This window comes from Equus asinus, chromosome 16, assembly GCF_041296235.1.
Source record: "Equus asinus isolate D_3611 breed Donkey chromosome 16, EquAss-T2T_v2, whole genome shotgun sequence".
NCBI lineage: Eukaryota > Metazoa > Chordata > Mammalia > Perissodactyla > Equidae > Equus > Equus asinus.
The window spans coordinates 48,794,329-49,069,076 of NC_091805.1; the positions used below are offsets into that span (position 1 = coordinate 48,794,329).

Genomic DNA, 274,748 nt, shown 5'->3' on the forward strand with positions numbered 1-274,748 from the left:
GAACAGAATGAAACAAAAGAATGGGCAGGATGAAGGGAAAGTTATAGGATGGAAAAGAATACAAGGCAAATGCCTGGCTCAGAGGGAGGTGATGACCCTCTGCAGAGTTGGAAGGAAAGGACCAAAGCCCTTCTGCTTCCTGTTCCATGTGACCTTGTGCAACTCACATGACCTTCCTGCTCCTCTGACTCCTTCCCTGCAAAACAGACGAGAGGCAATAGAACATCGTGGTTACACACCAGCATCACCACTAACAAGCTATGTGACCTTGGGCAAGTCACTTAACTGCTCTGGGCCTTAGTTTCAACGGTTCCATGAGGATACCAATAATGACTACCTTATAGGTACTACGGGGTCAGGGAGGGTGTGTTCAAGTCAAGAGTTCTCAGGATGTCAGTTTGTATATAAAGGCATTTTGTAAACTTCAAAGGAATCCACCCCCATAAAAATTAGAGATTATTGTGGCCTTCAGATTCATTTACCATTTTTCATTTAGGCAGTGATATGGCCTGAACATTTTCTTTCTCTCCTCATCCAACTGATTTTTGAAACTAATTGAGAATCTCGGTCAGTGGAGAGATTTCATAGCTTCTATCCTATCTGTGAGCTGACTTCCTGGCTAATTCTCTCCCTCTGGATAGCAGTAAAAGCAAGAACCACTGCCAGGACAGCTCTTATCAAAATATTTTAGCACTCCTGCATCTGGTGCTGGCCATAAAATAGAAGTGAAGAAACACTTATGTAAAGCTTTCGGAGCTGTGAAGGAAAAAGAGAGCTCTTATTTTATTGGCTCTGGTTCATGCATCTCCAGGACAGGAAGGAAAAAATAACTTAAAGATTCAAACCAAAAAGGCATTCAGTGAAAGAAACTTAAAGATATGACATGAGCATCAGCAACTAAGATAAATAAGGGAGGAAAAAAGAGTGAATGCTGTTGAGTGAATTCTCTTTCCCTTGGGCTCTGTTTAGCTCTGTGTACCGAGTAAACTAATGAGCTGGGCCAGTGGGAGAACTCAATGATCCATGTGCTAACAAATCAGCTTTCCACGCAATCCTTCCCAGGCTTGCCCAACCACTGCGCTGGTGGCCCACATCCACGCCAACGAGTTTCCCAGGACCCAAACCACTTCTTCCTCCCACTTTTTTCTGCAGTCCAGTCTTTCTGTCTCAGCCCTTCTCGTGATCAGATAGGAAATGGATAAGAAAGACAGCATGCATTTAATATTTATCAGGCATCTACCATGTTCCAGACGCCGAGCTAAGATGTGGGGTATGAAGATAAATAAGACAAAAGCCCTGTACTCAGGAGTTCTCTGAGTGATGGAAGAAACAACTATAATGCGATGTGGCAAGAACTAGCATGGGGGATGCCCTGGAGCACAGATGGGGGATAACACTCTCTGAAGGTGGTGGGAAAGGCAGAAGCTTTAACTAGGCATTTCTTATATCAATCATCTCATATAGTCCTTGTTTATCCCTTATGAGGGAGGCATTATTTTTATCACTTTATAGATTAGAAAAACGAGGCTCAATGTAGTTAAGTAACATACTCAAGGTCACAAGTTATTGAATCTAAATCTGACTCCAAAGCCTCTATTCTTCCCAGTAAATTTGTGTTGCTGGCATCAGAAAAGATGATAATGCTGGTGAGATTCAGAGGAAAAGACAAAGGGTAGGAAAGAGACCCTAGACAAAATGGTGGGGAATATGTGGCAGAGAGGGAGGGTAATTGGGAAAAACAGGGAAGAGTGAAGAGAGAGATTATATGAAGAAAGAGAGAGGGAAGCAGTGGTATGCTGAAGGATGCCCTTACTGGCTCCCCTATTCAGGAATCTTACTAGCTGGTTGTCAGACATTCATTGCTTGATCTGCCATAGTGGGAGAATTTATAGACCAGAAATTGCCAAATGTTACAAATCAGTGTCTTTTTTCCCTCAAAAAAGCCAGTTTATGAGCACACCACTGGAGGGAAGGCATGGGAGAGAGTGTGGATGGTCACTGAAGCATTTACAAATAGTAAATATCTTTGAAGGGATGGGAAACTGAAGTCTCAAGTGGTACACATCCCGTCATTCACATGCCACTATTTCTAGTGATCAGAGAAGAGTTCTGCATGGAGACCATGTTGTGTAAACATTAGCTGACTTTTCCCTCTTTAACGTGCTGTCATGGTCAGAATTCTTTGGATAACGAGTAACAGCAACCAAACTCAAACAACATTGAGCACAAAGGGACATTTATTTGATCAGACTCTCTAACCAGTGAGTCCAGGACAGAATTGGCCGTAGGCATCCCTGAGAGTTAGAAAGGGCTTTCAGTTACCAGATCTAGATCTTTTTCTCCCTCTCCATTTTTTCAACTTTATTCTGGGTGTTTGCCTTATTCTTTCCAATTTCATAGGGTGTTTCTATGCAGAGGAGGTGGGAGTAAGGGAATCTAGAGTGGGAAAGGGAGGAAATGGTCCCAGATATTGTCAAGCTTGCAACATCCTAGCCTGGTGACCCCAGAGGGAAAAGAAAGCTTCTCCCTTCCAGCATCCAACTGTATCCTAGGAAACAACTGTCTTAAGTCCTGGCTTAAGACATCTACCCATGTCTTGGCCAATCACTGTGGCCAGAGGAATGGGATACCCTGATTGGCTAGGCCTAGATGATGTGTGCAGGCTCGAGGCCAGAGAGAGTGAGGTTCTGTTTGGTAGATCCACCTTGTTTAGAGTAGGTCAGGTGGATACAGTTACCAGAAGAAATGGGAAAGGTAAGTCAAGTGGACCAAACCAAAAGACGTCCCTTTATCTACTAACCTTATTTTCAGAAGCATTAGCATTCTGGATCCTTAGAGTACTTAAATGGGGCACTCATGCTACATGGGACAAGGGCACAATCGTTTGACTTCAGGATTATTTCTCTATCAAACTTAATTTCCCACTGCACTTAGAATAAAACCCCAAATCCCATAAGATCCTGCAAGATCTGGCCCTCTGCCTATATCTACATCTCTGACCTCCTTTTGTATCACTCCCTGGCCACCCCAATCCTTCTTTTATTTACTCCACTCCAGTGACACTGGCTTTCTTCCTATTTCTAGAGGAAGTCAAGTTCATTCCCATCTCCCAGATTTCCAACTACTGTTCTCTCTGCCAGAAATGCTGGTCCCTGTGGCTGGCTCCTTCTCATAACTCATCTTAAATCTCACCTTTCAGAAGGACTTTCCTAAACTATCATATGTAAACTAGCTTTTCTCCCATCTCTAAACAACTGCTGTCTCACTATTCTTACTGCATTTGCATCTATCACCATCTCACATTTTCTTTTTCGTGGATGGTTTATTTTCGTTGTTAATTGCTGTCTCTCTCTATTAGAGTGTAAGCTTAATCAGAGCAGGAGCCATGTCTGTCTTATTCACTGCTATGTTCCCTGCTCTAACACAGTGCCTTCTACAGAACAGTGCTAAATAAATACCTGTGGAATTAGTAAATAGATGAAATTGTGTGTATCATGCTGCTCTAAACAGCAGAATGAACTTGGGGCAAGAGAAGAGGTTCAGGCTTTATGTGATGTTAACTCAATTTCCTTGATACAATCCCCCTGTCTTTTATCCTCACTTCCACTCCACTTAAACTGCTCAAAAGTAAATAACGCTCACTTTCTGGCCAAATCTAATGATGTCTCTTAGATGCACTTCATCTTGATCTTTCTGCTGGCTTTGGCACTATTGCCGAACTACTCACTTGATTTTTCTCTTTCTAATATCAAGTTCCACAACTTGATGCTATCTTCCTTCCCCTCCCTACCTCTTCTGCCTTTGCTCATCTCTCCTTTGCTGGCTCCAAGTCTTCCTATTAATCCTGGGTATCCATCAGATCTCAATCTGTTTTATTTGCATATTTATCATCATGTGAACACAGTTCAGCTCAAATGAAACTTCTAGAAACCAAAGATTTACAGGAACCAAAGCTATTAAACCAACCAAGAGTAAGAACCAGAATTCACCAGTCTTATTGCTATAAGCCTATAATAATTTTTCCAGGAAATTTAATATCTAAATCATTTATATACTGACTAGAACAGATTTAGGAGTATTACTAAGCAAGTATCAATCTTTTACAAAATCTAATGTCAGAAGATACGACCTTAATGCAAGAAAAAATCAAAGATGAGGACAAATATCTATGCTTAAAGTTCTTGAGTGCATTCTTGTCCACAATAAGAAAACACTTGTGAGAAAAGCCAGTGTTCAACAAAAGGGGAAGAAATAAAGATAGCTTTAAAAATCATGATTGTTTAAAATAGTTAATGCATGGGAAAATAATCACACTATATTGTCAAATGAAAATGGAGGGCACAAAAAATTTAAATATGCGTACATATACACGTATATATAGAGAAAAATAACAAAGGGCACATTTATTATGGGTAATTTTCAATCACATTATTAGACATTTTTATACTTTTAAAATATTTTCTAAACTGTCTACAATAAGCAAGTATGATTTTATGATACCATTAACTTTTAAAAGAACATATGACTTTGCTTTACTGTAAGTACCTTACATACATTTCTTTGAATATATGATATATTTCTCAGTGTAATTTTTAAAAACATGACTTTGGACCATTTGCAAGGAATGTTTTTTTTTTCTTTTTGTAGTTTTTTTTAAGGAAGATTAGCCCTGAGCTAACATCTGCTGCCAATCCTCCTTTTTTTTCCTTTTTTTTGCTAAGGAAGACTGGCCCTGAGCTAACACCTGTGCCCATCTTCCCCTACTTTATATGTGCAACACCTGCCACAGCATGGCTTGATAAGTGGTGCATAGGTCTGCACCCAGGATCCGAACTGGTGAACCCTGGGCGGCTGAAGGGGAACGTGCGAACTTAACCACTGTGCCACCGCAGCAGCCCCCTTTTTGTAGTTTTTAAAAGAATAAAATTTATATAAAGTTCTGTAGAACCATGTCCCACACAGAGGTGAGAAGTTGACAGTTCTCACATAAACAGGATGGAGTAGCTGTAACGACACCAAGGTTTTGTGCGTCGAACGTCCGGGGTGGAAGAGGAAGTGGCAGAGCAAAGTGTGGAATCAACATTTAAAGTTTCTGTCAGTGCAGCTCGGCTTTGTTTAACGAGTGAAGGAGATTGTTTGTCAGCAGTGGTTTCTTGAGTTTTATGGGCAAGCCTCACGATGAGAAAACAACAGAAATTACAGATGAGGGGATGGATCTTTAATAGACAAGAAGAGCTGATACGTAGAAAAAGGGGTTCCGATTCATAAGTTGAAATGCATCATTTAATTATTAGAGATAATTGGTAAATCTTTACATCCGCTAATGGAATAAAACACAAATTTCATAGTCAGCACAGTTCAGGGGTGTCAAGCTATGAGGATAATGCTTAACAATAAAGAACAGCAGCTAAGTTAATTGACCATTTCCGTTTTTATTAATTGGAGAACTATATGGCAATCATTTAAATTGAAAAGAACTACATTTTGCAGAAAATGCATTTAACCATTCCAGATAACTTTCTTCAGTAAAATATTTATTTTCATCCTCTTATCAGATTATTTTTATTATTGAGTCTTTTTATATTAAAAGCCCAAGCAGTATGCAATACCTCTGGGCCTACATTTTCTTATCTGTAAAATAAGGGTGTTGGTTTTCATACTTCATTCTATGGCAGTGGGGCTACAGGATTTCACAAACGTTTTACCCTATCTTGTAGAAGCTGTTGTTGACATAAGACTGTGATTGTCATCCTTATCTTTGGAGTTCCAACATTTCTTAATCCAACAGCCTAATCGATCTAATTGATAAGCTTTATAAGTAAATAGTACACATTTAAATTTATAAAATAAATTTACGCTGATGTTTTAAAATTGTTTTACTTATTGGGTAGAGTTCCACATAAGATTTTGTTGGGGGAAACATGGCTTAACTGCTTAAACAACAACAAGTTTGAAAACCACTGGGCTAGAGCAGCTTCGAGGCTGTACCCAGTGCTCAGACTCCAAGATCATACACAGGCAGCACCCCCAAGCTTCTAGTTCCACCATGTATTAGATCCAGGCCTTGCCCTGCCCTAGCTCATCACCTCGAACTAATACCTTTGCAGGACCAGGGCCCATTCCCTACACTGCTTGTCACTTTTGAAAAATCACTCAAAGGATCTGATGATCTCTTTACACTTTTGAAACTGCCACACAAGGGAAGAAGTTCGTGCTATGTTGCTAAATGAAGAAAGCAAGCTACAAAGAAATATGAATACTTCTTTCCTACTTAATATGTAGCTGAATCTAGATACATAAATGTTAGATAAATATAGACAGCATTACTGTTATAGATCTTGCTATGCACCATCACTATTTGAAGCACTTTGTGTATACTAGCTCATGTTTTAGCCTCAATCACTCTGTGAGGTAGACAATATTATTATTATCTTCATTTACAGATGAGGAAAACTACACACAGCAATTAATTACTTAACTTACTTGAGGTTATACAAATGCATAGAAAGAATTTTCTGAAAGTATTTGTTGCAAAAGTTGTAAGACAGTGGATGATGTTTGCTCTTTTGCCTGTGTGTAATTTCTAAAAAAGAATTTATACTACTTATGTAACAAAATGACAGGGGAGGTTGTTGAGTCCCCCTGCTCAGTTCTTCTGGAGACGCTCTCATTTGGAGTCTGAGTCGTAGAGGCCTCAGGATCAAAGACCTTGCTCTATTTGGGAATGGGGTAATGACCCATTCAGAGTTGCAGAGGGATCTTTGCATAATATGGAATGGTATCAATTTTTATTCAGTTGGCGGGAAGAAATGGTTACAATAAAATGTCCTTAGAAAGAATCCTTGCCCTTACAGGCTTTCTCCCTTTTACTAAGGGTGAGTCTTCAACCTGCCCAACCAGGCTAGGCTAACTTTGTCAGCGCCATGCCCAGCCCCAGATAAGCCAGCCTTTCAGAAATTATGTCTGCATCCACTTGGCTCCACAAGAATCAGAGATCTGGAGCCAGCTCACATCAGTATTGTGTTAAAGGGCTTTTTTTTTTTTTTTTTTTTTTTGGTGAGGAAGATTGGCCCTGAGCTAACATCTATTGCCAACCTTCCTCTTTTTGCTTGAGGAAGATTGTCACTGAGTTAACATTCATGACAATCTTCCTCTATTTTTTTTAGATGGGATGCTGCCACAGTGTGGCTTAATGAGTGGTGTGTAGGTCCGTGCTTGAGACCAAAACCCAGGAAACCTGGATTGTGGAGCAGAGCTCACGGACTTAACCACTATGTCACAGAGCTGGCCCTGAACTGCTTATGTTTTGTGTGTGCTATTTATCTGCTTTAAGTCTCTGTGTTTAATTTCCCCAATGAGATTGTAAATTCCTGGACATCAGTGATGCTCTGGGAAACAGTTCTTTGCTTTTCCCAGAATGCATTAAGCATGGAAAGTGTTTGATGAATGGTAGTTGAATGAAATGGAATCAAATATGCATAGTAATGGTAGATTTTAGCAATTTGGAATATTTATTTTCTGTTTTAGACCAATGGTCAGCACACTGATAATTAAATCCATCACTTCAAGGTAGTCTCCCATTCAAGAAAGATCTCTTGGCTATATGTTCTAAAATAGAACAACACAAAAAGCCCTGGCTGTACCTGGTTATGCCAGGTCACACTGTGGTGCTATAAGCTACCTTAGAGGACCTGGACTGCAAAGGTGGACCCCATTGACAGTGCTTAACAAACAAAGAACCAAAGGGTCTTCTCTTTCTCTTCCCAATCCTCCTCTTCCTCTTCCCTTCCCCTTTCTGAACAATTCAGCCCTAAAGCCACTGTATAGGACAGAGCAAGGTAGACATCTATTCAGATGGGTGAACTGGTGCTAGATGTCAGAGCCCAAGCAGGATCAGGATGGCTTTATTTGGGAAAAGGGCAGTGGCAGTGATAGGAGATTGGCTACATACAGGGGAGTTGATTGAATCAATCAATATATTAACAATAATGGGAGACAAGTTTCTCACTGTTGCCTAAGAGAGTTACAAATAAGAGAAGGGAGAAAACGAGAATGAACACTGTGGTGCTGAATTGATATTGGAGGCATCAGCGTAAGCTCACAAATTTCAATAACTGTGTACACATAAGGAAATAAACAGATGTAAATATGTTTATGTATGTCTATGTCTGCATATACATGTCTACATAAATATACACATATGTATGTGTATGCACTTAAATACATACATATTCCTTACCCAAACATTTTTCTGACTTTTTATATTTTCAATTCCACAACTACTTCATCTGGGATTTATTTTCATGCACAGCAAGAGATGGGGTGCCACATTTTTTTTGACCGAATAGCCAGCCAGTTTCACCAACACTATTTATTGAATAATTCATCTTTCCCCATTGATCTAAGATCATCCTTTTCCACATATTATGTTGACTGTAAACATCCTAGAAAAGCAACCTTGATCATCTCATTAATAATGAAGCAAGCCAACACGTCTCCGCTTATTCTCCTCTGACATCTTCTTGGGTGTCAATGGCCTATTTCCAACTGAGTGTCCAAAGGATGTCCTTGAGCTCAACACTTCCCAGACTAAACTGCTCCTGCTTGTCCTCAAGTACTCCTGACTTCAGGAAACAACGTCACCATCAGCCTAACTGCCCAATAGGCTCTCAACCACCTCTGACCCTGCACTCCCCTCTCACTAGTAAGTCTCTTCCTCCTTTCCCTCTTCTTCTGCAACTCCTTAGTTTACACTGTCACGACTTTTCCCCCGAGCCACTACAATAGCTTTTAAATGCTTACTTCTTCTATTTCACCCTTCATACTTATTTCTTAATAATGAAGACAAATAATAAACAAATGAGTAATACATAATATTAATAGTAATCTGAGTCTGTCCCTGTAACTGCAGCTCAGGAACCTTCAAGTTTGAGCATCATCCTAAACATCACAGTGGAACATTCAAGGTCACCGCGATTGACCTTCCAGCTGCTCTTTCTTCTACCTGACTTGCATTCTCATCACTCATACTAAACTCCAGTCCTCAAATACGCCAAATACTTCCACAATTTAGTAATTTTTTCCCAGCCTGGAAAATCTATTCTCTTTCAAAAAAACTTTTCTCTTTTAAGGTCCAGCTTAAACACCGCCCTCTTCCATGAAGTGTTTCCCTATGACATAGGGGCTATTACTCTCCCCCTTTAGATTATTCCTCAAGAGTGCTCACATATTTGGTAAGGGACAGAACGGGAATTCAAACTCAGATCTGTGCGATACCACTTGTCCCTAGCACCATGCCTTGCTGAAATATTTGTGCAACTGAAAAGGAGAAGTTTGTACTTTAACAAGACTAAATAGCCTATCTTTTGAGGTGCTGACCAGAGAGGAAAACAATTATGTGTCACTGTTGCAAAAGCCATGACCCCATTTGCTATCTCTATGGTCTCAGAAAGTAGATAGAGAAACTGAGTCTTATACTCAAGTTGGATCCTTGTTCTGAGGGCCCACATTGCTTTATTATGGAAAATCGAACAGAAGGAAACTCACATTTATCGAAGTTGACACATCTACATAATTTACTTTTTAAAATCTTCATGAGAACACTGCAAAGTAGATACTGTTCATTTTTATAGGTGGGGAAACAGACCCGGGGAGAGGGGTTTAAACAACGGTCCACAATCACATAGCTATTTCTGTCATCATGTTTTAAAGGGAACTTTTATAAACACATATATAGAACTTGTATCCATCGAATCATATTAAAATGCGCATGGAGGAGTTGCTATTTAAAGGACTCCTTTAAAAGGTAGATTATTCAATAAATGGTAATTGGATTTACTGATTTGCCATTTGGGGGGAAAAAGACAAGTAAATCTGGATCCTTGTCTCACTTCTTATACCAAAATAAGTTCCAGATGGATCGAGATTTACATGTAAAACATGAAGTCTCAGACATCCTAGAAGAACACTTGGCTGCATATTTTTATAATTCTAGAATGGGCAAGACATTTTAAAATCTAACACAAAATCCAGAAGTTATAAAGGAAAAGACTGACAAATTTGATTACATAAAAATTAGAATTTTGTATAGCAAACTTCAGTCCCTTAAAAGAGAGGCAAGGGGCCGGCCCCATGGCCAGGTGGTTAAGTTCATGTGCTCCGCTTTGGTGGCCCAGGGTTTCACCAGTTCGGATCCTGGGCGTGGACATGGCACTGCTCACCAGGCCATGCTGAGGTGGCATCCCACGTGCCACAACTAGTAGGACCTACAACTAAAATATACAACTATGTACTGGGAGAATTTGGGGAGAAAAAGCAAAAAACAAAAAAAGAGAGAGGCAAAAGGTAGACCTCAGCAAAGGATCACATTGAGGTTTGGAGTCTAATCCAGCTAGTAATATAGGACCGCATGGCCTGGCTTGTCTTCCGTATGTATATCCATCTTGCTTGACAGTCTCAAGTGATAGTAGACAGCCAATCAAAACTAAGATTAGAGTCAGTTTTCTACATCCTGGACTATTTGTTTCTCCCCAGTCTCAAGTTACAACTAATTCACAAATTAGTACTTGGGGATCTTAACATAGGGAAATACATGATATGATTGATACTGACCCTGATATCAGTTTCCCCACATTAAACCCAGCATATATGGGGTTCAAACCAAAACACTCATTCCCTGCTTACTCTTTGGCTTCCTGGCTCCAGAATCCACTATCCTCCATGGAGACAGACACCATCAAGGACAAGCACCTGGATTATCTCCTCTCTGCAAAGAGATACAGGCTGGTGGGAAAGCTGCTGACCAGCAAGGTCATGGGCTCCCTCCTCTCTGCAAGTAGTCTCAAGGCCAAAGACAGGCTGGTGGGAAAGCTCTGACCAGCAAGGCCATATGCTCCCCCTTCCCACCTAAAACCCCAAATAAAAACCCTTCCTTTTAGCTTTTAGGGGAGTTTGGGATTTCAGCGTTAGCTGCCCTCTGCTCAGTGCTGTGCAACAAGAAAATTCCTACTGCTTTCTTCCACCACACCGGATGTCAGAGATTGGCTTGCTGTGCAATGCGTGAGCGAGCTCACTTCAGGTTCGGTATCACGATGCCTGAGGCTTTAAAAATGGAAAGAATGGATGTAATAGTGAAACATGTGGCCTGTTTGACAGTCAGGGCTGATCTGATGAATCTGAGTGACCAGATCCCTAGAGCTCCCTGCCACTCCTTGAAGCTGGGTCCCAGTCACAGAAGAGGGAAGAAAAGCAAGAACGAAAAGGGAGGTGAAATCTGTTTGACTCCTGGTAGAACTGGATTTCTGCACAAGGTACTACTTTGTTATTTTAAAAAGATATTAAGTTGAAGGGTAGCTGTGACTGAATTTATGTGACATCCCTTAGAAAAAAGTTATGGAATGAATCAATTTAGAAAACGTGAGGGACTGGGTTAGAGGCCTATGGTGGAATTTCTGTATATTTATATTGCATTCATATTTGCAAAGCGTGTATCCTCTCTTAAGCTATTTGTTAGGCATGACAAACCTGAGCTTATTGGGGATGAGCAATAGACTTTTTTTTTTTTGTATAGCTGTGTTTTTATTCTCCATAGTCATTTAAGTTATTTTCTAATGAACCTTTTTGGATAATGCTGAAACTTTACTATAGGGAGCTAGGTGTCTAGAAAGGCCATTGACACATCCCAATCTAGTCAATTTTGCTTTGTGACAGAACCTCAGTGCTTGTGGTATGGCTCTGTGTGTGTGTGTGTGTGTGTGTGAGAGAGAGAGAGAGAGCGAGCAGGAGAGTTGAAAGAGCAGCATGATCAAAGAGCTATGCCACTTTGGGGCCCAGGCAGCTTTGTTGTGAGAAATCCTTAACTGAGCGTGACCCTGGGAAGATAAGTGAGGGAATCTTCTCTTTCCCACTTCAAAAAAGATTCCTGAGTCAGTCATAGAAGCCTGAGAATGAGATGTGAGATGAGGAGGAGCCAGTGAGAGCAAGGTGGATCATCACACCTGGAACTTTGAACAAGAGGGAAAGGGAGAGAGATTCCCAACCACGCATGATCAAGGTGGGCAGTTTCTGAGTGCCAGCTGCATCAGCAAGCTGGAGAGGATCTGTACAAACGCTCACAGGAACTCATGGAAACAGTTAAGGAGTGGAACGCAGGAAAGATTGGACTTAACGGTACATGAGCCAGGAGACGGGGAGTGGGCCTTGCAATCTGGGTGCAAATGTCCATGAGGCCTCACAGGGTGGTGGAGTTTCAATATTATCACATGTTAGAGTTCCTTCCAGGATTTTGGTGAATCCTAATGCTGTCCACACATGTAGCAAGGACTAATTATTCCCCATAAGAATTATAATCAGTTTGTATTTGGAAATGACAGTGGTATTGTAGGAGGCCCAATGCATGGAAATAGGTGTGGGTTCTCAGTTTGTTCGGGAGTTCCAGGAAACAGTGAAGAGCCTGAAATTAAAAACACCCAACAGTCTTCTATAAGGACTCCAGAAAAGAATAAAGTGCTTGACAAGTTTCTCAGAAAGTAAGAGAAAGCAAAGGCAGCTTTACTAGAGCTTAATTACTTTGTATCCCCTGGAGAGGTAAGTATCTGGAAGGCCGTCTTTCAGCCCGGCCCTCTCTACCTTGAATACTGAATTTCCATAGAGACTGAGTCTCTTCCTGGATCAAGACAGGCAATGAAGGTCAGACAGCAACAGAGTCCTTGGGTAAAAGATCACCCAGTGAATTTAAACCTAAACAGGCCACCTGCCATGTGCACACAAGCTCATATTCTAGGATAGACAGTGGTGGAAACCATGGGAGGTCAGGGGCAAAAACTGGTGTGTTCTCAAGAATATTACCACAGCACTGGAAAAAACATTTAAACTCTAGGGGAAACCACTTAGACACTGCAAAAATGGCAGGGGCCAGAAGTGAAATAATAACAGCACCAAATACAACCATGACAACAGCTCACATGTACTGATTGCTTACTAGGTGTTAGGCATGGTACAAAGCACTCGACAAGCGTTATCTCATTTAGGAAATTGAAGGAGGTTAATGGAGAGCCTTAAAGGCTGGACATTTGAGGCATATATATCTTAAGTCGCGAGGTACTTCAGTAAGAGTGGCTAGAGGTTTGAGAACTCTTAAGCAGGTATTTGGCAGTGTTATCAACCGTAGAGCTATACTGGCAAAATTGTTAAATCATCATTTAAGCCAAAAAAGAAAAAAAATCTTACTTATTAAAACCTGAGGGCCTTTGATGGAAAAATTGTAGAGAAGAAGGTATAGATCAGGCTCTCTGTGAAGAAGCAATTATTGGGGCTGCCTTGAGTAGAATGCTTCAGTCAAAACTCCAGTCAGTCCAGGAACAGGCCTGTAATTCCCTTCAGCTGTTAAGACGAGGGGCCGGAAGCAAGGAGTCAACAAAACCAACTGGAATATCCACTGAACTGCCAGGAAGGCAAAGGCCTGACCTTATATCTAGGGCTTCTGAGAAGACCTATTGGTGGCCTCTTGCCAGTCACAAGGCTCAAGCTTCCAAGAAAAAATGCAGGGAGCAGTGCCCAGAAAATTGTGAAACCAAACTGCCCCTTAATGAGTTATCAGTGTAGGAAGCCAGGCTACGTGAAAAAAGCCTGTGATCAAGAAGAAAATCCATCTTTAGCATTCCCAAGGTAAAACAGCATCGCAGAGAGTTAGATGTGGCAAAATGGCCCCAGATGTGAATTGGCCCTATCCCTCACAATGGCAGTCAGTAGGTGTGCAGAGATTGGAGGATATCAGAGTGCAGGCAAAAGGAACAAGGAGGGCTGTGGTCTTCAAGTGGTACAGGGCGGTGGATCACAAGCAATTATTACTGCTCAGTCACTCCATGACCTGCACCTGGCCCACTGCCTCTTACAAGAATTAGGTGGATTAGGATTATGCGGTTTTAGCACGAAGGTTTTACCCCTACTCACTTAGGAACTGTGAGACAAGGCTCGAATTTTTCTGAAGGAAAGGATGCGGTGTGTGTGACGGCAGTGGCTGTGTGTCTGAAACAAGAAGGTAGGGCCAAGGAGAAGCTGCTTGGGTAAGAACCTGCTCCAGTTTATTGAAAGCTCTTGCTCCACACTGCCGACAGCAGGCTGGAACAGAGATCTGGAAGCTCTCCCCCGGCTCTGGCAAGTGAAGCCTATAGAAAACAGGTTTGGGCAAGAGCCAAAGGCTTCTACTCTTGAGGATGTTCCAATTGGATCCCCAAAAATAAACTTAGAAGTCTTCAAGAGTGCCGCTGCTGGACGAAAAGAGCAGCTGAGGAGAATGTAATCCCTAAGACCGAATTTTCCCTTTCTGGGTATGGGACTAAGCAGTCTTCAGGGAAAACAGCATAAAGAGAGCTGCATGGCCCTTCTCCCTTTAGGTAAGAGTTTGCAAAGATTGCATTGCTCGGGATTAATGAGATCACCTTGAATAATTCCTAATTAATAAATGTTAAAGTCCTGAAGTCCCATGGCCTCTATGCTTCCTCATGGCTGAGCGGGAAAAATGAGTAAAAAACAAAAATAAGTGTAGACTTGAGCATTCTAAAGAGGTTAATTCACCCAGACCCTGTACCCAGCCTGCCCGGGGAACACCAGCGATTTTCAGCGTCTGTTTGAAGAGAGGCTTGTCAAAACCCTACGACTGAAGGGAATTAAAAGAGACCGTGAAATAGCCTGTAACAGTTTCAAATGGAAAAATTTGGAAGTAGAATGGCTTGTGTCTAGACCTAGATGTTATTAACAAATATGCTTTGAAAACTAACATGTAATGCTATAGAGCAATAAGAAAAAACAAAAGTTGATGGAGTGATTCTAGGCTGATATTTCCCAAATGGTGAGATACCGCTACCCTCAACATTTTTGCCATTTCTTTGTGCTTACTTCACTTAACATTTTTCTTTAAACTGATCTGCACTTTAAATTTATGTATACCTTTTTAAAGAAGAAACTTCATATCATGACTGTAAAAAGAAAACCAATATCACTTGCCATAAATAGGAGGTAACAGTAAAAACAAAAATTTTTGTAATAAAAACCAATACAATGTTATAAAACTCTAGCCGAGTACTATTACATGCCAAAGGCTCTCAGCCCAAGGCCTGCTCTCTCTTTTAAAAAAGGAGATTAACAAGTGATAGATGTACGAGGACCAGATGGAAACTTTTTCCTTGTGGTAATCAGCAGAGCTGAGAGAGAATTGAAAAGGGAATAACAATCTCTCTATGTGATTCAGTGTTGCTTAGTGTCGGCGTCTGGGTACCACTGATAATCGTCTCCAGCGGCGTGTAAGCCCAAACCAGTTTGTGTGCTACGTACTTTGGGAAACATAGTTCTTGACTCTCCCAAGATGAAGTAAACCTCATCTACCCTGAATGGAGTAGAAATAAGATGGGGAATCAGAGAAAGTATTAAAGAATCTAAAAAGCAGGAAAATTATGAAGCAGAAACAAAGCAGGAGCAAAAGACAAACAAACATGAGGCAAAACATATGAGAAGCTGAGAGAATGAATTTGTGTTTGAATGTAAGCAAAGACAACTAAGAAAAGGAGAGAGCAAAGCTCTTTAAGGCTGAAAGTGGCTGAGAAGAGACCTCACAGGCAGTGGTGATAAGCATGAGCAGAAAGGCAGATGGTTATCCAAATGAGCACGTGGACTAACTCTGTAGGCCACATCTACCGTTGTTCACCGACCTCTGTCCTTGAGGGGAAGTGGAGGAGCTGTGGGGCTGATTGCCCTCTCTTAGGTCATCTCAAGGTTGAGCTAACTGCCTGAGGTCATAGGACCAACTGGATATTTCAGCTACTTTAAAACAAATGCATTCTTCATCCCTCCCCTCCACCCCTGGGAAAAAGAAAACCAGGAATTTGTCCAGCTGAGTTTTATTTCTCGGATAGCTATTTTTGCATGTGGAATGTGAATTACCCATCACCTAACTTGTTTTTCTAGAAGGTAATAAAATGTGATTTATAACTGGTAGGTTCAGTGGCCAGAAAGAGTGATAAAATTCCAAACCCAAAGCATTGGTATTCAGTACCTTTAGCCATTCTGCCATATAATCTAGTTTACAGCAAAGCAAAGATGGGTCGCTTGGGGCTCCTATAGTTGTCATTTATGTCTCAGAAAGTAATTTCTAATGATTGGGGCAAGATAAATAAATGGAAGACCAATAAAGCTCAGGGTAAAACCTATGCTTAGATCCCATCAGAAGCTACACATATGCTAACTAACATAAAACTGTGTTTTGTTGCTTTAAAAATTCCACCATCTGGGTTATAACAGTGATTCAACATCATAAACATGTAACAATATCCTTAATATATACATAATGTAAAAATATGTAAATATATATATATTTTTAAGCTTCAAAATGCTGTTTTTCAAGTACTGTTCCAAATATGCTTTTCTGAATTTTCAAAGTCCCTTCCAATTTTGGTTTGTTCTCACACTGACAGAATAAAGCGGAATAAGATTTACTAGATTTTAATATAAATTTTTTAAAAAGAATAGTTTATATTTATATGGCGCTTTGCAGCCAATAGAGTATTTTCCCATACATAACATATCCCCCCTGATTTCACTATGATCCGATGAGGCAGGTAGGCTTTATGGAGGAGTTAAGTGGCTCAACAAGATTAAATGACTTACTCAAGCTCACACAGCCAGTACATGAAGTTGACATTCAAAATGAGCATGGGTTGAAGCTGCTGTGTTGCCAGGGGAGGAGAGGCTGGCTGTCTCCTCAGAGTCCTCACAGGTGGCCTTACTCCATTGAGTCACCAGGTTGCAAGCTCTGTCCCTAGCTTGTCAATGTCCCAGAATTTTGCTCTGAAAGTCAACTGAAGAACACTGACCAAACCCACAAGGGACCAAAGTCTACACCAGAAGGCCGATTTATTTATTGTGAGAAATATTATTACCATGTGAACCAGACAGAAGGCAGTTGCTGGCACACCACAGTATTCTCTCCCTGTGGGAAGAATTACAGGGGATGTCAGACTACAATCACGAGATTGAACAATGGGCATCAAGGGAGGGGAGGAGGCAGATGTTGAGGAGTGGACAAGGTAAAACCTGACATGTATTGACACAATGCGCCTATCATTATTATCAATTCCCTTTTTGCCGGTACTTATTACCATTATCTGTCCCATTCCAGAAAGGAGGAAATTTAGACACAATGAGGTTAATTAACTTGCCTAAAGTCATACAACTAGTATGAGAGACAGGATTCAAACCCTGGTCTATCTGCTTTCAAGGCTCTTGGACCCTCTAGGAGGGAATGTGGTAGTGATGATAGGGGATGGTGGCAATGATAGAAGAGAGGGAAGAGGAAGGAGAGGAGGAAAGGGAAGAATGAGAAAGGACAAGGTGAGGGGGAGCCAAGGCGGGAGAGAAGAGGAACAGTGAGGCAGGGGGAGAGGTAGGATGGAGAGGAGGAAGAGAGGGAGGGAGGAGATCAAGGAAGAAAGGAAAGAGGAGGGTGAAGAGATGGGGAAGGAGGGGGAGGGCCAGGATATAGGCTCTAATTGAAGTAAATCTCAACATTTTCTAGAGGCACCTTGCAGTACCTCAAGTGTGCGCAGTCTGCAGGGCAGGGGTGAAAGTGCTACCCTGGGGAGCAAGGCCATTCTTCTGGGGCCAGTGGCAGGGGAGAAGGTTGTGGGGAAAGCCCGGCAGGCATTGCCGCAGCTGGTGCCAGCCGGCGCCAACCGGCAGCCCTTCTTCCCACTCGTGATTGGGGATTCGTAGAACAACCAACGACATGAAACAAATTCTAGCTCAGATCACTTAGAAGTGACTCTACTGTATCGCTAGACCACTAATTTGGGATCCTGGACTCACCGTTAATTTTCTAACTTAAATACATCATCACTTAAACTCTCTGAGCCTCAGTTTCCCTATCTGTAAAATGGAACTAAAACTACTTATCCTACTTTCCTTAAAATACTTAATATTTCTTAAGCGCTTACCAGGTGCCAGCACTGTGCTCAGTGCTCTCTCTATAGGCACCATTGTTTTTAATACTTATAACAGTCTTGGGCTTCATAAAATAAATTATGATTATACTTGTTTTATAAATGATTAAAATGAGGCTCACCAAGGCTAAGTATCTTGCCTGAGGTGGTATTGGGATACCTTTGTTATAAAAATCTCAGAGATTTAGCCTAAAAGTTTTTTGACTCAGGGAAAACTTTTTGTTTTTGAATCTTAGCCCATGGGACCACTGGAAACTCATGAGGAATAAAACATTTGTTTGATTTCATTTCTAGGCACTGCCCCTTGAGATGGTGTTCTCACACTTGAGCCGCAAGCTACTTGCTCCGAATTATGGCAAAAGAAAGGGGAGGAAAGAACTTCTCCTGTAGTGAGCTGGAGCGTACAAGCTTGCAAGGAGTGGATCTGTCTGTGGGTAAACACTCCATGTCAAGGGCCAGGGTGATTCCTTTTGAGTCTCGGCTTCTTGACTGGCAGCATCAGTGAATATATTTAGCAGGATGCTTCATACACAGCCTGAGACATTAAGTGCTGCCCTCTGGAACGCTGCCCTGTGCAGAGGTGCCCTCGTGCAGTGGAGCAGGTCCGTCGGACTAGAACTGGTTCAGGTCTTGGATTTAAAGTTTTCAAAAAACTTTTAAAAATTCTTTTTTGAGGAGTGCCATATATACCCTATGACTAACTATAATTTGATGAGCAGTAAGAGAAGACCCTTATTCCTGCTCCTTTTGTAGTTTTATAGCTTCCACATTACTTTTTAGAGCTTTAAATATATCATCTCTTCAGGACGCTGTAGATTTTAATTACCATAGCAGCTACATCAGTTTTTACCAAAAGCAGAGTGACCTTATCTTACAACTGAAACAAAGCTCAAAGCTTGGTCCCAGCAGCAGGCAGTTAGTAGGTCACTCCATAAAGATTTATATGTGCTTTGTGGACAGAGAAGAATTTCACATAGGGTAAATCAAACGTATGGATTCGCTTATCTTTAATCACTTCAGGCAAGTTAAGATTTACTTCAGTTAGACGCCGCATGCTGGTTAAATGAGGTTTGTTTTTTAGGAAGACTCCAAAAAATACTGCCATTTAGCAGTTGAGAGAATAGTAAATTCAGCAACTAATTTTAATACACCTAGGGGGAAACAAAAACAACCACCAAGTTTTCTTTTGTTTCAGCTTGAAGGTAGCTTCACAGTGGGACTAGAGAAACAGGCAGTGATTCATAATTGCGTTTGTTCACCTGACGTAAGAAAATGTTCCTCCGCAGCGAAAGCAGAAACTGGGACAGAAATAGCGGGGTGCCGGAGGGAGGTGGGTGTGTGTAGTGGAGAGTGAGGGCCTCTCTTCTGTTATCTCTTGGATTTGGCAATAGCAATATCAACCTCTCTTTCAGCTCACTTTGCCACTGTGGAATTCTTGAGAAAAAAAATCTGCGATTCAAATCCTCAACCTCTGCCTCTCTATTCCCACACCCACTATCCTCTTCCCTCAAAGGAATCTGTTGCCAGTGCCTTTGCTATGAGCCTTTCCTGGTGTGGGTTTCCTCTCTGGAATAACAGCTAAATCAGGAAAAGGTCTTGGCTGCAGCTCACTGCTTCAGTGACGACCTCGAGACCCAGCTGGGGACCGACAGCTCAGGCACCGGCCAGTTGCCACAGCCGCAACGGCATTGAAAGCAGGTTCTCCTCCCTGTTACCCTCATGCAGAAAAATGAACACCGGAAACGCGGTGATGTTTTATTCAGTTTCCTCCTGCTCACTCGAGGAGTTAGAACCAAGGCAACATGTGAAGGGATTGAAGTGAGGCTTTTCTTATCAAATAAACATTCCACATGCAGAATCAGTACAAAATGTGCTTTAGAGGCTATTCTAAAAACATTAATGGCCATTCTTTATCTTCCTATCGTGGGGGGCTAGGGGAGGCGTTGTAAATGGTTGATGAGAACAAGCCTCATTATTCTTGTTTTTGAAAATAGCATTGAAATGTATATACACTTTACAAACTATAATTTTGTCATTACGGATAGAAGTATACTTTAAACATGTTTTGGTGAGATACGAGGAAATGTGGTTGTTATGATGTTTTGAGATCTCAGTTGAGACCATTAGAATTTTCTGCAATATGCGTTATCCTTCGTCTGCAGTGTGAAGCCCAGAGCACCTTTCCTCTCAGAGATGAATATCAGGAGGGCTGGGCCTCAAAGTGAGAAAGACACCAAGAGCAAGTGGAATGGGAGCGGCAGTTTGCTCCCAAATATAGTCTACATCTTTCAGCCCTGACACAGTGAATACACGCTCCTAATAACCTGCCTGTTCCCGGCTCTCTTTCTCCCCTACAGCTCATTCTGTCAGTTAATGGTCTTTTTCGTCTGTCTGAGTGGCTGTGTCCCCTGTGTGGGGGAGCTCGCTGGGACCCACAAGCCTAAATGAGCAGAGAGAGGCGTTACCCTGGTATAATCTTGCTGTGAAATCACAGCATTCTCTTCACTGTGGGAATGGCAAGGGCCAGGCTCCCTACAACCCGGACGCCGGGTGAGCCAGCAGGAAATATTACCCTGATTAACTAGACTGAGAGAGACGCTGCTTGGCCCAGGGGCTGGAAGAGCTCAGCCTCAGAAACCAGATTCCAGAATGAGACGGGAAGTCAGGACGGAGGCCAGACCTGCCCGGCCAGTGGGAGAGGAGGCTGCTGTCTCTGGAGGCAGTTCTGTGCAGTGGTTGTAAGTCCAGGCTGTGGGGTCAGACAGTCGGGTTCCTACTGACCAAGTGATCTTGGGCACATTTCTAAACCTCTATAGCTTCAGTGGTAGCCCTGAGCTTCCTTATCTCTAAAATGGAAATAACTGTGTTCTGACAATTATAAGAGAGAATGTGGACGAATTGTCTGGCATGTAGTAAGCACTTAATAAATGTTAGATATTATCATCATCAAAAGCAAAACAGACACCAGTTTTTCAGACGGCCTCTCATGTGGTGACTGATGGTCCTTTTGTCCCTGAGTCCGGGTTCTTGGATGGGCAAGGAGAAAGGCACGTTTAGCTGGGCTTTGAATTGTCTTTTACTTCAGTTCTGCAAATGTTGATTTTGTGTTGGATTAATTTCTGTGCAGAGGACCTGAAATGAAAGCAGGCTGAGCTCTCAGTTGGGCATTTTCCCTTTATGCTCTACCTGGTTTCTACAAGTTGTCTAATGAATATCAATAAATCAGTATTAACAAATGTCTACCTGAGAGAATTGCAGAGCAGTAACCTCTGTCCTTTCATCCTGTCTCCCCTGTTTTCTAGGGGTTTGATACTGACAATTATGGCTATAACATCCATTTTTATTAAATAAGAAAAGAGACAAAATGAGGAAAATGAAAGTCATGGGTGCACTTGGCTGTGCTGCTTTTTAAAACGTGTGTTAACTAGTAACGTTAACTTTGTTCTGGGCACTGTGCCAGCTGCCTGCTTCGTGCTCCATCCTTTAGTCATTGCAAGAACCTACCAGGAAGTAATTTAGCTCTGGTTTATTGAGGATCAGAGAAGCCAAGTAGCCTGCTCCAAGATACACAGCTGCAAGTGGCAGAGTCCTAACCCATCAATAGCTAGATCTATCTATTCACTCCTCAAATATTATTAGAGTGCCTGCTATGTGTTATTCACAGTGCTAGGTGCTGAGGACACAATGGCGACCCAGGCTGACCCAATCCTGGTCCTCTCAGAGCTTCCAGCCTGGAAGGCTGACAGTAAATAGGCAATTGTAATTCAAGGTCACAATACAGAGGGCGTTCAGTGGAAAAGGCATTCTAGGCAGGAAGAACAGACTCTGCCAAGGTCCCGGGGCAGAAAGGAGCACGGCCCTTTTGGGGAACTTCAAGGAATTCACTGAGGTGTTAACTGTTGCAAGCACAGGTGGAGGTCTGTGGGCTCTCCCTCTGATTGGGGGGAGTTAGGTGGAGTGTGAGTTTATTTGACAAATTGTGGTGTGGGACTCTGATGTTTCCGAAGCAGTAATATTAGGCTTTAAGGATGATTATGTTTCATTTCTCTGATTAGAATTTTCCAAGAAGGAGCAGAACTCCAGATTTCTCCCTGATTGTTCCGTGTTCCTGTGCCTCAACCTGAGCTGAGGAGCAGCCCTGACTGGGTCACAGCACACCAAAATCACCAAAGAAGTTATCAAAACAAGACACAGCATGTGTATGTGGGCCCATGTGAGGTCCTGGTGTCCAAAGGCCATGACATCTCTCCTATTATTATCAGTTGACCCTGTACACCTAACATTTTGTGCCAGGCAATATTCTCCAGCTGCACAGGGCCCGACTCATTGCGTCTTCATAATAACTCTATGAGGTAGGAGCAATTACTCCTAATGCTTCAGGTGAGGAAACTGAGGCACAGAGAGCTTAACTGAGTAAGATACCGATGCTCACATAATGAACAGGTGCCAGAGCCAATGTTTAAACCCTGGGCAGTCTATGTTCTTACTCACAGCCCTGTACCTCCTCCTCCCTTCCGACTGTTGGAAGTGTATTCGAATTGCCAAAAGTTCATTAAATCGTCTATGTAAATTATGGAAGTTAAGCCATAGTTTCATTCTCTGGCAGAATATGAATTAAACCATTTATAGGCAGTCTCATGGATAAATCTACCACCACCCACCTCCGCCTCCAGGGCTTGTGACTCATCACCTTTCCACCTTCACCAAAAAACCAGATGTTGTAAAGCTGTCCCTGTCAGGGGAGCAGTAAGCAAAGGCATCCTGCTCACACCTTGATGATCTTTCACGGAACTGGACGCATTGCCTGTAGGTGGGTGTTTTTTCATCCAAGCCCTGAACCCTGGCTCCTCCTCAGAGAGCTCCAGAAAGGCTCAACCTAAGGTGGATGGTGGGGACACTGTGGCAGCCTTTTGCTCCCAGTGAAGCACCTTAGGGTTTATTGCATGACCACATCCTGCCACAGGAGATTCTAATTCAGTGTCTCAGGGAAGAGGCTGAGGCATGCAGATTAAAAAACCCCAAAAACTCCATGAGTGACTATGATATACAGCTAGAATTGAGAACCGCTGGAACTGGTCAATCAGATGGGGCTCATTAATCTGTCTGGTTAACAGAGAGGTGAAGAATGCCAGACACCAATGAGGACGATGACAATGTGATAATATTAATAATAAATCAAATTAGTTGAATGAATGATTGAAGTAATGCTTCCATGAAGCCTTGGGATTTAAATGCTCCCAGACTAGTTGTCCCTCTGTGTCCCTTACCCATAATCAACTCACAGCTCTGTGCCCCTTGGTCCATCTCCCTCCAGATTTTATTCAGAATGCTCTCCAGTGTACTTTTTCCATATTTATGCAGAACTAAGTTTGATTGCTTACCTTGGGGTTAGTGGTTACCCCCCAGCTCTGCTTTTCTCTGCATATGGAATTTCTGCTTCTGTTACATTAGCCGAAGTGAACTTGAGGCCCAGGAGATGCTGTGATTAGCATTTTCCCCATTGCCTACAGGAGTCACTGGGAGAGTAGTTCAGTTGAGATGCAGAGAACAACTTTGTATGAGATAGCAAGACACACATTTAAGGAGGCTTCATTTTCCTCAAATTCATAAAAATAAGATAGTCTACATCTTGTGTGGATAGTGGGTATTTCACTGAAAAATGAGAGAAAGCACTAAAGACCTTTCCAGCTTCCCTGTTATTACGCTATTATAATGATTAACATTGCTACTGTAGAAATGATATAACTAATTTTTTTCCTGATGGGTGCTGATTATATCTTCAAACCTTGATGAATCTTTCTGTGTAGTGTGGATAAATTTTGAGCATTATTTACATCTATTGGTGCATTAGTTCCTTCCTTCCTTCTTTCCTCCTTTCCTTCCTTTTTTCTTTCCTTCCATGCATATATATTTCCAGGAAGTACAAAGATCTGAAGAACAAATTACCACTAACACAAAACCAAAGACAATAAAACCCTCAACTTTGATACATACCTGGCTCAAATGGAAATATAAAGAACTATAATTTCATTACTGTGGCCTAATTTTTTCCATGCTGTTTAAAACTAACAAATGGTTACAATTTTGAAAAATATCAAAAAGCATAGTGCATCACTTCTTTCAGCTTACATAATAGGGAGAAGAACCCTACCACATCTTGATAGCAGGACCTCTGTGATTTTAGCATTTCTCCATTAAGAGAGAGATGTCCATATAGAATGATGGTAACCAAATCATGCTTTAGGTTGGGTGATATAGCAACTGACCCTAAAGGAGAAGAGCCCACTTCACTATTTTGCTTGAACTGCTCCTGAATGCAGAGGGCTGCAATTAAAGACGTGATGTTGTCTGAAGTAAAATGATAGGATAATGGCTTGTAATAAACAGCAGACTCCATGTGTGAAATTTAATGCAATATTAGCCCTCAAATAAGTGTTAACTTTAAACATCAGACACAAGAAAGATTTTATCTTTTAAAACACATCTTTGCCATCATTTAAGAAGCAATACTAGAGTTACACATCTCATGCCTCTATCACTACCAGGAAGCTTCTGGTCTGCAGCCTCCCAAGCAGATTCCCTTTAATGTTCCAAAGGGTTTTGTGGCTTTTTGAGCAGTCCTGTTCTGGATTACAGGCTCAAACTTTACTCGATGCATTAGAATATTAGGCTGAGATTGCACAGCACGTTTGGAACTTTAAATCCTGTTTGCATTTTGGAATGGCTGTAAAACAAATACAAAACCTTAAAATTCATAATTGGAAATCTGTATGTCCTTTACACCTTTTTCATGCTTGAAGCTATCAAATAAAGTGCCTTTGGAATAATCGCTCTATAATTTTCAGCATTTATAAGTAACCTCAGTTTGGTTGTATAACACGTATACCCCTCCCAACTTCATTCAACGCAAAATCATTGTTCTCTGAAGGATAAACACACGTCATAAACTCAAACATTAGTTTAATAACAACCAGGAAAAAGAGAGGAGTTATGTGCCAGGAAATTTACAACTTTCTGTAAGAACTCACGGGTCAACAGATTGGATTTACTTATTCCTAATACCAGCTATGCATTAAGGAAAGTCATGATTACTTTGTGACTTCAGTAGTTAAGCATATAGGTGTGTCTAAAAATCCATTATGTATAGAAAAGTATGAAAATCTGCAATAAAAATATAAGTAATATTAAAGGACTATTATTATTATGTGGAAAATGATTATTTAGAATATACACACATTTTTCTGGTCTTGTTAAACTGTAATTTCACCCCTGATTATTGAAACATCCCCTAAGCACAACAGTTTAAAATAGAATACTTTCTGATAGACATCTTATAAAATTGATTTACATGCTTCTTGTACATTGAGTATAATTTAACTTTTTAATGAACCATTTGAATGTCAAATTGAGGGGCTGAGAGTTAAGTGGTATAATCAGAAATAGGAAACAATATCTTCTGCCCCCCTCAAAAAAACCCTGCTCTTCCTCCTCATTGCCAGGCATCAAGTTTTCTAGAGCAGGAATATGGATGCTATCTCTGATGCCCTCCCTGCCATCCAACCAGCTATGCTATCTGAATGCCTCTTGAAATGCCTGCTCTCCTTTGCCAATGATACTACTATAGTTCAGCGCATTACTGTCTGTTGGCTAGATGGTAGGAAAAGTTTTCTAAGTGGTCTCTCTGCCTTTAGGTAGTCTGACCACCCTGAAGTCCATTCTCCATTGTTTAGCCAGAGTGATCCTTCTAAAAACACACATCTGATCTAATCATTTCTCTGCTTAAAACCCTTTAATGGCTTTCTATTGCTCTCAGAATAAAACCTAACTCCTTAATGCAGCCTCCTTAGAGGCCCTTGATGATTCAATCTCTATTACCTCTGTTTTTCGTCTGCTTGATCTAGCTGTGTCTGACAGATTGTTAAAATCTCCCACTAAGACAGTGGGCTTGTCAATTTCTCTTTGTAATTCTGGTGGCTTTGCTTTGCATAATAGAAAACCATGTTGTTAGGTATACTCAACTTCTTGGGAGTGACCCTCTTTATTTCTATTAATATGTTTGGTTTAAAAGACTTTTTTTGTCTGATATTAATAATGCTTCATCAGCTTTCCTTTTGATAGTTTTTTGATAATTTATCTTTTTTTATTGCCTTATGTCCAGTATTTCTGTGGTTCAGTTTTGTGTGTCTTTTGCTAGCATTACATACCTGAATATTATTTTAAGCCAACCTGATAATCTGTCTTTTAATAAGTAATTTAAATGAGTTTAGGTATTGTGCTTGCTGATATATTTGGACTTAATTCTACTATTTTATGTGTGTGTTTTGTTTGACATGACTTTCCTTTCTTCTTTTTTTCTCCTTTTCTTGAATTTTGAATGACTTTTGAATATTGAATGATCAGTTTTCTATATCAAATCTCTCCAACCCTTGGCCGCTCTTTTCTCTCTGTAGGTTTAGAAGCTCTAGATCAGCTTTTTATTAATATAAAATATCTTATAGACAAAGTATTCAGATAAAGTCATTATTTCTACTCCTCTCCCAAACATGACAAAGGCCTTAGTATGCTTAAACTACCCATTGTTAATTTCCTTCCTTCTTGTTATTTTTTTTACCATTAAAGTGGTTATTTTTAATTCTACCATCACATTTTATTAATCTCCTCCCTCACTAGTATCTCTTTACCCTGTGCTTCTCCTCTGGGCTTATTCTTCCTGTCGGGGAAGCACATTCTTCAGCAGTTCTTCTAGTCTGGGTCTCTGGGTGGCAAACTCTCTCAGTCTTTTATGATCGAAAATGTCTTTGTTTTACCCTCTTCCTTAAGTGATAGTTTATCTGGAAGTGAAACTTGTGGTAATACTGTTCGATTCAATACTTTGAAGATATTCAATTGTCTTCTTGTTTCTGTTGTTGCTTTTGAGAACTCTAGTTATAGTCCCTTTGCAGATAATCTGTGTTTTCCCTTTGGTAACTTGAGATTTTATCTTTATCCTTATTGCTCTGTGAAATTACAGAGTGACAAAAAGTGACAAAAGTGTTACTTTTTTATTTATCTTGCTCAGGACACATGGTGTTCTGATGTTTTGACTAGAAAACCTCAGTCATTTCTTTCTTCGTTTTTTTTAAAGCATAGCTTCTCCACTCTTCCCTTCAGTTTCAGTTTTTCCTTCTGGAACTCCTATTAGACATATGTTGGAGCCACTTAATGGAACTCCATGAATCAAATTTTTTTCAATCTCTTTATTTTTATATACTGTTTTCTGGGTGAATACTCAGTAGTTTCCTTTAATTCATTACTTTTTCTCTTCAACTTTGACCAGCTCCAGAGTTAACCCCATCTGTTGACTTCTTCATTTCAATGATCAAATTTTTTTTTTTTTTTTGCTGAGGAAGACTTGCCCCAAGCTAACACCTGCTGCCAATCTTGCTCTTTTTGTATGTGAGCTGCTACATCATGGCGACTGACAGACGAATGGTGTAGGTCTGTACCTGGGAACCAAACCCTGGGCCACTGATGTGGAACATGCCAAACTTAACCACTAGGGCACTGGGCCTGGCCTCAATGTTCAAATTTTTATTTTCAGGATTTCTATTAGTTCTTTTTCATTTTTACCTGTTCTTTATTCGGCTTATATCTGCTCCCTAATTTCTTATCCTTTTAAAATGAGTGCTATGCTTTCATTTATTTGAGAATACAAAAATATTAATTTTAAAAATCTTTGTCAGTTCCATAGAGTTCACTTTATCTGGAGTAAATTCATGCTCTGAGTGTTCATTTTGTTGGCCATCTTTCTTAGCATTAGACGTCTGTATGTGTTTGCAATTTGGTGGTCAGGCTCATTTTGAGTGGGAAATTTTTATTTGCTTTGTTCTGTTTTATTTTAGTTTAGTGCTGTTTGTTTTCCTCTCACCTGCTCTGTGCTCTCCCCTCCATGTTCAGTGATTTTTGCCTCCATCTGCCTCCCTAGACCTCCATTCTAGAATTGGATCTAATGTTGGCATTTTGATGCTCCTACCCACAGTGATGTTGGGGATATCACAGAACCAGCCACTTGGCTAGCTGCTTGGCTTAGTTCCTGATTCTGAGGCTGCGTCTTTGTCCTTCTGTTTCCCCAGGCAGTGGGTTGGCAGCAGTTTATTTTCGGCTTCCTTTCACAAACTCCTGACTTCAAGAACTAAGCCTGGCTCCTGTCCTCCACCTTGTTTGGAGCATCTTTAGCTCTTGTCACCTTGCAGGAGACAAAAATCTTGGCTTTTGAACCTGAGACCCCAGGGGGCCTATGGCCTCAGACTTGCTAAGTGCTTTCTGTTTTGGTTCCATTTCTGGTCTATGAAAAGGGTTATTTTGTTTTTGAGCCTGGTTATACCTTTTTGGTTTTCTCTTTCTGTATTTTAACTACGATTACTATTTGCGTGGATCAAATAGTGGACTTGTAAAGGGAGTGGATCAAAGCATGACCTTAGTGTACCAACTAGAGCAGAAATCTTTCTGTGTTTACCTCTCCAGCCTTCTCTTTCACCATCCCTTCCTCTACAATCTATGATCTAACCATAGTTAATCGCTTTAGAGGATCAATAAATTGCATGCCTTTTCTCCTGCCTCCCTCCCACCGATTTTGGATGAAATAAGACACAGAGGATAGTCAAGTGGAGACTTTAAAAATATCAGCTTTATTACAGACAAGCTGATAAAGAACAGGGTTCTGGATCTGTAACCCAAAGAGCTTGCTAATCCTCTACTGACTCCCAACCCCGACAGAACTTAGCCTCAGAACTGCCCACCGAAGGGGAAGGTTGGGTCTGCAGGGCAGACATGTTCACCCAAGATTATTGTCTGCACTGGTCTGGGGCAGAAAGTGAACAGGAGAATAAATTCTCAGTAATTGGGGCCTTCTAATAGATTAGTTCCATCTAGTTAAGAAGTACCAGCCAATGAATGCAACAGTAGTCACCAATCAAGTAACTCACTCCTACGTGGGAAGGATAGTGGTGTAAGGAGCCAAAAGTTATCTTCTAATGGAACAGCCTCCTACCCACCCCGCTCCATGGAAAAATGAGGCCATGGGAAAGCAGCTTACCCTAGCACATGCCATGCTCTTTCTCCTTCCTCCAAGTATTTTCACATGTTCTTCCCCTCTTTTTCGTCTGCCAGCTCCTCCTCATCCTGATGCCTATAATAAAAATAATAGTAAATATTTATGGAATCCCAACTATGGAGGAAGCACTATCACATACATTATCTCCTTTAATCGGTATAACAATCCTACGAGGTATGTATTGTTATTTTAATCTATGGATGAAGAAACTAAGCATAAGGAAGGTTTTCAATGTTTCCAAGATCACACAGGTAAATGGCGGAGACAGGATTAGGCCCGGGATTCTCTAGTTCCAGAGCCTATATTCTCTTCATCATATGCGGCTGCCTTTCATATTTTATTCATCTTTGAATATCTAGAACACAGCATAGCATCAGCAGAGAGTTGGATGCTCAATAATATTTAACAAATGAATGTGTAAATCAGTGAAACATATTCTCAAGCTAATTGCCTTGAGTGGATTAAAAACAACTTTAATATGAGGATTTATGAAGAATGGTTAACCTCCTTTGGCATCAGTTTGCTCTTTATAAAGGTGGATGTAGAATCTAATTTTGAAGCTTTCTGTAGGGGCTGCTAAATTTGATATACCTCTGCTGTCACTTTCAATTTTAGGTTTTCTCCCCTTGGCTGCCCAAAGGGAGCACTTGGTTCTACCCTACTTTTGTCCCTGGCCCAAGCCTGTTGGCCACCTGAAAGAGTGGGTTCCTTCTGGTCCCTGATCCTTTACACTTGTACAACTACTGATGCTTCACATACTACTTGCAGCCACAGCACCTTCATGCAAAGACATGCTGTGTATTAGTCAAGACTTTTTACTTTGCAAACCACAGAAACTAATTCCGACTGAAAAAGAAATTTACAGGCTTGTATAGCTGAGAAGTTCAAAGCATGACTAGCCTTAGATATGGCTGGACTCAGAGCAGAGGGAGATTTACTATGAGCCCAAGGAAGCGTAAGCTTCTGGGTTCCTCATTGATTGGCTCTGTTTTAGGCACTGGGAGAGGCCCTAGCAATGTGTTGACATAATCATTTGTTTTTCTAAAATTTGAAAGTTTTGTAACTGCGGGCCCTCCAGTACCAGTTCAGCTGATCCCATCTCTTATCAACAGAGTGATTAAGAATTGCCTTTCAGAAAATGTGCGAAGTCACGGAGCCAGAGCATTGTGCAGAAGAAGAAATCTTGACGTGAAATGACTGCGGAACCAAAGATTCTCCTCCCCCAAGAACCAAAGGACCAGGACATGACTGCAACTTAAAAGTCAGACTCTTATCAGAAGCCAGGGGTCTGCCATTCAGGAAGTTCCAGTGTTAAAATTCCTTCCCCACTTCATCATAAATGTTTAGAACCCTGTCACAAATATTTAGAATTGTACCATAAATGCTTGAAGCCCACCAATCAAAACCTGTCCTGACAGTGTTTCCATGTGCCTGCCTGTTCTCCTTAACTTCTTAAATTTCACCCCAAATCCTGAATTGGGGAGACAGATCTGAGGGCACAGGCCCCCCGTCTCCCTGCAGATGGATCTCACAGAATAAAGCTGATCTCTTTCCCCAAAGGCGGATGCCATAATTAATTGGCTTGTTTATGCACATTGGGCAGAGAACCCCAGTTTTGTGCGGTACCAATGTCACTTTCCCAGCTCAAGAGTATTGGGGGATTAGGGCCAGGCAAGCTATTTACTGGCAGAGTAAAACGGGAGGGTTCTAGATAAGTGGCAGGAAAAAGCAAGTAGGGGTGCCTGTGCATGTTCTGCTCTCTAGATTGGAACACCACCCTTCTCTTCTCCTGGTTAAACAAAGGCTCAGCTTGGGTGGCACCTGATCCAGGACCTTTCCCTGACACACTCCCAATCTCCCTCTCCTCAGGCTGGTGCCCCTCCTGTGTTCCCATGAACCCCTGGGGCTTTATTCCAAAAGCACTCTTCCCTGTCATGTAATTGTCAGTGCTCATCTATCTGCCCACACCAGACTTCAAGCTCATTGAGAGGGATTCTGACTTGTTTCTCTCTCTAGCACCTAGAAGAGGGCATGTCACACAATGGTCCTTATAACAAATGTGTCTTTTATAAGCAAATGAATCTCAAATACTTTGGCTCAGAGAGACAGCTGAAGCTTTTTTGGCTTTGCTGACTTTCACAGAGCTGACTTGAGAGTTTCATAACACTGAACTTCAGCTTATCCCTGACATGGAGGAAAAAAGCTTCATAGAAGAATGCAAGAGTGGAGAGAGCAGGGCCAAAGCCTGGTTATTTCTCTGCACATTTAGTAGTCATGTCTGGTAAGTTCTCCTTTAACATCTTCCTTGGATACTTTGGGAACCAGGTGAAACTAAGAATGAACAGGTTATGTAAGTAAACCCAAAGCCTCTTTTTTATACCAGCTGTATTTTTTTTTTCTCTAGCATATGAGTTCAGTTTCACTTAAAGCAGAGCTAGATGGTGTGTGTGTATACGTGTGTGTATAACAGAGGCTAAAATTGTTTCTACAATGGAAAAGTTACCACATGATTGAACAAATACAAGTAACTTTTACATTGCAATACGTAAGCGGATCTCAGTCATGGTCCTATAAATCTGAAATATGTAGGAGTAAATTTTGTTTTGTTAGGAATTTAATAATTCTGATTTCCCAAAATATTGATTAATTTATATGGATTTGTAAAAGGGAAATCATCACTTTATCTGCTACTTTGGAATCTTGTTTATGCCTTAGATCAAAGCATAGCTACTCTTTGAAAATGAAACATTCTCTTTACACTCTCTGGAATGAGATCCTTTCCTGTGGTGTATATACATATATATACACACACATGTATTCATTTATTTCAGGTACTCTCTGCTTTCTGTCGATTGCCCTCAGATGTGTGTTCACCTTGATACAACTGAGTCAACCTATTTGAAATCCGACCTTAAGTTTCAGAACTTGAGAAGTACCAGTTTCTTTAAAATTATTCATTTAATTATGAAAGTAACACAAACAGAACAACATGTGGGGAAAAATCATACGTAATGCCAATATCTTAACACAATGGCTATAATCTTTTTCGAATATTTCCTTTTGATCTTTTTATATGCATATTTTAATATATTTGTCATCATAATTTATGAATAAATTTGCAACTTGCTTTAAAAAAACCCGAGCAAAACAGTACTGATTCTTTTAAAACTCATCTGAGAGGGACCTAGTTTCTAGAAGAGAACACACATACACACACACACAATACTTTCTGACGCTGGTGTAGGATTACAATAGTCCCCTCTTATCTGCGGGGGATACATTCCAAGACCCCCAAAGGAGCCTGAAAACAAATAGTGCCGAACCCCATACATACTATGCTTTTTCCTATACATACATACCTATGATAAAGTTTAAAGTATAAATTAGGCACAGTAAGAGATTAACAACAATAACTAAAAATAGAACAATTGTAAAAATATACTATAATAAAAGTTATGTGAATGTGGTCTCTCTCTCTTAAAATATCTTATTGTACTGGGGCTGGCCCCGTGGCCGAGTGGTTAAGTTCGCGTGCTCCGCTGCAGGCGGCCCAGTGTTTCGTTGGTTCGAATCCTGGGCGCGGACATGGTACTGCTCATCAGACCACGCTGAGGCAGCGTCCCACATGCCACAACTAGAAGGACCCACAACAAAGAATATACAACTATGTACCGGGGGGCTTTGGGGAGAAAAATGGAAAAAATAAAGTCTTTAAAAATATATATATATATCTTATTGTACTGTACACATTCTTCTTGCGATGATGTGGGATGACACAACACCTATGTGATGAGATGAAGTAGGGTGAATGACATAGGCATTGTAACACAGCATTTGGCTACTACTGACCTTCTGACCACACGTCAGGAGGATCATCCAGCTATAATGATGCTGATGGTTGGAGATCCAACAAAGGGATGATTCACGTCTTGGAATGGGATGCCTCAGGATTTCATTACGCTACTCAGAACAGAACTCAATTTAAAACTTAGGAATTGTTTATTTCTGAAATTTTCCGTGTAATATTTTCAGACCACGATTGACTGCAGGTAACTGAAACCATGGAAAGCAAAATTGTGGATAAGGGGGACTACTGTATAATAAAATAACTGATAACATCGATGGCCTTGGAATCACACTGTATCTGGACATGTGCAATAAACCCTAATTTGAATAATGATGTTTTTACTCTCCTGAAGAAAAAAATGAGTTTTGCAAAACAGGAGGGCAATAAACAGGAGGGGCACATATAAGCCTGCTTCACAGGCTGTGAAGTTGAGCCCGCTTAAGTTACACTTGTCAACTAGGTTATGGCAGTTTTCATATGATTGATGTCACTGGGGTTAATGATTTGGCGGCAACCTAGAAATACTTACTTTTCAAGACGGGTAAGTATAACTCACTATTTCATTTAGAGGTCAATATTTATTTCCCCTGATCTTTTCCTGGAAAATAAATAACTTTGACAGCCAGAAAGCAAAGTGGGTTTCTTTTCCTTTGTCTTAGAGAGGCTCAGCATTAGAAACTGTCAACTTGGCACCTTTTATAAGGACACGTGGAGAAGGCAGGAAGTTTACTACATTTACTCTGAACTGGGCACTCTTTACTGCCAGCTTGACTGGGTGAACTCGTGACAGGTGGCCTTTAACATGTTTGTCTTTATTTGGTGAAGCAAGTTCAACGACAATGGCTTCTTTTGTCGTATGGTAGGTAGTTAGACACGCAGAGCTTCTGGAAACAGTGTAGACTGGAATGTACTTTTAATTGTGCCAACGAACAGGACTTTTTGCTTGATTTTTAACCTAAGGCCGACATTTTTTCCCCTCCTATTTAAGGGCCACCTCTCCAGTTCCCAGGCACCAGTAAGGATGTGTTGAGGGAATGACAACTTACCTTCATATTTGAATAAAACGCCATCTGCAAGTAAATTGGAAGCAAGAATATATACGTATTAGAGAAACTTTTTGTACTTAATCACAGCATGGTTCTTCTGAATACTATGGATAATAGAATTGACTCAGATTGCTTTTAAGCCTGAATTTAAACAACATTGTCATTTTGGATTTTAGCCCCTCCTCCTTCATACGTCTCTTTTACGGGAGGGGTGGTGGTGGGGTGTGGAGACGGCGGCAGAACGTCTTCAGAAATTGAAGTAGGAGGAAGCTGCTGTCATATAGGCTGCTGTCACAGATTCCTCAGAAAGGAAACCTAATCAAAAGGGCAAGATCGCCATTTTATTTTTAACACACAGCCTGGCACATGGTTGGGGCTCAGTATCGCTGAATCGAGCCTCAGGTGCCCAACAACGTGCCCATGGGCCTCCTGGAAGTCTGAGACCCTGTCACTGAGCCCTAGGCACCAATAGTCTATAATGGAAGACAAGACTTCCAGAGAGCAAGATGAATAGATTGAATAGAATAGATTGAATAGAAGAATAGGTTGAATAGAACCATAAACGTTAACCTCGGCCGTCAGCGCCCGTTAATTCCAGGAACCCTTAATTGCAAGAAACCTTCACGACCTGAGCCCTCCTCCCTCTCGCCCAAAGGCCGGGTCAACCCCGGAAAGCTGGCGATGGCCCAGCGCTCCGCGCAGGGGAAGCGACCATGGAAGCGTAGACGGGCGCCGTTCCCCTGTGGCGCGGCCGGCCGGCGGCGGCAGGACGCTTCCGGGGAGCGCGGGGAGCGCGGGCGGCGGAGCCCGCAACGGCGCTAGGCCGGAGCGCGGCCGGGGGAGGGGCGGCGGCGGGGCCGGGCGCGTGCGCGCGCACCTCACACTCCGCCGCCCGGGGACGCCCACTCGCGAGTCGGGGCGGTAGGCCGGCCCGCACAGTCCGCCCCTCGGCCCTCGGGCCCGCGCACGCGTCTGCCCAACGGGCTTCGGTTCCCGGCTGGTCGGCGCTCTGCGGGCCGAGGGAGGCAGGGCCGAGGCCCGGGCCGCAGCCCCGCACCGCGTGGACGCGCTGCCTCTCCTGCCGCCGCCGCCGCCGCCGCCGCCAGATCGAGCAGCTGCGAGCGCCCGGAGGCATCGCGGAGGAGGCCCGAGGGCGGCCGGCGGCCGGGCGGAGGGAGACGGAGCCGACCTCCGCGCGCCCGGGGCCGCCGCCGCCTCCCCAGGGCTGGGCGAGGAATGAGCAGGCGCCCGTCCCGGGCTCTCGGACCGAGGGGCCGTGGCTTGGCGTCTTCCCACGCAGCGGGGCTCGCGCGCCGGCGGCCTCGCTGAGGGAGCAAGCGCCGGGGCTGACTTAACCGGCCGCCGGGAGAAGGCGGAGGAGGAGGAGGAGGGGAGGAGCCGGGCGGGGCGGCCGCCGCGCTCCCCTCCCCTCGCCCGCGCACGCCGGGGCCGCTCAGTGGCCGCCCGCGGAGGAAGTTCCGCTCCTCGCAGAGCCGGGCGGTAGCAACAGCGGCGGCGGCGGCGGCGGCGGCGGCCGGCAGGGCAGGTAGCGCGGCGGCGAATGCCCTTCGCGCCGGCCGTCGAGGGGCAGCGTCGGAGCTCTCCCGGGGGCCCGGGGCTTGCGGGCGGCGTCGGGAGGCGCGGGCGTCCGAGCCCTGCCGCTCCTTCACCCGGCGCTGCTGCCTCGGCTTCAGCGAGGTGGGACCTTCCTCCCTCCCCGGGGGCGGACTTCCGAGCAGACCCTTCTTTTTCCACCGCCGAGGTGAAGGGATCCTGGCGTCGAAGCGTCATAGGGGGTTCAGCGAGCCTTCTACAACTCCTCGGATCTCATCAGGCCCCCTTTTGGGGCGGGAGACCACAGCGGAGCATCTGGCTGTGTACAGGAGTGGGAGAGCCCACCTTGCATCGTCTCCGCAGTGCTGCTTGCCTCATCTACCCTTAGGAATGGAGAGGAGGCTTGGAATAACCCGAGGAGGTACCGAAAGCCAAATGGCCAAGAAAATATAACAGAACATACACTAGCCATCGTTTGGGGGCCGCGCACGTTTCTGAATGTAATTGGACGAGCGTGAAAGAGGTGCCCTATTAAAAAGCACAACAGTCCGTTAAGGGGAGAAAAATTGAGTTTCCCCATTTTTGCCAAGATTTTGAGGACTGTTCAATGCATTGTACATTTGATGTAAGATGAGAACTTTATAAAATATTCTGTCCAAGAGCGTAAACGATGACTACCCCAGCCCTGCTGCCCCTATCCGGACGAAGGATACCTCCTCTGAACCTGGGGCCGCCTTCCTTCCCCCATCACAGGGCGACTTTGAGACTTTCTGAGAAGTTTATCCTCCTCCTTATTCTAAGTGCCTTCATCACCCTGTGTTTTGGGGCATTCTTCTTCCTTCCAGACTCTTCAAAACACAAACGCTTTGATCTGGGTTTGGAAGATGTGTTAATTCCTCATGTAGATGCCAACAGAGGGGCTAAGAACCCTGGAGTCTTCCTGATCCATGGACCCGATGAACATAGACACAGGTTTGTTTATTTCAGAAGTTCTGACATTAACATTTGGCAGAGCAAGGTATGGCTTATTGCCTCAAATCGGTCATTTCTTTTTGCGTTGTACTTTTGAATGTAATTCTCCCTGAGTTGTAAGAGTTGTATTGTTATTTCAAAACTGGTTGAATAGAACCATAAGCTGAAAGGACGCCTAGAGCCCCATCTAAAGACGACTCCTTCGTTTTATATAGGAGAAAAATTTGTGCTCAGAGATGTTGTGTCTAATGTGAACAACTGGGAATGGAGGTTATGAAAACTTAATCTAAAGCGATAGCAGCATATGCTGCGCCTTCATTTGTGAAGAATGTGTTGCATTGAGTTATTGTGTCACCCTGTGAAATAGATCCATGGTATCCTGATATCTATGGGTTTGTTCCCTACCAAAGGGCTGTCATTCTCTGGCTTGTAGTTGAAGCTTAGTAGTGAATCTTAGCTTTTTAGGAAGACAAAATGAGCAGAATATACCGGTCGTTTCTTAACATGCAAAAATATCCTGATTTTTGTTATTTTCAGCGGGTGTGTTTTGGTGCTCTGTGTGGAATTAGTTAACGATATCATTGAATCTTAAATCATTTCACTTTGTGAGTCTTGTAGACAAGATTTGATTATGTTTTTAATTTAATATTGCTCTGATTTTTTTTTTTAATGTGAGAGATAGAGGGTGTCAAGTAACTATTAGAATCTGTTCGATTAAAGAGGTCACGTTCTTTCAAATCAAATCTGAAGTGAGCTCTTGGGAGAGTATAGCAAATTAGGATAAAACGGGAGCTCTAGTTACATTTCCTTTGAATCATTTATGTAATTTGTATCAGAAGAGTTTGAGAAAGTAGTTTACTTTTTTCAAACCTACGTTTTTTTTTTACCTGTGAAATCTTTTCCCTTTCTTCTCTATTTCTTAAAATAATTTTTGAGTATATGAAAAAAAATCGTTTGCTCGAGTTCTGTTTTCAGCTGACTTTAGTTTTAACTTTTTATCAAGTACCACGTTTTTGAAAAAGCTTGAGTTCAAATGTGAGTCTAAGTTAAATACTTGGGAGAATGCACTGTTGTAATGAGAGCTGGTTTTTCCTTTTTCTCAATCTGCTTAATTCATTATTTGCTTGTTGGTTCTTTGACTTTTGGCTGAACTTTATCGAGTTGTTAGTTCTAAAATTGTCTCATACCATTCTTCTGTCACTAAATTAATATGGAATTTTTGCCATCATTTTCAACTTCTGTAGTCTTTTGCATTTGTTTCCTTTATTTTGCCCTTTGCTCTTTGTGACTGAGAAAAATCTGATGTGATGTGTGAAATATGTTGCTGAAAAATTAACACTGAAAGTACTGTTTCCTTGAAAATCTGATTTCCCATGGTATTTATATAAGCTATATAATATTTGAAAAAAAAGATGTAAGATTGGCTTTAGAACTCTTTGATAGCCACGCATTAACATTTTTTAACTCTTTTATTACAGTAATTTGTCGTATAGTAAACAGTTTTTTAAAATATTTTAAGTGTGATCTAAAGGTTAAAAATATGTGACAACATTTTAGTTTAAAAACATTTACAGGGGCCAGGTTGGTGGTGTAGTGGTTAAGTTCCCATGCTCCGCTTCCGTGGCCCGGGTTTGCTGGTTCAGATCCCTGGTGCAGACCTAGCGCTGCTTATCAAGCCATGCTGTGGTGGTGTCCCACTTAAAATAGAGGAAGATTGGTACAGGTGTTAGCTCAGCACAGTCTTCCTCAAGCAAAAATAGAGGAAGATTGGCAACAGTTGTTAGCTCAAGGCCAGTCTTCCTCACACACAAAAAAGAAATTTACAGAAAAATTCTCAGTTAACTGGAGGTAAAATTTAAATTTTGAGTGGAAATAACAGCTATGTGCATTTTATTCACATTTTTAAAAGCCTACTTAAATCTCTTAAACAAGGATTCTTAAATTTATATAGCCTGTGAATACATGGGCTTGTGTGTTGCTATCCAAAACTATTGGGTTCCTGAGTTTGGAGTGAGAGATGAATTATTCTGATAGCAAGGGTTGGTGAGTGAGCCAAATCCTGAGTTTTGGATAGGAAGAGTCTGGATAACAAGTGGTATATATGAGAATTTATTCAAATATGTTTGGTTCCTGAGTTTTGAAAAGCAAGACTCTAAATAGTGAGAGCTCAGGTAATGAGGGATCTGTGTATTATCTCTGTGCATATTTCTGTGGTTATATCAGTGTATTTTTATATTTGTTTAGTATGTTATTTATTGTCGCTTACCATATCTGAAAAGACAGTCTGTAGTGATAAGAATTCTTCTAATTTGAGCAATGAAATACACTTCGAATTAGAGATTGTGCAAATAATGTTTAAAATGTGAGACGTAAAACATCAAACTAATGTATAAACACTAACTTATTTAAAAGTAATTCAGAGAGATAGCTTTTTTTTTTTCTTTTTTCTGTGAGGAAGATTGGCAGTGAGCTAACGTGTGTTGCCAGCCTTCCTCTATTGTATATGGAATGCTGCCACAGCATGGCTTGACGGGCAGTGCTAGGTCTGCACCTGAGATCTGGGCCTGCAGACACCAGGCCACCAAGCTGGAGCACGTGAACTTAAGCACTACGCCGCCAGGCGAGCCTAAGAAAGATAGCGTTTTAACAGAATTAGTTGGTACTAAGATCATACCTGTTTTGGGTGTGGTCAAAAAATCTTTCTTAATTTGGAAAATACAAATTGATAATTTATATTAATTTTGCGTGTGTGGAGAAAGGTGCAGGATAGAGGGATGAGCAGCCTGACTTTAATGGATAAATAATGAAAAAGAAATCATGGCCATTATTTCTTATTCACAGTATTTACGAGATACTTGTTGAATAATGGCTTTTCTTTATTAATGAATCAGTATAGTAGTTAGGTGCTTAAGCTCTGGAGTCAGACTGCATGGATTCATACCCTAGTTTGTTATTGATTAGATATGGAATCTTGAGCAAATTTGTAAACTGTATGCCTAAGGTGCTTCCTCTGGATGACAGTGGGGCCTTCTTTACAGATTGTTATATTGAACGGGATAGTCCATGCAAAGTGTTCAACATAGTTCACGGGACAGTACATGTAAAGTGCTCAACGTAGTTCCTAGCATTTAGTAAATGCTCAATAAATATTAGCTATTATTATTATTATCAATAATTATAGTTTTAATTGAATATTTTCATTCTGAGCCTACTTACCTTTAAATACCGTGCATGTTTCTGAAAAGTTGCGTACAGGTTAATTAATATTTTAAAAGTACACCAGAACCTTATTGTCTAAAGGAACATTTTATAACCAAACCTAGTTAGCAACAAATGTATATTGCATATCTACTATGTGTCGGGCCCTGCTTTTATGGAGCTTCTGGTCTGGGGGGGATGATGGGCATGAAACAAATACACTTATTTTCGAGGTGTGGTGAGTGTTATGAAGTTGTGCTCACTGCTATTAGAACACATAATGGTGTGATTTAGCCATCGGGGGTGGGTGCGGTGGGCAGTGGGAATAGGGAAGGCTTTGCTGGGGAAGCAGTGGCTCAGAAACTTAGAACAGATAGGAGATGGATTGCTAACTGAGGGGGAGATGTAGGAGAAAGTGGGCAAAGCAGAGGACATGACCTGTGTGAGAGCCCTAAGGTAAAAAATCTTGGCATCGTTGAGGGTCTGAGAAATGTTCGGTACGCTTGGAGTAGAGATCAGCGGTGTGGGGCTGGCTGAAGACACTAGAGGAGAGGTCAGATTCAACCTCCTTATTGTTGGGACGGTTTGAATTAGTTGCCAGCATTCACAGATTAGGAGATTGCACATGAAAGTCTAGATTTCTGATTTCTCTTGAAAAATTAGAGGATATGGCAACCCCCAAGTCTGTATTTCAGATGGCAACACTCAGCTGCGTCTGGGCAGCAGCTACTCCCTCAAGAGGGCCATGTGCTCTTCATTTTATGCACTCAATTAGGTTGCCAGATAAGTAAATCTCTCTAATGAATCAATATTTAACCTGGTTGTTGTTGAGTTTGGAATCCCTAGGCAGGATCCTGGAGAGTTTGTAGTTAAGTATTTTGGTCTTTATCCTAAGTACTATAGGAAGTCATTGTAGAGTTTTCATTAAAGCAAGGGAATGACATAATCATTTTTAAAAAATTTAAATAATCACTTTGGTTGCAGTGTAAACATAGATTGGCGAGGAGCAGGAGGAAATGTAGTGAAAGCAGTTGGGGGGGGGTCTAGGTCACAGAGGATATTGGCTTAGACCACAGTGGTGACAGTGGAGGAGGAGAGAAATTAGTGGAGAAAGGTGGTTGATTGAAGAGATGTTAAACTGTTCACTTTTGCAGAAGTTGGTGGTTGATTGAATATGGCGGCTAAGGTGGGAGGACGAAGGAGTCCAGGATAACTCCCAGTTTCTGTCTGACATGGCTATGGATTACTAAAAAAATATACACTATATGTAATTAATACTTTATATAATTGATATTACATGAATTTAAGATAAAGTATTTTCATGAGAAAATCTACATGTCCCTTCTGTTAAGTGGTTCCTAAATAATCCAGAGTTTTTAAACAATATGTACCTTTCAGATGATAGCAACATAAAATGTGTAGTTTGATGTCGATGATAGTCATTTTTAGCATCTGTGATTTTAAAGTAATCAAAACAGGTATTGGTTGTAATAGACATGAATGTTGTTATAAATATACACTGATAGACAAAATAGTGTGTTCATAATTTGTGCACATAATAGACTTATCTAATTAAAATTTTACTTACTAATTTCTTTCATTTCTTTTTCATTTCTTCTGACATTGGGCTTTGTGCTTTTGTTTTGTTTTTAAAATATTTATTCGAACTGCCAATAAGTTGCCTCCTGTAGTTAGCATTTTGTTAGTCTGAATTGAGTACTTGAGGGTCAGGTATATGTTAACTGCTGACGGTTTCCTCACACAGAAAGAACATAAGCTTTGGAATCAGAAGGAGCTGAGATTGTGACTTGGGTCTGCTAACTAGCTGTGTGATATTGTACTAGACATAATCACTCTAAGCCTGTGCTGGCCAGTGTGGTAGTCAGTAGTCACGTGTGGCTGTTGAACTTGACATGTGGCTGGTCCAGATTGCAGTATGCTTTAGTGAGATTTTCTTAAGATTTTTATGTCCTGATTTGTAGCTTTTCCTTGATTGAGTTTTGCTTTTTATTGTGAGTAGAGATTTTAAATCTCACTATTATGATTTTAATTTTCTTACTATCTTTCCTCATCTCGTCCTTCTTCCATGCCTTTTTTTTCCCTGTCTTGCTCTTTGCTTAGGGCTTTCTGCTCCTGTTTTGGGGCGGTCACATCGTTTTATCCTTTAAGTCTGATGGACTTTCTCTTATGTTTACCCCTACTGGCTCATGGTTGTTTTTCCTACTTCCCTTTACTCAGACGTGAGTAAGGTAAGGTCTGTTTGTACTTGATGTTTATCGACAGTCTGATGTATGTGTCTTCGTTGCTTTTTCTTTTTTTTTGTTTGTTTCCTTATGTATTGAGTGAATAGCCTTTTAGCTCTGTAGTTGCAGCTCTCAGTCTGTTTTCCTCTGTTCTGCTATGATAGTAGCATCTTTAGTCCTCTCAACTGCTTTGGTGCTGGAGTAGATTTTTATGCACTTCCCACATTCAGAGCACAATTGGCCGCATGGATGGCTACTGAGATTCTTCTTGTCTTGTCCCTTACCACCTAGAGTACAGTTTTTCAGTTTGCTTCTCATGCACTTACTTCCCCCATTCTCCAGGAGCTGTTCTCTCACAGAACCTCGCTAGTTAGATAATAAGGTAAGAATTGGGAAGAGACTGTGAAGAAAGGCAAGTTGAACAGTGCGCTGACTGCGTGGAGATCTCTGTCACATTTTCTCACTGGGACAGGTGCTTCGGTCTCTGAGCTAAGTTGTAGTTGGGGTAAGGTGGTAGTTTGGGCATTGTTTATTTCATTGAGGTAAAGTTGGTTCTGTACAATCGAGGTGTGGTTATAAATTAATAAGAGTTCTTCCAGTTTCTGACATGATGGCTCTTATTTCTTTGATAGTCTTAGTTTTTCTCATTTTCTATTTCTTTTGTAAGTATTAATACTGACTTGGAAGAGCTGTATTTGGGGGCTGCTCACCAGATAACATTTTGTATACTCTTATTTAAAGTCTAATTTTGATCCTAAGCAAAGTGACAGTGACGTTGTTTTTATTAATTCAGCATTATCAAGTCACTGAGTATAGCAGTATGTTTTTCATTCTCCTCAGAAATGAATAAACTGTTTGTATGGTACGGTTAAAGTTCGGAATGCTGAGGTGGAAGTCGTGATTTTCACGTTTGGTTAATGAGTATTGAAAATTCCAGGAGATGACATACTGTGCAATGCCCCAGAAGCTGAATGTTAATATCTGAACAGTATTTATTGGATGAAGTTAAATATTTCAAGGAAATAAAATTTGTTCAAGCATTAGTTTATTTGCTTTAAAAGCTATAATAGCCTTTCCAGAATTTGTTTTTTTTTTTTGAGGAAGATCAGCCCTGAACTAACATCTGTGCCCATCTTCCTCCCCCTTGTACGTGGGACACCTGCCACAGCATGGCTTGCTGAGTGGTGCCATGTTCGCACCTGGGATCCAAACCAGCGAACCTGGGCTGCCAAAGCAGAACAGGCGAACTTAACCGCTGTGCCACCAGGCCGACGCCTGTCTTGGGTTTTATAAGAAGTGTTCTAGGCCTATGAAATATTTATTTACTCTTATTTATTAATATTTCTTTTGGATTTTCTTCTTATTAAAGGATCAAGCACAATCTTAGAGTATTCCTTCCAAATTATTAACATAGACTGATGTAGATTTATGTATTTTTTTTGAGGAAGATTAGCCCTGTGCTGACTACTGCCAGCCCTCCTCTTTTTGCTGAGGAAGCCTGGCCTTAAGCTAACATCTGTGCCCATCTTCCTCTACTTTGTATGTGGGACGCCTACCACAGCATGGCTTACCAAGCAGTGCCATGTCCACACCCGGGATCCGAACAGGCGAACCCTGGGCTGCCGAGAAGCGGAACGTGCACACTTAACCGCTGCACCACCGGCCCGGCCCCTGATGTAGATTATATAGCCTGTATAACATGTAGTTTAAGATTAGATTTTATTTTTTTATCATTATTTATTGTAAATCTGTGCTTGAGTTACCTTGAGTGATTTACATTTAATCGTATTTACTAATAGTATTCTCTGGTCTACAGGGTTCTTGTTAATGTTAATTTACCCGTTAACAGCTGAGATTGCCCAAACCCACATATAGATTTATTCCCTTATCTCCCCTGCCTTTAGGTAGTCTTTTTCCCGTGTACTTCTTTCTCCCGTATTGTCTGTGATTGCATATTTGCACTCATTTGCTTACTTATGTCTCTCCCAATAGAACATGGGCTCCTTGAGGACAAATGACTGTCTTTTATTTCTCTTTATATCTCCAATGGTAGAAGTACATTCAGTCCTTAATAAAAGTAAATACCTATTGAATAAATGATGCTCATGGCAAGGTGACAGATTCCACAAAGAGAAGGTGTAAACACAATGCAAGGAAGTATTGAGAGAGAAGATGCAAAAGTAGGAGGAATGATGTCTTAAGGTAAGAAGAATACAGTCTTTAATAAAGGCCGTTTATAAAAATAATTAAAAAAAATTAGGCAATAATTTGTGTTCGTCCTATCTAGAATATACTTAATCCTACAAATATATCTAAGGTATTTGCATGCCCTCACATTGAGCTCCTTCTTTAGGAAAAAAGGAAGAAAACAGTAGAGAGTATGTGATGAGTATTTTCACATATTTAGCCTTTTGTCTTTACATCAAATCTGTAAGATAGGTATTACTAATCTCACGTTTACCACTATGGGTGCTGTAAAATTTAGATCATGCCGAAAGTTGGAAAGTTGGCATCGCAGAAGCTAAACGTCTATTCAAAATCAGTAGCATGTGGTAAACATTAATTTAATTGATTAACTGGACAAACATTATGTTTACTGTTGTTTGAAAACTATAACAATATTTAACTTATGGTTTCAGCTGACTCCATGTATTCATTAGCTAGGAAAATGATTTTGCTGCTTTCATTTTCCATAATTATGCAAATTTTGTCAGAAAAGTTTATTTTGATTGCCGTTGAATTTTTGGTGGAACTTCTTCCTTTTAGCACATGGCTGTAATGAGGAATGTACTGGAGATTTATTTTCAGACTGGGTTTTAAGATTTATTATAAAGAATAATAAAGAAAAGAACATTGGGCTCAGTGTTAAGAGATAGAGTTTCTGGTTTCAGCATTGTCCTTAATTTTTGGAGTGTGTTTAGATAAGCTGTTTCACTTCTCTGTGCCTTATTTATGAAATGAGAGAATTGATTGGATCTTTAAAGATGTCCTTCGAGCTCATGCATATGAAATGCTAGTAATTTTATGAAGTAAGGAACTGAAGAATGTGTAGTAATGTAGTTCAAGACATAACAGAGCCAGCCCTGATGGCCCGGTGGTTAAAATCTGGTGCTCACTGCTGCGGCGGCCTGGGTTTACTTCCCGGTCACAGAACCACGCCACCCACCTGTCAGTTGCCATGCTGTGGCGGTGGCTCACATAGAAGAGCTAGAATGACTTACAGCTAAGATTTGCATCATGTACTGGGGCTTTGGGGAGGGGGAAAACAAAGGGAAAGATTGGCAACAGACGTTAGCTCAGGGCAAATCTTTCGCTGCCAAAAAAAGATCACAAATGCTGTGAAAATAAAACGTATTCTAAATAGGAATTAGCAGTGTCATTTTTATATATAAAAATTAAGATTTAAAAAATCATTTTATAAATGTAATTTATTTATATTATCATATGATTATTTATTTAGTCATGCACTGCATAGTGATGTTGTGGTCAATGTCTGACCACATATAGGATGGTGGTCCCATAAGATTAGTACTGTGTAGCCTGCCTGGGAGTGTAGTGAGTTACACCATCTAAGTTTGTGTAAGTACATGCTGTGATGTTCTCACAACAATGAAATTGCATAACAATGTATTTCTCAGAACATATCTATCATTATGTGACGCATGACTGTAATGAAACTTGTACCAGTTTAAAAAGTGTAAATGAATGAAATGCTGTTTTATATATTTTTGTTTCTCATAAGCTTTAAAGTGGACTTTATTGAACATTTTGTATACCAACCTGAAGGCAATAGGTATATTTATAAAAATATCTCCAGGTGTCATTTTTGAGCCCAGTTAACAATTGCATCTCTTAATTCATTACTTAAGACTTGAGGATAGAGTCTGTGGAAAACAAGAGTCCTTGAATAATTCAGGCCTTGGATTCTGTGAAGGCACTTATTACTCCTGATGCAAAATTTTCTTTGATGTAAGGCTATAGTTTCCTTACCTTAATATTGAGAGATGCCATTGAAAATGTCTATTCTCTTTTGTTCTTTGTATCTTAATAAGAACTTTAGGGACAAGTTATATAGGTAGTTTAAAAAAAATGGTATGAAATAATCTGAAGACTACAAAGGGCGATGTGTGCACTGTTTTTCCTTTTACATTTTTGATGTTTATGTATTTATAAAATCAACCTCTATTACTTAGGAAGATTGCTTGGCCTCTCCTTAGTGATATTGATGTTAACCATTAAAAAATATTGGTCATGTTCATTTATTCAACAAGTGTCTTTGAGTATTTATTGTGCGTCAAGCATTATACTAAATATTGGGAATAACTGGAGAATGTTATAGAAGATTAATTTTGACTCAGACACTACTGAAAAATTTAAATCTTAGGTTCAAATCTTAACATCATTTTTAAAGCGTATATCATTATCTTTGGAGTCAGATTCTAGGAGTCTTAGAGAAACCTTTTTGCCCCGTTGAGGCTCTGGTGCGTGCATTTAGGTCATTGACATTTTTTGAGACTTCAGATAAGTTATTGCCTTATCTCTCTTCCTCTTTGTTTTTTTTGAATATGCATTTATACCATTAATTTCTGCATTTCTGGCATATGGACTGGGTTATCTGGAAATAGGGTACAGTGTTCTGAAGCTTTTTTCAATCAGGAACCAGACCCTGGCATCTGAAAAAATATGCCAATCATTGTGCTAAATTGAGATCTGGCACAATGGTATGTATTTATGTATCTAAAACCATTTATATGTAGCTATCTATGGTTATATTTGTACATTTATTTATAAAGTTATATGTACATACATAAACTCTTCAATTACTTGAAAGAAAGGTGACATCTGATGCAAAGTTTATCTCTGTTTGGTGTGTATCTGTTTTGTATATAATAATAAATGTGAATTATCTTTCCATTAATATATGATGCCATTAATAAACATTTACCTTTTCATGACCTAGATTTTTTTCCTTTACTTAAAAAGATTGGTAATACCTAGGGTGCAGTGTACATTGAGCAGTTGGGCTCCTCTTGTGCTTACACTGTTGGTGTAAGTGTAAATTAATAGAATTTTTGTGAAGAACAATTTAGTAATACCAACTAATTTAAAGTACATATTCTTTGATTCAGCAATTCTTCTAAGGACTTGTCCTTGGGAAGTCTTCACATCAGCGCACAAACTAATGTTCAAGAAGGTCCCCTGAAGCTATAACATGACGTACTGTAAATGATTCAAGTGTCTGTCAATAGGGGATTAGTTAAATAAATGATAATATATCTCAATATATAGAGTTCTTTTTTTTTTAAAAAAAAAACCATATGGATCTTTCCAGTTACTCCTGAAAGTACCACAATATTTTAAATTCATAGTTTTATAATAGTATGTTTTGATATCTGGTCTAAGTCATTTGTATCATTCTTGTTTTATAAAAAGTTATACGCATACATAAAAGTTTCAACAGATAACATCACTGTGCCCACTATTTCAAATCTTAACATTTTCCTATTTTAGTTGAAGATTACCCTTGTTGAGGTAAATCTCTAGCCTGAGTTTGACATTGTCTTTTTCAGTTCATGGTTTTATACTACAGCATATATATCTACAGCATATATATTGATATAAATTATATAGAAAAATAAATATATATAATTATATATTATGTATATTATATATACTTTACATATAGAGTATATATATGTAAAGTGTATAGACATTATTATATTTGTAATGTATACATACATTAAATATATCATTATGCAAGTTTTTTTAATGATTTATGTATGTTGATATATTGGGCTCTGGTTCAATTACTTTATCCACTTAGATATTCCATTGTATAATTAAACCTCAAATTATTTATATATTACCCTGTTGCTGTATTTTTAGGTTAAATCCATATTATTACTGCAAAAAATTCTCATACATGTGTTCTTGGGCATATGTGTTTTTTTTCTTCAGGGTAAAAACTTAGTAATAGAATTATTGAGTTGTAAAATATGTGCATCATTGACTCTAAATTTTGTTGCTAAGTTAGTCTGTACATTAGTTGTACCAATTTATATACCCACCTGCATATTACAAACCATGATATTGTTAGATTTTAAAAATCTTTACCAATCCAATGCTAATTTTAGTTTTTATTTCCCTGATTACTAGTGAAGTGGATTTTTTTAATAACGTATTTATTGGTTGTTTAGGTTTCCTAGTCTTCAAGTTGCTCATTCATAATTTTTGCCAATTTTTCTTTTGAGGTATTCTCTTTTTTTCTTATTTATTTGTAGATATTATTTATACATTCTGGATGAATTCTTTGTTACATGCATTACACATATCTTCTTGCAATGGATGCCTTATTTTTATACTTTGTTTATGGTGTTTTTAGTTTTACAGAAATTTCAAATTTTAATGTAATTGAAATTGTCAGTATTTTCCCTTATGATATTGCTGTTTGGATTTTGCTTAGGGAATGCCTTTCTACCCTGAAGTTATAGTCTCTTATATTTTTAATTATGGTTTTAAAGTTTTATTTTTCACATCTAGGGATGTAATCTACTTGATTTTGATTTTTGTGTATGATGAGGTAGAGATTGAATTTATGTTTTTTTATGTGGGTGTCCAGTTGTCCCTGTGCTCCTTATTGAATAGTCTGTCCTTTTCTATGGATTTGTAATGCCGTTTCTGCCATATAACAATTTTTCATATTTTCATAGGTTTGTTTCTGGGTTTTCTACATCCTTTTGTTTATTTCTGTTGTATTAGCATAGCATGCTGTTTTGATAATAAGTGTGATAATAAATGTTGCTTTAGATAAGCCTTGATATTAGGCAATGCTATGGACTGAATGTTTGTGTCTTCCCAAAATTTATATGTTGAAATCCTTGTTCCCAGTGTGACGGTATTAGGAGGTGGGGCCTTTGGGAGGCAATTATGTCATGAAGGTGAAACCTTCATGAATGGGATTAGTGGTGTCCTTATAAAAAGACACGAGCGAGCTTGCCTTCTCTCTCTCTGCTCTTTCTACCATGTGGGAAGTCAGAAGTCTGTAACCTGGAAAAGGGCTCTCACCAGAACTCAGCCATGCTGGCACCCTGATCTCAGACCTCTGGTCTGCAGAACTGTGAGAAATAAGTTTTTGTTGTTTATAAGCCATTCAGTCTATGGTACTTTGTTATAGCGGCACAAACTGACTGAGACAGGTAGAGTGGGTTCTTCTACTTTGTTCTTTAAAGTTGTATTTGCTCTTCTTGATTCTAAGTTCTTTCATAAGTATTTATTTTTTTGAGGTAAACTTTGCATAACAAAATTAACCATCTTAAGGTAAACAATTTAGTGGCGTTTAATGTGTTCACAGCATTGTCAAACCACCACTTCTATTTAGTTCTAACACATTTTCATATCCCCAAAAGATACTCCATACCCATTAAGCAGTCACTCCCCACTCCCTCATCCCTGCCAGCCCCTGGCAAAACCAGCAGTCTGTTGTCTCTAAGGATTTACCTATTCTGGTAAATATTTTACTTATGTGGTAAATATTTCACATAAGTGGAATCATCCTATATAAGACATTTTGTGTCTGACTTGGTTCACTTAGGGTAATGTTTTTGAAACTCGTCTACCTTGTAGCATGTATCAATACTTCATTCCTTTTTATGACTGAATAATATTCCATTGTATGTATATATACAATTTCTTTCTGCATTCATCTGGTGATGGACCTTTGGATTGTTTCCACCTTTTAGCTATTGTGAATAGTGCAGCTGTGAACATGTGTGTGCATGTATTTGTTTGAGTACCTGTTTCCAGTTCTCTTGAGTGTATACCTAGAAGTAGAAGTTTTGGGTCATATGATAATTCTATGTTTAACTTTTTGAGGAACTGCCAAGCTGTTTTGCAGTGCAGCTGAATCATTTCACATTTCCATCAGCAATGTCTGAGGGTTCCAATTTCTCCACATCCTCGTCAACACTTAAAAAAGTTATATCCACACTAGGAAGTGTGTGTGAAGTGGTATCTCTGTGGCTTTGATTTGCATTTCCCTAACGACTAGGGATGTTGAACATCTTTTCATGTCCTTCTTGGCCATTTGTATATCTTTTTTGGAGAAATGTCTGGCCAAGTTCTTTGTCCATTTTTAAAATTGGGTGGTTTGTCTCTTTGTTGTTGAGTTTTAGGAGTTCCTTATATTTTCTGGATACTAGACCCTTATCAGATGTTTGGTTTGCAATATTTTCTCTCTTTCTCTAGGTTCTCTTTCATTTTCTTGATAATGTCCTTTGATGCAAAATGTTTTTAATTTTGTTGAAGCCCAACTTTTCTTTTGTCGTTTATGCTTTTGGTGTCATATTGAAGAATACTTTGCCAAACTAAGGTCGTGAAGATTTATTTTTCTTTTCTAAAGACTTTTGTGATTTTAACTTACATATTTATTTATTTATTTATTAAAGATTGGCCCTGAGCTATCATCTGTTGCCAATCTTCCTCTCTTTTTTTCCCCCCAAACTCTGCCAGTACATAGTTGTGTATCCTAGTTGTAGGTCCTTCTAGTTCTTCTGTATGGGACACCGCCTCAGCATGGCTTGATGAGTGGTGCTGGGTCCATGCCCAGGATCCGAACTGGCAAACCCTGGGCCACTGAAGCGGAATGCATGAACTTAATCACTTAGCCATGGGGCTGGTCCCCTTAGATTTTTAGGTTGTGGAGCCATCCTGAGTTTTTGTGTATGGCGTGAGATAGGGGTCTAACTTCATTATTTTGTATGTGGCTATCTGGTTGACCCAGCACCATTTGTTGAAGAGACTATTTTTCCCTGTTGAATAGGGTTGGCACTCTTGTTGAAAATCAGTTGGCTATATAAGTATGAGTTTATTTGTAGACTCTCAGTTCTATTTCATTTATCTATATATTTTTATCCTATGCTGCTACCATACTTTTTCTTCTTTTTTCCTTTTTGAGGAAGAGTAGCCCTGAGCTAACATCTGCCGCCAATCTTTCTCTTTTTGCTGAGGAAAATTGGCCCTGAGCTAACATCCGTGCCCATCTTCCTCTATTTTATATGTGGGACACCTACCACAGCATGGCTTGGTAAGGAGTGTGTAGGTCCATGCCTTGGGTCCTATCTGGCGAACCCCAGGCTGCAGAAGTGGCGTATGTGAACTTAACCGCTGTGTCACCAGGCCAGCCCCTGCGTTGCTTTGATTATTGTAGCTGTGTAGCAAGTTTTGACGCTGGGAAGTGTGAGTGCGCCAAAACTGGTATTCCTTTTCAGTATTGTTTTGACTATTTGGGGCCACTCGCAATTGCTTATGAATTTGAGGATCAGCTTTTCAGTTTCTGCAGATGCAGCTGTTGGAATTTTGGTAGGGATTGTGCTGAATTTGTAGATCACTTTGGGTAGTATTGTCATCTTAACAGTATTAAGTCTTCTGATCCATGAGCCCCTGACATCTTTCTGTTGTTTAGGTCTTCTCTAATTTCTTTCAGCAATGTTTGTAGTTTTCAGTTTACAAGTGTTTCACCTGCTTGGTTAAATTTATTCCTAGATACTTAGTTCTTTTGTATGTTATTGTGAAGAGAATTGTTTTCTCAATTTTATTGTTTGGATTTTTCGTTTCTGATGCATAGAAACACAACTGATTTTTTCTTATGCCCTCAACTTTACTGAATTCATTTTTTAGCTCTAGTATTCATTTTGTGGATTCTTTGGAACTTTCTTTACATATAGGATCATGCCATCTGTGAATAGAGATAGTTTTACTTCTTCCTTTTCAATTTGGATGCCTTTTATTTCTTTTTCTTGCCTAATTGCTCTGGCTAGAACTTAGAATACAGTGTTGAGTAGTAGTGGTGAAAGCAAGCATCTTTGTCTTTTTCCTGATCTTAGGGGCAAAGCTTCCGATCTTTCACCATTGAGTATGATGTTAGCTGTGGATTTTTCATGAATGCCCTTTATCATGTTAAGGAAGTTTCTTTGTATTCCTAGTTTGCAGAATATGTTATTATGAAAGGGTGTTGGACTTCGTCAGATACTTTTTCTGCATCAGTTGAGGTGATCATGTATTTTATTCCCTTAGTTCTATTAATGTGGTGGTTTACATTGATTGATTTTTTTTGTGTTGAATCACTTTTGCATTTCTGGAATAAAGTCCTCTTGGCTCGTGGTATATAATCCTTTTAATATGCTCTTGGAATCAGCTTGCTATTATTTTGTTGAGGATTTTTGCTTATATATTTATAAAGGATATTGGTCTGTAGTTTTCTTGTCCTCTCTTTGTCTGGCTTTGATATCAGAACTAGCTTCACAGAGTGAGTTAGGAAGGGTTCCCTCCTCTTCTGTTTTTTGGGAAGAGTTTGAGAAGGATTGGTGTTAATTCTTCTTTAAATGTGGTAGAAGTCACCTGTGAAACCATCTGGTCCTGGGCTTTTCTTTGTTGGAAGGTTTTTGATTCCTGATTCAAGCTCTTTCCCTGTTAGAGATCTATTCAGATTTTCTATTTCTTCTTGAATCAGTTTTCGTAGTTTGTCTGTTTCTAGAAATGTGTCCACTTCATCTAGGTTATCTAATTTGTTGGTGTACAATTGTCACAGTATTCTCTTTAATCTTTTTTATTTCTGTAAGATTAATAGTAATGTCCCCATTTTTATTTCTGATTTTGATTATTTGTATCATCTTTTTTTTTTTCTTTTTCATTTAGATAAAGGTTTGTCAAATTTGTTGATCTTTTCAAAGAACCAACGTTTGGTTTTATTGATTGTCTCTATTGTTTTTCTATTCTTTATTTTGCTTATCTCTACTCTAATATTCATTGTTTTTTCCTTCTGCTAGCTTTGGGTTTAGTTTGATCTTCTTTTTCTAGTTCCTTAAATTGTAAAGTTACATTATTAATTTGAGATTTTCTTTTTAAATGTAGCTATTTACTACTGTGAATTTCCCTCTGAGCATTGCTTTAGTTGTATCCCATAACTTTTGGTATATTGTTTTCCTTCATCTTGTATTTTCTAATTTGCCGTGTGATTTCTTCTTTGACCCATTGGTTGTTTAAAGAGTATGTTGTTTAATTTCCATGTAGTTTTGAATTTTCATTTTCCTTCTGTTACTGATTTCTAATTTCATTCCATTGTGGTCAGTGAAGATACTGTGTATGATTTAATCTCTTTACGTTTATTGAGAATTATTTTGTAGTCTAACATGTGATCTTTCTTGGAGAGTGTTCTGTGTGCACTTGAGAAGTTGGATTCTGCTGTTGGGTAGAGTATTCTGTATACGTTTGTTAGGTCTAGTGGGTTTGTAGTGTTGTTCAATTCTCTTTCCATGTAGATCTTCTGTCTAGATGTTCTAACCATTATTAAAAGTAGGGCATTGAACTCTTCAACCATTATTGTAAAATTGTCTATTTCTCCCTTCAGTCTTATCAGTGCTTGCTTCATATTTTTTTGGGTTCTCTTGTTTGCTGTGTATATAATTGTTATATCTTCTTGATGAATTGACTTTTGTATATATTTTAGAATTACATTATCAAGATCCTATCCTTTGCTTTCCAGTCTCCCTTTAGTACTTCCAGTTAGTTGAACCCTATAGGAAACCAACTGACAAGAGAGGTAATTAGCAGAGTCAAAGCCCCTAGCATCATGAAGCAGAGTATGGAAGAGTGGATTTAGGATTGAGGGTTTTGGTTTACTCACTGGTGCTATCTGGCTTCCTTGTTTTTAGTATATGGAGTTTAATTAGGTCTAGATGAGCAGTCAGTGGAGCAGTCTATGAGAGGCCTTTTCTTTGCAGAGTTGGAGCTCAATAGTCAGCAGCTCACCTCAGGCAAATTGGATGCCTGTTGGGATGGGCCTTTTCTCTGGAGAGCCGGCAGTGTCCCTAAGGTGATAGTTTTGAACTGGGTAGATGATCAGGAGGACCTCTTCCCAGGAGTGACTGAGACAGGCCCTCTCAGCTTGTGCTGAAAGTTATAGCAGTTCTCAACTCAGGCAGGAAAATAGCCTTGAAGGAGAGCATGCTATATAGGTTAGTGCCTTTCTAGGTCCCAGTCTCTTCTCAGATTCTTGAAAGTACCTTCTATATGAGTGAATAATAGTAAATAATAATTATGGACTTGTTGACTGCCTTCCTGCATTCCACTATGTTCTCATTCATATCATATTTGGAATAACTTGAGGTTTTAAGCATGTAGGTGGAACTTCTCTATTTTTCAGTGGTGTTGGTGTGTCAGAATTTTCTATTCTACATTGGTTGAATTGCGTTAGCAGGCTTTGAGAGGGAGTGAGTCAAAGGCATGTGCTTAGGTCATGGTCCAAGAATACTTCTCCATTTGCATTAAAAAGAATTAAAGAAGAGGAATCTTGGATACAAACAGTAGAAACCAACTGTAATGCATGTAAAAAAGGTATTTATTAGTTGGCTTTCAGAATTATATAAAGTCTGGACAGCTAGTTTTAGAAAATAGTCCAGCATTAAAGGAAGCCGGGTTTGCAGAACTGTAGTAAAGGTTAAGGAACAGTTAGTGTACCACTGCCGGTGCTGCTAGTCACTGAGTGCTGGTTATGGCTTTGTTACTTCTGGACGCTGAATTCCTCTGCTTTCTGAGTGATTTCTCAAACTGAGTCCTTGTTTCTTTATGTCACTTACTCCAGATCTGTAGAGCTAGCCAGAGCATCTGATTGCCTCAATGTAGGTGATAGGCCCTTGCTTTGCTGTTAGATGATAAAGTCTCTTGAACATTCTGGCTTCTATAAGAAGAGAAGGGATTCTGCTACCAATATACTGATGAATTCCTGAATTTAGATAGAGGATTACATATTAACATCTTGAAGAAACATAAAGTAAACTGCAAAGAACCCGAAGTTTTATTACAGTGACTTGTATTTTAGGTGGGGATAAGTTCTTACTTGTGCTGTGCTATTTAGAAATATAGATATAGGGAGCAAAATGGTGGGGTGAGCTGACCTGGGATACTCTCCCCTCCAAAATACAATAAAAGATTGGAAGAACTGAATTTCAGAGAACAAAAATAATGCCAGCTCGTTAGAGACCTACAATTCCAGGACGGCGGAGATCATAAACCTTGCTTTACACCTGCGGAGGCGCTGGAATGGTAGGAGAGAACATCGCTCCCTCCCCTAGAGTCTGCGATCTCTGCGGCGCGGGTCAGGAGGGAGTGGGGGAGGGATAGCGTGACTGGGGGATCATCCAGGACTCCTGCCGCTGATTCACTGGAGACCCGCTGACGGGGGGAAGGCTTCCGTCCACGGGGACCCCATAAACCAAGGGCCTTGGGAGACCAGAGAACAGAACTGATCTGAACCCAGACCGGCGCATGTGAGTAACAGCCCCTGCCCTCCAGCGAAGCCAGTGGGCGCAGCCATCTTGCCCCAAGGTGGAGAGCTAACACGCCGCTCTCGACCCCCATCTAGTGGCGACAGGCTGTAACTGCAACTGAATTCTACTACCATGAGAAAAAACTGCTCATCTACCATCCAGCAATTTATAAAAGCCCCAGACCAGAAGGAAAACAATAAAAACACAGAATTAAGTCCTGAGGACTTGGAATTAGGTAAAGTAAGTGATAATGAATTCAGAGTAGCTGTAATTAAAAAACTCAATGAGGTAGAGAGAAAGAGAAACAAGTTGAGTTCTGGAGTTACTTCACAAAAGAGATTGAAATCATAAAGAAGAATCAAACAGAATTACTTGAGATGAAAAACACAATGGACCAGATAAAACAGAATGCGGATTCCCTGAATGCCCATGTAGACAACATAGAGGAGAAAATTAGCATAATCGAGGACAGACAGGCTGAATGGCGCCAGACAGAGGAAGAAAGAGAACTAAGAATTAAAAAAAATGAGGAAAATCTCCAAGAGACAATGGATTCAATGAGGAGTAAGAACATAAGGATCATAGGAATTCCCGAGAATATGGAAAAGGAAAATGGAGCAGAAAGTGTGCTTAACGAAATTATTGAAGAGAACTTCCCAAATCTAGGGATCAACGGAGAAATGTGTTTAGAGGAGGGTTTTAGATCTCCTAGATTTGTCAATGTAAAAAGAGCTATCCCAAGGCACATAGTAGTAAAGTTGGCAAATAGGAATGATAAGGAGAGAATACTCAGGGAAGTAAGGGAAAAAAAGAGAATAACCTATAAAGGAGCCCCTATCAGACTGTCAGCGGATTTCTCTACAGAAACCCTACAAGCTAGCAGAGAATGGAGTGATATATTCAAAGCTTTAAAGGATAAAAACCTTCAGCCAAGAATACTCTATCCAGCAAGAATTTCCTTCAGATATGAGGGAGAAATTAAATCTTCTCCAGACAAACAAAAGTTAAGGGAATTTGTTACTAAAAGCCCTCCATTACAAGAAATCCTCAAGAAGGCTCTCATACTTGAAAAAAGAAAAAAGGGAGAAAGGGGACACAATCCACAGACTAGGGAGACCGATGGATAGAACCAGAACAGGATAGCAAATATTCAATTATAGCATTAGGGTAAAGGTAAGGAAACTACCAAAACAAGGGAGATCTTAGCACGCTAACTACAAATGAAAAAGACGAGTTGGAATAAAATATGAAAATAATTATTTAGGAGGGGAAGAGCAAAGGGTCTAAATCAGTATTGGCCAAGTAAGTAAGAGACCACCAGAGAATAGACTATATTATACACAAGATACTAAATACAATCTTCAAGGTAGACACTAAAATAAAGTACAGAACAGAGTCACAAATCATAAATAAGGAAAAATCTAAGAAACCCAGCATAAGAAATTGCAGTATTAAATGGGTAGGCTAAAGCACACAGGAAAAGAAACACAGGAAAACAAGATAATAAGTGACAGATTAACAGCATTAAGTCCACATGCATCAATAATCACTCTCAATGTGAAGGGATTGAACTCTCCAATAAAAAGACACAGAGTGGCAAAATGGATTAAAGAACAAGATCCAAGAATTTGTTGCCTCCAAGAAACACACCTCAGCCCCAAGGACAAACACAGACTCAGGGTGAGGGGGTGGAGGACAATACTTCAAGCAAATAGCAAGGAAAAAAAGGCAGGTGTTGCAAGTCTCATATCAGACCAAGTGGATTTCAAAATAAGACAGGTAAAGAGAAACACAGAGGGACAATATATAATGATCAAAGGGACACTTCATCAAGAAGAAATAACGCTTATAAATATCTATGCACCCAACACAGGAGCACCAAGATTCATAAAGCAACTATTAACAGACCTAAAGGAAGATGTTAAAAACAACACAATAATAGTAGGGGACCTCAACATCCCACTCACATCAATGGACAGATCATCCAGACAGAAAATCAACAAGGAAATAGGGGAGTTAAATGAAAAACTAAAACAATTGGACTTAATAGACATATATAGATCACTCCACCCTGAAAGAGCTGAATACACATTCTTCTGAAGTGCACATGGAACATTCTCAAGGATAGACCATATGCTGGGAAACAAGGCAAGCCTCTACAAATTTAAAAAAATTGAAATAATAACAAGCATCTTGTCCGATCATAGTGCTATAAGGCTAGAAATTAATTACAAGAAAAAAGCTGAGAAACCCACAAAGATGTGGAGACTAAACAACACACTACTGAACAAGCAATGGGTCATTGAAGAAATAAAAAAATACTTGGAAACAAATGAAAATGATAGGATGCCCTACCAACTCATATGGGATACAGCAAAAGCTGTATTAAGAGGAAAATTCATCGCAATACAGGCACATCTTAACAAACAAGAAAAATCCCAAATAAGCAACCTTAAAGCACACCTAAGTGAACTAGAGAAAAAAGAACAAATGAAGCCCAAAGTCAGCAGAAGGAGAGAAATAATAAAAATCACAGCAGAAATAAATACTATTGAAATGAAAAAGGCAGTAGAAAGGATCAATGAGACAAAGAGCTGGTTTTTTGAGAAGATAAATAAAATTGACAACCCCCTAGCCAGGCTTACAAAGAAAAAAAGGGAGAAAGCTGAAATAAACAAAATCAGAAATGAGCGAGGAGAAATAACAACAGACTCTGCAGAAATACAACAGATTATAAGAGAATACTACAAAAAACTATATACCAACAGAATGGATAACCTAGAGGAAATGGATAAATTCTTGGACTCCTACAATCTCCCAAAGCACACTCAAGAAGAGGCAGACAATTTGAACAGACCAATCACAAGGAAAGAGATTGAAACAGCAATCAAAAACATCCCAAAGAATAAAAACCCAGGACCAGATGGCTTTCCTGGGGAATTCTATCAAACTTTCAGAGAGGATTTAAATACCTATCCTTTTCAAGCTATTCAAAAAAATTAGGGAAGATGGAACACTTCCTAACACATTCTATGAGGCCGACATCACGCTGATACCAAAACCTGACAAGGACACCATGAAAAAAGAGAAATAGAGGCCAATATCAATGATGAACATAGATGCAAAAATTCTAAGCAAAATTTTGGCAACCAGAATTCAGCAATTCATCAAAAGAATCATACATCAGGATCAGGTGGGATTCATACCAGGGAGACAGGGATGGTTCAACATCCGCAAATCAATCAATGTGATACACCACATCAACAAACTGAGGAATAAAAACCACACGATCATCTCAATAGATGCAGAGAAGGCATTTGACAAGATCCAACAGCCATTTATGATAAAAACTCTGAACAAAATGGGCATAGAAGGAAACTACCTCAATATAATAGAGGCCATATATGACAAACCCATAGCCAACATCATACTCAATGGGCAAAAACTGAACCCCATCCCCCTGAAAACAGGAACGAGACAAGGATGCCCTCTATCACCACTCTTATTTAACATAGTACTGGAGGTCCTGGCCAGAGCAATCAGGCAAGAAAAAGGAATGAAAGGAATCCAAATAGGGAGGGAAGAAGTGAAACTCTGGCTGTTTGCAGACGACATGATCTTATATATAGAAAACCCCAAAGAATCCATTGGGAAATATTAGAAGTAATCAACAACTACAGCACAGTTGCAGAGTATAAAATCAATTTGCATAAATCAGTAGCATTTCTATACTCCAGTAATGAACCAACAGAAAAAGAACTCAAGAACACAATACCATTCACAATCGCAACAAAAAGAATAAAATACCTTGGGGTAAACTTAACTAAGGAAGTGAAGGACCTATATAATGAAAATTACAAGGCCTTTCTGAGAGAATTGGATGACGACATAAGGAGATGGAAAGACATTCCATGTACATGGATTGGAAGAATAAACATAGTTAAAATGTCCGTTCTACCTAAAGCAATCTACAGATTCAACGCCATCCCAATCAGAATCCCAATGACATTCTTTACAGAATTAGAACAAAGAATCCTAAAATTCATATGGGGCAACAAAAGACCCCGAATTTCTAATGCAATCCTGAGAAAAAAGAACAACACGTGAGGCATCACAATCCCTGACTTCAAAACATACTACAAAGCTACAGTAATCAAAACAGCATGGTACTGGTACAAAAACAGGTGCACAGATCAATGGAACAGAATTGAAAGCCCAGAAATAAAACCACACAGCTTATCTTTGACAAAGGAGCTGAGGGCATACAATGGAGAAGAGAAAGTCTTTTCAACAAATGGTGCTGGGAAAACAGGAAAGCCACATGTAAAAGAATGAAAATTGACCATTCTTTTTCACCATTCACCAAAATAAACTCAAAATGGATTAAAGACCTAAAGGTGACACCTGAAACCATAAGGCTTCTGGAAGAAAACGTAGGCAGTACACTCTTTGACATCAGTATTAAAAGGATCTTTTCGGACACCATGCCTTCTCAGAGAAGGGAAACAATAGAAAGAATAAACAAATGGGACTTCATCAGATTAAAGAGCTTCTTCAAGGCAAATGAAAACAGGATTGAAACAAAAAAACAACCCACTACCTGGGAAAAAATATTTGCAAGTCATATATCTGACAAAGGCTTAATATCCATAATATATAAAGAACTCTCGCAACTCAACAACCAAACATCAAACAACCCAATCAAAAAATGGGCTGGAGACATGAACAGACATTTCTCCAAAGAAGATATACTGATGGCCAAGAGGCACATGAAAAGATGCTCATCATCGCTGATCATGAGGGAAATGCAAATCAAAACTACACTAAGATATCACCTTACACCCGTTAGAATGACAAAAATATCTAAAACTAATAGCAACAAATGCTGGAGAGGTTGCGGAGAAAAAGGAACCCTCATACACTGCTGGTGGGAATGCAAACTGGTGCAGCCACCATGGAAAACAGTATGGAGATTCCTCAAAAAATTAAAAATAGAACTACCATACGATCCAGCCATCCCCCTACTGGGTATCTATCCAAAGAGCTTGAAGTCAGCAATCCCAAAAGTCCTATCCACCCCAATGTTTATTGCAGCACTGTTTACAATAGCCAAGATGTGGAAGCAACCTAAGTGTCCAGCAACATTCGAATGGATAAAGAAGATGTGGTAAATATATACAATGGAATACTACTCAGCTGCAAAACAGAACAAAATCATTCCATTTGCAATAACATGGATGGACCTTGAGAGAATTATGTTAAGTGAAATAAGCCAGCGAGAGAAAGATAATCTGTGTATGTGGATACCAGGGGAAAGGTGGGGTGGGTGATGGGCAGAAAGGGTGAAGTGGTGCACCTACAACATGACTGACAAACATTAATGTACAATTGAAATTTCACAAGATTGTAACCTATCAATAACTCAATAAAGAAAAAAAGAAATGTAGATATAAATAGTTTTTCTAGACTCTACCTTTTCAACACTTTCTGTGCAGTCGTTTAAAAAAGGGGCTGATACTACTCCCCTTCCATGTTCTTGGAAATGTGGAGGTACTTTCTGGTTGTCACAATGATGAGAAGGGTGGCACTGTTAGCATTTAGTGGATGGGGTCTAGGCATGCTAACCACTCCACAGTGCCCTGGTGGTTTTTCACAACAGAGAATTGAATTATCTTGCCCCAGGTGCCCATAGTTCATTTGAGAACCACTAGGTTATATGGATTGTCTTAAGAAAGGGCTACAAATGATTACTGGCCTCCTTTGCTTCACTGTCTGCACTCTCTAGCTTGAGCATTATTTCTGACTTCCTTGCTTTGCTTCTTGGTCTCTTTCCTTAGTTCAAGGGACTTGATTCCTTTTCAAGACCCCCCAAAATTTAAAATCTGGCTTCAACAACATATACAAAAATTAACCCCAAATGGATCAAAAATGTAATGTAAGAGCTAAAACTATAAAACTCGTAGATGAAAACTTAGGGGAGAAGCTTCCTGACTTTTGATTTGGTAATAATTTCTTGGATATGACCCCAAAAGCACAGGCAACAAAATAAAACAGACAAGTTTGACTTCATTAAAATCAAAAATTTTTATGCCATTGTTAGTTTGTGGACTGTAGGGCTTGGAAATTAAGATTGGGGATTGTCTTAGTCTGCTCAGGCTGACGTAACAAAATACCATAGACTGGATGGCTTAAGTAACAGAAATTTATTTTTTATGGTTTTGGAGGCTGGAAAGTCCAAGATCAAGGTCCAGCAGGGTTTGGCTTCTGGTGGAGGCTCTCTTCCTGGCTTGCAGGTATCCATCTTCTTGCTGCATTTTCTCATGGCCTTTCCTTTGCACTTTGGGCTGGGGGAGTGAGGGAGGAGAGAGAGGGAGAGAAACAGAAAGGAAGGAAGGAATGGAGATAGTAAGATGGTGATGGTTAGAGTTTCAACATATGAATTTTTAGGGACACAAACATTCGGTCTAAGAGATAGTGTCTTATTAGGGATAAACCAAATAAACCTAGGCAGACCACAAAAACAAGTTGTCAGTTTGAAGGTACTAGAAGGGGAAGGAAGATGTGAGCCAATAAGACCGAAATTAGAGAAACGTGAAGAGAAGGAGGATTCAAACCAGAAAATGGGAAGGCAGAGCTTAGAGGAGTTACCTAGAACAAGAAGAGGTGGCTACAGCATTTGCTATTGGGTCGTACTGCCTCAGATGTAGGCAACGGGGTACTTGGTAAAGTTGCTTACAGTGAAAATAGCAGCTCTGGGCCAGGGGCTGCGCTAAAGCCTGAATTGATAATGTTTTACTCCACATGAAAATAATGAATAACTTAACAAAAGCATTTTAAGAAGAGTGTTTTAAATAAACTTTTTTTTATGTCTTGACAGATGACTTATAGTGACATTTTGTTTTGAACTGATGATTTCTTATAATCAACAATCTAGTATATTAGTGTTGTCTCTGGCCTCTCTCCATTTAATGGTAACTTTTTGATGATATGTAATTTTTTTGGGAAAGGGTCTTTATAATAATCAGAAAATGATTCAACTTTTATCCTTAATGCTTTTTCAGTCTGTCAAAAGGACTACTTAAATACCAAATCACCCTCTAAGACAGAAAAACAGTGGAAGTCTTATAAAATATTGAAGCTGAGAGAAAGAAGAGGGAGGGAGTTACTGTGTGCATGCAAGTTTCTTCTCTTTTCTTTGAGTTTTATACCCATTTTCAGATTGTGATTCAATTGCAGGAACCCCAGGCTTTGTTTTATTTAGAACCTGTATACTGGGGTAGTGATTTTACTATTTTTTTAAATGTACTTTTAAGCTACAACAAAACAATTTGAAGGTCTTATAAGATCTGTTTTGTAATGGGCTTTTACATATGTGGTTTAATTATCTGTGTGTTTGCATTATCTATGGTTAGATTCTAGTCTCAGGCTACATGGAAACCTGAGGGAAGAGAAGAGAATTGACAAAATGTGTTTTTTTGCCTTCAATATAAACTGTAAAAATTGGCTTGGTTAAAAACAAGATACATGAGAGAAACAACAATCAAAATGGTCACATGAAGGAAATGGAAACTTATATAGCACTATATTAATTGTAGGGGGATGAAATAGTGTGGCCAACATAGATGACCAACTTGGAATAATATAGGGTCTGAGATACATGATGAGAATTAAGGTGACAGTCCATGTGATCATTCATCCATTCATTTATTCATCAAATATTTATTGAGTACTGTGTTTCAAACAGTGGGGATATAACATAGAGTAAGATAATACCCTAAACTCAAAGAGCTTAAGGAACTCACAGAAAAATGGTAAATATGAAGATAAGATTTATAAATAAAGGGCTATCAGAAGAGTGATGTCAGCATCATGCCTGGATAAGACGTCCCTCATTTTTGTCCCTTCCACCACCAACAAAATTTCAGCATCCATCCATGAACAAAAGTGCCTTTGTAGGTACTCTGGGATCCAGTACCATACACCAAGGGATCCAGGAGTCTCACCCACCCATGTGTTGGATAATAGGCAGACAGATCTCTGTCCCAACTGTGGACCCTGCACTGACCTGTGAACTGACTCCATCCTTTCTTGGGTGTGGTTTGGAATGTCTGGAGAACACTGACTTAGACCACCACCCACGGACGAGAAAGCCTTGGTGGACATCTGGGTTTCCGGAGAAGTTCCAACACACCATTTGAACTAAAAAAATATGAGTTTGGATCATTGGAGTGGGTAAGAGGAACAGCTTGACTTTACTTGAATCACCCCCTTTCCCCAAGGTGGCACAGCTTAGGGCCGAAAGAGCCCATCTCAGCCTGTGATTTCTCCCATTGGGAAAAAGAAGAGCAAGTGATGAGTATCCAGCTTCCCCAGCTGTGCAGGATGCTGCCAAAGAGGCTCATTTTTCTCTCACCCCATCCGGAGTATTAAGTTGGGAGCTCCATGACTGGTGGGGGCAGGGAGTGGGGGACAAGTGAGAAAAGACTGGGGGAGTGGCAAATAGAACTCTTGGAGAACATTAAAGGGACATGGATCCTATTAACTGCTTCATGGACTCCATCAGGAAGCCCATTCACAAGTTGCTGTGAATGCCTCACCTGCAGATTCCTCCACCTGGCCCATAGGCACCCCTGGCATCCCATGTGTCTCACTTACACACCCTCCCACTCTGCAACCAGCTCTCTCTGCATGCTCCTGAGGCAGCGGTGAGAGTGAGGTTTGGCACACCGGAATCTGTGGACCAGGGAGAGAACACAAACTTGAACTGTAGTGCCACCTTTGGGAAAACAAAAGAGAGACTGTCAGCACTTGCCTGGTGCATTGCAGGATGGAGAGAAGGCATACAAGCTTAAGAATTCTGTGACAAGAGGGAACAAGAAGCATGAAGCAGGTGTATCCATGGAAGGTCTTAGAAAGCCTCAGAATCTGTAACAGGGCTGACAGAAAGTATTTCTCCCCAGAAGGCAGTTAATAAAGACTAGAGGAGGTGACTGATACTTCAAATGCAAAGGTAGCAACACAAAACTTCCAAGAACGTGAAAAACCAAGGAAACATGACACCATCAGAGGATCAGAATTATCTTCCAGTAACTGAACCCAAAGACAATAGAGGTCTGTATAGGGATAGAAATCATAAAAAAGTAGTGAAGAGAAATTCTGGAGCTGAAGAATTTACTGAATGAAAGGAAAAAGGCAATAGAGAGCATCAGTATCAGACTGGACCAAGCAGAGGAAAGAATCTGTGATATAGAAGACAGGAACTTTGAAATCATACTGTCAGAGGAGAACAAATAAAGAATGAAAGAGTGGAGAAAGCCTACATGATCCATAGGTATGATCAGAAGAACTGGTTTGAGAATTATTAGAATTATTGGTGTTCCAGAAGAAGAGAGAGAGGAGGGGGCAGAAAACTTATTTAAAGAAATAATGACTGGGGAATGATTTTTGGATATCCAAATTCATGAACCTTATAGGTCACCAAACAACTAAACCTAAGGAGATCTTCTCCAAGACACATTACAATAAAACTGTCAACAATCAAAGACAAAAGAGAAACCAGAAGTCAATAATAGGAAAGCTGGGAAATTCACAAATATGTTGAAATTAAATGACGCAGTCTTAAACATTCACTGAGGCAAAGAAGAAATCCAAAGGGAAATCAAAAAATGAAAATGGAAACACAACATACCAAAACCTATGGAATTCTGTGAAAACAGTTTTAAGAGGGAAGTTTATAGTGATAAACATACATTAAAAAAATATCTTAAATAAACAGCCTAACTTTATACCTCAAGGAACCAAGAAAATGAAGAAACTAAGCTCGTAGTTAGCACATGGAAGAGATTAACAAAGATCAGAACAGAAATAAGTGAAATAGAGACCAGAAGAGCAATAGAAAAGATCAACAAAACTAAGGTGTATTTTTTTGTAAAGATAAACAAAATCAATATACCTTTAGCTAGATTAACTAAGAAAAAAAGAGAGGACTCAGAAATGAAAGAGGAGACATTACAACTGATACTGCAGAAATAAAAGGATCATGAGAGAGTACTATGAACCATTACACACCAACAAATTGAATAACCTAGAAGAAAGGGATGCATTTCTGAAAACATACTACCTACCAAGTTTGAATCATGAAGAAAGAGAAAATCTGAATAATCCCATAATGTGTAAGGTAATTGAATCAGTAATAAAAACCTTCCCAACAGGGAAAAGCCCAGGACCAGATGGTCTCATGAGTGAATTCTACTGAACATTTAAGGAAGAATTAATGCCAATCCTTCTCAGACTCATCAAATTTGAAGCGAATACTCCCAAACTCACTTAATGAGACCAGCATTACCCTGATACCAAAGCCAGATCAGGACACTACAAGTAAAGAAAATTACAAGCCAGTATCCCTGATGAATATAGGTGCAGAAATTCTCTAGAAGGTGTTAGCAAACCAAATTCAACATCACGTTAATAGAATCATACACCGTGATCAAGTGGGATTTATCCCTGAGATGCAAGGATGGCTCAAAATATGGGAATAAATATATGATATGTCACATAAATAGAATGAAAGATAATTATATGGTCATTTCAATAGATGCAAATGCAAAAACATTTGGCAAAATAAAACATCCTTTCATGATAAAAACTCTCAATAAATTGGGTATAGAAGGAACATACCTCAACATAATAAAAGCCATATATGACAAGCCCATAGCTAACATCAAACTCAACAGTGAATAGTTGAAAGCTTTTCCTTTAAGATCAGGAATAAAACCAGGGTGTCCACTCTCACCACTCCTATTCACCATAATACTGGAAGTACTAGCTAAAGCGGTAAGGCAAAATAAAGAAATAAGAGGCATCCAATCAGAAAAGAAGAGGTAAAATTGTCTTTGTTTGCAGATAATGTGATCTTATGTATAGAAAATCCTAGACTCCACCAAAAAACTATTAGAACTAATCAATGAATTCAGTGAAGTTGCAGGATATAAAATCAACATACAGAAATCAGTTGTATTTCTATACACTAACAACAAACTATTTGAAAAAGAAATAAAGTAATCCCATTCACAATAGCATCAAAAATAATGAAATACTTAGGAATAAATTTAAGGAGGTGAAAGATTTGTGCACTGAAAACTATAAGACTGATGAAAGAGATTGGAGAAGACACAAATGAATGAGAAGATATCCCTTGTTCATGGATTGGAAGAATTAATATTGTTAAAACGTCCATATTACCCAAAGCCATCTATTCAGTCAATGCAATCCCTATCAAAATTCCAATGGCATTTTTCACATAAAAGGAACACCAACTCTAAAATTAGTGTGGAACCACAGAAGACCCTGAATAGCCAAAGCAATCCTGAGAAAGAACAATAAAGCTAGAGACATTACACTTCTTGACTTCAAACCATACTAAAAAGCTATAGCAATCAAAACAGTATGATCCTGGCCAAAAATAGACACACAGACCAATGGAACAGAATCAAGAGCCCAGAAATAAATCCTGACATGTATGGTTAATAAAACTTGACAAGGGAGCCAAGAATATTCAGGGTGGGGAAAAGTGTTGAGAAAACTGGATAACCACATGCAGAAGAATGAAATTGGATCCCTATCTTCTACTGCGCACAAAAATTAACTTGACATGGATTAGAAATTTAAACAAAAGACCTGAAACTGTAAAACTAGTAGAAGAAAATAGGGGAAAACTCCTTTTCATTTGTCTTGGCAATGATTTTCTGGAAATGAAACCAAAGGACGAGCAAAAAAGTGAAAATTAATAACTGGACTACATCAAACTAAAAAGCTTATGTACAGCAAAATAAACATTCAACAAAATGAAAAGGCAATCTACAGAATGGGCAAAACTATTTGCAAATCATGCATCTGATAAGTGGTTAATATCCAAAATATATGAAGAACTCATACAACCCAATAGCAAAAAACCAAACAATGCAATTAAAAAATGGGCAGGGGAGCTGAATAGACATTTTTCCAGAGAAGAAATACAAATGGCCAAAAGGTACAAGAAAAGATGCTTAACACCACTAATCGTCAGGGAAATGCAAATCAAAAGCACAATGAGATATCACCTCACACCTGCCAGATGTTTATCTATTACCAAAAAGGCAAGAGATGACAAGTGTTGGCAGATATGTGGAGAAAAGGGAGCCCTTGTGCACTGTTGGTGGGAATGTACGATGTTGAGTAGGTTAAGTATTAAATGCATTTGCGACTTAACAATATTTTCAACTCATGATGGGTTTATCAGGACGTAATCCCATCATAAGTCGAGCAAGATCTGTGTAGTAGATATTATTTAAATTTTATTGCTGAGATTAGGGCATGCAATTTAACTTGTTCCAGATCATATAGGTTTCAAGTTTTTCTGACCATACAGACCATATAAGCATAGACAATTGATAGTTTTCAAGTAGCCTATAGAATATAGCATAAGTAAATATAAGATTTTCACTAGACTTTTGAAATGTTGAAAATATCTCAAGGATCTTCATTGTTACCATCCTAGGGAATCCTAGTAATCTGTGGATCCCAGATTAGAACCATTCTTTTTCAGTGTAACTTACTATTTTGTTTGTTTTTTTGTTTTTGACTTCAGAATACAGTCTCTGAAGAGACACTTTCCTTTGTGAACACAATATTATATCCTGTGGCTATTTAGTTGTTTCAACACCATTTGTGCAAAAGAATTTAGTTTTTCCTTTGAATTGCTTGTGCACCTTTGTTGAAAATCATGTGACCATATATATGTGAGTCTGTTTTTATACTCTCTATTCCATTCTGTTATTTGTATGATTTTATGCTAATGTTATAATACTCTCTTGATTACTGTAACTTTATAATCTTGAAATCATGTATAAATCCTCCAATTTTGTTTCTTTTTCGAAGTTGTTTGACTCTTCCAGGTCCTTTGCATTTCCACATAAGTTTAAAATCAGCTTTTCAATTTGTCTAAAAAAGCCTTTTGGGATTTTTGTTGGGATTGTATTGAATGTATAGATCAATTTGGGGAGAATTGATATCTTAATATTGAGTCTTCTGATTCGTGAACATGGCATATCTTTTCACTTATTTAGATTTTCTCTAATTTGTTTCGTCAGTATTTTGTAGTTTTAAGTATGCAGGTCTTGCACATTTTTCTCAAATTTATCCCTAAAGTAATTAATATTTTTTGATGCTAGTGTAAATATTTTAGAAATTTTGCCTTTGGTTCTTTGCTGGTGTATAAAAATGTAACTGATCTGTGAATATTGAGCCTGTATCTAGCAATCTTACTAAACTAATTTATTAGTTTTAGTGGCTTTTTTTTGTTTTCTGTATTCCACAGGATTTTCTATAATCATGTCTGTGAATAAGTACAATTTTACTTCTTCCCTTCTGAAGTGGATGCCTATTTTTTTCCCCCTATTGCACTGGCTAGAACCTCTAATACATTTTTAAATAGAAGTAGTGAGAGTGGGCATCCTTCCTTTGTTCCTTATCTTAGGGGGGAAGCCTTCAGACTTTCACTATTAAGGATGATGTTAGCGGTAGGTTGCCCTTTACTGGGTTAGGAAGTTCCCTTACGTTCCTAGTTTGCTGAGAGTTTTTATTAGGAATGGGTACTGGATATTGTCAAATGCTTTTTCTGTTTCTACTGAGATGATCACATAGTTGTTTTCTTTAAGTCTGTTAGTATGGTGAAGTACATTGTTTGGTGGTTTTTTTTAATGTTAAACCCCATTTGGTCATTATATATTACTTTTTTAATAATACAAGTGGTTTTCTGTGTTCATGAGGAGTAATAGTCTCTAACTTTATTTATCTATTTATTTATTTATTCTGGTTCTGGTATCAGATAGGTAATGTTGCCCTCATGAAATGAAGTATTGACATATTCATGAAATGAAAAATTATAAAGTATTCCCTCTTCAATTTCCTAGTTTCTGTAGAACTGATATTAATCCTTTCCTACTTGGTAGAATTCACCAATAAAGTCATCTGAACTGGAATTTGGTTTGTGGAAAGGTTTTTAACTGCACATTGTTTCTTTAATAGATATAGGCTATTCCCATAATCTAGGTCTTCTTGAGTTCGAGTACTTTTTTTTTTAATAGGAATATAAACTATTGAATTTTTGGTGTAACATTGTTAATAATAGTCCCTTACTGTTATTTTAATATTTGTAGAATGTAGTTTATTATTTGTAGAATGTATTGAAAGAAGTAGTTATGCTACTTCTTTCATTCCTGTTATTGTAATTTGTGACTTCTTTTGTCCCCCCCCCCCTTAGCAGTATTTTCAGAAATTTATCAATTTTTTTTAATCTCAAAGAACCAGCTTTTGGTTTTCTTGGTTTTTCTCAATCTTCTGTTTTCTTTGTACTTTTATCTTTATTATCTCCTTTCTTCGGTGAACTTTCTCTTTTTCTATTTTCTTAAGTTAGAACCTGAGGTCCTTCATATAAGATCTCTTTTCTTTTATATTATAGATTGGTTCATGCTCTGACTTTCCCTTTGACCTTTCTTCTTTTCTTCAAATAGGCATTTAGTGCTATGAAATTTCCTTTAAGGATTCCTTTAGCTTCATCTGCAAACTTTGATATGTTTCCATTTTCTTTCAGTTAAAGGCACTTTCTAACTTCACTTTTTGAAAGAATAACTGTATTGAGATAGAATTCACATAGCATAAAATTCACCTACTTAAAGTATACAATTCAGTGGTTTTTAGTATCTGCACATTTATATGCAACCATCTAGTCATTTAGTTTCACTTCTGATTTCTCTTTTGAGCTATGATTACTGAGAAGTATTTTACTTAGTTTCCAAATATTTGGAGATTATCCAGATGCCTTCACGTTATTGGTTTCCACTTTAATTCTATTGTGGCAAAGAACATACTTTGTATGGTTTGAATCCTTTTAAGTTTGAGACTTGTTTTAAAGAACAGACAATGTTCTATATTGATAAATGTTCTGTTTGCATTTGAACAGATTGCATACTTTGCTGTTGTTGGGCATTGTGTTTTATAAACGTCAGTTAGATCAAGTGGTTGATAGAGCTGTCTTTTATGTCCTTACTGATTTCCTTCTACTTCTTTTACGAATTATTGGGTGAAGGGTGTTGAATTTACCTACTATATTGTGGATTTGTCTACTTTTACTTTTATTTCTATCAGTTTTGCTTCATATATTTCAAAACTTTCTTATTGGATGTGTAATGTTTAGTGTTGTTATATTTTCTTGATGTATTGACCCTGTTATTATAAAACTCTCTTTATCTCTGCTCTGAAAACTATTGTCTGATATCAATATAGCTGCTCCTGCTTTTTAATAAACATCTTTATTGAGGTGTACTTTACATACCATAAAATTCACCCATGTAAGTGAATAGTTAGGTGGGAGCTTCAACTGCCTCCTGTAGGCTGATGATTTCCAAATCCATGTCTTCAGTCTTGGACATCTTAACCTGTGTGCTTTGTTGACTTTTTAAACTTAGCACGTCTAAAACCATACTTATTTCTTTCTCACTCTTTCCCTTTATTCCAAGTCACTTTTCCTCTGTTCTCTGTCTAGTTAATGGTCCCCTTTCTATCCAGTAGTGAAATCATCCTTAACTCCTTTTCCTTTTCATGTTTAATCACTTACCTAAACTTATGGTTTTGCCTTTCTAAGGTCTCTGATATTTGGTTTCTCTTCTCTGTATCTATTTTAGATAGGTTTTATTAGGCCTTTGTCATTTTTTGCCTAGATGGCTGCTCCTAACTCCATTTCCTACTTCCAGCCTGTATCATCTCCCTTTTTCCTTCCTCCTCCCAAGTCAATAATGAGGAGGGATTTTTTCCAGAATTTAAGTACACTTATGCCATTTTCAAGTGGAAGTTTTTTAGTGGCTTGTTTTAGTCCTCAGGATGCAGTACAAGCTCTATTTGTGATTGAGCTTTGTCTTCTCTGGCTTCCTTGTGATGGCCAGTGTATTCTACTCTACTGCACCCTCTCCCACCCTGCATGCTATACTTTAGTGTCCATACCAACTTGTTTGCTAACTGGTGTGTTGTGTCACTTCTTCCTTGTCTTTGTACACTCTCCCTTCCATACCTAGCATGCCCTTATTTTCTTGATTTGCCTAGCAAACTAGTGTTTTTTCCTTTTAATTTCTATTTGAAGATATGCATTTCTAATACTGTTTTCTTATGTAAATCTGTTTTCAAGTCATGCTTGTGTGCTCAGCAAATGCCTATTCTTTCCTATGGATATCTTACCTCTTCTCTCTAACCTACTGTTTCTGGTACCCCACCTGTAGTCATTTACTTCCTCTGTTGTGATCCACCCATTTTGTACTTACTTTGTGTACTTATCTATTACACTGTGAATTCCTGTGGGCAAATAATGTGTCTTTACTTTGTATTCCCTGCTTCTAGCTCAATGCCCTTCACATTTGGTAAATGTTTGTTGATTATCATTGAGTTAAGCTGAAATTAATTCAATGACTGGTAACTATTGAGTTAACCTGAAATTACTATTAACTCAAACTAAAATCCCCTAAAACCCAAGATAATCTATAGCAGCTCTCTATGTAAACGAAATCTTTTAATAGACACGTAAATGACCTATGTCTCAGTCACTTTAAGAGAGAGGCAGTGAGTTTGTGTTGATGGTCCATGAGCTGCATTGTTAAAACAGGAGCACTTAAAGAACTTGGTGTTTTGTGGGAACCATGTGACCAGAGTAATTGGGTTTGGTATGGAAGCATGAAGGTCAATGGATTTCTCCGTGTTTCACTTTGAATCTCTTTCAGGTGTCTGACCAATTACTTGTTTTGAGAAACAGTTGAGCTTTTCTGTTAACATTAACATTTTCTATTAACGTCCCATTCTCAAGAATGGGATTCACTCTTATGGAATTGGGAGCCCAAATGTGATACAATTTGTTCTGTTTGGTGCTTAACTACAAATCAGTACACTGGAAGGTACATGGTTTAGCTTAAAATGGAGCATTGAGAAAGTTCTTTGTTATCTATATGACAGTGTTATTTTGTGCAAATAGAGTATGCTCATTTGCTATTGAGAATCATCTTAGACTGTATTTGTGAACAAATCCCTTATAGCTGACACTGTTTTACCTCTTGGTTACCTTGAGTTTAAAGAGTTCTTCCTCCATGACCTTGAAGGAGTGGCACTTCTCTTTGAAAGGTCTTAAGTTGCTTGAGGCACTTGCCACTGAGCTCTGTAGAATACTGTTATTTCAGTATTTTCTGTCCCAATTGCTGACTATATGTAGCCATTTCCTAAAACCATATTTGGCCTATAATTGTGCATAAGTAGCTGTTTACATAACTGCTTCAACTATTTTTCTTGCACTTCCCTGGATCCTCTGAAATTTCTTTAGAGTGTTATTAAAATATTAGGATGTTTGAAAAGGTTAATATCTAACTTTGTCATTTAAAAAAAGGCCATTGTATAGGGCATTGTCATTTATCTTTTAAAAGATAGCATTACATTGTTGATTCATTCAGCATGTCATTTAGTGGTACATAGGGGCCTTGGTGAGTCATTAGATTTGGAAATTAGTAAGAATCAATTAGTAAAATTGACTTATAATAGTTGAGAATAGTTATCTGCCAGAGTCTTTAAGGGCCCTCATGTATCTTGAATCTAAATCAGAAGAAGAAGGTCTGGAAATCTTAGCAGTGAAATAATGGATGTGAATGAAAGCTGATGTAAGCATAAGAGGAAAGAAGTTTAAATGCTTGGAGTCTAGAAAGATGAGACCCAACAGGTAGAAAGGGAAGGCGATTACATTTACTGAGGGCCTGCTGTCTGTTAGTTTCTTTCCTTTCCTCACTGCACTCTTATTTATGATAATTTCTAGATTCTTTTTTTTTTTTTACAGATTTTATTTTTCCTTTTTCTCCCCAAAGCCCCCCCAGTACATAGTTGTATATTCTTCGTTGTGGGTCCTTCTAGTTGTGGCATGTGGGACGCTGCCTCAGCGTGGTTTGATGAGCAGTGCCATGTCTGCGCCCAGGATTCGAACCAACGAAACACTGGGCCGCCTGCAGTGGAGCGCGCGAATTTAACCACTCGGCCACGGGGCCAGCCGCTAGATTCTTTGGATTTTCTGTGTAGAAATCACATTACCTGTGACAGAAGACATTTTTCTTAACTTTCTTTTTCTTATATTTTAATCTTATTTTCATCCTTTTGTTTTACTTTGCTGGCTAGGACATCTAGTACAGTCAAATAGAAGCTGTCAGGGGCCCGCCCAGTGGTGCAGCGGTTAAGTGCCCAAGTTCCGCTTCGGCCACCCGGGGTTCGCCGGTTCGCATCCCGGGTGCGGACATGGTGCCGCTTGGCAAGCCGTGCTGAGGCAGGCGTCCCACATATAAAGTAGAGGAAGATGGGCACGGATGTTAGCTCAGGGCCAGTCTTCCTCAGCAAAAAGAGGAGGATTAGTGGCAGGTGTTAACTCAGGGCTGATCTTCCTCAAAAAAAATAGAAGCTGTGATAGTGAGTATCCTTGTTTGTTTCCCTCATTTTGAAGGGAATGTTTCTAAAGTTTCACTGTTAAGAATGATATTTGCTGTAGATTTTGGACGATATCTTTTATTAGGTTGAAATTCTCTTTTTCTCTTTTGCTATAAGGTTTTAAGAATGGGTGTTGAATTTTTATCACTTTCCTTTTCTACCGAATGATTTATACAGTTTTTCTTCTTTAATCTGATAATAGGTAAATTACATAGATAGGATTTTCCCATGTTAAACTATTCTCATTTCTGGGGTAAGTCCAATTAGTTATGATATATTATCTTTTTTTTCTGTTTTTTAATGTTGCTGATTAATTTTGCTAATATTAAAAATTTTTTTCCAAATCTGTGTTCGTGAATGAGCTTAGCCTGTAATGATTGTCCTTTCCCCACAGTAATCATTCAGTTCTATTTTGGACATGCTGAATTGGAGGTGTTTGGGAAATAGTTGATGGCAGTGTCTTACACAGTGTTAGAAATTTGGACCTGGAGTACTTAGTAACCAGGTAAAGGCTGACTATATATATTTTGGTATAATAGTTGAGAAAATACAGTTGGATGATGTTGAATAGGAAGAGTGAGAAGAGAAGTGAGGATGGAAAACATTTTTGGGGTGCATTGACCATGGTAAAGCCAACGATCAGAGGCTTGTAAAGAGGGAATTTCAAAGGAAGGGTAAACTTAGCTATACATTTTTAACTGTAGTGGATAGAAGAGTGATAGGAGGTTAAGGAGTGGAGACAGCAAGTGTAGTACTCTGGAAAAGTATAGTGGTAAAAGGAAGGAGGGGGGACACCAATGAAGGTGGAGGCAGAGGCAGTTTCAGGGAAGTTTTTGTTTATTTTTTTAAGGATGGATGAAGCTTCATATTTGTAGGTGATAAAACTCTAGTGGAGAGGAAGAGAATGAATATAAAGGGGAAATATTTGTATCTCTGCTTAAATCTTTGCCAAACAAGATTTCAGTGTAATTTTATGTATCCTTATGTAATCTAGGATTGTATTTGTCCTTCAGAATGTTTCCAAATATCATTTATTTAAATAGTTTAATTGGAGAAAGACATCTATCACTTGGTTAGTTTATTTCTGGCAAATCAACCCTCAGACACTAATGAGAGCCTCAGGGAAAGAGAACATCTAGGATGGAGAGTGGCTCAGTTAAGACTAGGTCACTTACCAGTCATAAAAATCACAAAATAACAGTGGCTTAAACAAGATAGAAGTTTATTTCTGATCAATAGGGCAGTTTCAATAAGGGAGGCTGAGAAATAGAGTTTTTATTTAGCAGGAGCATGTGCTTAGCTGAAAATTGAGGGCTGTAGGACTAAGGAAGAAGGGAGAAAAGATATTGAGAGTTAGGTATTAGTATCTACATAGTAAGAGACAAACTCTGAATTAAAATTTGTCCCTTGTATGAAAGGCAGGATTTGCATAGTGTTTAAGACGTCAAAATGCACGTGTTTGTGTCTAGGCTCTCTACTTACTAGCTTTGTGACTCAGAGCACATTACTTAATTTTTCTCTTTGTGTGTTAATGTTTTCTTAGTAAGATGGAGAACAGTGTTTAATAGAGGGTATCTCATAAACTGGTGTGAGGATTAAATAAAATAATCTCAGTAATTGACTAAGCCAGTGACTGGTACTTGTAAGCCACAATTATTAGTTTTGTCATCACATGCCTTTACTTTTCAAGGACGAGGTGTGTGTGTAAGGACAAAACCAAACCAAAACCAAAACAAGACAACAAAAACAAGAAAAAACCAAAACTTTACTTATGGGATATCAAAAAGTGAGTTAAATATTACATCTTAAGATATAATTAAAAAAACTAATTTCAAATCTCACGAAAACCTGTGGACTTAAGACTGGATTTTACTGGAAGCCTTAGAAGCTACCCAGAGTTAGCCACACTGCCAAGTTAGAGGGCACAGCCCTTCACGAGACCACCCTTACTTCTGACACCACCTGTAATTTCAGAGGGCTCCCAAAACCACTCTTAGGTTTCCTAATTCACTAGGACTCACAGAACTCACTGAAAGCTGTCACTGCAAGGATTATAGGTTACAAGGAAAGAGTAGAGTTTAAAATCAGCCAAGGGAAGAAGCACATAGGGTGAATGCCAGAAAGGTTCCAAATGCAGAGCTTTTGCTGTCTTTTCTTTGTAGTCAGGAGGTTATTCTCTCAGCATCAATGTGTGATAATATGTATTGTCAACCAGGTAAACTCACCTGAGCTTTGGCATCCAGAGTTTTTATTGAGGCTTCATTATATAGGCATGATTGATCGATTGCCCACATGGTTGAACTCAGTCTCCAGGTTGACTGATCCTGTGTGACCCAGACCCCTCACCCTAAGTCATATTGTTGGCCTTTCTAACATGGTCAGCCACTACTCTAGCACTGCTGGATATGGCCAACCGCACACTGAGATGTGATGTGGCCAGCACTCACCATAAACAAGGACAGTTCTATCATGTATGACAGATTACTTTCCAGGAGATGAGGACAAAGTCCAGACTTCTCTTTGGACAAGGCCAAATTCTTTACTACACAGGAAGACACAAGGCACTGATGAAAAGGAAGACACATTTACAAATGGAAGTTCAACGTGATTATCTATTGAAGGTATCAAATTAAAAAAAAAATCTTAAAAATATGTAAGTAAAAGAAAGATTATCCAGGTGAAAATAAACATCCAAAAGAGTTGGCCCAGCTGGTGTAATTTAAAATCTAGAAATTTGTCCACTAAAACAAAATTTGAGAGGCCCCTTGAAAGGAAACCAAAATGAAAATAAAAATTTGAGTTATACAGGGGAGAAAACTAGCTAAAAAATTTGTGGTGCTCCTGAATAATTATTGTGAAAAGACACTCTTAAGGAAGAAAGGAAAAATAGGAACAAAGTGCATTTTTTGCTTTGGTAGTTGTGGGGATTGCTGCATTCACCTCTGTTTTGAAGCAGAGAGATTAGAAAGTTTGATATAATTAATGGCTTATGTGTTTATAGAATATTACAATTTACTAAGTACTTTTACTTACCTTGGATAGCTCTATCCAAGTGGTATAGTCAGGATAGTATTATTACCTCTTTTCCTGTCTTTATTGAACAAAGTACTGATCTGGGGGGTTTTTTAGTCATTTGTGCCAGGTTACAGAGTGAATCTCAGGGGCAGAGCTGGAACTAGAATCCTTGTCTCCTGACTTCTGGATTAAGTCCTTTTACTTTAAATACTTTTTTCCAACCACTAAATGGTTCCTCCTGGCACCTGGGTAACAAGAGATCTGTCTTAGTTCTCCGGACTCTGGAGTTTTTCTCAAGGACTAGACTGGTTGGTCTTTCTTTGAACTCGAGTTCATGCTGGTTATTCTGAAATGGTGAGTATAGTTACTAAACTCTTAAACAAATAATTATTTTTGAGGAACAAATGCAAATACATTTTTAGATATTTTAGATTTTCAAAATGTCTTTGAATAAAACTCTACGCAGGCTTGCAACAGTATAGGTTCTGATGAACAATGTTTGGTTGCCATAACAATAACTAAAGTGAGATAAGGTGACTGGGGCTTTCCTCTGGAGCACTAAAATTTAAAGTGTTCATTTTTTATTTTTTATTTTTTATTTATTTTTTGCTGAGAAAGATTCACCCTGAGCTAACTTCTGTTGCCAGTCTTCCTCTGTTTTGTATGTGAGTTGCCACTACGGCATGGCTGATGAGTGGTGTAGGTCTGCTCCCAGGATCTGAACCTGTGAACCTGGGCTGCTGAAGTGGAGTGTGCTGAACTTAACCACTGGGCCATGGGGATGGCCCCTCAATTTTTTATTTTTAAAAATAATTTTAAAAAATTGTGTAATTTGAAAATTATCCACACATACGTGTTGCTGTCAAATCTGCTTCTTTACTTACAGAGAAAAAATTGGTCTTAGCATTTAGTTAGTAAGAATAATAAATGACAGTAGCCTTCTCTGCATTCATGGCCACTGTACTTTTAATTTCTAAGGCAATCTCAAAGGCCCTAACTGCTGTTCTAGACAAATGGACAAAGGCCAGTGCTGGCAATGGAGTCAGGAAGGTAGAGAGACGGCCCAGCTCTCTGCCAGTTGTACAAGAGGCAGGCCCCCTTTTAATAGCATTTGGTGTCCTCTAAATCCTTGGAGGTTTGTCCAGAAGCTGTTCCTCTCATCTAGTGCAGGGAACCTGAGAAGTTGCAGGATGTCACTGGGTGTTGGTCTTGGTCCTGAGGACACTGATGTTAACCCAAATCTTAAATGGCTCTGTGTGTGTGTGTGTGTGTGGTGGCCGGGTGGGTGATGGTGGTGAGAAGGAGGGTAGACAGAAAGGGAAGGAAGGAAACTGAGTTGATAAGGACTTTTCTGTACTCTTAGACTCGTGTGTCATCTCGTCCAATCCTTAGAACAATCTTGTGAGGTTGGTGGGGATTCTGTTTTCACAGACGAGAAAAGGAGGCTCAGAGAGGTGACATACATCTAATGTCACAGAGCAAAAAAGTGGCAGGGTTCTACCAAAGGCTTGGTTGATGGCACAGTTGGAGGCATTTCCTCTATGTCACTGTGTTTCATGGCATGCTAAAAGGGGTTGTGTGCAGAAAAAGGGGACTGTGACTAAATAAGTTTGGAAAGTGTTGTGTTAGGCATCTCTATTGTAGAACTTCTCAGAGCCTTTAAAATACCCGTGTGCATTATGAAGCTCTGGAGAGAGGATATGGAATGAGTTGTGGCCCATATTCTTCTCCCCCTCAGGGTGGGCTCTAGAGAGTGGCATGTGATACCCGACTCTGTGGAGGTTCACTGGTGAGTGAAGGTACTTCCACAGTGATGCCTACAAGCCATTGCAAACATGGTGGAGGCTTCCATGTGCCATTCAGCAGGTAGCGTGGTGCTTGGGGATAGAAATGGAAAGCTTGGTTCCCCGTGGAGACTCTCCCACTTGTTATCAGGACAGAAACTGCCCTTGAAAGAACCAGCCTCCCTATTTGATATTGTTCTTCTTTTAGGCTTAGTCCCAGGCCCTCTGCTTTCCTGACTCTTATGTGTGTGCTTGCTCCATGAATGAGTGAGTGAGTTGGGAAGACTCTCAGCTGGAAGTGACAGAACAGCCAACTGATAGTTAGTCCACAGAATCTGAAATCTGGGAACTGGTAGCTGAGGGCCCTGGCTGCAATTCAATGATATCAGCAGGCATTTTCCCCTCTTTGTCTTCTTTCCTGAACAGTGTTGGCTGTTTGTCCCTAGGCTTGTTGCCTTTTCATTGAAAGACGACTATCACAGCATTAGGCATCATAACCACATTTGAAGACAAGATTAGGTGGTTGGGTAGGTTTGGTAGTAGCTAAAAGGCCCTTTTCTCAAATGGCTCCATTTTTTAATCTGTAAAGGAAAATATTTCCCAATAGTCCTCTTTTGTCTCTTTGGTTGCAATGGAGTTATGTGGCCACCCCAGCTGTTAGGGCATCAGGGAAAGACTTGATTGGCGTAGACGGATTATGATTTGTTCTCGGAGGTTTGGCACAGTGTTTTTCTGTCGGTGAGGAGAGGGAGGGGGATTGGAAGGCTGTTGGATGGTGCCTGCCTGTGTCTGCTTTGGCTATCTTATCTAAGACTTCATTCAGCACCTGTGTGCTGATGATGCCCTCATCTGCCTGAGTCTCCCGAACAGATCAGCCCAGAATTCCTCTTCAGTGCACTCAGGGGCCACCCTTGGCTCCTCCCTGCCGACCTCTTCCTCTATCTAGTCTATCTGCAGGCCCCGTGGATTCTGTCTCACTACCAGAGTGACCTTGTGTGTCCCTGACTCTCCAGCTCTGTTGTACTTCCCCGCTTTTCTCTCTCCTGTTTTCCTCATTAGCCTCTTCTCACTGCTCGCAATCCAGTTTTCTTTTTCTGTAAACATTTAACATTTTATTTTTAATGTTAGTCTGTAAATTGATATTTTTCTCTTTTGATGTACAGTTCTATGATTTTCAACACATGTACACATTGGTGTAACCACCACTATAGTTAGGATATATAACAATGCTATCATTCCAAAAAACTCTCCTGTATTATTACTTTATATCCCCCCATCCATAGCTCCTGGCAACCACTGATCTTTTCATAATTCCTGTGTTTTTGTCTTTTCGAGAATGTCATATAAAAGGAATCATAGAGAATGTAACCTTTTGAGTGGCTTCTTTCACTCACGTTATACCTTTGAAATTCATTCAAGTTGTGTGTATGAATAGTTTATTTCTTTTTATTGTTGAGTAGTATTCCATAGTGTGTCTGCACCACAGTATAAACAGTGGTATAAAAGTACCATTTACTTGTTGGAGGGCATCTGGATTGTTTTCAGTATTTGCCTATTACAAGTAAAGTTGCTATAAATGTTTGTGTATAGAGTTTTTTTTCCAATTTCTTTTTTATTGTGGTAAAATACACATAACATAAAATTTACTATCTTAACCTATTTTCGTGTGTGTGTGTGTGTGTGTGTGTGAGGAGGATTGACCCTTAGCTAATATCTGTGCAAATCTTCCTCTATTTTGTATGTGGGATGCTGCGATAGCCTGGCTTGGTGAACGATGTGCAGGTCCACGCTTGGGATCTGAACCCATGGACCTTGAGCCGCCGAAGTGGAGCACCTGAACTTAACCACTGTGCCACTGGGCCAGCCCCTGTCTTAACCATTTTCACATGTATAGTGCAGTGGTATTAAATACATTCATATTGTTGTGCAGCCATCACCACCGTCATCTCCAGAACTCTTTTCATCTTGCAAAACTGAAACTTTATACCCATTAAATAATAACTTCTCATTTCCCACTTACCCCAGCCTCTGGCAACCATCATTCTACTTTCTGTCTCTAGAATTTGACTACTCTAAGTATCTCATATATGTGGAATCATACAGTTCTTGTCTTTTTGTGACTGTCTTGTGTATAGGTTTTTGTGTGAATGTAAGCCTTCATTTCTCTGGGATAAATGCCCAGTACAAGTGCTGGATTCTATGATACTGGCATATTTAGTTTCTTAAGAAACTGCTAAGCTTTTCCAGAGTGACTGTGCCACTTTACATTCCTACCAGCAGTGTTAGGAGTTTAGCCTTCTGCAGAGTTTGAATTAAATTTCTGGAGAGGTGACTCTGGTGACTGTTGGGTTAGACGTTTACCCATAGAGTGGTCATCATTGGCTGATTTGGAAACTAGTAACTACCGTTCCTCTATTTATTTGTGTGGAATGGGCTGGAGGTCGAGAGAAGGTTGAGCTCTCACAGAAGTTGGGCTGGGTACAGCCCAGTAGGTGTCCATTGCAGTAGTGGTTTCCAAACCTGTGTGTGCACCAGAAGACAGGGGAGCTCTCAGTAGTACAGATTCATGGGTTTCACACAGACCTGCTAAATTATAGTATATGTTTTTAACAAGGGCTCAAGAGAGTTTTAAGTAGTCATACCCACATCAGTCAGACCATTGTGCTATAAGATCTGTGGTGTTTCCAAAATGTCCAAGTTTTAGAAGCATATGATGTACTATATAACAAAGAAAAATTTCCCATCCTTCTATCTTTTCCACTTAGCTCTTTCTTTGACCCTATGTTTATATTTTTGTCCCCTCTCGAAATTTAATTCTATTTTTATTTTCTCTTCTCCATCTAATTTTTCACTCATCTTTTTCTCTCTTTCTTTTTTCCATATGTCTACTGATAAGTTACTGATGGCTATTTTCTTTGTTCTCACTTGGCCCTGAAATTGTAACTTTCTAGGTTTCCTCCTTTCTCCGCTGTGTGAAGTGTTTGCTCTTCAGCATCCAGAGCTCATTTTCTTTCTCATTCCAAGATATATTTACCCTATTCTTTGGGCAGGTAGATCTGAGTCTCTCTCACAGATCATTCTTACTTTTTCTTTGAGGAAGATTAGCCCTGACCTAACTACTGCCAATCCTCCTCTTTTTGCTGAGGAAGGTTGGTCCTGAGCTTACATCTGTGCTCTTCTTCCTCTGCTTTATACGTGGGACGCCTACCACAGCATGGCTTTTGGCAAGCGGTGCCATGTCCGCACCCGGGATCCAAACCAGCGAACCTCGGGCCACCGAGAAGCGAAACATGCGAGCTTAACCGGTGTGCCACCGGGCTGGCCTCTCATTCTTACTTTTTAATGGTAGGAGTAGAAAGCAACTATCAGGGTTTGGTGGAGGAAACTTGAAGTTTTATGTTTAGAGATTGATGTTCTTTAGGGTCATTTTTACCAGTCTTTTTTTCTTTTCTTACAGGGAAGAAGAAGAACGTTTGAGAAATAAAATCCGAGCCGATCACGAGAAGGCCCTGGAGGAAGCGAAAGAAAAATTAAAAAAGTCAAGAGAGGAAATCCGAGCAGAAATTCAGACAGAGAAAAACAAGGTAGTCCAAGAAATGAAGACAAAAGAGAAAAAGCCACTGCCACCAGTCCCTATCCCAAACCTGACAGGAATAAATGGTGGAGATCCAGAAAGTAGTGACATAAGAAAGAAAAGGGAAAAAATTAAAGAGGTAATAAGCTGAGATTTGTGATATGGCATGGTTATGGATATGTGTTTGAATGGACTTATATATATTCCTACCATCTGTGGTGTCATATTTTCATTTTGTTTGTTTTTGGGTCACAGTTGTAGTTCAGTTTCCAAGTTGGCAGTAAGGACTAGAACTCTGTCTCTTTCTTAATATTCATTGCAGTATAATTATCGGACACTTAAAAATTCAATATAATGTTGTTTGGATGGTTAAATCACTCACCCTGTCTTCAGAGATCTTTTGATATTCAGCATTTTATAAATAATGTAGAATAGATCCATCAATAATTTCTCATTGACTAAGAAATTTCTTAAGTGTTTAGTTGCAAGGGTCTCTGTTAGATGCCATGCAAAACTCGTCATAAACATGCTTCTGAAGAATTAGCATTATATCTGCTGTCTTTTAAGGAACATGTCATGATACCCATCAACCATCCTGCACATTAAGAACACATTGTTTCCACAGAGTCTCAGTGGATTGGCGAATGGGAAAGGATTGACCTCAGAATTCTTGAAATTTGTTTAGTCTCAGAAGTCTTTCAAGTTTTCATTCTAGGAATTACTTGGAGATAAAGAAAATACTGGGGTTGGGATGGGGGGTGGCAAATCTAGTGAATATTTCAGTTGAACTTTGTTAATTAGAACTCCTGCTAATACTGGGTGGAGTTTGCAGTTGTACTATCTATGAAGAAAAAGAGTTTGTCAGAGTGTAATAGCATCAACAATATTTCAGAGGGATTATTTATCAAAATAGGATGATAAGTTTAGTTCAAATAGTCAATATCTATTTGGATATATTCTAGTAATGAATATGGAAGATTTAGCAGATATTTTAATCTTGGCCTTATGAATTATAAGACCTTGACCTTGGTGGAATCAAAATAGAGTTGTATTCTGAGTGCAACCTCTGGAGTCTGTATTTTATGCACAGGCTGCTTAAGGCACTTTCTTTGGACATTGATAGATTTTTGTTGGGGACAGATAGTGTTGGGGAGACTCTGATAGATTTTTTTTTTTTCAGGTGCCTGACCTGCTTTTTTTAGATGTCGTTAAAATTAATTGAAACACTTCCTCATGTACATGATAATTCAGATAGATAACAGTGTGTGTTTAGGGGACCTCAGTACCACCCACAGGCTCAGTGATTCAACAGCAAGACTGTTGTATTCATGGTTTTGGTTTATTATAGCAAAAACATACAGATTAAAATGAGTAATAGAAAAGGCACATAGGACAGAGTCCAGGAGAGACCAGGTGCAAGCTTCTAGTTGTCCTCTCCCCGTGGAGTGATATGGACAGTGCTTAATTCTCCCAGCAGTGATGTGTGGCAATGTGTATGCTGTATTGCTAACCAGGGAAGTTCACCCGAGCCTTGAGATTTTTTATTGGGGATTCATTATATAGGCTTGGCTGACCTTAGTTCTCCAACCCATCCAGAGGTCAGGCTGATGCCATGTGGCCCTAGGCCCCCAGCATAAATCTCATTGTTAGCATAAACTGTCTGACACGGCCTGAGGCCTCAGATAAACAAAGATTCTCTTAACAGGCAGGATCATAAAGGTTCAGAAGTTATTTTCCAGGAGCCAGGCACAGGCCGAACCTTTTTATGAGATGTGCAGGGTTTGGTCAACCCAGACCTGCTGAGTTAATCCTTTAGAGCACACCATATTATCCAGTGTTCTTGTAATCAACAGAAAACATATTAAAAACCCATGTGTAGGCCCCTGTTAAACATTATGGTTACTGACTTAGCAAGCAGAGAAAGTTGAAACCTAGTCCTGCAGGAGAAGAAGCTAACAAGGTGTTGTGAACTGCAGAATACCTGAAAGTTTCGAGAATTAGAGACACCATTTACCTCTGAGGGCAAGGGTATAAAATAGAGCTGGAAAAGTATTATTTGTAAGTTTTAAAAGGAGCTCTTAAACCCTAGATCACCAATTCTCTAGCCTATATTCAGAAACAATACAGGGAGCAGAAAAAATATATCAAAAAAGAATTAACATCCTTGGAGTGACAAAAAAATTAAATTCATGAAATGAGAATAAGTCATGAAAAGGAACACTTAGAGCATAAGAAAGAGCTCTTGGGAATTAAAAATGTAACAATTACAAAATTCAATAGAAAAGTTAGAGGATAAAATTGAGTACATCGTATAGTAGACAAAAAGATTGAGAAAACAAGCAAAATGGTAAGATCAATCCAGAACATCTAACAGGTGATTGTTAGGTGTTTTGAAAAGAGAATAGGGAAAATGGAGGGGAAAAAGTCAAAGAAACAATTCAAGAAAATTGACTGAAACTAAACGGTGTGAGTTTCCAGAATGAAAGGACCTGCCAGGCGTCCAGCACAATGAGCAAAAAAAGGACTCCTACTAAAATTTTAGAAAAAGAGACATAAAAAACAGATACTAAAAGTTTACGGAGGAAAAAAAATGATTCCACCCCAAAGATGGGGATTGTACATAATGGCACATCAGATTCCTCAACATTAATGTTGGAAACTGGAAGAGAATGGAGCAAAGACATAGAAAGAATTATATATTCAGCCAAATTATGAATCAAATCTGAGGGTGAAGATATGTTTAGACATTTTCTCAGATTGCTGCTGGAAAATATGCTTTTGCACAAAAATAGAAAGGTAAGGGGTTTTGGACATGGGATCTGTCACTGGAGAGAGAAAGGAAGGGCATTTTCAGCATCGTGAATAAGGGAATTAGCAGGATGACAGCTGTGCTTCAGGTGGCGAGAACAGAAGTCCAGTAGGAGGATAGAGAGCCTCGGGAAGGATATGTCCGAGAGTAAAATGGAACTGATAGTTTATCTGATGTGTTTGATTATATTGAGACAAGTTTTGAGACTCAAGTATAATTTGGAAACAAATCAATAATTGTTACATTAAAAACTAAGCAAGCAAGCAAACAACAACAGAAAAACATTAAACCTTCAGACCAGTAGTTAACAGCAGAGGAAAGAAAAGTTGTTCAAAAGTTTGTTCAAAGGAAATTTAATAATTATAATAACTGTATTGGGAGGATGTGGGCCAGGGAAAAATATGTGGAGGTGAGTTGATAGTGGTTTAAGAGAGCTAAAGTATCTTAACTACAGGAGAATATAGTAAATACTAAAACTTAAAAAAGAAAATTAAGAAATAGCACTGTAAACTGTATTTAGAATTGTAGTGGTAAGTAGAAAAAACAGGTGAAAGAATTTAGATAATTGCCTCACGAGAGTGGGAATTTGAAGTTATGGCAGGCTATTAGATTTTTTAAAAATTCAACTTTCTTCACATATAAAATAGTACAGATGAGTTTTGACAGATGTATACACCTGTGTAGCAACAACTGTAATCAAGATGTGAATATGTCCATAATCTCAAAAACGGTTTTCTTGTGCCCCTCTCCCATTAGACTACCCTGTTCCTTGGCTCCAGTTCGACACTGCTCTGCTTTTAGTCATTATAGATTAGATTAGTCTTTTCTGGAGTTTCAGTCAAATGGAATCATAAGGTTTGTGATATCTTGTTTCCAGGCTTTTGCTCAGTGTTATGTTTTTGAGATCCATCTATGTAGATTGCACATAAAAGTAATTTTTTTCTTAGTGGTATTCCATTGTATGCATATACTATGATTTGTTTTATTTATTCATCTCTTGAACATTTATTCAACATTTGTTTCAGCCTTTGACTATTTTGAATAATGTTGCTATGAACATTTGTGTATAAATCTTTGCATGGGCACATATTTTAGTTTTGATATTTCAGTCTGTGGGTCTGTTGTGAGTTAATTTTTGGTTCATTGTTTGTAGTAAGGGTCATGCTCCCTGTTTTCCCCACAGGGCTTTCTAGTTGTTCCAGCACCATTTGTTGAAAAGATTATCCTTTCCTGATTCTGTTACCTTGGCACTTTTGTTAAAAATTAATTGACAAAATCAATAGGAGTTGAGTCTCTTTCTGGACTCATACCTATTCTGTTAATCTATATGTGTATCCTTAATGTGAATATAGCACATATAACACTGTGTTGATTAACTTATATTAAGTTTTAAAATCAGGTAAGTCCTCCAAATTTGTTCTTCTTTTTTTTTAGGTTATAACCATGTTGCTAAATTCTTTTTTTTTAATTGAGGTAATATTGGTTTATAACGTTGCATAAATTTCAGGTTTATGTCATTATATTTCAGCTTCTGTATAGACTGCATCATGTTCACCACCAAAAGTCTAGTTGCCATCCATCACTATACACTGTGTCCCTTTACCCCTTTCGTCCTCCCCCCACTTCCTTTCTCTCTGGTAACCACCAGTCTGTTCTCCATATCTGTGTGTTTATCTTTCACCTATGAGTGAAACCATACAGTCATTGTCTTTTTCTGTCTGAACTTATTTTACTTAGCATAATATCCTCAAGGTCCATCCATGTTGTTGCAAATGGCAATATTTCATCTTTTTTTAAGGCTGAGTAGTAGTCTATTTTATATATATATACACACACACCACATTGTCTTTATCCATTTATCCATTGATGGGCACTTAGGTTGTTTCCAAGTTGTGGCTGTTGTGTTGTGGCTGCAGTGAACATAGGCATGCATCTGTCTTTTCAAATTAGTGTTTTTCAGTTCTTTGGAGAAATATTCAGAAGTGGAATAGCTAGATCATATGCTATTTCTGCTTTTAATTTTTTGAGGATTCTCCATACTATTCTCCGTAGTGGCTGCACCAGTTTACATTCCCACCAGCAGTGTGGGAATGAGTGTTTCATTTTCTCTGCATCTTCTCCAACACTTATTTCTTGTCTTTGTAATAAATAGCCATTCTTATGGGTGTGAAGTAATATCTCATTGTAGTATTGATTTGCATTTCCCTAATAGTTAGGGATGTTGAACATCTTTTCATGTGCCTGTCAGCCCGTCTGTATGTCTTCTTTGGAAAAATATCTGTTCATAACATCTGTCCATTTTTTGATCAGGTTGTTTGTTTTTTCTTGTTGAGTTGTGTGAGTTCTTATATATTTTGGCTGTTAACCCCTTATTGGATATATGATTTGCAAATATTTTCTCCCAACTTGTAGGTTGTCTTTTCACTTTGTTGATGGTTTTCTTTGCTATGCAGAAGCCTTTTAATTTGATGTAGTTCCATTTGTTCATTTTTTCTTTTGTTTCTCTTGCCTGAGGAGCCATATTCAGAAAGATACTGCTAAGACTGATGTCAAAGAGTGTACGTCCATGTTTTCTTCTAGAAGTTTTATGATTTCAGGCCTTACATTCGAGTCTTTAATCCATTTGGAGTTAATTTTTGCATGTAGTATAAGATAATGGTCTACTTGCATTCTTTTGCATGTGGCTGTGCAGTTTTCCCCAGACCATTTGTTGAAGAGACTTTCTCCATTGTGTTTCTGGCTCCTTTGTTGAAGATTAGCTGTCCACAGATATGTAGGTTTTTTCTGAGCTTTCAGTTCTACGATTCCGTTGATCTGTGTGTCTGTTTTTCTGCCAGTACTGTTCTGTTTTGATTACTATAGCTTTGTAGTATATTTTGAAGCCAGGGAGCGTAGTACCTCCAGCTTTGTTTGTTCTTTTTTCTCAGGATAGCTTTGGCTATTCAGGGTCTTTTGTTATTCCATATAAATTTTAGGATTCTTTGTTTTATTTCTGTGAAAAATGTCATTGGTATTCTGATTGAGATTGCATTGAATCTGTAGATTGCTTTAGGTAATGTGAACATTTTGACTATGTTAATTCTTCTAACCCATGGCCACAGAACATCTTTCCATTTTTTGTGTCTTTGGCTTCTTTCAACAATGTTTTATAGGTTTCAGTGTACGGGTTTTTCATCTCTTTGGTTAAATTTATTCATATTTTATTCTTATTGTTATATAAATGGGAAGATATTCTTGATTTCTCTTTCTGCTAGTTCATTGTTAGTATATAGAAATGCAACTGACTTTTGTATGTGGATTTTATACCCCACAACTTTACTATATTTGTTAATTATTTCTGATAGTTGTTTTTGGGGATTCTTTAGGATTTTCTATGTAAAAATTGTGTCATCCACAAATAGTGACAGTTTTACTTCTTCCTTTCCAATTTGGATACCTGTTATTTCTCTTTCTTATCTAATTGCTCTGGCTAGGACTTCCAATATTATGTTGATTAAGAGTGATGAGAGTGGGCGTCCTTGTCTTGTTCCTGTTCTTAGAGGGATAGCTTTCAGTTTTTCACTGTGGAATATGATGTAGCTGTGGGTTTGTTGTATATGGCCTTTTTATGTTAAGGTGCTTTCTTTCTCTACCCATTTTATTAAGAATTTTTATCATAAATGGATGTTGAATCTTGTCATATGTTTTCTGTGCATCTGTTGAGATGATCAGGTGATTTTTATTCTTCATTTCATTAACGTGGTGTATCATATTGATTGATTTGTGGATGTTGAAGCATTCCTATGTCCTGGAATAAATCCAACTCCATCATGGTATGATCCTTTCAATGTATTGTTGTATTCAATTTGCTGCTATTTTGTTGAGGATTTTTGCGTCTGTGTTCATTAGTGATATTAGCCTGTAATTTTCCTTTTTTTCTGTTGTCCTTGTCTGGTTTTGGTATCAGGGTAATGTTCGCCTCATAGAATGAGTTAGGAAGCATCCCATCCTCTTCAGTTTTTTGGAAGAGTCTGTGAAAGATAGGTGTTAAAGTATCTTTGAATGTTTGGTAGAACTCATCAGAGAAGTTGTCTGGTCTTGGATCTTTGTTTTCTGGGAGGTTTTTGATTACTGTTTCAATCTTTTTAATAGTGATTGTTCTATTCAGAGTCTCTATTTCTTCATGATTCAGTTTTGAGAGGTTATAATTCTAGGAATTTATCCACTTCTGGGTTATCCAATTTGTTGGTGTATAGCTTTTCGGGTATTCTCTTATAATCCTTTGTATTGCTGTGGCATTTGTTGTAATTTCTCCTCTTGCATTTTTGATTTTATTTGAGCCTTCTCTCTTTTTTTCTTAGTTTTTGTTTAGCTTTTCAAAGAACCGGCTCTTAGATTCATTCATCTTTTCTATTGTCTGTTTAGTCTCTATCTCATTTATTTCTGTTCTGATTTTTACTATTTCTTTCCTTCTACTGAATTTGGCCTTCATTTGTTCTTCTTTTTCTAGTTTTTTTTTTGGTGTAGTATTAGATTGTTTGAAATTTTTCGTGTTTCTTGAGGCCTGTATTGCTATAATCTTCCTTCTTAGTACCAGTTTTGCTGCATCCCATAGATTTTGACATGTTGTGATTTCATTTTCATTTGTCTCCAGGTACTTTTTGATTTTTTTGATCCAGTAGTTGTTCAGTAGCATATTGTTTAGTCTCCACATATTTGTGACTTTCCCAGCTTTCTTCTTACAGTTGATTTCTAGTTTCATACCATTGTGGTGGAAAAGCTACTTGATATAATTTCATTTTAAATTTATTGAGACTTGTTTTGTTTCCCAACATGTGGTCTATCTTTCAGACTATTCCATGTATTCTTGAGAAGAATGTATTCTGTTGCTTTTGGATGGAATGCTCTATAGATATCTATTAGGTACATCTGTTCTAGTGTTTAATTTAAGGCCAGTGTTTCCTTGTTGACTCTCTGTTGGATGATCTATCCATTGATGTTAGTGGGGTATTAAAGTCCCCTACTGTTATTGTGTTGCTGTCAATTTCTCCCTTTAGATTGGTTAATAGTTGCTTTATGTACTTAGGTGCTCCTAATAAATGTTATGTCTTCTTGATGGATTGTCCTCTTTCTCGTTATGTAATGTCCATTTTTGTCTCCTGTTACCCTTTTTGCTTAAAGTCTATTTGTCTGATATAAGTGTAGCCACACCCACTTTCTTTTGGTTGCCATTTGCTTAGAGTATTATTTTCCATCCCTTCATTTTGAGCCTACGTTTGTCTTTAGAGCTGAGATGTGTCTTCTGGAGGCAGCATATTATTGGGTCTTGTTTTTTAATCTGTCCAGCCACTTTGTATCTTTTTATTGGTGAATTTAATCCATTTACATTTTGGATGATTATTGATATATGAGGGCTTAATACTGCCATTTTATCTTTTGTTTCCATTGTTTCTTTTTCCTTGTGTTTCTGTCTGCCATTTCAGTTTGGTGGTTTTCTGTGATGTGTTTCCCAGTTTCCTCTTTTTTTATGTTTCATGACTCTGCTCTGAATTTTTGTTTTGTGGTTACCATGAAGTTTATATAAAAGATCTTACAGATGAGAGAGTCCTTTTTCTGCTGATAGCATCTTATCTCCATTAGCCTATGCAGGTTCCATCCTTTTCCCCGTCTATGTTTTTGTTGTCACAAATTATTCCTTTTTGTATTGTGAGCTTATTACCAAATTGAAGTGGTTATAGTTATTTTTAATGCCTTCTTTCCCTTTAGACTTTATGTTATAATTAGGTTTTTACTAACCTATTGTGATACACTGTTGCAATTTTCTGATTCTGTCTATTTGTCATCTTGCTTAAGCTTTGTAAACCTTTGCCTTTTTGTTTCAGGTAGGAGGGCTCCTTTCAAGATTTCTCATAAGGCAGATCTAGTGGCAGTGAACTCCCTCAGCTTTTGTTTGTGTGGGAAAGCCTTTATTTTGCCTTCATATATGAAAGATAACTGCTGGATAGAGTGTTCTTGGCTGACAATTTTTATCTTTTAATATTTAGAATATATCATTCCACTCTCTCTTGGTCTGTAGTGTTTCTGGTGAGAAATTGCTGATAGCCAAATGGGGGTTCCTTTGTAAGTTGTTATTTTCTTTTCTCTGGCTGCCTTTAATATCCATTCTTTGTCATTGACTTTTGACAGATTTAATATAATGTGTCTTGGAGAAGGTCTTTTTGCATTGAGATAATTAGGTGTTCTGGTACCTTCATGTACTTGTATATTCAGTTTCTTCCCCAGGTTTGGGAACTTCTGAGCTTTTACTTCTTTAAATAAACTCTATGCCCCCTTCTCCCTCTCTTCTGCCTCTGAGATACCTGTTATTCTTATATTGTCTTTCCTAATTGAGTTGGATATATATATATATATATATATATTTTTTTTTTTTTTTTTGGATGACGAAGATTCGCCCTGAGCTAACATCCATGCCAGCCTCCTCTGTTTTGTATGTGGGTTGCCACCACAGCATGGCTGACGAGTGGAGTAGGTCTGCACCAGGATCTGAACCTGCAAACCCAGGCTGCTGAAGCAGAGTGCACAGAACTTTAACCTCTCGGCCACAGGGCTGGCCCCATTGAGTTGGATATTTCTTGTAGAATTTCTCCCATTTTTAAACCTAAGTCTCTCTCCTCTTCCACATAGTTCATTTCTAGATTCCTATCTTTGAGCTCTCTACTTCTCTCTTACATGTGGTCTGCTCTGTTTCCAGTGCTTTCTGCTTTATTCTTCAACTCATTTATTCTGTTCTTCAACTCCAGAATTTCTGTTTCCTTCTTTTTTAGAGTTTTAATCTCCTTGGTGAAGTAGATTAAACTGTTCATTCTTTCATTATTTTATTCCTGAGCTCTTTGAACTGGCTTTTTGAGTTTTCTTATAACCTGTTGAATCTCTTCATGACAGCTATTTCGAATTCTCTTTCAGTTAGATTGTGATCTTCCATGACTTCAAGTTTGGTTTCTGGAGAATCGTCATTTTCTTTTTGTGATACTGTGTTACTGTAGTTTTTCATGGTACTTGATGAGTTGTTTCTCTGCCAGTGCATTTGTGATAGTACACATCTTTCTTATTTGTGTAAGACTTTGTGTACTTTGATTCAGAGCTGCTGCTTTTTGTATTTGAGAGCCTCTGCTTTCTACCCTCCGCTGCCTTTGCCAGAGGTGTCATCAGTGCCCTTGTTGTGCTGCTTGTGCCTCCAAGGTTGCTGGTGCCTTGCTTCTTATGATGTTGCTGCAGCCGTGGGTGTCACCATTGGGGTTACTAGGCTGGCCAGCACCTCTATTCATTCTGGGTTCACCTGGGTTGCAGGTTCCCCCACTGCAGCTGGGGGAGAGGGAGAGTTGGGTTGGAGCTGGGGTCAAGGTCACCTCCACCAAGCCTGAGTTTGTTGTGTCTGCAGGCGCTTCTGCCATGGGAGGGGGAACTGAAGTTGTGGGCAATGCTGCAGCTGGAGAACTGGGATCCTGGGTTCTGTTGTTGCTGTCTCTCCATTGACTTGGGTGCTACTGCTGTGCGTGCCACTTATGTTGCTGCTCCTGAGTTTTCTCGGGGCTCTGGCGCTACCACTGCCAGGGGTGCTGAGTTCACGGATGTCACTTCTGCTGCCAGGTAGGCTGAGGTTGTGGGCAACACCACTGCTTCCATGGGGGGAGGTAGATACCTGAGTTGTGAGCACTATCGGGGTTCCTGCAGCCTTTGGTCTTGGGTGCTGGTGCTGTTCCTGAAACTTCAGGTCACAGGCAACGCTGTTGCTGCCAGGGGCCCAGTGTCTTGTACGCAGTCCCTGCTGCTGGAAGGGCTGGTTTTGGAGGTGCCACCACTGAGGGAGGGGGAGAGGCTGAGTTGCAAGTGCCCTTGTGGTTCCTGCACTCTCTGGTCTTAGGTGCTGGTACGATTCCTGGAAACTTAGGTGACGGACACCACTGCTGCTGCTGGAGGTATCGGAGTCTTGGATGCAGCCACCACCTCTGGGAGGGCTGGGAGCAAAGGCACCATGACTGGGGGAGGGGGCTGGGTCACAGGTATCATCACTGTTCCCAGAGCCTCTGGCCTTGGGTACTGCCGCTTGAGCCTCTGGTTGCAGGCATGTCTACAGTTTCTGGAGTCTTTGGTCTCTGGAGCTGTCACCACTGCTCCCCTGGTTCCACCACCTCCAGGAGGTGTAGTCCATCCACCTTCAGATGCATAGATGTATGGGTCTCTCAGGGGTTCTGGTGTGCTGTGCAAAGAGTCCTTTGTTGGTCAGTGGATATTCTACTGCCTATAACTTAGACGGGAAAGAAAAGGGAGCAACTCGCTACACCATAATGCTTACACTGCTCCCCAACTTTGTTCTTTTTAAAAATTGTTTTGGCTGTTCTAGGACCTTTGCCATTTTAGAATTAGCTTTCCTGTGAAAATAAAAGGTTGATAGGATTTTGATTGGAATTTCATTGAATCTGTAGATGAATTGGGAAGAATTGTCGTTTTAACAATATTCCATCTTCCATTCCATGAACATGTTATGTCTTTCCGCTTATTTAGGTTTTCTTTAATTTCTCTCAGCAGTGTTTTGTAGTTCTTAGTACATAGTTCTTTCACATTCTCTGTTATATTTATTCCTAAGTATTTTATGTTTTTTGATGCTATTGTAACTGGAATTGTTTTTTAATCTCCATTTCTGCTGTTCATTTCTAGGATATAGAAATATATTTGATTTTAGTTTGCAGAACTTGTATTCTTTTCCTTTACTGAAGTCATTTATTAGTTCTAGTGGCTTTTTTTGATTGCTTAGGATTTTCCTTCTACATAGTCAAATCCTCTGAATGGAGGTAGTCTTCTTTTTTCCTTTTTGATTTTTATGCTTTTTATTTCTTTTTCTTGCTTATTGCACTGGCTAGGACTTTTAGTACGTTGTTGAAAAGGAGTGCTGAGAATGGACATACTTGATTTATTCTCAGCTTTAGGGATTAAGCATTTAGTCCTTTACCGTTCATATTATGTTAGCTGTAGGTTTTTTGAAGATGCGCTTTAGTAGGCTGAGGATGTTTCCTTGTAGTTATAATTTACTGAATTTTAACCATGAAAGGAGATTGAATTTTGTCAAATGCTTTGTTTAGGTCTGTAAAGATGATTGTATATTTTTTTTCCTTTATTCTGTTAACATGGTGAATTATATTGATTTTTTTTTTTTTTTTTTGTGAGGAAGATTGGGTCTGAGCTAACATCTGTGCCTGTCTTTCTTTATTTTGTATGTGGGACACCGCCTCAGCATGGCTTGATGAGTGGTGTATAGGTTCATGTCTGGGATCTGAACCTGTGAACTCCAGGCCACCGAAGCAGAGCATGTGAACTTAACCACTACGCCACTGGGCCAGCCCCTATTGATTGGTTTTTGAATGTTAAATTAGTCATATATTCCTGGGTTAAACTGCACTTGCTCATTGTATAGTATTCTCCTTATATAAGCTAATTTTTGTTAAGGAGTTTTTCATCTGAGTTTTTGAGATATATTGGTTTTTTGTTTCCTTGTAGTGTCTTTGCCTGGTTTTGATGTGTAAGTTACACTGGCTGCAAAAAACAGGTTGAGAAATGTCTGAATGAATAGTATACTGTTAAATGAATAGATTTTTGGTACACCACAGTCTACTATTAAATAATTCAGCTGATATATAATTAAATAGTCTGTTATTGTGTAGCTTAGAACTCCTTGGGTTGTAAGAAACTCAGTTCAAATTAGGTGATATAAAAATATTTATTAACTTAGTGGCTCTAAACTAGGGCTTCAAGCTTTGCTGAATCCATGTCTGAAGATGTTTTTGTCAGTAACATGCATCTGTCTCTGTCTCTTTCCTTTGGTTATTTAGTTTCTCCATGTTGGGAGTTAGCCCCCATCAGCTCCAGGATTGTATGTTAGGAAGACCTTGAGATTGTAAAATGAGAGAGTCCCTGTGTCTCCTAGTATCTATAACAATATGCGTAAAAAGACTTGATTGCCTCTGCTTGAATCACACGTGCCCAATCATTTTGTCTAGATCAGGGGTGTGCACACTACAACTTGCAGGCCAAATTCTGCATGCTGCCTATTTTTTAAGATAAAGTTCAATTGGAACACAGCCTTGCCCATTTGTTTATGCATTGTCTAGGGCTGTTTTAGCAGAAAACAACCAAGTTAAATAGTTGCTATACAGACTATAAGGACTGCAAAGCCTAAAATATTTACTTTACAATAAGAGTTTGCTGGTCTTTGGTCTAAGGGTAAGGGGTTTTTAAGCCAGGCTTTGTTAATTGGTGTGAAATGAAAGGCGCTTGATTGACAGCTCTATCATAACCACATTGAGGGAGGGGGAACTGTTTCCAAAAGGATTGCAGCTCCTAAAAAGAAAGAATGCCAGACAGACACCTTTCTCCCCAATAAAAACAACTTGTCTGTTACACTCAATTTTTTCTTCTGTTGTGTAGATTAAGGTTGAACGTGGTTACGTGTGTTTTCATACTGATACAGATGTTAATAGAATAATATACTGATGTGGGAGATATAGGAGAATGTGTAAGGATACGGTAATAGAATCTCTCAATTACATAAATATAACCATCTGTGAATAACGTATATTGATAGATTATAATTTTTCCTTTCTCAGATGATGAAACATGCCTGGGATAATTATAGGATATATGGATGGGGACATAATGAACTCAGACCTATTGCAAGGAAAGGACACTCCACTAATATATTTGGTAAGTTTACTTTTTCTAATTACTATTTACATTTTCTACCTCCATTTTAAAAATAGAACCTAACTCTTTAAGTACTTTCTAAAACCTGAGTATTTCTGTGGAACTGTAATTTGAAGCAACATGTATTTTTTTTGTAAGTTTCAGTCAAGGTGTAGTTACAGTTGCTTTGGAATACACAGATATGTGGTAGATTATCTATTTACATACAGATGCTGTAGTCATTTATCTGAGTATTTTGAAGCTTTTTCTGCATTTTTTTTCTTTAATATCAGGGAGGGTAGGTACCTATTTGTAATTTCTTTTTCTTCGACGTAATACTAATTCTGATACTCACATTATAGAGGAGCAGGGGAAGAATGGGTAATTCTAGTAGTGCTATGTATATTAAAAAAAGTAACATGCCCAAGGTGATTTGGTTGGTAAATTGAGTGAGTTATGTTGTACATTCACAGTTAGAAGGGAAAAATTAGCAATGTGAGTGTGGATGCAGGTCCGGGGAAGAACTGTTCAACTTGAGTTCTCTCTCTCTGCCTCTCCTGAGTTCAGTCCACTTGTTAAACTTGTCAGTTTAAAAGAGTAAGTTACTTAATTAACTTAGCTAATAACTTCTACTTAACCCAAAGATAAGTCTTGAGAATTACCAGGCTGTTCTTTATAGTCATTTCTCTCCCCCATTTTAAATGCTGCTTGTGATGTATATCTTTAAAGTAACTATAGGTGAAGGCAAGAAAATATTAATGGGGTAAGAAAGCACGGGTACTAGTCATATGTAATACAGTTGTCTTTACTAATTGTAATGCACAACTATAGTAGTCCAAATAACAGCATTTTTCTTTGTGACTCTGTGGAAAAATTTTTCTAGTGCTATGATTTCTTTAATAATTTGTTTTTTGCTTGGTTGTTTTCTGTCAAAAAAGAAAATGACTGAAAAGATCATTTCTCCTGGGTTTGAGAGTTGGTGGAATGCAGGAATAATGGAAAAAATTTTCCTTTAGGTAATCAAAGACACCAAAGATCTCATAATAAGACATTCAATTTAGTAGGTGTCACTTAATGAAATAAAGTTCATTTCCTCAGCAGAGGTTGCAGATTGGGAAGTTCCCATTGTTTGTGGATGCCACAGTATGAGAGATTAGTGCAGTAAGAGACATTATACATAATAATTAAGTAAAATTAGACCCTCTCTTCAAGTAACTTATCCCTCTGCATAAACTCAGTGTTAAACCATGAGCCCTTTTAAAGGATTGGAATATAAATATGTAAAGAATTGGATGTTAATTTTCCGCTTCATTTTTAACCTTATTTCTCAGAACATCTAATGGATTAACATTTATCAAATAGATATTGGTCCAAGGCAAGGTAGTAGATAAATAACATACGTTGTTTCATTTAATCATTGCAATAACCGTGTAAGGAAAGATTGTTTGCTGAATTTAAATCTTGAAGATAAAGGAGCTTTCAGGTAACTTGTAAAATTTCATTCCTTATAAGTCAACATAAATCTTTATTTTAGTGAGCAAAAGGGATGTTTCTTTCTTACATAATTTTGTTAAAATCCTAATGGAGAAGTTTTGACTTAATGTTTTTTCTTTTTAAAAATAATAGCATTTATTTTTTTCATAAAACACGTATTTTTTAATGAAACATGGTTTTAATTTGTGGTGAATTTGTCAGACTTCTTCAAAAGTAAACTTTGTAGATCACTGTTTGATGAGGTTGGTAAATGATGACTGGGGCCTGGCAGGCTCAGATGGTTGTCAGGTGAGCTTGTCTGCTGGTCATTAGGAGCACTTAAGCTGATTGACTGGGTTGACTGAGAGTTATTTGTGAGAAAATGGAGATTAAAGGAGGTTAGAGTTGGAAAGGGAAACTTTACAAAATGAGCCCATTCATTCTGAGTTAAAGGGGGACAGAAGCAAGACTTTGCTGGCTTTGGTCTTCCATTTCAAAGGGATCTTCGTGTAAATGAATAGCAATTGAGTATATTCCAATAAAAAGGTTTACTTTCTTTGCTGCCAATCTGGCGTGTGGTCAGTTATTTGCTTTAGAGATTCTATAATTGGGTTTGTAGTAAGACTCTGTTTTCCTTTAGAACAACAGTCATATACATGTTAATAGTAACAGCATGAACAGTATTTATATAGTGCATACAGCTGTGGACTGAACAGTGTCACCCCGCACAAATCCATGTGTTGATGCTCTAACCCCCAATGGGACCTGTATTTGGAGATAGAGCCTTTAGGAGATAATTAAGGTTAAATGAGGTCATAAGTGCTTGGCCCGGATCAGATAGGATTGGAGCCCTTAAAAGAAGAGGAAGAGGGGCTGGCTGGGTGGTGCATTGGTTAAGTGCGCATGTTCCACTTCAGCAGCCCCGGGGTTCGCTGGCTCAGATCCCGGGTGCAGACATGGCACTACTTGGCAAGCCATGCTGTGGTAGGTGTCCCACATATAAAGTAGAGGAAGATGGGCATGGATGTTAGCTCAGGGCCACTCTTCCTCAGCAAAAGGAGGAGGATTGGCAGCAGACTTTAGTTCAGGGCTAATCTTCCTCAAAAAAAAAAAAGAAGAGTAAGAGACACCTAAGCTCTCTCTCCCCATGCGCATGCACCAAGAAAAGGCTGTGTGAAGATAGAGAGAAGGTGGACATCTACAAACCAAGAAGGCCCTCGCTAAAAACTGGAACCTTGAGTTTGGACTTCTAGCCTTCAGAACTGTGAGAAAATAAATCTCTGTTGTTTAATTCTTGTAGTCTATGGTATTTTGTTAGGGCAGCCTGAGCAGACTAATAAATGTACTATATGGCAAGGACTGATGTAAGCGATTTATGTGAATGAACTTATTTAGTATCCACAACAGTCCTGTGAGGCGCAGGTACTATTACTATTGTTCCCATTCTACAGATGAGGAAACTGAAGCATAGTTACGGTTTACTAACTCACCCAAGGTCATACAGCTAGAAAATAATGGAACTAGGATTTGAGTCCAAGCAGTCTAATGCTGAGGTCCATGCTTCTAACTGCTGTTTTATATTGCTTAAGTAAACTTTAAAGATAGAAAAAAACTAATACCAGCACATGGGAAAAATCCACTGTGAGTAGAAAAGTATAGTGAAATGGTAGAAAAAGTGATAATGCAGTCTGCAGAATTTTCAGTAATAAACTAGGTACTTATATCTTTTATTAAAATTTTTGAGTGGTTGCAATTTTTTTCCAGTCAAATAAGCTAAGTAGGAATGGCTCCTTTAATGTTTATTTTGTCTTATGTTTTTAGATATGAAGTTAGTTTATTAAAGGATTAGTAAACAAAGTTTAAGACTTTGTTTCCTACTTTGTTTCTTTTCTTCATCTCGTATTCTTGCTAGTGAGAATGATTTTGGATTTTTTAAAAAAATTGTTTTTTACCTTTTTGTTTAAATAGGAATCTAGGAGAGAAGTAGTAGTTCTGAGTGTCTCATTTGACCTCCCAAATTCAATATGCCTTTACAGAATCAGAATCTTAGAGTTGAAAGGAACTTTAAAAGTCTAGCCTCTCTGTTATTGTTGGAATATAGAGACAGATATTGAACCTTTACTTGCAGTATTCTAGATTATAAGGAAAACAACCTAAAACATGTCCTTTTCCTTTTCTTAACCTTAATTATTAAAAAATTATTTTATATGATAACTGAAGTCGGTATTCCTCTGACTTCTATCTAGTTAGCCCTTGGCGTCAGAGGGTTCTTCATGTCCAGATAACAGAAAATCCATTTCAAAATGGCTTAAACTAAAAGATAAATTTAATCAGCTCACTGAAGTCCTCGAATAGATATGATTCCAGCTAGGCTTTTTCCTTTATCTCTTTCCTCTGATTTCCTCTATGTGTTGATGTCTTCAGGATGGCTTCTTAGCAGGATGACTGCAGCAACTCAAAGCTTCCTGTCTTCATACGACAACGTCTGTAGAAAAGAGAACTCTGTAGAGAAGGGAGCACTTTGTTTTCTTAGAAACCTCATTGTTTCTTGTTGTCTCTCATTGAGTCTTGTGCCCATCCTTGAACCAAATACTCTACCCTGAAGGATGGGGTATATTTGTTTGGTTTTGCCTAGTTTGAGCTCACCCCCGGGAACTTTTGAGTGGGGAGAGGGAAATGTTGTACTGATTTTTCCAACAGTGATTAATACAATGAATTCTTTTTACTTATTCTGGAGAACTGAAAGAATTTTTTTAGGGATAGATTTTTTTTGCATTTAAAAGAAATAATTTTGGTTTGGAAAAAGAGTATTATTGGATTTTGTAGTGTTTTTTGAAGTGTTCCTTTTATTTTCTCTGTGTGTGTGTGAGATATGTGTGTAAATTATTTTTGTTATTTCTAACTTGGTTATGATTTCTTATATTTTGTTGAAGATTTTCATGTTCATATTAGGGAGGGATATTGTTTTGTATTTTTCTTGTACTGTTTTTGTCTTGTATTGGTATCAGCTTGATATTGGCCTTATAAAATGAATTTGGAAGTGTTTTCTGCTCTTCAGTTTTCTAATAGAGGTTGTTTAATATTGATTTTATTTTTAACTCAAGTGTTTGATATAATTCACCAGTGAAACCATCTGTCCCTGGAGCTTTTTTTCCAGGGAGGTTTTTAAACTACAAATTTATTTTTTCTAGTCATAAGGACCATTCAGTTTATCTGTTTCATCTTGAGTGAGTTTTGGTAGTTGGTGGCTTTGAGGAATTGGTCTATTTCGTCTAAGTTGTCTACGTTATGTTTGTAGAGTGGTTTGAAGTACTGCCTTGTTATCTTTTGAATGTCTGTGGCCACTGTAGTGATAATCCCCTTTCATTCCTAGTATTGGTAATTTATCTTTCCTCTTTTATTCTTTGTCAGTCCTGCTACAAGTTTATCAATTTTATCGGTCTTTTCAAAGAGACAGCTTTTGGCTTCATTGCTCTTTTTTATATTTTCTTTATGTTTTCAGTTTCTCTCATTTCTGCTCTTTATTATTTCCTTTCTTCTACATGATTTGGGTTGATTTTCTTCTTGCTTTTCTAGTTTCTTGAAGTAGAAGCTTAGATTATAGATTTGACATCCTCTTTTCCAATGTAATCATTTAGTGCTATAAATTTCCTGGTATGTGCTTCTTTAGCTGCATCTCAAAGATTTTGATATGTTGTGTTTTCATTTTCATTAAATTCAATATGTCTGAAAACTTCCCTTAAGTTAAAGTCTAAATGTTTAGGAATTTTTCTTTTATTTTTCTGTCATTGATTACTAGTTTAATTCCGTTATGATCAGAGAATAGACTTTGTATGATTTCAATTCTTTTAAATTAAGATTTACTCTATGACTCAGAATATGGTCTGTCTTCTTGAATGTTCTGTTTTTGCTTGGAATGAATGTTTATGTCATTGTTATTGGAGATAGAATGTTCTGTTGATGTCACTTAGATCCCATTGATTAATTAGGTTGTTCAGGCTTCCTCTATTCTTATTGATTTTCTGGCTGGTAGTTCTTTCAATTACTGAGAGAGGGGTATTGAAGTCCCCAATTGTAATTTTGGATTTGTTTCGTCTTTCTGTTCGGTCAGTTTTTGCTTCCTGTATTTTGAGGTAAACTCTTGTTAGGTGATTACATATTTGGGATTGTTATGGCTTCTTGGTAGCACCACCAAAGCCCTAATACCAAAACCAGACAACAATATTACAAGGAAAGGAAACTATAGACCAGGTCTAATGTTCTTCATGAACATAGACACAAAAATCTTTAACCAGATCTTGGTAAATTTAATTCAGCAGTACGTAAAAAAAATTATACTTCATGACTAAGTGAGGTTTATCCTGGGAATGCATGGTTGGTTTAACATTTGGAAATTAGTCAATGTAATTGAAGTTATTTAGGAAATAAAAGAGAAAAAACATGTGATCATCTCAGTAGATGCAGAAAAATCATTTAACAACACTCAACATCCATTCATGATAAAAACTCTCAGCAAACTTGGATTAGAAGAGAACTTTCTCAACCTGATTAAGGATATTAACACACATACACCCCCCCCCCCCAAAACAAAACAAATAGAAAAAAATCACCACATACTTGCTGTTGAAAGACTAGACACTTTCCCCTAAGATTGTGAATTAGGCAAGGATGTCTTTGCTCTCCTACTTATGTGTACATTGTACATGAGATCCTAGCCAGTGCACTAAAGCAAGAAAAAGACAAAAAGAAGTACAAATATTAGAAATGAGGAAGTACAACTCTCTTTACTTGTAGTCAACATGATTGTTCTTGAAGAAAAGCCTAGGGAATCAACCAAACAGTAGTAAGAAAGTACTAGAGTGAGTGAACAAATTTACTAAGAGCATAGGCTACAGGTTCAATACACTGAGTAATATTTCTTTTTTTTTTTCCTGCTTTTTCTCCCCAAATCCCCCCAGTACATAGTTGTATATTTTAGTTGTGGGTCAGTAATATTTCTATATACTGGAAAATAAGTAGTTATAAATGCAACTTAAAAATAGTATCATTTGCAATAGCATAAAAATATGAACTGTATGTGGATGAATTTAACAAAATATGTGCAAAACCTATGCTCTGAAAACTGTGATTATTGAGAGATTTAAAAGGACTTAAATAAATGGAGAGATATGCCATGTTCATGAGTCAGAATACTCAATATTGTTGAGATGTCAGTTCTCTTGAAATTGATATTTAGATTTAAAGCAACCCCAATAAAAATGACTTTTTCATATGAATTGATAGTCTGATTATAAAATCTGTGTGAGAGCACAAAGCATGTGCAATAGTGAAAATAATTTTTAAAAAAGAAGAACAAAGTTGAAGGATTTACACTACCTGACTTGAAGGTTTACTGTAAAGCTGCAGTAATGGGGACAGTATGGTTTTAGCATAAAGATAGACATAGGAATCAGTGGAAAAGAGTAGGAATAGAACTGCACATACATGGTTAATTGATTTACAACAAAGCTGCTGAGGTAATTCAATGGGTAAAAGGATAGTCTTTCCAACAAATGGTGATAGATTATCTATACATGTTTGTGTAGAAAAGGAATGAACCTTGACTCTTTTTTCAATGTTGTACACAAAAATTAACTTGAAATGGATCATAGATTTAAACATAAAAACTAAACGTATAAAACTTCCAGTAGAAAGCATTTGAGAAAATCCGTGACTTTGTAAGCAAAGTGTTTTTAGAATACAGAAAGAATAAACCATAAAAGAAAAAAATTGGTAAATTGAACTTCATGATAATTAAAAATTTCTGCTCTCCAAAAGACATTAAGAAAATGAAAAGGCAAGCCACAGACTTGGGGAAAATGTTTCTGATACATATATAAGGATGTATTCAAAGTATATGAATAATTCTTCACCAAAGAAGGTCTATGAATAGCCAGTGAGCACATCAGTCGTGAGGGAAATTAAAATTCAAACCACAATGCAATATCCTACACACCCATAAGGATGTCTAAAATTAAAAAGACCGAGCATATCAAGTATTGACAGGGTGGTAGAATAACTACAACTCTCATACGCTGCTGCTGGCAGTAAAAAATGGTACACTCTGGAGAGCAGGTTGTCAGTCTCTCATAAAGTTAAACATAAGCTTATCGTTACAGCCGAGCAGGTCCACTCCTAAGTATTTTCATGATGCTCACAAATGAGATCAAATAATAATTTTGTTTTTCTTGCTAAGGTAGGTTTTTGTATCAATGGGTGCAGAATTCATAAATCGAATTTTAAGCTGTCTTTTCCAGTGTTCTATAAAAGTTTAAGTAGGAGTTATCATCCTTAAAATTAGAGTTTATTTTATGAAACTTCCAGAGTATGGTACTTTTTGAAATAGTGGGTAGCTCTTTGAAAACTTCTCAGTTTCCTCTGTTTCTTGGTCTGTTTGTTTAGACTTTCTGTTTCTGCTTTCGTAAGTCAAAATAATATCTATTTTCTTAGGAAATCAGTTCCATTCATATTTTCAAGTTTATTGGGAAGATATGACTAAAATGAGCTTTTTCTAGTTTTTGTGATTTCCTCTGTGTCTGTCTGTTGATGCACTCTCATTTCTTATTTGGAGTTTTTGTATTCCCATAACTGCTTTTTAAAAATAAGTTAGTGGTGGATTTATTGTATAGTTCTTTTCATAGAACTATCTCTTGAAGTTATTATTTTAACACTTTTCTTCATTTCTTTTTTTTAATTGAATTAATGATAGGTTACAATCTTGTGAAATTTCAGTTGTACATTAATGTTTGTCATTCGTGTTGTAGGTGCACAACTTCACCCTTTGTGCCCACCTCCCCACCCCACCTTTCCCCTGGTATCCACTAAACTGTTCTTAGTCCATAATTTTAAATTCCTCATATGAGTGGAGTCATGCACAGATTATCCTTCTCTCGCTGGCTTATTTCACTTAACATAATTCCCTCAAGGTCCATCCATGTTATTGCAAATGGAATGATTTTGTTCTGTTTTGCAGCTGAGTAGTATTCCATTGTATATATGTACCACATCTTCTTTATCCATTCGTCTGTTGCTGGGCACTTAGGTTGCTTCCATGTCTTGGCTATTGTAAATAATGCTGCAATGAACATTGGGGTACATAGGACTTTTGGGATTGCTAACTTCAAGCTCTCTGGATAAATACCCAGTATTGGGATGGCTGGACCTTATGGTAGTTCTATTTATAATTTTTTGAGAAATCTCCATACTGTTTTCCATAGTGGCTGCACCAGTTTGCATTCCCACCAGCAGTGTATGAGGGATCTTTTTTCTCCACAACGTCTCCAACATTTGTTACTATTAGTTTTAGATATTTTTGTCATTCTAATGGGTGTAAGGTAATATCTTAGTGTAGTTTTTTTTTTTTTAAAGATTTTATTTTTTCCTTTTTCTCCCCAAAGCCCTAAGTGTATTCTTCGTTGTGGGTTCCTCTAGTTGTGGCATGCGGGACGCTGCCTCAGCGTGGTCTGACGAGCAGTGCCATGTCCGCGCCCAGGATTTGAACCGACGAAACACTGGGCCGCCTGCAGCGGAGCGCGCGAACCTAACCACTTGGTCACGGGTCCAGCCCCTATCTTAGTGTAGTTTTGATTTGCATTTCCCTGATGATAAGTGATGATGAGCATCTTTTCATGTGCCTCTTGGCCATCCGTATATCTTCTTTGGAGAAATGTCTCTTCATGTCTCCAGCCCATTTTTTGATTGGGTTGTTTGATTTTTTGTTGTTGAGTTGTGAGAGTTCTTTATATATTATGGATATTAAGCCTTTGTCAGATATATGACTTGCAAATATTTTTTCCCAGGTAGTGGGTTGTTTTTTTGTTTCAATCCTGTTTTCATTTGCCTTGAAGAAGCTCTTGAGTCTGATGAAGTCCCATTTGTTTATTCTTTCTATTGTTTCCCTTCTCTGAGAAGGCATGGTGTCCGAAAAGATCCTTTTAATACTGATGTCAAAGAGTGTACTGCCTACGTTTTCTTCTAGAAGTCTTATGGTTTCAGGTCTCACCTTTAGGTCTTTGATCCATTTTGAGTTTATTTTGGTGAATGGTGAAAAAGAATGGTCAATTTTCATTCTTTTACATGTTGCTTTCCAGTTTTCCCAGCACCATTTGTTGAAAAGACTTTCGTTTCTCCATTGTATGCCCTCAGCTCCTTTGTTGGAAATAAGCTGTCCATAGATGTGTGGTTTTATTTCTGGGCTTTCAGTTCTGTTCCATTGATCTGTGCACCTGTTTTTGTACCAGTACCATGCTGTTTTGATTACTGTAGCTTTGTAGTATGTTTTGAAGTCAGGGATTGTGATGCCTCACGTGTTGTTCTTTTTTCTCAGGATTGCTTTAGAAATTCGGGGTCTTTTGTTGCCCCATATGAATTTTAGGATTCTTTGTTCTAATTCTGTAAAGAATGTCACTGGGATTCTGATTGGGATGGCGTTGAATCTGTAGATTGCTTTAGGTAGAACGGACATTTTAACTATGTTTATTCTTCCAATCCATGTACATGGAATGTCTTTCCATCTCCTTATGTCGTCATCCAGTTCTCTCAGAAAGGCCTTGTAATTTTCATGATATAGGTCCTTCACTTCCTTAGTTAAATTTACCCCAAGGTATTTTATTCCTTTTGTTGCGATTGTGAATGGTATTGTGTTCTTGAGTTCTTTTTCTGTTAGTTCATTACTGGAGTATAGAAATCCTACTGATTTATGCGAATTGATTTTGTACCCTGCAACTTTGCTGTAGTTGTTGATTACTTCTAATAGTTTCCCAATGGATTCTTTGGGGTTTTCTATATATAAGATCATGTTGTCTGCAAACAGCCAGAGTTTCACTTCTTCCCTCCCTATTTGGATTCCTTTCATTCCTTTTTCTTGTCTGATTGCTCTGGCCAGGACCTCCAGTACTATGTTAAATAAGAGTGGTGATAGAGGGCATCCTTGTCTCGTTCCTGTTTTCAGGGGGATGGGGTTCAGTTTTTGCCCATTGAGTATGATGTTGGCTATGGGTTTGTCATATATGGCCTCTATTATATTGAGGTAGTTTCCTTCTATGCCCATTTTGTTCAGAGTTTTTATCATAAATGGCTGTTGGATCTTGTCAAATGCCTTCTCTGCATCTATTGAGATGATCGTGTGGTTTTTATTCCTCAGTTTGTTGATGTGGTGTATCACGTTGATTGATTTGCGGATGTTGAACCATCCCTGTGTCCCTGGTATGAATCCCACCTGATCCTGATGTATGATCCTTTTGATGAATTGCTGAATTCTGGTTGCCAAAATTTTGTTTAGAACTTTTACATCTATGTTCATCAGTGATATTGGCCTCTATTTCTCTTTTTTCATGGTGTCCTTGTCAGGCTTTGGTATCAGCGTGATGTTGGCCTCATAGAATGTGTTAGGAAGTGTTCCATCTTCCCTAATCTTTTGAAATAGCTTGAAAAGGATAGGTATTTAAATCCTCTCTGAAAGTTTGGTAGAATTCCCCAGGAAAGCCATCTGGTCTTGGGTTTTTATTCTTTGGGATGTTTTTGATTGCTGTTTCAATCTCTTTCCTTGTGATTGGTCTGTTCAAATTGTCTGCCTCTTCTTGAGTGAGCTTTGGGAGATTGTAGGAGTCCAAGAATTTATCCATTTCCTCTAGGTTATCCATTCTGTTGGCATATAGTTTTTTGTAGTATTCTCTTATAATCTGTTGTATTTCTGCAGAGTCTGTTGTTATTTCTCCTCGCTCATTTCTGATTTTGTTTATTTCAGCTTTCTCCCATTTTTTCTTTGTAAGCCTGGCTAGGGGGTTGTCAATTTTATTTATCTTCTCAAAAAACCAGCTCTTTGTTTCATTGTTCCTTTCTACTGCCTTTTTCATTTCAATAGTATTTATTTCTGCTGTGATTTTTATTATTTCTCTCCTTCTGCTGACTTTGGGCTTCATTTGTTCTTTTTTCTCTAGTTCAGTTAGGTGTGCTTAAGGGTTGCTTATTTGGGATTTTTCTTGTTTGTTAAGATGTGCCTGTATTGCGATGAATTTTCCTCTTAATACAGCTTTTGCTGTATCCCATATGAGTTGGTAGGGCATGCTATCATTTTCATTTGTTTCCAGGTATTTTTTTATTTCTTCTTTAATTTCTTCAATGATCCATTGCTTGTTCAGTAGTGTGTTGTTTAGTCTCCACATCTTTGTGGGTTTCTCAGCTTTTTTCTTGTAATTAATTTCTAGCCTTATAGTATTATGATCGGACAAGATGCTTGTTATTATTTCAATTTTTTTAAATTTGTAGAGGCTTGCCTTGTTTCCCAACATATGGTCTATCCTTGAGAATGTTCCATGTGCACTTCAGAAGAATGTGTATTCAGCTCTTTCAGGGTGGAGTGATCTATATATGTCTATTAAGTCCAATTGTTTTAGTTTTTCATTTAACTCCCCTATTTCCTTGTTGATTTTCTGTCTGGATGATCTGTCAGTTTATGTGAGTGGAGTGTTGAGGTCCCCTACTGTTATTGTGTTGTTTTTTAACATTTTCCTTTAGGTCTGTTAATAGTTGCTTTATGAATCTTGGTGCTCCTGTGTTGGGTGCATAGATATTTATAAGCGTTATTTCTTCTTGATGAAGTGTCCCTTTGATCATTATATATTGTCCCTCTATGTCTCTGTTTCCCTGTCTTATTTTGAAATCCACTTCTCTGATGTAAGAATTGCAACACCTGCCTTTTTTTCCTTGCTATTAGCTTGAAGTATTGTCCTCCACCCCTTCACCCTGAGCCTGTGTTTGTCCTTGGGGCTGAGGTGTGTTTCTTGGAGGCAACAAATTGTTGGATCTTGTTCTTTAATCCATTATGCCACTTTGTGTCTTTTTATTGGAGAGTTCAATCCCTTCACATTGAGAGTGATTATTGATGCATGTGGACTTAATGCTGTCAATCTGTCGCTCATTATCTTGTTTTCCTGCATTTCTTTTCCTGTGTGCTTTAGCCTACCCATTTAATACTGCAATTTCTTATGCTGGGTTTCTTAGATTTTTCCTTATTTATGATTTGTGACTCTGTTCTGTACTTTATTTTAGTGTCTACCCTGAAGCTTGTATTTAGAATCTCGTGTATAATATAGTCTATTCTCTGGTGGTCTCTTACTTACTTGGCCAATACTGATTTAGACCCTTTGCTCTTCCCCTCCTAAATAATTATTTTCATTTCTTATTCCAACTCGTGTAATGAATTTGTAGTTAGAGTGACAAGATCATCCTTGCTTTGGTGGTTTCCTTACCTCTACCCTAATGCTATAGTTGAATATTTGCTATCCTGTTCTGGTTCTATCCATCGGTCTCCCTAGTCTGTGTATTGTGACCCCTTTCTCCCTTTTTTCTTTTTTCAGGTATGAGAGCCTTCTTGAGGATTTCTTGTAGTGGAGGGCTTTTAGTTACAAATTCTCTCAACTTTTGTTTGTCTGGAAAAGATTTAATTTCTCCCTCATATTTGAAGGAAATTCTTGCTGGATAGAGTATTCTTTGCTGAAGATTTTTATCTTTTAAAGCTTTGAATATGTCACTCCATTCTCTCCTAGCTTGTAGGGTTTCTGTAGAGAAATCCACTGACAGTCTGATAGGGGCTCCTTTATAGGTTATTCTCTTCTTTTTTCTTACTTCCCTGAGTATTCTTTCTTTATCTTTCCTTCTTGCCAAGTGTACTACTATGTGCCTTGCTGTAGGTCTTTTTACATTGACAAATCTAGGAGATCTGAAAGCTTCTTCTATACACATTTCTCTGTCAATCCCTAGATTTGGGAAGTTCTCTTCAATAATTTCGTTAAGCACACTTTCTGCTTCATTTTCCTTTTTCACGTTCTCGGGAATTCTTATGATCCTTAAGTTCTTACTCGTTGAATCCACTACCTCTCGAAGATTTTCCTCGTTTTTTTAAATTCTTAGTTCTCTTCCTTCCTCTGTCTGGAGCCATTCAGCCTGTCTATCTTCAATTATGTTAATTTGCTCTTCTGTGGTGTCTACACGGGCATTCAGGGAATCCGTATTCTGTTTTATCTGGGCCATTGTGTTTTTCTTCTCTAGTAATTCTGTTTGACTCTTCTTTATGATTTCAATCTCTTTTGTGAAGTAACTCCAGAACTCATTGGCTTGTTTCTCTATCTTTCTCTCTACCTCATTGATTTTTTTGATTATAGCTGCTGTGAACTCATTATCACTTAGTTTACCTAATTCCAAGTCCTCAGGACTTAATTCTATGTTTTTATTGTTTTCCTTCTGGTCTGGGGCTTTTATAAATTGCTGGATGGTAGAGGTGCGGTTTTTTCGCATGGTGGTAGAATTCGGTTGCAGTTACAGCCTGTCACCACTAGATGGGGGTTGAGAGCCGCATGTTCTGAGCTCTGTGCCTTCGGGCAAGATGGCCGCAACCAGTAGCTTTGATGGGAGGGAGGGGCTGCTATTCTCCAGTGCCGATCTGGATTCAGATCAGTTCTGTTCTCTGGTCTCCCGAGGCCCTGGGTTTATGGGGTCCCCGCAAACGGAAGCTTTCCCTCGTCAGCGGGTTTCCAGTGAACCAGCGGCAGGAGTCCTCGATGATCCCCCGGTACATGGCCCCTCCCCCTGCTCCTTCCCGGAACCCCGCAGCAGTGATGGCAGACTCTAGCTGGGGGAGCGACCTTCTCTCCTACCCATTCCAGCGCCTCTGAGGCTGTCAGCAACGTTTATGATCTCCACCTTCTTGTTATTGTAGGTCTCTAGCATGTTGGCCTTAGTTTTATTCTCTGAAATTCAGTTTTTCCAATCCTTTGTTGTATTTTGGAGGGGAGAGAATCCCGGGTCACCTCACCCCGCCATTTTGCTCCCCTTTTCTTCATTTCTAATTCATTAATTTCTGTCTTTAGTTTTTCTGATTCTTCTAGTCTGTTGTTCAAGTTTATCATTCTTTTTCTTACTTCCTTTGTAGAATGATGTCACTTCAATTATTTTCATTTCTTCTTATTAAATAATATACAATTTCAAGTAGGAGTTTTTCTCTGAGAACTGCTTTAGTTGATTCCTATGTTCTCATAATAAATTTTTATAAGTGTTTTATATATTCTGCAATGTCATGTTTCACTTCTTATCTGACCCACAGGTAGTTTAGACCTTTTAATTTTTTCCAGTTGAAATTTTGAGTTGTCTAGGTAAATACTCATAGTGCCAGCCAGTAATTTCAGTTTTGCCTTTTCGGTCCTTGGGCTTTAGCTCGTGGCATGAACCTCTCCTTGTGGAACTAACCAGAGTTGGTACAAAATAGGTGGGTTCAGGCCTTGTTCCTTTCCGGAGTAGTCAGCACTTTAGAGGAATATGCACTTAGAGGACTAAATAAATAACTAGAGAACTGAGAAGCATAACTACCTATAAAAACTGAAATAAGAACAAAAATAGGTATTCTTAAGGATTTAAAATAAACATGATAAATGTTTTGGATGAAATACTGATAAAAAGAGATACATATTCAAGTGATTATTCAAAAGATACGGATATATGGATGATTAAATGTCTTGATAAAGTTTTTATTATCTTAATAAAAAGCTGAGGAACAAGAAAAGTAACAGGAAACTATGTCTGTAATAAGTCGGAACAAATGTTCTAGTTAATAGCAACATGAAGGAAACTGAGTGAGGAGAAGACCAAGGAATTCATCAGCGTATGGTGGAGCACTTGTCTTGTTAGAAGGAAAATGTACTTATTGATAAGTTGAAGAAATTATTAGGAGCATATGAACAAGAAAATGTGATGTAAGTTAAGGACAACCATTATAAGAACAAATTTGTATAGCTTTAAACCATCAAAAGAAAAGACTATTTACCCAGTAGAAAAAGGAATGGAAGAAAAAAGGAAAGAAAAGAAAGAATAGTAAATGGAAAAATATGGACTAAGTGATGTCGAATGCTGACTCCTAAAATATCGCCAAGGTAACTTGTTGATAAGACAAAGCTGAGTTTAATGCTTACTATGTTAATGAAGACCACTACTTCACCAGAGCCTTGGTAGCCTGTCAGACAAGAAAGGCCAAAGTTGAGGTATTTATTGAGATTTTAAGTCTAGTTTAACATGGACCCTTCAGTTGGCTGGGGGGCAGGCAGGATCGTTGGTTATGATTGGGTAAGGATGATGGTATAATAATTTAGGATTGGTAAGTGGAGAATTTAGAGGCAAGAAGTTCATAGGTTTAGAGTGTAAGCCATCATTTGGTACTTTCTGTTGAGGAGTTTCTGGGTCTTTAGGAAGTTCCTGGAACGAACAATAAACTTATTTTGTAAGTTTTATCTTTCTGGGCAAGTGTCTTCTGGAACAGTAAACTCATGTTGATGAAGACAGTATAATAGTAAAGTTATGTAGATAGGAAACTGTGTGGATGATTTTATTCTCAGAAGATAGAAATAATAATTGCATTTCCTGGGTTGGGGAGGACCCATCTGCTCCCAGTTATTTATTTTTTACTATGCTGCTAAATTTGTTTTGCTAGTATTTTATTCAGGATTTCTGCCTTATATTCATTAGTAAGGTTGGCCTGTTTTCTTGTCATGTGTTTACAGTATCTAGTTTTGATATCATTTGGACCAGCTTTGTTGAATTAGTTCCTACCTTTCTGAAATATTTCCTTTAAGATCAGGATTATATCTTTCTTGAAGATGAGTAGATCTTATTAATTTGATTTTCTCTACTCACATTTTGTTTTATGACTTACTTTTTCAGTATGATCTATCTGCTTTTTGATTGTTAAGGATTATTATAGTTATTGTTCCACTGTGGTTTTCTAGCCTTGCTGTATTTTATTATTATTTTTAAGTATATTTTTTGCCCTTTTTATGAGTTTGAACTAGAAAAGCATGGTTGTCTTAGGACTTATTATCATCTTGAACCACCCTCCCCATTTCTTGAATTAATCCTCTTTTTGTACCTGTCTCAGTTGAGTAGACAGATAGCTCATATTCTGACCAGGAAGAAAATTGAGGAGAATTATAACTTTGGTTTTCCTTTATCTTCCTGTTAGATATCAATTTGTCATCTTTAGGAAAATATATTAAACAATGTATATTATCTATTCTTGTGGAAAAGTGAACCATGTTGGGTATTCTTTTTGGTCCTTATATTTCTACTTTGATTTACTTTGTGTATATAAAAAATTAATGGGACTGGCCTGGTGGCGCAGTGGTTAAGTTCGCATGTTCCACTTCTCGGCAGCCTGGGGTTCACCGATTTGGATCCCAGGTGTGGACATGGCACCGCTTGGCAAAAGCCGTGCTGTGGTAGGTGTCCCACATATAAAGTAGAGGAAGATGGGCATGGATGTTGGCTCAGGGCCAGTCTTCCTCAGCAAAAAGGGGAGAGTTGGCAATAGCTAGCTCAGGGCTAATCTTCCTCAAAAAAAATAATAAATAAAAAAAAATTAAAATAGACCTTTTACAAAGGCTATCTTTTTAATTTCAGTTTTCTTCCCCCAAATATAGGAAGTTCACAAATGGGTGCCACCATAGTAGATGCTTTGGATACCCTTTATATCATGGGACTTCTTGATGAATTCCGAGATGGGCAAAAATGGATTGAAGACAACCTTGATTTCAGTGTGGTGAGTATACAATTGATAATTTCTTAGATTGACTGTGAAAAGACAGTGTCTAACAATAGTAGTTTTGAGCATTATACTAGCAATTTAAGGAAATCCTAAGTCCCCTTTCTTCTTTTACTTTTCTTCCCCTAATCCTTTGAGGCACTGTGTTAAGGCAATAGTTAGGGAGAAAAACACATTGAATTAGAAATATCAGGAAACCATAAAATACTTTATAACTAATAAATATTTTCTTAATTTTTTGAAGACTCAGTGATTTAGCACAGCTTTGATGAGCCTCCATAATTAGGCCTATGCCCATCCTTCCAGCATTTTGGCATAGCTGTCGAGTGGTACTGCTTAGGTTTTGAAGCTCAGCACAGCTACAATCTAGTGCTACTTGGGAAAGTTCCTTATTCTTCCTAAACCTGTCATAAAATTTCTATCCCATTACAATATTGTGAGGATTATTTGAGATAATCTGGTACATATTAAGTGTTCAGTAAATGGTATCAATTATTTTCATTTTTGTTAGTCTTCACCTAGAAGATGTGTGGGCTGTTTTGTCTTATTCATTATCACCTTCCGTGATGTTTGTGTTTGCTCTTCCTTCTGAGTGGAGTCAGAAGTCACTCCTCTCTGACTTTTTCTCTTTGGCTGACTCAGCATGATTCAAGTTGTGATTTAAATCCATAATTATTTCTTCTCTGATGCCTCTCCTGATGCCAAGGTAGATAAAGACTGATTACTTTCTTTTATATTATTTTAGTATTTTGGACATATCTCAATTAGAGCAGTTTTTATTATCAATTAGGTTTAGGTTTGGCTATGAATGGTGGAAAATCCAACATAAAATAGCTTAAACAAGATAGGTGTTTTTCTCTCTCATGCAGATCAAGTACGGAGGTAAGCACTGTAGGGCTGGTGTGGGTCGCTCCTTGAGGACCAAGGACCTAGGATCCTTTGTCTTGTTGCTCTGTCAGTTTCATGGTTCAAAATGGTTCCTCAGGAGAAGGTGGATAAACCTTCCAGTTTCAGAAAGGAGGAAGGGACAGAGGAAAGATATGTGACTGTTCTTTTAAGAGCACTTCTCAGGAGTTGGTTGCGCCATTTTTGCTTGTATCCTCCTCAGTGGATCTTACTCATATGTCTCCACCTTACTGTAAAGGGAGACTGGGAAATGTAGTCTCTTTTTTTTTTTCTGGATAGCTACTTAGCCCTTATAGATTGTGCTTTTTGTATTAAGAAATCCCTACTCCAAAGTCATGAAGATATATTCCTATATTTAATTCTAAACGTTTTAAAGTTTTGCTTTTGCGTTTAGGTCTTTAATCTATATGAAATTGATTTTGTATGTAGGGTGAGATAGGCAACTATTAATTGCTCATAGCACCATTTAATTCTCTACTTTTTGTACATGCCACATTAGTCATATATTAGTCATATTAGTCTATTCTTTTCTACTGACTTTTCTCTTTATCCCTACATCAGTATTAAACTATCTTAACTACAGTATTTTTATAAGAAGCTTGATATCTATATCTGAATCTTGATATCTGATCTTGTTCTACTAGGAAATTATCTTAGTAATTCTTTATTCTTTTAAGCTCCATAAAAGTGCATTGAAATTTTGATGAGGATTGCATTAAATTTATGGATTAAATTGGAGAGAATTGGTATCAGTGCAATTTCAAATACTCCTGTTCATTAACATGACAGCTTTATTATGTCTAATAATTCACTGGCATATCATTGTATTGGTTGGCTCAATCAGGAACCAGAACTATACTATTTATTTTAATTAGAGGATTTAATGTTTAAATTGTTAACCAAGTAATGAGGAACTGCAAAGGGAATATTGTGGTATTACAAGAGATAGTAACTACAGTAAACAGCTACCACCCCTGGCACTTTGAGAACAATGGGAAGAGGTTGGAATCATTAAAATTTAGTAGTTTGGAACTCTGTTTCTGGTGTCTTAGGGGTTCTTAGAAGGGCTCTCTCAAAGCTGGGACTCAGACCTCTGAGGAGGGGACACCTAGCTAGAGTTCGGTATCTCTAAGGGCCGCAATGAGACTGATTTGGGGAATATGTATGTGTGGGAGGGGAACTGTAACCTGGAACCAACTCCCAATGTGAAGCCTGACACAGGAGTGAGTTTGACAATTCTGCAATAGTGGGTAGACCCGTTTGGTAATCATAAAGTGAGTCAAAGGGATATTGGTAGGCGATGACATCTGAGAGGTTGTGGGGAATCTGATTATGTTGGATTTTATCAGTCATTTTACTCTTGAGTGTAACCAGAGATCGTTGTAAGGGTTTGCACAGAGTAGGAACCTAGACTGACTTAAGATTTACAAGGCTTACTCTAGCTATGGGGTGCTGAATGAATAGAGTGTAGGCAAGAGGGTAAGGATGGAAGCAGGGAAACTGGATAGAGGGTTATTGTTCTGGTGAGTGATAGAGGCCCTCCTTGCTTTTTCTCTTCCTCTGTGTATTTAGTGAATGTCTGCTGTGTGCCCTGCAGTATGCTATATATTGGGAATATATGAAGTAATAGAAAGCACTTTGCTTTCAAGGATGGGGTGGATTGACAGTTCTGTTACTAAAACATGACAGCATATTGTGGACATTCTATCTTAGAAAAATAGACTTGTGTTAGCAAGTGATGTGTTCTGCCTATGAGTGTTGAAAAGACTTCAGGGTAATATATATTTCCTTTTAATTTTCATTAAATATTAATTATGAGTGTTATTTTTATATTAGTCAATTGTGTATAATCTGTGGATTCTTTGATCATATTCTCTGTCACTTCTACTTTTCTTTCCATGTATTAGAATTTTTTTTGGCAATATTTATATGCATATCTAAATACAAGAATATAGGCTCTATATAGTAAGTTTATTAATAGTGCTATATTTGTGGCAAATTTCCTTCTGTTTGTTGTTTGCCTGTTAATTTTGTTCATGATTTTTTTCTTATAAGTAATGTGTGTTATGGGAACATTCAGTCTTTCATCATTTATTATCAATAAATACTATTGATTTTATGCTTACCAAGTGCTTGTTTTCTCAAGAAAGTTTATATACTGTCACATTTTTTCTGTTTTTTGTTGTAATTTTTCTACATTTATTTCTAAATCATTTGGATTTCATTTTAACATATATGTGAAATGAGTATCCAAATTAATTTCTTACCTAGGAGCCAGTTTTCTCAGCATTATTAACTGAAAAATCCATCATCCTACCATTATTTTTGGTGCCTCCTTTAACATTTATTGTTATTATATGTACCAGGAAAAGTATTTAAAATTCATGAGGAGAGAGAGGACTAAAATGGACAGTGTACTGTAGTGATAGAACAGAAGGGAGGGGACCAGAAGAGAGGGTGCTACTCCGGAATTCAAGAAGTGGAGGATTTCATGAGGAAGGGAGAATAGTTAACAGCATCCAGTATCTTGATAATTTCACAATAATCTGTACATGAAAATGGCCCATTGGTTTTGGCAGTTAGGAAGCTGTGGTGACGGTAATAATAGAGGAGCTTCAGTAACATTAACAAACGGGAGGTGAGATTGCAGTTGGATGAGAAGTGAAGATGTAGAAAGCAGAAAAAACATTCTCCACGGGATGTTTGAGAGAAGTGTATGAAGTATTGAAAATATTTTGCAAACTGTAAAGCTTTATGTATGTGTGAATATTGTCACTATGTTTTCACAGAATTCAGAGGTGTCTGTGTTTGAAGTCAACATTCGATTTATTGGAGGCCTCCTTTCAGCATATTATCTTTCAGGAGAGGAGGTAAGCAAAATCAAGTAATATTTTGTTTGTTTTGGGGAAAGGAGTTGTGAATAGGATTTAATAAAACGAAAAATTTCGCTAGCAGCATATTGTTTTTCTGAATTGTCTAATATTGAAGTAATCTAAAGGTTTGCTGAAAGAGGTGGATGCTTCAGGTAGAACTGTTTCTTGGGAATAATGATTTTTCCATTTTGAGAATCTCAGTCAAACATAAATTTATCACACATCCCAGCTTTATGTGCACCACGTCTCCTTTGCAGGAGCAATCCTTCTCCAGAATTTTGCCGTTGCAGTTAATTACATGGTTGAAACAAAGGGAGAAAAGAAATTAAGAAGACCTGAATTAGGGAATGAATCAGGAAGAATGACTATGGATCCTCCTAAGACCAAATATTAATTAATAAAACTGCCTGTTTAGAAATTGAATTTGTTGCTACATATTAAAAAAAACAAAATATAACAAGAACTCTGAATCCTCCTTTCTGGAAGTCTTGGTGTAATACACACAGACACACTTGAGACCTATGGTGATGGAGAAGTGGGTGTGGGAAAATCCTTTTTACTACTCAGGTGGGTTAAAGGATGGGATTGGAGAGTGGGAGAAAGAAACTAAAGGAAGAGATTCTAAGTCATTTCTATTTCATTTTCTGAGAAACTACTTAGCCTATATATTTAATTGGTTAGTCTAAATGATTGTAAGAGCTCTTTGCAAATTTAAGAAAATTCATCTTTTGTTGTATGTATTGTAAAGATGGGTTTCTATGTTGTCTTTACTTTTGTTTTGTTTTGTGTGGTTAACTTTAAAGTAGTCGTTTTTAGGATTTTTTCCTTTAAAACTTCTAGACCTTGGTCCTTAGAAAGCCTTCCCTATGTCTGTGTTATTACAAAACAGAAATCCTCATTTTTCTTCTGGATTTTGTGATTTTATATGCTTATATTTAATCTTATTTCATCTGTCTTTGCTTGTGTGTGAAAGAGTGAGGTATTCATGTACTACTGTTTTTTAGAAGAACTATGTTTGAAGATGCTGATATTTAATAGATAATATTAGATAAATAACATTTATTGTGTAATTTTACTGTTAGACTTTATTATGGGACTTGGTTAAACCTCCAAGCTATCTGTCTATTGTCAGGACACTTCAGTTCACATTTAATAAAATAAAAAAAGAGTGATTTATGCTCTGATGAAGAGTTTTTCAAACTTCAGTATGTATCGGAATCACATAGGGTGTCTTATGAAAGTGGAGATTCCGAGTCCTACCCACAGGACTGTGATTCAGTTGGTTTGGTGTGGAGACCATTATTTATTTCTATCAAGTACTCCTTATTAAAGGAGATTTTGGAAGTGGTGGTTCCATACTTTGAGAAACTCTGACCTAACTTATATGAATAAAATCATTGTAAATTTATTTATTTATTTATTTATTTATTATTATTTTTTAAGATTTTATTTTTTCCTTTTTCTCCCCAAAGCCCCCCGGTACATAGTTGTATATTTTTAGTTGTGGGTCCTTCTAGTTGTGGCATGTGGGATGCCGCCTCGGTGTGGCTTGATGAGCAGTGCCATGTCCGTGCCCAGGATTCGAACCGACGAAACACTGGGCCGCCTGCAGTGGAGCGCTCGAACTTAACCACTTGGCCACGGGGCCAGCTCCTGTAAATTTATTGATAGGATTTTTTTGTCAGGCTTACTGAGGTATTGCCTATTATTACATAGAGCACAATTCACCCATTTTAGTGTATACCTCTATGAGTTTTGACAGTACATACAGTCTAGAAACCACCAGCGCAATCAAGGTATAGAAGAATTCTTATCGTGCCAGAAAATTCCCTTTTACCATATTACAGTCACCCCATCCCCTACTGCCGGCCTCTGGTAAGTACTGATCTGTTTTCTGTCCCTACAGTTAGGAATACTGGGTTCTTTCAAGTAGCACAGTGCATTTGAGATTTATTGATGTATTTATTAGTTCATTTCTTTTTACTGCCATGTGGTATTCCATTGTGTGGATGTAAGTCAGTTTATCCATTCACCAATGGATTTGTTTTTAGTTTTGGAGATTGTGAGTAAAGCTACTATAAACATTTGCCTGTAGATTTCTGTAAGACCATAAATTTTCATTTCTCTTGGGTAAATATCAAGAAGTGGCATTGCTGCATCAAATAGTAAGTATATATTTAACTTTGGAAGAAACTGCCAGACTCTTTTCCAGTAGTTGCCTTCCATCCAATAGTTGTCTTGATATTGTGAGTTTCTTTATTATTTTTAGCTATTCTAATAGGTGTGTAGTAGTATCTTCTTTTCATTTTGCTTTTCTCTAATGACAAATGATGTTGAGCACCTTTTCCTGTGCTTATTTACCATCCATATATCTTCTTTATTTGTCTGTTCAAATTTTTGGCCATTAACATTTTTTGTTTGTTTTCTTACTGAATTTTGAGAGTTCTTTGTATAATCTGGGTATAGATATTTTATCACTATGTGTTTGCAAATATTTTCTCCCTGTCTGTAGCTTATCTTTTCAGTGACTTAGCAGTATCTTGTGAAGAACTGAAGTTGTTACATCTTGAAGAAGTCCAGTTTATTAGTTTTATCTTTTATGGTTCATGCTTTTGGTATTATATTTAAGAACTGTTTGCCTAATCCAGGCTCACAAAGATTTTCTGTTACGTTTTCTTCTAACAGTATTGTAGTTTTACTTTACTTTTACTTTTAAATCTGTAGTCCATTTTAAGTTAAATTCTATGTATGCTCTGAGGTATAGGTTGAGCTTCATTTCTTTCCATATGGATATTCAGAAATTCTAACACCATTTGTTGAAAAGACTATCTTTTCCCTATTTAATTGGGTTTGAACCTTTATTGAAATCAGTTGACCGAGTGTGGGTCTCCTTCTAGACTCTGTTCTGGTGATCTGTGTGACTGTCTGTTTGCCATTATCGCACTGTGTTCATTATAATGGCTTTATGGAAAGTCTTGAAATCAGTGTGTTTGAGTTCTCTGGCTTTGCTCCTTTTCAAAGTTGTTTTGGCTATTCTAGTTACTTTTATTTTCTATATAAATTCTAGAACCAGTTTGCTGATTTCTACAAATGTCCTCCTGGATTTGGATGGAATTACATTGCATTTATAGTTAAGTTTAGGGAAAATTGGTGTCTTAACCATATTGAGCTTTCCACTTTATGAACATAATATATCCCTCTATTTATTTACTGCTTCTTTAATTTTCCTCGTTGGTGTTTCTAGTTTTTAGCATACAGATCTTGTACATGTTTTGATAGATTTATACCTATTTTATGTTTTGTGGTGCTGTTAAAAGTGGCACAATATTTTTTAATTTCAATTTCCAATTATACATTGCCAGTATCTATAAATACAAGTGACTAAAAAAACTTTTAATAAAGACTTAGTTTTCAGCTGGCTCAAGGCATTTTGTTTCTCTATAGATAACCTCCTGATATTATCATTTAAGAAAAATTTTGGTAAAACGTACATAACGTAAAATTTTCCATTTAACCTTTTAAAAGCATACAGTTTAGTAACATTAAAGCAACATTCAGGGGCTGGCCTAGTGGTGTAGTGGTTAAGTTCATGTGCTGTCCTTCAGTGGCCTGGGGTTCACTGGTTGGGAGCCTGGGCACAGACCTATGCACCACTCATTAAGCCATGCTGTGGCAGCATCCCATATACAAAATGGAGGAAGATTGGCACAGATCTAGCTCAGCAACAGTCTTCCTCAAGCAAAAAGAGGAAGCTTGGCAACAGATGTTAGCTCAGGGCCAATCTTCCTCACCAAAAAAAAAAAAAAAAGAGAGACCATTCACATTGTTGTGCAATATACAATTGATTTTTATATTGACCTTGTACCCTGAGATTTTCCTAAATTCACTAATTAATTCTAGTCACTTTTAAATAGATTTTAGTAGATTCTTTGGGAATTTCTTTGTAAACAAGCGTGTCATCAGTGAATAGAGATATTTTATTTCTCTGTATAGAGAACAGTTTTATTTGTGTGGTTCTTTTATTGCTTTTTCTTGCCTTACTGCATTGCCTAGAACCTCCACTATGAAGTTGAATGGGAGTGGTGAGAGTGGACATCCTTGCTTGGTTCCTGATCTTAGGGGAAGAGCATTTAGTCTTTTCACCATTAACCCTAATGTTAGTGATAGGTTTTTTGTAGATTCCCTTTGTCATCCTGAAGAAGTTCCTTTCTGAGATTTTTTTTTTTATCATGAATGGATGTTGAATGTTATCAAATGTTTTTATGGCATTTAATAAGATGATTATATGATGTTTCCTCTTTATCTGTTGATATTATGAATTACATTGATTGATTTTTTAATGTCATACCAACCTTGCATTTTTGGGAAGAAACCCCACTTGGTCATGGTGTATTATCCTTTTTATATATTGCTGGAATTGATTTAGTAATGTATTGTTGATAATTTTTTGCATCTGTGTTCATGTAGAATATTGATCTAAGTTTTCTTTTAATATGTTTGTGTGTGTATGTGTATATTTTGTTTGAGTAATGCTGACCTCACAAAATGAATTAGGAATTGTTTCCTTTTTTTTTTTTAACTGGAGAAGTTTGTGTATAATTTGTATTATTTTTTCCTTAAATGTTTGGTAGAATTCCTCAGTGAAGCCACGTGGGGTTGGAGTTTTTGTTTTTGTTTTTCCTCCTAAGTTTAAAAGGTATTCAGTTTTTTCAGTAGATATAGTACTGTTCAGGTTGTTTCTTCCTGAGTGGTTTTTGTAGTTTGTGTGGCTTTTTTAGTTTGTGTATTTCAGGGAATTTGTTTCCTTAAGTTGTCTAATTTGTGGACATAAAGTTGCTTGTTATATTCTTTTATTATCCTTGTCATATCCGTAGGATCTTTAGTAATATCCCCTATTTCATCTTCTCTTTTTTTGTTGGTCTGACTACAGGTATATTAATATTACAATATTAGTTACAATACAATATAAATAATATTCTTTTCAAAGAACTCATATTTGGTTTTATTAATTTTTCACTGTTTTTGTGCATTCAATTTTATTAATTTCTGCTTTTATCTTTATTTACTTCCTTCTGTTTGGGGTTAAGTTGCTCTTTTTTTCTAGTTTCTTACGTTTGGAGCTTAGATCATTAATATGACAACTTTCTTTTTTTAAAGTATAAGTATTGATGTCATAAGCTTGCTTCTCAGCCCTTTTTTAGCTGCATTCTGTAAATTTTGATATTTTCATTTTCCTTTAACTCAAAATATTTTCTAATTTCTCTTCTTACTTTCTTTTTGATTCTCTATTTAGAAGTGTGTCATTTAATTTCCCAATATTTGAGGACTTTCAAGATATCTTTCTATTATTGATTTCGAGTTTAATTGTTCAATGGGCAGTGAATAGAGAACAAATCTATTGAATTTGTTGAAGGTTGTTTCATGGGCCAGAATATGGTCTATCTTATAAAGAAGGTGTGAAAGGATGTGTATGTGTATTCTGCCGTGATTGGGTTAAAATATCAATTAGGTCAAGCTAGATAATAGTGTTGCTCAGATCTTCTGTAGTTTTACCAATTTTCTGTCTACTTGTTCTGTCAAATACTGAGTAGAAGTCTTGAAGCCTCCAACTATAATCATGGATTTGTCAGTTTCTCCTTTCAGTCCTATCAGTTTTTACTTTATGTATGTTGGAGGTCTATTCTTAGATGTGTACGCATTTAGGATTGTTATGTTTTTTTGGTGAATTGATTCTTTTATTGTTTTTTAATTTTTCTCTTTGTCTCTGGTCATACTTACTGTTCTTAAGTCTAGTTTGATACTGATAGAGTCACGCTGGCTTTCTTTTAGATAGTGTTTGCGTGGTATATCTTTTAACCTATATGTTTTTATCTTTTAAGTTGGTTTTCTTGTAGAGAGATTTGGCAATCTGTTTTTACTTTGTGTTAGACCATTTGCATTCAGTATAACTGTTGATACAGTTATATTAAAATCTACTACTTATTTGTTTTCTGTTTGTCCCATCTGGTACCTCATTCTTATTTTCCTTTTCTCCTGCCTAAATTTGTATTATTTTTTGTGATTCGATTTTATCTCTATGATTGACTTCCTATTTATACCTAAAGTTTTTTTAGTGGTTGCCCTTTGTTTACTATGTACATTTTAATTAATCCTGGTCTACCTTCCATCAGTATTATACTGCTTCATTTGTATTGTAAGAACCTTGCAACAGTATATTCTCAATTCTTTTTTTTCCGCTTGTTGCTGTTTGTTATTATACATTTTTTTAATGCTAAAAACCCATTGTACATAGCTGCTAATTTTTGCTTTTGATGGTCAATTATTATTTAGAGCTATTAAAAATAAGAAAAGAATAGGCCTTTTTTTAATCTTTTCAATCATTTTCGTTGGTTTTCATTTCTCTATGTAGTTCGGGTTTCCGTCTGGTATATATTCCTTTTGTGTGGAGAGCTTCCTTTAACATTTTTTGTAAAGCAGGTCTGCTGGTAGTGAATTCTCTCAATTTCTGTTATTCTGAAGGTCTTTATTTCTTCTTCATTTTTGAAAGATGTTTTCTTTGTATGTGAAATTTCGGTTGGCAGTTTTCCCTTTCAACCCTTTGAAGTCTTAGAGTTTGCAAAGTTTGTGATGAGAAGTCTGCTTTAACTCTTTGTTCCACTATATGTCATATGTCGTCTTTGTCCTTTGGCTGCCTTTAAGATTTTCCGTTCATATTTTGTTTTTTTATGAAGAGTCTGAATGGTTTTACTTACCCTTTTTTTGGAGGGGCGAGTAGGACTCATTTATCTTGCTTGTGGTTCTCTGACATCCTTAGATCTATGGTTTGATGTCTTTATTTTTGAAAAAGCCTCGGTCATTGTCTTTTACATATGTTTTTTCTGCCTCCTTTCTCTTCTTCTGGGATTCCAATTACAAATAGGCCTTTTGAGATTGTCTCAGAGTTCTTGAATTCACTGCTTTTTTTTTTTTGTCCCTCTCACTGCTTTTTTTCTCCTTGTGTTCCAGTTTGGGTAATTTTTATAAACCCGTCTTCAAGTTTGCTAATTTTTTTCTCAGCTCTGTTGAATCTCCTTTGGAACCTGTTGAAGGCATTCTGCATCTCTGTTACCTTGAGTTTTTAAAAAATTGTTTCTGGTATTTCCATTTGACTTTTACATTTTCCTTTTTTCTGTTAAAATTCCTCATTGTCTTCATGCTTGTTTTCCACCATATCCACTAGGTCTTTTTTTTTTTCTTTTTTTGACTATTAAATCATCAAGAATATAATTGTATCTTTCTAACATTTTGAGTTTCTATATTGGCCATAGGAAGTAAAGGGATGAACTACTGCTTCTTCAGCAGTTTTCTTTTTTTTTATTGAGGTAACATTCGTTTATAACTTTATGTAAATTTCAGGTGTACATCATTATATTTCAATTTCTGTGTAGATTACATCATGTTCACCATCCAAGACCAGTTACCATCCATCACCATACACATGTGCCTAATCACCCCTTTTGCCCTCCCCTCTTCCACCTCCCCCCTTCCCTCTTCCCTCTGGTAACCACCAATCCAATCTCTGTCTCTGTGTGTTTGTTTGTTGTTTCCATCTTCTATTTATGAGTGAGATCATATGGTATTTGACTTTCTCCCTCTGACTTATTTCACTTAGCACAATATCCTCAAGATCCATCCATGTTGTCACAAATGGCCAGATTTCATTGGTTTTTTTCATGGCTGAGTAGTATTCCATTGTGTATATATACCACATCTTCTTTATCCATTCTTCCCTTGATGGGCACCTAGGTTGCTTCCAAGTCTTGGATATTGTGAATAATGCTGCAATGAACAGAGGGGTGCATGTATCTTTATGCATTCATGTTTTCGTGTTCTTTGCATAAATACCCACCAGGGGAATGGCTGGATTGTATGGTATTTCTATTCTTAAATTTTTGAGGACTTTCCATACTGTTTTCCCTAATGGCTGCACCAGTTTGCATTCCCACCAGCAGTGTATGAGGGTTCCCTTTTCTCCACATCCTCTCCAACACTTTTTATTTTTTATCTTGTTAATTATAGCCATTCTGATGGGTGTGTGGTGATATCTCATTGTAGTTTTGATTTGCATTTCCTTAATAATCAGTGATGTTGAACATCTTTTCATGTGCCTGTTGGCCATCTGTTTATCTGCTTTGGAAAAATGTTCAGATCTTTTGCCCATTTTTTAAATTGTGTTGTTAGTTTTTTTGTTGTTGAGATGTATGAGTTCCTTATATATTTTGGATATTAACCCTTTATCAGGTATATGGTTTGCAAATATCTTCTGCCGATTGTTAGGTTGTCTTTTCATTTTGTTGATGGTTTCCTTTGCTGTGCAGAAGCTTTTTAGTTTGATGTAGTCCCAATTGTTTATTTTTTCTGTTGTTTCTCTTGCCCAGTCAGACATGGTACTTGAAAATATGCTGCTAAGACCGATGTTGAAGGGTGCACTGCCTCTAGTTTGTTCCAGAACCACTAGGTTTTTTAACATAGTAATCATAGTCGTTTTAAATTCTGTCTGTTTCAACCTCACTGAGTCTGGTTTGTCACTTGCTTTGTCTCTAGAGAGTGGATTTTTTTTCCTGCTTTCTTAGATATTTCATAATTTTTCATTGAATGACAAATGTGTATTTGGATGGGACAGTAAAGACTAATATGTATGCCTGCATAGCATGCCTGTGCTGTTAACACTGGGAGTTGAGTCAGTTTAGTTTGAAGTTGAACGAGGTTTGGGTTTTTTATTGCTAAGGTTAATTGCAATGTACCACCAGCTTCAATTCCTCTAACATTACCTTGTAATTAGAGTGGGCTTGGTTTGCAGGCAAGTTTCTCTTAATAATCTTGCTCTACCCTCCGCTTTAGTCAGTCCCTGTCTGGCCTCGGGGAAAGTCTGTCTCTACACCCTCGCTCCTCCCCCAGCCATGGACTGCTGTTGCTTGTTACTCCATGTTTCCTGCCCTTTATGTCCGTACTCTTTTTCTGTTTTGATCTGTATGTATTGGAAGCCATGAATTGACACCAGTAAATGGCTTTAATTCTAGCTCTCTGCCTTTTCATATTTCTCTTTCTTTTTTCTGATATTGAGAAACCCATCTCCTCTTATTCCTAACGTGTTTAGCTGTTTGTTTAATCCTGCTGTAGGAAACCGGTTTCGTGGCCTTGCTAGGCTGCTGCCGTGTTTAGTGCATCTGCCTCACGTGAACCCCTCAGACGTCTCTCCCCTTTGTTTGGCTGGCTTCACTTTCTGCATGTTGCTTCTAACTTGTCTCCAGGACCTTGCTGCCCACCCTAGGCATAACTTCTTGGCACAGACCCCTAACTTCAGGAGCTTCTGGAGTGAAATATTAAACAATGAAAGGAGGAAGAAAATGGAGCTATTTTGATGCCTTCAATTTCAGAATTTCTTTTCCAGGTTAGACATTATAACAGGGCCTTGAGATATGAGAGCATTTTCTTCCCCTTACTTTCATTCTTATCTATGTAGAGGACTATGTAGAGGAAGTACTAAGTTTTTTGGGTATAGTTGACATACTGGATTAATTTTCATATCAAAAGGCATATGATTCAGAATTAATTATGAGCAGCTTATGAAGGAGAAGCATCAGTCTTGGCTGTTTCATGTTAGCCTCCCTGTCTGAAGGTTGAAACAAAATGTTGAAATTTTGGTTTTGCTCTCGCTGTAGGAAAACACAAGAAATGCTGAAAAAATATGTGATGTTACCAGTATTTTCATTTTTGCCATTTTTATGCCTCAGACCTCAAGAAGAAACATTTTGGAGTGGAGGGACGCATGTGTACCTTAGAGTTAGAGGTGTGACTCCCTATTCTGCCTCCCTTTCGTAAGGATATCTGGCAAATTATTTACCTTCTATAACTTAACTTTCTTCATCTCTGAAAATGTGCAAGAGCTCATTTGAGAGTTGTTGTGAGGATTAAATTATGGGAGAGCACCTAACATAATACCTGAGTCAATAGATACTACTTTACTTTTCTTTCTCCTTTGACTTTTTCTTACGTGGTAAATATTCTATGTTTCTAATGGATGGGGAATCTTTTATTTAACAATAGAAATCATAAATTAATTTCTTGGAATACAGTCTATTCTACTAAAAAGTAAATAGAACGTGTTTTACTTTTCTGGTTTTCTTATATAATAGGATTTTACTGGCCATTTTGCTTTTCTACTTGATCATTTTACATTGAAAGCTCTGGTCCATATTTATTCTGGGAAACCAACAACAAATCTCTGCGATCTGCTCAAAATAAATAAAACATAGAAAAATAATTTGAATATGACTTTATTCTAATACTAGATAGACAATAACTTCCTACGTCTTACATAAGCCAGAAAACTAACTATAATTTGTAACGTGGCTTATGCCTTTCTTATATTAAGGTAGTATGTAACTAGAATAATGAACATTTGACATGCATTCTGTTTTCTTATATTGGGAACCAAATGAGGGTTATATGCCATCCTAACAAAGTGTTCCTCTCTCTTGTTGATTTATTAATGTCATAAATGTGAAGCTTTATTATTTTATTTTCTTAGGACAAGGCTATTTATGTTAAATATTCACAAGTTAAAAAATCTTGATGATTTATTATGTTTATTTGATGCCAGTTTCAAATATATGGCATTTCTTTTACAGGATTGTCTCTTCTCATTTTTTAACGTTTATCAAAGTGGCATCCCTGCCTGAGTCAGATGATAATATAATTTATGTGGATAACTGCTTCTGAAATCTCTCAGATGAAAAAGAGAAATGGTTGTGTGGAGTTTAATACATTTCACAGATAATAAAATCAAAATAAAAGAAACAACAATAAAATCTTTCTTTACCAAAACAAATATTCTCTATTGCCTATATAGGTAGGATCGTTTCTGAATAAGTTCAGAGATATTTTCTAAGACAAATAGGATATCTTTTTTTTTTTTTTTTGAGGAAGATTAGCTCTGAGCTATCTGCTGCCAATTCTCCTCTTTTTGCTGAGGAAGACTGGCCCTGAGCTAACATCCATGCCCGTCTTCCTCTATATGTGGCACGCCTACCACAGCGTGGCGTGCCAAGCAGTGCCATGTCTTCACTCAGGATCCAAACCGGTGAACCCTGGGCTGCCGAGAAGCGGAACGTGTGCACTTAACCACTGCGCCACTGGGCCGGCCCCCTAGAATATCTTTTTTTGACCTAAAGTCTTTTAAGTAAAGTTCTAAAAAAAACAGAGAAATGTTAGAGTGTTGATTTTCCTCATTTAAATATTAGCCATTATTGTCCTTATTGCACTAATTCTCATTTTATTTTTGAAAAGCCTGACTTTGCTCCAGAAATTGCTGCCATTTTCACTGAAAATTCCATCTGTTCGTTTTCTATAGATGTGCTGGTAATTGGGCAAAACTTTCCAGTAAGCTTTGCTGACCCAGATAACATTTTTAAATATACTCTCCAACATTTTCCTCTTAAATGTGTGAGTTCATCTATACATTTGTATACATTCATACATGTTTAAAGTCACAATAGTAATACCAATTCGTGTGTCATAATTGCAATTACAGTTACTGGTTTGACAAGTCGGAAGACAGAGTTTGGAGCTACCACAGAAATTAGAAATTTAGCTTTGAAATCCAGGATAAAAGGGAGCCACAGAGGAGGAGCCCCCAAATTCTGCATGTATTAAGCTATGTATTTAGACCACAATGTTTTATTTCCCTTTATTTGTTTTCAACAACTCTATTGAGGTTAATTTACATACAGTAAAATACACCCACTTTAAATGTATAGTATGTAATTAAATGTATAGTTTGAATTTTAACAAATGTGTGATAGCTGTTGGAGGGAATACAAATGATACGACATAATTTGGCAGTGTCTGGTAAACATTTAAAACTTAAAATACTCTGATCCTGTTAACCCACTTCTGGGAATCTATTATCTAAAAGTAACTACTTGAATGCATACAGTATACTTAGAAGGATATTTAGTTGCACTAGTGTTTGTAGTAGCCAATGTTTGGAAATACCTGAATTGTTACATCTGTTACGATAGAGTACTTTGCAACTATGAATGTAAATTTGATATATTTTAACCAGGAAAAATATACTTGATATATCCAGTGACAAAAGAAAGTTATAGACCAAGAGTTCTAAGTTATAGCTGGGGGTGGGGGTGGGGGCAGTTGTGTGTGTTCCATTCATCCAGTTAGCCATTGTGATATTTTGGGCAAGAAATAATGGCAGCTGGAACTAAAATGGGTTGTAGAGATGAGAGATATAAATGGTTTCAAAGGATTTGGGAGGCAAATTCAAAAGGATTGGGTGATATTTTAGAGGGGGAAATGAGGCAAAAGGAGGAGAAACCTGTCTCCAGATTTCTGGGTTTTGGTAGTTGACTGATGGTTGAACAGTGATTAGATAGTGAACATTTGAAAAATAGTAGTTTGAGAGAGGAAAGTTTTCAGTTCATTTTAAGTATTTGGAGCGTGAGGGGATTTTGCTATATGTTCAAGTGGAAATAGGTGGTAGACACATGTAATGGATCTGGTACCCACTGGAGAAGTCTTGACTGGTGATGTAAATTTGGGAGTCACTTGCTGTGTAGCTGATAATTGAAACAAGCACATGTGAAATTGATCAGGGAGACACTTTAGGATAGGAAGAGAGGGGACCTAGAATCAAGCCTCGAGAAACACAACATTAAAGGTCAGATATGAGGAGGAGGAGTCAGTGAAGGAGGGAGGGGAATTGTAGGGTTATTGAACACAAGGGAGACAAGTATTTTAAGGAGGAGCTGGTGAATAATGACTGAAAATGCTCTTTGCTCATATGTGTGGCTAATACTTAGCAGGAGCTGTTTCAGGGGAATAACGGGGACAGAAGAATTAGAATGAGTGAGTGGTAGGAGAGGAAATGGACACAGGAAGTTAGACAACTTTGTGAAAATTGGAAAAGATACTTGTGTTATTATGTTAGTAGCAGGAAAAGATAGAGTAAAAAGCCAGCTACTTAAAAATCATATGTGTGGGGGCTGGCCTGGTGGCATAGTGATGTTTGCATGCTTTGTTTTGGCAGCCTGGGGTTTGTGGGTTTGGATCCTGGGCAGGGACCCACACACCGCTTGTCAAGCCATGCTGTGGCAGCGTCCCACATACAAAGTAGAGGAAGATTGGCACAGATGTTAGCTCAGGGCCACTCTTCCTCAAGCAAAAAGAGAAAAATTGGTGACAGATGTTAGCTCAGGTGCCAGTCTTTAAAAAAAAAAAAAATAATGTGGTTAAATCTTGATGGAAAATGTTGAGACATAAACATGCTTATAGTAATTCAAGGGCATTTATCCTGATTGGGTTGTGTCTCTCTCTCGCTCTCTTTTTCTTTTTTAATATTTCTACTAAGCTTTTATACTGTGGATGAAAATTCCACAGCTTAATGTTTTCTCTTAGATTTTTTTGCCAGCTGGAAATGCAGATAGTATCAACATCAAAACTAAGACCTTCCCTTTCAATTAATTGTAGTTTCAAGCCATTCCATCTTGGGTAGCTTTCCTCAATATCCAGTTTACAAACATTTTCTCTGATTGCTGTGTGTTCCAGGTACCAAGGAGATGCCTTTTTTACCCCTTTACTTCTGTGTATCAGTATATTGAAGTAGCGTCCTTTAAGACGTTAGCAAATACTTATTGATGGCTATAATTTATGAATATTCATGCTTTTTATCTCAGATATTCAAGATTAAAGCAGTCCAGTTGGCTGAGAAACTCCTTCCTGCCTTTAACACACCTACTGGGATTCCCTGGGCAATGGTGAATCTGAAAAGGTAAATTCTATTTTTATGTAGTTATCTTGTTTTTAAAGAATTAGATTGAAGGCTGGCCTAGTGATGTAGTGGTTACGTTCATGCGCATTGCTTCAGTGGCCTGGGATTTGCTGGTTTGCATCGCGGGCACAGACCTACACACCGCTCATCAAGCCATGCTGTGGTGGCATCCCACATAGAAGAACTAGAAGGCCCTACAACTAGCATATACAATTATGTACTGGGGCTTTGGGGAGAAAAAAAATAAAATAAAAAAGGAGGAAGATAGGCAACAGATGTTAGCTCAGGGCCAATCTTCCTCACCAAAAAAAATAAATAAATAAAAAAATTAGAGATTAACTGAGTTTTTGACCTTTTTAGTTATAGAAATTTCTAACGATCTGCCTCCACCATACTTTTTAAGACGTAAATTGTTTTTCTCTGCATATGTGCAGAAGGATATTTCTTTAAAATGTTTTCTAATTTTTAAAAATATGTTCTTTACTTTGAAACAGTTCACCTGCCTTAACTGTATTCTAGTTTCTGCTGCTTGTATCTCTAAGTTTAGATTTCTCTTCCTCTCTTGTATGGTTATATATGTTTTTTTTATTTGCTTATTCATTTCCATTTAGTGCTGTAATGTTTTCAAAGTGCTTTCCCTCTCTTGCTTTTTGTACCCTACCTGTTGATCTTCTAAGTCAAAATGGAATGCAGTATGCCTTAAAATCAGGGCTTCCTGTTGCTGGATGCCTTATAGTGATAAGGGAAGACGTAATTTGTGATGTTGACTGTAGGATCCTTATTATAGTATTTACACTATTGAAGTTCAAAGTGAGCTCTTAAAACATTCTTTGCAATCTGTTTTGTTCTAATAGAAAGCACTGGTTTGACTTAGAAATAGATGAGATGTTTTATTTAGACAACTTTGTAAGTCATGCAAAGATATGCAATAAAATTTGAATAATGTCAACATATTTTAACTTGTATTTAAATAATTTATGCTGACTGAAATTTTTGCTGCTCATTTTTTCTCCAAATGAAATTTATTATTCATTTTAATGTTGAAGCTTGGAAATTATGTGAAAATTTGACTTTTAGGTTTCTTTCCCCCAGACCCTTTAGAATAAATTTAGGAGTATTTATTTTCTGTAGACGTGGTTCTGTGACAACTTTATTTGAAAAAACTGATCTATTTTAGTTATTTTTTTCTAATAGAGGACTTTATGGAGTTTAGATTTACACTGAGAAATCAGCATTTAATACTGAACATGAAGTCTAACTTTACTATTCTCTGATTTCATGCACTATGTATAATGTAAATTACCTCCTTGTGAGGAAGAAGCTGCCTGGAGTTCCAGAGCAACCTCCCCAAAAGGATATGGCCAAACGGTGGTGTGTACATACCTGTTCTCTTTCCTTAGTTTCATGACATATTTTCTGGTGTTTCCTTCAGTACCACTGCAGAGTCATATAACTCTCATAGATAATAGGAAATTAAATTAATTTAAAATTTAATTCTGAGATGAAGAAAGACTGCAGGACTTTTTTTTTTTTCTTTTTTTCTGTGTAGAAGAAGAGAACTGAAAAATCGAGCTTAAATTGCAAAACTTCAAACTTAGATTGAGATGAAAGAAAGATTTTCAAGGATCATATCTTGAACATTTTATAAGTTTAATTTTCACTTAGTTTCTTTGTATACATACAAATGCATATTTTACTTGAGTTTGTAGATTATAAATAATTATTTACCAAAGGGCATTTTTTCCTTTGTTTTGGTTGAGGTGTACACATATCCCACACACATGCCTTCGTCCTCTCTTGATGCCTGAAGGTCAACCCATGTGCACAATCTGGCATATTTATCTTCTGCAATATGATGCGGTGTGCAGGAACACAAACGTGTACACTGATGCAACTTTTAAAATGTTTTGTGGTTTGTTTGGTTGTCAGCTTTTCTACTAATTTCTGTCACTCAGCACTATCTCATAGACTATCTCATATTCCAGGTCATCTGAGAAAGCTTTAAGTCAGTCTTTGGGATGACAACTTATTGGAACCTAGAGTATATTATCATACATAGGTTAGGTAACCTATCCATAGGTTATACCGTAATTTATCCAGTCCGTTCCCTATCAGTGGTATTTGTTTGTTTCCATTATTTTGCTACCATAAACATTGTTACAATTGTACCCTGTTATATATGTGCTTGTGGAGTGGGGATTTTTCTCTGAAAGTGATCCTCAAGAATGTGATTGCTGGATCACAAGACATGTCTTTTTCATTTTTGTGGGACACATTCTAAAGTGTGGGATTGCTGGATCAAAGACTATGTGTATCTTTAAATTTAATAGTTACTCCCAAAATGTTTTCCAAAAAAACTGTAGTTCATCATGTTTTCACCTGCAACGTATGAGAGTGTTTAAATGCCTGCAGGTCTAAGTTCTGTTTACTTTTTGACAGACAACAGATGGCTATAAAGTATTATTCATTGTTATTTTCAGCCTAATAAATTTGAGCATCCTTTTCATAAATTTATTGGACACTCAGATTTGCTTTTTTTGTGACTTATCTCTTCCTAAGTGTTGATCGACTTGTCTTTGCAAAAGTGCTTTGTAGATTTTAAATTAATTCTTTTTTCCCTGTTGTACTACTTGTCTGTTGTCTTTATTTATAATAATTTTTCATTCTTAAGTTTTAGATTTTTATCTATTAAAATGTGTCTTTTATAACTTTTGGGTTTATAGTCTAGGTTAAAAATATTGTCTCCACTTATATCATATAGTCTTTTAGATTTCCATAAAATGTTTTTATAATATTGCGTTTTTAAAAAAATTCATCCAATATGATGTAGATTTTTCATCAGTTGCCTTTATCAGATTGAGGAAGTTTCTTCTATTCCTGTATCACTGAGAGTTTTTATCATGAATGGGTGTTGAGTATGGCCAGATACTTCTTTTTCTTCATATAGGGAGATGATCATATGATTTTTCACCTTTATTCTGTTAAATGCTAAATTACTTATTAGATTTTCAAATGTTAAACCAACTTTGAATTCCTGGGATATTCCCTGGCCATAATGTATTATCCTCTTTGTATTTAGCTGTATTTGGTGTTAGAGTTATCTGGCCTCATAAAATGAAGTGGGAAATAGTCTTTCTTCCTTTATTTTCTGAAAACATTTGTGTAACACTAGTGTTACTTCTTCCTTAAGTGTTTGATGGATTCACCTATACAATTATCAGGGCTGGAAATTTTCTTTGTGGTAAGGTTTTGATAAATGCAACTTTTCTAATATATATATAATGGCTATTCAGGTTTTGTTTACATTTTTTGTCAGTTTTAATTAATTGTATTTTTCAGGGATTTCTCTGTTTCACGTAAGTTATCAAATTTTTTGGTGTGCAGTTCTACGTATTACTTTCTTATGCCTTTCCTGTTTCTAGGCTTTGTAGTGATAACCTCTCTTTCATTCCTCATTTTGGTAATTTGTGTTCTCTCTTTTTATCAGTATGGTTAGGCTTTTTTCACTTTGGTTAATCTTTTTAAAGAGTTAACTTTTGTTTTTACATACATTAAGTTAGCATTAGTTCTATCTTTTGTGTTTTCTGTTTCATCAATTTCTGCTGTAATTTTAGTATTTCCTTCCTTTTCCTCATTGGAGTTTGATTTTGTGTTTTTAGGCTTTTTTACACTGGAATCATAGGCCTTTGATTTTAGACCTTTCTCTTTTTTATCCCCTAATAAGCACTTTTTCCTGTAAGAATTTTAAAGCTATAAATTTCCCTCTAAGGACTACTTTGCCTGCATCCTAGAAATTTTAATATGTTGTTTTTTCATTATCAAAAAATATTTTCTAATTTCCCTTGGGATGTCTTCTTTGGCACATTCAGTTGTTTATAATTGTGTTGTTCAATTTGTCAAATTTTAGATTTCTTAGGTATGTTATTGTTTTGATTTCTAATTTAATTGTGATCAGAGAAAATGCTCTATGATTTCAGTCCTTTTAAATTTATTGCAACTTATTTATGGCTCAGTATATAGTCTTTGTTGATAAATATGTAGTCATGCATTGCTTAATGACAGGGATATGTTTTGAGAAATACGTCGTATGTGATTTTGTTGTTGTGTGAACATCATGGAGTGTAGTTACACAAACCTAGATGGTATAGCCTACTACACACCTATGCTATATGGTACTAATCTTATGGGACCACCATTGTATATGTCGTCTGTCATAGACCGAAACATCATTAGGCAGTGCGACTATGCTTGATTGTATATTCTGCAGTTGCTGGGTGTAGTGTTCTACAATATCAGTAAGGTTAAGGTAGTTGATGTTGTCTGTCTTTCCTGATTTTTTATTATTTAAGTTAATCAATAAATTAATTAATTGAATTAACTAATGGTATGCTTGTTTTATGAGTTACTGAGATGAGATATTAAACCATTCCAACTATGATTGTGGAATTGTCTACTTCTCTATTTCTGTAAGGTTTTTCCTTCATGTATTTTGAAGCTTTATTCTTAGGTACTTACACATGTATGATATGTCTTTCTGATTTCATCCTTTTATCATTATGATGTGTCTCTCTTCATTTCTGGTAATAGTTTTGTCTTGAAGTTTGTTTTATCAGATGTTAATGTAGCTACTCCACCCTTCTTATGCTTACTGTTTTCATAGTATATCTTTTTTTACTCATTTATTTTCAACCTCACTGAATTGTAATAATTATAGTCCTTCTTTTGGAGACAGCATATAGTTGGATCTTGCTTTTGTTTTTCAGTCTGACAATATCTGCCTTTTAGTTGGAATGTTTAATCCATTAACATTTAATTTAATTATTGATGCAATTTGATTTAAGTTCTCTGTTTTTTCTTCATTTCTCTTTTCCTAACTTCTCTTGAATTAACAAATATGTTTTAGAATTCTGTTTTAGTTTATCTATTAGTGTTTTTATTTATTTCTTAGCTTTCTTTTAGTGATTGCTATAGGGATCACAGTATACATAATTAAATTTTCAGTTAACAGAGTTAATACTGTACTACTTTATGTAAAGTATAGAAACATTTCAACCATACCTGTCCATTTACACCCTTCCTCCCATCCTTTATGTGCTATAGTTGTCAAGTGAATTACATCTAATATACTATAAATCTCAAAATACATTGTTAAAATGTTTGTTTAAATAGATTTATTTCAATGAAATTGAGAGGGATAGTAGTCTAATATTTATTCAGGTGTTTACTATATCCAGTGCTCTTCATTTCTCTTGGAAGATCTGAGTTTTACTCTAGTATCACTTCACTTCAGCTTTAAGAACTTTATTTAGCATTTCTTGTAGTTCTAATCTGTAGGGGTGAATTCTTACTGTTCTTTGTTTGGAAAAGTCTTTGCGTTCATTCTTAAAGGATATTTTCAGTGTATGTAAAATTTTTGTTTGATGGGTTTTTTCTTTCTATACTTTAAAAGATGTTGTTTGGCTCTGATCTAGTTTCCATTGTTTCTGATAAATAGGAATTTGAATTGTTGTTTTAATAATATCTTTTTTCTCTGCATGCTTTGAAGATTTTGTCTTTATTTTTGGTTTTCAGCAGTTTGACTAATAAGATGGGCCTCAGCATGGTTCCTTTTTTTGCTGCTCCTCGCGCATGCTACTTTAGCTTTGCTGAGTTCATATGCAGAATTGGGGGCGTCTCCTCTCCAGGATTCCTGCTCCCTCTTTCTTCAGCAGCTGTTATTGCTTCGAACACTGGCTTCTGATTCTTCAACAAAGAAAGTCTGCTAGTTTCTATCAGATTTCAGCTGTTCTGCCTGTTTTGGACTTTCTTTGGCCTAAAAGCTATAAGAAAATGGGTAACTTACCGCATGGTTGCCTATTTTCTTAGGTCTCTACCATCCTCAGAATCTGCCTGCTTTTGTTCATTATTCAGTGACTTCAGGTCACTGTCGTTTTGCGTTTTGTCCAGAGTTTATAGTTTGTTTTTCTGCAGGGGAGACTAGTTCAGTCATTAGGAGATTTCAGGGTCATAATTTGGAGTAGAAATTAGAAAAATTTTGATAGATTTATTCTTAGATTCTTGACTTTTTAAAAATGCTATGATAAATGGTATTATTTTAAAATTTTCATTCTCTCTTTACTGCTGGAACATAGAATATGACTGCTTTTGTAAAGTTATTTCGAATTCAACAATCTTCTTATTTTGAATTCTCTTGTTCATATCAATAATTTGAGGTTTTTTAACATTTCCTTTATATACAGTCATGTCATGTGTGAATAAGGACAGTATCTCTCCACTCCCCCTTTTACTGTATTGGCCAGGACCTTAGAGTACATTATTGAATAGAAATAGTGATCAAGGAATTCTCAGTAGAAAGTGAGATTTTCACCATTAAGAATGATGTTAGCTGTTGATTTTTTTGTAGGTAACTGTTATCAGTTTAAGGCAGTTCTATTTATTTCTAATATTTTAAGATTTTTAAAATAATCTTGTATTGTGGAACTTCTTAAAGCTATTTTTCTGTAGTGATTAAAGTTTTAAGAATTTTGTTCCTAAATCATTTTATTGCAGCCATTTATACTGATTTGTTTTCCAATGAGAAACCATTATTATATTCAAGGAATAAACCCAATTTGATCAAGATGTTCTATCCGTTTTTATATATTACTGGATTTTGTTTGCTAATATTTTGTTTAGGATCTTTGCATCTTATTTTTTTATGTATGAGATTGGTCTGTACTTTTTCTCTTAATCTTGTTCAGTTTTGATATCAAGGTTTGCTTCTCTTATAAAATATGGTAGGTATTGATCCTTCTTTTTCTATTCTCTTGAAGAGTTTGTATAAGAATTTTCTTTTTTCCACAGATGCTTGATAGAAACTTCTGGTAAAGTGACTTGGGTCTGGATTCTTATTTTGAGAAAGTTTTTATACTGCTGATTTAATATCTTTTATCACTTAAATAAATTACATTAGGCAATTTGTTTTCTATTCACTTAAAGTAAATTTTAGTAAGATGTACTTTGCTAGGGCTCTGTCCATCTGATATAATACATTAATTATATCCTTGTATCGTTTACTCTCCATATTATCTGCTATGTATCTTTTTATACTAATATCAGACACTCAGTAAATGATGGTGTTCAATTTTTTTCTGCATACCCCTAAGCAAGATACTGTAGACATTTTGAATGAAATGACACAGTTCTCACTTTCAAAGAACCAGCCAGGGCTACGTGGTTGTGATATTCAGTGGAATGACACATGACAGGTACCTAAATATTATGTTATAATGCAGATGACATCATCATGCAAGCAACCTGATAGGAGATTGTTGGAGAAAAGGAAATTTACTTTTATTTAAGAAGATCAGGGAGTTTTCATGGAGCAGTTTAGTTTGCTTTTGTAAAGGAGTAAGATGTTAGTAGGTGATACAGGTGGGATAGGGCATTTTGAGTGGAAGAAATAGTTTACCCAAAAAGGGATGCAGAGATGAGAAAGTACAGGGGAGAAACTTGGACTTTTAGAGGAAGGGCTGGTGATGAAATATGGGGGACCAGTATATATGAACCTCCAGATGCCTCAGCCAATCCTTTAAGTATGGAGACTTACAAAAGGGCAACAGTGCCATTTCTGTAAGGGGCTCAACCTTTAACTAGAAAGCTCGCTTTGGAGTTACTGAGATAAATTTCATTATCAGGAGACTGAAGGAAGATCTGGAAAGTGTATTTGAAATTCTTCTCTCTGAAAAAGTAGCAAGACGTCTATGGGGCATAAGTAAAGAAGGCCCTAGACATCATTACTACCCCCTCATTTGTAGGGATAACTTGGGAGACAAACAACATTTTTCTTGGAATCCTTTGCTCTCTTGAAGGCAACAACATAGAAAAGCAATGATACTTTACCCCTGTACTAGATTCAGTCCTTTTGCTGTGTACATCCATCCAACAGAACCGTGCCTGTTTTGTTGACCACTGTATGCTTAGCACTTAACATGATAACTGCATGCATCGTGTGCAAATAACAGTTATCCCAGGCAGAAGTCTGATAAGCAGTGTTATGATTCTGACATGGTTGGCAAAAGCACAAGGAATGAAGCTAAGCTGAGTATGCAGAGTAGAAGCTGAGCCAGCAGAAAACCATACATGGAAGGCTTCATTAAAAAGAGAGAAGGAACCACACAGATTAAATTTCCCAGCCAACAGCTTCAGCATCCTCCACGTAATCCTCAAACTACTATAGCACTGAATTTCTACATCTTGACCACAGAGGGTTATTCTGTTATCATCCGTTGTTCAGTGAAGGGTTCTAAGAGGAAATGGTCTACTGTGATTTGGGGTAAATACTTAGCTTGGATTGATCTCTCGTTGTTCAAGAAGGAATAAGTGGGTAAAAATTAGGACCTTTAAAAAGATTTTATGCCTTAAAATTTGGAGAACCCAATCTAAGAGGCAGAGAAAGCAGGCATTTGACAAAGTTTTACTTCAGGAAATATTTAAATTTTAAACATATCCTTCTCTTGAATTTTTCAATCATGTTGAACTTAAGGATACTATAAAGTAACACAAAATTTAGGGGAAATAAACTAGGAAAAATGTTAGTGGCAGTAATGGTATTGGTAGCATATGAGCATCATTCTTAATATATAAGTAGCTTTTTTACACTATAAGAAAAACACCCACCAATTATTTAAAAAGCTGCTAATTACATGAATAGGTAATTCAGAAAAGAAATAGAGTTGAAAGATAAACACGAAAAATCTTTAGTCACTTAAGTAATCAAAAAAATTTAGATTTAAAATATAAGATTCCAATTTTTTTTTGCCTAGAAAATTGACAAAAAGGGAATGATGTTATCTAGGATTGGCAGAGTGAAGAAATGAAAACCGTGTATGTTCTTGGAAGTGGAAATTTGAGGAACTCGGAAGGTAGATTGGCAGTAGGTTTCAGAAACCTTGAAATACGCCTGCGCTATGATCTTGTAATTTTACTTCTGGAAATTTATATTAAGGAAGTAAGTGAAAGTATGCACAGAGATTTAACTGTAAGGTTGTTCACGGCAGTGATGTTTATATTAATGAAAATAGAATGAAACTGCATTAAATACAAAGGAGGGGCATGTCCATACAGTGGAATGTGACATAGCCATTTGGAATGATGTTCCAGAAGTGAATTTTTGAGGAAAGATTATATTTGTGATGTATTAAGTGAAAAAGCAACATATACAAGAATGTGACCCTATTTTTGCATTAAATAAACGTACTCTGTCATGCTGGCTACCCACTTCTAAGTAGGAACCAGAATTCACTTTCTTACTGTCTCTTCCCTTCCTTCTCAGACTACACAAGCAGCAGTAAAATAGATTCCTCCCTCCCTCTCCCTCTCTGCCTTCTCCTTCCCTCTCTCCCTTCCCTTCCCTCTCTCTGTTTCCCCCCACCAACATTTTCTCTTCTCTTTTTATCTAACTAGATGTTTTAATTGGAAAAAGAAATGCATGTATTGGGTGAATGTACATGTATTGAAATAGCATATATTCTCTATAAAGTAAGCTTCGATTCCAAACCCCTAGTCCCTCCAGGAAACCACTATTAAAAGTTTCTTAGGTATCCTTCCAGACATGTTATGTATTATATATGCGCACATGCCCTTGTATGTATGTATTATTTACTTGTGGTTTTCATTTAACAATAGGTCTTGAGACTTATTCCATATCAGCACTTTATATGTATTTACTTCATTCTTTTTAAGAACTTCATAATATTATGCTTACAAAAACACTAAAATTTATTTAAAGTGAGTTTCCTATTAATGAACTGTTAGGTTCTTTCCAGTTTTTTGCTATTAAAAAATGCTAGAGTTAGTCTGCATATGTTGGGAATCATGTGTGTGCATATGTGTGTGTACATGTAAACGGGTTGGTCTATCTTTGGTAGAAACGCTGGATCAAAGAGTTATGTGAACTATTGATAGACACAAAGAGGATATACCAGTTGACATTTCCATAATAAGTGTGTGAGAATGCCCTTATCCAAAATTTGCAGATACTGTTTATTTTTATCAATAGATAAAAAATGAAATCATATTTTAATTTTTATTTCATTGATTTTTGAATATGTTTTATTCAGTGCACATCCTTTTTATATCCTTTCCTGTTTTCTATTGGATATTTTAGACATCAGTTCTTAAGATCTGTTTGTATATTAACTAAATTAGTACTTTGTCATATATATTGCAAATGTTTTTTGCTATTATTTATGAGAATTTTTTTCTTCAAAAATTTCCATCTTTTTCTGTACAATAATGGTTTAATTTTTTCTTTTATATCTTTGATCCGTCTGGAATTTATTATGGTATAAGAAAGAAGATAAAAATTGAGCTTTAGTTTTCTGAAATGTTTAGATTATTGCTCTGATGTTACTTATGAAATAATTCCTCTTTGCCCACTGAAGTAGTAATTTTATGATAAAATATAATAAAGTATAAAAAGTACTTTCTTAGTTTTGTTAATCTATTTTATAGACTATCTTATATTGCATTAATGCATTTATTCTAACTCTAGTTTATTGATTTAATTATTATACTATAATTGCTTTATGGTCTGATAGTGTTAGTCCCTTTAGTATCCTGTATTTCAGCATTTTCTTAGCTGTTCTCACGTGTTTGTTTTCTTCGTGTGAAATTTAGGATTACTATGTCTAGTTTGTTTTTTTGATCTTTTATATTTTAGTTGGATTTGCATTAGCTTTAGAACTTTATTTTGGAAGTATCTTTACATTAAATCTTCTTTCCCCATAATAAGTTATGTCCTTTCTTGATTTAAGTCTTATTTTATGTCAGTCAGTAGAGGTATAAGGCTTTTTTACATAGATTATGAACATTTCTTAAGTTCACTTCAAAAATGCTTAACCTTTTCAATTTTTATTGATACTCTTAATGTAAAATAGTAAAGGGAATACATGGAGAATGATTTTATTTATGTAATCTAGGAGTCAGGAGGCTTTCCTAACATGATACAAAGCCTGGAATTTGTACAGTCTTTCTTCAACAAAAGATTTAATGAATTGTTAGGGATGTCTCATTAAAACCAAGAGTAAGACAGTGTTTAACATTTTTCTGGAGGCTCTAACATGTGTAACCAAATAGGAAAAATGAATAAGGTAAAGATGATTGGAGACAAAATTGTAATTAATTACAGATCATATGATTGCTTTCCTTCAATAAAAAAGATGATTGATTAAAAAACTCTAAGAATAATGAAAGAGTTGAGTAAATGGGCCAGTTGAAAAGCAGAACCTCTTTTTGAGCACTTGGGATATTGGATTGCCCTACAAAAGCATCCTACGTTAATGAAGAGCTAAACTAGCCATAGAGTAAGGGAGCTGTGGACCTGCCCTGGCAGAGCCTGAAAACAGTCCCTGAAAGAACCAAGCCATCCACAGGCTGTTTAACTGTCAGTCAAAAGAAAATTGAAAATTTTTTGAGAAAGAAAATAAAATTCAGATACTCAACAACATATTTTCATACTGTACAGAGTCTAATAAAAATTAGTTGTGCAAAGAAGCAAGAGAATATAATCTATAATCAGGAGAAAAACTGTCAATAGAAACATCCACAGCAATAACAGGGATGATAGAGACGTTAGTAAAGGACTTCAAAATAGCTATTTTAAATATGCTCAAAGATTTAAAGGAAAATGTGAACATAATAAGATGAGAGATTTTAGAAAGAAAAGACCTAATGGAATGTCTAGAGCTGAGAAATATATGAAATAAAAAATTCACTTGACACACTTTATGGGAGATTTTACACTGCATCAGAAAAGATCAGTGGGCTTGAAGACCTATCAACAGAAACCACCCAAGCTGAAGCATAGAAAGAAAAATAAAAGGCTGAGGTGGTGGGGAGGAACACAGCCAAGTGACCTGTGGGACAATATCAGATGTTTAACATATAATGGACATGCATGTAATGTAGTAGTTGAGGGTGGGGGGCAGGAGGAGTGGCAGAAAAACTATTTGAAGAAGTAATGGCTAGAAATTTCCCTAATTTGATGAACAACTACAAACTCACAGATCCCAGACACCTGATGAAACCTTAACAAGATAAACATAAAGAGACATAATGAAAATCAATGGAAAAGGAAAAAAAACTTAAAAATATCCAGAGGATGAAAGACATACACAGGGAACAAGGATAGAAATACTGCTTGCTTCTTGTCTGAAGCCGTGCAAGCCAGAAGACAATGGAATGCATCTGGAAAGTGGTGAAAGAAAAAAGTCAGCATAGAATTCTAAAACCACTAAAAATATTCTTTAAAACTAAAGGTGAAAATAAGACTTTTTTAGACAAGTAAAAGCTTAGAGAATTCGTTACTGCCCAAAGCAGGGAGTAGGGGGTCATCTCCGTGCCGCAAGACATGCCCATAGTCAAGAGGCAACGTGGTAGGAGAGAAAGGACTTTTTATTACACCTTGTTAGCAAGGGGGAAGATGGCTGACTAATGTCAGAAAGAACCATCTTACAGACCAAAGACTACAGGCCAGTTATATAAGGGGCTGGTCTCCAGGTTGGGGGAGGCATCTGATCTCCAGGTGGGGGCAGACATCAGGTCTTCTTTCCTGATAGTCTTTTGTTTTACTGGATATGCATCAGAGACGGGGGCAGCAAAGCCCTATACCCCGATCTTTCAGTTGTCATTGATGATGGCTATCAGCATAGACTCCCTGCCTGGGGGTCATCACATTCTTAGGGAACTCAAAGGAACAAAGTTACCAACTTGTAGCAGCTGGAAACGGCCATAAAAGCTGCAGAGCATGTCTGGGTTAGGTAATCAGAGGTCATTCAAAGTTACAACACAGTTTCTTTTCTACAATATGGCTTCCCTTATGTCAACCTTGTGTTGAGCGTGTATCAGATTTATTGCCAGCAGGCCTCTATTATCAGAAGTGTTAAGGGAAATTTTTATGACACTAAATGGAAAGGCAGACCTGCATAAAGAAATGAAGAACAGTGGAAAGGGTAATTATGTGAGAATAAAATGCTTACTTTTTTGTTTCGGTCTTAGAGTATTACTTAAAAGAAAATAATAACTTTGCATCCTGAGGTCTGTAATATGTGTAGAAGAAAAGTGTGTGAGCAGAGTAGCACAAAGGATGGTATGGGGATATGAAAGTATGCTGTTGTGATGTTCTTACATTACATGTGAAGTGGTATGATATTTGAAGGTATATTGTGATAAGTTAATGGAGCGTATTGTAATCCCTAAAGGGGTCACACAGACAAAAATAAGCCAGTGGAGAAATGGAATACGGACATAGTTGGGAGATATTGTGGGTTCAGTTCCAGACCATTGCAGCAAAGCAAATTTTGTAATAAAGCGTCACATGAATTTTTTGGCTTCCCAGTGCATATAGAAGTTATATTTATACTATACTGTAGTCTAAGTGTGCAATAGCGTTATGTCTAAAAAAGCAGCATACTTACCTTAATTAAAAAATACTGTACTGCTAAAAAATGCTTACCATCGCCTGAGCCTTCAGCAAGTTATAATCTTTTTGCTGGTAGAGGGTCTTATAAAAAATGCAGTATCTACAAAGTGCAATAAGGAAAGTACAAGCTAAACGAAGTATGCCTGTACTAAAAAGTACTCGATCCAAATGAAGCAGGAAATGAGGACTAAAGAACTGGAGAAAAATAGATATCAAAATATCTATAGCTATAGGAAAAATTATCAAAAAAGCTTGATAGTAGACTTAGATTGGTGGGATGTCACAAAGTGGTAAAGCCACTTTGGAAAATAGTTTGGCTGTTTTTTATAAACTTAAAATAGAATTATGATATGATCCAGAAATCATACTCCTAAGGTATTTATATGCCCAAGAGAAGTGAAAGCATTTGTCCATATGAAGGTTGTTTATACCAACCTTATTCATAACAGCCCCAAAGTGTAAACAGCTCAAATGTTTATCATCAGGTGCACAACTAAATAGTTGTATTCATACAGTGAACACCACTTACAATAAGAATCGAATTAGTGAGACAGCATGAGAGAGTCAAACACAGAATGTATACTGTGTGGTTATTTTCATATGAAATTCTAGAACATGCAAAACTAATCAATAGTAGGAGAAAGCAGACTGGGTGGAGGAAAAGTATGACTTGACTGCAAAAGGGCATGGGGACACGTTTCGGAAGAATTGGCTTGGTTCTTATACCATTGTATTCATTTGTCAAAGCCCTTTAAACTGCGTGCCTTAATGGATGCATTTTTGTGTTACACTGTACCTCAATGTTGTTTACTTAAAAAGAAAAATAAACCAGATAGATCCAAGGCTTGGCTGAGGGGCTGTGTAATTAAAAAAAAAAAAAAAACCCAAAAGCAACAACAAAACATTCTATTAACCGATAACTGAAAGACAATCTTAAATTTGAAAAAAATATTTATTAAAAATGTTCGTAAAAATACAGAAATAGAAATGACCAATCAACATATAAAATGATGTTAAATCCTCATGTAATAAACAATTCAAATTCTGCTTTTATAGGCATAAAATTTTCCGAAAAGAGAGAAGAGAAACTGAGAATGCAGACTGGTTTGGGGCTGGACTGGTGGGAAGAGGGCGCAGAGGGAGACCTTGACTTGTGCTCGTTTGTGCTTTTGAACTTTAGATCGTATGACTGTATTACATCCCTCTCCCAGTTAAGTAAAATGTAACAGAATGAGATTTCACGTTAAAATCCAAATGAAATAAACCTGTTGCATTCATATTCTGCCAAATAGTGAAGGTTTTAACTTTTTTTAAAAAACTTAACGTCTGTTTAGATAAGGACGCGGGAGGATGACCATTCTTACATTGTAGCTTTACTTGTATACAGCATCCTTGAAGAAGAGTTTATCATTATCTATTAAAAGCTTTTAAAACGTGCTCCTTTTGACCCAGCAATTCTATCTCTGGCAATTTACCCTAAGGAAATAATTAGAGGCATGAACTAAATGAGACTTATGTAGGAAATGATGTTTATCATAGCATATTTTGTAAAAAGAGAAACGTTAAGTACACATTGAATGTCCAAGAGTAAGATGATTGGTTAAGCAAATTTTAGTAGTACATTATATTAAATAACATGCTGTCACAGAGAAAATATTTACATTATGCTAAACTAAAAAAGCCAGGTTATGATATCATATAATGTGGGTAACCATATAATGTATTATTCATAAGTGTGCAATTCAAGAATGAATGGAGGAGCTAAAATAATTAAAATTATTTGATTTTTAAAGTATTTAATGACTGTCAAATTGGCTTCATTTTATTGGATGATCTGTAAAATAGTTCCATTCAAAAGCTGTTTTCTAAAAATAAAACCATTTCTAAACAAAGACATACATCCTGGTACTTTTATCCGAATTTGCAATTATCGACACCTTCAGTTGACTCTTTTGGTATGCTTTTGTTTGAACAAATGTTTTCTCTGCAGTTGCTCAGAATAAATTATGCTTGAAAGCAGGATATTCTCAATTTTAAATTTTTGCATATTAAAATGTGTAAATATTTCAGACCAGATATTTTCACAAATTGCCTTCTATTGCTTTCATTCAGAGTACCTTCTACATATTTTTACATTGAAAAATAAAACTTCTATTTTTATTTTATTTTTAGTATTTCTTCTAATTTAGATGAATCAAAAATCATAGGTCTTTTCAATTTCATTCTGTAAAGTATACAATATAAATTATATCTAATTAAAAATAGGAGCTCCATCACAAGATTCTTCATACAAATCAAGATATTTCAACTTAAAATTATTCATTTTTTGAGTGTTCATTGTTTAATTTATTTGTTTCCTTGCTTTTATTGGGATAAATTTCAACATCAATCTGTTTGTGTGCTTTTTTGTTGTTGTTGTTTTTTAGCTGAGGAAGACTCACCCTGAGCTAACATCCATTGCCAATCTTCCTCTTTTTGCTGAGGAAGATTCTTCCTGAGCTAACATCTGTTGCTAATTTTCCTCTTTTTGTATGTGAGCCACCACCACAGCATGGCCCCTGACAGATGAGTGGTGTAGGTCTGCACCCAAGAACTCAACCCCAGACTGCTGAAGCAGAGTGCAGTGCACTGAACTTGACCACTAGGCCACTGAGGCTGGCCCTGCATGCTTTGTTTTTAATAATTGCAATATTTTAAGCAAAATGCAAATGGAATATAGGTAACTCATTATCAAAAAATTTTAATACAATATGGGACACTTAGGTTGATTTATCATACAAATCACCAAAAGTTTATCAAACATTTCTAAAATCCAGTTGCTTGTGGTTAGCCAAGAGAGAAATCATGTTTTTTGCTTGTTTGCTTGTTTTTATCTTTTGGTGTTCATTGCAAATTTTTTGTTCAGTTTCTCTGAATATATATAAAAATACTCATAGATTACATAAAAATATGCAAAGTTTAATATCTATACCTTTTATTTTGATCAGTTGAAAAATCATAGTATTTGTGTGAAATTATGATCTGGTTGGTTTTTGACAGCTCTACCTTTTTATAGTTGGAACTTTTCTGTCCTCAGCAGTGTTATATCCTGTTTTTAGGGTTTTTCTTATTTTTCTGAGTTGTTAGAATATACGTAGATATCAAATTTAACATTTTAGATTGTTCCTGTGAGGCTGTGTGTAAAATAAAAAGTGAACAACATTGTTTGGAATGTAGTATTTTGAAAAGTGTTTAAATGCACTATGAGTGAAACTTTCATTTGGGACCTTTGGCCAGAAAGAATAACCCATGAACTCTGCTACTTGAGTAATTAATCTAGTCGTCCAGTTCCAACCATGGAATAGCTTATATTAGACTAAACCTCCCACCAAAAACAATCATGAGAGCTAGACAAAATGGTGTGAAGGCATTGGAGAACAACTTAACTGACATAGGACTTGAGCACTATGATCCTAAGAGAAGGTCATCTCCATGTAAACATTGAGTTCTTCCCTGAGGGCCTGTTCTAAATCATGGTGTAGGGCAATAGAGGCCAAGCCTAATGTGGTGGTCATTTGGGGCAGAGGAGACTATGCTCAGGACTTGGAGCTACCAAAAGGGCTGAGACATGAGGGACAGAATCTCAAAATGGAAGGAATTGCAGAGGTAGAGCCCAAAAATTTATGTACAAATTCCTGCAAGTTGTTGGCTCATTCTATAACTGCACATGCATGGGGCAAAGCTCAAAGAAAGCAGAAAACAGCATTTGGAGGCTAAAGGGCAAAGGAGAAATTTAACAGCTGTGTGGTACTGGAGAGACAGAGGTCAGTGTTTAGAGCTGCCAAGTTGGAGGGCCCTTGGTAGATGCCCCAGGTTTTCAGCTGAGATGCTGGAGGGCCACTCCCTAGAAGTAGAGGTGAAACTGAAACAGACTACCCTTAACAAAGCTTAAAGCCAAGGTAATCTGCTTGTGCTCAACCTGTGTTTCAGAAGAACCTTAACCTTCATGGACAGAAGATAACATCCAAAGTTACTATGCTTTTTCATTTATATAGTCTGGCTTCCAATAAAAAATTATAAGGCTAAAAAAAAAAGGGAGAAAGATATCCTAGAGATATACTGCACAAATGAAATGTACACAAGATTCTTCATTGTAAAAGTTTTCATAATAGCAAAATATTAGAAATATGCCAAGGACCACCAATTGAGGATTTTTTTCTTTTTAAAATTTTTAAAGATTGGCGCCTGAGCTAACATCTGTTGCCAATCTTTGTTGTTTTTTTTTTCTTCTTCTACACAAAGTCCCCTAGTACATAGTGGTACGTTCTAGTTGTAGGTCCCTCTGGTTGTGCTGTGTGGAACACTGCCTCAGCATGGCCTGATGAGTGGTGCCATGTCCACCCCCCAGCATCTGAAACAGTGCAACCCTGGGCTGCCGAAGCGGAGCGTGCAAACTTAACCACTCAGCCATGGGGCCGGCCCCCTTGCCAATCAAGGATTTATTAAGTAAATTATAGCTGTTTGTATAATGCAGCAGTTTTCACACAGGCACTGTCAGCATTAGGGGCAAGACAATTCTTCATAGTGTGATCCTGTCCTGTTACATCTTTGGTGCCAGCACAATAAATGCAATTTGAGAGAACTCAAAATGCCCTCACACATTTTCATGGGCCTCTGGGGTGGGGCATTCCAATTGAAAATTATTAATGTCATAGAATTCTATGCAGCTGTAAACAAAATGAGAAAATTGTTTATGAACTGATATGGAAAGACCACTGAGGTCTATCTTAAGAGTAAAATGTAAACTATGAAGCAGTAAGTATACTTTGCTATGTTTTGTTTAAGAAAGGAAGAAAATAATATATATTTGGATTGCTTATATATGCATCAAAAATTCTGTCCCAATACATTAGAAGATAATGAGAGAGATTATATGTGAGAATGGGGTGAAATATACTTTTCTATATTATTTTGATTTTTAAAACATGTAGATGTATTATCTATTCAAAAGAACTTTAAAATAATAAAATTTTACATGTAAGCAAGCTATTGTGTTAGAAATAATTTCTAAGAGATGTAGTTGAAAGTTATGTATTCATTTAAAAAATGTTTTGCTCTTTTCCCAATCCTGTCTCCTTTTACCTTACTTTCGTTCAGTGGAGTAGGGCGAAACTGGGGCTGGGCATCTGCAGGCAGCAGCATTCTTGCTGAATTTGGTACGCTACATATGGAGTTTGTTCACCTCAGCTACTTGACAGGGGATCCAGTTTACTACAAAAAGGTTAGTTTTTTTGCCTTCTTTTCTTTGCAAGATTTACCCAAATACTTGATTAATGCTTAGAAGATGTTTGCCTTTCTAGAAGTATGTTTATCAGGACTCTGGGCTTCTTTTTTCTGTTTAAATTATCTAAAGAAATGTCCCACTGAGAACATATTTAAAATATTTACTGTTGAGAAGTTGTAACCGCTAGCAGGTTTTTGAAAAATTCCTTTGCCAACTTTATTTAGCCTTGTGCTGAAGTTCCTTCTCAGCATGGTAAGACAAGAAAAACAAAATGAACAAAACATTTGAGAATTGGAAAGGAAGAAGGAAAACAGTAATTATTCACAGATTGCATGACTACCTAAAATATTGACAGTCTACAATTAAATTATTAAAAATAAGAGCTTAATATATTTTTTGAATAAAAGGTCGATAGATATTAAAAATCAGTAGCATTTCTCTGTACCAGCTACAGAAGACAAGAAACTATCGTTTTACAAAAATGTACCTTCTGTGGTGGGAACAAAAGTGTAAGTTTTCTACAAATCAACAAAAGATAAGCAAAATTCAAAACGTAAATAATGGAGAGAAGTATGATGTTCATGTATAGGTAAACAATATCATAACAATTTAGTCATGTCCAAATTGATCTGCAGCATCAATTCAATGCCAGTCAAATCCCCATGGGCTTTTTTGTTGTAGTGGAACTTGACTAGACACTTATAGAATTTATATAGAAGAGAAACTTTCAAGATATTCCTGAGGAAAAACATTTGGGTGGGTTTGCATTACCCACTTATCAACACTGACAGTGTAGTGTTGGTGTACAGAGACAAATAGACTGACGAATGGAAGAAACAGCCCTTAAACAGACCCTCATATATGTGTGGAAATGTTATGGCAAGGGTAGCGTTGTAGATTATAACAGTTAATTCCAGCAGTATTGAAAGCTTATATTTAAAAGACAGAAATTTAGTCAAGTTGAAAACACATATACCCTATAACCTAACATTTCCACTCTTTGTTATATATATTTATATCATATACATAGAAACATTGTTTGCATTGACAATTTATATAATAAAATCAATACGGCAGTGAAACTGAATGCATTGTGGTTATATTCATCAATTAAGAGGACATAATACAACATTTTTAAAGTTCAAAACAAACAGAGCTGAACAATATATTGTTTAGGCATTCAGAAGTGATTTTAGTAAAGTCAAGATAATGACCAACATAAAATTCAGGACTCTGACTGCATCTAGGACAATGGCAGTGATATATGAGGGGCAGTGGTTAAACAGAGCATCAAAGGCGTTTGTAGTGTTATATGTCTTAAATTGGGATGTGAGTAGACTATGTATTCCTTTCATTTCATCACTTGAGAAGGATTTTCAGGTAAAGATGGCAAAGTGGAGCCAGATCAGAGAATTTTCCCTTTCCTGACTAAATGAACAATAACAACAAAAATAGTAAAGACCAGCATAAATTCATCAACAGCAGTGAAGGAAGGAAAGGCAGCAACCTCATGTCATAAACATGTGACAGCCAAAAAAAAGAAGATGATTTCTGGCATGGTAATCAAGTCATTTTCCCACCCTATCCTGAATCCTTAGTGGGCAGAGAAAGTGAGTTAACAAATTCGTGGTATTCTCTATTAATCTTACAAGGGAGACCAGTGCCTAGGATGTCCAGTATACAACTGCCCACAGCTCCAGGGGGTTCTCACCGTCCATCCTCCTTGAACGCATGGACTTCAGGAAATCAGCTAAGGCACTGGTACTCCAGATCTCAGATTGTATCCAGGAGGGGAGGGACACCCCCCCACACACACACAGTAGGGAGGAATTCAAGGACAATTCAGCTATATAGTGTCAAATCAAAGTTCAGGTCATAGCTGACCATGTTAAATGTGAGCAAGATGAAGAGAGAAAGCATGGAAGTTATGCAAACCTATTGCAAGAAACAAAAGCAAGGTGGTAAATAGCATGTAAAAGAATGACAGAGAACCTGGTTTCAAATTTTAAAAAGTCACCATGAGTAATTCATACTTAATAGAAATTGAATTCAGCAAAATAAGAACTCCAAACAATAAAATGATACAAAAAGATTGTGGAGCTAAAGAAACAAATTGAGACCTTAAATAATATCTTTCTATAACAAATAAATAAATGAGAAAGAACAAAGAACTGACTGTACATAGTTGAAAACTGAATTACTGACATAGAATAAAAGCAAGAGATCATCATAGTGAAAACAAGGAAAAATGTAAAGTGATTAAAAAGGTGATAAATTCAGGGGCCAGCCCGGTGGCAGAGTGGTTAAGTTCATGCAGTCATCTTCAGCAGCCTGGGGTTCATGGGTTCAATCCCAGGTGTGGACCTACACACTGCTCATCAAGCCAGGCTGTGGGGGCGTCTTACATACAAAATAGAGGAAGATTGGCACAGATGTTAGCTGAGAGACAATCTTCCTAAAGCAAAAAGAGGAAGATTGGCAACAGATGTTAGCGCAGGGCCAATCTTCCTCACCAAAAAAGAAAAAAAAAAGGATAAATTCATAAAATGAAGATAATCTAACATGGTATTTCTGAAGTGGAACACCTAACACACATAGGAATCACCTAAAAGCAACAAGGAGAAACAGAAAAAAGTAAGAGATACTTGATGTTTCATATCACAAAATAGGAAGAAAGGTTGGCTGAAGCAATCAAGAGCAGAGAGAGGTTTCGGACACTGAAGAGAGGATGTTTGTGGCTGCAGGTTTCAAAACCAAAAAGGCAGTAGAGCACAGTTCTTCAAAGTAAGTGGTACCTCTTGAGGTACAAAAGCAAAATGCTCGTTAGCAACAATGAGAACAGGCTGACAGGCTGATGCTGTGATGGATGGATGCTCCTTTGGATCCCACTAAACAAGATGCTCTTGAGAAGCTAGAAAAATAGAATTCAGTGAAGATTTATGGACCAGCTATATTTGTGCCTGACAACTTTGGAGAGGGAAGAGAATAAATCGACAGATTCTCTGTTATGAGCAGTGCTGCATTGCTAGTTTCAGTTGTCTGGGGAGAAGCATAGACTAACAAAGCACATGTACCCGTGGACTCTCCTGACCTTTTATGTCAAAAACTCTTATGAATAACTGGTTCAAGAAAAAAATAGCAGTGAGTAACTCATGAAAAAAGAACAAGTATAGAATTTATATAAAAATATTACCAGAAAAAAGAGGGAAGAAACATGAAAAATAACTTACGGCCAAAAAATACTTATTGGAAAATAACAATTGAAAACCCTGACCAAATGTCACCATGAGAGAGAAGAGAATGGAGCTTTCATCTGTGTAAAACAAGTATATATACAGAGATACAAGTGCTCAGAGACAGTAAGATATGATAATCAGTAACAAAGTGTAAGAAAAAATAAAATTATCCACAAAATGAAGGCCAAAATGGAATCAAAACAAAGAAAGTTTTCAAAATATGGTAAGGGACTTAGAAGACAAAATTGAGACAAGTTAGTAAATGTATGGAAATCAAACAACAGCTAGAGAAAAATTAGGAGGGAAATGATAGATGTTGAAGAGAGGCAGAGAGGATTCAGTGTCTGCCTAATTTTCAGAAGACAAAAGAATGTTGATTTTTTCATCTTTAGTGACAGCATCGTTCTGAACTGACTAAACCTGGTGCGTGGAATTATTCAGATTGAGATTGTTGTGCGTAGAATCGGTCTCAAACATGAAAAACCAGGGTAACAGAGCGTCCCTGAGCATGTTTGTAAAACTACTTGGTGACAAAATGCAGCCAAATGAAAGATGCTTAGAAACTTTGTGTTAAAAGGATTAGTGCTGTGTTCAAGTCCAGAAAATAGTGAAGTATAGGTAAGGTCCGGGGGGGAGAAGTTTTCCCAGGTGTTTTATACCAACTAGGTTATCCTTCCGATGTAAGGATAACTTTCTCAAACAAATAAGAATACCAGGAATAGGACACCTTTGTGCCTTTTTTTTTTTTAATTAGCACTTACAAAATCCATCCAATTTAGAGATGAATCAAAATAAAGTCCCTGGGAATGTCTTTAGCTTCTTAATATATTTCATGACTTTTTTTCCCCCTAACTCTGGGGAGATCTTTTAGGAACTGAAAGTTCTGGAATTATAGGAATTTAGGGATATCTGTTATAGGATCAGTATTCAAAGTTCAGCAGTTTAGTTTTACTTCATTTGCTTTTTAATCTATTAAATTCAGATTAGTTTCATTTTTTTATTACAAATGTCATATTATGATTACATTTTTATGAAATTATTTCTGTTCTTATATTTATTTAGATATGTACATATTGAATATGTCTGGAATGATATTTATCACTAATGTTTCTGATGTCTGTTTTTGGCTGCTAAAATTTTGGGACTTAAATTGGTTTCTCTCTGTGCTCTTTTTTTTGTATTTTTATTGTTGTCTGACTCTTAAATAATGATCATATATCATCTTATAAGAATAATGAGTCATTTAAAAAATAGAAGCTTTTCCTGACCCCACACACACACACACACACACACAGAAGCTGAGAAGGTCGTATAGGTTCTGAGTGAGGAAAAAACACAAAGCCTAGATTAATATAAAGCCTTGATAACATTTTATTTTTCATTAATTGCATTCTTGAATTTTCTTTCGCTTAGGTCATGCACATCCGGAAACTGCTTCAGAAAATGGATCGTCCAAATGGTCTTTATCCAAATTATTTGAACCCAAGAACAGGTCGCTGGGGTCAGTGTAAGTGTTTCTAGTATAACTAATACTTTGTTAAAAGGTTGTCTGAAAACTTTTGTTTGATGTAGCGAAAAGTACACTGCGTGTAGAGTTAGAAACCCTCAGTCACTGTCTAACCCTGTGATCTGCTAGTGCTGTTACCTTTGGCAAGTTTCTAATCTCTTGTAGCTTCAGTTTTTCTACTTGTAAAATGGGAATATTAATAACCTATCTCACAGGAATATTTTATTTCGTGTCTATGTAAGTACTTTGCTAAAATGTATTGTGGCGTTTATGAAGGGTTGTACTTTAAGCCCTTGTTTATAAATCTTCTCTTTATGTAAATAAGTGTATTACTTGGGATCAGTATTTATCAAAGGAATATCAAGAACACGTGAGTATGTTCGATGACTGGAAAAAGGGGCAACTGCTCTCGGCAACTGTCAGGTCTGATCGTTCATTTTAAAAGAAGCCATCAGCGTCTGCATTTACCAGACTCGGCGCCAAGTTCTTGGACGAGCCTGGAGATGGGGAGAGAATATATAAGACCTGGTCTGAGTTCAGTGAGCTTCCAGGCTGGCAGGGTAGGCAGACACACTCAGAAGCAGTTGGAATATGTGATAAACGTGCTCGTAGAAGAATGTCCCAATTGTCGTGTGAGACTGTGGCAGAAGTGGTTCCCTCGGTCTGAGGAGACAGCGTTTTGTTTGGGGAAGGGATAATTTTCTTATTAGAGCTTTAGAATTGATCTTTGAAGGAATTGATTTTTTAAAAACAATAAAGTGTTTATGTGGAAATGTGAAACTTAAAGAATTTTAATAAATTAAGGCTTTTTCAATGGTATTCTCCCTTAAAGGGTAGAAAAACTAAAACAAATAGTAGCACTTGCAACTTTGCCCCTAGTGTAATGTGTCTGATTATTTTTGAGATTAACAAAATCATACTGAAGTAGTAAATAAGAGGTAAAAGTAACAATCACTTAATTTTATGTGTGGAAAATGTGTTGGATCCGCTAGTGTGTCCTACCAAGAGGAGGAAAACGTTTGCCATAGAATTGTCTTTGGGCTCCTCTCCAGGAAATTGTCCTTTATTTTATGAAAGAAAAGCAGATTGATCAATACAGTTATGTCTTTCATGGCTGTAGGAATAGATCTCAAGCTTCTCGCTCTTCTTATGTACTTTTCTTTTCCTCTATCCTGAAATTCTTTACCTGTAGCTCATTTTTCTTTCTCTTTTGAATAAAATATATAAAGATCTAATGCCTAGATGGGGTAAAAATGATATTGTCTAACAAAAAAAAAACCCTTAGAGTAGCATTTCTAAAATATAAAAATGTACTTTTCCTATTCCAGATAAGGGTGACTAGTTTGGATGTCTACTCAGTAATTTGGGTAAATCTTATTATAAACTTTGTCCTCTTAGAATTATATTAAGATTTGGGAATATTCTAACGTTGGGGGAACAATTATATTTAATTCCTTTCTTATATCATATGCAGTATATATTCTATATGGTATAACTATTTAACTGTAAAAAATATGAGACCGTAAGATATTGATTATATAATCAGGAAAGCCTTTTCTAAGAATGTCACGTAAAGCAGAAACTGTAAAGAAACAGATGTCAGTTTTTAGTCTATATAAATGTTAATCTCTTACATTTCATAATGAAAGGCAAGTAACAAGCTAAGGAAGTATATTTGAGCATGTTTGGAAAACAACGTTTTCATATCTCTCTATATCAAGAATTGTTATAAGATCATAAGAGAAAGATGATCAACCCAGTAGAAAAATGGACTGAGAAAAGTTAGTTCATTAAAAAAAGAAAACCACAAATGGGCAACAAACAGATGCTCATATTTAACCCTAAGTGGTGTTAATGCAGATAAATGGTACATGGGGACAATGCAGTATGACAGCATACTCTTTCTGTACGAATGGTGCCACTTGACTGCAATTTACAAAGACTGCCGTCTTTGTACTATATTTGTAGCATCTCCATAGACTGGTCACCAGAGACCTTTGCCCCTCTCTTTTCTCGCTTCAGCACATCCCTAGTCAAATCAATGCAGCTTTTAAACAGAAGACACTCTTCTTTATCTATTTAATTGATAAAGGAAATGAACACATCCCTATATCCATTGCGTCAAAAAGTGTGAAAATTTGGATGTTCTTTGAACCAGAGACTCATTTTTAGGCATTTATTCCAAAGAAATTTTCAGAATATATATATATTTAAGAACCAAAACTGTAAAACTCTCAGAAGAAAACAGGGACAAATATATATATAAAGTCTATTTACAATAACTTTGGAATTATTTATGATAGGTATAATTTGGAAACATTCTAAAGCAGGCTTGTCCAATAGAACTATCATGAAGAAAACGCTCATATCTGTTCTATCTAATATAGTAGTCACTAGCCGCATGTCGTTACTGAGCACTGGAAATATTGCTAGTACTGTGTGGAACTGCATTTTAAATTTTATTTACTTTTAGTTAATTTAAATTTAAATAACTACTTGTGACTAGTGCCTACTGCATTGGGCAGTACAGTTTTTGAACATCCTATGAAAGAGATTTGGTTAAATAAATTATAGTTTGCCCAGATGTGGTATACAATGCAGCCATTATACATTATGTTATAGAATATTTGACTTAGATAAACGTATACAGACAGATATTTAGAAAAAGAAAGAGAAAACAAAAACTACAAGAATAGAAACCGAAGTCTTATGTGTTTTTTTCTGAATGTTCATTTTTATTTTCTTCTTTTTGTTTACTTTTATTAATCTAAATTTGATAACAGACATCTATTACTTTTGAAATAAGATTAAAAACGTTTTTAAATACTAAAGAAGATGCCATCTTCCACACCAAAATCCTAGAATACTCAAAGAAAGTAAATCACTGTTTGAGAATTGCCAGCCTTTGAAATGACCAGCAGTGTGGCATTGATGGCATCTTAATTTTTAACAATGTAACTCTTTCTCTTCATCAAATGATGTTGTGAAAACTGGATGGCCACATGAAAAGAGGGAAGTTGGGCCCTTACCTTATACCGTATACAGAAATTAATTCAAAATGTATCAAAGACAGTATATTTAAGAACCCAAACTGTAAAACTCTCAGAAGAAAACAGGGACAAATCTTCATGACCTTGGATTTGGCAATGGTTTCCTCAAAAGCACAGGCAGCAATAGAAAAAAAACAGGTAAATTGGATTTCATTAAAATTAAAAAAGTTTTGTGCATCAAGGGTCACTATCATGAGAGTAAAAGATGGCCCACAGAATGAGATAAAATATTTTCAAATTGTATATCTGATAAGGGCTTAATATCCAGAATATATAAAGAACTTCTACAACTCAACAACAAAAAGACAAACACCCAATTAAAAATGGGTGAAAGACTGGAACAGATGTTTCTCCAAAGAAGATACGTAAATGGAAAATAAACACATGAAAAAGATGCTCAGCATCATTAGTCATTATGGAAATGCTAATCCAAAGCACAATGAGATGCCACTTCACACCTACTAGGATGATTGTACTCAAAAAGACGTAAAATAAGTGTTGGCAAGGTTGTGGAGAAATTGAAACCTTTGTACATGGCTTGTGGGAATGTAAAATGGTGCAGCCATTGTGAAAAACAATTTGTTGGTTTCTCAAAAAGTTAAACATAGAATTCCATGTGATCCAGAGATTCAGCTCCTAGGTATATACCCAAAAGAATTGAAAACAAGAACTCAAACAGATATTTGTATGCCAGTGTTCACAGCAACATTATTTACAATAGCCAAAAGGTAGAAACAACTCGAGTGTCCAACAGATGGGTAAACAAAATGTGGTATATCCACACAGTAGAACATTATTGAGCCAAAAAGAGAAATGAAGTTCTTGGGACCAGCCTGGTGGCGTAGCGATTAGGTTCATGCCCTCTGCTCTGGCAGCTTGGGGTTTGCTGGTTCGGATGCCAGGCACAGACCTATACACTGCTTATTAAACCATGCTGTGGCAGGCATCCCGCATATAAAGTAGAGGAAGACGGGCACCGATATTAGCTCAGGGCCAATCTTCCTCAGCAAAAAAAAAAAAAAAAAAAAACACACAAAAACAAAAGAAAGAAAGAAAAAAGAAAAAAGGAGGATTGGTGGCAGATGTTAGCTCAAGGCTAATCTTCCTCAAAAAAAAAAATGAAGTTCCAAGTGGTACTACAACATGGGTGAACCTTGAAAACATGCTAAAATGAAAAAAGCCAGTCGCAAAAAGGACAAATATTGTATGATTCCTCTTGTGTCACATATCAAGAGTAGCCAAATTCATAGGGACAGAAAGTGAATGAGAGGTTACCAGGGGCTTGGGTGACAGGGGAATGGAGATTATTGCTTAATAGGTTCAGAGTTTTTATTTGGGGTGATGAAAAAGTTTTGGAAATAGTGATGATGGTTGTACAACATTGTGAATATAATTAAGGCCACTGAATGGTGCACTTAAAAAATAGTTAAAATGGGAACTTTCATGTTATGTATATTTCACCACAATAAAAAACTTGCAATAAGAAATAATTCTTTCATTCTTCTTTGTTTTTTTGCTACAAAATAAATTCAAGTTACTTTTTCAGAATATGTTCACTCCCAGCAGTTATTTGTTTTGAGAATGTTATAAAAAGAGCTACTCACTGGTTATTTTGGCATGAGACCTTTACATTCCTGGGGGAGCTGCCCTGATATCTTTTTAGCAGCTGCTGTCCTTACTCAGTTGTTCAATTTGTTCCTTTTAATGTTTTTGTATATTTTATATCAGCTTCTGAAAAGTATATCAAATTCCATTATTATCCTTGAGCGGTATACATCTGTCATATCTATAAATAGTGTGCAAAACAAACAGTGGATTGAACCAAAATGCAGCAGTTCGGCTCCAGCTAACTGTATTATAATTAGAGGAATGATGATGTCTGTGACAGGCACATAGCAATCACAGAATAATTACTGGTAATTACCTTCAGGAAAAGTACTTGGCAACAGAAAGAAAAGAATATAGTAAGGAATCTAGATTTAAAGGCACATCATTAGTATTTTCAATGTTTTTTTACTTTATTTTTTCACTACTTTTCTAAGTATATTGCTTAGCCTATTCCATTTAATGACTAAAGTGAATAAATTGTGAGAAAATTGGTTATTACTGATTCATTGAATTTTATACTGCTAAGTTTAAGAATTGTGGACAAAACAAGAATGGATATACTATTTGGAGTCAGCAGCCTAGTTCTGTCTTTCCTGCTTAGTAATTTAGATAAGCTGTTGACCTTCTCCGTGCCTTTGTTTCTTCATCTCTTCTAGCTGTAGTTATTTAATAGGATGATCATGTGGGTCATATTTATGAGGTAATATATTTGAAAATGCTTGATAAACTGTAACACATGATAAAATTTTAGTTTTAGTCTAGAAATTCCTGTAAGAACACATCAAGAAATAGCTTCTTTTGGAAACCTGCCATTAACTCCATGACATGCTGAGATAGAGCATACTGAATCATTGGTATTTACTAGGGCTTTATAATATATTATCAATTTCTGAATATCCAAAAGACCTTGGGGTGACGTGATTCATCAGAGTTGTCACCTCAGCAGTCATGGCTCAAGTGGTTCAAGTCAGTCAGTCAGACTACAGGGTGATAAATTCCATGGTTCCCATGGACCTCAGGCTTCTGCTGTGTATTCATTTATTAAGAATGTAATCTTCTACTGGAGCAACAGTCTAGAAAAGCTGGAGAGAACCTGTCAGGCAAGGCTGGGACTACGTCCTATAACCTAAGTAACCTATAGCTAAATCTGTAAACCCTGGCAATAATTCACAGATCTAAAAGAAATTTCCCCTAAACTGTGATGCCAAAGACTTTTACCTTTCTCTGCTTTTTTCCCTATTTCATCTCCTTTAGTTCTATCTTCTTTATCTTGTTTTCTTTCCTGCTCATTTATTAATCCTTTCTGTATCCAGATCTACAACATATCCAGAATATACGTACGAGGCCAAAGTACAAATGAAAAAATGCCCTATATGTTATTTTAATGACTCTTACTTGTAAAGTGTCATACTGCAAAGTACCATTTGTGTTCTTTAATCATTCCATACATTCTCTCTGAGTGAACTCCCTTTGCTTAAATCCATTTTATATATTGATAACTCCCAAATGTATACCCCCAGCTTAGCCTCTTTCTGGATTTCCACATACCTGATTACCTGTTTGTCATGTCCATTTAGATATCCAACTAGCACCTCAAATTTCAACCTATCCCAAATCCAAACTCCTTCCACTTAAGCTATTTCCCCTGCCAGTATTCCCAATTTCAGTGACGAAGACTATTGTTTACCCCTTTGCCCAAGCCAGAAATCTAGACATCATCCATGATTTCTCTTTCTTCACTCTTTCAGCAAACACTTGATATAAATCAAACTAAAGGAGTATGGGAGAGTCAAGAAAGGTTTTTAGATTATCTTAAGATGTTAATAATAAGCATTTAAATGCTAAGAGGTCGATTCAGTTGAAGGGTAGAAATTGAAGATAAACCAGGATGGGGAGGATTCCTGAGAAGGAAGCAGAAGTGGTTGGGCTCCAGAGCTTGATGGGGTGTGTAGAGTAGAGAAGTACCATTTCTTCCTCTTTGACAAGCAAAGGGAACAGATAAATTGATAGGTTGGGGTGCAGAAAGTTGAAAGGTGCACTTTGGGGAGGTTTCTCCCTCTCCCGCCAATGGTCTCTATTTCTTCTGTGAATTAGGAGGCACGTTTGTCTGCTGGGAGTGACGAAGTTAGAGCTAGGGACTTTTGAAGACGAGGTCTCCAGTTTCTGTGTTAGGGAGTGTGAAAGAACACTAAACAAGGAGTCATAGAAAAACTGACAGGCAATGTTGAGGTTCGCAGTGATGGGGAAAATTGTCCATTTGGGGATAATAGTGGGACAAAGTGACACCCGGGCTAATGTTTTACTGGTTGAATGCAACAGAAGAACAAGGTAGTAAGAATTCTGAATGTTCGGCTAAGAGGATTATCTTATTGCTTCCTTTCCCATTTAGCCTAGACTGCATAGGTTCCAAACCAAAGTGGGAATATTCGAGTGCCTTTATCTTTCCATGTTATCTGTCCTACAAATCCCAAAACTTGTATCAACCCAGCCATCTGCCTTTCCCGTTCATGTACAGAGTCAGCTGAACATTGCTGATGAAAATTATCAATATTACAGGTTAAAGTCACTATAAACTTATAGTTTCAAATTTGAATTGGGTCACTAGTACCCCTGACAACTCTTCAACTTTATCAGTTCACTTTCCTATTCTTTTTTTTTTTTTTTGAGGAAGATTAGCCCTGAGCTAACATCTACTGCCAATCTCCTCTTTTTGCTGAGGAAGACTGGCCCTGAGCTAACATCCATGCCCATCTTCCTCTACTTTATATGTGGGACGCCTGCCACAGCATGGCTTGACAAGTGGTGCGTAGATCTGCACCCAGGGTCCGAACCAGTGAACTCTGGGCCGCTGAAGTGGAATGTGCAAACTTAACTGCTGCACCAATGCCTGGCCCCTCACTTTCCTATTCTTTACTCTCCAGAAGACTGTATAAGCCTCCTATCCATGCCCAACTCTCTCTTGACCATTTCTTTATTTTTAATTTCCTGGACAATTTTAGTTTAGTATGTCTTTAGTAAAAACTATTTATATAGGTTTTAAAAAAATCTTTTTAATTCCAATGTGAGTGTCTCAGTATTTTAGAAACTGAAAACAAGTTAAATTTTTTGATGTACTGATAGGTTTGGACTCCACATATCCTTTTTGTTTTGTTTTGTTTACTTTTTTAAAAACTGCTTTATTAAAAGTAATTGACATACAATAAACTGTACGTGTTTAAAGTGTACAATTTGGTAAGTTTTTAAATAAGTATACACTTCTGAAAACAATCACTACAATCAAAAGAATGAACATGTCTGTCACCTCTGAAAGACTTCCTCGTACCCCTGTACGATTCTTCACTTACTTTCCTTCTCACTCCTTCCTCAAGCAACTGCTGATCTGCTTTTTATCATTGTAGATGTTCGCATTTTCTAGAACTCTATGTGGAATCCTTTTTATTACGCTTTATCTTTGTCTGGCTTCTTCCATTCAGCATAATTATTTTGAGATTCATCCATGTTGCGTATATCAATAGTTCTGAGTAGAATCCCACTTTGTGGAATGCCACATTTGTTTATTCATTCACCTGTCGACGGACCTTTGGGTTATTTCCAGTTTGGGGCTATTACAAAATAAAGTGCTATGAACATTCACGTACAAGTCTTTGTGTGGACATGTGTTCTCATTCCTCCTGAGTAAATACCTAGGAGTGGAATGTTTGTATCATATGATAGATGTGTATGTTTAACTTTTTAAGAAACTGCCAAACTGTTTTCCACAGTGGATGTGCCGTTTTACGTTCTCATCAGTAGTGTTCTTCCATATACTCACCAACGCTTTATATGGTCAGTCTTTTAGTGTTAGCCATGTTCATAGGTGTGTAGTGGTAATTCTTTGTGGCTTTAATTAGCACTTGCCAAATGACTAACGATGTTGAACATTTTTTCATATGCCATTTGTCATCTGTCTATCTTTGGTGAATTGTCTGATCAAACCACTTTCCAATTGCCTGTTTTTAAAAAATGGATTATATTCTTAATATCTGAGTTTTGAGAGTTTGGTATATATTCTAGACACAAGTTCTTTATTAGATATGTTTTTGGCAAGTATTTTTCTCCTGGTCTTTGACTTGTCTTTTCATTCTCTTAGCAATGTTAAAGAGCAAAAGATTCCAAATATGAAGTCCATTTTATCAATTTGTTCTTTTGTGAATTGTTCTTGGTGTCATATTTAAGAAATCTTTGCCTCATACAAGGTCACAAAGATTTCCTCCTGTGTTTTCTTCTAAAATTTTTATAGATTGAGGTCTGAAATCCACTTTGAGTTGATGTTTGTTTAGAGATCAAAGTTCATTTTCATCTTATGGATAGCTATTCTAGCACCGTTTGTTGAAAAGGCTGTTCTTTCTCCACTGCATTGCCTTCAGAGCTTTGTCAAAAATCAGTTAGCTATATAGGTGGGAGTTTATTTTTGGATTCTATTCATCTATTTATCTGTCATTATGCCAATAGTATGCTGTTTTGATTTGTTAGCTTTGTTACAGATCTTGAAATCAAGAGTGTTAGCTCTCCAAATTTATTCTTTCTCAGAATTGTCCTGGTTATCTAGGTCTTTTGCATTTCCATATTAATTTTAGTCACCTCTTCAATTTCTTTAGAAAAGCTGGGATTTTGATTGTGTTGAAATCTGTAGATCAACTTGGGGAGAATTGACATTGTAACATTTTCTTAATACTATTGACATCTTTCAATCCATAAACAAATTATATCTCTCTCTGCATTTATTTAGGTGTTCTTTATAATTTCCCTCAAAAATATGTACAGATCTTTTACATGTTTTGCCAGATTTATCTGTAAATATTTCATATTTTTGATGCTATTACAAATGGTATTTTTTATTTTAGTTTCTGATATTTTCTTGCTGATATATCAAAATAAAATTAATTTTAGTCTATTAATCTTGTATCTACAAGTTGCTAACCTCACTTTTTAGTTGTAGTAGTTTTTTGGTAGCCTCTGTTGAATTTTTTACACAGATGATTGTGTTATCTCTAAGTAAAGACAGTTTTACCTCTTTATTTCCAGTATGGCTGCCATTTATTTAAATTTATTTTATTTAATTAATTCCTTTCTTTTTTGGCCTAATTGCACTCGCTAGAATCTGCAGTCCAGTATTGAAGAAAAGTGATGAAAGTGAACATTCTTGTCTTGTTTCTGATCTTAGGGACAAAGCATTTAGTCTTTCACTGTGAAGTATGATGTTAGCTGTAGGTTTTCCTGTTGGTACCCTTTGTGAGGTCGACAGAGTTCCCTTTTCCTGGTTTGCTGAGAGTTTTTATCAGGATTGGGTGTCAAATTTTGTCAAATACTTTTTCTGCATCTGTTTTCTTTTTTGGCTTGTTAATGTAGTGAACTACGTTGATTGATTTTTAAATATTAAACCTGCCCTGCCTTCCTAGGATAAATCACAGTCCTGGTGTATTATCCTTTTAATATTTTCTTGTATTTGATTTGTTACATGAGAGATATTGCTCTGTAACTTTCCTTCTGGTTTTGGTATCATTGTAATCCTGGCCTCAGAATGAGTTGTGAAGTATTCTTTCCTCTTCAGTTTTTTTGTAAAAGTTTGTGCACAATTGATTGTTTCTTCTTTAAGTGTTTGGTAGAATTTACCAGTATAACCATCTGGGCCTGGAGTTTTCTTTGGGAAGGTTTTAACTACAATTTCAATTTCTTTGACAGATAAAAGGTTCTTCGGATTATTTATTTCTTCTTGAGTGACTTTTGGTAATTTCTGTCTTTCAGAGAATTTGTCCATTTCATCTGATTTTTCTCATTTTGGGGCATAAAGTTGTTCATAATGTTCTCTTATCTTTTTAATGTTTGTAGATCCTATTTCGTTGATTTTTGGCCTAGCTTTTATTATTTGCTTTCTTTTACCTCCTTTGTGTTTAATTTGCTCTTCTTTTTCTCGTTTCTTAAGGTTGATGCCGAAGTCATTGATATGAAACCTTTTTTCTTTTCTAATAGGTTTTGAGCTATTAATTTCCTCCTAAGTAGTGATTTAGTGACTTCCCAAAAATTCTGATATGTTGTGTTTAATTTTCATGTGAGTTTATATTTATTGTCAAATTTGGAAAGTTTTTGGACATTATCTCTTCAAATAGTTTTTCTGTCATGCCTCCGCTTCAGAGACTTCAATTATCTGTATATTAGGCCACTTAGCTCACTGATGCTTTTTTCTTTTTCTATTTTTTAATTCTTTTTTTCTGTTATTTCATTTTGAGTAACTGCTATTGCAATACCTTCAAGTTCACTTATCTTTTCTTATGCCTTATCTAACCTACTGTTAATCCTTCCAGTGTATTTTTTCTCTCTTAACATTATAGTTTTCATCTTTAGAAGTTCAGTTTGGATCTTTCTATAGCTTCCTCGTCTTTACTTACCTTTCTAACATAGGTACCACAATTATAATAAATTCTAATGTTCTTATCTGGTGATTCTACCTTCCGTGTCAGATCTAGGTCAGTTTTGACTGGTTCCTTGTTCTCCTCATTGTGAGCTGTTTGTTCCTGCCTCTTTGCATGCCTCGGAGGCTTGGAGTAGATGGCAGACATTGTGAGTGTTATCTTGATGGATGCTGGGCATTTTTGTATTCCTAGAATCTTCTTGAGCTTTCTTCAGGGATACACTTAAGGTACGGGGAAACTATTTTACCTTTTCCTGTCTTACTTTTGTGATTTGTTAGGTGTATCTGGTGTGTTGCTCAATTCAGAGCTAATTATCCTCCCTACTGAGGCAAGATCTTCCTGAGTACTTAATGCCCCGTGAATTGTGAATTTTTCTAGTCTGACTGATGGGAAGAGGGCTTATTACCAGTAGGCTCTTTGTGAGCACCAGGCAGTGTTCCCTCCAGTCCTTTCATGTGGTTCTTTTCCCGGTCTCAGGTAGTTTCCTCACACGTGTGTGCTGCTCAGTCCTGCTGAATACTCGAGGGGAATCCTTTGCAGATATCCAGGGTTCTCTTTCTGTGCATGTCTCGTCTCTCTGTACCCTGGCCTATGAGCCCTAGCTGCTTTGGTCATTCTGGACTGTTCCTTTATTCCTCCTCCCTGTGCCTCCGCCTGGAAACTTTCCTGAGGCAATAATCTGGGGGCAATTGTAGGACTCGCCTTGTTTGTTTTTGATCCTTCAGAGATCACTGTTCTTTCTTGCCTGATGCTCAGTGTCTTGAAGACCATCATTTCATGTGTTTTGTTCAGTGTTTTTGGTTGTTTCAGGTTGCAGGGTAAACTCAGTCCTTGTTACTCCATCTTGGTCAGAAGCCAGGTCTTTTCCCAAGGTAATTCCTGTTATCTTATTTGGGTTTTTTTCTAGCTATTATGCATTCGTAAAATATCCTCCCCCCGGGGCCGGCTCGGTGGCACGGCAGTTAAGTGTGCACGTTCTGCTTTGGTGGCCCGCAGTTCGTCGGTTTGAATCCCGGGTGCGGACATGGTACCGCTTGGCAAGCCATGCTGTAGTAGGCGTCCCACGTATGAAGTAGAGGAAGATGGGCACGGATATTAGCTCAGGGCCAGTCTTCCTCAGCAGAAAGAGGACAGTTGGCAGCAGATGTTAGCTCAGGGCTAATCTTTCTCAAAAAAAAAAAAAGAAAAATCCTTCCCCATGCTGCCTTATGATTTTTATTTCATAGTTTTTTTCTTTACTAGTTTGAAAATTATATATATAATTCCATCTAACAGTTGCCCTTGAGTTTTACCTTATGCCCTGATTGTTTATATTTTTCTAATGACATCCAGAACTGGTCATGACTGTGTCTTCCCTCTGAACAAGATGAGAACTTGAGCACACTGTCACTGCTCCATTGCCTAATCTCATCATGAACTTATGGTTCAAAGTATTAATTTCTCTGTTCATTATTGCTTCCTGAATATCCCATTCTATTCTCCTAGATTGTCTGTTGATTTTTCTCATTTGCCTTCTGTTTACTTCTTAATACGTTGTATTCTGGGCTCTGCTCTCTGCCACCCCACTAAAAGTTATTTCTTGCATGGCCCAGTGACTGCCCTATAGACTAGTCCATAAAGGACAATGTATTAGTTAGCTATTGCTGAATAACAAACCACTCTAAAACTTAGTGACTTCAAATAATTTATTATTTCACCAAAATCTACAGGTTTACTGAGAGGTTCTTTTGATTTGGCTTGGCTCTGCTCATCTTATGTGGACTTGCTTATGTGTCTGTAGTTAGCTGGCAGGTTGGCTGGAGGCTGGCTGATCTAGCAAGGCCCCATTTGGGAAGACTCAGCTCTGCGCCCTGTGGTCTCTCATCATCTCTCAGGCTATCCCAGGCTTCTTATCATGGCAGCATAACAGGTTCTCATAAAAAGAAGTGAAGTGTGCAAAGCCTCTTGAGGTTTAGACTTGAAACTGGCACACTTTTTACCACATTCAGTTGGACAAAGCAAGATTCAAGGCCAGCGCACTTTTAAGGGATGGGAATTTGTTTCATTTTCTTCACCCAGCTTCTTAAATGTTGATATTCTAGGAATTTCTACTTCTTCCCTTTTCCATTTTTGCCTCACCAACCTTGTCTCTTCTTATTGGATGATCTATGTGCTGTATATTGGTGAGATTCAAATCAGCAATTGACAAACTATGACAGGCTAGCCTATGGCTTGTTTTTGTATGTTCTATGAGTTTAAAATGTTTTTTACATTTTTAAAGGATTGTGTAAACAATCGTCATCACCAGCAACAATAGCAAAAGAGCGGACCATGCAACAGAGCTATATGTTGTCTGGCCCTTTACAGAAAAAATTGCCCCCCAGCCCTGATGTAAGTCAGTATTTCATTACTGATTTTTCTTGGCTTTATACTTATATCCCCACAGGTACAGGATATTTGTTCCTGAGTATTTTGTAGGTACCTTCAACTCATTATGTACAACACTAAGCGTATTATCTCTTTAAAATTTACTCCTCTTCATGATTTATTTCACCCACGCTGTACATAGTGTGGCTCGTGTCGGAAACCTGACAGTCTGACCAGCTTCCAGGGCTGTTGTTTCCTACCTTCTTAGCAGCTCTAAAATCTGTTCCTTCATTTCTTCTTCCCTTCAATTAAGTTAGGCCTTCAATTATCTCTGTTAGTTCAGTATCACCCCTTTCCAGTTCATCCTCCACAATGCTCTTTGTATGATCTAATCATTTTATTCCTGCATTTAAAATTTATTTGATGTATTGGGACTGAGAAATGTCTGTTAAACCGTAGAACACCATTTTGGTTTGGTTGTGTGCTGTACACCAAAGCCAGAATGTAGGGGGTTAAGGAGCAAGTAGATTATGAGAAAGAAGCAGCAGTAAGTTTAAACTCTTTTTAAAGAGAGGAGAGGAATGGAATTGGGTATTGGGATATTTTTACAAAATACATTCTTACTACAGTCAACTGAGAAGCTTGAAATATTTCATCTGGGCTCTAGGCACAAAGATGTGTTTATAGAAGATTAAAAAACTCCAAAGGGAAAATCTTAATATCAAGATTTTTATGCATTTTCCTGATAATCCACATTAATGAGATATTGTAAGTTTTTTAAATTATGTTTTCAATGAATATTTCGTGTAAACAATTGAATATTCTACAATTATAGACTTAGTACTGGGGAAATTAGGAAAGTGTTTAAAAATATATACATGGAAATTTTATTAAAACTTGTAAGGATGAGTACTTCAGGCATTTCATGCATTCATTCTGCAAATGTTTTTTGTGGACCTTTTAAGTATTAGGTATTATTCTAGGTATTATTACTTACCTCATAATCCATTATTTGTTTCCCTAAACTGAAAAAGAGTGAGAGGCTATGAAAATGGATTCATTTTTTTTTATAGGTCCTTCAGTTACAAAAAGAAAAAGTACCTTAAAGACAAGTTGTTATAATTGTGAAATGCTATTTATACCTGAAAATGGAAATTAAGCCATTCGTTTAATAATTGCTTAATGAGCACACATTACCAAAAGTGAGAATTGTGCTAGGTGCCATAGGGTGTCTAAAGAAGCCTAAACTATAATGAGTGTCTGTTGTCAAGTTGCTCATAGTTTGGCACACAGTCTAATTTCCTTTAAGATAATTGAAACTTCTCAGTATATTAAACAAGACTGTTTTTAGATTCATTATCTAATGTTTTTCTGATTTATCAGTTTTCAAATAAGCATATTGAAATTTTCTATATTTGCAATTTTTCAATGTAATTTTATCAATTTTGGCTTTATTGTCGGTGTCGCAATCCAATGTACACATCAGGATAGATGTGTAGAGGGCTGATGGCCACTGTGAGTTTATTATAACCAGCGTTTCAGTATATACATAGCTTACATCTGTTAAACATACACAGGTGTTCTGGATGAAGTAATTAGCAAATGCCAAGAATTCTTAGTGATTTCTCAAGGAGCCCTCCCTTGGCCTCTGTTTTGATATTATCATGTTATTGCTGTGCTCGTATACTTTCTCTTGGAGCATGCAAGGCCTCCTAGGCAACACCTCCTGCTCCCGATATCGTGTCTCCGTCTGTGCCCCCGGGCGGCCGATGCCTGTCTTAGGTTGCCTCCCCCTGGAGGTCTTACCCGTCATTGGCTAACCGGCCTTCTCACCTCCGGGTCACAGTTTGTTGGCAAGCTTTTTCCAGTGATTATTAACCCTTCCTATGTCAGGGGCGGTTAAATTTATATATTTACTTTTTCTCTTAGCACACTTTTTTTTCCCTAAAGATTGGCACCTGAGCTAACAACCGTTGCCAATCTTTTTTTTTTTTTCCTGCTTTTTTTCTCCTCAAAACCCCCCAGTATATAGTTGTATATTTTAGTTGTGGGTCCGTCTAGTTGCGGCGTGTGGGACGCCGTCTCAACGTAGCCTGACGAGCGGTGCCATGTCCGTGCCTAGGATCCGAACTGGTGAAACCCTGTGTTCATTGGTTCGATCCTGGGTGCAGACATGGCACCGCTTGGCAAACCATGCTGTGGTAGGTGTCACACATATAAAACAGAGGAAGATGGGCATGGATGTTAGCTCAGGGCCAGTCTTCCTCAGCAAAAAGAAGATTGGTGACAGATGTTAGCTCAGGGCTAATATTCCTCAAAAGAACAAAAAGAAAGCATCCAGTCAGAATTCCTACTCAGGAGAGAGACCTAGTGACAAATAGGTCTACTCAGTGGAGGAATACCTGCTGTTCAGTGGAGGAAACAGAAGAACTTCACTTCACTCCTAAACATAGTGAAGTAGATAATGGCTGATTGACACAATGGGATATCGTACAGCAATGCATGTAAATGATATACTGCTATATACAGATATACAGCTATATACAACAACATGGTTGAATCTCACAAAGTGTTGAGCTGTAGAAGCCAGACACAAGAGAATAAATGGTGCTGTTTGTTAAGCATACCAATAGAGTTGAGAGAAGGTATTAGATGATGACCATATAAAAAAATCAAAGTGATAACCCCCCAAAAATCAAGAAGTTGGTTACCTTTTGGGGGGTGGGAATTGTGATTGATAAGGGATGCATGATTGCTTTTGGGGTATTGGCATTATTGAGCGGAGATAATGCACGTGTTCTCTATAATGAACATTCTATTTATGTGTTATGTACTTTTTATATGCATGTTAAATTTCACAGTAAAAACTATTTGAAGTCAAAAAGGGAATCCCAGGGGAAAATGAGGCAGTTCTATAACTAAACATTGTTAATCCTCTCTTTTATTCAAAGCACTCTGAGAAGATAATATATGCATAAAATAGGAATAGAATACTATGAAAAATAAGCAATTAGAGAAAAGAAAAGAGCTCAGAGATTAAAAGTATAATTGCTGACATTAAAACTTCAGTGAAAGGACCAAAAGATAAGGTTGATTTTTAAAAAACTCCCAGTATATAGAGAAAGAAGACTAAGAGAGTAGCAATTCAGACAAAAGAGTAATAGAGAATCAATCCACGAGGTCCAATTTCCAACTAGTAAGAGCTTCAGAAGAGAGAACCAAGCAAGTGAAGTGGAGAAAATAATCAAAGAAATGACAAAAGAGGATTTTCCCAGAGTGGAAAGATGCTAATCTTTAGTTTGAAAAGTGCCCAGGACAATGAATGTAGGAAAAAATTTAACCAATGTGGAAATGAAGATTCTAAAGCTAAGGAAGGCAAGTCAAGTGTAAGGAAGGGGGATTGAGAACACACAGAGCCTATAAAATAACATCAGACTTCTCACCATCATACTTGATGGTACAAGACACTGGAGCACCACCTTCGAGAAGCTCTGAGGGAAAATGAGTTCCAACTTTGAATTTGATACCTAGACGAAATGAAATTAAGAGGAAGAGCATAATAAAGACATGTCAGACAACACAGTTTCATCCCACCTACTCTTTCTTGGGAAATTATATGAGAATTATGATTCAGTGAAACTGTGTAAACTAAGACCTAGGATTGAGGAAATAGTGTAATTCAGGGAAGCAAGAAAAGAGAAGCCTCAGGATGATAGCCGTACGGTGTGTTTAGACTGTAGAGACTGGAAGGCTGGTCTCCAGGAGAATAAGAGGGGCAGGGCTGACTCAGTGACTGAGAGACTGGGAAACAATACAAATGATGAAAGAAAAAGAGGAGAGACAATAGAAGAGCAACTAGAAAATCTAGGGGAAAACTAAAAGCTATAGAAGAAAGTCATGGTTAAAATATGAGGACAACTAAAATACAGCGTAATTTTAAGCAGTTGATGAAATCTAAGAAAAGCTCTGAGCAGCTGGTAGGATAGTAATGGGATCATTTACTGAATGAGTCAGGACATTTTGACATTACCACAAAACTGGAGTAGCAGTATTGATGGGATATTTTGATACAGCTGTTTTAAAATAGTAGCTCTCCAAGTATAAAATTACTACTTTCTTGTTCATTACCAAATAATGTGCCCCAAAGGCATCCTTAATCCTTACTCTGTCCCAAATGTCCATTAATGAGGAATTTTCCATGTCTACTCCATTTTGTTTATTTTACAAGTATGTTTTATCTTCTACAGTTTTTTTAGTTATAAAATGTTTAAATCTGTTAGAATTAATTTAGCATCTAAGTGTAATTTATCCTTTAAACCCATCATCATATGTTACCATCATTTGAAGTTCTTAAATGTAAGTATGAGGAGTATTGAAAGCTGTTAGAAGTTTAATGGTGATTTTCTTCTGCAGTCTGAAGCCTAGAATAGGGGGTCATATTGTAACTGTCTTAATTCCTCTAAGTGTCTTTTCTAATACCCACTCACTTAATGTTAGCGATTCAGGAATTCTACAGAAAGCAGAGGTGTCCTTCTTCTAGATATTTGGATGGAAAGTGAAAGAGAAGATTGTTAAGCTAACAAATCATAGTTAAAAGTAAACTGCCATTTTATATGAATGGCTATTTTATACGAACTGGGCAAAACAAATCTGTGGTGAGAGAGGTCAGAAAAATAGTTATCTTTGGAGTTGGGTATTGATTGTGAGGGCCACATGGGGAAGACTTTTGGGATGCTAGAAACGCTCTATATTTTATCCTGGTGGTGGTTTTGTGGGTGTATACATATGTAAACGTTCATCGAAATGCACATTTATGATTAAAGAAAAAAAGTGAGAAGTAAGAGCATTTGAGATGCAGCCTATTTAAGGTACAAATGAACTATTAGTGTATCAGCGGACATATTGCTTAAAGTGAATGATGGCGCTTTTCTCCCGTTTGTTCCTTTCTACATCAAAAGATGACTTAACTACGTGTTACCTGTATTCCAATAATACATAAGCATATAAAATAAAAATTGAAGGACTCCTTCCTTAGAGCTAATCACTGTTGACAGTTGTCTTTTCATACGTTTTGTATGTGTCCAGCAACATTCTTTAAAACGGATGAATTTTCAGTAGTATCAAACTACATTGTTCTGAAACTTGCTGTTTTCCTCCCCTCTTAACAGCGTATAATAAGATCTCCTCCAATATCAGATTACAGATTCACCTGATTCTCTTTAATGAGTGCATGATCCACAATAGTTTGTTTATGCTGTAATTTATGTAGCCACTTCCCCAGATGTTTGATGTTATTTTATTTTTTTACTAATGGAAATAGTGCTGGGATGAACTTTTTTCTTTTGCATCTATATTTGTGTATTTGTGCAAGTATTGTTACAAGATAATTCCAGAACTAGAAAACCTAGGTTAAATTTTGATGGTTACAACAAAATTGCCTTCCAATCCCAGCAACTGTGAACCTTATCAACACTGGATGTTATCAGTCTTTTAAAATGTTTGCCAATTAAGTAGACAAAAATGGAATCTCATTATTTTAATTTGCTTTTCTCTGATCACTAGTGAAGTCAAGCTTCTTCTCTTATGTGTTAACTGTTAGTTTTGTGTTTCTTTTTTTGTCAATTGCTTGTGTGTGCCCTATGTCAATTTTCCTATTTAGTTATCAGAGTTCTTTGTGTAGGGCATTAACCCTTATTTCTGTTATGTATGTTGCAAATATCTTCTCCCATTCTATTTCTTGTCTTATTCATTTATGGCAGCTTGTACCATATGGCGCTATAAATCTTTTCCTTTATGGCTTCTTCATTTTTGTGTTTTACTTAAGAAGATCATCTGCTTAGGAAGAGAGACATTTTCTTGTACTTATAGTTTTGTGTTTTACTTTTAGATTAAATTAACCCACCACAAATTTATTTTTGTGAGCTAAAGATACAAATATTAATATATGTTTTCCCCCACATAGCCAGTTGTTCCCATAAGCCACTAAATAGTCCATCCTTTCTTCACTAACTTGAAAAAGCAATGATAGTACTATATGAATGATTGAGGGGTTGTAAAAAATGTGATATTTTTCTGTTCATGCAGGGAGTGAGTTTTGAAACAAAGTTCAAAGATGTAGGGCAGGGTTTATAGAAAGTCAGGGATAAAAAAGTAAGATCGCCTTGGGAGTTTTTTCTTTGTAGATTTAATTTACTTTCTATGGCACAAAAATCACCATTAGCCATCCTATAAAAAAATGAGCTAGTTTTGGTTAACATTAGATTTAAAGCAAACCTCTTATATTTAATCTTATAGCCATTATAATTATTGTAATTATGATAGTTACAGCCATTAATATATGAAAGATAGTTATTTTCAATTCTAGAAAAGTTTGGTTGTGTGACAGTGTACAAACTATGTGACTGAAGAAAAAACCACTAACTATGTGAAATATCACATCCAACAGAAAAAAATTTTCTAGAAAATTTGATACACATATAGAGGAGAGTGATTATGGTCTACTCTTACTGGATTAAATTTAGAGTATGTTGGCAATAGGGCTATGAATATAATTTTTAAATTATTGACCTATAATATAGTTACTATAATTGAAAAACATTATTTAATTGTCTTCTGTCTTCCCTTCCTCCATCTCCATCCTTCTCTTTTCTCTTTTGTTACAGATCATACATCAGTTGGAGGGCTGGGAGACAGTTTTTATGAATACTTACTAAAAGCGTGGTTGATGTCAGATAAAACAGACCATGAGGCGAGAAAAATGTATGATGATGCTATTGAGGTAATTACTGTCAGAACATTTACCTACTTAACATGTTGACTACTCATATTTGATAGTGACTGATGAACATCTTGTACACATTTTATTATATGCATTCACTGTAGAGTTTGTTAGTATTTTAAGATAATTTTCCTTTATTGTGGCATTTTAAAGAAATTGTTGAGAGAATTTCGTGTAGCATATTTATATGTGAAAATTTATTTGAATTACTTTTAGTTGTCTACAGGGACTGGAAAACTTCTGACTTCACGTACATTTCCATCAACATTTCTTCATTCAAATGACCCATTGAACCTACACGTTGAGAGCGTTATTGGTAAATAGTAAGGGCAAAACACTTGTATAGTACTTTTCACATGCCAGGCACTGTACTAACCCTTTTACAAACATGAAATATTTTAATCTTTACTCCCATTTTACACATGAGGACCTTAAGGCACAGAGAGGTTAAGTAACTTACTGCAGGTCGCAGAGCTAGTAAGTGGTGGAGCCTGGAACTGAACAGTCTAGCTCCAGAGTCTATGCTCTTCACCACTGTACTATATTGTTTCATATTTATATAATCTCATACCATGATACTGTGACTGTTTAAAATTGGAACAAGTTTCATTCTTGGAAACAGTTAACATGCAATATTTCCAAGCAAAAACTGTGAAATAGAAGAGCGTATTAAGCACTTAATAAGTTATTTGCTTTCCGTTCCAGTATAAACTCATATCCCTTTAAGGATTTTAATCCCTTTAATGGTCATATATTTTGTGTATAACAGCACTGTTCTGACTGTAGTCAATGATCAGTATTCAGAGTTAGAATTGTTGTTTTGTCTTTAAATTAAACCAAGGATCTTAGTACTCATTTTATGTCCTTACTTTTTAGTGAACTAGCTTCCTTTAGTTGTTTACAAAAATGCACAGGAGTTGAACTGAAATGTGGCATATAGTGCTTTGCACATTATAGGCATTTGATAAATGTTTTTTGAAGGATCGTGTTGACTAAGAAATTGAACTAAGTTGATATGTAATCAGGAATGTGCATTTTAATACGTGACTTATAAAATTCTTTATAAAGTCTTACATTTTGAAAAGTTGGGAGAGTTTTATTCTCTGTTATTAAACTTTAAACCTAGAAATTTTTATGATCCAAGAAAAGTCATTATCTAAGAAAAATGTAATATTCTTAGAATCGTAGTGTTGAAAATAGCCCTCAGTCATTCCCACTTAGTCAACCCAAGACGGGTTGTTTGTCCTTGAAGGCAGACTAATTTGTTTATCGTTGTTTTAGCACCTAGCACAATAGCTGATATAATAGATTTTCAATAAGTATTTGATAAATGAATGTATTTAATGTTTTTATTTTTGAGAAAGCATGACGTGTCGTATACCATGTAATCATTTTTTCTCATGTTTGCTGCTTCCTTGTAATCTAAAGCTGTTTTTTATTTTACTTTGCTTAATTCTTTCTAAAGGAAAAAGAACATTATTTTATATTTGTCATGGCTTTTTTAATCATATATACTTTGAAAGGCATGATACCTGTTTTCAAAGTTACTCATAAATTAAAATTATTTCCGTAAATCATCTGCTATATGTGTACTAAAAATCTTTCTATACTTGTTTTCTATGTCCTGTTTTTATTAGTTAAATCTAAAGTGGGCACCTGCTAAGTGTTTTTAAATGACCAGTTGGCCAACTTTCATTTTGAGACATGTATGCAGTTTTTTCAATGTTAATTATCGTTGATAACTATTAATTCTGTTAGGAGACAGTATATACAAATTATAAAATATGTGACATATGGAATGCACGGAAGAGATATAAATGATTACTTATTTTAAGATCTATTCTAATTTGAGATAAATCATTTTTTAAATTTACCTTTATGAGCTCATCTATTTAAATTATTCCATCCTCATCTTGCCCTCCTCTACGCTTACAGGTGCCCATATCCCTGGTTCCTACTTCTTAGCTTTCTTTTAAAAAATTATGCACAGTTATAAGTTTCATACTCAGATCAAGTTTGTACTTAGTCTTTAATTTTTAAAATAGTGAAGAAAAAATATACCTATTAAAGGTCCTTTTAGAGCAAGAAAGTAATGCCAGTCTTTGAGAAGATTTGTTTAATACTTTTAATAGAAGAGCAATAATATTACTCTTAACTGCCATTCAACAGTTTGGCATTTTATGTAAGATGAACTCTTAGACATTTGTCATAGTTTTAGAAAGAGAAGAGAGCTGAACAAGAAATTTCAGGAGTCTATAAAAGAATTACTGGTAAAAGTCCTGTCTTTACCTACCTTTTATTTTAATCCTAGTAGGTTTGTGGGGATATGTTTGGATATCTTTTAATTATAACATAGTAAGATTTTTGTTACAATGAATAGAAATAACGAAATGACAAAACTGTTATACAAAGGTTTAGAATCTAAACTAAGGCTATCGTTCTTTAAGCATTTATTGAGTGCCTTAAATGTGGAAAACATGCTAGATACCATGAGGTCTGCAAAGATGAAAAAACATTGTCTCTGTACTCAGAAAACTAATCTTTTCATTTGTGCTTCAGAGTAATATGGTTAAAAGAAAACAACAACAATAAAAACTTATAATCCACTGGTGGTCCCTTATCATTTTGCTTATCAACCATACCTCATTCACCTAACAGGCCAGATGCAATTATCTCAGAGTACCATTTATTTATAAAATGGCTCATTAATTAAACATTTACTGAGTATATGCTACACTTACAGGTTTTGTGGAGTATAAGATGATGAAGACATAGTCCTTATAGTTCTATAAAACAAACATTATTATTATAAAGAATATAGAATAAATTTTTCTAAAACTCGTATTGAGCTTGTCGGAGAACGACCCACGATAAAAATGTGGCTTAATTCTTATTCCTTTTTTTGTCAGAAAAGCATAGTCTCTAATCATATATAATAATTCTACCAGAGAGAATTGAATTAATGCAATTTCTTATACTTTTCCGTAGAAGTACCTAAGGAGAATTCACCTATAGCCCCTCTCAGCAAAGTCTGAGAACATAGTCCAAAGGAACAAAACTCTTAAAAATCTCATTCTTACAATTGAGTGTGATTATTGAACTCTACTTCATGTTATATTCAAGTTTAATATAAAATATTTCTCTTAACCATCCTCACATCTTATGGGTAAAATCGACACTCGAGGAGGATGGACTGTGTTTATCAGGTGGCCTCTCTTAACCATGGCACAACATCAAAAACAAATGCCTAAGTTTGCAAAGTAAGGGACTATGGAGTTAAGTTTGAACTTTCAGCTAGTTTGGTAAGCTTTATCACATATAAGATGTCTCCCCTAATGGTGCCTTTTTAAAGTACTTTGGCAAGAGGTGTAGGTACATGGAAAAGGAGAAACCATTTTAACTAGTTCTCAAAATCATTTTCCTGATTAACTTAGGTATTCTTCCTAATCAGTTTTTGTCGTATGAAATTGAAAATAAGTCAACAGAGCCTTTTGGGTTATAACTTGTTATGATCTCAGTTGACGGATTATTATGAATTTCATTTAGCGTAAGAAGAAAAAACCTGTAATGTGGCTAGTGTGATGTCAACAGACAATCTTGAGGCCAGTGTCCCCTCTCCCACCTCGTCTGTTACAGTGGTGATTGGGGTATTTGTTCAAGGTTATATGTGACTTGATTACTCACTCCAAAAATTACTTATTGGACTTAATTAAGTCTCTCAGTTTGGGAGGGTTACTCCTTTATAGAGTATCATATTACTAAGGTTTTTTGATAGCCAGAGGGATGTAGGAAATTTGAACACTAACACTTTACTTCTAAAATTTTGAATCTCTCTTTCTTGTAGGCTATAGAAAAACATCTTATTAAGAAGTCCCGTGGAGGTCTTACCTTTATTGGAGAATGGAAAAATGGACACTTGGAAAAGAAGATGGGGCATTTGGCCTGCTTTGCTGGGGGAATGTTTGCACTAGGAGCAGATGGTTCCAGAATGGATAAAGCTGGTCACTATTTAGAGCTAGGGGCGGAAATTGCACATACATGTCATGAGTCCTATGACAGAACTGGTAAGAAGATTAATCATGCTAATTACATAGTCCAAAATAACCTCTAAGTTAAAAACGTGTCCAGGAATTAGAAGGAAAATATATAGACATTTTTCACTTCAAAATAGTGTAACAGTAAATCATTTTCTCAAGATTTTGAATTTTAATTCTGGAAGTGTGTTCCTGCATCATTTTTAAAATTATTATTCTGAATGCTGCTACTGTTTGTTAATAAAGATGTTGAAGAAATTGTTTTAAAGAAAAGGGCATTTGGAGATGTATGGGATAATATTATTTTAATATAGTAAGAATCCATTTTAGCTGTTCATTTCAGCTTCTATAAAACCAGTTACTTGAACACACAATTGACTGATTCAAGTTACATACCTTGCCTATCCTCTTATGAAAATAAGAACAACCAAAAGACAGCAGTGGTTGCATTGAATGTGTAATTGGTGTAGGGAATTAGTAGTTTGCCTCTTAGTCGATTCACCAGTAATTTTTGAGTTGTTCGTGCATTTAGCTGAAGAGATCCTCTGACATTGCTTTAGGGAAGTGTATAACATGTCTGGGCTTCAGTGTCCTTACTTGGGAAATAAGATGATTCTCAATGGTGACAAATATTGGTTCTTGGGGGTGAAAAAAAAATCTTTTTTATGTATAAAGCCTAGATATACATACAGTCATAGGTAGATTAACAATATATATTTATTATTAAAATTTCATGAAGAGAGAAGGCACTTAGGTTTAAAAAAAAAAAGCCTGTAAACAGGGTTGAGAAACACTGGACTAGACCTTCAAAGGTTTTCTCTGGCTTTAAAAATGTATGTTTCTATATGAAATAATGGATAATGAGTTAATGAAAGACTGAAAACTAGTAATTTCTATTTGTGATTTCAGAAATTGAATTGTTGCTTTTATTAAATAACTGAATTTCTGTTTGGGGGTTAATTTACCATTAAGTACCATGACACAAATACGATTGGCTTAAAATTTATTCTAGTTCATAAATCTGTCAAGTTATTTTAATGTAATAAGGAATTAAACTTATGGTGAAATTGATCCTTCAGTTCCCTCAGTAACTAAACCAAGGATCCCATTTCTTGACAAAATATAACTAGGTCCAAAGGACATTGAAGTAGATGTTATTTTCGGGTGTTTTAAGTGTTGGCTGTGTGTGGGTGTGTGTATATATATATTTACGTATAAATAACTATAAAGTCAGTGATCTGAGTTACAGATAGAAGCTCAATTATATCATGTTGAGGATATTAAAATAGAGCTAAAATCAGTAAAACATTTGAGGACCAGAATGGATTTTCAGTGTCTGTTAGGACCCATGATGAGACTTGTTGTTATGTAGGTTTTGACCACAAATCAAATCCTAGATCTAAAATAGTAGAATTTCATACAACAGACATATTAAAAATTGTTATACCATAGTTATTATATTAATCATTCACTGTATTAAACATAGAGTACCTATTATGTGCCAAGCATTATGCCAGATGCTTACAAGTTAAAGTGTGAACAAGCTGCATCCCCTGCCTTTGAGACGTTCATAGAATACCAGGGTTACGAAAGGATTTCCTATATTATATTTCTGACTTCCACATTTCATAATGACATTGCTGATGCTTATATGAAACTGTGATATCATGAAAAGAACATTTGAACTAGAATTCAAATATCCCATGTTTTACTGTTTGTTATCTGTGAGCCTTAGGCAAATCATTTAACCTTCCTAAGCCTCAGTTGCTCCATCTGCAAAAAGTTGACATAAACAATACCTACCTTGTCTTCCTCAGCATGTGGTTGTGAGTAAAATGAAATTTTAAAAAATGCAGTCTATGGTTGTTGCTGTCATGCTTGTTCTAATTGTCATTCTCACATTGCAAGTCGATGAACCTGTGACGCTCTTTGCCCTGGTATTCCCGAAAAGATTACTATTTGATTTGTGTCCTATATTTTCAAGTCTTTCGCTGTTTTTACTTATATTTAATCTCAGCTTAGATCCTTTTATTAAAAAGTACAATCCTAGGGGGGCTGGCCCCGTGGCCGAGTGGTTAAGTTCGCGCGCTCCGCTGCAGGCGGCCCAGTGTTTCGTTAGTTCGAATCCTGGGCGCGGACATGGCACTGCTCATCAGACCACGCTGAGGCAGCGTCCCACATGCCACAACTAGAAGAACCCACAACGAAGAGTACACGACTATGTACCGGGGGGGCTTTGGGGAGAAAAAGGAAAAAATAAAAAAATCTAAAAAAAAAGAAAAAAAAGTACAATCCTAGTTTTGCTGACTTCCCTCCAGGTTATCACGTCCTTTGCTGTATTTTCTTATAGCCGTACTATAATTTTTGGCTACTTCATTTAAAAATATCCATCTACTTCTTAGCAGTTATTCCAGCTAAATTCATATAATTACTGCCTTGGAATTTCACTTTCATTTGTTGTTGGAGGTAGAGGTGATCTTCATATATTCCGTCTTACTGAAGAGCATGGTCTGCTGCTTAATATTTAGCTGGGTTTGTAGGAAGCAGTGCTGAATCTGTTCATGAAACTGAGCAGTAACTTAGTGGTAGTTTCAAATGTTATTATCTCTATAAGGGAAGCTAGAGTGATACATTATTTTAGTTTATTCTGAAGTATGGTACAGAATTGGTGCCAAACCAGATCTTAGATTTCCAAAATACAGTACTTTCTTTTTCTGGGTTTCTGGATTAAAAAAAAAAAAATTTGCTGAACATCACTAAAATAAAGACTGCTCTGTAATCTAACTTGCTTCGTGTTGAAATTAGGTAAAGCCTTCCCTAGACTGTGCGCTGTCATGTTGCAGGGTAAAAATTAATCTTTTTAGATACATGTAACATATCTGTCTGACAAAAAAAAATCCACTGACCATGGAGTATTGGATATGTTTTAAGCATTTCTACAACTATTTTTTTTTAAAGGAAGTTAATAGGAAGGAAGGATACAGGAAAATAGTTTAAGATCTCCCCTTACTATTATCCCATTCAAACTATAGTCAGATTGCTGTCCCAGAATATTCCTTATGCTTTTTATCTTCTGTTGAATTTCTTTTATTGACTTGGGTGTACTTATTTTTTCATCTTTACAGGTTCTACTGGTCTTAGAGGACTAATTGCATTTCCCCATAACTTTACAAACTAATCTGTCCCTTCTTTAAACTTGCCTTTTATTGTCTTACTACTGACCTTTATCACGTTTGCTATTTTACTATAATTTTTTATTTAGGCATGTTTCTTTTCTTACCTACATTATATGATTTTTGTATCCACTAGAGTTTTTTTTACCTAGGTACTAAATTACTTATGGTTTTGATTCAGTTTTTACTTTTTGGGTTGGTTATTTTCCTTTTAGAAATGAAATACCAAATGTAAATGGGAACTTTAAGATAGGGAATAGAAATTAAGTGCAAGGTAGAGTGTACTGAAACTATTTTTTACAATGTATGTTAAACAAAAGAGCACCCAAGAAATAATGCCCTCAGAAACATGAAACCAATAATTTGGCCAAAATAATGGATGTGATATGTATATAATTTAGACATGTACATTTTTACTCACCAGCTCCTCACAGGACAAATATGTTATCTTACTAGTATGTTTATTTTGTGAAGTTATGAATGATCAGTAAGCGAAATAGAGTTTTTAGTAAGAAGTTTAAAATATTAGTTTCCTGCAGCCAATTTCTATTTCAGTTCAGGCGATGTTATCATTATAATTACAGAAGTTATTATCTAATTTAAAGTTAGCCTTAAGATTAACATTTGATCATTCCTTGTGATCACTTCTTAGCACTCATAGTCTTTGAGAAAGGAAAAATATAAGAAATCTCGACAAAATGACTTGCCTTACTTTTTTATTGGATTACCGTCATCTCAGTGTTTATGATGCTTGACTTTTATCATCATTTTGAAAGCGTTTATTAAATACCAGATAATATTTGATTGTGTGTCAGACCTTGTTGGTAAGCTGGATGAAAGTTTTCTTACAAAATAGTGATAATTTGTTGGCTATTCCTAACCTCAGATCCCATTGAGGAGCTGGTCAAAGCTTTATATGTACGCATAAAGTTTTGCATACAGTTTCAGAGGCTTCTGGGACCCACACTGTCTCCCTCTTCCAAAGCCTACCTGAGAGTTCGTGAGCCTCAGGTTAAAACACCTACTTGAGTTCTGCTTTAGTTCAACAAGACTTAGCAGCAAACAAGCTGTGGTTATTAACTCTTCTGGGTCACATGTTTCACTTTTTTAATAGAATTATCTACCATCACTATTTATTTTTGGTTTTGTGTTTTTTCTTGGGGGTGAGTGGTGGTAAAAAAAAAGGCTTTGTTTGCATTTCCTTTGAATTGTGATTATTTGGAGCTTACATTGTCACCCTTATAATACTGAAATTTAGCCACAGAAACACATGTCATGCCAACAACTATGGCATGATTTTATTTCTGGTCCACCAGCATTATAGTTCTGGGCTACCTTTTCTTTTATGAGAAAATATAAAGGTGTCCAGCATTTCTTGAAAGAAGTGAGAGACCTTGAAACTGTTTGCCAGAGTACAACTTAGTTAAAAAAAGAAAGATGGCAGCAGAGAGTGGTAGTTGTGTGTGACTTTAACATCCCAGTGGAAGATGACTTTATATTTCTCAGGTTTAGGGTACTGGCTGTGTTTAGAAAGAGGTCCTTAAAAAGTCTTTCATGTAGTGCTATATTCCAGCCTGAATGGAAATCATATCATGCAAGGAGTAATATGTAATGTTGAAATATATGTGTAATGGCCATGTTTTCTTCAAACTGATAAATGGGAAAATTGCTGACGAAATTCTTGGTGACTGGCAATTTGAACCTCTTCCTTGCTATATATGCAGAGACTGTAGGAGAAGAGAGTTTGTTTTTAAAACTGGTTTAAGTTTTAAAATATATTATTTCTTGAATACTATAGCATACTTTATGTAATCTACAGCTAAATCTAATTCAAGATCTTAGCTCTAAAATGTTTTCTTATATGTGTGTATTATATTAAAGAAACTTTAAAATAGTCTTGGATTTTTAAAAAATAATTCTGCACAGTGCAATTATCTGTCTCATTTTATTTTGGACCAAAATGGAATATGTAATGTGCTTATGTCTAGCTTGCATTTGTTTCCAAAGGATTGCTAGATTTTTGTTGGTATGGTTAGATTTAGCAGTATCTTGAAGTACATTATTTATGAGAAATATTTCATATCAGAATAATAGGAATATTTATGTCTGTTAAGCTGCTAGAAAACCAAAGGTGGATCTCTGAAAGTCACTGGTTTTCCAAAACAGCAACAATAAAAATACAACAAACAACAAAAGTAACTTTACTTCTTCCTCAGTCCTTTCTGGGAAGAGAAAAGCTCCGGCAGACAGACCCAAATGGTTTATTGTGCTCATTTGTTTCTTTTGTCGTGTTACAGCATTAAAGCTAGGTCCTGAATCATTCAAGTTTGATGGTGCAGTAGAGGCTGTGGCAGTCCGGCAAGCGGAAAAGTATTACATCCTCCGTCCAGAAGTAATTGAAACTTATTGGTACTTATGGCGATTCACGCACGATCCAAGATACAGGCGGTGGGGCTGGGAAGCCGCATTGGTAAATAAGCCAATATTTCACTTGCCGTGAGAGTGTAAATCGAGCCTTCCTGTAGTGCTGTGTGTCCTCATCCGTGTTCCCTCACATTCAGTTACTGTAGGGTACTTCCATTATCTGGTGGAAAACTCTGTTACTCAGTTAATTTAAGATTCTGAAGGAGTAGAAGTAAATCTTAGAATCCAGTTTAGTTCTCTATTAGAACTATTTTTCCACTAGTGTTCACTCATTATTCTCATTGAATAACTATAAAGAGTCATTTAAAAGGCAGTTTTTCACTATGATTATAAAATTTCTATACTTGCCTATTAATGCTTAACCTCTGGAAAAAAAAAAATCATTGTAAAACTTCCCAGAATCACAGCCTTAGTGGCTTACCCCAGGGGATCACCATAAGAAGGATGAGTGAATTGCTAAAATCTTTCTAGATTGGAACAATGTATCTGTATATACACACATACACACACACACACACACATACTGTATATAATATATGTTTGAAATGAGGTATTTTTAATGGTTGATAAGTAAAGGAAGCAAGTGGTTTACTCTTAGAGTACTAGCCTTGGCTGTCAGTACCTGGGAAGGAAGAAAATCATCAGTCTTTTCATGAAATTATAGCTTATTCCCAGGAATAAGAGGGTGTTTTAGTCTTTGAGATATACTAATTACGATAAATAGTACTAATTATGATGGATATTCATATTCAAATTGTTTAACTTAAGCTTGCAGTCCAGATAGAATGAGGACATTCTAGGTGAGATAAGTAGTGTTAGTAAATTGCTCAGACGGGAATGTGCAAGATATGTTTTAGGGCAGAATGTAGTCCAATTTATATAAAAAGAAGGTTTCACAGTGGCAACCAGAGGAAGAGAAGTTTGGAGCCATTATGTAGATGACTTTACATGCCAGATCAAAGGGTGTATACTCAATGCTTCAGGAACAACACACAGACACACACTTCTGTCAGTTACTGCATAAGTGTTTCTCGTATCGGGGAGGGGGTAGAAAGTCATTTTCCTATCTAAAAAGCCTGTCAGATTGTCTTTTTCGTCACCATCTCCTACCCACCAAAGCTCCCTAACTTTTAGAATCCAGTACAGGACCTTTAGTAAAAGGTTTTTCAAAGGGGAAGAATCTACTGAAGGCTTTTTAGTGGGGAGTAACAAACAGAAGGATCTCATTGTAATCTGTAAGTTGGTGGGTTGTGGAGACCACTGCAATAATCCAGGATAATATGATAAAGACGAGCTAAGCTGAGGACACTTATGTGTCATTTGTCATTCAGACCTAGATAGTGCTTATGGAGTTCAGCAGTAAGAGAAGATAAATGGAAGCAAGGTGGTTACATGGAACAGGAAGAGGTGCTGCATTTATTGATGCTGCTTTTGCCTGGTCACTTGAGTCCAGATTTGGGAACACAGCCACTAGTAAAACTCTCCATGCAGGAGGGTCCTGCGCAGTTGAGAAGATAGCCAAACTGTTGCCACAATGGTTCGGGAAAAGGACACACACCCTTCTGTTGGTAGCAGTGGCTTACTAATGCTTATGCAAATCAAGCAATATTTTATGTAGGGGAAATAGATAAGTAAAGAATTCCTGCAATGAATGACTTGAATGTCCCCTAATATTTAATGGTTCTTATTTAGAGGAATAAGGGAGATATATGTGAATCATGTGAGGCAGGGAGGTTGAGGGGAGGTGGCAGAAGCATGTTCTCTCATTGAGAAACACTATAGAATAATTTATCCTTTTCCTAAGATCCTTTTCTCCTGTGTACCTTCTTAAAGTATCGCCCTACTCTTATCTATTAAAAAGATGTTTGACAGCTCAAACTTTAACCCATATCTGTCCAAATTTGAAGTATAGGAGTTAGAATCTTCCTTCTATAGCCTAAAGGGACACATGTTAATTATAAAGAACAAGAACTGAAATAGTTATGCTTTACATTGAAGTTTCAAAAGTATGCCATGCTGAGAAAAATGGGGATGGAGACAAAAGAGGAGAATTCACATCTTAAATAGAATTTGCATTTTTGCCCACTGCTGGCCTAACTTGTAGGGTGTGAAGAAAGTAAATGGAAGACAAGCTAAGACAAAATAGAGGTATCTCCTGTCTTCTGTAGCTTCAGCTATTCCATTTACATCTATAAACTCCCAAACTTGAGTATATCATGCATGAAAACTTGCCTTCAAATAACGACTCTAAGTGGCTTAAAGATTAGTCATGGCTTGATGGTTCTATGGTGGTCAAGACGCATGATCATTGTGAACAATACAGTGTTCCAAAACTCTTGTACTCAAAATACGTTTAAACTATTTAGGTAGAGAAAAGGACCAAACCCTTTGGTAAGGAGACATTAAAACCCAGCTGTAATCAAAATGGAACAATATGAAAATGAACAGTTTGATTAAATAAACATTTTCAGTGTTAATTAGCTTTTCATTAGTAAGGAAGAAGACCAGAAGAATATGAAAAATACCAAGACTAGGAGCGACACGCCGCTGCGGTGACGGTTGGTTAAGTCACTGTCCCGGCGCTCAGTGTCCGGGGTCAGGCAGAGCAGAGAAAGAGAAGAACCACGATGCTTTCAGCTCTTTGTAAATGGCTTAATTCTGGAGCTGGATAAACCTGCATAAGCAGGTTATTGGGTTGCTTTGAATTAAAAACAGGGTTTTGAATAGATTCCATTTAATTCAGTGTACTTTATTTTGTACATATTCAAAAATTGAGAAAATATAAATTAATGTTAGCTCCCAATCAGGCAGTAGAGCACAGTAGTTAATAATAGTGTGGAGCAAATTACTCTTTGCCTCAGTTTTCCTGTATGAAAAGTAGAGCTATTAAGACAGCCTCATAAGGTTGTTGGAAATTTAAATGTTAATGCATATAAAGTTCTTAGAAGAGCCTTTAGCCCATAGTAAACACTTTATAATTGTTAGCTCTTAGTATTGTACCTATAATGCCTAACTCCTAGGGTTATGATAATACAAAGTCTGGCATATAGTCTGTTTGCAGTAAATATTGTCTCATTGCTATTACTATGGAGAGCTCCTACATAATACTTTTTAGCGTGTTTTGGATTATTGTTTTTCCTTGGAAGTAATAAAATTGCATTTAAAAATTTTAATTCAAACTGACCTCTCTCTTGATTTGTCAGAATTAAGGAGGCTTCACTGTGCCAGACAGGTCTCTAGTTCAGTGTGAACAGCCTAAATTTGACTCCTAAGTTAGGAAAATATAGAATGTCTTAAAAAGATTAAAGAGGTTTGGAGAGGGAGAAATTCCGCAGGAAGCAGGATACTTCAGTTAATTTTTCCAGTGTAAGAATGTTTCGATTTGATGATAAATCTTATTCTTAAACTGTCAAATTCTCATATGGATCTCTGTGAACTTTTGACTTTGGTTCCTTAACTTGTCCTTTAAAACTTGAAATTCTATGGAATGATTCTTTTATCTGATCTCCTTCACAGGCTATTGAAAAGTATTGCCGAGTCAGTGGTGGGTTTTCTGGGGTGAAGGATGTATATTCCTCTACTCCTACACATGATGATGTACAGCAGAGCTTCTTTCTTGCTGAGACATTAAAGTAAGTAGATGCCTTTTAGAAATGTTTTATCGTAGGCTGGTTTTGCTATATGGTCACTATATGATGAATAATGTCTATGTGATATGTTATACTAAGTTTTATTACAAATATCTTTTTATGTAATTGGGTCTTAAATTTTTAGCTGCATCTCAAGAAGAGTGACTTAGACTGTGAGGTAGAAATTTTGTCAAATAAGAGTGTAGTAGCTTTATTTTGTCCCTAGTTCTTTAGTGTGCAGTGAAATCACCTGGAAAGCTGCTTAAAACACAGATAACTGGGCCATACCCACAGTTTCTGATTCAGTAAGTAGATCTAGGGTGGAACCTAAGAATTTTTATTTCTGACAAACTCCCAGGTGATGCTGACGATGCTGGTCCTGGGACCACACTTGAACTGCCTGCTCTAGCTAATGAAGTGTTAATAAATAATCATGGAGTTTTGATGGTACTAGAGGGTATATGACCATAGTCACCCATCCTCCCAGTGAGGTTCCTGTGAAGATACGCATAAAGGCAACAATGGAAAAGAAAAAAAGACAACTCTATTATTTGGGCTTATACTCAAAACCCCAGGCAGAGCTCTCTATAAATATGTCCACTTCCCTAAAGACCTACAAAGTAAATATCTCTTGATACCTTGTCTTAAATTTTATCTTTCTATTTTCTGTCTCTCTGTACCTGAATGCATCATAAAGGGTCACTTCATTTGTTCAAAAAAATGTTTATTTACAGACATTGTTCAGGTTACTTGGGGATATATCAGTAAACAAAAAGAAAAGAAATTCCTGGGGCTGGCCCAGTGGTGCAGCGGTTAAGTTCGCACATTCTGCTTCAGTGGCCTGGGGTTCGCCAGTTCAGGTCCCAGGTGTGGACCTAACACACCACTTCTCAAGCCATGCTGTGGCAGGCGTCCCACATAGAAAGTAGAGGAAGATGGACATGGATGTTAGCTCAGCGTCAGTCTTCCTCAGCAAAAAGAGGAGGGTGGCAGCAGATGTTAGCTCAGGGCTAATCTTCCTCAAAAAAAAGGAAATTCCTACCTTCTGGAGTTTACATTCTAGCATACTTCTAGCTTACATTCTGGTATATTACAATTGAAATGTACATGTCTCAAACTAAGTTTCTTATCCTAAATGGCAATCTTTATCCACTTTTTCTTTTATTACCCCTAGTACTCCTATTTTCCCATCTTTTGAACTTGTGTATTGTAGAGTTATTTCTTTGTTCTCCTTCTAATATATCAGTAAGTCTTTATGATTCTTGTTAGGTTGTTTCTTTGTTTTGCTGTCTCCCCATGTGTATCTACAATTGACCCTAACCTCGACTCTCATTACTGCTGAGATGGTTCAGAACATCTGCTCAGTAGTCAGTTCTCTACCTCCAGTCACTGCTTGTTTTGATTTATCCTGTGTCATTATGCTTGAGATTGGGTGAGAGAGTTGAAAGACCCCTGGACCGGAAGATAAAACCATAGGACCTTTAATTGTGCACCTGCTACAACCTAAGTGAACGAACATGACAAAATAAAATTTCTTTGCTTTCAGTTTTCATATCTGTAAACTGGAATTTGACCCAAATTATGTAAGCTCTCTTACTTTTTTTAAATCCAGAAAAATTTTAGGAAGAGTACAATGAATATTTGTGTATCCTTCACCTAGATTTACCTGTATTGTTAATTTTTGCCACATTCCCCCACCCCATGTATATGTACGTATGTGTTCACTCACACACACATAGTTTATTTATTTATTTATGTGTGTATTTACTCATTCTATAATTTGAAAGGTACTCACCAACATTCTGGTACTTATGCTAGAGTTTTCAGGCAAAGGGTATAATCCTACATAATCACAATTCAATTATCATGCTTGGGAAACTTAACATTCGTACAATACTGTGGTTTAATGTGTAGTTCATTTTCAAATTCTAGTGTATTTTGTAACTATTTTTTTTAACTCCAATCTAGGATCCAATAAAGGATCATTTGTTGCATTTGGTTGTCAGCCTAGGACAAAGTTTCCCTGTTTTTCTTTAGTCTTTTATGACATTGACATACATATTCAGGCTAATTGCTTTGAAGAATGTCCCTCAATTTAGATATTTGTAATTGTTTCCTCATGATGGGATTTAGGTTAAACATTTTTAGCATGACTATTATATAGATGATGTGTCCTCATTGCATTCTACAAAGAGGTACATGATAACATTTTAGCCCATTATTGGTGATTTTAAGTTTGATCATAAGGTTAGATTTGATTATAAAGTTGCGTAAAGAAGTTTTTTTCTTTTCGTAATTAACAAGTGATCTGTGGAGTGATAACTTTGAGACTGTGTGAATATCCTTTTTCCAACAGTCTTTCACCCAGTGTTGTTAGGATTTTTCCTGAATCAAATATTACTATAGGAGCAGTAAAATGCTAATTTTGAGCCCTCTTCTAGTCTTAAAAAGAAATTACTTGATTTCCAACATTCGTATACTGTTTTCTTCATGTCACTCTCTTCATGTGCAAAAGCTACAGTGGTTCATTCATCTCTAGCTTCATTTCTCATTTCTTTTACTTATAGATTCAATCCTTAAACCAAGCTAATCTGTATTCAAATATTCATATATATCTCTCTAAATTTGTTCCTTTGCATTTCATTGTCTATTTCGTATTTTATTGGCTCTGTCAGGAATGCCTTTATATCAATTAATGCCCCTCTCTTGTTTCTAAATTCTGTTCAAATCTCACCTCTAGCAAATTGACTTTCACAGTTAATTCTCAAATGCCTCATCAGTACAGACCTTGAGCACTTTAGCATTTGGGATAGGACTGCAAATGTGGGCCATGCTGCCTTTCCCGTTCCAGTATGTATGTGGAAAATCACCAGTTGACCTTGGTACTTCTCTTTCCAAGTTCAGGAAGACTCCTTCTTAACACGGTACTCTGGGTAACTGGTTATATTTTTATATATGTAGTTGCTACATTACTCATTCCCAGAAAAATACGTATAGGTTTAGATCAATAAAAGTGGAAAAGGTCAAACAAGAAGAATCATACAGACAATTATAGCAAAACCTAGGCTAAGAAAATTATCACAGTTGAGCACTACATTCAGCACTGAGCTTGCTGGCAGCTAAAGCAAAATGGAAGCATCCTGCTCAGTGTCATTCTCATCTTTGTGAGTTGGAAGAACATATTACTTTGACAGATGAGACAAGTTTTTTCTTACTGCTAAATTATAAGATGACTTAATTTGATAGTTCATTATTTTTTAAAAAATTGAACTATTAGGTGAACCATGTAAAATTGCCCTTTTTAAAAGTCAAAAACAGTTGAATACTGGCAATTTCATATGGTTCAACCCAATAGATAATATCTTCAAACGGTGATGTTGTTGAAGATACAAGAACACTCTTAATGTGACTTCTCTTTATAAAAACTGATGTCATAATATTAAAGTGCAATTGAATCGAGAAATTTCTCTGAAGACTAATGTAGTTGTAGGCTTATATTTTCCTTATTATTAAGATAGAGCTTAAAAGGCTGTAGAGGAATGAAGATTAGCATGACTCCATAGATGTTTCTCAAATATCAGTTAATTTAAATAGGCTTTTGTCAGAAACTGAGTAACTGTTAATTTAAGATTGTATAGTCTATCAAGTGGTTGAAATTTATCACGAATTCATTAAAGGGCAACAATCCATGTGTTTTAGCTGCCAGAGATGGCAGCTGATGGGCCCGGCAGTGGGAAAGTTAAATGAAAAAGCCTGTGTTCCTGACCTAAGTTGAGGACCATTTTACCTTTTACATATTGTCACGGATGCTCTACTATAGATATGCTGTAACTATAGCTATAGATAAACATTTTTCTCCAGAAGACAGGGTGCTATGTCCTCTGTTTCTTTTGTTTCCCTCAATAGTCCCAAATTCATTTATTCATTCAGCATATAAACTGATGCCACAACAAAAACTATGTGATGAGGAAGGTCAGAGATAGATTCCTTCAAAGCCTGTTCCCTTAAAACTCTTACACTCTAATAGAGGAAATAAAACACATGCAGATTTGTGAGAAATGTTAAATATGTTAAGTGCATAGGAGAAATGTTAAGAAAGTGCAGAAGTCTTTTAGAGGAGGAAGAGTGTACTTAACCTGGAAAGCATAAAGGAAGACTTCATGGAAGTGGCAACATTTAAACCAGACTTGAAGGCAGCAAGATGGGTATAATAGGATGAATTAGCATTCAGGGGAGTAGCTATGAGGCAGGCCATGGAATATTAAGAATGAGGTAAGAGAGCTCTAAGGGTGAGATTGACAAGCCCTAGTGTCTTATCAGATATAGGAAGATGCAGTAAGAAGAGTCAGAGTTAATATTAAAGTTTCCAGTATGGGTAACTGTAAGGATTATGACACTGTTTCAAGAACAAATAGATTTTCCGAAAAGATAATGAGTTACTTTTGACATATATTCCCAAGAGGCATTTACAAATATAGATCTGGACCTCAAAAGGTAAGTTGAGAAAGATTTTGAGGATGAAGAGAAAAGAAGACATACATCTGATCCTTTGATCCTTTGAAGATGCCTACATCTAACAAATGAGAGGGAGTTCCCGTTTAGCTTGGTAGGATGAACACTTGAATTTATCCTCCACTCTCTTGAAAGCCATTAAAATGACTGTAGAGGACTAAGAAGGTATAAAGGACAAGGACAAAAAGAATGAGAAGGAAATCAACAGCAGACAAGAGATGTCAGCAAAGTTTTAGAAGATGGAAAACAGAGAAAGCTAAGTACTTGGATCCAGAGAAGTTAATTTAAAACAAGCTGATAAATACATCAGAACCTTGGAAAGACTCAAGACTAGGGTGCAGGATAGAATGGAAAACTGTAGAATTTTTTTTTAAGTTTATGTAAGGAGTAGTTAGACCCCAAATCCACCCCTGCCTCATTCCTACCGTGAAAGAAACTAGAGATTTCCTGTCTGAAGAGGTTGAATCATGGAAGCTCTGGACTTAGGGATACCAGGCACAGCTGAAAGTAGGCAGGAGATTGGAGGGTTCCTTTCTGGGAAAATTGATTAGCCTACAAGAAAAAAAAACTAGAGATACTGATACATCAGTTTCCCTCAACAAAATGGACATGTCCTCACCCATCCCCCAATGGTGAAGCCACCAGTAAATGGCAACACACCTCCTGTTTCCAGTAAGCATTATATTGCCTCAATATGAATAGACAGTATTGACTTAGAAATATTTATCTAGCTATAGACATTAAAATATGTGCATGTTTGTTATACCTTGAGTTTTTAAAGTTTATTTAAAAAATAAAATATGAATACAACAAGGTAATTCAAGAAAATATCCTAGAACTGAAGGACATGAGTTTCTAAATTGAAAGAAGCCATCAAGATCCCAGCACAGTGGATAAAAATAGGCCCATGCCAAGGCACAGTGCCGTGGGATTTCAGAACCCTTGCGGTAAAGGAAAGATCACAGTTTCCAAAGAGAGGAGGAATAAAAGTCTTGAAAAAATGATCTGGGATCAGAATGGCTTCAGACTTCTGAAGACAACAGTGCAAGCTAGAAGGCAGTGGAGCAGTTCGTTCAAAATTATGGGAGAAAATTAATTTCAGTTTGAATTCTAAGTTTTTAGCCATGCAAGGTCTCAGAAATCTACTTCTAGATACTCTTTCTCAGTATCGTTGTGGAGGATGTGCTCCATCAAGACTGAGTATAAACCAAAAGGAAGACGGGGAATGTAGGCGACCAGCGAAGGGAAGGTTAAAAGGGTCATCAGTCCGCATTGGATGGGGCAGAAAGCTCTGGAGAGATTTTTTCAAGATTAAATTTATAGAGGGTTTATATCTAAGTATTTGAGAGGAGATTTAGACAATTGAAGATTTTAATGTGTTATTAGTAATAAATACAAGTCAGTCTGCTCTTTAGGTGAGGGAAGGAGTTATGTAAGAAAGAAAAAGCTAGGGAGAGCTTTCGGCTAACATGAAATTGTTTAACTTGAAGACTTTTGTTTGGAGTCTGGATTGTTTTACAGAAATAGGTAAATAATACCACTCTGCCACATTTCTCCAATTGCAATAAAGAGAAATCTGTTCACTGATAATGGCTTTGTTCCCTCCAAGAATTGTTTTTTCATTGATTTTAGTGAAATAGCAGTTCATCAAAAGCCCCTTAAGCTGAAAGAATGCCAAGGGCCATTGCAAGTGAAACACCAAGACTTCCTGGAGCCGGTTTCTAGCAGCAATCCTTGAATTGTTAAATGAATACCTCCCATTTGGATTCTCTATAGTTCTATACCTGGTACCATTTACTGTCATAAATCAATTCCTCTTCACAAAAAATTTGAAGGAGGAGTGTATTATTTTATATCTGTACCTTAGTATCTGCATTTATTAACCTAGGTCTAATTAGGCTTTCATCAAATCTCAGCTCGATTCTGTTGCATCTTTATTTGAAGGTCTCATAAATTGAAAAAAGTGTACCTGTTGAGGATACATTTCAATCACTTTTTCTGAGTTGATATATATCAGGCATTAAATGGCTAAGAGAAATCACAGGTTAATTGGAAACATAGTCTTGTTAATAAATTTGTTGTTGAAAGAAAGAGAAATATGATAAAATAAGTTTACCATCACAGTGTGTCTGCCTTCATTGGTATCAAAATCTTTGGGGCAGAAATTATGTTTTGTGTATGTATCTCTGTGTGTATGTATCTGTCTGTCTATGTATTTTGCTTATGTACCTTTTTTCTCTTCCTCTCTCTTAGAATTCAAACTTTGAATATAAATGGCAAAATTCTGGAAAACTATATAAGAATATATCAGGAATCTTAAATAGTCAAAGCTATGGAAAAAGGTTTAAGGATGTTTATTACTGTTATAAAAATTGAGTTATCATATGTTCGATAATAATTGAATGGCTAAATAAATTATGGCACATCCAAAATGGATATTATGGAGCCAATAGCAATTATAGACTCTTCATAGTATAAATACTAAGTAGGCTATTAAATGCACATATACATATGTATATATAAAATATATAGATGAATATCTTAATATATATTTCAACAACATCAGAATGTGTACTGTGGTTTAGCCTAATTGATGTTATTTTTAAAAAGTACTTCTCTACTTTTTGCTTTTGTAGTCGGAAAAAGTATTTTTTTAATAAATAAAACTGCAACTGTATTTTCCTGCCTCAAATTCAGTTGCTGTCTTTGTGCCAGGATCAAAAGCAATTTTTTGAGATGCAGAAAATTTAGAGGTCACTCAGTTCAACAAACACCGCCACAACCCATCCCTCCCTCCTACAGACAGACATTCCCAAAGTTAAAAGTCTCTTTACAACAGACAGAATGTTTTTGTCATAAAGTCTGTGGTTAATCTCTTCAGTTGATAGGGAGCTTACTGCCTCATAAGGTCAACCCATTTCATTGTTCCAAAGCTGTTATTATTAGAAGGATCTTTCTTATGTTAAAATCTGCTTCACTGTGAGTTTCATTCAGTGTTCCATGTTTTGTTCCTCAGAAATATAGTCTTCTGCATGAATGTTCACTAAAAATACTTGTTTTTACCAGGGTAAAGATTGCAAGTTTCTGTAGTGTTTCTTTGTATGGCGCCAGTCTGGTTTCCTTCTCTGGAGGTGACTCTGTGCTTCTCTAGACTGAACCCTGCCTTCGAGATATGGTTCAACAGTTGCAGAGTGCCAGCCCCCAGTTTGACCATCATCCTTTCATCAGTGCAGGATAATATTGTACTCTGTTTTCTGGTAACCCTGTCAATAGTCAACATAGCTTGAAATTTTGCTCTACGTCTTTTTTTTTTTTAACATGAACTGAGATAATTATTTTCTCTCATATTTGATACGATCAACTTTTCTGGAAGTTATTATATTTTATCTTTATTCTTTTTTTTTTAGGTTTAACACTGTTCTAATTTACTGAAATGTTTTGAACTCTCAAGTTTTTCATTTAGTGTGTTAGCTCTTCTAGCTTTGTGTCTCTCAACAGATTTAGTAAGCATGCGTTCTTTGTATATACCCAAGTTAATCAGATGATAAAGACTTCTAACCATATGTTTTTAACCAGTCCATATCCCAACTGTTCCCCTTAATAGCTATGTGACGTTGGACAAGTTAGTCTGTAAAAGAGGAATTAATAATAGTATCATTTCAAAGGGTTGTTATGGGGGTTAATATAGTGAAGCACTTAGAATTATATCTGGCACAAAATACAAGGTAGCAGGTGTAAAGTCACTTTGGGACAGTAGGCCTAGCAGTCAGGGAAAGAAGCTAGACATGGAGCAAAGGGCAACGAAGACAGACTGGAACTCACAAGGACATGCGGTCCCACATCTGTGTCTCACTGCCTCCAGCATTGATAAGCAGGTGATTTGCAGAAGGAGCTGGTACCTTTTGCCGTGGGGCTATCCATGCCTGGCCGGGAATTGGAGAAATTGATAAGAGCTCCAAAACGAGCTGCAGCAGCTGCCCCACACCTCCAAGGTGAGCTGGGCAACACCACCAGCACGCATAACTTTAACCGCGTGTGGCGACCTTACACTGCCCCCAGAAGCATGATGGCTGCTGCTGTACTTCTGCTTCCAAATGACACACGTATTTTTTTATAGCTAACTGTGACCCAGAACCGTACAGAGAAAGTAATTCTGACATATGTACTTCCAGCTTAGCTGTGCTGACAAATGCACTCCACCACAGGAGACAAGCCCTTCCAGATAATGAAAAATACTATAAGCTACTTTATATCATATAGTATAGAATATTTATGTATATGAGATCATTTAAAAACTATCATAAAGCTATAGTGATTAAAAGAGTTTAGTAGTGACACAAGAATAAATGGAACAGTGGAGCAGAGTAGAGTTCAGAAATAGGCCCCTTATATGTGCAAATTTCATCTTTGAAAAAAAGACGATTTGGACAAATCATTGAGGAAAAGTTAGGTAATTTAATAAATGATGTTAGAAAAATTATCTATTAGAAAAAAATAATAAAGCTGGATCCTTGCTAAATACCAAAACTGATCTTATATAGAACATAGCTGTAAATATAAAAAGTGAAATAAAATAAATATAAAAAATTGGAAGTTTTTTCCAACTCTGAGAGTGAAGATGGCATGACACAAAACCCAGAAACCATAGAAGAAATGATTACAAATTTTAACTACATAAAAATGGAAAACATCTGTAAGAAAAAAAAGAACATCATACAAAGTAAAAGACATATGACACGCTGGGAAACATATTTGCAATACATTTGATAGTTGATGGGTAAATTTTCTTAAAATTTGAAATTATTAAGAAAAAGTATTAAGTTAAAATAAGTAAAGGTATTTCACTGGAAAATACCATAAAAACATGAAAAATAAATGTTTGACCCACTCATAAAGAAATGAAATAAAATTAATAACCAGATATGTTTTACCATCAGATTCCTTAAGATTATAAAAGTTTGCATTCTGGTCTTGGCAAGGATGTAAGCGGTCACTTACAAACACTATAGTGAGAGTGTATATTGTTTGATGTGAGGGGTGGGATCTTTGGAAAAGAACCTATTGAAATATTAAGTACACATTAATTTTGCTCCAGTAGTCCTACCTCTAGAACTTATCCTACAGGTATACTCCTCAAGTGAAAAAGGTGGATAGGAAAGGATACTGTTCACTTCCAGATTGTTCAATATTCTTTACTCTTATGCTGATAATCAGATGTTGCATGTACTTTTCACTCACATCTCCTGCTAGACCACTTGCCCCATGCTCTTGATCCGTACCTTCCCACTGTGCATTTTCACTCATGTGTCTTTAACTGTTGTTGGCCTTTCTGCCTGGAATTCCTCATTCCTTTTTTATCCCTAACAAAATCCTATTTCCTTTTCAAGGCCTAGCTCAAATATCACTGTCTCTGTGAGTCCTCTCCAACGCTGAGACAGAGTTAATCCATCGCTAGGTATGCTTACAATACTTCCCTTGTCCTGATAGTCTGCGTGAAATATTAATATCCTCAGTCCTTAGTTCCATGTTTGGGTTAGAGTGTACACTCAACAAATGTTTGTTGAACTGTACAGAATTAACAGCCTAGCACTTGTCATATTAAAATTAGCTGTATAAACATCTATCTCCTCTATATTGTATAGCTCCTCAAAAATCAAGGCTAATGTGGTTGTTTTTAACAGAGCTTATTTTTTTAATTGTAAAAATAATGTATTGATATGGCAAAGTGATTTAAATATTATGGAACAGAAAAAATGAAAAATAAAAGTTTCTCTATACCCCACATCCAGTCTCACTTCCCAAAGACAACTATCTATTAATGTATACCCTTCTAGTGATGGCCTTTTATTTTTTCACCACAAATACCATCATATATACCTACTGTTCTGAAACTTGTATTTTTCATCTTACTCTTTATCCAGTAAAGATTTCCATATGGACACACATAAATCCAGTGAAGAATATATCATAATTTGTTTAATCAGTACCCTATTGTTAGATATGTAAGTTGGTCCTAATTTTTTGCTGTTATGAACAATGTTGCAGTGGATGCCCTTTTACATATATCTCTACTCCCTATGTGAATATAAATGTTGGTTAGATTCCTAGAAGAAAAATGACTGGATCAAAGGGCTTATGCATTTGAATTATGATAACTTTAGTTAAACAAAATAAGCCTGGAGAGCTAACTCTTCACAAAACTTCTCACAGAAAGAAAGCTCTGGAAGTTTAGGGGGGAAAAATATGTGTTTTAGAAAATTAATGGATTAGAAATGTTGGAATCAAAAGGGTATGCTGAGGGGCTGGCCTATGGCGCAGCAGTTAAGGTCGTGTGCTTGGCTTCAGTGGCCCGGGGTTCGCCAGTTCAGATCTTGGGCGCGGACATACGTACCACTTATCAAGCCATGCTGTGGCAGGTGTCCCACATATAAAATAGAGGAAGAGGCACAGATGTTAGATCAAGGGTAATCTTCCGCCAAAAAAAAAAGGGCATTCTGAGAAGTAAAGAGACCTTTAGGCAGTACTTGATAGCTGAGGTAAGGTTTGAATGAGCAGGCTATTTTTTTTTAAGTCAATCTTAAATTATTTTGAATTTGAAGTGATTTAGAATAAACTCAGACAAGAGAATAAATCACTTTAATTTTCTTCTGTAGGTTAAGAACACAGATAAAAAGTTAAACAATCAGAGGTTCTTAGGGAATTAATGAAGATACATGTTTCAGCATTTATTCACCCTTTTAAACTATTATTTCCTCGAATTCTTAGTTCCACCTCTTTGCTTTTTATCTACATCTGAGCTCTGTTTCTTTATCTACTACATAAATGGTGATCAAAGTATAGAGATGATACAGTGTAATATATGAAATAATTCATCCAACAGAAACTTATTGCTAAGTGCCTCATGTGTGCCATTGCTGTGCATCAGTGAATGCAACAGGGCAATCTTGACATCAAGGAACTTGCAGCTCGCATTCATACTGTCCCTAACGTATAATTCCTGTATTTTTTAGTGACTGCCTGTGAAAATATGCTCTACATGTATATATCATCTGTACTCTCCATTACTCTCTTCCCTTGCCCTGCTTCATTTTTCTTCAAAGCACTATTACCACCTGACATACATGTTTGTTTTTTATCTGTCTGCCAGTAGAATGTAAGGTTCACAACCGCAGGGACTTTTCCTTTTGACGACTCTCACCTCCCTAGTGCCCAGCACACAGTATATGAGGGCCTCAATAAATAGGAGTTGAATTTGTTGAATAAGTCTTTAGCCTGTGTTATGTAAGAATAAAAGAAGTGGCTCTTTGCATCTGTACTGTGACTGCTCCTATGTAATAGGATTTTTTCCCAGCTTTATTGAGATAAAATTGACATATAATATTGTGTACGTTTAAGGTATACGATGCTTTGATACATGTGTATGCTTTGATACATTTGTATGTTGCAATATGATTACCACCAGAGCTGGCTGACACCTCCATCATGTCACATAATTACCATTTCTTTTTTGTTGTCAGAATATTTAAGATCTACTCTTTTAGCAACTTCTAAGTATATAATACAACGTTGTTAACTGTGATCATGGTGATATAAATTAGATCCCTAGAACTTACTCATCTCTAATGGAAAGTTTGTACCCTTTAATCAGCATCTCTCCAAACTGCCCACCTCACCCTCTAGCTCCTGGTAATCACCATTCTACTCTCTGTTTCTTCATGAGTTTGACTTTGTTAGATTCCACATATGGATGTCATGCAGTATTTTTCTTTCTCTGACATATTTCACTTAGCATAATGCCCTCAAGGTCCATCCTTGTTGTCACAATGACAGGATTTCCTTTTTAAAGACTGAATAATATTCCATTGTATATGTATACCACATTTTCCTTATCCATTCATCCACTGATGGACACTTAGGTTGATTGCATATCTTGACTATTGTGAATAATGCTGCAGTAAACATCAGAGTGCAGATATCTTTTTGATATCTTATGTTCATTTCCTTTGGATATATACCCAGAAGTGGGATTGCTGGATCATATAGTAGTTCTATTTTTAATTTTTTTTTCCCTAGTGGTAGAATGGTAGTTCTATTTTTAATTTATTTTTATTTCATTAATTTTATTATTAACTTATTTTATTTTAATTTATTTTTAGTTTTTTTGGATGAGCTTCCATACTGTTTTCCATAGTGGCTGCACCAATTCACATTCCCACCAACAGTGCACAGGGTTCCCTTTTCTCTACTTCTTCTCCAACACTTGTTATCTCTTGTCTTTTTGATAATAGCTAGACATGTAGCAGGTATGAGATGTCTCATTGTGCTTTTGATTTGCATTTGCCTGGTAATTAGTGATGTTGAGCATCTTTGCATGTATCTGTTGGCCATCTGTACGTCTTCCTTGGAGAAGTGTCTATCCTGTTTATCTGCCCATTTTTAATCAGATTGTTTTGTTTTTGTTTTTGTTTTTGCTATTAAGTTGTATGAGTTCTTTATATATTTTGGATATTAACCTCTTATCAGACAATATGATTTGCAAATATTTTCTCCCATTCTGCAAGTTGCCTTTTCATTTTTTTGATTGTTTCTTGGGCTGTGCATGAGACTTTTAGTTTGACATAGTCCTACTTATTTATTTTTGCCTTTGTTGCTTGTGCTTTTGGTGTCACATCCAAAAAATCATTGACAAGATCCATGTCAAGGAGGTTTTTCCCTATATGTTGTTCTAGGAGTTTTACAGTTTCAAATCTTAAGTAGTGGTTTTTAATTTACCTTTTTATTATTTCTAATTGTATTCTTTAGGGCACTCCCTGATCATGCTACATAAAATTTCAGCTTACGCCCTTGTTCCCTATCATTTTCCCTAACTTTGCTTTTCTCCATGGCACCTGTCTTCCAGTATACCATGTATCTTCCTTAGGCATTCCTCAACTAGGATATAAACTCCCTGAGGGCAATGATTTTTGTATATTTGAGTTATCGTTGTTTCCCCAGCATCTACAGTGAGGCCGCCTACATGTCTCAGTATTAACTACTTGTTGAATAAAGGATTGAATCATTTGATTCCAAGAGAGACAGATGGAAGAACAGCGATTTTGTAAGATCTTGCCAAAATGGAAGTGAGAAGGAGAAAAGAATAGTAGACCTATTTTATTTCCTGTCTAGAACTCAGGGCTGGAACTCAGAATTCAGTTAGTGCTAGGAGATAGCTAATAATGAATGGGTCAAGGAATTTATAAAGCAAGAAGAAAAGGCCCAAGGCAAGATGTGAAAAGTGGGGGAGTCAGGGCAGTGGATCTGTTTTTAGTAAAGAGTCAAAGGTTCATATGCCCACATGAAGGAGAAAAGCAGAAGTGGTACGAGCTAACTGGTTTTAGAAGTTACACAAAGGTGATAAATCTAGGGCAGTGGTTCTCAAACTAGAGCAGGCATCAGAATCATCTGGAAAGCTTCTTAAAACATAGATTGCTGGGCTGCACTGCCAAAGTTTCTTATTAGTAAGTCTAGAGTGGGGTCTGAGAATTTGCATTTGTAACCCGTTCCTGGGTGATGCTAATGATGCTGGCCTGGGGGAATCACACTTTGAGAACCACTGACACCTGTGACTCAGTAAACCATTTATGGAAGCAGTTAAGGATCACGGCATTGCCTACGCTGACAAGTAATAGCTAGTACACCATGAGATCAGGTGGACAGATCATCATTTAACTGCTGTATTGATGTATAGTCTACCTCAAATGGTATACTGAAGGACTAGGACTGTGGTCTCCACATTTTTTAATCCCTTTGAGGACCTGTCATAGTGTCACAGTGCAGTCCAAATATTAGACACTAGGGGATACACACACACACACAGTGAATTTCATTTTCTCAGTTTCAAAATTGTTCTTTGAAATATCCGTGCCAATTTTTTTTGCCACAGTAGAGGGAGCTACAACCCAAATTGTGCTTACGTAGCTATAACACATAATAAGGTTACTTTCGTTTCCATCCTTTTCCATTAGTCCCTTTTTTAACTTTAAAAATCAGCTTTATTGAAGTATTTTAAGTGTACAGTTCATTGTATTTTGGCAAATCTATAAGCTTGGGTGACTACCGCCCTAGTTAATGTGGAACTTTTCCGTCCTAGTCTTGCGGTGAGTTTTGCACCACCTCAAACACATAGCTGCTTTCTGTCACCTTAGATTTGCCTGTTCTAAAATTTCATATAATTGGAATCATGCAGTATGCATTTATCTTTTGTCATTTTTTTCAGCATAGTTTTTAGATTAATCAGTGTTGTTGAATGTATCGGTAGTTGTAGTTGGTTCCTTCCTATCGTGAAGTAGTAGTCTTTTGTATGGATATACCACATTTTGTTTATCCGTGCACTTTTTGATGGTCCATTAGTCATATACTTTTGAAAGGAATCAGGAAATATTTTTTCCTGATTATAATAATTATCAAATAAATATTATCAAATAATTTGCTATTATTAAATAAAATTCTAAGTGTTTTTAATCTTGGTGCTTCTTAAAGCAGAGATGGCAAAGGTAGAACTGTAGGAGCTAGAATTTGTAGCAAAAATCTTCCTCTCAAAATTCAAGTAAATATCGTTGCCTGAAAATGATTGTTCTAAGTTTGTCCTGGTTTTTAAAACATTTCAGTGAGACTTCTGGTTCTCCCTTTGCAAACAATTTTACTAAGCAAGTTTCTCTTGATATTTAGCTAGGTTTGCTAATCAGCTGCTTTTTTCTAAGGGGAATATTATAGTATTAAACAGAAAGCCAGTAATCGGTGAATAGAGTAATAGATTTATGATAAAGAAATATACCAAAATATTAATTGTAGCATCCAGGAGGTAAGCAGATATGCACTGTAAAATTCTTTCAAGGTTTCTATAAGTTTGAAAGCTTTATGATAAAATATTGGGGCAGCTGGGGAAGGCAGGGAAAAAGCTAGTAAATTGTTCTCTAGGACAGATGTTGTTGTCATCTCCTCTAGCAGTTCTAGTTCTCCTTTTCAGAGCTACTGTAATCTTCATTTGCCTGTCAAGTTATTCTCAGTATAAGCAAATGAATGCGCAGTTAGCCAGCTATCAGACTGTGAAAGCTAATTCCCTAGTGAACAGGTTTTGAAGTAGGTTCGAAGGCCGTTCTGAGAATGGTTTGTTAACAAAGCATTAAGAGTAGTACAACTTTTAAGTTTATAAGCAAAAATGTACAACTAGTATATTTGCGAGGGGGGGAGCCAGTGAGACGGTTGGGGTGAGGATTCTTAGACAAGGAAAAAATAGTTCAAGATGGGAGACTTAAAAACAAAGCCACTATTCACTTCCGTTTATCTTATCTTTTGTCTTGTCTGTAAGTGGATCCTAAAGTTGGCCTCCTACCATGAGAGAAGGACTATTTTTCCAGCTAGCTGAGAAAAGCGGCCTCAAGTCTCCAGTTCTCTGCTAGTCTCTGCTCACTTATCCCTGAAAGCTGATTTTTAAGCTAATTCACATCAATAAGTATTTATTAAGTAACTGCTCTCTTCTCAGAATTGTGCTACTGAGAATTAAAGTGTATAAAAGATATACTCTGCCCGTGAGGTGTTTGCAGTCTAGTTAAAAAATCGCTTACTTTTGGTCATGGGCAAATTAAGTAAAAGTACAAAGTATATATAGTCAAGTGCTAAATAGAATATAAATGTTTTAGAAATTCAGAGACAGGAACTTTGATATGGGCTAGAGTGGTCATGAAAACATTGAAATGAGGCTAAAATGATACATAAGATGTTAATAGGTGAGTTTAAAACAAAAAATCATTTCATGAAAAGAGGGATCCAGCTTGAGAAAATAAGTGCTACTACCTTTCCTAAAAAATGATAGTAAGAAAATGAGACTGACTGAAGACTATTCACTGGAAGTAATGGGAGATAGGATTCTAGAATCAAAATCAAGGAAGCAACAAAATGGGTGAAATTTCAGGATATTATGTTAAGTGAAATAAGCCAGTCACAAAAAAGATAAATACTGTATGATTCCACTTAAATGAATTATCTATAATCAGATTCATAGAAACAGAAAGTAGAAGGCAGTTACCAGGGGCTGGGGATGGGGGAAGAGGGGAGTTGTTTAAAGAGTATAGAGTTTCAGTTTTGCAAGATGAAAAAGGTTGTGGAGATCTGTTTCACAGCAATGTTCATGTACGTAACACTACTGAACTTAAAAATGGTTAAGACGGTAAATTTTATGTTACATGTTTTTTACCACAATAAAAAATCAGAGAAGCCATGGCACGCAAAAGAGGGAATCATAAGATAAAATGCAAAGCATCCACACCTTAACTCCAACCCCTCCTCCAACTCCTGTAGCTTATATCTGGGACATAATTAAAGGAAAACAAATATGACTGAGAGTAAACTTAGGGCCCCAAAGGGAGAAAAGTAACTTGTCATTTTAAATGATTGCAAGGACCCAAAGAAATTACCTGTCAACATACCACTACAAATGTGATTTTGTAATCAATATCAATATTCTTTCAGGAAGTATGGAGAGAACCATGACAGAATAGATATATAATTTTAAAGAAGGGAAAAGTTGGATTGAGAAAAATAAAGATAGATAAATTTAATGTTTATTTTCATAAAATTTTAAAAAGTCATCATATGAAGACTTTAGAGAAGAATTAGTGATCATGAAGAGCCAGAACGTGTCCCCCAGAACAAGTTCTTGCTGGACCAACTGCAATGCTCTTCCTGAGTTAGGTTAGTAATAGAGGATAAGGAATTCCAGGAAGATAGTTACATGATATTCAGCAAATCGTCTGACAGCGTATCTCAAAATGGAAGAGTAGGACTTTCGCTTCCTCCAAGATGGACTAACAAGGATCAGATTTACCCTTCCATCTCAAACAGATAACACTATAGGAAACATTGGTTTTCAAAATACTGGACAGGAGGTAGTGAAGGACCGTGGTGTCTAAGAAATGGGAAACAAACCAAGTGAGCCCAGCTTACTGTATTAATAGTTTCCAGGCCATTGGCACAGGGAAGGGGACCTGAGGCAGAGTGCAGCAGACTCCCTGAGGAGATGGAGCTGTGAGTCCAAGGAAACTTATAGCTAGTTTTATAGGCAGGTACCAGAGAGGAGAATGCTGCACAGAGAGAGAACTCAGGAGAACCCCCTGGAGTTCAGCAGAAGGAAGAAACTACCTGAGTTGAGGGAAAGAATCGTCTGTAAGAGATTAAAAGGAATAATTTATGTTGATCACACAGGGCCAAGAACAGAGCCTGTTCCCAGTAGCCTGACTGAAAAAAACTCATAATTCCTAGGGCACTGAATAGAATACTCAGGAAAGTCTGCTTCAGTAATGGGGAATAATCTACTGCTATGGAGCCACATAACAAATCATAAAATCAAGACCTGAAAAGCTCAAACTGTTTCCAAATAACTTAACTATATCCCTGAACAAAACTCAAGATTTATAGGTGTACAAAAAGATCCAGCAGCCAATAGTATAAAATTCACAATGTCTGGCATCCAGTCAAAGATACCACGTGGGCAGTGAGATGAGAGAACATGACCAATAATGAGAATAATCAGTTGAAACTAACTCAGAACTCATGTAGATGTTAGAATTAACAGATGACATTAAAACAGTTATTATAGCTATTTTCTATATTCAAAAAGTTAAGTGGAGACATGGAATATATAAAAACCCAAATCAACCTTCTAGAAATGAAAACTATAATGTCTGAGTTGAAAAATATACCATATGGGATTAATAGCAGATTAGACATTGCAGAAGAAAATTAGTGAACTTGAAGACATTGCAGTAGAAATCAAAATGAAACAAGCAAAATCTGAATCTTATAGAAATGGAAAGAGCATCCATGAGCTGAAAGCAGCTTAAAATATCTGAAGTTGGAGTCTCTGAAGGGGAGGACAGAGAAAAAAAAATTGGCCAAAATCTTTCCAAACTTGATGTAAACTCTATACCCATAGATTCAAGAAGCTGAACACACTTTAAGGACAAGAAACATGAAGAATACTTCACCAAGTCACATTATAATCAAATTGCTCAAAACCAGTGATAAAGAAAAAGAATCTTAAAAGCAAGCAGAGGAAAAGGACAAGTTAGGCAAAAAGGAGCAAATATAACAATAGCAGCAGATTTCTCATTGGAAACAAGACTAATATCCATCATGAACATAGATATAAAATACCTAAAACAAGATTTTAGCAAATCATATCTGAAGCATATTAAATAGGTAATAGTGGGTTTATCCCAGGTATGGAGGTTTCATTTAACATTTGAGAATCAACCAGTGAACTGAGAAAGAAAAACCATATGGTCACCTCAGTACACAGAAAAATAATTTGACAAAATCCAACATCCATTCCAGGTAAAACTCTTAGCAAACTAGGAATAGAAAGGAACGTCCTCAACCTGATAAAGGGCATCTATGAAAAACCTCTAGCTAGCATCATACCCAAAGACTGAATATGTTCCTCCTAAGATCAGGACCAAGAGAAGGATGTCTCTTCTGTTTACTTCTGTTTAGCCTGGTACCGGAGTTTCTAGCTAGTGCAGTCAGTCAAGAAAAAGAGATAAAAGACATCCAGACTAGAAAGAAAGAAGTAAAACTATCTTTTTTCATAGAGGATATGATCCTCAATGCAGAAAATCCTATGGAGTTTACCAAAAAGTTACTAGAACTAGTAAGTGAATTTACAGCATTGCAGATACAAGATTAATATATTAAAAGCAATTGCATATACTAGCAATGAACAGTCTGAAATGCAAACTAAAAAAATACCACTGGAAGCAGCATAAAGATATGAGATATTTAGGGATAAATCTTGACAAAACGCATAAAACACCTTTGCATTGAAAACTGAAAGTAATTGCAGAGAGAAGTTAAAGACCTAAATAAATGGAGAGATTTGCTTTCTTTATGGTTCTGAAAACTCAATACTGCCAATTCTCCCCAAATTGATTTTGGACCCACTACATTCTCAATCAAAATCCCAGAGGCTTTTTTTTTATAGAAATTAATAAGTTTGTGAATTTCATATGGAAATGCAAAGAACCTAGAATAACCAAAACTAGTTTGGAAAAGAACAAAGTTGAAAGCATAGCACTACCTGATTTCAAGACTCACTATAAAGCTGTAACAATCAAAGCACTGTGGTGTTGGTGTAATGATGGACAGAGATATCAAGGGAACAGAACAGAGGGTCCAGCAGGGAAAACCACATGTATATATATATGGACAATTGATTTTTGACAAAGATACAAAGGTAATGCAATGAGAAAAGATAGGCTTTTCAACAACAGGTGCTGGAGTAATTGGATTTCTGTATGCATATACAAAAATCAACTCAAAATGCATCATAAACCTAAATTTAAAACCTAAAAATATACAACTTTTAATAGAAAACATAGGAGGAGATTTTTGTGACCCTTGGCTTAGGCAGAGTTTTCTTAAATATTACATCAAAAGCATAATCCATAGGGGCTGGCCCCGTGGCCGAGTGGTTAAGTTTGCGCGCTCCACTGCAGGCGGCCCAGTGTTTCCTCGGTTGGAATCCTGGGTGCGGACATGGCACTGCTCATCAGACCACGCTGAGGCAGCGTCCCACATGCCACAACTAGAAGGACCCACAATGAAGAATATACAACTATGTACAGGGGGGCTTTGGGAAGCAAAAGGAAAAAATAAAATCTTTAAAAAAAAAAAAAGCATAATCCGTAGAAGAATGAATTGATCAATTGGTCTAAAAATTAAAAACATCTGCTCTTTTGAAGATGTTTGAAAGAGAATGAAAGAAAATGAAATGATGAAAACACAAGCCACAGACTGGAATTTTTTTTTTTTGCAAAAATCTTTGCAAAGTATATATCTGATAAGGGACTTGTATCTAGGATATATAAGAAATTCTCAAAATTCAACAATAAGATACCATGTAACCCAATTTAAAACCGAGCAAAAGAGTTGAACATAGACTTCACCAAAGAAGATAGGTGACAAATAACCTCATGAAAAAATGCTAAACATTATTAGTAGAAATTAAACCTACAATGAGATACACACCTATTAGAATATCAAAATAGACCGACACCTGAAGAGATGTCTCCCTTTGCTTTCGGACTTCGGACTTTTTGTGTGGAAATGTAAGGCATGGAGCATCTTATAATTCTAAGGAAGAAGTCAAAAAAATCACGAGATCCAGATTACTGGGGAAAAAATTAAAAACAAAATCTCCCACCAACCCAAAAAAATCCTCTCAACAAACGTAGCAGAGAAAGAAAATATTTTTATCACTGAGTGAGCGTTAAACCAGACTACAGACAGATTGCAAAGACAGAAAGAAATCTCACCTTTCTGTATAACCAGGTAGATGCAATCCATTGCATACATTTTCTGAAGATAAATGATAACTTGTCCTTATGTAAGAGTACTTTCTCGACAGCACCATTTGCTATACATAGTTCATTCTAAATTCATCTGGTAATTGGGGTGGCCACTTGTGTTAATTAATTGCCTTTATCCAAAGGAGAAATAATATTTCTATCTTTATGACAAGGAGGTAGTCTTGTCATATAGAGAAAGACACCTAAGCTAACCTCCCACAGTGGCAGGGATTGGGATGCTATCTTCCTCAATGTTTACATTTCAAAGATGTGGCTCCCAGGCCTTTGAGAAAAACATTCCTGGAGGCCGGCCTGGTGGCGCAGGGGTTAAATGTGCACATTCCGCTTCTCGTCTGCCCAGGGTTCACGGGTTCGGATGCCAGGTGGGGACATGGCACTGCTTGACAAGCCATGCTGTGGTAGGCGTCCCACATATAAAGTGGAAGAAGATGGGCACAGATGTTAACTCAGGGCCAGTCTTCCTCAGCAAAAAGAGGAGGATTGGCGGCAGTTAGCTCAGGGCTAATCTTTCTAAAAAAAGAAAAGAAAAAGATTCCTGGATTGTTTTAGCTTTTAAAAAGATTTACATATATATCAAAGAGACAATTACAAGTTTTCTCAAGGCAATGATCTAAGAAAACGGAAAAGGTAAGGTCTTTTGGCACCAGGAAAAATTTAATATTTTTTATTAACCTTTACAAAACTCAGAACTCTGACTATGTGTTACTGCTGAATTAACTAACCTTTGTTACCTCTGTAGTTTAAACATCCTGTATCCTATAGGCGAAATCCAACTTATCCAACCTCTAAAGGCTGAGGAAAATGAATCCCTGCCCCCTTGCCTGCCCTCTCTTATATCTCAGGACAAAGCCTAAACCATTGCAGCATACCAGAAATGTCTGCCTCCTTCAGTTTATCTTTTAAAAATGCATGCATGTTTTGCATTTGAATCCATAGTATACTCAGGTTTGTTTCAATATTTTTTCTTCCCTTCCCCTACTCTAACCCCCCAAAAAACAACTTTAAGATTTGAGAAAAGATGTGGAGAAGGGCAGAGAGGGGCAGATCTTTTGGAGAGAATAACAATTTTATGTTTTAATACATCATCTTTTAGAATATAATTTCCACTGAGTATCTTCAGTTTAATTTGCTTTCTAACCAGTCTGTTTCAAAGACATTATTTAAACATTAGAAGTGTAAATGAAATGGAAGTTTTAAGTAAATTATTTTTCAAACAATCTAAACGTTTCTTATGAGTTACTTTAGTTGCTGATGCAAGCCTCTTTAGAATTGTAACATCTCTCTATAATGCACTGGACATTGCCATTGGTAACTGTGAAAAAGAATAGAGTCATTAATGCTTGTTTGATAAATAAACAAAGGACTAAGTAAGAACACATCAACCTGGTGGTTGGTTCTTTTAGCCTTACCATTTCTTTATAGAACTTAAATGTTTTCCCCCAGATTTGGTTGACTTTTTTTTCTGTAAAACTTTCCTATTTGTTTAACACCAACACTTAGTTTGAGATAATTTCTGCCACTGCCACCTCTTCTGAATGTCTTGTGTTTAGACAAGAGAAAGATAAAAGAGATGTGTGTGAACAGCATTTAAAAATAGCTCTAAAAAGTAAGCAAGACATCCAGTAAAACTGAAGTACTTTAATAGCAGTTTTTTATATACCTATAGGCTTTCGTCAGTGCCATTTGTTATCTATTATCTCTAACTTTGAACTACAGTTTTAAAAAAAAGTCCTTCTTAGAAGAAAAAGTATGTAGTAGTCTGATAGCTAATTTAGACTGTGGAGTTTCCCCAACTTCCACAGCAAAGCTCATGCTTCTCCAATAAATCTTAAATTTAAATCAGTAATAGTATACCATGTCCTTGACATCTTCTTCTGAATGTGTAATCCAAAGTTAAAAAGCATTGTTTAACTACATTACTTTAATTTTAAACATTGATTTTGTTATACATTTTTAAATATATTTGACTCTCCAAGAAGTGGTCAGTCTTCTTCCAAACCCCTGTGACCAAGCAGCAGTGCTTAAGATCCAGGGGTATCCTAGAGGGTAAGGATAGAAGTTGTATTACTTTCCTAGGGCTGCCATAACAAATTAAGACAAACTTGGTGGCATAACAGAAATTTATTCTCTTGCAGTTCAGGAGGCCAGAAGTCTGAAATCACTCCCCTCTGAGGTGTTCCTTGGCTTGTGGCAGTGTAATTTCACTCTTTGCCTCTTCACATGATCTTCTTCCTTGTGTATTTCTGGGTTCAAATCTCCCTCTCCTTTCTCTTATAAAGATACAAGTCATTGAATTTAGAGCCCACCCTAAATCCAGGATGATTTTGTAGGGGAAGATGAGAATTCTATACCCACTCTAGGTCCTTCTGGCTGGTCTAAAGTTAAATTGACATGAGACAGAATAACAGGAGAAAATCAAACAACGCTTTATACCGTGTATACGTGGGAGAAACCCAGGAAAGCTGAGTAACTCCCCAGAGTGGCCGAGCTGCTAGCTTAAATATCATCTTCACCTAAAGACAAAGGAGGCTGTTGGGAGTAGTCGTTTGGGACTTCAAAGGAGAGGAAGGCAATTCACAAGGAAATGGAAAAGCAAATGTTTGGTAGATAAGAATGGGCTTAGCAAGGACCCTCACAGTCTACTGTTACCCAGAGTTATCTATGATGATGACCTGTCCTGGGGACAGGCCTTTCATCTTAAATTTCTTTTAGGCAGTTAGCAAGAAAGGTCACAGTTTCTTTCAGAGTCTTTTTTTTTTTTTTTTTTTTGACGATTGGCACCTAAGCTAACAACTGTTGCCAATCTTCTTCTTTTTTTCTTTCTTTCTGCTTGTTCTCCCCAAATCCCCCCAGTACATAGTTGTATATTTTAGTTCTGGGTCCTTCTAGTTGTGGCACATGGGACATTGCCTCAGCATGACCTAACAAGTGGTGCCATGTCTGCGCCCAGGATCCAAACCAGTGAAACCCTGGGCTGCCACAGCAGAATGTGTGAAGTTAACCACTCAGCCATGGGGTCGGCCCCCAGAGTCTTTTGTTCTTAAAAATAATCAAGGCAAGGCACAGAGACATATTTTGGGGTGGCAAATTCTGATCCCCCACAGTCCTGCCTTTGAAAGTTTAAGAAGTTTCATAGTCCAAAAGCTAAGTCGGTAGATAGTTCCATCTCACTGATCACATTTCTTAGTACAGATGATAGATCAGTCCAGTTATATTCATTTTATAAAGTCATGATACGAGTGGCCTCCCCAAGTTAGTCCTATATTGTGTAAGCAAGCAATCAGATATTTAATAAGAAGCATTTCTATGGAAATAAAATGAAAAACTAGGTTAATGGTTAGAGCAAATTATAAGCCAGTTTCTGAGACCAGGGGTCAGCCAGGCAAGAAGATCTTTAGATGTTATGGTGGGAACATCCTTTACAGCTTGAAATGTCTCTGATGATGTCATTTGGTGTTCAGGCATCCTTTTGAGTGGCTTACATAGCAACAGGCATGCTCTTGTGGTGCTCTCTCTTAAGTGTATATCAAGTTATCCAGCTTCAGTTTGTAGGACTTCAGGAACAAGGGTGGTTTCAGTTCTCAATGTTTTCAAATAAAAATGATGGAAAAAATGGAAAACATTAGTTGGGAGATTTGTAGCCAGATATTTCGGGAGACTAGAAGAATTCAAGATCCAGTCTGGTTTACAGGTAGAAAACAAAAACCTCAAAGGTAATTAACAAAACTATAATTTATTATCCACAAATGTGTACTACAGTTTTTACTGAAACATAATTTTTCTCCCTAAAATCACTTTCATTTTTACCAACGATAGACAAATTAAGAGTAACTGGTTTGTAAAATAAGCCTAGTTTCAATAAATTTGGCCCAAGTATTTACATAAGTACAGCAAGAGTAGCAATTAATCATATAGGCTCTTTTAAATTTTGCTTTGCTGGAACTGTTCATAAGGAATCTCAGATTGAACTTTAAAGGACTCTTGAGGGCAGACAAGCCAAGGACTTATCAGACAAAGCCTGTAATACCTACAGATTTGAGGGAATTCTTCTTTTCTTTTGAGGTTCCCCAAAATATTGAGGTTCCTTGCACCTGTCAGATAAGTGACCTTCTTTACCTAACTGGTAAGGTTTCTGGGAATCCTGTAAACAAGGTACCAAGCCAGTATTTCCAAGTGGCTTTATTTCATAAAGTCCAATCTTTGTTTCTGAAAAGCTGGCTGGTCATATCTGAGTCAGTGCATGTTTCTCTCAAATATGACATTCCAATCAAAGCTTTGGTAATATAACCAATGTTTCCAATTGTGTCTTGTTATAAGAGAACAGATTCTTATTGAACCTATGCAATAACTATATTGCCATGTAAATAACAATACTCACTCACTAAGAGTTTTCAGATTTTGGAGGGATTGGGTAGGGAGAAAAGATAAATGTTTCAATTCTGCTTATGAAGGTATAATTTCTACCAAATTGCTATAAGTCATAGTTAGCATAAGAGAGAAAAAGTTTTCCTTAAATCTGAGAAAACATTTTTAGAAATAAGTAATATTTTAAATGAAAAGTCATAAAAATTAAAATCATCATTAGTTGATTCAGTCCCATCTGATCACCTCTTGATCTTGACCTTCTGTTAGCAGTTTAATGAAGTCAGTTTTTTCCATTAGAGTTCTGTAATTTCTTACCTACTTTAGTTTTATAAGCTGAAAGTTTGTCAGAAACCTGCGTACCAGAGTAAATGTCAGAGTCCTTTCCATGAATCTTTATAAAGATGTAACATACTTGCAAAAGAAGAGTATAACAATAGCTGTCTGTAAATGACAAAAGACTTAAAATGGCAATTGACAAAGAAACTTGGCTATTTCTGTGACATACAACATTTCAAGATAATAACTACAATTATGGCTGACAACCAGGACAGATCAGATTTTAGGAATGGTATGTAATTTTTAAAACACTTATACCAATAGCATTTACGCACATAATAACACCTAAGAAGGTTTGTCATCACTTATTTGATGATGCTTCCCAAGTAATTTAGCGTACCAAATAAGCCTAGTTTGGTATCTTTTTTTATTTTTTTTTTAGGAAGAGAGAACAAATTTCAAAAAGTCTTCATTTAAGATTTGAATTTTTGGGGAAGCTTGTCAAAAATATCAAAAGGTTTTAAGTCACTTGGTCAAATAGGAATCAATTCTTACTGCAAAACAATGCTTAGTTATCCATTCAATCAAAATGACAACAGGAACAGTCAAGGGAAAGCAAAGAGTTAAAACAGTAAAACAAAATCTTAATAGAGGGACCTCAGTCTTTTTGAACATAGGAAATTGTTTTAACAAAACAGATTTTCTGTCTTTTTAGGTAGAGTTGCTCAAAGTTAAAGAAAAACCTTTTATAACCTCTTTATCAAGAACAGACTAAAAGGCCAGGAAAATTATCCTTTTAAGAGAGAGGGGGAAAAAAATTGTAATTTTGCATCAGCTTACTTTTGATATTAATAATTAAACTCATTTTAATCTTAACAGACTTGACTATGCACAGCTCTTTTCTCAGGGTTCTTCCTCCCCAAACCTTTTATAACTTTCTTTTTTTACATTCAGAATTTGTCCCATGCTGCCTTTTTTTCCTGCTAGTACTTTGGGACAAGTTGATCTTTCTTAACCAAACAAAAATATTTCCATTCTTTATACCTTCTTTAATGAAAACATACATCCTTTCATCTTACTTTCCTTGAATACAAATGTATATCTATATATTAATTTTTAGTAGCTTTAATCACATATTAGAATTTTTAACTCTTATAAACTTTAATTTCTAAGTAAAAACTAAGCAATTATAAACTTTCTTTTACATTAGCATTTTGTGGCTTGACATATTTATAAACACTCTTCATAATCTCTAGAAACGTGTTACTTTATAGTACAATCCTTTAATAAAACACGATACATGTTTACCAATAGACCTGAACACCTTTTAGTTTTTCTATAATAAGGAGCCAAAAGTAGGAAGACCTATATTTAATAATTAGTGACTAATATTTTATCTTATTTGGAAATGATCTAGATACTCAATGAATTTTTATCATTTAAACTAACCTAGCAAAACTTCAAACTTTCAGTTACCAAAGAGATTTTGGAAGTTATTTTAAGCACATGTAGTAAACTATAATTACTGCTAAAAGTTTATTTGTGAACTCTTATCTCACATCTAACTCATTAGTTGCTAACAATTATGTTTAGATTACTCAAGAAAACTTTATGAGACATTGGACAAAATTAGCTTTTGTTTTAAGTTATTATGTTGACAAATTTGTAACAGGGATAACATGAGCTTATTTCACTTGTAAACCCAGGCTACATGTCTGTATCATATCCAATGCTGATAACTCTGAGGACATGCCTATTTTAATTAAACCAACAAACTTAAACAAGCTTTCACTTACCAAACATTTTTTCATATCATGTTAACTTGAAAGACATGTGGGTTAGTTTCTGTTACATTTAGAAATAATTTGTGTAATCACTTACTTTAAGCCAGTTAAACAGAGTTCTTAATTTTGGCCATACCATCCAGAGGTAAAATATCACACATATATAGCGTATGTATAGACACACGTGAACACACAGGTAGACACAGACAGAGACAGATACCTGATAGCTTCTGTTAAATTTTTGTTATGAATCAGGTGTAATACAAAACTCACTAGCTTATGAGAAACATTTGCATTTGAGTCCTAGAGAAGATGGGAGCAGAAAATCTACATCATAAAGGCACAGAGAAAGCAATCAAGTTTTCTTCAAGATGGAGTTTCTGGGGCATATTTGACTCATCAGTTTCTAATGTCTCAAGTTTTTGTCTCAGTTAATATCTAGGAGCATTTTGAGAGGAAGGGGAAGCTTGTATTATCCTTTTTATTAACACCTGATATTAGCCTCTAGTTTTTATTTCATATGGTGTGGCTTCAGGCAACCCTATTGACTTCCCTCTAGTACATTTAATTAACACTGTCTGAAGGGCAGATTTATATGCTGTCTTATGATCAGGCGTTGGAAACGTTCCCTTTCCCCAGTGAGACATTGTGTCTGTCCCCACAGTATAATCTATAATACAATCAGGCAAAAAGAGATGCAATCACTTCACATAAAGCCTGTGAACATATCAATTTTCCTAAAAATTCTATCTGAATTCCATCAACTCTTATACCTCTAATCATAATTTTTATTGGGACTTTCTCAATAGGTCTTGGTCTTATAATATTGGCTAGGAAAAGCATTCCTAGTCAGACATTTTAAAACATACTCAGGCACAGTTGATATAACCTCTTTATATAAAATTAGCTCAAACATTCCAACCTTTATAATCTTATCAACACTTATATGTTTATATTTTCTCAATTCAATTGTAGCCCGAGTCAGGGTTTTAAGATTAGTCTTTTTTTTTTTAACTTCCCTTTTTAATTTGACCTTTTCATAGGTACTAATAAAATAATTATGATGAGAGCTCTCACAAATTTTGTTTTTGTGGCAAACCCAATTTAGAGGTTTTCCCAATTTAAAGGATCCATCATCTGGCCACATCAATGAGTAGAATCTGAACAGTGACTTATACCAGTAAGCTTAACCGTGGACACAAGAGGCATCCCCAAAAGAGATCTGGAACGTTTACTTCCAAAAATAGTCTAAGAAAACAAAGGCCATTGTTGCACAACAAGCAGCACAGGTTGAGACGACAAAGGCCCCTAATGAAAGCAATTGGGACCCCTTATGACAAACTGCTCTGAGAGCTGACACAGCCAGACAAAGAGAGTATGTCCCAGAACCCCAGTCTACTTGACTGGCCGCCAAGATGTGTGCCAGTACATGCAGTCTCCAGATGGCAGAGACCAGAGAGGTCACAAAGCCAAGCTCTCAAGACGTAGAACAAGACAAAAGAAGAAACCTCATACTGGCCCAGACAACCTGCTTACAGAGACGTCTGCATCTTTCCCTATGGTTTTCCCTTTTTATGACAAATGACACAAAGATAGAGACAAGGAAAAATAAGACCATCTCTGGGAGGAAAAAGATCAATAACCAATGAGTACTCAACCAAATTTCCTAGGGTTTCTGAGTCCAAGAAGCTAGCTTCACCAATATTTTCTCCTGCTAATCTAAATTTAGAAAAGGAAACAAAACTGACTACTCTTGCTTCCATTGGACCCTGCAGGCAGAGACCCAGGAGACTGATGTGGTCAGAACTCTTACCTCCTGCTGGCTCTTGTCAGGGGTCTACGATCTCTCAGCCTGCATTAGTCCAGGAGTGAGCAGTGTCCATCCTTGTCACCCAACTCTAGGGGAGGAAGAGAATTCCTCTACCCATTCTGGGTCCTTCTGGCTGGTCTATGAGTTAAAATGACATGAGACAGAATAACAGGAGAAAATCAAGCAAAGCTGTGGCTGAACTGCTAGCTTAAATATCATGTTCAGCTAAAGACAAAGGAGAGTATTGAGAATAGTGGTTTGGGACTTCAGAGGGGAGGAAGGCAGTTCACATGGAGATGGAAAAGCATTGTTTGGTAGATAAGAATGAGTTTAGCAAGGACCCTCACAGTCTCCTGATACCCAGAGTTATCTATGGTGATTGCCTTTCCTGGGGACAGGCCTTTTATCTTAAAATTTTTTTAAGCAGTTAGGGGGGCAGGTCAAAGCTTCTTTCAGAGTCTTTTGTTCTTAAAAATAATCAAGGTAAAGCAAAGAGACACATTTTGGGGTGGCCAATTCTGATATCCCACAATTTCCTCTTGAGATCCTTGACTAATTACATCCCCAGGGACCCCTTTTCCAAATAAGGTCACATTCTGAGGCTCCAGGTAGGCGTGAGTCGGGGAGGGGGCACTATTCAACCCACTCCAGTGGTTTTTAATTGAGATCCTTTTTTTTAAATGATGGTTTAAAAATAATATTACCTTTTATTATTTAAAACTTTCACATTCATTATATTACTGATTTTTATAGCATTTGTGTTTACATGAGGTACTTCTATAGCTTCCCCTATAGAAAAGAGTCATTTTCCGGGGAACTCTTGGATGTTCTCTCTCTATTCCTTCACTCACTCCTTTCCCAAGAAGTGATGAGATTAGAGCAAGCTTGATCCATTGGCCCATGTTTAACCAAGAGACGTGGAATTGCCCAGAACATAGCTCTCTGGACACATTTGTGCTCTGAACACCAAGAGCTTGTGCTTCTGGGCTCTTCCAGCGGGCCCAGCAGAGTCTCTTACTGTGTCCAGCCAAGTCTGTTTTTGCAGTTCTAACTTCTCTGCTGTAACCAGGTAAATAAATCAGAGTCAACCAGGTCCCAAGGCCTAGGGTCAAGGAGTGAGATTGGAAGCCCTGTTACTCTCCATTCCAGCTTTACCAGTTATAAAGCTGATATGCAATCCCCATTACTCTGTCATCCAGAACTGTAAGAGCAATCAGACAAGATACTAATGTGCCTATTTTTAAAATACAGAAGTTTTAGCTAAAACACTATAAAGGAATTCTTCCATGAAGTGTAGTAAGGCCCAGCTAGTTATTGCTAAAATCAAGAGTTAGAACCTGGATTTCCTGACTCTGTATAGTTGGTGTTTAGGCTCACTTTGAGGACCTCCTAATAGAATTCAGATTGGAATTTGCCCAACATTATGGGTAAGAATCGTTGTGTTTTAACACTGTCATTTTTAATTTCCAAGTGGCCACTGTCACTTGCAGTGCTCATGGAGAGGTCAGGAATCCTTGCCTTCATATAAACAATGCTATTACCTATTAAAAGTGGTTAATAAATTATTAATCCTTCTGTAAATCCATAATGTTTCTGAAACTTTTATTTAACAGTTTGCAGTACCTGCTCCAAGAACTGCAAAAACCACTATAGTATCAGGAGTGTGTAAAAGTCCTTGCTGTGTCCAAACAACGCACTATACTGATTTCCTTCAGCAAATAAATAATATGAGTTATTCATTGTGTACTTATACTATGCACTCTCTAAGCTGCCAAAACATATCATTGATATTGTATGTTCTTTTTAAAAGAATGTCTTTGAAAAAGTATGAAGTGGTTTGTTTTATACCATTTTACAGCATTCTTGTTTTCTGTGCTTCAGACAGGTATGTGGAGTTTGTTTTTTAACTGTCTTATTTTGAGGTCTAGTTGGGCATCTTACTGGATTTTCTTATGCGCTATTCTGGAACATACTGTTTTTGTGTTTTAGATCATTTGAGTGACTGAGATTCGTTCTCTGATGTGTTTTTCATCAAAGCTGCTCAAAACAGTGTGTTGGTTCCTCTGCCATTATAACTGAAATTACTTGATCTTGTTGGATCCTAATTGAAGCTCATTTTTCTCCCTTTTATTTTCAGATATTTGTATCTGCTCTTCTCCGGTGATGATCTTTTACCTTTAGACCACTGGGTGTTTAATACTGAGGCCCATCCTCTACCAGTGTTACATTTATCCAACACCACACTTTCAGGAAATCCTGCTGTTCTATGAAAGCAGCTCCAGAAAGACCATTCTCACCTGTGTTTTGTTTACATGGACCACTACAGAAATCAGTCTGGAGGAGGGGCTTTTAAAAACCTGGACCTCTTAAGTCAACATGGCAGGGTGAAACGTCACTGTTCCCCACAGGACCTTTCAGCTTGTAGATAGCTCAACTTTGAAATGATTCCATTTTGTATCTGACCAAAACATATTCTGGTGTGTGTGGGACAGAGACCTGATGTGCTTTGATTCTTGGTGAAATGGTCACGTGAGAAATTACGCCTGTCACGACTATATTGTTTTTAGAGTCCTGGAATCAGGAGACTAGACTTCCTAAGAATAAGCCAAGAATGTGGAGCATCGTGCAGGAGTTAGAGATGGCCTTTGGAACCAATATACACTTGTTTCCTCCCAAAGTGGAGCAGCTTTCAAATCAAATGTTTACTCATTGTTTATCCCTTTTTTCTCCATTTTAAATAATGGAATGAACTAAAATAAACAACACCAGAAGAACAGTATAACTGCAGCAGCAGCAGGAGGACTCGAAAAAGAAACAGAAGTACCTATCCCTGTCTGAATTTTCAAGTTTCCCGATGGATGACTAGACTGGCAACCATTTCAAATCCCAATCTATTCCACTAAAATGTCTTGGTTAAATTTAATTTTCTCTGGGGGTGTGATCTCACAAAGAATGCTCTTCAAGTCTTTGTCTCCATATAGAATCATTGAAACTGCTGTTTGTCACAAGCACTGCTTACGAGCCTGGGTTGGGATTTTGTGCATGTTGTTCAGTCTAGTGTTGGTAGCATGATAAAAAGTGGGAAAAATGCCAAGTTTGTTGCCCTGAAAACTGTTGTGAGAGAAAGCCGTGGTTTTGTTGGTAGGAGATTATTTCCCCCAAACCAGCAAATCTACCAAGTAAATTTTATCCACTTTTAACCTCATTATAAACTTAGTAGAATCCCTCAACTTACAGCCTTATTTGCGTGGCTCGGCAAAATTCACCATGCTATTATGCAGCTCTGAATTTACCTTGATGAGTCAAATTACTTTCACAACTTTTTAAATCAACAACAAAATACAGTGAAACTTCCTTAAATATTCTGTCTGACATGGGAACAAGGGATCCTTTATTTATTATCTCATCAGATAAGTGAGCTTTTCACAAATATTTTATGTAAAAAATAAATTCAACCTTTATTTCTCCAAGGATATTTATACAAATCCAAAGATTCAGAAAAGCTTCAAAATAATTTTTAGTGATAAAAGTGTGGTATAATTCATCATATTACAGGAAATTTATATCCATATATCCAAGGGACTTTCTTTTACCATCAATAGATTTTTCAATGATATTTCTTTTTAAGGAAATTACTATTTCTTTATATTTTGTGGGAAAGAAATTTATCAGGAACTATATTGTAAGATAAATAGCTAATGATTATAAATTTTCTGACCCTTGAATTTATGTCACAGTGCAAGATACTTTTTTCTTCTTTACATTTAATACAAACAGCTTACTTTGATGATAAAAGTTGGGAGTAATATAATTAATTTTGATATTTGCTCTGATTTTGAAGATTTCATGAAACAATGTTTGTGCAAGAAGCTCACCTTGGAATTCTGAAGGTTTATTTCCTTATTTTGATAGCTTTCCTTTTTAACCTTTTATTAGCATGTAGTAGATCTAAATTGGGAAAAGATTTAATAAATTAATATAATTAAATATTTTCTAAGGGTGATCATCTTATACCACAAATAGTCAAACAGTCCTCACAGTTCAGTAAGTGATCCATAAATGTAACCACCCCAAGAATTTTCAGGATACATAGAAAACAAGGAGGGACAGCCAGTTGCATTGAGTTTTTAAGAGAGTTAAAGTTTAGCACATATTTTGAAATTGTAATATCTTTTACTTCTTGAAAAATAAAAATTTTTAAATGAGAAAGGTAGATGACTGTAACTTGAGAAGAGAAAGGGAAAGTATTTGCTTCTCAAAAATGTTTGCCCTCATTTTTATCCTAAAAATAGCACAAGCCCACTTATGAGTCACTAAAAAATGAAAAATTTGAGTTGGCAGAACCCAGAGCTGTGCAGAGGGCAATGAACCTTCCCTACTTTGTTTGGAAGAATGCAGAGTGAAGGGGCCTTCCTGGTTCCCCAGGAACTTCTCAAGGAATGAGAAGACAGAACCCCCAGCCCCAAGTGCTCTCTTTGTATTTCTCAGATGACTGGAACATAAGAGAAGGCAGAGGAGTGTACGAGCATGGCCAGCTCTGGTACAAAAAAGCGTTTGAGAGGGACAGTGAAAGGGTCTTCTTTACCCACCCGCTGCCTTCTTGTGATGATGAGAAGATTAGAGCTTATAACAATGCCTCCATTTTTTTCTTCTCTGAATACCAAAGGCAATTAAATTAAAGTCAGCTACAAATGACTTGCCAGTGTCTTCTTTTATTTTTGTTAACAGAGTTTTGCAATTATTTCCTCCAAGATCAATCCTTATCCTTTTTCTGCTTAGTAAAGTATTTACTTTGCTGCTTAGTAAAGTAAAATATTTACTATATTCTTAGTAGTAAAGAGTATTCTTTACTTTCTTCTGTCCTTTACAGTCCTTTGCATTTTGTAGACCTTATTACTCAGGTTAAATACTCATTACATTTATAAGACCTTCTGCAAAGAGCCTAGAAATGCTTCTTTCCAGGTGCCTCTTGAGAGCGCTGACGCTTCACTTTGTGCCTCTGGCACAAAGGTGCAGAGTAGATAGTTCAGTTGGTACATAAAAGGAAAAAAAAAAGAGATGTTGAACGCCCCTCTAACTTCTACATTTGTTTCTCTTTTAGAATTTTAGCATCACACTTTTTGGTTCAAACCAGTATGAAGTTGTTAAAACCCAGAGTCTGTGGCCCTAACCAAAAAGAAGTCCCAGCGCAGAAAAATAAGTCCCCGTCAGAGGGTTCTTACTTTCTGGTGGGTTGCACGTATATGCTGTTTTATGTCTCTCTGACACCAAATTATTCCTGTCTTTGAGCACATGTTTATATGTAAAAGTAAAACCTGGGTATTGAGGTTTTTAATTATTAATTACATTAATTTTCATTTTAACTATTAAATACATTAAGGAATATTAATGTATTCCTTTTGTGGATTATTGACCCTGATTCTCTGTGACGTCGTCTAGGGCAACCCAGGGCTTCACTTGGTAGATGTTAATCAAGCAGATTGAAATTTCGATCAGCTTCTCATTTCCACCCTCCATGGCCAAAGTCTTTGTCAAATCTACAAATTTGTTGATGAAAGATTGTGTTTGCCATTCTCATTACACAATTTCTCCTTAAGCCTGGATTTCTTTGAGTGAATGCATGAGTGAGTGAGAGAACAAAGGAATAAACATGGAGACCCTACTATGTGCCAGGCACCGAGCTAGGCACTTTCAAGCATTAGAACATTTCGTGATTCCAGTGGCAATTTCTGTATAAGAGTAGTTCATACCATTTTAAATGTTTTCCAGTATGAATCATATTACAGATCCTTAATATTATATTTCATTTAAATTAAAGAGGAAACAAAATGGTTTATAATATATTTTAAACAATGTGTTACTATATAAATACTAACAGCTATAATTCTAGTTAATAACTAAAGTCTCTTGGAAAATGTCAAGGAAATAGTTGATTTCTGATGCAACTTTGACTAAAATATTTACTTTAGAAAGAAAGAAAAACATTCTTATTTTGCTATATCACTTTAATTACATAATTAAAAATTAGTGTTTTATAGAAGTGCTGTTTATTATATATTCAAAAAATTTTGTCACATAATTCAAGGGTAAAACTTGCAGTTATAAGTTGTTTTTGCCCTGCTGTAGGTCCTACTAATGGTCCCATGCTCTTAAATATAAAGAAAAATATACTAAAATATTTCTAAGTTCCAAATAACAGTTCCTACTAACAGTATTTTGAGTTCTTTTCTTTAGGTCTCCTTACCCTCAAATTGGCTAGCTCATATCTTATCCACTCTTTACGTAAATACAATTATACACAGGGAGATTTTTAATACTGTCTGTGTGTGTTAAAAATACGGTTGTTAACTGGTTTTGGCTGCACAAATTCTAAGCAGAATATTTGAGCAACCAAATATGATCTGGAGATGTTTTAATGCACTTACTCTGGTTCAAGAACATTGGTGAAGATGATTTTCTGTTACTTTAGCTCGTTCAGATCATGATGGAGTTGTTCTTTTTGATCTATAATGGTCAGCAAGCTTTTCTGTAAACAGCCAGATATGAATATTTTAGGCTTTGTGAGCCATACGATCTCTATCTCTAGTACTCGGTTCTGCCATCAAAACGTGAAAGCAGGCATAGACAATATGTAAATGAAGAGGTGTAGCTGTGTTCCAATAAAACTTTGTAATGAAGGCTGGATTTGGCCCGTGGGTCATAGTTGTTAACCCTTGATCCCAAGTTTAATTTGTGGAAGACTCTGTAATTTTTGATTTGCATCTTTTTTCTGTTTTGAGTTACATAATTTATCTTTAAAGCAAAAAGATGTGTGTACGATTGTATGTATTTGTGTAACCTAAAGCTATATATTTTGTTGTCTTGAAAATAGACATATTCTTCCAGAGTTTGTTCAGGTTTCAATATGATATGACTATCATGAAAGAGGTGGATTTTTTGTTCTTAGGATGTGCTATCAACCAGTATCCTTGCCTTGTCATTTAATGCCACAATTCCAGAGTTCCCATGTGACAGGAAGAGTCTCTGTGGTGTCAAATTACATTCTCTGTAAGTTCACCCTGCTCGTTGACCTTTGCACTAGGACTCTGGATTGCTGGAGCTGCAAAAATTCCTCCCCTTGAGTACTTTTTAGACCCCTGTGACAAGAATATGATAGAATTTCTGACCTTTGTGCTGTAGAAATCAATCTCTTGAACAATTTTAAGCAACAAAGACTGGGTTATGTGCCTCATTTGCCATTTAGCAGCCACTGTTCCTTTTTTAGACTGTAAAAGGGTCCTGCACCTGTTACCTCTAGAGCAGCCTAAATCCAAGTACAAAGCAAAGGTATATCCAAAAGCAGTTTCCCGTCCTCTTTTCTCGCATAATACTTCAAATCCTTTACACATCAATGGCATTATTTCCAAATGCCAATACACGTCATCTTTAAATTAAAGCATCTCTTGCCCTCAGCCTTGCACTTCCACTGTTGAACGACTGATCCATTTTAAACTTTGTTTGAGCCCAGCAGAACTCATGAAATTGCTCATAAAATTACCTGACACGTATTACTCGTATATGCATTGCAATGCACCAATCATCCTGAGAGAATAGATTTTTCACTAAGAAGTTCATCAAGTATTTCACTATTTTTTGGAAACTCTAGAAGAGGCAAAGCCTGTGTTCAGAGTGGTAGGGGGAGCACATTATAAATGAGCTGCCTTTCTAAGTCCAACATGCTGTACAGATGGCTTCAGCTGAGTGTCAGTGTAAATACACAAACACATAAACCCACATACATACATGTTCGTATGCAGAGGATTTCCAACCATTGCAGATGTCTTGCAGCTCTTTGAATGCTACAGAACTCTACTGCAAATTGCGTACCAGAAAACTACATGGAGATAAGCTCAGCTCTTTCTTGGGAAAAATTGTGTTTTAGAAAATTTAGAAATTAGTTTCCATTGGATTAATTAAATTATCTCCAGTTTTAATTACTGGATTTGGAATTTGAGGTGCTGTCCCTCAGTCTCACTGGTCTCAAATTCACTGATAGAATTTTTCCCTAAACAAATAAGTGGGGTTAGTATAACCTCCGAAATCAGTACCCACTGGCTGCTCCTGGACTGATTTCCAGTCATGCTCTCCATGTGTAATTTTTACAAAATAAAGGTAATATTGTATATTAAAGATCAAATAAAGATATTCTTTAAGTGAAAAGTCATCATTTGTCCTTCATTTGCACCCAGTGATGGCAGCCCAGTTCAGTCATCCTCCTATTTACAGAGCAACTTTGGCTTTCACAGTAAATGTAGTCGACAGTCTCCTACATTCAGAGAGTATTTCTTTTGGTTCAGCTAATCATCATATTCTTTGATGTTATAGAGAGACGAAGAGCTTGCTTAAAGGGTGGTTTTTATTCCATCTAATTTTAAGAAAACAAACTGTAGACCTATATGGCTTAATACTGTAAGATTTTATAGTAGGAGGAGGAGGAGGAGTGGTACTAGTAGTAGTACTAGTAGTAGTAGTAGTACTAGTAGTAGTAGTGTCCAGCCTCTGAGATCTTCAAGCTTAAAAATTGCCTCAGTCAGTGGCTCTCATTCTGTCGCATTGAAATCTGACCTGGCCCTGCTTAAGTGATTCTTGGGCAGAAATAGGCCTAAGGAGCTTGAGAAATAGGATCAGCTAGACTGTAGTAGTTTAATCTATCAATGCTATAAAAGTACAGGATATTTAAAACTCTGTACCCATGGAGCATCAAAGAAGGTAGTGGTAAAGCCTGAAATAAAAGCTAATTTACATCCTCAAGGCCTGATTCTTCCTGGCAGAGTGGATTTCAACTTGATCAAAAATTTAAACTAGGAAATGTATATTGCGGATGTATCAAAATTAGTGGTGGACTTACCTTTTCAGAAGCAATTAAAACAGGACCGGGTAAAAGAATAAGGTTCTCTGACTAATTTGATAAAATCTGGACCTCTCTCTGTTTGCCAGATGCCTGAAATTTCCGTCATTTCATCAGGTTACAAAAGACTGACAGCATGCAAATAGCATTCATGTTAAGAGCATGGGTTCAGGAGGTGACGTCAGCATCATGGCAGAGTAAATTCTCCCGGTAATCTCTCTCCTCCAACAAGAAGAGTATGGGTTCATCATAGAAACAGAGAGTAGATTGGTGAATGCCAGGGCCTGGGGGGTGGGGGAAATGGGAAGATGTTGGTCAAAGGGTGCAAACTTACATTTAGACAGAAGTCCTGGGGATGTGATGGACAGCGTGGTTGGTGACTATAGTTAACAATACTGTATTGTATACTTAAAAGTTGCTGAGAGAGTAGGTCTTCAGTGTTCTCACCACACACACAAAAAAGGTAACTGTGAAGTGATGGATATGTTAACTAAGCTTATTGTCATCACTGCACAATATATACATAAATCATGTTGTACACCTTAAATTTGCACCATGTTATGCCAATTATATGTCAATAAAGCTGTTAAAAAAACAGTACTGGTTCAGATGGTGAGATACTTCACCTTGTCAGCTGACCTAACACGAATTTCCTTTTTTTTAAATTTTTTTGTGGTAAAATTTACTATTTTAACCATTTTTAAGTGTACACTCCAGTGGCGTTAATAATTACATGAACAGTGTTAGATTCGCTCATCACTATTTCCCAGAACATCATTAATCTCTGTAACCATTAAGCATTAACTCCCCTTCCTTCCCTTTTCTCAAGAAAATCAATTTTCTTGCCTGTAAAAGGGGAATAATACAGAATTTTTAGGAGAATTAAATGAGAAAAATCTATGTGCCTGGCCAGAAATATGCTCACAACTTTGGTAGCTGTTTTTAATTATTTTCATTAGCAACAGAATGGAATAAGCATTCCTAAAGGAATAGAAACAATTTAATACAGAGGGGAGGGCAATTAGAACAGGGCAGTAAAGGGCCGAGAAAACCCTCTAGTTCTACTTTCTTTTTTTAGACATAAGGAAACTGAAACTAAAAGGGTTTAAAATGAAGGCATTAAATGGTCTTTAAGATGGTTTTCCAGTTTTGTCATTCACTATTCTATGAAATAAGATTCGTGCAGTTTTTGTTATTTAAAAAGGTTTAATGGCATGCAAATATATCCATAATATATATGAACCAAGCAGTTTAAGAACTGTATAGTAAAAATCACTTTTTGTTAAAACACATGCAGCAAAAAAACAAACTAAAAGTTATCTTTGTGTGGTAAGGATGTGAGAATTAATTTTTCGCTATTTGCTTGTTTAACTTTTTAAAAAAATGAACAGCTTTATTGAGGTACAATTGACATAAAATAAAACTTTCCCGTTCTAAGTGGGAATTTAAGTGATGTTTAGTAAGCTTACAGAGCTGTACAGCGCTCCCACAAAGATCCACAAAGGTCCTGCATGCCCATTTACAGTCGATCTCCATTCCTGTCCCAGCCCTTGGCAACCACTCATCTGCCTTTTGTCTTTGTAAGTTTGCCTTTTCTGGACGTTTCGTATAAATGACATCATACATATGTAGTCTTTGCATCTGGCTTCTTTAACCTAGCATAGTGTTTTCAAGCTTTATTTATGTTGTAGAAAGTATCAAGAATTTCTTCCATTTTATTGCTGAAAATATTTCATTTTATGGATATGCCATATTTTGTTTATCCATTCAGCAATGGATAGACACTTGGATTGCTTCCACTTTTTGGCTGTTCAGTAATGCTGTGATGAACATTTGCGTACAGGTCTGTGTGGATGTATGTTTTCATGTTTCTTGGGTGTGTGTTTCGGAACGGAATTGCTGGGTAATATGGTAAAGTTATACATAACTTGTTAAGAAATTATCATACTGTCTTCCAAAGGGACTGTTTTTACATTCCCACCAGCAATGTACAAGGGTGAGAGTACCACTTTCTCCACATCCCCACCAACGCTTGTTGTTGTCTGTCTTTTTTATAGCCTTTCTAGTGGATGTGAAGTTGTATCTCAGTGTGGTTTTAATTCGCATTTCCCTAATGACTAATGATGTTGAGCATCTGTGCTATTAGCCGCGCATATGTCTTTGGTAAAACATCTGTTCAAATATTTTGCTCATTTAAAAAATTGGATTATTGGTCTTGTTGCGTTGTAAGAGTTCTTTATATATTTTGTATTTATTTTCTCTAAGATAATAGTTTGTCTTCTGATGGTGTATTTTGAAATGCAAAATATTTTAATTTTGGTAACGTGCAGTTTATCAATACTTTCTTTTATAGATTGTCCTTTTTTGCCTAATCCAAGGCCACAAAGACTTTAGACCTGTGTTTGCTTCTAAAGGGTTTATAGTTTTAGCTCTTCCATTTAGGTCTATGATCCATTTTGAGTTGATTTCTCATGTTTGGTAAGGGTCTAAAGTCATTTTTGCATGTGGATATCGAATTATCCCAGTACTCTTTATTGAAAAGACTATCCTTTCTCTATTAAATTGCTTTGGCGCCTTTGAGAAATGTCAACTGTAAATGTAAGGTTTTATTTCCATATTCTGAATTTTGTCCCGTTGATCTATATCTTTGCCTGTGCGTGGACATTATGCTGATTACTGTAGCTTTACGGCAGTGGCTCTCAACACAGGGCTGATTTTGCCCTACCTCCCCCGGGAGACATTCAGCAATGTCTGAAAACATTTTTGATTGTCATGACTGGGGAGTGGTGCTACTGGCATCTAGTGGGTGGAGGTCAGGGACAGAGACAATGTTTATTGACTGCTTTTTTCTCCCCAAAATAGGTCACTCTTCTGTTTCTTTGCATATGTTGTCATTTTTTGTTGAAAACTAGACATTTTAGGTAATATGTCTGGATTCTGGTCTGGATTCTGGATTCTGATCTGGATTCTGGTCTGATCTCTTCCACTCAGGGAGGTGGTGGTTGATGCTATTGCTGTTTTTTTTTTTTTTTTTTTTGCTTAATGATTTCCCTGGACTACTTCTATGGATATCGTCTTTTCTGTGGTGAATGCTGCTGATGTCTCTGCTCAGTCTTGTATCTTTTAAATCTTATTTATATTTTAAAATCTGGCTTACTAGGAGTCACCCGTGTGTCAGTATAGCCTAGTGGTCAGCGAATGATTTGTCAGAGTTGCACTCAAATACCTATAGCCAGTAAGCAGTTCCACCCTTTGCCAGTGGATCCGTTTGTAGGTTGAGGAACACACGTAAAGTTCAGGCCATTTACAAGTCTTCCCTAGCTCTTGCTTTACCCTGGGCCCTCGCATGTGTTTTCTGCCTGTGTCCAAAGCCTCACATTCAGCCAGGAATGTATGCAGATAGCTAGGGCTCTCTCTGGTCTCCCCTGAACGTGTGCTCTGCCTTGCCCTTGCATGCAGCGTTCCAAACCACTAGGGATATGTGGCAAGGTACACTGTGTTTGTCTCATTCCATGGATCTATCTCCCTGTTAAATATTTGGCCGGTCTGCCAATCTGTTGCTGGTCTCAACCAGAACCAAAACCTCAGGCCAGCTACGTTGATCTTTCCCACTGATTTGCCACTGAGATTGCTTCTCTTTCTAACAATGCTGGGGGAATGGAGTTTTTCACACTCAGAATCAAGTCATCCCCTGCCAGCTTGTCCTGCCCTGGGAGAACTGCCTGCTGATGGAGCTGGAAGGGGATGGGAGCAGCCTGAGGCTAAAACACCACACTGTTCTTACCCGAGGGTCAGTCATTTTTCTCGAATAAATGCTTCTTGATTTGTTGTATACCTTTGCTCAATATCTAGAAATTTGGGCCATTTTATTCCTTTTACGGGGAAGGATTTGCTCCTTACTCTGCCATTTGCCATTCCAGGAATAAGTAGAAGATAGATAGATGGGTTGATGGATGGATGGATACTTTTACTGATATGCTTTATAATTTCCTCTACAAATTGTAGCCTTCTTAAAGCTTTACTCTTCCCACCTGAAAGGCCCTATCCACGTCTATCAAAATCCTGCTCATCTTTTGTGTTCTCACAGGTGGAAGCTTTCCCAGAATCGTCCCTGACTTCCCTAACTTCGAGTGATTTCTTCCATGTTTGCACATCCATCGTTCTTATTCTTAACTCACTTAAGATTTATCACATTCTGCCTTACATTTATTTGTGGTTATGCCTTTACCCCTCTGCTAGATTGTCAGCTGCTCAAGGACATAGACAGTATCCTAGTCATCTTTTTAATCCACTTAACAACCTAAATACCTGTTGAAAAAGTACCCAGTTCAGACCTCAGTACTCTCCGCCAGACCCAGGCTGCCCCATTTAAGGTTGATTATAGTCCATTTCTCGTGATTTTGAGCTTTCTATCAACGTAAACTTTATCCAAGCCATAGACACTAGGAAAGTCTAAACATTATAAAAGGGACATGGCGTGTACTGTGTCCTTTTTATGCCAATGTGGGAAATACGCAATGCCGTTGGTGCACGGAATGTCAGTAGAGTCTAGAGGGATCTCTGACTGGTCAGGAGTCCAAAATGGTAGCCCTCTATCTTCCCCTGGCTGATTGGGAGGCCTTAGGCAAGTTATTCAACTTCTCTGGACCTCAGTGTATTTTCTATAGAATGAGGGACCTGGATTAGAAAATTTAAATATGATTCATGAGATAATTAAAGTGGTTATTATATTCCACACACATTTATTGAACTTTCACTTACTGTCTCCTGCAGTTCTAATAAGCTTCACGTATACAAAAATCAAAATAAAATCTTCACCCTCAAACAGGGACTGGTCTGCTTAATGTTGTGATACGCGCTCTAACAGAGAAATGCGTTCGTATTATAGGGGTCTAGGAGGAACATCTAATCAAGCTTAGGATAGGTTTGGAGGGCAGAGGAGAATCAAGAAAGATTCTCCAAGTAACTGACATTTGAACTGAATTTTCCGAGGAAACAGACTTTGAAGATAAGGGGAAAAAAGCTGTTTGATAAGGCAAGATACTTGAAGAAGCAGGGGGTTTGAGATCCAAAGCACAGGTGGGAAGACTAGCCTTGAACTTGAGAAGGGACATTCGTTTCACTGAGACCCATAAGACCATCCTCTCATGCAGTCCTTTCCAGGCCCTGAGCCTGCATCGTCCCTGGCCCAGGGTGGGCCAGTAGGGCCACCCACCAAGATCTGCAGGAGTGGCAGCTCCTGAAAGCATGGTCCAGCCATCCACCAATACCAAAGCACCCGTGAGAGGCGAAAAATGAATGTGATTTAGGAAGAGGTTAAGGGACTGCCTGGGAATATTTTTCCAAAATACTCCTCAAAGCTTTGGATGACTCCAAAACAAATTAGCATGCAGACAGTATTTTGAAACAGTTCAGCAGTAATAAGCCAGAGATGTATGCCGCCAGAGGGCGGTGATCTCAGTTTTGTTTCTTTTTTATCTTCAGCTGCTTGAAGCCTGGGAGGCTAGAGATGCAGTGAAGCCTCCTGCTTGAGCTTTTCGATATGCCCTGGCATTGCCTGATGGAGGAGTACCACGGCCCTTGGCTGCTCAGGCGAGCCTGTGACTCAGGACCTGCTGGGCCCTACAGCAGCCTGAGCCCCAGCACAGGATTCCACCTGCCCCGGGCTCATCCCCCACTGAAACCAAGTCAGTGATGAAATGTTTGCCAAACAGAAGACAAATATTGCCTAAAAAAGACTTTTCCATTTCTTTCCAAATGTGACCTCCCTTCCTTTAAAGCCTTTGAACTAATAGGTAAGAGTTATTAGAAGGTGAAAAATATCTCATGTCAGAAGACAGATCTAGAAAACCTCCAGTTTGAACCCTGCAAATGATTTTAGCTCACACAGGACAATAGATATGTTGTGGAATAGCATATTTAATGACATTTTATAAATCAAATAGTCATTGCAGTTATTCTTATTTATACAACCCTGCTCATGTCCTTTGGGAATTATGTTTTTCTATAAACATTTATTAAACAGCTATGTGCCAAGAAGAGGACAAGGCACTGGAGATACCGAGCCAACTGTGACACTTAACTTGTGGATCCGCTGCTGGGCTAACAGAGGATAGACTGGCAAGCCATAAGCTATGTTTTCTGGTAAAGGTGTGTGCCAAATGCTCCTGGAGCTCAGAAGAGAGAAATGCTGGTGAAGGAAAGGCAGGAGGATGTGGCAACGATATGCTGATCTGGAGCCCTGACTCTAAGGCTTCCCCTGGCATGAAACAAGAGAAGTGAGCTCTCCTAAGCAAGGCTGAGGCTTGGGGGCTGGCACCGCGCCTCTCGGAGTGGGCAGAGCTGCTTGGTGGGGAAGAGCGAGTGCCCAGGAATCCAAACCACCCTCCGTCGAGCCTTCAGAGATGAAGCCTTTGACTGAAATGTGGGGAATGAGAAGTTGGTTGGATGTGGTAGGAGTTTGGCTACAATAGACGAGGGAAAGAAAGACGTTCTAGGAAAAAGAAATGTATTAAAAATGCTGAGGCGAGGGGGAGAGTGCATTTTACAGCCACATCCTTCCAGGCCGGGCGGAGGAACGGTTAGCACAGTGGGTGACATGTTCGAGTGACTGGGGACAGCAGAAGGGGAGGAGACCAGAGAGCTAACAGAGGCCCCATCACCTGGGACCTTGTGATCTGTTGTAGAGAGTTTGGCTTTTACACTGAGTGTGACGGAAGCCCCTGGAAGACTGAGCGAGGTGCATCATGATCTGCTGTATTTTTAAAGGGTTGCTCTGGCTTCTGTGTGGATAACAGATTGTTGGAGGACCAGTTAAGAGGCTACTGAAATAATCCAAGTAAGGTATGATGGTGACTTTGGCCAGTAGTGAGGACAGTGATTTGGCCCATCTTTTGAAGGTAAAAATGACAGGATTTGACAGGATTGTATATGGCTATGAAAGAAAGAGAGAAGTCAAGGTTGACGCCAAAGTTTTTGACTTGAGCAACTGGCAGAATGGAGTTGCCGTGTACTGAATGGGAAAGATTAAGATTTAGGAGGGGTGCAATTAGGCGTTTGTTCTTGGACATGTTAATTTTGTGATTCCTATGAGACATCTCGGTGGACATGGAGCGTGAACAATTGACCGTGTGAACCTGGAGTTCAGGGAATCTAGGCTGGAGATAGAAATTTGACCGGTCAGCAGCATGTAGCCATTTAGACTTGTTGAGATCACCTAGGGCGCTAGGTCACTTAGCAGAGACAGAGAAAAGAAACCCCCCAGGACTGAACCCTGGGCACTCCTTCTATTCTGTTTAGAGTCTATGGGAGGAGAAGCTAGTGAGGTGGGAGGAGAACCGGATACTAAGTGAGGAAGTGGTTTAACACGGTGGGAGTGAGAGCTGCCACTGACAGAGCAAGTAAAATGAGTCCTGAGAATTGGCCATTGGACTTGGCAACCTGGAGATCATTGGTGACCTTGAGAAAAACTGCTCTGTGGAATGGTGGGGCTAAAAGCCAGCTCAGAGTAGGTTCAAGAAGAAATGAGAGAGGAAGAGATAGAGACAGGGAGTGTCAACAACTCTTTGAAGGAGTTTTGCTGCTGGGAGAAGTATAAAAATGGATGGAAGCCAAATGTAAGAGATATGGAATCAGGAAAAGATTTTCTTTTAGAGGGAGATATTGTAACATGTTTTGGTTCTGACGGAAATGTCCGTAGAGAGGGGAGATTTGATGTTGCAGGAGAAAGGAGAGCTGCTGGAGCCATGTCTGTAGGTAGGCAGTAGCTTCGGGTCCCCTGCACAAGAGGAGGCCACGGCCTCACGGGAGAGTCTGGAAAGTTCGTGCATTGCAACAGTTGGGAGAGCAGAGTGGATGGGGAGAGACGCAGATGAGAGAGTATTGGGAGGCGGGAGCATGTGGGTGTTCTCTTCAGATTGCTTCTTTTTTCTCAGTGAAACAGGAAGCAAGACTAATAGTTAAGATTGGGAATGAAGGAGGAGATGTTGGTATTTAAGGAGAAAGGAGGAGATGAGATAAAGGATGAGAAATAGTTTCATAGGAAAGAGGGAGTCTGAAGGACTAGGGAACTGCCTCAGTTCTATCATCTGTCACCTGGACTAAGGAGGTCGCCTACGGACTTTCTGTCAACTCTCACACTGAGGACAATTTAAAAAGCCAAAAGAGATTTTAAAAAGAAAAGAAAAACCTCTTTAAAAGCATTTAAGAACTAGAAGCTAGTGAGGGATCAGTCATCAGTCAAAAATCTAAGAGAAGTGAACCCAAAGAAGTCAGCCCAGTACTCAAGGCTACCTCTGCTGGAGAGCATTGGTAACGAGGGAGAAACATCTGGACACTGTGTTCCTCCACTGCGCTGCAGGGGAGCAGCAAAGTCAGCTGCATTGGATTCCCAGTCCTTTGGGCTCCCCTTCAGTTCTCCATGCATCTGGGGGACACTGCTGGGTGCACCTAAGCACTGTGAGGAGAGGACGAGGGCAGGGCCTCTGTCGTCCAGTCCCAGGAGCTCGGGGAAGGGCAGGTCATGCGGTTGTCCCCGAGGCCCAAGTGAAAATGCACACATGACCTGGAGGTTGGATTGTCTCTTCCTCTCATCCACCTGGGGAAGCAGACAGCAGTGTGGTGAAAGGAGGGGCCCCAGATGAGCAGGGAGGAGAGAAGGACATGCTTGGGGTGGGAGCGGCGGTGGGGTCTTCCAGGGACTCTGCGCACAGGCCTCCCACCCTCCACAGCACGGCCTTGCCACTCTCCGGGAGCAGGGAGCTGCAGAGCATGCCAGCCTCCACCCTGCACCCCAGGGGCTTGTATCTGACATTGCTTTTCAGAGGCTCTCTGTCCTCACACGTGAGTCCCCCGCCTTCAGCATAGCACACAGGCCTCTCCGTGCTCTCCCCAAGTCTGCCTCGTCACCCGCCATTCCCTGCTTCACTTCTCACACTTCACCAGCACCAAAGTGGGCAGCTCAGCTGGCTGACAGGGAAAGGAAATAAACTGGGCCATAGGAGTCAGAGGGACAAAGAATGTACACATGCAGTGCGCATATGCAGGATGGAGGGAGGTGAGGTGAAGCAGGCGTGTAAGTGTGGGAAAGTGTGCAAGTATATACGGCTAAGTGTTTCACTCTGTGACCCTCGAGAAGGGTTACACATGGTGGGGGTTGATGGCCTGGGCTGGCCCCCAACCCTCCCTGCTGGAGTCCTGCCCCTCTTGACTACAGCCACGTTCAGCTGATGGGGACCAGCAGGAACCCCTGTTTAGGAATCCCTGTGCTTACTGAAGGGCATTTCAAGCCAGAAAGGATGAAGCCAAAGGTAGCCAGCTACCCTCTGCCCTGCACGGAGGGCCCAAAGTAGCCCCTGTGTCCTGTCCCTAGTCAAGATCAGCAGACACTGAAGAGTGACCGGATGTGGCTGTGCGCCTGTGTCTGTCAGTCTGCTTCAACTCAAGGAGCAGGAACCAACCTTGGCAACTTAAGCCAAAGGGATCTGTGAGAAGGATAGACAGGGCTCAGCCCACCTGCGGAAAGCTGGAGGCACGGGCATGGAGAGTGGGTAGGAAGCAGGGATTCAGGAAGCCAGGCGCAGCCTCCGCTGGGGGACATGGCAGACCTGTTTTCAGTGGCCCCTTGCTTTGCAACCTCATCTGAGGTCTGAAGTTTGTGTTTGGGGTGAACAGTGGAGAGGGGTCCAGTGACGCTCTGGCCAGCAGGCAGAGGGAGCCTTCTGCCCATTAAGACTCCCGTCGTAAGGCATTCCCTAAAACTCAGGAGGCTGTCTAGGTGCTGGCAAGCAGCCACAGCAGAAAAGAGACAGTCTATAAAGTCAAACGCTTGAGGTGCAGATCCAGGTCCGGTGCACGTTCACTGCCTGTGAGCCACGAGTCTAACATCTCTGCGCCTCAATCTTCGCATCTGAAAAATGGAATAAAAAGACACCTCTCACAGGGTGGTTGTGAAGATTAAGTAGCTCGTCCCACATAGCATCACTAGGCCGGAGCAGCGGAGGCTCAGATCTCCTTGTTCCCTTAACAGCTGTCCTGCTGGACGGGAGCCGGGCCCGGGAGCGCGGGCTTAGTTCACAGACTCCCCACTTGGCTCCAGCCTTGCTCGACAACTCCCAGGCTGCTTTTAAACTACTCCCAGCAGCTTTATAGGTGGAGGGGAGTTGCCATACTTCTTGTGAAGACTATAAATCTCTCTATAACTCAGGCTCTTGTCGTTCACCTTAACAATAATACCCTTGTATTCCAAAGCCATTAAAATGCCAGGCACCCTGCTTTGCATTACGAACATCATCTCGTAATCCTCCTAACAAAGCATGGGGTAGGTACTATGGCCACTCCCATTTTCAGAGGAGGAAACTGAGCCTCAGAGAGACTATAAGTCTCTCACCCATGGGCATTTGAAACGAAATCGTGTGTTCCTAACCACTAGGCAATACTGCCTGTGACAATGGCGGATTGACATTAGCCATTTTAGCTCACTTCCTTGAGAGCCAGTGCCCACTGGAAAAGTTACATGGATCCTGCAGTTTCTTTCAGAGCTGGGGGCGCCTCTTCTTCCACATCCTGGTCCGAGCTTGTTGCCAGGCTAGGGTGCCAGCTGGAGCTCTGGGCTGCGCACAGGGATCTGCACCCAATGGAGATCTCAGGAGCCTGGCCAGCTTCCTCCCTCAGGGGAGCAGAGGACGCAGCACCAGAGCCGGTGGGCCGCATGACCCCGAGGCTCCTCTCTGCCGGGGCTGTGGCTTACAGGAGCCGTGCTGTCCACGGTGCAGTCCCTCAAGTCCTCAGGAGTGAGATGAGGAGGAGCACTGCTGGATCCTTCCAGGCATGTCAAGGATATTCTCTTGAAAATGGGAGCAGTGCCACGCAATTGTGTGCGGTTCCCTCTGGGCACTTGGGGCCCAGCCCTCTTCAGCCTGAATACTGGGAAACGCAGCCCTGTTTGTGGAGGACGGAGGGAAGCAGCTCACACTGGGCTCTGGCGGAGCTGGCGCGTTTCATTTTACGCCTTTGATGAAATGTTTCTAAGAAACACAAAATGAAACATTCTGAGAGTTGGGTATTTTTCCACTTGGCAAACATTTATGATTTATAGGGCACATGCTACTCCTCGCTTACGCTAGTCCTTTCCTTCTTCCTCCACCCACATTCTCTGTGAGCCCAGCCCAGGCTGAGGGCCCCGACCAGCTGTGCACATGCAGCTCACAGGGCCTTCCCCCTTGGTGGGGAGACAGCAGGAGTCAGCCTGGAGAAGCCCAGCTCCAGCGTCCACGCAGCGCCTACAGCTCAGGCTCGTGGACAAGCAGAGTTTCTTGAAAAGTAAGAACAGGGAGGCAGAGTGCTTGTTGGCCTTTCCAGGAGTGAGAAGATGCCAGAAGAGCCCTTGGTTGACATGGTTCCTGGGTTCCCAGTAACATCAGAAGAGCAGAGGATGCAAAGGGCAAAGCCAGGTGGTGAAGCCATCAAGCAAAGCTTCCCCTAGGTTTCAGTACTTGGGCTTGGGACCACCAGCCCCCTCCTACAAGAGGCTAGAATTTTTTAAAAATCTTGCTGGAAGGGGTCCTAGAGACTGTCCTTGGAGACAATTTGCAAATTAGGACAACAAAAAGAAGAAAAGGGGAAGTGGGGGGAAAGGCTTTAAAAAATTCATTCATGCAACATTTTTTGATTTCCAAAGCACATTTTGTAATCATTGGTGCTGAGTTACCGGGTGGTTTGCAAAGATTGGTTCTGTTTAGTCCCTGCCCTCAAGGACCTATCACTGCATTGTCATTTCTGCTTTGCTCTCAGGAGACTTTGAAGGAGGAAAATCACCCTGGAAAGGGTTTCATCCCATCTCGTCTTTTTGTCAATAAATTTTAATTCTGGTTTGTTTTGGCAAAAGTGACTCAGCTAACAATTAGGTTAAAGACATTTTTAACTAGAGTTAGTGTAGCCAATATGGGTTTAATTCAAGTCAACAAACACTGAGTGAGCATCTGTTACCCGGCAGGTACTGGGCTAGGCACCAGGGGTGCAGAGGTGAGGGAGCTAGGGTCCCTGTTGTCAGGGAGATCACAGTCTAAACATATCTAAACTACAGGGTAGAAGAAATGCCATAAAAAGGCAGGACGTGCTATTGGTAGAGAGAGTAAGATCGCATGGCTGGAAATGAGGAAAGCTTTCTGAAGAAGGTGGCATTAGAGTTAAACCAACCCTCCCAACTCTACACCCGCTTCTGTCCGCCTGTCCAGCCCTCTTTTTCTCTTCCCAGCCAAGTCTATTTATTTATTCATTTAATCCTTCATTCAGACATTCACCAAATATTATTAAGCTCCAAGATGCCCTAAGCACTGTTCTAGACATGGGGTTACAGTGGTGAGTAACACAGATCAAGTCACAGCCATGTGCATACATTCCAGTGGGGTGGGGATGGGCAACAGATACCAACAAATGAATAAATAAATATATCATAATGTCAGCGATGATGAGTGTTGTAAATTAAAATAAAATAGGGTGGAGGGGACAGATAGTGAGCCTGGTTAGGGAAGGCATGGGTGTTCTGTTTCAAATATGGTGTTAGAAAAGGCTTCTCTGAGGGGGAGACATTTGAGTCAAGATGTAAATGAAGTTGGGCCAGCCCCGGTGGCCTAGTGGTTAAGTTTGGCATGCTCTGCTTCGGCGACCCAGGTTTAGTTCCCAGGTATGGACATATATCATTCGTCTATCAGTGGCCATGCTGTAATGGCGGCTAACACACAAAGAGTAGAGGAAGATTGGCAATAGATGTTAGCTCAGGGCAAATCTTCCTCAACAACAACAACAAAAACCTGAATGAAGTGGCAGAGTGAGCCAGGGGACTCTGGGGGAAGAATATTCTAGGCAGCAGAACAGCAAGCACAAAGGCCCTGAAGTAGAAACACGCTTGAATGAGCAGAAGCACGGTGAGAGAACTGGGATGGAGAGGCAAGCAGGGGCCAGGCCAGGAAGGGCAATGTCAGGAGTTAGGATTGTAGTCTAGGGGTGATGGGAAGCTGCCAGAGGATTTGATGATCTGATTTGTGTTTTTAAGAGATATTTATGTCTGTGGGGTTGAGAATAAGCTTTAAAAGGTCAAGAAGAGAAGCCAAGAAGACTTCTGGAATATTTTCAATGTAAGAAACAAAAAATAGAGTTGACCTTTCTGATATACAGAAACAGCAAGAGCAGTGAGGCGGGGGTGGTGAGAGGGCACTTCGGAGGTTCAAGCTTGGACATGGCAAGTTTGAAATGTCCGTTAGATATCTGAGTGAGGTACTGAGCAGCACTTGACACTTGGATCTGAACTTCAGGGAGTAATCAAAAGCACCCATTGCCACCCAGAAGGCACATTAGAGGAGAACTAACAAGAGTTCTTCAAGATTCGATATGCAGGAAATGATCAGAACTGCCCTTGCCAGAGCGACTTCTGTAGAAGGATGAGGGTGAAAGCCAAACTGTGGGTGTGAAGACAGTGAGTACAGATTATTCTCTCAAAAGAACCAACATTTGGCTTTGTTAATTCTCTTTTTCTTTGTTTTCTATTTCATTAATTTTCACCCTTGTCTTTCTTTACTTCTTTCTACTTTCTTTGAGTTTTTTGTTCTCTTTCTAGTTTCTTTGGGTGGAGACTTAATTAATTTTCAGCTTTGCTCCTCTTCTAATGGAAGTATTAAGGATATAAAAGTTTCCAAACACCACATATGCTGCATTCCACAAGTTCTGATATGTGGTGATCTCACTATCTTTTAGTTCTGAGTATTTTAAAATTTTCATTATGAACTCTTCTTTGATCCTGTCTCCTGTCTTATCCCAAACAAGGGTGCAATTACAAAGATGAGTTTACTGCAGAAAGCCAACAAAAATGGCAGACAGATTTGAATAACAAATGGAAATTCTAAGGATGAAAAATGTAACTACTAAAATGAAAATTACATTCAATAGATTAAACAGATTAGACACATTGAAAGAGAATTTGTTCAGAACGCAGCAAAGAAATATCAGAAGATAGAAAAAAATGACAGAGAAGTTAAGAGACATCAAAGATAAAATGAGAAGGCCTTAGGTGTCTGATTGGAGTCCTGAAAAGAGAACAGAAAGAGAATGGAGAAGAGGCAATATTAAGGAGATTCCAGAAATGATGAAAAGCATGGATGAACCCACAGATCCAGGAAGTATAACATATCCTAAGCAGGATAAATGAAAAGAAATCCATGTCTAAACACATTATAGTGAAATGGCAAAATATCAAAAACAGAGAGAAGACCTTGAAAGCAGCAAGAAAAAAAGGACAGATCACTTTAAAAAGACAGTTCAAATGACAGCTAACTTCTCAACAGAGAATAGTAGACGGCAGAAGATAGACCATAAAGGGCTAGGTGAAAATAGCTGTCAATCTAGATTTGTGTACTCAGCAAAAGTATTGTTCAAGAATAAGGGAAAATATTTTCAGGAAACAAATTTGAGAGCATTCACCACCAAGAAAACTATTCTAAAGAAGAACCTTTAAGGGAGAAAATGATGCCATCAGGATGATATGATATGTAAGAAAAAATGGTCACTATCTCAATAAACTCAAAAATTTCTTCTGCTGAGTTAAAAAATATTCTAAACTCTTCAGTTCAGACATCAGAGAGGGAGAAATGGAGCTAAATTCTAGGAGAGGAAGGAAGTTATAGTTCAACTTTAAGACTTTAAGTTAAATATGTATGTTAAACTTTGAAGGTAACCACTAAAAGATGCATACATTCCAAATGTTCAGAGAGAAGAATATGAAATAAAGGAAATAACTTGATCAATTTTTAAAAGAAGGCAAGAATGAGGAAAGACAGAAATTGTCAGGTTAAAGTAAAACAGTGGGATACTATTTATGCCAGAAAATACTAAATGATAAGGACATGGAAAAGTTAGGTGTCCCCACTGAGGAGTTTAACATAAGGGAAGTGACATGATCAGATGTGTGCTTTAGAAGGAGGAGAGTGCCTGTCACATGGAGTACAGACTGTTGGGGGACGAGACGGGAGGCAGCAATAACAATTAGGAAGCTTCACTGTAGTCTAGGCTGGAAATGAAGAAGGCCTGAGCTGAGGCTGTAATGGTGACAGCAGGGACAGGCAGGGTGGGCAGGGGAGTTATCCTGAGATAAAACAAAAAATGGCCACGCTCTTAAATTTAGTCAAAATGCCAGCCACAAGCCTCTGATTTCAAACAGAGAAATGTAAGCACTTATGCCAAAACCAGGTCTGAATTCTGAGCCCAACACCAAGGCCTCCGGAACTGTGAGTGACTGACCTTTCTTCAAGTCCAAGTGACATCATGTGTGCTCCAGGTCCAGGCCTTCTAATCCTGCCGTTGAGGGAGGTGGTTGTCAAATTGTCACATTGAAAGCCTGTCTCTGGAATTGTCATTTGATGCTCTGCTCTCAGAAACTAGAAAAACACTGGAGGAGAGAGAGAAACAGACACACATGCAATATCTTAAAACTACCAACTCAAATGTTACTGCAATAAAAATTTCTTCCCTTGGAACAAAACGTGGCTGATTTCAAATGCCTGCTCTCACAAGTCCTTCACCCTCACCATGTGAGGTGATCCTATTATTTTATTAGGCTGGGCGGGGATTATTTTCCACATTTTCTTTTACAGATGAGGAGACAGTGACCAGAATTGATGTGGCTTGCCCAAGATCGCTCAACAGTAAGAAGCGAAACTGAGGATGGAAACTAAGTTGTCTGGTGTGGGGCCAGTTTGTCTTTCTGCTGTCAGGTGTGAACTTGTTTTGGTAATAAGAGGGAGTCAGTGAAAGAGAAACTGGCCAACTCCAGCCTCTATTTCCATCCACCTCCGCCCACTAGTCTTCCTTCTTCTTTATGTAAAGAGGTTTGGTTTTTTTCCAACAAATAAGGAAAATTTTGAGATAAATATAAAGCTTTGCATTTAGATTTTAACAGATTTCTCAAGTTCAAGTGACAGAAGGCAGTTCTTGAGAAAAAGACCAACATCCGAATAATAGTAGTTCTTGAAAGAGAAAGTTGAGGAGGAAGTCATCAAAGGTAGAGAATTTCCCCAAACTAAAAAACATGAATTTACACATTGACAGGACTCTCTGAGTGTCCATCACAAAAGATGAAAATAGACCACATATCTGAAACTGTGACATTTCTGAACACTGTGCACAAAGAAAAAAATCTGAAGAGCTTCTAAAGAGAGTTGGGGGCATAAAATTCATCTAAAAAGGATGAGGAATCAGGATGCATTTGGATTTCTCAATAGTAACCCTGGAAGCAAGAAAATATGAACCATTGCTTTCAATATTCTGTGAGAAAATGATTTCCAACTAGAGTCTTACATTTGGCCAACCTGTCAAGCATGAGGCTGAAATAGACATTGTCAGACAAGCAAGGTCTTAAAAATTTACCGCCTAATGTGACATGCTGCAAAATGGCCAAACTAAAATTGGTATTTGGCTGAAGCCAAAACTCACCATCATTGAATGAACTTCTGAGACACATGACCACACCAGAAATTTTATTTGTAAAGTTTCCTTATAAATATAATTTTATTATTAAAAGTTTTCAAGATTGATTTTTAAGGTTCGGCATTTTAATGCAGGGGCAATCTGTCAGCACTTCAAGCTGCTGGATTACTCTTGTGGTCGTTGTATTTGTCACACTAACAGAGGCTCACTTGCAGCTGAGGTTTGGTGAAGGAGCAAGGTATTTTTAGTGTCTCCTTGCCAGTACAGGGTACCCCTGATGGTGATGTTGCTTCCAAGTTATTAATCTTTTCTTTTCTCTGTGGTAGCAAAGGTAATGCTTATTTCTTTTTCAACTCCTACTTGAAGATTTGTTTGCTGCCGAAGATGCTGTGTAATTGAAGCAGTGTCCCACAAATTGAAGTTTTGTACTGTTGGAATTTTCAGATTTTTGTTCTCATATAAATTTGTATTTCTTTAAAACTTGGGTAAACAGATGTGGAAATGAAGTAGCATAATTAGATTTCGGAATAAGAAAATCTATAAATTTCCATCCGTATCTAAGATTTTATTGCATGCATACCAGTTTCAGCATCTTCCCTAGAGAAGAATGAAAGGAGAGTCTTTTCAACAGGCAAAATTTAAGAAAAAAATCCCTCTCAAGGTTTATCATTTTGGTAACTTCTCCAGCAGATTTCAGCAAATGAATTCATTTCTCTGCAATCTCCCTTTGGGTGTTAGCAAATCCCAGTAGCTTGGTATTACTACCCGACACACACGATATTAAGTCATTTTTAAGATATCAAGCCAGTTTTCAATGTATAATAGCTGCTGTTCCACCTGTGTGACCATCTCATACAAGTAAATGAAAAAATAATCCCAAAGTCATATTGTTTCTCTTTGGCTGAAGAAGAATGATGAAAATGGCCCATTATATTTTTGCTTCAACCTGTAATTCTGTTAAAATATACTGCTGTAATTACATTCCTTTTTTTTATTGAGGTAACATTGGCTTATACATGATATGAATTTCAGGTGTACATCCTTGTATTTTGATTTCTGTGTAGACTACATTGTGTTCACCACCCGAAGACTAATTACCGTCCATCACTGTACACACGTGCCCTTTTACTCCTTTTGCCCAGCCCCTCTCCCCTCCCCTCTGGTAACCACCAATCTGATCACTGTATCTATGTGTTTGTTTGTTGTTGTTGTTTCTATCTTCTACTTATGAGTGAGGTCATACGGTGTTTGACTTTCTCCATCTGACTTATTTCACTTAGCATAATGCAAATGCAAGATTTCATCTTTTTTCATAGCTGAGTAGTATTCCATTATGTATTTAATACATCACTTAAGGATGTGTACAAAATTTTTTGCTTATGATTCCTAAATCAATTATTTTCTTCACTATGATTTTTCTATTGTCAACCTAAAGATTGGTTTTCTGTTCTATGAATGTGCCTTCTGTCAGTTTCACCATCGTGCTGGTGAGATTGCTTTGCCCGGTCCCCTGCCTCACTCCTTGGCAAGCATCCATTGTAGTGACAATATTTATAAAACAAACTGTTCTTGGTTCTGCACGTCTAAATGACTGATGTACAGGTTACAGAAGTAGCATCCTGAATAATGAATATTATTAAAGTTTATACTTCCAATAATGGTGGGATGGTTTGTTGGAGATCAACTCTCCCATCAAGAAAAAGTGTAAAAGCTAGACAAAATACGAAAACGCATCTCTTTGAGGGCATCACAGAGTTAGACACAAGGTCACCAGGACTGGAGTGGCCAGATTCCTGAGAGAAGAAAGATGCACTGAGATGCACCCAGCCTTCTGCAGTGCTCTCTTTTGAGGCATTTGCCAGTATGGGAGCAGCACAGGGCTGAGAGGTTATGGAGCTGAGTAGAGCTCTCAGTGGGCTAGAAAAGCTGAGGAAACAAAAGTTTGAGTCCTGGGATCACCAAGAACAGACTCTAATAAATATTCAGACTTCCCATTAGGTCCCTCTAGGAGTCAGGATAAACCAGAAATAGATGGTGCTCACAAAAGTCTGAAACCCAGCCTCGAAGCAGTGCAATCTCAAACTGAATTAATATAATCTGACCCTCCTCTAACTCTCTATCAGAAAGCAAAAGTAATTTCCCTCTAGAGGAACATAATATCAGCCAGAGCCTGAAATCCTCTCTACAGTTTTTTTATATACAATTTTTTATACACAATCAAAATTTTATACCCAATCATCAGCATTCAATACCAGGCTAGAAACAGAAATAGAAAATAGAACTACATAACTAAAAACCTAGAGAAAAGAAACCTTAAAATATAAACAGTCTCGCAGATGATCCAGGGTATTGGAGTTATCAGACATGATTTTAAAAATAATTGTCTAATATTTTTAAGACTAGACAACAAGGTGGAGAATTTAGCCAGAGAATTGGAACCTGTAAAAAGAGTCAGATGGAAATTATAGGACTGAAAAAAAAACTGAAATTAAGCATTACAAAGATGACTTTAACTACAGATTATACACAGAAAAAGAGAGAATTCATCACCAGGAAGACAGGTTAATAGAAAATATCCATGCTGAAGTGCAAAGAGAGAGAAAGAAAATGAAAAATACATATAGAGAAGAGCATGAAATGTATGTGAAATAGGGAGAAGGTCTTATATAAATATACTTAGAGTCAGAGGGAGAGAAGAAAGAGAACGAGCTGAAGCAATATTTTAAGAACTACTAGCCAGGAATTTTCCAAAACTGTGAAAAAATTCAGACAACAGATTCAATTCAACAGATTCTATTAAATCCCAGTATCATAGATACAAAGAATGTCACACCTTGGCACATCAGAGTGAAAATACTAAAAATCAAAGACTAGAGCAGTCCAAGAAAAAAGACATCTTCAAGGGAGCAGCAATAAGCCTGACAGCTGACTTTTCAACAAAAATCATGAAAGAAGAGAGACAGGCATGATCTCTCTAAAGTGCTAAACAGAAAATGACTGCAAACCTGGGATCGCCTTCAAAAATGAGGATGAAATAAAGACACCTTCTGGAGAAAAAACCTGGCAGAACTGCTTACTGCACTAAAAGAAATAATTCTTTAGGAAAAATAGAAATTATCCCATATGGAAGCCTGGAAATGCAGGAAGAATGGAGAGTAATGGTCAGGGTACATATGTGGGTAAGTCTAAATGAATATTGACTGTATAAAACAGTAATAATAGGGGCCGGCCCCATGGCCAAGTGGTTAAATTCGCGCGCTCTGCTACAGTGGCCCAGGGTTTCTCTGGTTCGGATCCTGGGCGCGGACATGGCACCACTCATCAGGCCACGTTGAGGCGGCATCCCACGTACTACAGCTAGAAGGACCCACAACTAAAATATACAACTATATACTGGGGGGATTTGATGAGGAAAAGCAGAAAAAAAAAAAAGATTGGCAACAGTTGTTAGCTCAGGTGCCAATCTTTTGAAAAAAAAAATGGTAATTTCTTCAGGGGTTGAAAATATTTTTACATTTAAAATACATGACAAAAATAGCACATAAAGCAAGAGGTAGTAAGGAAATTAAAATGTTTAAAGGTCCTTCCCTTATAAAAAGGAAAAACACCATTGTTTTCTCTACTGTTTCTTTTTATTACTACTACCTGAACCAATACTTCTAGTCACCGAATGTGTGGATTTTTTTTCTCACACCAGCCAATTCTCCACCACCAGCTGGGTGTCTTACAATTCAATTCAATTCTGACACTCTCTACCTGAGTTAGCCTAAGATCCCACAGGTTAAGGGCTCAGCTCCACAATACCGTCCCCACTTCATATACCAATGGCATGTATGGGGTCCCCCGGTTACCCACATTTCTGTTTGACTTGGCTACAAATCAGGAGTTCCCACAACTCCCTCCTCAGGTTTATTTGCTATAATGGCTCAAAGAACTCTGGGAAACACTTACTTATGTTTACCAGTTTGTTATATAATAAATAATATGATAAAGGACACAGATGAACAGCCAGATGAAGAAATATACGCAGAGGTCTGGAAGGGCCCTGAGTGCAGGAGTGTCTGTTTCTGTGGAGTTGGGGTGTGCCACCCTCCTGGCACATAATATGTTTACTCACCAGGAAGCTCTCTGAACCCCATACTTTAGGGATTTTTACAGAGGCTTCATCATGTAGGCATAATTGATTATTAACTCAGTCTCCAGCCCCTCTCCCCTCCCCGGAGGATGGGGGTGGGGTTGAAAGTTCCAAGCTTCTAATTATGGCTTGGTCTTTCTGGTGACCAGCCCCTATCCTGAAGCTATCCAGGAGCCCACCAAGAGTCACCTCCTTAGAACAAAAGATGCTCCTATCACCCAGGAAATTCCAAAGGGTTTACTAGCTCTCTATCAGGAACCTGGATCAAAGATCAAATCCTAAGACAAAAGATGCTCTTGCAGCTTTATTGCTTAGGAAGATACAAAGGGTTTTAGGAGCACTGGCCAGGATCTGGGGATGAAGACCAATATATATATTTCTTATTATTCAATATTATACCTTATCTGAGAGGTAGTAAAAGTCTAATTTATAGTAGACTTTAATAAGTCAAAGACACCTATTGTAAATTCTATGGGTAATCATTAGAAGAAAAATAAAAGCCAATGGAATAGAGGAAAGAAATGATTTTTAAAAATCTTGATTAAGTGAACAGAAGACAGAAAGGAGAGAGAAAGCCACACAGATCAGGTGAGATAAATAAAAAACAAATAGTGAGATGACAGATTTAAATCTAAATACCTCAACAAATACATTAAATATAAATTAACTAAATACAGTAATTAAAAGCAAAAGTTGTCAGCCAGGATTGAAAAACAAAAAACTCAGCTATATGATGCTTTCAAGAGATTCAGTTGAAATATAAGAATAAGAAATGTTAAAAGTAATAAAATATATTAAGGTACACCATGGAAATACTAATCAAAAGAAGCTGATGTTATATTAATATCAGAAGATGACTAATAATATTACCTCTTTTGCATAGCAAATAATTAGGAGTAAGTTTTTTAGTATCATAGTTTTCTTTTAGCCTGGAATTCACAGATTGAACAAATCTTAAAAATCCATCATCTTTTTTTTTTTGAGAAAGATTAGCCCTGAGCTAACACCTGCTGCCAATCCTCCTCTTTTTGCTGAGGAAGATTGGCCCTGAGCTAACATTTGTGCCCATCTTCCTCTACTTTAAATGTAGGACGCCTGCCACAGCATGGCTTATGAGCAGTGTGTAGGTCCGCGCCTGGGATCTGAACCTGCCAACCCCAGGTCGCTGGAGCACACGAACTTAACCGCTGCACCACCAGGCCGGCCCTCATCAACTTTAATTACTGAAACTTGATTGTAATCTATTCAATTCTTTCAACAAGTATGTTGTTTTCATTTTTAACCTCCAAGGACTCATATCTATAAGAAACTCTTAAAGCACTCTTGTGTTGTCTATTACTTTGAAATCTGACCAGTGAGAAGAAAATGTGTTTTGTTTCCTCATTTTTTCCTAAAAATTGTCTTTCCTATACATTAATTATATCTTGATTCTATCTAGATTGAAGATGATCTATCATGGATAATGTTGTATATGGTTCTGGAGTTCTTACTTCTTATGAAATATCGAGGGGACAAAGTACATCCTCACAAGCTGTGACAAATTTTCTGGAAATACCTTTGGCCGAAATAGAATTAAATAACAAAAAGCTAAATATAGTTCTTAAAGTTTATTTTGTTAGTGTTATGAATGCTAGTACACCAAACCATTCTATAATGATTCAAATTACATTATAATCTAACCTCTATTATTCCTTCTTGTGGTATTTAGCTTTTTATTCATATTTTTGGTTCAAAAAGTTCTTCATATAGTTATCTAACTACCCACCCTATCTTACCCTTCGTAACTGACAATCTATTTCCTACAGGAAATAGTTTTTCTACAGGAAATAAATATTCAACTATTTGAATGTTTTTATACATAAAATTACTCATTAATTATGGTAGCATTTCAATTTTATAATGATACGCATTTATATTCAACTTATTTATAGAATTAAAACATGTAAAGTACAAAAGGAGATTCTCCAAAATACGTCTAAAATGACTACTTATATTTGCCCATCTTCCTCCACCCTATATGTGGGACACCCACCACAGCATGGCTTGCCAAGCGGTGCCATGTCCACACCTGGGATTCGAACCAGCGAACCCCAGGCCGCTGAAGCAGAACGTGCGAACTTAACCGCTGCGCCACTGGGCCGGCCCCTGAAGGGAGTTTTAGACGGATGGATGGGAGCTGAGGTTGCATTAGTGACAAGTATATGGAAAACTATATCAGACACACATTCTTTGAGCCTCTTCTAGCTACTGCTGCGGCTGGGCCAACTAGCCAGTTTGTGTCCTCTCATCACTTCCGGTGTTGGAGGAAACACCGTGCCACAGGGTGTGGGATCTGGTATCCCTAGTGGGCAGCACCTGAAGGGACTGGATAATGCAATCTGGAAGTGCAAGGGAACCAATTCACACGAGGCAAACTTTACCAAAGGAGAACCCAGAGATGAGAAGGAAGTCTCACAAGGCTGGAATTGAGGTGTCATCTAGGCTGCGTTACTTTTCAGAGCAGGGCATCCTCTTCCAAACTCCTGTGGTTGTTGGCAGAATTCAGTGGCACTTGTAGGACTGAGGTCCCACTTTCTTGCTGGCTGTCAGCTGGGCGCATTCTTAGCTTCTGGAAGCCCCCATATCTCCTCGCCACATGGCCCTCTCTTGGGCTCTCTCACAACATGGCAGCTTCCTTCTCCAAAGCCAGCCAGCAGAGTGTCTCACTCTAGTCAACGAAGATGACGTCTTCTACAGTGTAACATAATGGTAGGAGTGGCATCCATCACCTTTGCCATGTTCCATTGGTTAGAAACAGGTCCTTCCCACACTCTAGAGGAGGGGCTTGTACAGAGCACAGCACCAGCTGGCGGTGATCATAAGGGCCGTGTTAGGATTCTGTCCACCACACCCCATCACTGGTAACCTAGAAATTCCCCTCCTAGGAATTCACCCAAGGGAAAAGAAAAATATGTCCACAAAAAAAGACCTGTACATGAATGGTCAGGGCAGCTTTGTTCAAAATAGCCAAAAACTGTAAATAGCTGGATGTCCATCAACAGGAGAATGGAAAAGCAGACTGTGATACATCCATGCGATGAAATCCTGCTCAGCTATAAAAAGGATCAAACTGCTGACACGTACTTCAAAATGGATGGATCTCAACAATAAACAGAGGGAAAGAAGCTGGACACAAAAAAGTACACAGTATATGAACTAAATTATGTAAAGTTTGAGAAGAGATAAAACTAACGTATGGTGACAGGAATCAGATCAGCGGTTGCTGAGGAGGTGGAATTAACTAGGAAGGGGCGCGAGGCAACTTTCTGGAGTGACGGAAATGTTCCACGTCTTGATACGCATTTATTAAAATGGGTAAGTTTGAGCATTTCACTGTATCTAAGTTATACCTCAATTAAAACAAGTTCAAATTATTTCAGAGGAAACAGGGAATTTGGGTGGGGTCCTTAAACTTCAACAGACATAAAAATCACCAGGTTGCTTGTTAAAAATGTTGGGGGCTGGCCCGGTGCCATAGTAGTTAAGTTCACATACTTTGCTTTGGTCGGCTGGGTTCGTGGGTGCTGACCTAGCACCATACGTTGAGCCATGCTGTGGCCCCCTCCCACATAAAACAGAGGAAGATTGGCACAGATGTTAGCTCAGCAACAATCTTCCTCACCAAAAAAATAAAAACCAAGGATTCTGGTGCAGGTGTCTGCAGTGGTGCCAGGAGCTGTAGGGTTAATAAAGAACCCAGGCTGGTCTGCGGCTGCTGGTCCCTGGCCCCGATTTAGAGAGACACCATCTGAGACGATTTGATTCATCTCACTAGCTGGCTCGCTGCCTCCCTCATTCTCATTCTGAGCCTGGGCTTCTCCTGGCAGTTATGCCATGGCAGAGGGGCCCTCAGGACAAATTTCTCTCACCTCGACCAGAGACAAGATGAGAGACAGCCCATTGTGCTTCTGGCTGGACTCTGCTTGGCCCAGGTGCCCCTCGCTCCCTTTTTTAATATGCTTTTTGTGTGTTAGGGAGGGAAACTGTCTCAAGTGGAGGCTCCTCGTGCCAGTGAAGAAAGCTCAGGTGTATACTGTCTAGGCGATGCCCCAAACAGGCCGGAGAAGGGAGCGGCTGCCTCATCCCATTTGTGCACGAGCAGCCCCAGCCCTGAGTTCCACCGAGGGTCAGCTCAGTCTCAGCTGGGCATGGGAGCCCAGCAGGTCTCAGAATGGGGTGCTCTGAGTGCCACCTGGGAGCCCTGGAGGCCTCCAGGGGCTCCATGTCTATACTTGGCACTGGACTGAGATAAGCTTTTGCTATTGCTCATGGTACACACGAGACTTTTCCCCATGAGGCTTCCTCGAAAGTGTGGCCATCTTCTCAGAACTTCATGATAAACAGCAACGGGTGCAAAGGGTCTGTGGGGCCGTCTGTCCATCTGCAGTGATGTTTCAGTGTGAGTCAGACCCAGTCTGCACCCCTCACCCCAAGGCCATTCTCAGCATCAGACCCAAGGCTTCCACCTGCCCCAGGAGGCTGGCTCTGCCCTGCACCCTGCAGGGCTCAGGCTGCTTGCCAGCTCTGGCAGCCAGCCGGATCAGAGGCAAACAGAGGTGGGGAACAGAGTAACTTGAAAGCAGCCTCTCTAGAGGGGGTTTCTTATGTGCCAGCAAAGAAACCTCGTGGTTTCTCAGGATGGTGATGTCCAGGCTGGTGCCCAGGATGGTGTTTCCCAGCGCATGGACTCGTGTGTAAGTGAGAGAATTGTGTTAGACCGGGAGACACCAACTACAGAACAGGAGGATGGACAATTGCGAGGCACCCACTACGTGCCAGATGCCCTGCTAGGCACTTTATGTGCACTGTCTCCAAGCCCTGCAACAGCTCTGCAGGGTAAGCCTTGTTATTCTATCTTGCAGATGAGAACCTGAGGTTCAGGGAGGTTAAGTAATTAGCCAAAAGGCACACAGCACTAAGTGGAGAATCAAGGATCCACCTACACTCAGAATCCCCATGTTTCTCCAGTGGCCCCCCTCACCAGAAAGGCCTAAAGTAGTGGCTGCTGGAGGTTGAGAGCTAGCAGTTGGTGCAGAGATTCCCAAGGAAAAGTGTTCCAGAATCTGTTTGCTCTCAGATCACTGCCACCACCCTGGGCTAGAGGATGACTCGACCCAACAGCAACATCTTCAGAGAGCTTCTGCCCATGGCTTTCATGGTCATCATCATCATCGTTGTCGTTATGCTGCATGGCTTGACAACTAATGGAAGCCTTGCACATCCCTTATTTTATCTGAACTTAGAACACCCTAGGAAGGGGGTGTTATTATTCTGCTCTTTTTTTTTTTTTTTAGGAAGATTAGCCCTGAGCTAACATCTACTCCCAATCCTCCTCTTTTTGCTGAGGAAGACTGGCCCTGAGCTAACATCCATGCCCACCTTCCTCTACTTTATATCTGGGACGCCCACCAAGCATGGCTTGGCAAGCGGTGCTGTATCTGCACCTGGGATCTGAACCAGCCTACTCCGGGCCACAGAAGTGGAACATGTGCACTTAACCGCTGCGCCACTTATTCTGCTCAGGCCGGCCCTTATTCTGCTGATTTTTCAGATGAACAGAATGAAACGCAGAGAAACCCTTCCTCCTGGAACTTTCCTTTCTGAAGAGCTCCCTTTAGGCCACAGAGCCCTCAGGGCAGCCCCTCTGAGGGACAAGGTATGAGGGCATGGGGCCGGCTCCTGGGCATGGAGGGGCCCTGCCAAATATTTGTGGGTGTGAGCCCTCACCCAGGTGAGGGAGGAAGAAGCAGGCTGAGTGGATTACTGAGCATTTGAGCTCAGCCTCAGAACAGCAAATATTGATTCAAGAAGCTGCCCAAAGGAGCTGACATTTTTATAGTCAACAAATAAAACAAGCCCCTCCTAGCTCTCTTTAGTCAAAGGCCCTTTCTCTCTGCGGCTGCCAGGGCACATTTCTGTCATCTGCGCCTGGGAAGAGGAGGAAGAGCCGGTGGGAAATGTCCACAGGGGCCTTGCTGACGTCATCACTTCACCTTTAGAGGGAAAGGCGAGCCCCAGGCCCCAGGGGTGGGACCTTGAGGAACCAGCCAGCCAGCTTGACAGGTGTCAGAGCCCCCGAAGACAACAGACACGCCTCCCACACACGGCTTAGCCCTGTGCTGGCTTTTGGGCTGCTGACCATGGCTTGGTGCCCCTCATTTGTGGATGAGGAACCTGGGGCCCAGAGATAGAAATGACTCTCCAAGGTAAACAGTGAACTCTGTCCAGACCTTCTGTTTCAGGGCAGAGGGGAGGGTCAGCCCTTGCTAAGCTGGAAACGAGAGGTCATCGCCTGGCAGATGCTGTGCCTGCCCTCTAGGCTCTGCCTGCGTGCCCCGGAGCCTGATGTTCATGCTCCAGCCTTCACACTCAAGCAGCTCCCTCCACCTGGAATTCCTTCCTTCCCAAACTCTTTTGGAACACTGCTCATCGTTCTCGGCCTTGCTCACCTGTCGCCTCTTCAGGAAATCTTCCAAACTTCCTCCCCACCCTCCCCCGCTCCTCGGGGCAGCAGAAATCCCCACTCCTTCTTCAGTGCTCCCAAGCACAGGCCTGCTTCCTGTCTTGTCACACTTAGCCTGTTTCTCCTTGCTATTCGTCTCTCAGTCCTTCCAGGTTAAGAACCCCAGCAAGAGCAGGGATGTACTTGACCCATTCCTGTTGCCCTAAAGAGCCTAGGACAGTGCCTGGCGCTTGGCAAATGCTCAGTGGTTGCCAGTGGAATTGCATTAGAACAATCCAAGACATGCAACTAAGAAAGCCAAGGTGCAAATTCAGCTGCATCTGGACCAGGGAAGGAGGCTGACCAAGCCCCAGGCAGGCCCACCACGGGCGGGAGGCTTATGGCATTTGTTCCTTTATTGGCCCGCTCAGCCCTCTTGTCATCCATCTATCCATCACCATGGGGTTGAGCTTCTGTTCTGAGTCAGGCCCTGGTTGAGTGCTGGGAACACAAATGCGGGGAGCACATAGCCCTGCACTCTGTCTGGAGCTTCTGGAGCATGCCAGGATATGTATGTGGCCAGGGGAGCCCAAGAGGTCCCTCGGCTCCCATCCTGGTCCATGGGCCACCCTCCGTTAGCTGTGACTCTGTGACTACATGGAGTCGAGCGCAGCCCTTCTCAGGACCGGCCCCAGGGCAAACTGTAGAGAAACCGTAGAGTGGTACTCATTATTGCACTTCACCAGAGGCTCTCCACCTTCTGGGCACGTGGTAGAATTAGATTTCCTGGCCCCTTGTGGTCGGGTGGCTGCATGGAGCTAGTTCAGGGCAGAGGTGGCAAAGCTTCCTTCTAAGCTGTATATATAACTGGTATATTTCATCACCTGCAGAGGATCCTCAAGGACTCTCTTGTCTGCTGAGTAGGCAGTCCTGTGTCCCGAGGCCATCCAGGGACCAGTAGTGGGACAGCTCTGCTACCCTCCACACAGGCCTCTCTATCTGGGTGTGTCCAAGGCAACTGCCCCATGTGTCACCCATTCCCAGACAGCAGGAAGGGGAGCTAGGGCATGCAGGCCAGCAGCTGATTTTTAGGAAGGCGACCCAGAGGTGTTTTGTTCACATCTGTCATCCTAGACTTTGTCACATGGCCACATCTACCACAAAGTCATCTGGGGAATATAGTTTCTAGCAGGGCAGCCATGTGCCTAGCTTAAGCTCAGCAAAGTTTATTATTCAAATGAAAAGGGGAGCATGGATACTGGGCGCAGTCAGTGCTCTTCGACTGACTCACTGTCCTGCTCTAAACAGTGCCTGGTTCTCCTTGACAGGCCCTGGCTGCCCACAGCCCATCCACTGGCCAGCTCGTCCTGGGACCTCTCCCTACCCTTCACCATCTACCTTCCAGCTCTGAATGACCTTGGGCAAGATGCGTCTCCGCCCAGGGCTTCCTTTTCCTCATCTGTATAAGAAGGCCAGTGATCGCTGAGGTTCCTCCCAGCACTGGCACTTGACGGCTTTGGTTATGGGCATGTTATTTAACTTCTCCGGTTTCAGTTTCCTTACCGGGAAAACAGAGAGAAAAAATGGTTCTCACCTCAGTGGATTGTTATGAAATCATCTAGGGTTGTGCCTGACATATAAGAAATAATCAATACATGTTTGCTATAATCAAGATCATCTGAGTTCCGTCTGTCATTTCCTTAGAAAGATTCTGATGAACTTGTTCGTCCTAACGGCTAACACAGGGTCAGTAAATGTTTTGCACGAGTCCTGTCGTTATCCTCCCTCTGTAACTGACATTGCTAATTAATCAAGACGTTTTCTGCATGAGCCAGGATTCAGCCTCACAGTCCTCAATCAACCCAAGATGCCTTCCCCTCCTCCGGGAATTCTTCCTGATTCACCCCCAGGTGTGTACCCAAAGCAGCCCACACACACCCTATCATGGCTTTTGTTACGCTGTATTGTAATTTTCTTTGTACTTGGCGGCACCCTAACTAGGCTGAGTTCCATAAGCAAGACTGCAGTTGGTTTCTCCGAGGTCTAGTCTGGTGCCTGGGACACTGTGTATGTTAAAAAAATGAATGCTAGATCTTGTGGCTGCAAGTGGGGAGAAGTCTGGGGGAAGGTCAGTGGGCTGCGGAACTGCCTTACAGACGACCGTGTTCCCAGCCTCTGGAAGCTCCTGTAGGAGCTGTGGGGGCAGTGTCCCCAGCCACATTGCCCCTACAGGGCTGGCTGGACACTTCTGAACACATGTGGGGACCGAACAAGGCCAACAAACATGGAAGCTTTCAAGACTACTCCTGGGGAGCTGCCCTCCCAGGGTCCGGGGGTGTCTGCCTGCCCCTCAGGCTCCAGGCTGCAGGGTGACTTCAACTTAGCAACTAATGGACCTGGGAAAGCTCAGGCACCTGCTCTGCACTCTCGCAGACCAGAGCTCAGCATCACCTTGGTGACAGAATGGAGGGCAGGAGGGGGCGGTAGAGCTGCCATCTGCCTGCTTAGCCCGGAGAGGTGCTCACTGTGGGGCTCCAGCAGGCCCGGGGAGGAGGCAGTGACCACAACCATCCTCAGGAGATCCTGTCACGCCGCATGGAGTGCTCACAGACGAGGTAGACCACGGCGTGGCCACTTGAGCCCCAGATTTCCAGTGCCTAGCTCATGACCACACACTGCCACCTGATTTTGGACTATAAGGATGGTTACCAGACCTGGGTCCAATGGGGAAGCAGTATGTGATCTGAGGGGACCAGGAAGGCCTATGTGAGAGGCCCTGAGATGCCAGAATCAGGAAGAAGCCAGGTCCCCTTACTAAGAGTACCTGTTGGCTACCCAATTGCAGCCATTTTATAGATAAGGAACCTGAGACTCAGGAAAGCTAAGTGACTTCCAAAGGTCACATAACTTGGAAACCAGGTCACGTCCCTCCAGGTGTGGGCTTGTCTCTCCGTCCTGCAGGCCTCTAGTGAGGATCCTTTCCTCAAACCAGTCCCTGATGCCACTGTCCCACAGCAGACGCAGATCCAATGGGCCGGGGTCACTGAAGAATAACTAATTATTTAAATATTTAAAATTTTCTGTCCCTGATCTCAGGTGATCCAAACGGCACCCGTGGGCCAGATACTGGGTATTAAGATAGCAGGGAGCCACGGACCTTGACATCCAGGACGTTGGGGCTGGAGGTGGACTCAGAACTGCTGGGTGGTGGCGCTTACAGGGTGTTCAGCGATGGGTTGGTGGCATCTCCACTGGATCCTTGGGTTAATAATAATACATACATACATATGTACACAGACCTATTATATAGCGAGAAAATGTGTTCAACTATCTTTGTGGACTTTCCCTCCCTCCCACCACTTCCATGTCTGCCACAACCTTGCCTGGGTTCAGCCAGGGCTGTCCATTGCTTCTGGGAGGATTAGGATTGTTACAACAGGAACACAAAGGAGAGAAAACCATGATGCAGATTTTGACTTCCAAAGAGGTTCTTAAAGCCCCTTTCAAAGTCAAGTTGTGAAAGTCGTCTCTATTGATTTACAAAATCAGGGAGTATGGAGAGGAAAAAAGATTGTTTGCAAATCCAAATTTGATCACATTTACTTATTTAACAAGTATTTTTGAGAACCTCTTTTGAGCTGTTCTGGATACTAAGGCTGTTTATCCATCTACACAGTGGGAAAGGAGGCCAGATAAAGAATTAGTCAGCCTCCAGGAGGGGTTGGGAATTGCTTGCTTTGTGGGTTTGGGAGGGTGTGGTAAAGTTGAGGTGGGAGTGTGTGGAAGGCAGAGGTGGAGTCCAGCGGGATCTCCTAGACCAGAGGTCCTCAGGGAGAAGGGGGTCAGTGTGGGGGACGCTGCCTAGCTCTGCCTGAGCACCCACCGTCTCCCTAGTTGGTGCTGCCCATTGAGCGCGTCTCCACACCGTCTGCGCCAAAACCCGTGTATGGCCCCCCCGGACGACCTGCTGAGTCCTGGACCATAGGAAGAGAGATGCTCGACCGCACCCTAGACTTGGCTCAGGGCCTCTGATCCTGTGTGGCAACCCCTCATCTTCAATGCCCCAAGACGCTTCAGCAAATTACTGATCTTCCTGAGCACCAGTTTTCTCATCTTGGGACTCGAGGTTAGCATTCCGCTTTGCCTGGAATGTCCTAAGTCCTCACCTGAACTTTTTCCTCAGAACAGGTTATTATAAGTGGAAGTCCTGGACCAAAGGGCATCAGCAATTTTAAGACTGGAGCTACATATTGCCAGACGGTTTTCCAGAGAAATCATACTGACTGAAGATTCCCCCAGCAGTGGGCATAATCCTTTCCCTGCGTCCTCTTCAACGTGGAAAATTAGCATTTCCAGATTGTTTCCAATTTGGTGGGTACAAAAGGCACCCCATTGTGGAGGTGCAGCGTGGTGCACTGGTTTAAGAGCAGGTTCTGGGGGCAGACTGGTGAGTGCAGTCACGCCCTGCCCCCTGCAGGCTGTGTGACCTAGGACGTGCTCCTTGGCCTCAGTTTCTTCATCTGTAGGATGGGGATACATCATAGAAGTGTTGCGAGGCTTAAATACAATAGCATAAGCTATGTGGGGTGTGGTTAAGTGCTTAATAAATGTAATTTTCCATTTACTTGGTTAATGGTAAAGTTGAACTTTCTCTTGTCTTTCTTCTTCAACAAATCACATGTTTGTTTTTTGCCCACTCTTCTATTGGAGTACAGGACTTTTTCTTACTGATTTTTAAAATTTTTTTGGAAGAAGATCAGCCCTGAGCTAACATCGGCTGCCAATCCTCCTCTTTTTGCTGAGGAAGAGTGGCCCTGAGCTAACATCTGGGCCCATCTCCTTCCATTTTATATGTGGGATGCCTGCCACAGCATGGCTTGGTAAGCAAGGAGTATGTCCGCACCCGGGATCTGAACCGGTGAACCCCAGGCCGCCAAAGAGGGGCGAGGAAACTTAACCACTGCCCCACTGGGCGGCTCCTTACTGATCTTTTAATAAGTCCTTATCTGTTAATTATATTAACACTGGGTCCTCTAATTTTTAATAGTAGATACACATTAGAATTTCCTGGGAGCTTTTAAAACTTAAATCAATCCTGTGAGTGAGGCCTGGGCATTAGAATGTTTAGTGCTCCCCAGGCTATTCTCCTCTGGAGCCAGGATTCAGAAACAGTGGCCCATTTTAATGTCATCACTTGTTTGCTAATTTTTTACAGTTTCTACAGTCACAGGGCTAGGTTCTGAGATACGCGCTGCTGGGTGATTTCGTGGCTGTGCGAACATCATCGAGTGCACTTCACAGACCTGGATGGTGTAGCCTACCACACACCTAGGCTCTATGGTGTAGCCGATTGCTCCTTGCCTACAAACCTGTGCGGTGTGTTACTCAGCTGAATACTGTAGGCAATTATAACACAATGCTAAGTATTTGTGTATCCAAACATAGAAAAGGTACAGTAAAATATACAGTATAAAAGATAAAAACGGCATACCTGTGTAGGCCACTCACCGTGACTGGAGCTTGCAGGACTGGAAGTTGCTCGGGGTGAGTCAGAGCGTGAGCGGTGAGCGACTGTGAAGGCCAAGGACGACACTGTGCCCTGCTGCAGACTGTCCAAACACGGAACACTCAGGCTACACTAAATTTATAAAAAATATTTTTCTCTCTTCAGTAATAAATTAACCTTTGCTTACTGTAACTTTTTTACTTTATAAACTTTTTAATTTTTTTAACTTTTTGACTCTCGTAACAATACTTAGCTTAAAACACACATTGTACAGCTGTACAAAAGTAATTTCTTTCTTTATATCTTTATTCTATAAGCTTTTTCCTATTTTTCAATTTTTTTTAACTTTTTAAACTTTTTCGTTAAAAACTAAGACGTACACACATGCCCATACACAGGGTCAGGATCTTCACATCACTGCCTTCCACCTCCAGATCTTGGCCCACTGGAAGGTCTTCAGGGGCAATAACACACATGGAGCTGTTGCCTCCTGTGGTAACAATGCCTTCTTCTGGAACACCTCCTGAAGGACCTGCCTGAGATTCTGCTTGAGGAGGTGTCATTTTTTTCAGAAGTACGTCCATGGTGGTTTGATGGTTTGTTTCCTTTTTTCATCACAGATTTGCCTGTAAGCAGATAACCATAAACATTCGCCTCTACTAATGAAAACTTCCAGCGTTGGGGTCCATGTTTTCAAACTTTTTTAAGGAGCTTGTTGAGGTCTGGAAAAGTTTCTGCTAAACCCTTCACTGTGAATTTTCTTGCAGGTTTCTCTTTTTCTTCTTCTGTGGTTGCCTTTTCTCTTGCCTCTTCCTTAGCTATGTGTTCCTGTTCCAGTTCCAACAACTCCTGATTAGTGAATTCCTCAGGAACCACCTCTAGGAGCTGCTCAGCGTCGTCCTCATCGACAGCCAGGTTAAAATTATTTGTCATTTCAACCACAGCCTTGATAATTTTTGCAACCTCGCTCATCACCCTTGGCAAACCCTTTGAGGTCACAGGCAAATCTCTTGAGTGTCTCCTTCCAGATGCACTAGGCGATAGGAATTTTTCAGCTCCACTGAAATCTTGTGGGACTACCATCGTATATGCAGTCCATGGTCGACCAAAACCTCGTTATGCAGCACATGACTATAGTCACATATTTCTTCTGATTTCCTGCAGTGACTTCACCTCTCACTTCCTGTGTGATCTTGGCAGATTGCTAAACCCATCTGGGCTGCTGTTTCCCCAAAATGAGGGGATTGGGCCAAATCAGACCTTCCCGAAGTCTTCTAAGATGCTTTGTGGAAAAACGGTTTCTTGGTCAAATAAGTTTGGAAAATGCACATTATGTCAAAGGTTCTAAGAAACAGGGGGCCGGCCTGGTGGCATAGTGGTTAGGCTCATGTGCTCTGCTTCAGTGGCCTGGGGTTCGCCGGTGTGGATCCCAGACGTGGACCTATGCACCGTTATCAAGCCATGCTGTGACAGGTGTCCCACATATAAAATAGAGGAAGATGGGCACAGATGTTAGCTTGGGGCTAATCTTCCTCAAAAAAAAGTGTTCTGAGAAATAGTACAGTAAAGGAAGGTGACTCAGCAGTTCCACTCCTGGGTATGTACCTAAGAAAATGGAAAACATATGTTTGCGCAGAACTTGTACACGAATGCTCATAGCAGCATTGTTCATAATAGTCAAGAGGTGGATATAGCCCAAATGTCCATGAACTGATGAATGAATAAACAGAATACCCATGCAATGGAATATTATTCAGTTGTAAAAAGGAATGAAGTACTGATTTATGCTAAACATAAACCTTGAAAACGTTTATGCTAAATAAATAAAATTGGTCACAAGAGACCACACAGCATAATTCGATTTATACGAGGTGCCCAGATTAGGCAAACCAATAGAGACAGAAAGTAGATCAGTGGTTGCCTGGGGCAGAGGGAGTTGTGGGGAAATGGGAATGACAGCTGATGGGGACAGGGTTTCCTTTTGGGGTGATAAGAATATTCTAAAATTAGATTGTATTCCTGGTGGTCCAATTCTGTGAATATACTAGAAACCACTGAATATACAGTTTAAAGGGATGAATTTTATGGCATGGGAATTATATTTCATAAAGCTGTTAAAAAAAGCAAAAGAAAAGAAAGGTTAAGACTTTGGAAGAGCTGGGTGCTTCCCAATTTGTGTCTGCCTAACCCCAGGACCTTGAGCAAGTGCACAGTTGAAAAGACCTAGCCCCATCTGCTCCTTGCAGCATCTCCAGAAAGAGGCCAAAGCAACGGGAGTAAAATCCGAGGCACTGTGTGGGTGACTTGGCTCACACAGCCGCTAAGTGGTGGTGTCTGGATTTGAATCCATTTCCGTAAGGCTGGGCACGTTGAATCATGTCGGCCCAGCCAGGGACACTGAGTGCTGGGAGGTTTGTGGCAATACTATCTGAGAGTGTGCTCTGAAAACTGGAAGGTGCTGTGCAGATGTGAGCACTCGTGCTAGCTGGTGACGATGGGAGAGGAGTGGTCTTGGAGAGTCACACCGACACTCATTCCTCTGAAGCTGGAACAGCATTTTTGTTTCAACCCGTGGCCCCTGATCAGCTAGCTCACCACTCTGAGTTTTGTGTTTCTTGTTAAAATGGAAAGCCAGCCCTTGTCTCATGGGAGCTGGTGGGAGCTACTAATAGTAGCAGCCCCTTTTATTGAGTGCTTGCTGGGTGGCCTGCACGCCATGAGACTCAGTGCCTCATTGAAGGCACACATCATACTGTGAGACCAGTGTGGTCACCCCCTCTCACACAGGAGCAAAGGGAGGCATGCCAGCCAGCTGTTTTACAGCCTGATTTGTTCCATTTAACTTTCTGCCCGTTGTTCAATGGTCTTTGAAGAGATTATGAAAAGCTATATAATCTGTCAGAGGCATATACCTCCTTTAACTATATACCTAGTATTTGACATTTGTTCCTATTTTGTTTTAAAAATGCAAACAATGCTATGATGGACAAATTTACACATAAAACTCCATGTGCCTCTCTGCTTACTTCCTTGAAGTCGATTCTTGGAAGAGGAATGACTGGGTGAGAGGGTATGAGCTCATTTACTGCTCTTCGTGTGTGTTGCCAAGCTACTTTCCAGAAAGAGAGCCTTGGACATCCACACTCCCATGAGCCGTGTTGGCAATGCCAGTGGAGGTGGATTAGTAACCAGCTTGGGCCTCTATTCTTTCTCTCATCCATTGGGATCATCCTCTGGAGACTGACCTTACCCAACCTCACACTTCCTAAAACTTATGTTAACCAGTGACTGGAAATAGTCAATTCCCTGGGTCTACTTTATGGGTCTATGGAGGTCCCCAGGGCACCTTCCCATGGAACCCCAATGGGCAAGGTAGACAGTAAATCAAGAGGGAGTTACTAGTCCTGCTGACAGGCTGGTATCAGAAACTTTGTGCTGAGGTCTCAGGTGTCATCTGCTCCATGAAAATGCCAGTCCTGCTAAGAAATACAGAACTTTGAATCTGTCATCGTCAAACCAACCAATCCATAATAATTCCTAAAATTTATTGAGTACTTACTTCATAGTTATGTGTATTAATTAATTTAAACTTTGTAATACTGCTATGAGGAAGATTTTATTATTATGCCCATTTTAACAGTGGGAATGAGGAGACTAAGGCACAGAAATTTGAGTAACTTGTCTGAGATCACACAGTAAGGAAGTAGGTGGTGGGTTAGGGACTTGGTTTGGTTCCAGTCGGTCTGACTCTACAGGCCCTACCCTCACCCACCACACTGGCCAATGGGCAACAGGTACTCTTGGTCAACCAGTCTTGAATTGGCAAGAGGGAGCAGAGGCCTGAGACCCCGTGAATGAGGCTAGTTTCTGATAAACTCTCATGAGAACACCAATCAACAGAAAATTTGGCAACCCTGAGGCAATGTGATGAGGTACTGGTACCCATCAGAGGAGTCAGGTATAAAAAACAGATGGAAAATGATTTTCCTTCGTGTTTAGTGAAGGAAACATTTCCTTATACTTCTTCCCTGTGCTACCAAGAGTGACCAGTGCTAAGAATCCATGTGACCACCAAGATCCTCCTGGGTCCTGCGCAGCCACACCCATCCCTTCCCCCACCCCCTCAGCAGAGCTGTGAGGACTGTGGTGTGTGTGTGCACAAGTGTGCCCACATGTGTCCATTGTGCTCACTTCCAGGTTTGCTGTTACACAGGGTGCTGCACTGAGAGCTGGGCCTGGCGTGGGGAGGACGTGCTGCTGGCCCAGCCTGGTGTCCGGTACAGCAGGTGCTCAGAGGGGGATGAAGCCAGGAAGGGCCTGATGTGTGCATGGAGGGGTAGGTGGATGGATGGCTCCGTGAAGGTCCCAGCGCTATTTCTCCCATGAGTCTCCAGTAGACGGTGAGCCCCCTGAGAGCCATAGTCCTGCCACTTCATCCATTGCTGTGTTCCCAGGGTCCAAAGCTGTGTGAACTGTGGTAGAGAGTTGACAAATGCTAGATGGGTGAATGGAGGCAGGTACGGTAAGACTGTCAAATGTATGACCCAAGAATTCCACTTTTTGTAGTTAGGAAAATAGACATAGAGTTTGAGGAAGGGAAAGTCAGAGCTGGAAGAACACAGCAGTGAAAGGGAGTAAAGTGAGATACTGAGTGTGGGGACAGAGATGACAAAGGGACACCGAGTCTGCCTGCTGGGAAGATGGTAAGAGGACATGCAGGATGAAGGAAGAGCACAGCAGAGCAGGGTGTGGGCTGTGGTGAGAAACGAGGTTGGAGGTGGGGACTGGGAATCCCCCATGGTGGGGCACATCACAGTTTCCTGGAGGGCCTGTTAAAACAGACTGCTGGGCCTCACCCCTAGAGTTTCTGACTCACTAGGTCTGGGTTGGAGCCCGAGAATCTGCATTTCTAGCCATTCCTGGTGATGGCTGCACAGCTTTGGGCCCAGCCTTCCTGTCTGCCTTGGGGCACCCTGACCCTTCATCCCAGATGGAGCCCAGGGCTCAGAGCATCAAAGCTGGGGTGGCTTCCCCTGTCAGCGTATGAGGCTGCCTCAAGTGATGGGGACCTATGAGGCTTGAGGCTGCCCTGCGGCTTCCTGCCCACACACTGGTCATATTTGTTTTCCTCCAGAAGTAGGGTCCTTGTGAGAGCACCCAGTGGAAGTGAGACGTCAAGAGCAATGTGAAGCAGGGCCAAGGAGCTGCTGCCCCATGAGGCTGACTCACTGAAAACAAGGTGGGCTTTCTTCCCCCCATCTTCTTGCTGCCTGGGTGCAGACCATTGCAGAGACCAGCAGTGGGTCTAGTTGGAGGAGGGTGAGGAGGGTAGGCTTTAGAAATAGACTCCTTCTGCAGGGAGATTCTCAAGGGATGTTGGACAAAACAGACTCATTCCCATGCTCCGGGATGTGAGAACCAGGTCAAACGCTGACCCCTGAAAGGGAACCCCCTGGCCACCGAGACACCAGTCTGCACCCCAACACCTAGCTGTGGGGATGGGAATGGGGGTCCTCACACCAAAGACGGAGGGAACCAGGGCTGAGACCAGGAGAAGCAGTGCCTCTGTCGCATGGGTTCAATGAGTTCTGCAGTTTAGGAGCGGGGCAGCCTCAGGCTAGTTACTAAACTCTCTGAAACCAAGAAGCCGCATCTATAAAATGAGGATACTCAAGTTTGCAGTTCAACAGAGCTGATGTGGGATAAAGGGGATGAAATGTCAGTGGAGGGTCCTTGGCATCCAATGGGTTTCGAGAAGTCCCTGCATGCGTGGCTATGCCCCAGCCACTCATGCCTGCTCCAGGGCGGCAGGTCTGTACAGGGGCTGAAGCCACTGCTCCTGTCTGCCAGCCCAGGAAGCCAGGCTGCCAAACCCAGCACTTGGGCAGCAGGAGGCAGCAGGTGCCGCCTTTGATCTGTCGGGTTTCCCTTCAGGGCAGGCATGACTCACAGACTCTGAGGACTCAGGCCTCCTGCACTCCTGTGTTCTGGTTCCTCAAGGGCCCACCCTCCAGGCCCAGCCTGCTGTGATCAGGCCCTCACTTAGAATGCTGGGGAGACGGCGATCAGGGATTCCTTTAGGCCGGAGGTTCCCCAAGTTGAGTGTGCATCAGAATCCGCTGGAGGGCCTGTTAAAACAGACGGCTGGGCCCACAACCAGAGTTTCTGATTCAGGAGCTCTGGAGCGTGGCCCAAGAGTCTGCATTTCTAACCAGTTCCTGGGTGAGTCACACTTGGAGAACCACTGTGTTAGGCTCATCTCTGCCAGCCATTTTCCCCATTCCACCCAAAACGGGTACTGAGGTCTGGCACTGTTCAGAACTGATGTCACCAGCGTGGGGCTCTGGGAGCCTCTGCTGGCTGGTGGCTGTCATGTGGCTCAGTGTGCAGGCCCTCAGTGCCTGCCATCCCCGCAGCAGCTGGTTTCTGTTGTGGTTCTGTCCCTGGGCCCCTTCCCTTCTGCTGTTTCCCCTGGAACCACCTCTGCCTCCTTAGCCCTCTGGTCTGGAGGGATGCTCAACCCTGGACTAAGCTTCTGGGGTGCCTTGCCTGATGGGGAGAAATAACCCACTCACAGCCTTTCTGATGTCTGCGGAGCCTCCTCCGTGGGCCCTGCCCACTGCACTCACCCCACATCCGTTCCCTCCTCACAGGACCTCTTTTCCACAGGGGCCTCCCTCTTGCTCCTGAAGCCCCGGTCCTCCCTCCACACCTCGCTGGCCTGGAGCTTTATCTTGCTTGGGTCTCTGTTGGGCCAGGGCCCCGTATGGGGAGCTTTCCTCCAGCCCCACAAAGGGAGTGGTAAGGGAAGGGCCAAGGGCTCAGAAATGTGTTGGCCCTGGTGGGAAATGCTTGCCTCCTGTGGATCCAGCCGCAAAGTACATATGAAGCAAGGATTTAACAAAGGAAAGACCACAAAGGAGCTCAATAAATATTTGTTGAGCAGGGAAGCACACGAGCCACTTTCCACGATGCACACTCAGAAACACTCCTGAGGGAGAAGCACTTTGAGTCCGAGCCCTGCAGGTGTGCTCGCAAAGCCCTTGACCCAGAGTGGCAAACAGGAGCCCCCGAGGTCGGAAATTTTTCTGGTGCAGTGATTTCCGGTGAGTTCCATGGCAGCTAGTGTCCCAGCCTAACAGGCGCTATGCACCCACTAAGGGACCTGGGGTAACGCACTTGGGAAGCCCTGGGGTGAATAAACAGCAGCTAGTCCCCGTACTAAGAGGACTTCTCTGAGCCTGGATTGGGGAGGGGGCTGCCTCAGGCCCTGAGGTCAGTGCCCCCAAGCCCATTGCCCTGGGGCCTGTGTCTTCCAGATACCGGTCTGGGAACCCCGGGCAGGGTGGGAGTGAAGGCAGCTTCTTCTTTTCTCACAGAGCCCTCCTCAGCCCAGAGGCTCCAGCATTTGTGCCCAGGAAAAGGAGGGTTTCCTTTTCTTCCAGGCTTCCACCAGCAAGGCCAGAGAGAGGCACCCCCCCTCTCCTGACTCCCAAAGGGATGCTGGGGCCTTTGGGGTAACTGCTGAGGACCACAAGTAGCCTGATGAGCCTGGGTCGGAGGTCTCCCCATATACACACATGTGTGCACTTGTGCGTGTGTACACACACATGCACACACAAACACCAGGGTTGTGCAGGTGGCAAACCCTGCAGCTCCAGGCCACTGGAAACAAAGTCACGGTCATCCCACCCAGGGACTCAAGAGCCTAAGGAAGACTCTGGTAGGAATATGAGCAAGCAGTGGATGAGAGTTTGGAGGGGCGTTCCCAATGCCCTCAGCTTGTGCTCTTTTCCTGCTCCGTCATCAGGGAGAGATGAGATCAGGAGCACAGAGCAGGGAGGGGTCACTCATTAGAGGGTGAGCTGGAAGCCAGCACTTTGGGGGAGGCAGTGCCCTGATCCCCTCCTGGAGAAACCACTCCTCCAGTATCTAGCAGCCCGTTCCCTTTGCCTTGTTTGAGGACCTAGCTCGTCCAAGGGATTTGTAAAGGGAGGGGTGGGGAAGGGTGTGGAGCCCCTGGAGGGGAGGGCTGGACAAGCCCAGCTTGTCTGAGACAGCAGGAGGAAGGGGTCAACACAAGCCCTCTGGCCTTTGCTCTGTTGGGGTCCCCCAGGGGACAATGCCCCAGCTCTCCTCCAAGTGAGATGCAAGGGGCAGAAGAGAAAAGGATGATTTCAGACTTGACATTCTTGGCTCCCAGAAGGGGCAGATTGGATGTGAGGCTGGGGTGTGGGGTAGGGAGTGGGACAGGGGAGTAGGGTAGGGGAGTGTAAGGGATGCAGGGGTGAGGGGCGGCTGGTGATTGTCCTGCTTGCTCTGGAGAGAAGCCTGGATAATGGAGGAGTAGAGAGGGAGTAGGGTGGAGAGGAGGGCTAACCTGGGGTACCCTGAAGACCCTGATAATGGCTCTCACAGGCCTAGGAACTCAGATGCCCAAGTCATTAGTCGTCCAACAGGGAGCCCCTCTGGCCAGGAATGGATGCTTTCCTCTGGTGGTCAGTGGACGTACGGCTGTGAGGCCTCCCCTTAGGTCCTCCTCCACCACCCTCCTGTGGCCACAGGTTAACCTGTCCATCATCGCAGCCCCTCAGACCTCTGGGGAGCCCTACCCACCCCTCTCTGCCCCATGTGTCTGGAGCTGTGCGAGCCAGACCTACCCCATCGTGTGCTCACATCTGCCTCCTTGCCCCTCCCAATTCCTGTGCCATCCACTCCTCTCTCTACCTCCTCCATCCGCAGCTCGCTCCCGTCTTTGAGGAGACAGAGACACCTCATTAGAGAGGCCTGGATAGGCGCCCTGCTTTCCTCCATAGCAGGCCATGGAGGACCACGTTTGTCTAATAATAACCACATTTCCTGTTGCCTTCACTATTGCCTCAGGAAGACCTGACATCACCATTTCAGGCCACCCCTCCATTCTCAGTGGCCCTCATTGTTTCAGCTTGTGGCCTCCCTGAGCCATGGCCTCTGTGGCAGACCATCAGTGGTGAAGTGTCCACACACCCTGGAGCCCATAGGAAAGGTTGCAATGTGAACTGTAGGTGGGGTCTTTGTGCAGTCAGCTAGTCCCTCCACTCTTGGCCTGTCTACAAGGTAATGCTGGTGCACAGGTTCTGTCCCAGCATGGGAGAGCCTTTTGGGGCTGTCCAGTTCCCCTGGCCTGATGTTGGCTCTGGTTTCTAGCTTCCTATAAAGCTGTTCAGGACAAATTGTTATGCAGAAGGGGGGATCCACCAACCTGGAAAGTGTCATCCTCCTACTGGGAAACTGGGACTGCATTTAGTCCCTCCCTCCTTCTCGAAAGGGCAGGGTCCCACAAGGCAGGACTGGCAAGGCAGAGAATGACACTGCTGCCCAAACACCTCTGTGCCTGCCGCAGGGAGGAGAAAGGTCTGGGATTCGGGGCTTGGCTCTGCACCTGGCTGAGCCTGTGGTCTCGAGCACAGCTTGCTCAGCTCTCCCCTCTGAACCGTGGATCAGCTGCCCTGCCCTCTCAGAGTTGCTATGAGGGTCCAGTGTGTTCCCACTCAGTGTGTTTGCTGTGGTCACAGGAATCCTGGGCTTACAATGTCGGGGGCACTCCAGCATCGCAGACTTCACCCTTAGAGATGCACCTCTTTGCTATGGGAACGTTTCAGATTGTAAAATCTGAGAGCTGACCCTTTAAGAGATGGGTAGAGTCCTCGCTCAGCCCCAGAACCAGGCCAGGAACTAGAGGGCCACAACGAGAGCGATGGGAAGACTAGACACAGTTCTCCACCCAGGACTGCACCCCTGTCTCCAGGTACCTGGGATTTGCTGGAGCCTCAGTTCACCCACACACTCAGGAAAGTCCCCAAGCTCCATGAATTCCATTCACTCTGTGACTACAGATGGGCCACATGTGCAACGAGGCCCCCCAGGCCCAGAGTCTGGGGAGCAGAAGGAGCCCAGGTGTGTGTGCATTGGGGTTCCTGGTGGGTAGGGCCATCTTCTCAGCAGCTGAGCAGGGTGGCACTGGGAGAGCTTGGAGCCAGCTAGCTCTCAGCACTGAGACACCCAGGGCAAAACCTCTTGAAAATGTAAACCTGAGCTGCAGCCCTCTGCTTAAAAATGTTCCTCCCCATGGCTCTCCCTCAGGGTCCATTGACTAGCTCTTCACTCACTTGCAGGGCCCCCCTGGCCTGGCCTCTGCAGGTTCAGGCTCGCCACACCCTCTACTCCTTCCCACTCTTTCAGCCCAAGCCACACACGCATTCCCCTGTTCCTCTCACTGACCCTGCTGCTTCGCACCACAGGGGACTTTGTAGGTGCTGTTCCCTCCTTCTAGAATGATCTTCCCCCTCCTCTCTGCTTGTTACCTCCACTCTCCCCTCAGATCTCCCTGACCAGGTCACATCCTCCATGTCCTTGTTCTTTGAAGCACCTACCATCGCTGCAATTTTGTGTGTGTTGTGCTGTGTCTGCCTCTCTGACCAGACTGTGAAGCTTCATGACAACCTGGTTTTTGACCCCCACAGCATCCCCAGTGTCAGCACTGAGCAAGACTTGGGGGACATTTGTTGGATGGATGGAAGAATGGATGGATGGATGGATGACTTTCTCTCTCTGCGCCTTTGCCAGCCCCAGTGCTGAAATGGATGTCCCCTGGCAGCCCCCAAACCAAATGGCCATTGACTGAACTCAGGACCACTTGCTTTGGCCAACTCAGCCCTGAGCCCTGGGGAACACGGGCCCAGAGGAGACTGATTCCTCCAAAGGCTGAGATCCTGGCATTTTTGGCCTGGTTTAACCCTCTGTCATAGTCTGATCAGGCTGTTATAACAAAAATATCATAGACTGAGTGATTTAAAAAACAAAAATTTATTTCTCACGGCTAGGGAGCCTGGGAAGTCCAAGATGAAGGCGCCGGGAGATTCAGTATCTGCTGAGGACCCACTTCTTGGTTCATAGTCGGCTGTCTTCTCATTGTATCCTCACATGGTGGAAGGAGTGAGGGGGCTCCCCAGAGTCTCTTTTACAACAGCCCGAATCCCATTCCTGAGGGCTCCACCCTCATGAGCTAATCACCTCCCATAAGGCCCCACTGCCTAATACCATCACACTGGGGAGTAGATTCTGGGGGGACACAAACATTCAGTTCATGGCACTCTTCCACCTCCCCTCCAGGGCAACCCAGCCTGGTCATTCAGGCCTTTCAGAGGCACACACAGATGATTTATACAAGCGGACAGGGGGATCAATACCCTTTGTTGGGCCTGCTCAAGTTTGATTTGCCGTTTACTCACTGTGTGACCCTGGGCAGTCACTTAACTCCCCCAGCCTTCATCCCCTCATCTACCCTGACACGCTTGCAAGGCTACTAGTGAGATGAACATTCGTGCAGACACTTGCAAGGTCCATGGAAAGCACCACACGCCGTGCAGACAGGAGAGACTGTGACTGGGGTCGTCAGCTGGGTGAATTGCAGTCACAGAGGTTGATGGCACTCAGGCTGATAGTGAAGTCTCCCCAACTCCTCTCTGTTTGTGCTTCCGTCTGCCTCTGGCTCAAACCCTCTGCTGGGGCCACTGTCGTTTCCATTGTCCTGACCCTTCTCCCACCCCAGCACCCTACCAGGCTTACTGACCTTGGCCTGGGAAAAACATGGCCGTCTCTACCCAGAGCTTCAGCCCCAACCCTTGGCTTCCAGTCAAAACAGCCAATTTGTGGCCGTCATGGCCCCATTCACCCCATTCCTTCTCAGCTCCTCGAACTAACCATCTTTCCTCATAGTGTCCCCTTCCTTCCTTTGCCTCTGATGTGGCACTGACTCTGGGAGCAGAAAGACAAGATCTGAATCTCATCTAGCTAGTGTGGTTCTGCCAAGTCACTGCTCTGTGACTTGGTTTCCTCATCTGTAAAATGAAGACCCAGTCCCCTTGCAGGTTGCAGTGAAGACAAAATGATGATGTGTGTGAAGTGCCAGCTCGGTGCCTGAAACACAGAACTTGCTCAAGAAATGTGGGTTATCCTTTCCTCTTAAAGTCTGCCTTTTCCTCACAGCCCTGCTTGCAGAGTCTGCAAAACTGTGCCACCACAGCCCGGTGTCACCCTCCTTCCTTGCTCCTGCAGACAGAGGAGGCTGGCAGGGTCCAGGCTTAGGGCTCTGGGCCCCCACCTGGGCTGGAGCCTTCAGAGTCAGGGGAGAGAGGAGAAATCCTGGCATCCACCAGGAGTGGAACTCCACACAACTAGTGAGCCTTGACTGTCCCCTCCTTATGCACTTGGGCCTCAGAGACAGGGTTATCACAGGCCAAATCCACAGGCAACTTTGCTGGGCCCCCCTCCTCCAGCTTGGGGGACACTGACTGCCACAGACAGCTTCTGATCCTTTCAACGTGATTCAGTTGGAATCGACACCATTTAATCCACCCACTGTGTACCAAGCACCTCCTTGGTGCCAGGTGCTGAGGGAGGCCCTGGGGATGCAGAGATGAGTAAAGCACAGTCCCAGCCCTCCATGGGCTTACGGCATAGGCAGAGAGATGGATGCCCACGAGCACTACCTCCACCAGCGGGGCTCAGCCTGCACAAGTCTGCAAGAAGACTGATGCCTGGGCATACCCAGAACATGGAACCAGGATCTGCGAGGCTCTGCTATGCTTTTTGCACACAGGCACACATGTGCCTGCACACACACACACACATGCACACAGCCCACATGCACACACTCTCATACACCCACATGCCATCTCCGCTCCAGCACATCTGCTCTGGCTTCTCCACAGCGGCCAGCTGTGGCTCCTCAAACCCTGCACGAAGCCACCGGGCACACTCCTGCCTCCACGTTTCTATCATCTGGGACATTCTTCTGTGAAGTCAAGTTTGTTCAGGGATAATTTATACAAGTAAGATTCACCATTTTTAAGAGTACAGTTCAATGAGTTTGGACAAATGCACTCAATTGCATAGCCCCCACCGTAGTCAAGATATGAACCATTCCCACCACCCCAATTATCCACATGGCTGACTCCTCGCCTCCTTGGGTCTTATTTAAGTCACCGGTGGTACTTATTCCCCTTTCCGCTGCTTCACTTTTCTCCCCAGCACCAACCATCTCAACACCTGTGTCCTCTCCATCCAGTGCTTGACCTCTGGGCGGGGAGTGATTTTTCTGTTTTGCTTGCTGTCCCATCCCCGGGCTCAGTTATTGGAGCTCAGAATCCCCAGTGAGAGGGAGATAAGAGAGCTGGGGAGGGGGGACTGTGGGAACCCTGGGGTCGGGGGACTCCCTCAGCCAGGAGAGACAGATGTAAGGACAGTGGGTGGAGAAGGGAGGAGAGGACGCTGTTATCTGAGAACCAGAGATCGTCTGGTGGGAGTGATGAGAGGTGGCTGGAGAGGTGACGGAGGGGATCAGGTCTGTCGGGCTCGGGGCTGGGGGCTAGGGGTTTCTCATGCATTTGACCCTCTGCCTTGTTCCCCAAAGCTGCCGCCTCCAGAGGGGGGCTGATGGGGAGAGTTTAAACAGGGACTGGTTTACATGTTAGCAGGGGCATCGCGGGGGCAAGGCTGGAAGAGGGACAGCCCTGGAGGCTGGACCCTAGGACACTGGGTGGGAAGTGACGGTGGCTGAGACTGAGCCTGGGACAGTGGGTCGGAGAGGATAGGACTCAAGTGACGGCAGGCAGTTGGTGCAGGAGCGTCCAGGTGGCCAATTGTTCTAGGCCCTGGGAGGCCAGGGCAGTAGGCAGTGCCGCGGCAGACTTGGAGGTGCTCCCCATCCCCTGGTGCTGCCCACGGCAGGAGGGTCCCGTGGACTCAGGCCTGGGGCTGGGGCTGCCTGGGGTGTTCTCTGGAGGTACAGTTTCAGTCCTGGTGAGATCTTAGCTTGAGAGTGACATTACTGGGCTGTTCTTCCACCTAGAGACCCATCGGGGAGGGGTCACACCTGGCTCAGTTTCTCCTCCTGGGCCGTTCCTCTGGCTGCTCCTAGCCTGCAAGTGTCGACCTCTCAGCTTTGGCCACACTCTACTTTTTCACTCTTCATGCTGCTGGTGCTTCAGATCTCCGCCTGCTGGGGTGACTTTCTCACTGTGGGACACCAGTGGCTGACTTCTGAGCCCCTCTAGAAGCTTCCTTCTGACTCACTGTTCCTGAGGGGCAGGCATGTCCCGATACCTCCATGAGACTGTGTGACATTTGGGACCTTGTCCTGATGTCCATCTTAGATGATCAGCCCCGTAGAGGGCTTGCACTGGGAGTATAGAGCTGCTTTGCTGGGGGGGCATGAAGGATTAGTTGAAAGATGCTGTCGCTTTCAATTTCAGCAAATTTCAGCTGAGCCTTCACTCAGTGCCAAGCTTTGTGGCAGGAGCTGGGGATGCAGAGATGGGTAAGACACACTCTATGCCCTGAGCAGAGCAAGGGAAGATGACATGTGAGCCAAGAAACCACAACACAGAGAGATACATACATGCAGAGCACACTGTGAGACAACACAAGAGGATGTGATGGACTACAGGAGGGAGTGTTCAGGGAAAGCCTCCTGGAGGAGGTGACTTTTGAGCTGAGTTTTGAAGATAAATAGGAGTTCATTAATGGTGCGTAGTAGGGAAGGTTGGCAGGCATTCCAGCAGAAGGAATAGCTTCCTCAGGGCCTGGGAGGATTGAAGGTGCATAATGGATACAGGGCTATGACCATTGATAAATTCTTTGCTGGGCTGCTGGAGTGACCAAGAGTGACTTGGGGAGCAAGGCATTCATCTTGGAGAACGATGTGAGCAATTCTTCACTGACTGCTTTACAGTCTCAGACTATGTCTGATTGGCATTCCCTGGCATTCTACATCATGCCATCCTTTCCCCATGACCTTCTCTTCTCTTTCCCTCCAGCTCCCCTGTCTCTCTCTGGCTCTGCCCCTTCTATGATAGTCTGGCACTGGGTTCAAGGTGCTGCAGGGCTTTTCCAGCCACACATGGAGAGGTGAGGTGCAGGGAAGCAGCCGGAGGCAGCAGTTGATGCCCAGGGGACCAGTGGGGATATACGGTGGTGGCAGGACCCCAGCTGTGAAGCTGGGCATAGGGAAGGAAGGGCAATCTATGCCCTGCTCACTGATCGCCAAGTGGGCCTCCGAGCAGGGCTCCATCTCAGGGCACACCTGGGGTGCCAGCAGGGTGGCTGCTCAGAACCAGGCATAGAACCAGGATGGAGAGGAAGGAGCCGAGTCTACCGGGTGGGACAAAGGCATCAGTTAGGGATGGTTGCCCCGGGCAGCAGCGTGGGGGCACGGAGTGCAACATGGGAGCCAGGGGCTGCCTGGGGGGGCTGAGCCTGTTGCTGGAAGATGCCCTTTGCTCTGAGACCTTCGTAATGCTGGAACCAACAGTCAGGAAGGAAAACCAGTTCAATCACATCAGGAAGAGGGTATTTCACACTTTTGATGGTTTCCGTCCACAGTGTTGAAGTGCAGCAAGCCTAACATTTCGTGCTAATACCTCATATTTATTTGGGGCTTTCCACGTGCCAGGCACTGGGTTACATGTTTTGAAAACATTGCCTCACTTACTCTTTGGACCCGCTCTGCGTGGGAGGTGTGTTATCATCCCTACTTAGAGACGAGAAACCACGGCACAGGCAGTTACACAACGTGGCCAAGGCCAAGACTCTGTAAGTGGTGACGTGACTAGGAGCTGTGCCCGTGACCACAGCCCAGTGCCACCTCGTCCCCAGGGCACAAGAGCTGAGAAAATGGAGCTGTGCCTACGCTGTCTGCCGGCCCTGCCGCCCCTCTGCTCCCCACTCTCAGTACAGCATTTGCTGATGGTGGATGGGCTGGACTGGGTCCCCGCCGTGGGTGGGGCACAGGGCAGCTCTGAGCTAAGCCATCCTGTTCTGCCCTCTCCCCTCCCCCAGCTAAGCAGAGGCCGGGGCCTGGGCATCTGTAAGTTGAGTTGGCCCTCCTGGGGCTGAGGAGCCTCCTGGAGCTGAGTCACAGAGATTTCCTCGGGATTAATGATCCTCTGAGGTCCGTGGTACCTGGTTGTGGTGGAGGCAGTTGGCTCTTCCAGGCAGGCAGTTGGCCCTTCCAGCCAGGCATTAATCCTAGCGAAATACTTGGTATTTCCAGTCATTCCGGCTGGAATTAAGTTTAAATCAAGCCCCAAAAAGCACAGCCAGGAGAATGTGAGGAAACTCGCCAAAGAAACCAGGCACCCGGCCTGCTCAGATGCTGGTCTCACTGCTCAGGAACTGCGGGCCCTTCATGCCTTGTGCCCGGAGGGCAGGAGGGGAGGAGATCAGAGCCCCCTGCACTCTAGCCAGCCTTCCACCCTTGGCCCCACCTGTCTGGGTGTGTCCCACGTAAATGAATCTACATCAGATAATGGGCATCTCAGCCAGGGAGCAGAGGGAGGCAGCCAGGGCCAGAAGCTCTGGGATCTCAACTGGACTCTGCTGCTGTCACGAGTCCCTTTGCCCAGGGTCACACGGTTATAGCTGGTGGCAGAGAACAGCCCGGATTGGCGGCGAGGAGATGGGCACTGGAGCCAGTGTGCCTAAACCTGACTCCACCACCCACTGTTGTGCTGTGTGACCACTAACTGGTGACTCTCTGGGCCTGTTTCCTTGTTTGGAAAAACAAGCTAATAGGTAGCTCATTGGGTGATTGTGAGTATTAAGTGGGTTAATACATACAAAGAGCTTAGAACTGTGCCTGGCATATCATAAGCACTGTGCATTAGCTATTATTACTCTTTGGGCCTCAGTTTCCTCACCTGAAAGGTGGGGCTGGGGAAGGGACCTA

The 274,748-nt window shown here is 38.8% G+C and overlaps 1 protein-coding gene across 4 annotated transcripts; it reads left to right on the plus strand.

Annotated features, from left to right (window-relative positions):
• Nucleotides 1-35,361: 35,361 nt before the first annotated feature.
• Nucleotides 35,362-231,448, plus strand: MAN1A2 (mannosidase alpha class 1A member 2). Of its 4 annotated transcripts, none has more exons than XM_044749479.2 (13): nt 35,362-36,501; nt 82,052-82,307; nt 95,615-95,711; nt 112,664-112,782; nt 116,481-116,561; nt 130,295-130,389; nt 148,988-149,111; nt 153,764-153,857; nt 173,973-174,088; nt 177,933-178,152; nt 183,593-183,765; nt 187,236-187,351; nt 230,870-231,448. In XM_044749479.2, exons 1-13 carry the CDS (start codon nt 36,200-36,202, stop codon nt 230,901-230,903), a joined length of 1,827 nt encoding a protein of 608 aa, XP_044605414.1. In that variant the 5' UTR covers nt 35,362-36,199; the 3' UTR covers nt 230,904-231,448. The 4 variants fall into 4 exon arrangements, with proteins under 4 accessions (XP_044605414.1, XP_014703756.1, XP_070343233.1 ...); XM_014848270.3 differs by lacking the exon at nt 230,870-231,448 and adding an exon at nt 218,636-224,701; XM_070487132.1 differs by lacking the exon at nt 230,870-231,448 and adding an exon at nt 218,636-224,701 and having other exon boundaries at nt 35,431-36,501; nt 82,052-82,178.
• The last annotated feature ends 43,300 nt before the right edge of the window (nt 231,449-274,748 follow it).

What these genes read in the sequence shown, in the direction of transcription:
- MAN1A2 (XM_014848270.3), top strand. Translation starts at nt 36,200, where the DNA reads ATGACTACCCCAGCCCTGCTGCCCCTATCCGGACGAAGGATACCTCCT. An exon ending in ACAACCTTGATTTCAGTGTG is followed by an intron (nt 112,783 to 116,480) that starts GTGAGTATACAA and finishes ATGTTTTCACAG; the next exon opens with AATTCAGAGGTGTCTGTGTT. An exon ending in ATCCAGTTTACTACAAAAAG is followed by an intron (nt 149,112 to 153,763) that starts GTTAGTTTTTTT and finishes TCTTTCGCTTAG; the next exon opens with GTCATGCACATCCGGAAACT.